The sequence below is a fragment of the Falco rusticolus genome, chromosome 6, assembly GCF_015220075.1.
Source record: "Falco rusticolus isolate bFalRus1 chromosome 6, bFalRus1.pri, whole genome shotgun sequence".
NCBI classification, from domain to species: Eukaryota; Metazoa; Chordata; class Aves; order Falconiformes; family Falconidae; genus Falco; species Falco rusticolus.
This window is the reverse complement of record NC_051192.1, coordinates 11,606,891-11,881,903: the sequence shown is the minus strand read 5'-3', so window position 1 is coordinate 11,881,903 and position 275,013 is coordinate 11,606,891. Positions and strand designations below refer to the sequence as shown.

The window sequence follows — 275,013 nt, the reverse complement described above, 5'->3', positions numbered from 1 at the left end:
AATTGTGGGTTTATTTATTAGCTTTATTTTTTTGCCTTCTGGAAGGGAATTCAGAGAACGTTCATTAACATCAATAACTTAGGCAACTGTGACTCAACAGAAAACATTACATGATCATTGTGAGAGAAGAATTGACTGACAGGAAGACATTGATCAACTTTCCCCTTTTTATCTATGATGTATCCTTCATCTTACATTAGTTTGCTCATTTGTGTGACACCATCACATTGGGAATCTGAATCTGGATTGCAGAAAACACTGAAACACTAAGTTAATCTTACGATGCTGTGGGACTGTAAGTATCAAAACATACAGATTACGCCTGTTTTATAAACCAGGAAACTACAGTTTTAATTGCTTTGCTAGCTCAGCAAGCACTGTGCTGAGGCAGAGGGGAATAGCAGTGCTAAAAAGCTCTACAAATATTTTTGTACCATGCTGTCAGGGCAGAATTGTAAGGATAATCAAACATATTATTTTGCAAAGGTGGTCTTCAATGAAATGTTGAGGAAGAAGATAAAAATTTTATGTGTTCACATTTAAACATTGACTCAGTCTTGTCAGCTAAGCTGGGAGGCAGGCTTGGATACCTTCCTTCCCTAGGAAGGTGGATGGAAGATTCCTCTCTGATGCAGAGCCTCCTCCTTAGAGAATACCTTTTGGTGGTATAGAAGCATGGTCAGCCCAGTAAATAAGCAGAAACCTTGGCTTGTTTGTGCCACAAACAATCATGCTTGAGAGTGTAGGGATACCATGATGTTTTGTGAGTCTGGCAAGGCTGCCTTCACAGATACATTTTGATGGCCTGGTAAGGTTGCTCCTGAATGCAGGTCATTCGGATTTGCTGAGGTTGCTCAGGACAGGGGTCGGGGACGGTAAGTATACAAGCTCCGATGTGTCCTAGTGTCCCAGCTGCAGAGGTGTCTGACAGCCACATGGCTGGCTGCAACCTGAACGCTCTACCAGGCTCTCCTTGTGGCCCTCAAGGGGTTCGGCTGCCTGGAGCTGAGGAACCTTGGATCCAGCTGGTGTCTGAGAAAGACCTGTGTGAGCAAGCTGTGAAAAGTCTCATGGAGGCCTCTGCCCCTTGCCGGAAGAGCTGCATTTAAGGCCAGGTCCTTGCCCTTGGTCCTTGCCTAACCTGTGCAGGTAAGCCTGTGTCCAGTCTGCTACCTTGCTGATTCTACCTTTGCCTTGCTGATTTGGCTTCTTGCTTTGACCTGGGACATCCCTCATCACCATAGGCTTGTCCGGTGATCACAGGACTGTCGTGTGAACCTGGGTACCATCATCAGACCTGCTCTGTCCTTGTTCAGGTACTGTGGGACTGCACCCTCACCCCTGAGGTCACTGCCCTACCTGCGTTGCCGCTCAGCTGCTGGCTTGCCTTCCCTTGTGGAGCTGCTCACCCTTGCTGCTCCATGACAGTGGCCTTTAAGGTGCCCAAAGGCACAAGGACAGCATAGGTGGTCACAAAGTTTGGCTGTAACGACCATAGTAATTGGACGGTGTCAAAACAATAGATACAGCCTGTAAGATTACTTGCTGCTGAAAACAGCTCAAAAACCTGAAAACAGCTACACCAGCAAAGTGTCTGTGCATATTTTATACAATCAGGACCTTGCATTCATTGCTTTCCTTGCAGCTGACATCCAGACCTTCAGGCTACATCCTTCAAGGTTGCCACAAATGTGAAGCTGGTTCAGAACACGGAAGCTCATTTGTTAAAGAATATGTTCTTGCAGCTGATGCTCCTAGAGCTCTGCTTGCTTGTACTGCTTTCCAAGTCCTAGGTAGGTACATTAGGTGTTAAATTTAACCTACAGGGTTATTTTTTACCTGGAAGTGTGTAAACTCTTAGGGCTCTGTAGCTGAGACAACACATGGTGAGTTGAAGAGCTGTCTGTAAAAGACAAAGGCAGCTGGCAGGGGATTCTGTCAGAGTACTCACCAGCCTAAATGTGTTATTTAATCTTACTACAAAATTAAGGACTAATGTTTGGTTTTGCTTGTGCCAACTGGGAAAAGATGCCTCTATTAAAAAAACCAAACTCTACAGTCTTGGATATTTGTTTGTTCAGGTAAGGAATGAAGACCCTGATACTGTATTGAGTGCTGCTCATTGCATGAGTAGGAGGTATGGTAGCGCACAGCTGAAAACTCTCTTAACACGCTTGAAATCAGAGTGCAGGCAGGACTTCAGCCATAGTGATTTCAGGTTCTGTCTCCCATATCTCAATATCTTACAAATAGGGAGGTAGACAATTAATTGGGGCCAAAGAGCCACTCAGACTGCAGAATTTCAGTCACACAGTGTTGCGTTCTGTACTGGGTGTTCATATTTGATACCAAAATTATGTTTCATCAGTAAGCATCGCCAAAAGACTCTCTTCTCCTCTCCTCATTATTTATGTTTGCAACTACTTCTCACCAGTCCTTCAGAGCTGAAGGACTCGATTTGCTAATCTGATACAATCACAAACCTGAAAATTACACGATCTAGGGAAGCAAGGAAGAGAAATAGGAGGGATGCATGAAACATTTACTATTTTTAAGCTTTTATTTTTGTGTTGGTTCTTTTCGTTCTAACAGAGTAACAGTTAGTCGTTAGATCAGTTACTGAATAACCTTTTATTAGTAGTCATCACACAGATAAGAAAGGATGTATTCAATGTTAATATATTTAATCTAGGCATGATTATTAGTATGAAATACATTGATATTTCAAATGTATTAATATTTTCTTTTCCATGACGGAAGACTTAATAGGCACAGAAGCCAATCCTGGATATAAGCCCTCTGAAAATGCTTGATAAGTGAAGGCTTTTTAGTAGAGAATGGTGCCCCCTGTCTCAAAAATTAGCCAAGTATGCAGCTGGTCTTTGGACTCATTAGAGAGCAAAACTGTTCTGATATCAGATGGGATTTCTAAATATGCTGTAGGTGGCTCAAAAATGTATAAGTTTAAGCAATCATAATTTTTAGAAAAGTGATGAGAAACTTGCATGCATGTGGAAATTTTAATCAAGGTAGCCTTATCAGATCCAGCTTTATTTTAGTCAAAAGTTTGTTTGTTAATGGCAGAAGCCCAGGAGGCTCTGTATTTACTTTCTGAGAATAATTTTCATTTGTCATGATGATGCAGCTCATCTAAACGGACGTTAAGTGTATAATGTGCTGCTTTTTGATAATCATCTTCACCCTCTGGTTTAATTACCCAACAGAGCCCTTAGTCCTTATGATCTAAGTTCTGCTGGAGGGTTTTCACTTTGAATAAAGTTTACCCAGGTTTGAGGCATGCTGGTGATAAAGCTAGACCTTTTGTTATGTAATATGCATATGAAAGATCGCTGCATTTGAATGTAGTGATAAGGCTGACAGAATCTTAACCATCTTTGGGCAAATTGCAATACTCTCTTTAACAAAACCTTCATTTTGTAGGTGTGATTTAATTTCTACTCCACCTTCCCTATGCGGAGGGGAGATTCCACATAGGAGCAAATAGGAGAGGTTCAAAAAAATCCTCTAGTGATGTTGCATTTCCAAACAAAAGAGGGGCAGCAGCTACACAGTTGATGTACGGCAGCACAGAGCGTTAAGGAGGTGGATAGTGCATCTAGAGCAGAAGTTCTCGGTTTTAAAAATAAATCATGAACATGGGGCTTACTGTACTTCTACCATGGTTGCAATACACTTAATGCAGTTATGTATGTATTTTTTATTGACTAATCTGCATATCTAGGCTCATTTTGCAACCGTGTGTGATGCCTCTGCAAGTCTTGACAGTGATTGTGGGTTATGCTTTACATAAAGGTTACATTTTGAATGATTTCCTGAAGTGATCAAACAAAAGAAGTAATTAATAACCTGCAAGTTCATCCTCTTTTTGTTTTGAGGAGGGAATTGTTTTACTTCTTTGCGTTACTGATTACTATATCAATTCTTGGCAACAAATAGGGCTGTAAAGAAACTTTTGCTCCAAGCGAGTTAAAAAATACCATCAAAGAAAAAAACCATTAAGTGCTAATAAGGAGCCAGTTTGTGTGTCCTAACACTTACTTGTTGGGAATAGGAAAGAAATCCCAAATTTGTCATTGTGCATTTGTTTACACTAGCATGTTATTGCTTAATCAACCCACCATCCCTCTCCCTGATAAACACCCCCATCTGTCTGTAGAGAGAGCCCAACCTAGCAAGGCTGATAGCTTGTTGTTTTGGAAAGGGGGGGGCGGGGGGGGGCTCTCTTCTGTTGCCTGTGATTCAGGGTTTCTAACTGCCCCCTGTCACGCTCGCTGGCAGCTACAGCTGGTGCCAGCCCACAGCATTGAGATTTGGAGAGGATAAGTGTCCAGCCTGCTGGAAAATAAGATACATTTGCCTTTCCCTGTGCTGGATATGATCTGTCGTTCAAGAGGAATAGTTTCATCCCCAAAAGGGTTGTACTTCTAGGTCTGTGAGGGTAGCATGTGTGAATTTTGCTGTAAGAGACTCTGTAGCATTTTTTCCCCCGTATGAAAAGTTTCCTTGCTATTTTTATGACTTCAGTTAAATCTCTGAAGGGCCAGAGGGAGGGGGTTTTGTCCCTTGAATTCTGTCGCTTTTAAATTGGGCCAACCAGAAAAGGAATTAAATCAGTTTAAAGGTAACTTTGCAGAAGATTAAGAGGATATGAGGCTAGAATTGGTTGAAAAATAGAAATGAAGGGCTATGTTTTATCTTAGATGGCTTGTGCAACTGACTTCAGATTAACTGTACCCTTTTAGACGTGTTAGGCTGACGGTGCTGGGAAATTAGCCCAGGCCTTCTGACTTCTGGTAGCTTTCCTGACTGTTGGACTACAGACTTGCGTGACAGATTGCATCCAGCACAGTAGGCTGTAGAAAGTAGTTAATGGAAAATGGAGTGCTTTGATGTTCACTTCTGGTGGGCCGATCCTCTGGTTTAAAGGCTAAACATCTATTGTCCTCAGTAGGAGTTTTCTTTACAAAAAACTTCCACAAAATCTATAATTTCCCATTTTGTTTTCTGAGGCTGTGGTTTGCTCTATTTCTACATTCAGTAGCCAGCAAATATTTTCAAGAGTGATTTGTAATTTTCCAGTCTCTAACTTCAGATGCCACAGACAGGACCTTATTTCTCAGAAACTGCTGAGCATCTGTCCTCTTCGGCTAAAGCAGATGTCTCTAAAGTATTTCCATTAAAGCACCAGAAACGAAGGCACCTAAACACACTGCCTACTTTCCTGGAAAATGGGGCTAAGCACTGCGGATACACCTTAGAAAACAGGCTCGGCTACAATTAAAATGGGGTGGGGGGAGGGTGAGGAGAGTGAGAGCAAATACAGTAACAGCCTATGATTAGAAATCTCAACAATGACAGTGAGTTCTGTTTAATTTCTAACTGCTTAAAAGCAGGCCTGGGGAAATGCTCTGCTTAGAAATGTCACGGAAAGTGCAGCTGGTCCATGGGCTTTATCTTGAAAAGCAAAGGATCTTTCCCATTTTGCAGTTACACTGCCATTTACTGGGCCATACCACTAGCAATTTGCAACAATGGGAGGGAAAAAAGCTGCCATTTGACCTAGAATGCAATTTTCAACTAATTAATAAAGTGACCATTAGTGCCCGAGGGGATAATAACAGGAATAAGAACAAATTACTATGGGGTGCAAAGGAGGCTTGGGCATTGTATTGCAAATTTCTTATGGCACTATTCTTCTTTTTTTTCTCACTAATACTTTTAAAGTGCCCCCACTCAACACTTGCTCCTTGTAGGACCCTTGCAAACCACATAAGAATTAGCCCTTCAAAGATCAATCAGGATCTAATTGTTGTTAACAAAGTGCCACCTGGAGAGAAATGTTACAATATACCTTCATTACAAAGCATTCAATCTCTCTCAGCTCACAAGTCCTGGCTACAGTACAGACAAAAAGAAGCGGTTGCTAGCATTAAGATCAGGCACCTGCAATTGCTTGTAAAACACTGCCAGTTCCTGCACAAATATGCTCCTAACATTGCATGAGCCTCCTTAGAACTGCTCTGTTTATGCTTCCTCAAAGCAGATTTTGCTGGGGTCTCCCTACTTGCAACGCTTTAACATATCACTGAAGCCCTCAGATCGCTGGGGACATTGGGCAAAGCAGCCACACCATTTTCTGTGCGCTTTCATAGGTTCCAGAATCTGCTCTCAGTAGGATTTTTTCTGCATTTTGTGGCCCCTGCTCTCCACGCCGCAACGGCAAATGTTCGGGAAACCCCCAGTGAACTGACTTTTAATGCCCTGGTTTTGTTTCTCTGCCCTGTCAGAGATTTTACTTGTAGGTGTAGCACATCTGCTGTAGGTCTGGCTTGTGCTAGTACTTTGCAGCTGCGATGGTTAAAATTCAAGACAAGGCTTGTATTGCCCGGTGTCTGCCACTTAATTCATGGACACTTTTGGGGCTGCATGTCCACAGAAATTTAAGTCAGCTGTTGCCTGTCCTGAAGGTTTCCCGTGGACTGCTATAACGGACTGCTTTATAGCAAATGGAAAACTACTGTCCGCAGCCTTGCTTTGCTCATGCCTTGTTTACAAAGTCAGGGAGTTGGCTTGACTGAAAGCTAACCTGCTGAAGAAACTAAAAATAAATACTAGTTTTTGTTCAGTTACTTGATCCCTCTGCTCTGGCTGCACAAAAACTTAATGCCAGTGCAAAGGGAGGGGTGGAAACTAGTAGGTGGGAGCAGGTGAGGGAACATGGGACCTTCCCATTAGTGGAAGGACTTGCTCCACGTTAAGGTGAACCCAGCCTCTCTTCCCAAAAGCATTTGTAAAAACTTTTTTTTTTTTTTTAATAGTGGGAGATACAGAATCTTAGAATAGCCCAGGTTGGAAGGGGCCTTGAAAAGTCACCTGGCCCAAATTTTCATGGGAAAGGGAGCCTAGATAATCTCATCTAGTGCCCTGCCCAATCACACCTTGAAAACCTCCACTGATGAGGACCCTACCATGTTCCTGGGGAGGTTGTTCCAGTGAATGATTGTTCTCACTGTAAAAATTTCCTTCTTCAGCAATATGAAACCTCTTCCAGTGCAGCTTGTACCCATTGCCCCTTATCTTCTCCATGTGGCTCCTTGTGAAGAGAGAGCTTCCATCCTCGCTTTGTAGCTGCCCTTTAAGTACTGGAATACTGTAACGTGGTTCCCCCTGTGCCTTCTCTTCTGGATGGAGAAAAGACGTAAGTCCTTCAGCTTTTCCTTGTAGTGCAGCTTCTCCAGCCCTTTTATGACCTTCATGACCTCCTTTGGATGCTGTCCAGTCTGTCAGTGTCTTTCTTGAATTGTGGGGACCAGAACTGGACACAGTACTCCAGGTGTGCCCTGATGAGTGCCAAGCAGTGTCGGATGATCGTGTCTCTTATCTCTACTAGCAATGCACCTGCAGATGCAGCCCAGAAACTGATTTGCCTTGTTGCTGCAGTGGCATACTGCTGACTCCTGTCCAGCTTGTTGTCCATCAGGACCCCCAGGTCCTTTTTGCAAGGCTGCTCCACAGCCACACAGTTCCTGGCCTGTACTGGGCGCTTTGGCTATGCTGTCCCAGCTGCAGGACTTTGCTCTTGTCTTTGTTCAGCTTCATGCTGTGCTTGCTAGCCCACTCTTCCAGCCTGTCCAGGTCTTTCTGTAAGATGTCTCTCCTTTCTGACATATCCATCTCACCACCCAGTTTAGTGTCATCAGCAATATAGATTAACCTTTGACAAGTGGGTGCCTTAATTGTGGATGATGGCTGCAGTGAGTCAGAATGAAGGCAGCAAACAGGAGAGAGAGGTATCGTCTTTATTTCAATAAACATGAATGTCCTGCACATTCTGAGGATCAGGAATTTGGAGAGTGAGGGAGAGGTGGAAGAAATCTCCTCTCTTTCTGGTCCTTGCTCAGATTGGCCACCTGCCCAAGCCCCCTTATCTGTACTGCTCTGGAGAACTGAGGGAATCACTGGAAGGGAGTGCTCAGGTACCTTGGCCAGGCTGATTCGTTAAGGGATGTACATGGAGGCAGGAATCTTCTAGAGACCTAGGCAGCGTTAACAGCCTTAGGCTGCTGGTTTTAGCAGGGAAATTCCCTCTGTCCAGACTGTCTTATATATATATGGGGAGAAGTGGCACGCTCGGTGCCTCTCTTGTTCAATAACTAATCCCAATGCCCTACTTGCCTCAAATTTGGGACACATGTAGTGCAAATAGAGATACAGAAGATTTTTTTTTTCCTGATAAAGAGCACGTTATACAAAACCAGAGCAATCCTTCTGGATCCTCTAAGGCTTCCGTTATTAAATGTCATTCCAAATGTCCTCAGCTGGCAGATACTGGCTGTATGTGCTTACCCTGCAGTTGTGTTGTAAACAGTCAGTGTTATTGTTGCAATTAAACAGATGCTTTGAATTTTTCATTTTGACTTTGTGTATCTTTTACATGGAAGTTGAAGGTGGTCAGAAGACTGTTGATCATAAAGGATCTGTGCTGCTTAAACCTCAGTGAAGATTTGCCGAAGAACTAACGGGGATGTTTGAAATACAAAGTCATTGGTGTGAATTGGGACAGCGAGACTGCACCAAATTAGTAAGTATGTACAAGCTTTGTTTATGTGTGGTGGAGGAAAGGAACAAAAGATCCCCTATGACTAGAAGAGTGTCCCTCAAACAGCACTGAAAAAGGTGGGTGTCTGACAGCACAACCCCAGTCTTCCAGATTGCCTTTTTTATACACTAAAATTCATTGATGGCATGAGCATAAAATGGGCACCTCTCAGCAGTCTGGCATCCTGGTACTTGAATCAAAAATGGTTCAGCTACTTGGTATTTTCAGTTTAAAAGTGTTCTTAAATGGCTTTACAAGAGCTACGGTGCTTGTGTCTAGAAGTCAGCAAGAGCCCGTGCTTGGGACACCTTGCTACTTGCTACAGAAATCTGCAGTTTGTGTGATTGTCCACCCGCTCGTTGACATACATCGTTTGTTAGGGAGCTCTCACTGAACACAGGTTTTCAGAGTTGATGAGTATCTATTGTGGTCTGCTGTTAGAGGGTTCTGTCTAATCGGTAGGGTATGGGACAGAGTTAGGAAACCTGATTAATTCCCCTGCACCTTGCTAGACCTGTCATTTGCTAACCCTTGGTTAAAGTTGTTGGTAAAACTTGAGCTTGGTCAAGATATTCCAATGCCTTGTGACACCATTGTCACCTGCTAGAGCACAGCCAGCCATCTTTAGAAGTCTGTGTGAAGCTTAGATCCATTGGGCACAGATTGCTGTAGTGGGTGGCAACTAAATGTGTGGAATATTACCCCTGATAACTCTGTAACGCTGAGGCCACATATTGAGATGTGTGAAACTGGAAACCACTTGAAAAAATATCAGCAATTGACTCCCTGAGCTGCTTTTTGCTAAAAGAGGGCTGATGATATTCGCGTCTCAAATTATAGCTTGAAGAAGGGCAGGAGATCCTTATGCGAATAGGCTATAGAGCTGCGCAGTATCTGGGCAAAGAATCAGAGAAGAATCTGTGTGAATAAATAGAAGGGTGTACAGGGGGTTATCCAGACTGCAAGTCTCTGATCAAATTCATGCTTTCCGAAGAAAGGCACAAGGAACAGAGATGGAAGGGTTTGTCATCCCCAAAACAGCTTGGCAGTCCCCCAGGACTGTAGACTGGCTTCACTGGAGGGTCTGTTCTTCTGCTGACACAAGAGATGGATGTACATACAAAGTCCCATTAGCATAGAAGGGAGGTGCCTGCTAAACTTTCCCACGCGTTAGCGGAGGAAAAGACTTCTAAAGGTATCTCATGAGGTAGCAGAAGGTGGTTGCTGCACGTGTTGCATTTCTTTAATATTTGCCTGCGATACAGCTGTACGCTTACATCACTTGGATGTATCTACTTGGCATCTAGCTGTCTGTCACAAAGAGGCATTCTGGAGCCGTCCAGCATGCTTTCCCATTATCATCGGTGCAAGTCTATAAATATCCAACTTGTGTGTAACCTGTTTGCATACTGATTCCCTGTGTCCCAGATCAATCTGTTCTTGATTTCCAAGGACTATAGTCTCCTTTGATTCCTAGTTTATATTGAATGCTCATCAGCAGGGATATATGCTTGATTATTTTTTTTCCTTCTGTGGCTGTTCTTGTGTCTTTTGTAGCAACCATTAAAGTTTATTTGTGGGCTGAGGAAAGTTATACCCTTTGTGACAATGTGTTGTGGGGCTCTGTTTAATCCTGTGGGATATTTGGGTGCATTCTGTTGTGGGAGGGATGGAAGGAGTAAAAGAAAAAGCTGTAGAAATCACTGGAACTGGAGATCTAGAGTCCTAGAGGTGGCAATCTGTTAATTAGTGTTCTTGGAGAAACCTGTCTGTGATGAAAATAAAGCCCCATCGTTAAAACCCACTGCATTTTCCTTTTCTGCCCCTGAATGTTGTTAACAATGTTGCACTCTGGTTAAGTAAAAATCTAAAACTGCAGTGAAGTGTTAGTAATCGGTTCCTGAGCAGATTCCCTAATGCTATTCACTTTTCCCTGCTAATCTTCCTGTGTGAGTTATAACAATGCAGCACCAAATGAGAAGGAAATGTCAGGTTATGTTTCAGGGCCAGCCTCCTGCCCACCCTCCATCTGTGCTGATGTCAGTGCTTATTGGAACATATGCTGCCTGTTGCTCACTGACCATCTGTTAGCTGAGCTGATGAAGTGTTCCCGTTGCTGGGACAACCCGGCCCTTGATTGCCAGTGGCACCGCAAACATTTTCCGCTCAGGTTTCACTTTTATCTGTGCTCTGGAATGGCAGCCCCTCCATGGTACGGGTTACCCCGTCCCTGCCTTTTCCCTCCACTGGCAGGGGGGCACATTCAAAATTCAAGTTAAAAATTTTAGGGCAAATGTAAAAGGCTGCAGCAGAGCTGATGTGCCTGGGATAAGCTGTTGGCATTACAGGCTCAGGCTTCCCGATGGGAGCCCAGGGTCAAGGAAGCACGTCTGGTGGTGATTAGAAAGTTTGTGTGATGAGACTGTGACTGGCATCGCACGGGAACACCTACAGCCTTGAATCAGATGTGCAAGGCTACAGAGGGATTGTTGGAGCCAAGAAAGGCGAGAGATGTGCAACTTTTCACTTGGTTAAGAGTCACTTGTTCTGTAATTGCCGTGTGTTGTAGTTGTGCCTGGCAGCCACATCTGTCAGACATAACTGAATCCAAATGTAACCATTCCTTTACGGCGCAGCCCTCGGTTTGTGGCGTGAAGGCGATGCTAAGCCGTAGCAGCGATAATAAAACCTTTTGCCCGCACGCAGCCTTTTTGCAGCCTGTCTGGTGAGCTTTCCCCCCTCTCTTAAAAATGACTACAAACGTTAATCAATCCTCATGACAAGCCTGTGGGGCTGGCAGGTGGTGTTCCCGTTTTAAAGAGGGGGGAGCAAAGTGTGAGAGCTGGCACGAGACGCGCGGCATGCCCACCTCCCAGCCCCTGCCTGCTGGGATCACCAGACCATACTGCCCTTCCCTACACACCAAGAGCCCCAGCTCGGCCGAGGTGCCAACAGGGGCTGCATACCAGACACGAGGGCCAAGTAAACTGTGTCCTGCAGTTCTTTCCATCTTACATGTGAAGGAATAGAACAGTGTCTGATAAGCAAACTTTGTTGGTGGAGCTGACCGTGACAGCTAGGGTAAAATGTGACCGTCTTTAGACGGATGCGGAAAGCCTGGATGCTCGGTCGTGTTAAATGCTCTGAAGTTGTGAAATTTCTTGTCTCTCATTTTCTGTGTTGGGATTCCTCAGTGTTTTCCCTGCTGACCCTGGGGTTTTGGTCCCTGGATGACAGAAGTCACTTACATGATCGCTCAGCCTCAGGGCCAAAAGACTTCTCCCTGTGTGAAATGTCGTTCCATTTCTTTCCCATCCCTTCTGTCCAGCCTTGCCTTGTCCTGGTTTCCTAGAATCTTTTCTCAGATATGATGTCCCTTCGCAGTCACTGCATAGCAAAAGCAAACCTTTCAGCCTTTCTCTCCTCCAGCCTCTCCTTTCTGCCTCCTACCACAGTCCTCTGTCAAGCGTACCCATAGCCTGGCCAGTCAGGCATCCTCCGGCTGGCCTTTCTGCCAGCTCCCCTTGCTTCTCAACTTCCTAAAATTCTCTTTACTTCTCTCCCTTGCACAAAACCCCTCTTCCCATTTTTTAATGCATCCTGTGAGATATCTCTACCATCTTTTCATAAGGCTTAGCTGTAAGCTTTTCAGAAAAAGGGCTATTTTTCACCCTATACACCAATTATTGTTTTAATTAAATGACTGAATTGTATAATAATGCTGTGTGCTCAGAGACTACATGACGTGTGTGGTAGAGCTGGATAAGATATGATACATACTGACATAATCCTAGGTGTTAATAATAATGTACAACTTCAGCATATGTTGCTATTTTGGGATGTTCTGGCACAACGGGCTGGTTTTATTCACCCTGGGGACGAGTACATGAACAAATTACCACAAGGCCAGCAAGGGTGGGGATTTACATTGCCTCATCTGCTTTGTGGTGAGTGCCTGAGTGTTGGGTCTTATTCCGTGGCACGTGTGAGGTAGTGTGCTGTGCTTTTGTCGAGCGGCAAGCCTCTTGCCTTGCCTTTCTTGCGGTTATGATAAAAGCACTTACCTGCAGTTTATCACAATTACTACAATGGAGCCTGAGCACTCTAAATTTATATCCTCTCTCTTGTGGCAACTCGTTTGGTGCCAGTCTGCTTTTAAATCCACTTTGGTGTCCTTGTTTGTTGCCAGAATGGGGCAAATGTGCCAGTATGTAGATGAAAGTTGGGCCAAACTTTTCTCCCCTCCAAGAACATCATAGAGCTTGGGGGGTTTGCTGGCTTTACAGGCCTGGACTACTGTGCATTTTGAATCAAAACAATACAGAATTTAACACTTTGCTTGATTTTCCTTCCATGAAAAAATGTGAAGGAAATCTGGTAGCACAAGCCACCAGCTGCCCAGCCTCCAGCAGGATTTGCAGTTCCCAACTGCAAGTGCTATTTTTATGCAGGACAGGACTGCTGCAGGTTTTGTGCAGTGTTTAGACTCAGATTAAATGATTGCACTGATTTCTACACGTAGCTGAGAAGGCAGATTATAGTGTGGCTTTACTGAGTGGTATTTGAACAGTGAGAGCAGAGTTTCAAAGCTTTGAGATGCTGCTAACAAGGTGAGACGAGGCATACGCCGGTACTTTACCAGAAATTTGTAATGTCTGAGCATTTCTAGGAGGGTGTAGCAGCTAAAGGTCGTATTGAAATTCCAAATAGCAATGCCCTTGCTGCCGTCCTCATCTTAAGTGGTGGTGGAGGTTCCTGGTGCTGCGCCTGTCTACAGCACTGGAAGGCAAACTGTAGATGTTTTATTGCAAGCACGTATACAGGCTTCTGAGATGCATACACGTAGTCCTGGCTTGCAAAAAGCCAAAAGGTGGATATAAATTTCCTATTTGATGTTGCTTAGACAGGGGTATCAGAACTAGTTACAGAAGCAGTGCTGGGCTGCTAGGGAAATTACTCAGCCAGTCGATGTCTATTGATACCATTAGAGAAATACTGATTTTCACCAGCCAAGAACCTGATCTCTGCAGTGGCTGGAGTGTTAGGCGTTCAGAGCTCTGCTTAATCACAGCTTTTAACACGTTTCCTTGAACCTGGATGGTTGGATCCTGTAAGAGCAACAAATACTTGCTTGCACTGCTGTGCTCTAAGGTTTGCAAAGCTGAGCCGCTGTATGTGCTTTTGTGAAGAAAAAAAAAAAAGCAGCACATACCCGTAGCTAGGGTAGCAGGCTGCCACTAACATCAGTTGCACAAGGATTTGCTCTGCGCTGCCCGGGATCTGGAGATCACTCTCCACACAAATTAATTAAAAGATGCCTTAGGTAGGTGTCCAGCCGGCACGGAAGGAACCCAGCTCTGTTACTAGTCTGCAATCCCCAGTTTTCCAGCTGTCACTATGTAATACGGTCTCCCCCTCACGTAATTCCTTCCTGTAGTCCAATAGAAGTCCTTTAAAGAAGAAAAAAAAAAGAAAGAAAGAAGAACAACAAGCAAGTAATCCTGTCATACGATCTGCCTCAGTAGTTTGGGGCCTGTTTCTCTTTCAGGGGCTGTGAGCATGCTTTGAGGTGCACAATAGAGATGCCTTCTCCATTGACTGTGGAGCTCAATGAGCCAAACTGGGCAGCAGCCCCGGTAACAGCAGCAGCAGCAGCAGTGGTGCAGCGCAGTAATGGGCCCAACTGTTAACTGATTTAACACTCTGCCAGCTGCAGTCCCTGAGCTCAGAGAGGAGCGGCGGGCCTTTGAATATTACCTTTCAGCCAATTAGACATATGTCACTTTCATAAAACCTTTCGTGTGTGCTCCCGTCAAGGGGAGGATCTGCTGGGGAGGAGGAGGGAACTGCATCACCTGCCTCCCTCCCAGAGGCACCATCCCTCCCACGAGCAGGAATTTTTTGTGGTTTCTGGTATTATTTTCAGCACTGATGCAGGTGGCTGGCAAAGGGGTATGAGGGAAAGAGTTTCAGGAGCTCTTGGAGCTCCAGGAGTTTTTCGGTCTTACAGGCTGCCTGCAGCAGGAGGTTTCTACAGCAAAGGTGGGTTTGAGTCATATAGATTGAAATTAGATCTCTTTCATCACCTGAACTCTGAGAAGGTTAGCAGCAGCATCTGAATTGGCCTGCATTTGTTACACTTGCAAAAAACCCCAAACAACCCTGATCTCAAAGAAACTTTGGTGAAGTAAACAAGCATGCAGATGCTGGAGGACTGGTGTTGAATGTAAAAATTTTGCCCAGCAATCAATTTCACAAAAAAGTACATGTAAAATCATTCCTACTGAGCTGCAGCTCAGGGAGAGCTCTGCAGGCTGTGTGCTTTGTCCAGAGGAGCAGCAGCAGCAGCCGTATCACTGAGGCAGCAGAGGTCTGGGGTACCCACCGCAGCTGCTCCACAGTCAGTGTCCTTAAGGGTGGGAAGCACATAGGAAATGAATGTTATGGATTTCAGATTATTTTCAGAATCGGTGAGGAAGAAAAAAGTGTTTATGTTCATCATGGAAGAGATACACCACTTTTTATTCCTTCAGATTGATTGGATATTTTATTTCTGTAAGGTTGAAATTCTGATTTCAGTCATGTCAGTTTCTTTATGGTTTTTATATTAAAATACACGAAAATGCAATATTAAAAGACATATTAAATCACGGTAAAATATGGCAGATTATGATAAGTTTTTAAAATAAAGTATTTAGTATAACGTGTTTAAAATTAAATATTTTGATTACAAAAGTCAATTCACTTTAGTAATAAGTGAATTGAAGCTAAGAAGTTGAGCCAAAATGAACAAAATTAAAAGGATGAGATAAAGGGGTTTTATTCATAGCAATGTAAAAATCAAAGCATCCTGGGATGGGGGGTAACAAACAGAAAAACAATTATTTTAAAATCCTGACCTAAAGCTTTCAGGCTGGCACTTGTTGCTGACACCGCTGGTGAGCAGAGAGGAGGGATGTAGACCTGGGTGAAGGCTGCTTGGTTTTCCCACTGGAGGTGAGAGACCTGCACAGGTTTTAGACACTACCAGACATGGACAGCAAAGTGTGTGTGACATGCAAGAAAAGAGGGGGCTGGGTAATGGCTATCGCTTCCGTAGCTGGGGAGAGGAGCGCTGGAACTGGGTTAGTCAGCTAGGCTGGTCTCTGAGTAACTGTGATTGATTTATTCAGTTTTGGCTTTCCCAAGTTTATTCTGGGTTTTCCTCCTCAGTCTCTACAGTCATCTTCCCAGGAAGAGGTTCTTTGATTTAGAGTTTCGGTGCTTGGTAATTGGGAAGTTGTGCTTGTCAAAGGCGATGAGGCAAGACGTACTTTGGGGGGAGGATAATGCTGGATCTAAATGTGCAGGAGCAGTCTTCAGGTATCCCGTCCTTTTCACACCTGAGGCTTGAGTTTAGTTTTTGAAAAAGAAACTCTCTTTTCCAAAAAACTCTTCCCTTGCAGTGTTTTGACCAGCTTCAGGCAGTGATGACAGCATTATGGATTGGTCACATGTAAGCTGAAATGAGATGCTATTTGGAAGATCCCAGGGTTGTAGCCAGACAAATACTTTAAGCCAGCATAAGTTGTCAGTGTTGATAAAAGCAGTAGTTCCACGCTTCCTCCGCTTCTAGCTGCTTGTTCTCGCCCTTGTACTATTCTCTTGCTTTCACCATACTTTTCCTAGCCTAATAGTGAACTGGAGCAGATTCAGCTGGAGTTGGGAGAGAGGGGGTGGGGTATAGCTGGATCTGTTTTCCCCAGTCTAGTTCATTGCATGATTACGCAAACCCTTGTGTCAGTAGGCAGGACACGATACCAGCAAGGATGGAATTGAGCAGCCAGGGCAAGGAGAGAGCAGGACCACTTTTTTTCTGTGTTAGCACTAGCTTATTGTCTCCACTGAAGTCTATTTTCTTATTTAATAAGGACAGTTTGCCCATTTTTAGCAGCTGGATCACCTGCTGAAAGAAGCCACTTGAGTAGATCTTACAAAGTGCAACTTGAGTGTCTGGTCCAGCCAGCAGCTGGGGAGTCAAGGTCAGGTGTTCCTCTTGCTGATGGTTCCTGTGGTCAAAATTCTTATGAAGCTCCATGCAGATGTTGTCGCCTCTAGACTTTGTTCAGATGTGATAACTTTCTCAGTGGGGTAGTTCAGCGCTGGTAAGTGTGTTTTTAATGACAACCCTCACTTTATCTCAGTACATCTCAGTTTGTTGGTAAAAAAGAGACTCTGAACACAAGTAGGGAACTGATAAGTTGAAATATGCCATCAATAAACAACACACTATTTTCCCCCTCCAGAAGCATGTCAGATATTTACTTTGCAGGTTTTGTATAATATGATTATTCTCTTTTTCATCTTTTCCTGCCAAACCTTCGCTGAAGTGATCTTGCAAACTCTGTTCCTTTCCATCAGTCATTTAGTTGGTATGGCTTGGAACTTGCATATCTTTGTGCATTTGAATCCATTACTAATGCATAAGTATTCATCAGTTTGGCAGGAATGGACGTTACACATCTGTAATTCATAAGCTGCAAGACAGTTTTGGGTGATGATGATTCAGGCATCCACTGAATGTCCAAATTCCCTTTGGCATCAGTTGTCCAGCCATAACTTGTTGGATCCAGCAGAGTGGGTTCACATTGCAGGAATCATCTCCAAATTCCTGCTTAATACTTTGCATGCAGTTCATGCTGGAATAAGCAATCTTTGCATGGGGGAAGCTGGCTGGAGTCAATTTCATCCCTTTTGGCAGAGAAGGGATGATAATGGCATCAGTTGTTGCACTTTTAGGGACAAACAGATGGCATGTGAATTCTTGTAATTTCTGAAAGAAGCCTGATGAAAGCTCCCAGGGTTGTCCACACACTGAAAAGTTATATCGATAATAGCATTTTCTTTGCATGAGTTCTAGGGCTCCCAGTTTTTCTTTGTCTGAAAAAACACTAACAGCATTGCATCCCAAAAAGACATGCAGGCCAATCAGTACTCTGCATGCGTCAGTCCCAGGGGAACTTGCTATTATATGACTGTCAGTGAGTGATGTTTTGTGTCTGTTTTCTGACTTTCTCATGCATTAGCCAAGATCTATGTTTCTGCTGGATTTTACCCATTGTTTGAGCATGCAATATAACACACATCTTCCTTCTTTAAGGGTACTTTGAGAAGTCCTGTTGTCTTGTGGCCGCCTCTGGTTAGGAAGAAAGAGGGGATCGCAGCTGAATAGAGATGTGATGTACTTTACCTTACACACACACACACATCTTTTAAGCAAGAATTTGATGAGGTTTGACTTGCTGATGGGACAAGAGAAAAATTTGTCTCTTATTTGGATTTCGTGGCCTGTGGTTGTGTTCTTGATATAAAGGCTGGTTTTATCAAGTGGATCCCCTTGAATTTCTCACCACCTTTTGTCGTTATTGTCTGGTAAATGTTTAACAGTGTATTAACTTTATGACTTTCTGCACCTTCATATAGTTCAAATGAGCAGAGATGCCTTGTTAATACCACTCAGCCTTTGGACAAGTCTTTGTTAATAACACAGACAGATGGGATAGTGGTGGTTTCAGGGGGGCTTTGGTGGATCTTTTTTTTTTCCCCCATCTGACTAAATAAACTAAGTCTTAGTCAAAGAGGTTTATCCGTTGCTCTGTTCTTGCTGATGGGCTTAAGTCTTCCTTCTATCCTGTTAGCATTGTATGAAGAAGCCATGTGTGTTTGACTTAATTCAGTTCTGAGGACTGAAAAGGCCACAGCTCACTCTCACTGCATACTTTGATGTCTGCTGTCCTCTGTAAAACTGCTCTGCACAGCACCACTTGGATGCCTATTGATTTTTTTACTTGGTTGCTTTCAGCTCTGTGTTCGGCACTAAATTATCTTTGGCAAGCATATCCATCAACAAGTTGTCTGGATACGTGGTCTGTTTTCCCTTTGTCACCCTGGCTGATATGTACCTAGTGTCTCCTTCAAACCTGGTCTCTCAGTCTCCAAAGGTTTTGTTTCTCAGTTGAAATATTATTTATTGGTTTATTCTTTTCTTTTTCAGTAGAACTCTCGCTTTGAGATAAAAGTTGTTATATCTGGATTGACAAAGACACTTTATAATAAATGCAAAGATCACTTGGCATACAAAGGGTTTTTTCCTGCAGAATACTCAGATTTTGGATTATCTGTTTGGTATTCTTCAGTGCAGTTATTTTCACTGCCTTTGCTTTAAAATACAAATAGCAGCACCACCAGTAATTAATGAACTCTTGCTGTCACAGTTTCTCTACTGAAAATGGCAAAGATCCTCATTCTTTGCAATATTCCTTACTTGTGCATCCAGCACATGGCGTATGGCATTTTACAAGCGATTACTAGTCCTTTGTCTGCAGCAGGAATGTTTTGGGGGCTGGGTTTTTTAAGTTTTGGGCTTTTTACTGGTGGAAGACACATTCGTACTCCTTGGATCCTATTCCTTTATTTTCCTAGAAGTTTCTCCCTTCTCAGCCATTGTTGCCTTACTCCTTTGACCCAATGACATCCCAAATGATCTATCTTTGGCCATGGTTATTCATAATTATCATAATCCTGAATCTCTGATGCTTCGGTTTTGTTCAAGCCTTTGGCAATATCCCAAAACAGAATCTGGTTGCAGGTTTAGGCAGCTTTCAGAAGAGTATTTGCAAATGCGTGCTCAGATGTGGTTTTAGGTTAGAGCTTCGTCTTCCAAAATGGTGTGAAGTGTGTGCAGTTTCTGTGTTGTTTCAAAGATGTTCACTCCTCCTCTCTTGACTGCTTACTGATGTGATGCTAAAATTTCGAATCTGCAATAAAAGATGCGTGTATCGGAGGCAGCAACGAAGTTCACCATTGTGTAAACATCAACAGAATGAGTGTATGTATAATGAAAACTGATACCGTGGCATTCAGTTTTCATTTATTTGGTGACCATCTTAGCAAAGCTAACCAGATTGACAGCAGTCATTTGTCATCAAACTGCTAAACCACGTAGATAAGTTCTGTAAAAACAGCCAATCTGTAGAGATAATGAAAAGTCTGCTGATTCATCCAGATAAATCCATCCTAACTCAAATTTTGGCCTTCAAATGATGCCCCTTAACTACCCACAGCCATCGATCGAGAGGAAGAGTGCTGTATTTCCACCTCAGTGAGCATCAAACATTAACAGGAGGAGGAATACAGATATTCTTTACGCTATCCCTGACTTCCCTTAACCAAACAGAGGGTGTGAAATTTTAGCAAAAGGGCAGAATTCAGTGACTCAGTAAGACACAAGAGCAAAATAATGCAATGATGAGTTCCTCTCAGAACAAAATGCTTTCATTCAATGCTTTGTGTTATTCAACTCACATAAATTTCTGATATTACTATTATTTTTCTAGCTCCCCTTCAAAACCAGATGGGTAACTCCCTCATCACTGGATTTTCATATATATAGCCTTGAAAACTCAAACCTTTCAGTTCATTCTTCACTCTGCATGTAATAAGAAGTGACTAGACAGATCTGGACCACAAAGTTGTTGAAATGGGTGTGTTCCTGCGAAGCATTTCATCCTTAGCAAAACAATGTATTTGGCTAAATTTCATGTGGTTGCAAATGCCCCCAGCAGCATTTGGTAGTGCCATAAATGAAATAAATATCACCTTCAAAAGCAATTGCCCATCCAGAACACTGTGAGCATAGTTCTCCTGCTCACCTTTCTTTGATTACCTGCATTTAGACAGTAAGTGGAAGAGGCAGATAGACATACAAGTGGTAACAGAATAAATAATCTGATTAATAAAGCAGATTGACCGCCTGTATGATACTTCGTATTTTTCCTTTGATTTGGATATTTTAAATGGCCCGTAATGACTAAGACAGAGAAACCTGGGAATCATCCACCTAAGAAAATTTGTTAGAACTTTAACATGAGAAGTTCGATCGCAAGAGTTGAGGACCTGGAGGAGCATGATCTCTGTGGGATTTCTGCTTTGTGTTTGTATTTTCAGGTGTTTAAAAAAGCTTTGGCTCTAGTGGAGGATTTTCCCCATGACTGAGACATTCATAATGTCTCCCATATGGATTCCTTGTACCTAGCAAGGTTTAGCTTCTGCTAAAGACTTTTCTTCAATAGGGACACAAACAGAACCACCTTCCTCAACCCAGGTGTCCATTTTCATGAGACTTGCAGGAATTTAATATCTTGGAGTGTAATTTTAACCTACATCAAACTTGGTGGAAACTAGCTAATTAACTCAAAGGCCATTAAGGGACCTGTGCATACATGAAGGTAGGCAAACCTTGCAGAAAATTACTGAACAAACCTTTTTTCAGTAAACTTGGCTTAATATGGTTGTTGAACATCAGACTCTTATCTCTGTGCAGTAATGTTCTGTCAGCTCCTGGTGACTTCATTGCAATTGTGAATCCTTGATGCGTTGAGTACTTTCTTATCTGGCCGTGTGTCCATCTGGGAATTGGATGCGAAGGTCACTTTTTCTAATGGCTTATCTCCTTTGGAAAGGTAGTGAGGTACAATGGACATGGACATAGCTCTTTAAATGTGAGGTTTTGTCCTATTTAAAACATGTATTGCATGCTTGAAACCATTGGTTATTCTTGCCTTTTTTTTTTTTTTTTCTTTTTCCCCTGTGCCTTAGAAAACTTGAGAGTCAAACACAGGTACCATATCTGTCTTTGAGCACAACAGTTAAGGTAGTTAGCCAAGGCAACTGCCTAGTCTATGTAAAGTAAAGCTGAGGAACATAGGGGGAATTTCTCCCTGTTAAAGAGATACTTGAAGTTACCTCCAGATTCTCAGTAGCTGCTGTCAGCTTGAGAATTTAGCCGGCATGCAAACAATCAAGAGTAAAAGGGACAAGAAGACACTTAAGACTATTCCGGAGGAAATTAGATGAAGATCCCTCTACAGGAACTCTTGATGCTCCAGACTCAAGCTGAACAGCCTGTCCTGAATCAGAGGTGTCGGCAGGCAGAGCTGACGGCAGCTGCTGTGCCCGGCAGGCTGAGCTGTGCTGCCCGCGGCCTGCACTGTCCACCAGAGACCATCCCTGGGGCAGAAGAGGTGAAAGAAAGGGAGAGTCGGAAACCGTCACCATCCTCCTCTCAGGCTCCGCGAGCGGGCAGGCGATGTGAGCCGGAGGTGTTGCTCACGGGTGGCTGGACAGCTAAGATCTTGTCTGCCACAGGAATATACAGATGTGACACCTGAAATAAATAATCTGAGGTGCTCACAGATGATGGAATAAATGTCACAATGTTTTGGCCATAGAGAAGTGCCGTGGCAACCGTAATTACTGACATCCTTAGCAATTTTGTACTTGTCTTGTTTTGGCCCTTCAGTCCCTCAGGATTCCCGTTGTGGTGGCATTTGGACCACAGCGGGGCATGTTGGTGCCCCACATACCTGTCCTTTCGTGGCAGCCAAAGGCTGGTGAGACATGGGTGTGATGGCTGTCTCGCCTCACCGCCGCGGCAGCTCAGAGGACGTGTGCAGCAGGGTGAGCTCCGAGCACGCCTCTCATTGCTGGTCTTGAGGAATGGTGGAGACACTGTCTTACGTTTAGAGTCCAAGCCCAGGAGATTCCTGGATAACTCCTTGCAGGCAGTGTGTCGTAACAGTGATTGTAAAAGCGCTTCAGCCTCAGCTTGTAAGAGGAAATGAGGAAACCATTTGGAGCTGCTATTTTCTAAAAGCTTTAACTCTTAGCTCCTGAAACGTACTCTGATGTGCTGGTAGTTGAGCAGCGTGTTCAGCTGGGGCGATCTGTACGGGGAGGCTAGGGCAGGGTAGCTGTAGAAGGGGTTGGCAAAATGCGTAACTGTGGAGATCAATGCCTTCTGTTCAACTTGATCTGTTCTGTAGAGTGCTTTGTGTCACTCCCCTCAGGCACACTGTGATTTAACATTCGGGAGCATATACCTCTTGTCATTAACTCCATCAGCTACTGGTTTTCTAACCCTTCCCTTCATCTGAGTGTCAGGTTTTTCACTTGCAAGTATCTCCAGAATGAGCCTCCTCATCCAGAGGAAGCAGAAGGAAATTGCCCTCCTTAATGAGCACAGACTAAAAGAGGAGGAAAGCTTCCCACCTTCTGCAAGCACAGTTCAGGTCCATCATAGACACTGTTTGATGTGCCTGAACTTCTCCTTCAAATAACTGTGAAGCCAGGGTCCTGACTCTTTCTTCTTATTGAATGTCTCCTGGTTCTTTTCACAGCTGCCAAGTGCCAGCTTGCGCGCTGCAGCTAAATTCCGGTTTGGAGTGACTGGACTTCTGTCTTCCTCACATGGATGCAGTTCTCTCCTGCATGTATTGACCTACACTGTTGGGCAGCACTTGTCAAGCTAAATGGCTTCCTTGTGCCTCGCTAGCTGAGGGCGGCTTCACTGCAGCAACGAGTTCGCTTTGCACGGCATTACCTACAGGCTGAATCCAATGGGGTCCCTGCTCCAGCTGGTGCTTCCCTGGATTTCAGTACAAAAGTTGTGAGGGGACAGTTTAAGTAAGGACTGCGGAATGCCTCAAATCCTAGGTCTAAATTAAAGCAGACGCTAGCGCCAGTATTGGATTTCATTCCTTCTCTTCAGCTCTGAGAGACTGAAAAGGCTGCTCTGTCAGCAGCCAGGGGCAGCAGCGGGGACTGAGTCTATACATCCCTCAGATAAAACAGTGCTGCGGAATTCAGTGTTAAAATAGCACGTACATTGATGTTGTCATTGCTGTACAATATCTTTAATACCTAATAGCAAGGCTGGCGAGAAAATCCTGTTGGTTTGGGGTGGGGTTTTTTGGTTTGTTGTTGTTGTTTTTAACGACCAATAGGTCAGCTTTAAAAAAATAGTTTCAAAGGCTTCAGCAAGATCCCAAAAAGATCCTGGAAACAGGGGAACTTCTGAGAACTCCAAGTGTGAAGCCGTAAAGTTTTCATATGCTAAAAAAAGAATCTTTAACACTTGAGCATTTGTCCTTTATTCAGCTATCTTGTAAGTGTTTTTGCAAATGCAGCAAGAGCTGAAAACAAGCAGCCTCTTAACAGTGGCTTTCTTTTTTTTAGCTGTTTAATAAACATACACTAGATACAAATTTAGCCAATAAAAGGTTCATGTAGTATGTATGTATGTATAATACATGCACAAAAGGGCTATTCAAAATGCATAGCAACCACTCGGCAGGGTTTAATTTTCCTTAACAGTTTTCCATTTTCCTTTAAATTTGGGATGGGAGTTGGGGGTAGCAATCAGAATCCTTGGCATAAATAGGATAATAATAAGGAAGTTCCTGGCATTGTTACAGTTCTTAACAAAGCATACAAACGAATTCAAATAAAGTTTCTGATTGAAAGGGACTGTATGAATGAAAAACCTGAGAAGTTATTGGAATTTTCTCGTAGCTGTTAATCACTGTCGTATGCTAATCATATGAGAAATGAAAAACTATCCAAGATTTTTATAACATGTTTATCAATTTAGGTAGCACTTTAAAAAATGTATTTTAAAAAACTATTAGCATTCTGTATGATAGTGCACGTAAATTATGTCAGCCAAACAGTACAGCGGGTTACATCATTGCCTTCTGTGACATTTATGAAGCCAGCATCTGCTGTGCATGATGGGTTGGCTTTTTCCAAAGCCTGTCTAAGGGGTTTACAGCTGGCTTTCCAAATATATGCCCTGCCATGTTCTTAAAGTCACACACACGCACACAGATCGTTGGCAGGTTTAGACTTTCAACCAGTTTTCTCACTTGGTGCAGCCTGTTGAAGTGTCAGTTCTTGTGTGTGCTGGCAGTGAAGTCCTCAGTGTTAAATAGATATTTCTGTTACAATAACGCCTGGATGACCAGATTGAGACTGTAATCCCGTTTTAGTACAAGTGAAGAAGTAGAAATTATCAGCAGTTGCTTGTAGCATAGTGCCACGGCTAAGACTGCTGAGTGCTATAAAATCTTAAAGAATAACAGAGGCAGGGTTTTTTAAAAAAGTTTTTGATGCCTGATGATACGGGCAAGGTTTATTTTTTTCTTTTCAGAAAAATCTGCCCTTCTGACTCTCACTGAAATCTGGTAGTTATGTACCTTCAAACTTTGAATGGTCCTGAGTCTGGATGCTCTCTGCCTTTTTAGGCATTTAACTGTGACAGTCTGGCCCTCGCATTGTGCAGGGGGAAAGGCTGGAGATATGCCTGTAGGGTTTCCTGACTGCAGAGAAGACAGGGTCTTAAAGAACTTGGGATCTAGAAAGATGCAAAACCAGGAGTGGTGAGAAAATAGCATCAGTCCTGCCAGCCTCAGCAGGATACTGTGTAAGTCAGTCTGCCTGGTTTATTTTGACCTGTTAGTTTTTAGTTTTGTTTTGCTGTGTTAAACAGCACAAACCTCCTGTGACGTGATAGTGAAATAGGTGGAAGAACCCCAGTGGTCTTCCATTCACTTCCTTATCTTCCCAGGCTACAAAAATAACTTTTTCCTGTCTAGATTGACAGAACAATCTTGTGATATATGGGTGAAGATACATGCGTATGTGCACATGTGTGTGTGCATGTATATATGTATGTGATGCATTCCGCCATAAGTCCTGAAATCAAACAAAGCCTGAGACCCCCGCAGTGCACCAAATCCTCTTGCAGTTCTGATACATGCATAATGCAGGCAACTTGTACTTCTTCCCCAAAAAGGTTTTCTGTGCCTCTCCATTTATCTGTATTTTGAGAAGCAAGCAGAGGTGAAATCCATATTACCAAGAGGCATCCCAGTTTCTCCCACCTGATTGAAGGGATCGGCTTCAGATTCCCCTGCAAAACCCACCAGCAAAACACACAGCTGTTACTGAGCCTTTCCCCCCCCACACACCACCACCACCCCCCCCCAGCCCCAAGCATTTCACTGCTCTGAGATACCTTTCCTTGGGGCAGCAGTTCTGCTTGCAAAAAGCCAATCATTTCGTCAAAGCCCCAGACTCTGGAGAACATGGGCTGTGCCATCACAGGGCTGCTTTTCAAGGAGGCATCTGTGCTTAGCATATGGCAACTATTTATTATAGCTGTTGCATTGAGAAACAACAATTCCCATGATAATTGTTTCTCGTATATCAAGATGCTTCAATCTCTGTTTCCCACAACATTCTGCTTGTCTGGTATGTGTGTGCCAATGTCACCACAGTCCTAGCAGACAGTTGTCTACGTTTTGTCATTACTGAGGGTAAACAGACATGACTTGAGTGGGAAGGAGAGCGGGGGAAGTGGACTGCTAATTTAGTCTGGCTTTAATACTGCACTGTGAAAGAAGTACTGAATGATTTGTGAGCAATATTTACAAACCTCCCCTCCCTCAATCCATCCATCCTTTTTCTTCAAGCACACATTGTTTAAGGGCATTAATGCTGATTATTTGCCAGAATGCAGTACAGACGACACTTGGTTTTGCAAGGGGATGGGGAGACTTTTCTGTCCCACCCATCAACTAGTGCTCTGTTCATTATTCCAGAAGAAACACTCCTGTGTTGAAAATATATGACATGTATGGACGTTATTCACACAGCATGTGTACGCTTTCAGCACCTATATACAATATATACCTTTTCTCCCTTTGCATATAGCAATCACATACCTTTCATATGCTAGATGACAAAATGCCTAAACACATTAATTTTTAAAAAGAAAGGAAGAAAAACACACTAAAGAAGCCTTCCACTCCCTCAGCACCAGCAAGAATTGACTTTTGCTGCCTGACCTGGCTGTAATGTTCCCCTGTGGGCTTTGAGTTTTGAAGAAAATTACAGGGACCAATTTTGAGAATGGGTGTGCCATTGCAGCAGTTTAGCATCTAGGCTCTTTGTTTGCATAAATCAGTGCAACTCCACAGACTTTCAGCATCAGTGTTTTGGCCCGTGCCCGGTGAGATTTAGATCCCTGACATTTGATGATGCTTCCTTTTGTTTTTTGGTTTTTTTTTTTGTTGTTGTTTTGGGTGTGTTGGGGTTTTTTGTTGGTTTGTTGGTTGTTTTTTTTTCTGGTTGCTTAGGGGAGAGAAAGGATAGGATGCACCTTTTATTAGTTAATGAAAGCACATTATACCTGGAGATGGCTGAGCAAAACCAGCATCTGAGAGGTCTGGGCAACAGATAAGGATTGCGCTCATTTCTCAGATAGCCAGAGCCACTCCTGAGAAGCTGTAAGCATTAAAAATCATGATTTAATTTAAATAAATAAAATTCAGGATTGAAGTTAAAAATCATTATTTAAGTTTGATGCAGCAATCAAGGATTAGGTAGGAAGGGTGTTGGTTCATGATAGTTTAACGTAAGTCATGCTACAGCAAAACTCAGGCATAACCATGTTTTGATCTCAGCTCATTCTGTGTGTACTAAAGCAGAGGGAAGAGTCCATGAGTTTTTGAGAAATTAGGTTCTGTTGAAAACACAGCATTACTCCCTTACAAAGGGCCCGAGTTCTTCATGTCATGATGAGAGTTTCCATGATACTCGGCATTCATGAATCTGACGCTTGTTCTTTTATGTAGCACTGATGTGTTTACACTAACCGGAGCACATTCTCATGTTCCATGTTGTTCATAAGTTCATCTGATTTCAACCAACTTCTTTGCTTTCCTGTTAAAAGCTGAGATGAAGCAATTTTGGTTGTGTGATGAGGTGGTGCAGCTCTTGGTCAAGTTACATGATTCTGCTGCTTTATACCCTACTAACTGGGTCCTGTATTTGCATGTAAAAGTCTGACTTCATAATGCTGCTTTATTTTTGGCTTTGTGCAAGCTGTTTCTAGTTGAATCAATAGTAAAACTGCTCCTTAAGGCAGATAAATATGTAATTAGTAGAAATAATGGAGCAGTAGTCAGTCAGCTGCAAAACTGATGCTTCATCTAAATGTGTGTAAGGCACTTTATTTAGCTGGCATGTTGCTAACATCTATTAAGTTAAATTATGAGAAGTGTTTTGAGGCCTTTCACACAGAATGTTAAGCTTTTCATTCCCTATTTACATGTGTGAATATACATGCATGGAGATTTCAACCCATGAATTAACTCCAGAGGAAAACAAACCACCAGATAAACACAAAGCCTGGGTTTGTGTTTATTATTTTTTCCCTTTAGAAAGCAAAGAAGCATCCTTACAGAATTTTCTGATTAATTTATTCAAAGAACTTAATTGATGTATCACAACACAGCAGTATAATTTACATGGCATTAAAAAATGGAATTGCTTAGTTCATCACACTGACAGCAGCCAGCTGAGAGAGTAGCAAGTCGTCAATCTTTGATGGTCATTTTTATGACTTTGGAACATGTGCTTTTACTTATATCTCACCTCATGCTGTTGGGTTTTCTAAATATTGAAGTATTATGCAGTGTTTTATTAACACCAGTTAACACTGGTAGCTCTGGATAGATAGATGGATAGATAGACAGATAGATAGACAGATAGATAGATAGTTGGTTCCAGATGCTGTGGAAGGCACCGTACATCCCAGAGCTGTAATGCAAATGCAAAACCCATGCAAAGCAACCTCTGGATCAGGTAATTAAATGTTAGCAATCAGAAACCTGTTTGGTATTTGCTTCTGGGAGGCAGTGATGGAAAGAAGTAGTTTATCACAGTTTCAAAGAGGTGCAACAGGACATGTGCAGGTATGTAAGGGCTGAGTGTCCCTAGAGGAAAAGGTGCTTTTAGCTTAGTCTGCCTGATCCTTCGGGTTTTGGATGCGGGGACCTCTACAAGCAGTCTAAATGGTGTAGCGTGGGGCGCAGCTGAGACATGCTCAAGACCTGTGAAGTGTCATCTCTCAAATACTGGATGTCTGTGCTCTGCAGCCTAAGGTCCTTCTCTACTAGCTACTCTGCCAGGAGCTGGGAGGGAGATGAGAGGTAAGAGGAGAATAGATAGGTAAAAGGAGAGTATCTCCATGTACAAAGATGTTTTACTAGTAGCACAGGAAAAGCTGGCAAAAATTACAAATCTTTGGTTTTCCATCTCCCTACAAGGACAAAGTACCTTGTCACGTTCTCTCAAAAAGATTTAACATGGTTTTAATACTTGAAGCTTCCTTCATCTTCAAAGAACAACAAGACTTTGAGACAGATATGTGGGAATTCAGTTAGCCAAGTATTGCAATTTTAGTTTGTCTGCAGTGATCTGCAAACCACAGACTCTGAAACGAGCAAGGGGTTATGTGAATGTTCCATGTAAGTATTTATTTTTATTTTCTTTAGCAGAAGCTGTCAAATAAGGCATCTTCTGCCTTTCGGAGCTTTTGCAGTCTGTGCAGAGCTTCTGCAAGCCAGGGCTTTGCTTAGTACACTTAATTAGAGTTTGCTTATTATAACAGTGCAAAATACAAGCTGGTTTTACTCTGGGAATTAAATTTTGCTGCATTCTATTCTTGGTTAGCATCAGTTGCTTCCTAGTATTGGCAAGGATGCTCATGAAATCTGGGCATGTCTGGTGCAGGAAAGGTTAGTAGATTTAACAAGAAGGCATTAAAAATTGATTTAATAGAGCAGTAGCCTGGACTTCAGTATGTAGCATAATTTCAGCATTGCTCCAGGGTAAGTATTCAATTTTTACTTTTTTTTTGTTTTTTCATTCCATACTAAATGAAACAGATGCCTCTCAATACACTTCTTTGGTAAACACACTCTGAGAATCCTCCATCCAATTGTAAGTGATTATATGGCTAAAAATGCAGTCTGTAATAGAGAAAACAGATGCAGTGATAATTATCCCCGTGCCCTGCACATCAAACATTAACTATTGATGGTGGAAGAAAAGAAGAAACCAAAACAGTGGGATGTGCTGCACCAGATCAGACTGTCAGTTCAGGTTGCCTGACACTGTCTTCAGATACGGCCTGAGCTTGATAATTTATAAAGAAATCAGGAATGTTTCTTCGTAACATTGCAAATAATGTATAATACTTCTTAGGTTCACTATCATTTGTTTGCACGTGATTCTTGCCAGTCAGGCATGGAACTCAGAGGGTCTTAAGGCTTCTAATTATTTCTTATTTCAGGGTTTTTTTTAAATTTATCATTTATATTTGAATATATATTTATTTGAGTGTTTTAAATCTACAACCTGAATTTTCCATGCAGTTTTACTGCCCCCAAAAGCAGTAGCCAGCTGTGCTCTGCCTTCAGTAATACGGGAATTGAAACGCCTCGATAGGAAGTTTGAGGTTGGATCACTGAAATAAGTTTTGCCTGTGGCTGTTGCGGAAAATTCCATGTGGATGTGCAAGCTTATCGTCTGATCTTCCAAGATGCTGGTGAGTCTAGCGCTAGCCAGAGTGGCTAGCATGTGTGCAAGATCTTAGTCCAGGCTGGAAGGTTTAGTCCTTTGACTAAAATCATTGCAGCTGTTTCTGATTGCTCTTGTTTTACCATCACATAGCTGAAAATGATTCAATTTTAAAATACAAGTGTCCAACAAATAGCTTGCGAGATGATCTAATCTCTTCTGCTATGTTTTTCTGATTCTTTTTAGAAGGGTTTCAATACTGAAAAGGCGAAACTCCTCTCTGACAGGTATTTGGCGCAGATTCCCATCAGCTAACTGGGACCATCTAACCTACGATGCCTAAGGGTCCTAAGGGTGCTCACCCAGTGTTAGCTGGGCTGACAGCTGGGCTGCTGCAGATCCAAGCTGATAGTCTCTCTTCCTCCTCTTGCCAGTCAGGATGCAACAGGTACTTTTAGAGAGCAGTTCAGCCCCTCCTAAAATAGGTGGGAAGATTGTCTCCCACAGGTGCCTGTTTTGTCTCTGACTGTAAGAGGAGCCTGAAGAGCTGGCATGAGCTGGAAACCTGACTTCTGGTGGCTTGGCTACCTGAGGTGAGTGCCACGCCGGTTAGCTTCGTTGTTCCCTTGGCTTCTGCTCAAGATAGAGGAAAGACAGTCTCTTCCACAGGGTTTTTCAGTTCACCTGGGAGCTGAATCTGCCCGTGGAAAGTGCTGGTTTTGCTTTGAAATGGGCACCTCAGAGAGACAGTGTTAGGATTAAACCAGTTTGTCTTCCTGCAGTCTTATTCTGGAGGGAGAGAGGACTTCTTGCAGAGCCCCGGACCTCCGCCAGTTCACTAGAAATCTCTCTCCGGGACCTGTTACTCTTCCGAATAAGGCAGTCTGCAAGTGTTACCATCTATGGGACACAAATGCCTTTCCAAAAGCTTTTGACATACCAAGCTGGTTTTCTTCATGAAGTGAAAGTATGTGCTGTATTGATTAGAAATAGTCTGCTGCGACAGCCGAACATGGGCACTCGTGCCTGTAGACTTAACAAAGCGGGCTGCTTTTATTTTGAAAACTAAAAGAAATAATAAATTGTCGCTTGCCAACACATCGCTCCGTAAAGGTGGCCTGGCTCGTGTTAATCCTAGTCATATTAACACAAGCTAGAAGTATGTGCCACCATGTTCTGATGTACAGATGAATCTGTTCATCTCATTCAGTTGCCCTCAAAGGTTGGCCAGTAAGGTCAAGCTGCTGTGCTAACCTGTTACTTCAGTTCCTCCTCAGCTGGTCCCGCTTTGGTCAGAAGGACACTCGTGGGATGGACTCACTGATCTGGAGCAGAGAAGCGTGACCCTGGAACACAAGGTAGCCAGAGGCTGGTGGTTAAAACAGGAAACTAATGTAATCTGCTTATCATTGACAGGTAGGTAAACTTTAGAAACTGGGTGAACTCACCTTTGTGAAATGTGTGAGAAATAGGTCAAGGCCATGGTGTCTGTTTACCTGCTTTTAATCTCCACCAGGGCACAGCAATTTATCATCCTTCCAAAGTGAAAGCCTTGCTCAGTACAGAGGGATGGGCTGAAGTTCCATGGCCGAGGACGCTTAGGACACGCAAGTGTTCAGGTCAGAAAAATGTAATGGGCTTTCTGGGTTTGAATTATACCTCTCTAGACATGGTTTGTTCCACTTATATTTGGTTGTCATCCTGTGTATGTTAAATATACTTACAGGATGGTCTCCATCCTGTAGGTATGGCAGGCAGAAGAGGCTTGATTTTTGCAAAAGTCTCCTGAAGTTGGGCAACATGTTTAGAAGTAACCCATGTGTATAGTCATCCAGGAGAAGGGTGTGATACGTTAATGTGAAAAGCCATGTGCCCTGCTCTCATAGAGGGAAGAGATGAGAGAGAGGGGCTATTGGAAGCTGAAGGCAGCTCCCGGGCACAGCAGAGACCAGGTCAGGCTGGACCCAAACACAAGACCCTTCTCTGCATTCTCCTGCACCGCGCGCTCAGCAGCAGCAGGAGCAGCCACTACTTTGCTTCAGCAGTAATCACTGGGCTAGCCTTTCATTAGTGTCTGACACTAATTAATATGCCATGTGCTCTTTCAAGAGCACCAGATAAGTACTCGCAGCTTTTGCGAGGCAGATGGTAACTTTCATTACTTGACCAGATTTGCTGCTCTCCAGTTAGACATCTCACCCCTTGCACAGCTCCGTGGCCATATCGCATCAGGCTGCTGAGCGTTCCCAGCCACAGGCAGGAAGGATCCTCTTTGATTTTGAAAGCTGGGTAAAATCCCATCGCTTTTCTGATCCATCTACTGACATCAACGTTCTGTCTGAATTTTGTCCAGACATAGTCAAAGAACAAGCTGCAGGTTTAAGCTCGTTGTGGGCGGTAGATTCCCTCCCTCATCTTAACAGCCTCTTGTTTTCCCACAACTTTGTAGCATCTTTTAGGTCTCAGGAGGGGCAACTGCAGGCTGTAAATTTCTTTACGCGTCCTCCTTTCACACTCCTAAGAGTGAAAAATAAAATGCTGCCCAGCTAGGCCATCCCTCTGCCTCTGAATAAACATTTGTGTGAGGGCTCCCATTCTTGCCAAGGTGTTAGGATAACATTCTCATGCTGATTCCCCTGCCCTCCTTCAGCATCCCAGTGCTGGAGGTCCATTTCCGAGGCTTTGAAATGGCCATGCTCTCACCTCATCTCATACACATGGAAATCAGATCACCAGAAGGAGCCAGCTTGTAAATCCCATGGGGAAGCCAACAGGGCAGGTTAGGAAGTTATGACCTTTGGTGTATTATAGGCTGAGGGAAAAGGTCCACACACACAGCCAGAGAGGCTGCCCTGAAAATGGAGGAGGCAGGGCTGGCAGGTGGGTGAGGGCACTGCTGAAGGGCTTGGCCTCCTTCCTTCAAACTCCACTGACCTTTTCGCCATTGTCTCAGCAAAAACCAGAGCTGAGCATTTAAAACTTTTAACTGCTTGCCTATTTTGATACACCGAGGACAGTGGGTCTGTTATCATTAGCCACTGTGTGTGTGAGGGTTCAGAAACTGCAGCTGATGGGGGAGCTGTGTCATACCGAGCACTACACATGCCCAGATCGTCCTTGCCACAGACTTAGCAGATGAAAGATGAAGGGCAACAGCACACAAGTAGCGTGGGTATTGCAGCAATACATTTCTGGAAAGACAAGCCGGTGCCATCAACCACAAGACCAGTTTGTCTCCTTAGAAGTTGTGTAAGACACAGAGGGGGCTGACGGGATGTGCAAGTATCTCCTGCTCGTGCTGCTTCTGCCTAACCGGAGGGATATGCTGCCGCGTGGTCAGGGAGGCAGCTCCTGCGACTGCACAGCCAGGAGAGCAAGGCTTTGTCTGTGCTTTGGAGAGGATCTTGGAGTAGTAGTTATTCCCTGAACCGTGTTGGCAAGCCCGCCAGCTACTGGCCGTCATGGCCTCTGGCCGGTATCAACCCTGCTCGTTTTCTGAGCAGAATTAGGGATGGATCCTTCTGCTCAACTAGTTGTACCTAAGCAGGGGCTTTTCTTGGCAAAATCATGGTGGTAAGGGAAGGAATTCCCTCCAGCTCCTGGCTGCCATAGCTGGTCTGAGAGGAGTTCCCAGTGCAGACCTGGACGCAGGTCTGCAGGCAGGTGGGTTATGTCAGTCCTCGAGTTTCATAGCTGGGACCCAGAAGCAATTTGTCTCTTCATTACCTAATTGCATAGGTAGCTTAATTTGTAGAGGGGATCTTTCTTTTGAATTTCCTTTGCCTGCGTACCCCAACCATGTCCAGGGGAGCACCAGCCTTTGGTTTGGTTGCTCTCTGTGCCGCTGTTTGGTTTCCCATAGCTGCGAAGCAGGTCAGAAGGAGCTTGTGGTGAACAGGTAAGCGTGTCGCCGAACCCGCACCTCTGGGAACAGAGCTGAGCACCTCTTTCGGTTCACTCCTGACCTGCCAGCCAGGGTGAGTAACTCGGGTTAGGCTGGAGGTGTCTCTCTAGGGACAGAAGATAAGGTCAGAGTTGCTTGCTTAGGGTAAGGCAAATGAGGTACAGTGAAAGGCCTGAAGGGAAGGAGGGGAAAGTGTTGCGAGGAAGAGGACACATTCAGTATTGTTCTGTCCCTGTGAAAGAGAAAGGGGGCAGCCACCAAAGCCCTGAGATAGATTAGATCCAGAGGTCTTGTTGGGACTGCAATAAAGTCATCTTCAAAGCTTAAGCACTGGCTTAAATATTTGTTGTCTGGTCTTGGGTAGAAGCTGGTTTGAGGATATTACTTCAGGCATGTCTTGAATACAAAATACCATGGAATTCATCTGTAGCAGTGATCAAAGAAACAGATAGAAATAAGTCATTTGGGAGGTGAGAACTTTAACCAACGCTGAATGCAATTATACAGAAATCCCAGGATTAGTCAAGTAGGGTATCTTAACGTATTTAAACAGTTAAATGCCTATTAGCGTGGGCCTTTTGAGCAAGTGTCTTTTGATATGTTAGAAAGAATCAGCAAAAGAACATTTCTCTCGGGCTCTTCGAAAAACTCCTGGTTTTTAAAAACTGCAGCGAGAATTGGATTTCTGCATGAAATCCTGTATTACAGGTGGTGCCTGCCACGTGAAAACCTGCGTTCAAACATGTGCCCATCTTCGCTATACCCAAGCCCTTTATTATTATAGGTTATTTGTTTTAGAGGTCCTTGAGGACTTTGAAGGACTTTTCTTATCATCAGGGGGACACGGTGAAACACGCACAGCAGCACTCAGAAGGGGAACGTTCCTCATTCTGTATTAGCTGGCACACTCCTTCTGAGGGGCGTCTGGTTTGGGCTGTAGGGTTTTTCTAGTTTGCATTTGTAGAGCTGTCTTACAGCAAAAGAGAACCAAAAGAAAAGGGAACAAAATCTTAAAACCATTTTCTTTCCTCTGCCACTACCGTGAAATATGCTCCCAAGAATGACAGCAGGTCAAATTATTCAGCATTGGTATATAAGTGCTTTGGGAAGGGTTACCAGGGCATTTCCATTATTTGCTGTGGTTGTTTGGTGGTTGTGACATTTAGAGCATACTTTGAAGAAAATAGGCCGGCTGGTAAATGACAGAAGAGAAAGGGGAAGGAAAGCAAACGGAGAGGAGGGAAGTTCACAGAGATTTCCTGACAAGATGAAAGGGTGAAGAAACCCCAGTGATTTCTTATTCAAAAACCATTTTGGTGGCCTCTGTTTGGATGAGAGAACCATTTCTTAGTGTGCTTAACGACTACTTGGTCCTGTCCAGGAGTACACTTCACCAAATGTCTGTCTGCTGTGTTTAACACCAACCACGGTCAACTTTGTAAGGTGTGATGAGAATTATTTTTACAGCTGAGCTTCTTGAGAGAGGCCCACATGTGGTGTGTAAATCTTGGTGGGTTTTAACGCACCTCAGTTGCACTAAAGAGGGAAACACTGATCTTCACCAGGATTATTAAGGTGCACAAAAGTATTAGCATCCAATGTTTTAACCAAATGAAAAGCAGCCTGGGAACCTGGTGTCCTCTACAGGGAACCCAACGTGTGCATGTGGGGGGACGGGGACGATGAGAGAAATTTCCCTGCTGATTCTCAGCACAGTTCTGGTCATGTCATCTTTCCCATATGTCCTCCAACGTCACAATTTGCAGAAGAGACAAAATAGTGACCGCTACTCCAGATGGACACTGTGAGGATTTAGCGTTTGTACACAGCTTTACTGAAAGGTTCGGTGAGTCTCAGTGCTCTGATATCAGGTGATGGCTTGATATTGGTAGGTACTTAACTAAAAACAGTAAGTTTGGAGATCGAGTATTTGTCTGGCATGAGAGTGTGGGGGAGCACGTTCTTGTTTTGAGTGTGACCTTGGGAAAATTGCTTCACCTGTCCTCTGTCCTTAGAATTGCCCAATTCTAAACCCAAGCTGACATGTTACTACCTTGTTTGCAGGATTGCATGAGCTAATTAATCAGCCTGCAAGAGACACTCAGATGCTACAGCGATATAAATTGAGCTGGCCAGGAAACTCTTCTCATGTCTTTCAACTTTATTGCACATCAAGATAAAGCAATCTTTCGAAGGTTGTTTGGTGGATTGGTAATTGAAACAAATACATCCACAGAACATCATTTTGGTGGTAAGTGTGCTCCTATGGGATGCGGAGTCACACTCAAATTGACATTAACTCATTTCGTAGAGGGACTTGAACCTAGGACTTTCCTTTTTACTGGAAAAATGTTCAGAATTGGGGTGCTTGGTTAAAAAAAGTTGTGTTAAAAAAAAATATCTGACTGGCTGTGAACATAGTAAGAACAGGATGAACGTGATGTGTAAGTGCAAAATTTAAATAGGGACCAATCCTTACAGAGAAGGCAAGGCTCGACGGGGGAGAAGAAAAAAAGAGAATATAAAAAGGCCTGCATATCTATCACCAAATGTGGGTTTTTTCCAAAGCCTGTGGAAAAAAGCGTCATGAAGAGTGCAACACAGCAGGCTAGGTGTAGACTGAATACATAAACCTGTTCCCAAAGCACTGAATATTGCAATGATACGGGATAGTGAGGTGTGAAACAGAGCAAATTTAGAGAAAGGAGAGCTGCGTCAGCAGCAGCATCAAAACGTAGAGACTAACATAGCCTTGTTTAAGAGGAATTAGAGGCTGGGAGAGAGGGGAGGGAGAAAGTGTTCATGCACTATAAGATTATCACACGTTTCTAAAGAGGTCTGAAAGAGCTGACTTCCTGCTGTGGGGTTCCTCTCATATTGGTGTGAACAAGCATCGCACTATCACCTGCAAAGTCTTTAAGTGCAAGTGGTGGCACTTCAGTATTCACAGCCTGCCTTAGAAAATCCCAGGGAAGCAAAAGGAAGATGAAACCCATGCAAGTCAAAAGGGTTCTGCTCCCATTGTTCTCCTTGCTGCTTGGTTAACTGGGAATCCCTTCAAGCAACAGAGAGGTCACATCTCCCCAGATGCACGCTGCCTGCACCCCAGGGCAGGGCAGTGCTGCCGCTGTGGAAGCTGCTCCCCACAAACAGCTTTCACGGTAACAGTATGATGAAATCACCCTGCTAGGCAGGACACAAGCTCTCACCATGAAAGCGTGGTTTTAGCAGAATATATAGCTGCAAGCACAACTGCCAGTGGAAGATGATCACTCTGTGACATGGCAGGACACCCCTTTTACAGAATAGGCAGGACTGAAACCACTCGGGACTGTCTTGACCTGAACTAGGACTTTATGGGCACCTGAGACTGGGTGTGAGTTACCAAAGATAAGAACAGGTACATCTAGACCCTCTCCGGTCACCTTGGGGGTGCCTGCTGCAGCTATGGCCATGAGCCCTGTTGGTCCTGGCTCGCTGGCTTCAGGAGAGAACGTGCACGTGAAGACCTGAAGCTGAAGGAAGCTGCTGTAGCTGTGGCAGGAAGGAGCAGGAGCTTCACGGACAAGCATAATACCAATGAACAGGTCGTGCCCCAGAAACTGAGGGGAAGGGAAATTTAGGCTGAGTTTTTGACACCGGGTAAAATAGTTGATCAACAGGGTCGCTGGAGGATGGTGCTGAACTCAAGAAAGATATCAGGCATGTGCACCTGCTTTGCTGCATGCATTTCAAACCTTGTAGATGGTGTAGCACCACCGAGCTCTCCTGAGAGGCTTGTGCTTCCAAGGGGCACTCCACAATCTCCAGCATGAAGCAACGGATTGCCAGGGCAGCCTTGTTATTGTACTGTCACAAACAAGGATTTAACAAGGATCTGGAAAAAGCAGGGCTAATCAAAGTCCTTTATTTAGATGATACAACAGGAGTAACAAAGTCTGGCATATTTTCCAGGAAGGGATGTGTGGGAGGGTTTCTTCTGGGGGTAAGGGGAGTATGCTCTGAGTATATGCTTGTTTAGTTTTAATACTTATTTCTGGTTTGGATAACCTCATTCATTTGGTGACCAATCCTATAAAAAGGACACAAATAAGGGTAAGAACTAACTTTGTGATCTGCAGCCCTACAATATCCCACAGCAGTTTTCAGCATTAAAGAAGCTGTTCATGTCCTTGATTCTTTGAGGGAGACAAGATATTATCTATAACCACCAACAGAAAAACGAAGCAAACTGCAAATGCTTTATTTTTCACTATTATTAACCCCTCCTCACCAAGTCAGTCCATTTATCTTTTGAAACAGTGAGATAGTGTGCCTGGCTGACACATACTAGAGAACTGTTTGAGCTTGTCTTCTCTGCATTTCAAGAAAAAGGGATTTTCCTCCTTTGAATGAAAATTCACTTCTTTTTTTTTTTTGTCCTCCTTTATTAATCTACTTTTGAGGCCTTCCACCTCTGTTAACTGTGGGAAAAGGCTTCACTTTGCCAGGGTACAGCACGCATTGTAAAAGTCATTAAATTTTACACCATAGCAATGACATGATCAAGGGACCTTTGAGCAGGCTTTGTGACCAAGAGCATTTAACAAGTATGTGAAAAGCTTCCAAAGAGCCTTCATGAAAGAAAGAAAGGTTATAACAATAGGAGAGGTAGTTTGATAGTGGTAAATCAAGAGTCATAGGAGTGACTCTAATCAGGTTAGACTTTAAAGAAAGAGAAGCACCTTTATATCTCTAGGGTATAGGCCTGAGTGCATTAAGAACTGTTGGATTTGCATTGGGAAGTAATCCTGTGGCACTCAGCACTTGCTCCTCCTTGGGCGGATGAATTCAGCCCTGCAAGGACAAAGACTTTCTAGGCAAAATAAGTAAACCTGAAGATTTGGACCGAGAACCTTGGAAAAAATAATATTGAATCTTTGTTGGTTTTCGTTAATACCTATACCTCTTTAGAGGTTGTTATCTTCCATTTTGTTCTGTGTGGAAACCTCCTGGCAGTTCCAATGCAAGCATGGAAACAGTCTGGTGTGTAAAAGCGATGAACCATTCGTACATGGTACTTGTTTATGAGGTCTGTGCAGCCTGAGACAGATTCTGTCCTGAGCTGTACCCCAGTGAGGTACCCCCAAGTACCACATGCAATAAAGGCCATGCAAAGGATACATAATTATATATTCTGTGTGTATTCATATGCAAATTAGGGAGCTCGATTCTGGGTATATTAAAACTTAGGGTTGGTAAGGAACATGTATAGAGATGCACGCTTTAAAGGAGAATCCATCTAAAAAGATAACAGGTATACAGACTATTGAGCTGTTAGGGCTGGTTTTGTTGTTTCTCACGTGTGGCTTAATCAACACCTTTTATATAGCTGTTACTGTGAAAAATGGTCAGTTTATTTTGTCCAGGAAAAACTTGTCTTTTTCTCTATTAGCAAAAAATAAGAAATGAAAAAGTTGGGCCTGACTTGTTTTTGCAATCGACAGGGACACCTACAGGAAGACAAAATTAACACATTGGCATATTGGGTGTTTTCTGCTTTATTTGTTCACAGCTTGAGCTTATTACCTAATAGAGACACAAGAAAATGGCCCATCTGTTTGCAGTGGGCAAATGTGTGAGTACTACTCTCTGGGGCTGCGTGGGAGAAGGGTTGCTTTTCAAGAACATATTTACTTTACTCTCTGTTTTCTCAACGGTGTGTATAACTCAATACTAAAAGGCTAATTTGTTTAAGAAAACCCAACCTGACTTCTTCAGTTAATTGCTTACAGAAAAGCTGTAGGTATTGCATGGATTCTGTGTGCTTTGCTGAGTGCACTGGAGTGGCCTCCGCTACGCGGCCAGCCAGGGAGCAGAAAAGCCAGCTCGGTGGCAGCAAACCGCTCATTGTTCCCAGCCTGCCTGCTCGGGGGGGTGGGGTGGGGGGGTGGGGGGGGTGGGCTGCCGCTCTTGGAAAAGATCAAGGATGTGTAAGGAGTGGGAGAGAGATGAAAGTCTGTCTATCAAGGAATGGGGATGAGGCAGCTGGGAGGGAAAGTCTGCTCAGGGGCACGCGGGGTTTCAGATATGATTAATGCTTTGGCAACATGTTAACGAGAACAGGATCTGGCAACTGAGAGGAAATGCCTATGTGTTCGCTTGCAACCGGCTTCCAGCCGGAATAGGAGCCTACGCTCACGCCAAAGCGAATCCAAGTTTTTGCATGTACATGAGTAGAAACGGGCTGTCATCGAACAACACGGAATTTGGAGACCCGCAGCCTGCCAGGCCTGTTCCACCAGTGGGAGCTGGGTCTGCTTTGTAGCTCCTTTTATCGGAAGAAGGACCGGGATCGTTTTGGTAAACGGCAGCACACTCTCCGAACAACTTCAGCAGTCACTGCATCTTCTCCCCAGCTCCTTTGCCACTCAGACTTTTAAAACTATTTTTAAAACTCTCAGAGTTAAAACCACTGATGACAGAGGTAGCTTTTACTTCTCTGTAGTCTGCAGGGACAGAGCTGCTTGAAGGTATTAGCTATGCTAAGCCTCTTAAATAACTATTAACACATAAAACTCTTAAATGCACGCAAATCCTGTGTAACAAATGGCAAACAATAAGGAAAAGCTGATCAACCATTATACAGCAATTTAAACTATGCAATTTGCATAATTTTGTCTAACAGAAGGAGGCAATAGTAGAATTGCTTTCTGAAAAAGGCAGAAATGCTGTACAAAACAGGTAAACAATTGGGAACGAGGATTTTGTAAGTCCTCAGCAAATTCTTGGCATATGGACAAAGAGAGTGCGATACAATTGCAAGGGGTGTGATGTAGATGGACTGGAAGAGACAAAAGGCAAGTTGGGAGCGTGAAAAAAAGTCAGGTTTGCAACCAAATTGGGAAATTTAGAACAAAGCTTGAATATGTACCTTTTAACTCTCTCCCTCTGTATCAATTCAGTAGACTTAGGTGTTGGCATCCTGTACCTGAGCTATAGTACTCACAGCTACGACAGGCAAACTGCAGCTACCTGCAACATTTGTGCATGTATGTGTCGCACCTTCACGTTTGGTGAGATCAAAGAGTGGTGACTTCTGAGCAGCCCGTTTTACAGATGGCCACAAGGCAAATGAGCCACCAGTACCAGGACTCAGGGCCACTCTGCAAAATAGCCTGTGCCTCCTCTGGGGCTCCTAGAGAAACCACTTTGTCTCGTTTACAGTCTGTAAGGTGGGCTCGTATTTCTGGAAATATGCCTAGCACGTTGTGGACTCTGTAACACTAATCTAAACTTACATACTGTGCACGCAGGTATTTCAGGGACAGGAGCTGTACAACTTAGAAGTCAGTCAATAACTGGGGGTTGCTTGTCGCTGCAGAGCCACCTGCTTCGGTACATCCCCTGCACCCTATGAATTTACACCAGGAGCTCATTAACAACTTAGTGCTGGCCTGCAAAGCACCTTTTTTATACTTTTTCCCCCCACACACACAGGAATTCTTCTATTATGTTCCCAGCAATCTGGTGGCCATCAACACCTTGCTGATAAACTGGAAATCTTCACCTTCTTCCATCCTCACCTCTCAAATGACCCATGAAAGAGTCTTGGAGATCAAAGAAATCCTCTCCCATCCTTATCCTTTGGACAGAGAGACTGATGGGATTTAGCACCCTTGTGGGAATATGAGCATTGGTAACTGGGGAGTGGTGGGGTGGAAAATGATTGGGGGTGTGGGGGTGTGGAAGAGCCCAGAAGATAAATTACCTGGGGAGGAGGTGCATACTGAATTGTGGTCTCCATAGCAAGTGTGAGAAGACAGAAGAGAAATTACTTCCTCTGCCCCAAATAAAGATCAAGGAGTATTTGCATTCAAAGGGGTTGGGTTTTGCACGTATCTCATCTCTCTTCAGTTACTTTCTTTTAACTGGAAATCCTCACTAATTAATTGTTCTGCAAATTCTGCTCCTGCACATCGCATGTCTGAAGGGCTTGCTTGTTTCTCTAGTACTGACTGCATGTGTTCCTTGCCCTTGCATTTTGCTGTCCAAAGCCAAATAAAAAGTGTAAAGAAGTTAGATGAGAGAACTAAGGGATTCTATGAGATTTTTAAAAGATTCTGCAATTCCCATATGTTAAAGTATAGGCCTATGCAGTGCAGGTAACCAAACAAAATATCCTGTAAGATTTGCCCCTTATTTATCCTATGTTTTTCAGCAATTTTTAGGCTTTATCTTGAATTCATGTTAGCAAACTCGGCAACCTGGGGGCTTTTCACAGCACCTTAAGCAGACTAAAATGGAGCTGATGAATAATCAGTGATGGAACAGCTGTTATCCAGAGATAACAGAGGACTTCAGGCTGCAGATGTGCATGGGGTCAAGGGATACAATGTTGTGCATGAAAAAGTTATACAATGGAGTTCTGTGTATTTTCTTCAGATTTGAAGAACAAAGAAGCAACGACCTTTTGTCTGCTGCTGTCATTCCCTGCTTCACCATTAAGGTAGCTTTCTTTCTTTCTTTCTTTCTTTCTTTCTTTCTTTCTTTTTTTCTTAATGGGAGGTATTTTGAAATAGACCCCTGTCAATCATGCCCTGAACAAGACGAGCCCATCCATAAGCAGAATCCTTTATAAAAGTTTAAATATTCTGAGTGTCAAAACATGGCGGTCAGGTTAACATAGCGCTTTGGGTACCTGTGATTTGGATGTATTTGTTTCGAAGACAGGTTCATTTTTAATCACCGAGTATGCCAAGTTTCAAAGGACAAATTAAAAATACAAGAAAACAAGACTATATTCTTGGGTTCAGTACCAAGATCTTTCCAGCCTCCAACAGTGGTCAATAGTGCTGTACAAGAATAGGGTCAGCAAAGAGAGGCAATTCTTTTTCTGTATCCTCCTGGTATCTGGCAGTCTGTGATTTAAGGACTTTTGAGTTGAGGTTGTATCCATGTCTTTGCGTTGAATTGCATGTTTGGACTATTCTTATCTAGATTTGTCTTGTCTTTTTGTTGTTGTTGTTGTTAATCAAACCAAAGTTTCATAACTGATACTTTGTAGAACAGGTACCTCCTCTGTTTTGACCTTGTCATCACATCATTTCAGGTGAAGTCCATTAGTGTTTGTATTGTGGGAAATGGTGAGTAACTGTTCTTTTGTTGCCTCTCCATATCCGTCACAACCCTACATATCACTGTTATTGCTCAGTTAGAGTCTTCATCTGCTTAACCTCTCCTTCCTCAAAAATCATCTCCTACTTTTAAGCATCTTTGCGCATTATATCACCCGATTTGCAGCCCAGACAGGGGAGCAAGCATGGAGCAAGTGCTGTGCTATGCTGTGGTCCTCCGGCATATGCTGAGCTCGCCTCGGCCATGGGCAGTTCCCTGACATCTGGAGGGAGCAGGCAGCTCCTCCCAGCCCCTACTCTGCAGAAGTGCCCAAACTTCCGAAATACTGACGTGCCAGGGGAAGGCAGGCAGGGACAAACTTTGTACGATGGTGTGCCACGGGGCCAGCTCACCGGGAAAGTCAGCGTGCCTTGCCTGAGGCTGGGCATAAACTTCTCCTTCCTCCTGGCAGGAGCACAGCTGTGAGAGGACAGGAGCCCCGGAGCAGAGCCCGGTGCCAGCTGTGTGCCCGGGATGTGCTGGGGTGTGCTGCTGCCTGCGACTGCCCCAGCCCAGCGTGCCCTGGAGCTGGCTGCACTCCGTGTTCGGCTGCGGGTCCCTGTCCCACGCATGCACTGTCCCATGTGCCCACCACCCTGCTATGGGGCCATTCATTCTCACCCAAGAGCCTTAATGAACTAATTACGTTCTAACTGTTGGGATTTTTTAAAGGAAGGTGAGTGCTCACAGATCATCTCCCCAGCTAGGCAGAGTTCAACAGAGAGAGAGTTGTGTTGGGTTTCGTTGAGAAATGCGAGTGAGAGCACGCTGCAGTTATGTTCCCAGCCCAGCTTGTTATTTTTTATGGTTCCCATCCCCAGCAGAGGACAATGGCTTCTGTTGCTCTTAACGGTCCATGGGAAGCTGGTGTTTGACAGTACACTCCCAACAATTCTGTTTTGTTTTTCTGTTTGGGTTTTTATTTTACCGTTGAAGTTAGGATTTTAGATCTTTTTTGGTGGTGGTGGTGGTGTGTTTGTTTTTTTTTAAATTGCTTCTTCCCCTCCTCCACACTTCATTCTTTTGGCACAGGGCTGCCACTCACCAGCTGTTCACAATTCCTTCACCCCTTCTGTTTTTCAGTACCACACTGCATAGACTCAAAGGACATTTTCTTCCTTGCAGAAGGCTTCCCATGGCCATTGAATACATTTAATAAAAACAATTTTCTCTCTCTTTCCTACCTTGGAGGAAAGTTATTACATCTGTACTCCTCACATAATTCAGACTGGCAAATCTGTCACCCTCAAATTGTGCGAGTTTTATTTCTTGACTAGTTTTAGATTCTAGGGTGACTGATCTTCCTCCCTCCATTACAGAGCAAGCTCAGCCACAGAGTGGGTGCTCCATAATTGCTATCCAACAAACAATTCACTCATCAACTCTTAAATCTGGTCTCCACTCCCTTACCGTTTCCATTCTGGTTTTTGTAACTGGATTTTTCTCCTCAGCTGAAACTTGACCAAAGAGCAGCACATTCCCACACATCAGCAAATGGTACCCAAAAGAAAGAAAGTGGAATGACATTACGAAGCTGTCGGTTACAGCAGAGTCATCTGCTGAAGGAGGGAGAATAGCTGTCGCTCAGTGAGGTGCAGAGCATGGCAGCTCCCACTGCTGCTAATGGGAGAACAGACTGCTGAGCTCCTCTCAGGAAGGTACTGTTTTAATTTCTAATTGAGTTATTTGTTCACTTGTTAAAGAACTCCTCTCTTAAGGCAGTGACTTGCAAATACAATAATAGTGGCCGCATGCAGCCACCAGGGAATTCATTGCAGCCACAAGACAAAAACTTGCTCTGATTGTTCAGTTCTGTTTTGACTTAAACTGTCAAAACTGTGGGCACCGTTAATTTACTGTGATGGCATGTGTCACAGCTGCTTGTCTGAGAGTCACTGGTTAGTCCTGTCTCTCTTCCAGGCACTTGAGGCAGGAGTTTCCAAGCTGCAGTCTAAGGGACCAGGTCAAGTAGTCTGCAAAGCCATACTAACATCGCATATTGGCATTGTCTCTCTAATGTTTCACTTGAAAGTGCTTTGACAGGGAGTGTGACAGGCTGCAGGAAGCACCAGGGTGCTCCGTGACTCCAGAGGAAATGGGGATCATCAAACTGACAGGTCCAGTTTGGTCTCTGAGCACATCTCTGCCAGTCTCCACCCCCAGGTGACCAGTGCGTTCTGCTGACCAGGCTCCCTGTCACTGGCTTGCATCTTCCATATCCATCTTTGCCTAGGGAGCAACCTTACAGGCATCAAAACAACCCCAAAACCTGTTTTTCTAAGGAACTGGCCATGTCAGACTCTGTGCGTAAAAAGTAAAGACCCCTCCAAAAGCTCCTAATCCAAGAGCCTCTCGCAGCCTGATTGACTCAAAACCAATCCCCTCCAAAAAAGATCCTACTGATGAGGTGGGTTCTCTTTCATTGCTGGTAGACAAGGACAAAATCAAACACATCAAACATGCTTAGTTTCCAAAGGCAAAGTGGCAAAATGTCGTGCAAAAGTAATATATCTTTGCATTACTTTTACTACTTTTACTACCTTCTTTTCTTGTCTTTTCATTTGGTCCTTACTCAGCTTCTGGAGGAGCCACTGTGCAGGGAGAATCACGAGCAGATTTCTGTGGTAGGAAGTAAAGGATAAAATCTCTGTTTTATGGCACAACGTACTATACCGTTCCCTTACCATAAAACTTTTTATGAGGATACTGTTCCTCATATGAAACAGTTTTCTTTCCTGTAAATGATCAGCTTTGTATTATTTTTTTATTATTTTTCAACATAACATCAAACCCCTTGTTTTAACATCCTCCCCCTAAAGCCCAGCTTTATAGAAGTATTTGCTTGTATAGCTTAGGGTGGTACTTGCATGTGGTTCAAGGCTTGCAAAAAGTAACAAAAAAGAGCAAGAGAAACTCGGGTGCTTTAGCTTTAAGGAAAACCATTGACTATGGGCAAATATGAGTAATATCCTAACTGTGAGATAAGAAGGTATTGATTTGCTATTGGTGGACTATATTAGAACTGCTTGCAGAAGGTAAATAGGGGACATGTGAAATTCCTGAGATATGACCAAGCAGCTGGTTAGAAATACTACTTACAAAATACTGCAGCCCAGGCAGAGCGGAGGCATCCAGGATAAGCTGAGCAACTGCTGACTAAGGGAAGTCAACAACAACCCAGGCGGGTCAAGAGCAGCGGTGGGGAGCAGACTGTGCTCCTGGGTTTGGGTCTCCCAGTGGGAAGCTGGGTTAGACTCCCTGTAGCCCTGCAGAAGAGGTGACAACTTCAGGACTGGTGAAACCTGGATAAGGAGACACCACAGGCTGGCATATGAGTTGCTTTGTTTTAGGAAGAGAGTTTGATCTTTCTGGCTCGTGAGCCCTTTCAGTATTTGGAGAGACAGTCCAGGTATGTGTGCACATCTGTAGGACATGTGCAGGGGGCTGGGTGTGCTCTCCGTGGCCAGATCCGTGGTGTAGTGTCAGTCAGTACGACTGTTGCTGCTTGAACCTCTGTTTGTCTTCTCCACAAACGCTAGGGAGTCTCCAGGGTTGTGTGTGGTGAAGGTACCTGGGTCTGCAGCATCTGCCGTGGCTGGTGGAGGTCACTGTTGTGCCTATAAGGATGAGAATGCTCATGGCTCACCTGAACAAATCTCCTGGGGAAAAGAGGTGCTGTGTCCATGGTAGATGCCCTTGTTTGCTGGTGATGGAGGAACACGCTGCTTGCACCAGGCTGCTGTGCCTGTCCCCAGCTGCTGACAGAGCCCCTTGTCTGCTGCCTCTGGTTCATCTCGAGTGGGTGGTACATGTGATCAAAATACACAGGTGGTGTAAATCCCTGGAAGCCTTACTTACTGCTCCCTGACGTGTAGAGGCTGTGTTCAGGAAGCTGCCTGTGGGCAGCTGGGCCTGAGAGCCCAGACCCTTCCCAGGATGGGGGAGGCAGTCCTTCCCTCTCCTTCCCTCTCTCAAGTGAAAAAAAAAAATATATGGGGCTTACTCTTGTTAAGGTTCCTTCTGGCAAGGGAAATTTAGGAGCTTCTAAGATAAGGCAGAAGCTATGTATGTGTTTTGGGTTTCTTTGTTTTCCAGTCGTTACTTTGGGATTTTTTTAACACAGGTGCCTGCTTTGCCAAAGTCAAAACCTCTTCCAGTTCGCATCCCTCCTCCACCTCAAACACAATGTAATAAAACAGTGCTGGTTCAAAATACCTGTGCCATACTCCCTCAAACGCCACTAAGAACCCATGTCTTCTGTGGCAAGTGACTTCCAAGGCTGAGACATACACCTGTTTTGCAGGACACTGTGGGCTAATATTTGACAGGCGGGTGTACCCGTGGCACAGAGCTGCAAGGTCAGAGTATGAATCTTCAACTAAGCAAGTTCACCTTTATCCACAACAGCTCCTGCTTTCAGCAGTGAAGGCAGCTCACATACAGTGAAACTGCTGAAGAAAACCCAAAACCCAGGGTTTTTTGTCCCCCTAATAAATCTTAAGTTTGAAAATGCACCAAGCCAACAGTGGCATGAGGGCAGAGAGCAGCAGCACATGAATGCAATACAGGCAGCTCTCAATTGTGAAATGATTTGGAGGACAAAAGTCTTCTCTTTCAAGAAGGATGAAGGTTTCTGACATCTTAAGCCCAAATCTGATTTGACTTCATCTGTTTCATCACAATTTTTTTTTTTCCCCCACTTATTTCTAGCACATATAGGATGTATGGATTAGAAGAGACAGCTGGACTGGAGGAACCAAGCTGCAAAGTATCCGCGTCCGCTAACACCAAGCACAAGGGAGAGGCATGTCTGCCTGTTTCTGAGCTCATCCTAAATCCCTCGCTCCCCGAGAAGTGCCGGGTGCTCATGGGTGACACTGGGCTCCCTGCAGGTGAGGAGGATGTTGGGGTGCAGGGCCAGGTCTGCTGACTTCTCACTGGTGGGAGGTCTGTGGTGACCCTGCCCTTCCATGAGGGGGGGAGCTGGGGTGCAGCCTAGTGAACCCGTAGCAGCGCGCCAGTGTTCTGTGCTTGTGTAGCATGTCCGATACGATCAGCTTTGTTTTCGAGTGCTGCTGTGGAGATTTGCCATGAACTTCTTCATCGCGTCGTCATGCTGTCCTCCTCCCCTCCCTGCCCTCCACCCCTTTATCGGTGCCCCCTCCACCTTCCCCCTGCTCGATCGCACTCAACAAGACAGTCTGAGTTTTCCATATCTACTTTTTTTTTTCCTTCTTCTTTTTTTTCTTTCCCCCCCTCTTTTGTCTTCTGGTAACAGTGTTTGGCATTTCCCGGACAGCCCATACTCCATAAGGCCTCAGTGTCTGAATACGAGGACGGCTTGAACGTTGCCTGCTGAGACTGAAGAAGAACTTGAGTTAAAATAATCCTCTCTTTTGTTCCGCTTGGGTTGCTTTTTGTTTGCCTGACAGATGTTCGGCCCCTGTGCATGTGCATGGAGCAGCTCCTCCGCCGGGCCCTCTGATCCGCCAGCTTATTGATTTCTGCCTATCTGTGCGGCTTGTCTCCAGCCCTTACAGATGCGAGGGTTGCGGCCGGGCGGCAGCCCCTCTCCTTTGCACACAAATAGGGCCATCTATTGTGAGAGCCTTGCTCCCTCTTGAGCCGTTGTGACGAACTCAGGCCGTTTCGGGGGGCAGAGGGGAGATGCGCATCGAGCACTGAGACGCTGCGCTGTGTTTTGACACATCGTGACACGCTGTCGTGTGGGTGCCCGCGTCAACAGGAAGGCAGAGGCTGTGGGCAGAAAGGTCTCAGAGCCTTGCACTGTGCCTCAGTGTTATCTCAAGTTCATATTTCAGTCACTTGACTGGTGGACATAGGGATCAAAGTTGTCACCAAGGAAAGCCTTGTACGCTGCGGTACTTGCCATCGCCCTGCTCCTCCTCTGCAGCGTTGAGTTTCACTGAATGGCCTCACCATGCAGTCACTACAACTGGGGTTTTCATCTTGCAATTCACGGCCTTGCAAGCCACTTGTAATGGTTCTCTTCTGTCTTGCTTTTTTTTTTTGGTTTTGGCTTGATTTTCTGCCTCCTGAGTAGTGGTGCAAAGACTGTCAGCAGAAAGGTGTCAGGGTGCTCTGCGAGGGAGGCACGCTGCAGACCTGCACCCACGTTTTGGCATACAGTTGGAGGCTCACTTTGCTGTTGACAGCAGTTTAGCTTTTATTTAACCCCTGACATATGTCTGCAGAGGTCTGACCCGCCACTGGCTCTGCTGCTCTGGATGGAGTGTGGAAATCGAGGTGCTTATTTCAGTGCACTCAGCTGTCTCCCATGCCCATGCCCCTCGGAAGCAGTCACTGCGCGCGCTGCCCACTGCATCCCTCTCACGGCACCTGCAATGCACACACAGAGTGAACGTGCTCTCAGGGCACATCCCCTTCTCTGGGGCTGGGATGAGGGCTCTAAGGGCAGCTCTGGGGGGTGAAGCTCCCACCCTGCCAACGCATTACATGCCTTGCACCTACGGCGAGCTCGCTGTCTGCAGACCAACTTTTCTGCCCCGTGCCACGTTGCCCTGCCTTCCCTCCCTCGCCCTGAAGCCTATCACATCTTGCTGTGCCTGCCGGAGCCTCCGGATCTATGACCACGCGATGGCTACGAGTGGGATGTCCTTTGATTTCACTGATGCTACTAGGCACTAAGCCGTCATTTAATGCCACAGTAGTTGGGCACCAGTTTATTGAAAACTAGCTAGCAATGTGTTAATGGCCTGTTGCTCGACAGGACTTTTAACCCACAGAAACAAATACGGCCACATTTGCAGGGCTGCAGAGTTCGTCTGTTCTCCTCCTGAAGTGATGCTCTTTGCTTGCGAGGGTTGGGGTAGCTCGATTTGGACTTGTTAAGGCAAAGCTCCCACTGACATGTTGTAGTCTGTTGGATCTTCCTGAGAGGCTGTCGGAGCTGGCAGCGCTGCTTCACATGGTGTCAAGTGATTTATACTGACATGAAAAGCAGGCAGGGAGTTTGCAGCCTGTGGTGGCCCGCGTTGCAGCTCCAGCTACGTTACTGTTACTGGATCTGAGACTGAAACCACAGTGTGGTGCCTCCCAGTCCTCAGTGGAATCTTCCCACCAACAGCCTACTGGGACAGGGCTCAGTCAGGGCTGATGGTGAAGGAGGTGTCTGTGTAATAAGTCTTTGAGTAATGACTAGCAGTAGGCTGGGAACAGAGACTTGGACAGCATCTGTAGGGCAGAGCAGATGTTCCACACAGCCGTGTGAGCCCCCGCTGCCTGCATCTCTCTCTGTGTACTACAGCAGCACTGTAGGGGTCTCCTTTGCTCTTGTGGGTGAGATGAACAAATAAATGCTCCTCTCGGCATCAGCTCAGGTCTTGAGATTTCCTTCAGTGATGTGTTAGTCATGCAGTTCAAGTGGCGTGTGTTTATGGGCCTTTAATTTAGGGAAAGTCACATTGACAAACCACGGCAGTATCAGTAGCCAGCAACTTTCAATACTCTCCTTTGTTACTTTTTGATCCTTCTTGACCCATACGTAAAAATGAAGAAAAGGGGCTAATTCGGAAAGAAAAAGCTGTGAAAAATGCTTCCTGGTTTGACAAGTCGGGCCTTGCCAAGCCTGCTGGACCTTCATTTTGGCTTCACTTTTGGTCAACAGGAGAGCATTGTAACTGCTGAGAATCACTCAACGCGCACTCTGCAAAGGGAGTTTTGTCCTGGGAGTGTCACCCAGACACTCCATTAGCTGGCTCGTGGCTTGATGACATTTAAGGTGTTGGGCTTAACCTGCTGAAAACAAGTGATTTGGGGCTGAGGGTTCACAGAGCTTGCCTGTAGTAGCAAGCTGCGGGCATGGCCAGATTCCTAGTACAAACCAGGAGGGAGAGCAGGTGATGTGTGAACGATTCCCAACTGGAAGATGAAGATCCATTGATCATCTGAAGTCAGGGCGTGGGGTGATAAAAACTGCCTCGAGCTTTTGGGTAGGAAATGCCTTGTGGGTGTGGGAGGATCTGTGAATACAGTCCTGTACACCAGTCAGTATCTGTAGGATAACATAATGCACCACCTGGCACCAGCGATTCTGTACACGTGTATTTTTGCAAAGGCCACCTTAGACCTGTAGGCACTGTTAGACCAATATGGTGGGGGGTATGTAAAGCAGTTATATTCCATAGATGGTACCTGAAACCCAAGCTGTGCCCATGCTGAGTGTTAGAAAGGGAATATCAGTATTTAGATTAATTCCTTTGACTGGTCTTTCTGCCTTTACTTTCACAGCTCTTCCCCGTGCTCTGCACAGCCTGTGGGTGATGTTGTTGTTTGCAGGGCTGTGTGCGAGCTATTCGGTGACTTTTCTTTTAAAGCGGTTCTTTGAAATGCTGCTGCTTCTGTAATGGGGTTTGAGCACGGCTGCGTCACTGTTGTGATGGTCTGTCAAGCCATCTAATTGGGTTGTCTCATTAAAACTTACAATCAGCGCTTACAAGGCAGCAATCCTGTAGTCCAACACCGTAGCTAGAGCCACACTGGCTGACCAAGCGCCTGCATGTGATTTGCGATGTGGATGCAGAGGTCAGCAGGAAACTGTGTCTCTTGTGAACCCGTTCCACAGCTTCTAAGATGAAGCTTGAACGTATCAGACCACCTCTGACTTGACCTGCTCTCAAACGAGACCGTAGCTGGAGCAATTCAGTTAAAATCAAGAAACAGGTGGTTTTCAGTCTCCAGTTCAGAGTCAAGACTACTTCTGGGATCTCGAACTGGACACTCAAGGGCCATCCACTCGTCTCTGTTGGATAGCTCAGCCTCAGTATTCTTTTTGTTAGCAAGAACGTGAGGAGGAAATGGTGCAAGAAGAGGGCAGATTTGTGTAGTCTCTAATAGAAACTAAATTCTTGGAGTAGCTCCAAAATGCATTTTGGCTTTGAGTGGAAACAGTTTATGAAAAAAACCTCTATCTCTGCAGGTCAAAATATTAGTTAAGCCACTGCAAGTGCCTTCTCTTGAGAAGTCTATTTCTTGCATTGTTTTAATCTGAGCCAACTAGGCAAAAGGACCTCACTTATTTCATGAGTCTGATTCAGTGTCCTTTTTTAATTTTAACCGCAATGATGACTTCTAGCACCACAGTTAAATTTACCTAGGAGCATGAATTGGAGCTCAGAGCTCCATGTTTGTGGAGACAGTAAAAATCAGTACAGCTTTTCTGCCAACAATGGGCTTAAACTAAAAGAGGGGTTTAAACTAAACTGACATAAAGCTCTCTTAACTGTTTGTGCAAGGATTTTATGGGTTAAATTAGGCATGTGAACACCTGCACATAGATGCTGCTTTGGCCACTGTGACTCCCCAGCTTCTCAGACAAGAGCATCTTGGCTGCTTGGTGCTTCACTGAGTTTGATGGAGAGTGTCCCTTTGATAAAGAAATATCTTAACAGAGGTGAAGGGCACTATAGCCCCTGACTTCAAAGGCTGTAGAGACAAACAAAACACACTTGATGGTTTAGATGTAACAGCCTGCACTGAAGCAAGGTTTTCCTTCCCCTACCTGGCACAGAGATCCCCACATTGGACTTGTACAAGAAAAACCTAAGTGTCACCATTGGCAACTTGTTTGGTCGTGGTTTTTAAAGAGCAGTTTAACGTAAAAGTCCCACTAAGTACCAGCTGAAAACACTTTGCATCACCCTTCAAAATGTTTTTACTTCAAATTTTGTGGGTTAGCTCAGGGTGAGCACTTCTCTTGGCTTTTGTGAAAAGCCAAAAAAACCCAGAGTTTGTGGCTTATTTTAAATCATAGTATGAAAACACACTGCACGGCTCTTCCAAAGACAAATTATCGTTCATTTTCAAAAATCCCATCTAATTGTCATTAATCAAGCCATCCCCTGTGCTAATAAGATGGAGGCAGGGAATGGAATGCCATTCCAGCTCAGGCAGCTGTTGCACATGTCAACCAGTTTCAAAACGTTTGGCAAAAGTTGTAAATGCAGTTCTAATGAGATCGACTTGTCTGCAACTAGCAAACAAATACCAGCCGCACCAAAATGTTTGTTTGCCATGGGACTTAATGGAGATTGTGTTAACCATTCTGCATTCAAGGGTACATGTCAAGAAAAGTTCAGATCAAGCATAAAGCAGTGACACTGGAATGCAGCTTTCTCCAAAACGGTTGCTTGTATAAAATCTGAGGAAAAGCCTTCCCCTTCTCTTCCCCCCCTGACCCCAGGTCTCTTAACTTTCTGGTATCTCAGTGCATGACATTCTTTGCAAAGGCTGCACAAGCAAGCTACAAACAGAAGTATGTTTTCTACTGGGACGTTTGAGGATAGGCTCCTGGTAGGGGACAGACTCCTGAAGCCACTCTACAGCATCTCTCACCTCCCAGGTGCCCCCAGCTGGGTACAGCTCCGTCAGCAGCCCAGGTGGGTCATGGAGAAGAAGAGGCACTCAGCTGGGCTACCCAGGGTCTCCAGTATGAGAGTATAACATTGAAAGACCGATCAACAGCTTGATCATCCACCAGGCCTGACAGCCAAGCTGATTGCAGCCAGCTTTCACAGCGCCTGGTCGTAACCCTGTTCAGCTAAGCCACCTCGGTGGGCCAGGCACTGCAGGATGTCATGCACCCACACCTGGGTGGCCACCTAGGTGAATCAGCACATCCGTGACTTCTTGTAGAACCACCAAGGAGATCACCAAACTTGTGTGGCTGGAGAAAGGTAAGTAATGGAAATACCTAAAAGAGAAGTCAGGTCTCAGGTAAGCCAAAAGCACTTTACCCCAGCTATGAAGTATCTCTAACACTGTGGTACAACTTGCTATCTTCCACATCTTGTTCTTCTTCCTCAGCAAAAATGGGAATCCTGTTTTTTAACTCCTGTTTTATGGTTCTTTGATCTAAAGTGCAAAGGACTGGTTGAATTTTTGGTACCATGACTACTTTCTTGCCAGCACCCCTTTAATGTGTGTCTTGTGCCAAAGAATATTAATTATTGTAGGCTACAGTGAAGTCCATCCCTACCCCCACTTGAGCCTCTGAAATGAACAGTGAAGGAGAACGTTGCCAGCAACTGTTAGGAAAAGGGCCAAGAACAGCCTAACAGGAAAGATACTGAGGATTTTTTTGTTTGTTTTTCTGCTAAGCCATGTTTTTGTAATTATGAATACTTTGTTGAAATTGCTGAGAAAAGGAAGCGCATATAAAATGGTCCATACAATTAAACTAACTACATATTAGAGTTGAAAGGCTGCAAGGCTGGTCTCAACTCTGTTGCACTTACATAGACAAAACCCGATCTCAAAAGGAATTTGGCTTGCGCAGGCAGAGCTGGAGACAAATCTTAGTTAACTTCAGGCCCCTGTGCCATAATGTCTGGTTTACGACTGCCCCAAATGGCCTGAAAGCAAAGGACATTCACACTAAACAAAAGCAATGTCTGAAAGAAAGAGAAAGAGGAATTTGAAAGCTGCATTTCCAAATCCCTTCTACTCAAAAGCTGGCTCCTGACTCCCGATCAGGAACTCTGAAGAACGCAGCAATTACTTTATGCTCCTAGAACTATCTTCTACTAGACTGGAGAGATCCAGGACTACTTTATTTTGATCAGATTCACATGAATGCTGCTTTAATCATTCTCCACTTGCTCCTGCCACTTCTCCCCAAGCTTAGACTTGTAAAATCCTGAATCACTAAATTGAGATCACTCACCAAGGCAGCTTTCTCTTGCTTTCCAGGATGGATGAACCTGGGTTACCAAAAAAAAGTTTTTCAAGTGTGGGAAATTACAGCTATGTCCCCTAATATATAACGTAAAGAAGTAAGCTGCAGTAGGACCAATTCAAACTGCTATACCTCAAATAGTGTTTTATAATTTCCATTTAAACAGCGTTTTTAGGAAATGGCAATAAACCAGAAGCATACTGCTCCTAACTCCCATCACACTGAGACGTATGTAGTGTTAGACATATCTCACTGTAAAAGGAAAAATGTCATCCTAGAGTGAGAAAGCTCAGTATTTGGTTTATAAAACAACATTTTATGATTCAGCCTTAAGAAAGTCTTGGTTTTAGTTAAACGAAAATTAAACTTAGCCTTGACTGATACAGCAAATGACTAATAGTGAACTAAACTTTTAGAAGCATATGTGCAGTATTTGTCCCATCAAGCACTTTTAACTTTTCATAGTAACAAGCCACCTTCACTGTACACAAAATGGATTTAATGCATAAACAATACTGCTGAAAACATGTCCAAAAATAAAGCACAGTCTACTTTATTACAAACTTAGTTTTTAAGGCCAATTCTGACCTTGTACAGTCCTTATATAAGCAAAAGTATGCTGCCATTTGGCTGAAATCAAAATAAAGCCTCCCATCTCCCCAGCAAACAGTTCCGCAAAGCACATTATAGTGGGAAACTGGTAAAGTATGCATGACTATTTTTACCCACACCGTAATTATGTTGAAACCTGTGCTAGCAACTAACTATTGCCATCTTAAGGTGGCCCTTAGTATTGCTGCAGATGAAGTCGAGCTAGTTGTTGCCGCTACTGTGCATCGCTCATTAAATACACTGTCACTCGCAAGTTCTTGAACAAGGTGGTTGAAGCGCTCGCTCCAAGACTAGCCCAATGCTGCAGTACAGCTCTCTTTTGAAAGACATACATAACGGGTTTAACATTAAGAAACGGCATTGCAAGATAAACATTTTCCATCTCCCTCCTTTCTCTTAACATAAAATTATATTGAAGACATCTAATCGCTGGCCAAGTAGATCTGCCAAACCCAGGCTTCTGCTTCTAGCAACCCTAAGTGGTATTGTTGCATTTGTTTTCCTAGCCGTACCTCCGTAGCCTACCTGCCTAGACAGTTCTGTAACCAGATAGTGCTCAAAGTGCTTCATAAACTATTAATTTACATTGTAGACATGGTGCGAGATGACTACTGACCTGATTTATACATAGGAAGTACAAGCACAGAACTACGGAGAGTTGCAGGCAGTCAGGGCACTCCTGCCTTGCAGCCCTAGGCGATGACGATCTTCACAAAGCTAAGTAACTTGATGGATTAATCAAAAATCCTCTTGGTGCCTTTTATCTAGAAGACACATCTGTAATTTTCAAACATGTTTTAATACTAATGAGCAACCAACTTCTAGCTGAGCAGCCCGTGAACATTTTTGTACTCACACATCTTCTGCCATTCCTGCAACTCCCAACTCTGAGCATGAGTGGTGATGATATCAGGGCAGGGCATAACTGGGAAGTTAAAAACAAACTGGGAAACAAACGTTCCCATGTCACTAGTCCCAAACCCATCCACAGAGGGAGTGAATGCAGTGCTACCTTCTTCTGTAGAAGAAATTTGGTGGTTTGAGTCCAACGGGCCTGTGAAAGAGTTTCCATCCCCTGCTGGTTCTTCAGCCAGATGTACTCTGCAGGGAAACGGAAAACTGAAAAGGATATAAAATGGATATCTCATCTGCACCAAGTGCTCCAGCAGGACAGCACTGACACACAGTGGCAGGAAAACTTGCATCCCCTGTACCTGCTGTTGTATCTCCTCTGAGATTGCAAATGAGACCTGAACGCTCTAATCACCTCATATTTCTCCTAAACCACGTACAGAGACAAGCCTGGACACCTCAAACTAAAACAAGTTATTCCTAAAGTCTGTCAGGCATTCATTTATCTTGGATGTAAAACTTTACCCTTAAATACAACAGCATGCTAATTTATCAAAATTTTTTTTAATTGAATCACTGCAGTTCCTCTGCATCTACACATCTGCATCCTGTGAGAACATTATATTAATGCAGGTACACATTAGTGCCCTTGTTTGTTGCCCTTCCCTTCACTGTTTAGATCTTGCATATTGCAGACCTGTCCCCAAAGGCTTGTTACCCTCAGCTGCTTTTCTTTGCAACTTGTACACTATTTAGTTTCACTAGAATTCACCAACTTTGCATAAAGCTGTTAATCTACTGTGAAACACTTGAGCAATTCAACACAAACATGGTATCAAAAATAGCTCAGCTTCAAGTGCTTTAATTAAATTTCATAGAAGTAGCAGAGCATGTATTTAATTTAGTATTGCCGATGTGTACTTCAAACAGACGCAAGAATTCCGTTCTTAGAGTTATTGCACTGTGGGCAGTTTGCTAAGTATAGAACAGCATATAGCTACACAGTCACTTACACAACTAACCTTGTCCATTTAAGATGACTTTTGCAAATAATGTTAAACACCCCACTAAGTTACCTGAACATGTCTGGATGTTCTGACTTGTGTGACAAGTGACTTCAGCCCCAGTGTCATTCAGACTGAGGGCTGTGCTGCTTTCTTACTGCCAAACCACCCAGGACAGAGGTGTTTGTTCCCTCCTTATTTTGCCCAACAGTGGCACCCAGTGGGCAAGGGTTTTCATGAACACTTTGGGAAACGGCTGCTGTTCCAAGTTCCCATCCCGGATCTCCTGAACTAAAGCTAAAGTCAGTTTAAATGCACAAGCTGTTTGACTGCTGAGGTTCAAAACTACTAATTAAACGGTCTAGAAGGCTTGAGACTACCATCGCTGGTGAAGACTAGCCAGAGCTAAGAAAAACGCACAGCACCTGAAATGCTGCACTGAAAGCAGTCAGCCACGTCCAAACAGGAGACAAGGTTGCTGTAAGGTCAAACACATCAGTAAAATTGTTTTTTACAAGAACAAGTATGCCACCTAAAGCAATGAGGTATTTTATGTGTCCTTTTCTAAACAGCTGCAGAATATGAAAGGATTTCTGGGCAATAAAAGATTATTTTGCCCTTGATGACGCAGCTCTGCTTTTCTAAAGGTCCTAGTACTCAAGCCAAGTGGCGTGCGATAGGGCACATCAGTCTACACTTGATGCAATACCCCAAGAACCAAAAGCAGTAGTAGAACTAACAAAGCCCGCAGACATTAAAAGGCATTCAGGAATGTCCATACTAAGTTATTTTCTATCAGTAACTAGAAAAGGATGATGCTTCAGATTTTGAGCATTAACTGAACAGAAACGTGTAGAGGTGAGCCCAGATGCAGAGTCCAGGACTAAACTCTAAAGATTCCATTTAACATTCTTCCCTCTTGTACAGAGAAATTGTTTTCAGGTGACTCATATTTATAGTCTCTGTAAATAAGTACAGAGAGGTCAAATGTCAGGATAGCATGTCAGAGAGATAAAGGAGATCGGAAAAGCAAGCTATGAAGTGCAGAGAAGGCAGCACGTACAGAACAAGTGCTTTTCTCACTACATCAAGGCTGAACTGAAAGCATTATCAATAAAGTCTGTGAACCTAAATTTTAGTAAGTTTAAACTCCCACAGTATTGTAGCAGAAGGGATTGTGAGAAGGGGATTAAACTGACATTGGAATTAGATTGATCATTAGATTAAGATGAGATGAATGAAGCTGACCCGGAACTCCTAGCTGCTTCCTTACCATGAACTGCTGTTTTCTAAAACCGACTATCACTTCTAAGAAAGACAGAAAATATTCAGCATCACAGTAGTCAAACTTCTTGAAAAATTTTAATAAGACAAATGTCTTCATAATACAGGTAAATTGTACATCATAGATTACATGTATATTAGGGAAGTGAATTAGTCTTTTCGTAATTGGATAGTTTGCTCTTTAATTCCGTCCTTTGTGACAATGCAAATCTTAAGCGCATCCCCAGTGTACACATCTCTTTCAGCAGCAGAAATAAAGACATCTTTAACCAGCTGCAAAGCCTTTTCCAGGGTCAGAGGTACCTGTTCCACATTTTGCATGTTCTTGAAGCCAATCTAAGAAAAGATGAAAATGCATTTTAAAGCAAGATCCATCTAGCGCAAAAGCTGTTTCAGACTCTGCACTAGAATGAGCAGATTTAGACAACTTAAAAAGAAGAAATGGTTGGTCTGTTTTAGAAAAGGAAATCTAGCAAAAGCGTTCCTCCACACAGTTTACAGCTGCATGATCAGAACTTTGCCAATGCTGATAATCTTACAAAAGTACCTAGAAGCCGGTGCAGTGTACAGCCAGCACTGCTCCTCCCACTCGTTCAGCACATACAAGATTGCAATGAATGTTCAGAGCTGAACGGATCTAATTCTTCAGAAACTTCTTAATGGATTAGCAGATTCAGTACTGCACACAACCCCTTTCCTCTGGTCATGTGTACTTGGGCACATTTCTTAAAAGCAAATACTCCTCAATGTACCTAGAATTCAAATATAACAGTCTATATTGGAGCATAACTGGTCCTATTAAATAGTGTATTTTAGCTGATAAACTTAAGTGTCCACTTAAGCATCAGAACAGGAAAAGGAGGGGAAGGGTCGCTCACTTTGCCTCAAACTTATAAGCCATAAAAAGCTACTTATGACAATTTTGTTTCTGCAGAAGATATTTTATTTTCGTCAGTTAATAAACTTCAAAATTAAGTCAAAGCTGAGAACCTGAAGTCATTTAAATGAAAAAAAAAAAAAAAAAGATTCTATTCCTTTCTCAGCTGATAAGAACTAAGAGTGCTTATTGCTTTTTTAAGCACAAAAGCTGTGTGGACATCAGGCTCAAGTGACTGAATTCCAACATCAATGTCAAAGAATTAAATGAGTAAAACATGCTTTGGTATTTCTCTCATTCAACGATTAACAGCTTCAACCAAATATGAAAATATTCTTCAAGTATTTGTAGACAGATTTAATTGAGTAAGTTTCCATTAGTTTTATGTAAAAACATTCTTAGAAAATGGTGTCTGAGTTGCACAAAACTTAAGACTTTTAAACAAGTGTATGTTAAATGATAATAGGTATTACATACATCTACTAATTCTGTCTTCTTAATTTACTATTATTTCATGCTAAGTAACAGGCATATTTGTGTTATAAACTAGGGGGGAAACCGAACCAAACAAAACAAAAAAGCCCAAACAGCTTCCATGGGTAATACAAATCCCTAATTAAAACATCTACCTGAATTTTAAACATGCAGTCCACTGTTTGTAGCATATTAAAAACTAGATTCTAAAACAAAACTTTTGATTTCTCCGAGAAGGTCGTCCATACATTAATGAACTGTGTGGCTTTAACAGGTCCTACCTCTAATATATTTAAACCTTCCCTCAAAAGTAATATTCCCCAGAAGTAAAGCTCCATTAATTTGAATGTCACAAATGTTTCCTGGCATTAAGAAACAACTATTTTACCTGGTTATCAAGCAAGGGTTGCAGCATGGCACTTGCTGATCCACCTGCTTTGAAAGAATCTCTCTGGTACGAGCCCACTGGATCAAAGCTATATACTGCTCCCTTCCCTGAAAAAAAGCAGTATGTAATCATAATCCAGAAAGATTCTCGACACTGAGAAGCATTTATATAAAAAACTAGCTCTCTGCATAAGCAGCCTCTGGTGTATTGCATATCACAGCAAACTTCCACCAAATAACACTGCAGTATGTTCAGACAATGCTTTGTAAAGTAGGCTCACCATGGTTGTGGCTTGGTGATACACGCGAGGTTATTTTCAATATTTAAGGTATAACAATGCTCTAACAGATGTTTTCTACAGTACTTACCACAGAAAAAGTGCTGATGCAGAATAATCAAAGCAGGAGGATGTGCTAGACTGCAGTGCTGCACAAAGAGCTCTGCTGGTTCTAGAGCTAGCACAAAGAGGCAGTTTAGTCATTGCTCTTGAACGATACAGTTCTTGAATTACCTCCAGTGAGTATGCTCGGATGCCTCTGCATTGCCTTCCTGGAACCAGGGATGACGCTCTGGTCTCTTATGCACTTCCCTCTGGAGTCAGGCCAGATTGTGCAAACCTTATTAGCTTGCACCAATATCAAAGATACAGATGCACTGTAGCTCTTAAGTAGCAGGGTTTGATGAGGACATGCCAGTCAAAACGCAGCACGTGGCCAAGCTCAGCCTTTCTGTTCAGACAGGCTGCACTGAATTTAATAAACTGGCCTGTGCGCTTGGCAGCACAGCACAGTAGCTGAACAGCCCTGAGAAAGCTCGCAGAGATCCACAAAGTAACACCAGATGGAAACAAACCAATCTTGCTGGACCCAAATTTATCCCCTGCATACAAACCTGCGCTCTGATTCTTATCAATTGCTACAGCACCCTCACGATCTGAGATTCAACACTGCGCCCCGCAGACTTAATCCCTTTCCAGACTCCATGTATCGTAGACATGTCTTAACAAGGCTGGGAAAGCAACATAACAGTAGCAACAAACTGCGGGGGAATGGCTCAAATTACCCAAACACGACCACCTCCTGCTCAAAGCCAGAGAACACAGTATTTTAGCAACTCAACCAAATCATTGGACAAGAGCCCAGTAAATCCTGGAAGGGCTGTATGTTAAAATACTTCGATGTGGAAGTCATGATTTTCATTAGAGGCTAGTTAACATTTAAAAACATCTTTGTAAAAACCTGTCTCTGAAGTCAGTCTTTATACTTAATAACCTCTACCACACTCACAAGCCTGAGTAAAATATATACACTTTTACTGCTAACATCTCCTTTAAAGACCTAATTAAAAAATCCAGCAACGCTGTTAAAAAAGTGTTCCAGCCTAAAGTAAAGTATGAGAGGTAACCAATATTAGCAGATCTCACTTGTAATCAAGTAATTGCAACATAGTTAGACTTCCAGACCTTCAGAAATGGAAGACCAAGTTAGTAGCAGAAACTAGGGTACGAAAATGCCTAAAGGCAGGTGTCAGGAATAGCAACACAAACCTTGTTACTCCTTCAGTATACCCGAGACTTAAAAAGATAGCTCTCCATTCACAGAAATGTACCCTTTTTTTCCCTTTTTGTTTAAAGCCTTACCTTCTTCATCAAGTCCACCAATTATGTTGTAAACGTAGTAAGGAAAGAAACGTCGAGAATACAGAATTGTAGACAGCATTGCTGCAATAGCCCCAGTAGTCATGGTCTTGTTATTGGAATGCTTGTACATCTGGAAGTGGTACAGTATGTCCAAGAAGGAAGTCAGACACTAAATTTTATACTCAATCAATTACATTTTCTGTAACCTCACTACAGAAGAATCTGATGCTAAGCGTATTAACTAGCATGATTACTGAAAACACACTGGTCTAAAAGTTAAGCCTTCTTACAAGCCAAAAATTAACATCTCTCCAAAGTTTGGCAAAGAATAGATGTCACCTCATTAATAGTCTCATTTCCAGCTCTGCCACTCTTTAAATTTGTGACGTCACACTTAGTAAGATCACAGCATCAATTTCCCCTGTCTGATCTTTAACTAGCTATATAATTAGGATACAAACACTTGAAGAAAACCAGCAAAAATTGTATTTAAAACATACCATATTATTGGTCTCAAGTGCAACACTAAGAATCTAAGTTTCTAAATACAGTAAGTTAGTTATCTACCTTTAATCTTGCTTCAATAATTTTAGTAAGGGTAAGGCAGTCACCATGGAAACCACTACATCCAATGACCGTTTGTTCTGTTCTGTAAAACATAAAATTTTGTTGTGATTTTAGATTTAGTGTGAACTATACGACTTCATTACACAGTAGATTATTATGAAACACCAAATGTATTGTCAGTTTCTCTAACGCTACCAAAAACAGTTGCTTAAAAGGTAGTAACAGATATTTTGTGCATAAAAGGCAACTACAACCTACATCTTGCAGAGGACTCAAGTGCAGGACCATGCAGACATCTTCCTTCAATCCACTGACTTCCACAGCAAGACTGACAAAAAGAAATTCTTAATTTCTTCATGCACCACCAACTCTAGCTATTACCATTCAGTCTTGCCAGAGGAGCTCTTTTGAGCTGGGGAGCCTGTTACATCATACCACTCGGCCCCGTTTTACCCCATGTGGCCAGAGGACTGCATGAAGATTGTACGATGGTTATGCAACACTTATGCTGTAGGTGGGTTTGTGTCAGCACAACAGAAGTTACCTGGCTGCGGACGCATTATAGAAGCTTAGCTCTTTGCTCAGTTTCAAAATGTTTCATGAACACTAACTACAGGAGCGCATGTTTGAAATTTAAATTCTAGTGAATTAGTGAGAGTCTACAGTCACACACACTTACAGACTAACACAAAGCAGTGATTCTGAAAACAGTTTAAATTGAAATCTTGTCTCAGCCTGTCAGCAGAATTACACAAAGCCATCATATACACTATGCAGATTGTACCACAGTAATTTCCATTGAGACAGTATCAGAGAGTCAAAGATGTAGTAAGGTGCTAGCCAGGAGAAACATAAGTTCGTATGATCTCGTGTCATTGATAATAATAATAAAAAAAAAACATACACCAAAAAATTGTTACATAGCTGATAACAACCTACTAGGTAAGCAGCTGCTACAGTCAAAAGAATGTAAACAAATTTTAAACCAAGGGGATGCCATCTAGGTGAGTCAAGATACACAAAAAATGAGCATAAGAAGTTCAATAATGGAACTACTGACAGGTTTATCTCTCCTAAAACAAACACCTCTTTGAAGTGCCAGATGGTTGACTAGAGAGACACAGTACAACTGGCAGCAGTGGGCACACTTGTGTGCCAACACCAAGTGTCCTGATGAAGCAGAACAAGTTACCACAGGATTAAGTTTTGCTACAGTTAAGACAAAAGTTCTTCTGATTCTCCAGGCAAAAAAATACCCAGCTTAGAATAAGCCTTGTGTCATGCTAAAAATGTTCTGTTACCAGCTAACTTCAGGAGCATGCAACAAGAAATCTGGCTGCATTTACAACATCGCATCACATCTTGCATTACATCAAGGGTCACCATGGCTCCAAAATCAGTTTTATTACTGTTTTTCTGAGAATTCTGCTTAAAGAAAAGGATAGATCCTTTCAGGCAGGTGACATGCCCAACAATACAAAAGAGCTTTCATCTGGTTTAATTCTTAAAAGATCTGGACTTACAGCTTGTAGCATTTTGGACTGTCTCGGCAGTGAATTGCATAACCTTCACTCAGTCGTGTGTCAGAGGCAACAATAGAAAAGTCTTCTCCAGCAATCGCCAACACAGTCCTTAAAGAAGAGTATTCATACAATCATGACTTTTAGTACAAATATTTTCTTAGGCAACAGAGGAACAGACTAGGTGGTAGTTCTATACCTAGACTCACATTTTGTAAAGCATCTTCTATCTCTCGCTAAGCTTCCCACTATGCACATCCCTACACGTGACTCAAGACTGGAAAGACACACTGAAGAAAATACACGTACATGATTCTCAATTTTGTGTAATAACTGTACGGAAACTTGGTAAAACAGAGTTTCTATACAATGCAAGAACCAGACTCAACAGACTAGCAATTTTAGATGCCTGCTAATGCAAGATTCACCCTTCTAAAACAGTCTGGCTCTTGAAGCAAAACCACTCCAGCCAAGTATAAGGACCAGTATCATTAAACTTAAATGACAGTCACTTTTTTAATCTGATGTTATCCTGTGTTATTTACTCCCAAGTAACTAGTTTTGTGATTGTCACATGTGCGCTACCATGAAGTAACGAAGAGATGTCCTTTAAAAAGCAGTTAGGCATCATAAAAAAAATAATCCAGTAATGCTATCCTGGCCAGATCTTGTCATCAACTCGGTGTAAGTGTCTGTAAAACATCACCTACCTTGAACAGTTATGACAAGGCAGCCTTCAACCCAGGTACAGGTTTAAAAGCTGGTAATGTAACCGTTACATACGTTTCCTAAGTCACTATAAAACAAACAACCCCGAGAGGAAAGGAAGGCGTTCATTTTAACCCGTAAAAGTTCAGGGAGCCCGACTGTGCCAAAAGCCACACGGACAGGCAAGAACAGCCTGAAGAGCTTCAAGAACCCGCGGGACGCTCGGCCCAGGCCAAGGCCGAGCCCAGCTCTCCCCCGTGCTGCCACTCTTTCTCTACAAAAAGAGGCGCTCGCAAGTGGAGACAAACCTTCACGGAGTGCCAAGAAGAGGCAAGAGTAAGACGAGGAAGACCCAGCCCCACCGGCACTCTCCTCAGGGTCCCCTCCCCCGGGAAGAAAGTGCCTCAGACCTCCCCACCCCCTGCCTGCGACTCCTCACCCTCCGTTAAAGGTGTAGGGCGAGAAGCGGTACTGCACGGGCGCGCCGAGCTCGTAGCCCATCTCAGGCTCGAAGTCCGCGTAAGCTGCGGTGGACAGCATCCCGGCAGCCCAGTGCAGTGCTGTCTCACGGCAAAATGGCGGCCCCGGAGCCGGAAGTGGTGCTCTACCGCTCTAGGAGGGCGGCGGCGGCCTCTCCTCTGCTCTGGAGGACGTCGAGCCCCACGCGGGCGGCGGGGGGCGCTGGTGGCGCGGCCGTTGGTGGCGGCCCCACCCCGGTGCGCGGCTGCCTGTGGGCTCCCTGGGTGCCCTTGCCAGACTGGGCTTGGCGGGGTCCCCCGGGCAGGGCGCGCAGCAGCGGTTTTTGCCCGGTTCAAGCGCTGTCAGCCCCTATCTTCTGTAGAGAAAGCGAGCGGGTTGATAGCGGCTGCGGTGAGGTGACCCGAAGAGCCCCTTGTGTTTGGGCAGATAGGGAGCAGGGCAGCCCCTATGCGGGAAAAGGGGGGAGCACCTTGAGAAACATCGAGAAGAGGAAGGGTGAGGAAGCACCCAAGCTCCTCGAGGTGGGACATGGGGTGCAGTGCCAGGCACCGTGGGGCGAGTAGGAACAGGCGGGAAGGGCTGGGGTAGAACCACGGAGGTGCCAGGGCAGAAGCGCGGGGGAGGGAACAGCTGTGTCCTCTAGAGGAGCAGCGTGTCCCTCTGCCCAGGAGGAAAAGCTGCCGTTGCTGAAGTCTCTACGGCAGCTGTGCATAGACAGCGCTGAGAACCGCGAAGCCACGGCACTGCGGGGCGTGCGGCTCTGCGGCAATGAGTGAGGGGCAGCGCTTTGTGCAGCTACAAAATGGTGAACCACCGACTTCCAGAACAGGAGCCGGCGGTCAGGCCTGGCGCAGGAGCCACGCGTGCCGACGCTGAGCACTGCTGGAGGCCCACAACCCCTGCAAGGCGCCGGCCCACCCCGCTCCTCGGGCCGGAGGCGCTGCGGCCTGCCCTCGCCCTCACTGAAGATGGCGGCGGGGCGGGCGGTGTGGGCGCACGGCGGAAGTGACGTACTCGGGACGCGCCGGCGGCGCGGGGCGCAGCTTGGCTCCCGCGGGCGCTGTGCGGCGGGGTGGCGCCGGGAGCGGCAGGTACCGTCCGCGCCGCGCCCGCCTTCCCCCCCCGCCCCGCTTCTCCAAGGGGCCGCTGCCCGCCCCGCGGCCCGGCGAGGGGACGGCGGGTGCCAGCGCCTGCGGGGTCGCGATGGCGCGGGCCGGGCCTGGAGGGCGGGGGCGGGGCGGCGGGGAGGTGGCGGCCGCCCCCGCCTCGCGGGGCTCCGGCGCGCCGGGGGGGGGCGAGCGGCCGCCGTTGGCGGGACGAGAAGCCGGCAGAGCCTTGAGACGGAGGGCGGGCGGTGACGCGGCCGGGGCCGAGGCTGGGGCGGCCGGGGGCGGGTGGCGGGGGCCGCCTCAGGCCGAACCTGGCTCCTTCCGAGTGCTGCCGCGTCCCGAGGGAGAGACCCTGAGGGGACGCTCGGGGCCTTCTGCGGGACGGCCCTTGCCTCTGGGCCCGGGCCCCGCGCCGGAAGGGTCCCGGGCGCTGGCAGCGGGGATCCCGGAGCCACGGTGCGGTGGTCACACGATGGACCGCTGCGTAGGTGGGGTCCTGGCTGCGGGTCCTGGCACGGCTGCTGCCGGGCCTTTGAACAGCTGGGCTGGTGAGGAGCTGACTTGATTTCTTCTAGGGTGATGTTCAGGCTTCTAATTCACTCCTCTCTCCCACCTGTAAAACCTGGATGCTCTGTTTGATAACCTTCGGTGACAGTAAAGATGATAATATCTTGTGGTCACAGGGGAAAACGCATGCCATTTCATCTGCAGTATAAATATTCTTGTAATTCTGAGCAGTCATACCTTAAAAAAACAACAAAACTGCACACTGAATAGGCTCTCTTCAAATTTTGAGGTGGTCTGCCTCTGGCCTAAAAATGACCTTGATTATTTCTGGGTAATAGGTATCTAGTTAAGAAAAATAATTAATGGAAAAATATTTGATATCAAGCTGTAACATTTGAATTCTTCACTTGTGTTGTTTATTTCCGCAACATGGCAACAGACGTGTGGATGATTTTTTATTATTTTTTTTAAAACTATACATTTCACTGGTGTGCCTGAAATTGGCTTTCGCCTATTTCTTTTTTTCTCGTAAAGTGCATGTCATTGTTGTTTGAAATCTGTTAGTGCCTTATTTTATGGAAGGGGATGGAAGAAGCTTTCCTAGTTCCGATTTGACCAGCGATGCTTTTCCCACAGAAGAAAAGATACTTTCGGAAGCCCAAATGTTAGTCAGAAAGAGACTTAGAAGCAATGTGTCAGTAAGCTTTTTGGTTAGTAGTCAGGGGAATTAAATTCTAAAAAATCAGTTCTTTTCCAGCTAAAGAAAAGCTTGGAGTAGAATGAGCGTTAAGAGCTTGAGTTGTTTGTGTAGGAGGGTTCCGTTAGGCAGAAGCCTGCTCATGTGAGCCAGGTTACCTGCCAGAGACTTCAGCAGAAGCATGCTGCAACATTTCTGTCGAGTGTGCCTGAAAAAGGTTATTTTTATGGATTGTGCGTGTGTGCATGCATGTGTGTGCGAATGATATATTTATCTTTATGTGGGTGTCTCTTACCTAACTCAGCAGCTGATAGGTTTGGGTTTGGTTTTCTGTTTAGGTTATATTCTCAGGATACTACTTTTTCTCTTTTCAGGCTTTGATTAGCATTTTAGACTCATAACACACAGTTCTCTGGAGCTGATGTTTTCCTACCACTTTCAGCTTGGCTTAAAAAGCTAGTTTGCTGGAATGTTTTAAAGGGTTAAAAACCCTCTAGGATTCAAAGTTAATTTAAATTAATTGAAGGAAATACTTCTGGCCTCACCAAAGAAATAACTGGAATCATGGATCAGAACAACAGCTTGCCACCCTATGCTCAAGGCTTAGCCTCTCCTCAGGTAAGAACAAGTGATTGAATATGCAACTGATTGAATATGCAACTGTGATGTGAATTTCTTTGTCAAAGTGTTTTCCGTAACTTCAGCTTTTTGTTTTCGGATCTGAAGAACTCTGCTAGGTACTGAATAATACTAATATAAAGCAGTATTTTAAAACCATCAACTTGTCTATCTAGAGGTGTAAGAAATACACAGATATATGGGGTTCCTTTAAGTTGAAATATGACTGATGAGTTGGAAGTACTAATGTAATTTTGGTGATTGCCTTTTAAATTAACATACATAATGGACTGTTGCTGTGCTATGAATGAATTTGGTATGATGGCCACAGTCCTTGTTCAAACAATTGCAAGTTAAATTGTGGGTCAAAGTTGAGACATATGCGCAAAGTAGTGTGAGAAGCGTGTCAGCATCACTGGCTGGAGGTGAACAATGCTAGAACTGACAGATACCTAGAGGTAATATTTTAATCTGTAGAAGAAGTGCATTTCCAAGGATTTTCTGTTTTTAGCGAGTTACTACTATGTGCCTCAGGTTTGATAGGATCGGTTTACATTGATTTTTAGACTTCTGAAACCTTTTTCTCTTAAAACCAAAATGGAGTCAACATGATCTGTAGTTTCTGTTTCATGCTTTCTGTTGTAGGGTGCAATGACTCCAGGAATTCCAATTTTTAGCCCGATGATGCCGTATGGCACAGGACTGACACCACAGCCTGTCCAGAGCACCAACAGTCTGTCCATCCTAGAGGAACAGCAGCGGCAGCAGCAGCAGCAGCAGCAGCAGCAAGCAGTGCAGCAATCTACATCACAGCAAGCAACGCAAGGAACATCTGGTCAAACTCCCCAGCTCTTCCACTCACAGACTCTTACCACAGCCCCTTTACCGGGAACCACACCTCTGTACACCTCTCCAATGACTCCAATGACTCCCATAACTCCTGCAACACCAGCGTCGGAGAGCTCTGGGATAGTGCCACAGCTACAGTGAGTGTCCCATGTGTTAGTGCAGCGTGTCCTTTCTCAGATAGCCCTTTAAAGACTTAGGACCAAGGCCACATCAGAAATGGGAGTACTGCATTTTGGTGGGAAGGGAGATCGTGAGACTGTGTGGGTCTCTACCAACAATATGAGTAATTTTTGCTTCTATTTTTAGCTTAGCTTTGTTATTAAACCACTTAGTAATATAGTTTCTTAGTGATTTGTCAACTCTTGTCAAATCTTTTAAGCATACCAGTGGAGGTTGTTATGTATGTCTTCATTTAGCACCATTGTAACTTTTAACTCTATGCACTTTAGTTCCTCGTGCTTAGCTATAAAGTATTCTGATTGATAATTGGGTATTTCAGAACATGTATACCTAGAAAATTATTCTCATTTATAATTTACTGGATACTTGTGACCTGTTCACAGAAAAGCAAATAGCTGCACATCACTGTGCATAGAACTTTGTTAGTGAGATATTAAAGCAGAATACAGGAACTATCACAGCTGAAAGGGAATTAGAAGTGTAAAGGGGAAGAAACTAGTTGCTAGTCTAGGAGCTAGACCACAGTTCTACTTAGCATTCCATGTTCCCTTTTCTAGTTCATGGCTACAGCTGAGTTTGTTTAAGGGGGAAAAAAACCCTTAGAACTAGTTTTGGGGTTTGATATGGAAGTATTTTCACTGAGCTTTAGTTTTAAAGAGACTTTTACAGCAATTTATGGAAGGCACAGAGACAAATGGTTGAAAGAGTAGTTCCTCGTTTTTTTTTTTTTTGTTTGTTTTTTGTTTTTTTTTTTTCTTTCCATTGAGGACCTTTAGATTTCAGGGTCTTCCCAGAAAACAAGTTTCCAAAGATATTTTTGCTCTAGGAACTTCTCTTAAAACTTTCTAGAGACCTGCTATCCTGTCACCTGGCAATGGGTTTACCCCCTGGTTATTCCCACTTAGTCCTGCACCTCTTCTTCCTTCTTGAAGGGCACACCAACGAAAATTTGAGATGGTGTTATTGTTATTTCATCGTCTCCTGTTTCTAGCAGCTTTCCTGATTGTGGTGGGGGCTCTCAACATCAATAGGAAAGATGCTATTGAAACTTATTTGGAGAAACAAGTTTTAAAAAAAGTAAAAAAAATCAAATTAATCAAGCTTGCTGAAAATGAGGAAGACATATGCATTCTTTATCGGGTTTTTAATGTATGTCTCTGAACTGTCTTCAGGAATATTGTGTCCACGGTGAATCTTGGTTGCAAACTTGACCTAAAAACTATTGCGCTTCGTGCCCGAAATGCTGAATATAATCCCAAGGTAAGAGAAATGTATTGGAGTTCATCCTGTAACAGGTATGTTAAAGGCACGGGTTGTGGGTGTAGTTGGTAGATGGAAAACCTTCCTGCCATAGATGCAGTTTTATACTATAGTTAAAGAAATCCTTAATAAACTTAGACCATCCTGTCAAATTAGTAAAAAGTATTATTATACTGATGTAGTTGTGTTTTACACCAGGCTATAATTTGGTAGATTTAGAAAGAACACAGCATACTTAGGAACAGCCTAACCAACAGTGTAATACACTGGCCAAGTTTTTTGTTGTGAATCTGGCCTCTGCTACTATTCCTATGGGTGTTTCTTTGTAGTGCTCACAAAATTCGTTTCTTGTATTCCTGTGAAATGTCTGACGGCAAAGTCTTGTTCCCTGTCTCCCAACAAGGAGAAAGGAGGGAAGAATTCAATTCCTGGGCTCCTGCCAGAGCCACGGTTGTTCTGTATATGCATTGGCTTCCTCCACCTGGCTGCTCCCCTGGAATTCTTGTGGTCGCAGCACAGTCACTCATTTTGTACATTATCATCTGGCTTCCCCTCTGAGCGCTGTTCTTTCACGTTGTTCCCCAGTACTGCTGCTATCTCCTTGCTTCCAATGGCTGGATTTGGTGGAACAACAAAATGACAGTGATTTTTTTTTTTTTTGCATGTCAACTTCTAAGTTGCCTGCTGCTTCTAAATAGCGATTTGTTAAACTGTGGGATTTTTTTAGCCTGGGAAACTTTGAACAGCAGAGGACCTGGAGCACTGAATCAAGAAAATTATGTCTCTTTGTTTTTCTTTTGGGTGGCTTCTCTTGGAAACGTTACCTTTGCAGCCACAGTAGTTGGACACTTATTTCTAATAAAAGTTTACATGTTGTGTAGTTGAATTGACTTGTGTTTGAAAGGCTGCAGTTTTCCTGGGATGTGGTAGGTTTTTTGTTTTCCTATTTGGGACTTTGTGCAGTTTACCTGAACTCTGCTCTCAAGGATTAAAGCAGGCATGCAGGCATTTGTGATAAATAACTGTTACTGTAAGTTTACATCAGTGATGCTGTTACATAACTGCATGTGAGTAAGATACTAGTGCAGCAAAAATTTGAGCATGCCATGGTAACTCTTAAGGTAGGGGTAGGTGGCTGTGTAAAACAGAGTAATCAATACAAAATGCTGTTTTCCACAGCAGAGAGAAAGAAGGGTTATGTAACACACTCCTGACGTTTAGTCAGTACGTTCTGTCAAAAGTGTTGCTTGGCTGTATTATTTAAGCTGTATTTTGACAAATGTGCTGTTAGGTAATCACTCTACCACCTTGGTTTTGTCAGCAGAACAGACTGACAGAACAGAACTGTATGGGACTGCACAGTGAACTGGTCCAAGTTAAATACAACAGAGGAATAGGGGTCTGTCTGTGTGTCTGTATGCCCGCATCAGTTACCAGTTTCTCTTGCTTCAAAGAGTTTAAGAATATTTGGAAATGCAGGCAGAGATGTTACAGTACTTAGAATGAAAAGCCAAGGCTAACTGGGCTGCCTTGTTCAACCTACGAAGTTGAGGTGACTTATGTTTATACAGAACTTTGATCTCCAGCTGTTCTGTTTGCTGATAGGTATTCTAACGCTGTCCAGTTTTTTAAGACACAGAAACAAGAGATCATAAAATATTTGCAGAAGCCTTCCATCATCCTGCTTGTAACAGATCAAATTTCAAGACACGTGGAGGAATTTTTTTAATTATTTTTAAGATTGTCTCTCTTGCTCTGTTGCAAATGTTAGCATTATTTATATGTTGCATGTACAGTAATGAGAGATGAGCTTAGTAAAATAGGAATGCAATGGTAAATACTCTTTCTCTCTGACTACATCTCAGTGTGTCTTTGAAGCTACATACAATTTAAGCATTTCAAGTAAATTTTAACTGATCCATAATTATGTTTGAACTTAGTATTTCTTTGCGTTACAGGTTAACTTGCTACTTAGATTATGCAAATTTGGTTTTAACGTAATGATTACAGCAATGTATCACTAATAGTCTCAATGCTCACATTTCAGCGTTTCGCTGCTGTTATTATGAGAATAAGAGAACCACGTACTACTGCGCTTATATTCAGCTCTGGAAAAATGGTGTGCACAGGAGCAAAAAGGTACGTTTAGGCATTACAAGCAAACAATTCAGGCTGTCTTTTCTCTTGTACCACGATGCTTTAGAAGTACTATTATCTGTATGCAGTATTTGTATATATATATACACACCAGAGTTGTAGAGGTACAACTAAGCTTGCTCCCCAGTTATTTTAAATAGACTAATATACATTTCTACACAAAATGTCTTTTCATGACTGAAAGAGAAAACGGTAGTTCTGTTTCTGAAGCTCTTTCATACAGCCTGATAAACTAATTTGCGGAGGTTATTATATTCACTTTTTTGGCTTTACAGTTATCTTTTTTTTTTTTCTTAGTAATTTAAAAATTTCATTGACTAAGCGCCGGAACTGCTTAAACTGTAGGGGTGGTGGCAGAGGAAGGGTGATTTTATATTTGAACAGTTTCATTCATCACAGGCCAAGAGCTCCAAGTCTCTGTTCCCTGTAGTCTGATCTGTTCTTAACATGATCATTGAAGTGTAAGAATTGAAAAGTAAACATAAGCTTAACTGCAGTGGGCAGGAGAGAAATTCTGCTCTGAAGAAGTCTGCTAGGAATCCAGAAGGAATAAGCTAATGAGCAGATGAATGGATAGAGCCATACAGGAAATGCTTTCTCTACCTGGTGACATTTGAAGTTCAAGTTGTCTTACTCTGCATTAGGAGGAACCACATCCTCAGCCATTTACAAAACTGAAGCAAACTGAGTTCTGCAACAGTGTGCAGTTGTGCTCAGTCCGCGTTTGAATGCCTGGGCTGAATCAAACAGTGAATTTTGGCAGTTCACACATTTTTATAAAAATACACATTTTCTACCAGTAGTAGCTCAAAGTTGTTTTACACCAAAAACTTAAGTTACAGTTTTCACATGCCATTAGAGGGACCTGAGTTAATATTTTAAGTGTGTGAAATATGTGGATTTATAATTTACTGTTTTCTGCCTCATGAACAGTGAGTACAACATGAATTATTTTCAGGATCCTAGTACCAAAATTAGCATGCAAACCAGTGCTAGTTGTTAATTTTGGATGCAAAACTTCTTCCCCCCCCCAGCTATGTATATGTGGCTTAATGCCATTTTCCTCAGTTAAGTATTACTGAAGCAATAATATCTTTTTCTCACTTCAGTGAGGAGCAATCCAGACTGGCAGCGAGGAAGTATGCAAGAGTTGTTCAGAAACTGGGTTTTCCTGCAAAATTTTTGGATTTTAAAATTCAGAACATGGTGGGCAGCTGTGATGTGAAATTTCCCATCAGATTAGAAGGATTGGTACTCACACACCAGCAGTTCAGCAGGTAAAAAAAAAAAAAACAAAACAAAACACTTGCTTATGTTTCATTCTTGCTACATATTGACTAGCTTAGACAGTGACATCTGTTCAAATTATTCCCTTGCACCAGAAGGAAAACTGCACTTTGTTCCCATTGCTGCACTGCCTTGGGTGTAACTGAGATTGCCCAATATGAACCCATCAGAATCATCTTCCCTGCTACTCTCTCCAAGTTTCAGCCAAGTGTACATCTGCTCTGCCCATTCCTGCAGTCCTGCAGATGAAAGACTGGAACATGTGTCTGCAAGCATGCTTAAACACTGTCACTCTCTTTTCTTACAGCTACGAGCCAGAATTGTTTCCTGGCTTGATCTACAGAATGATCAAGCCAAGAATTGTTCTGCTTATTTTTGTTTCTGGAAAAGTGGTTTTAACTGGTAAGTGAAGACACTATCTTACACCAACAGGTTAGACTTAGACTGCATTACAGAGAACACACAATGATACCAGAGGTACGTAAGCTGCTAGGAACTCTTTGAGAGATGAGATCCCGGTACTGACTAAAATCCCAGTACTGACTAAAAACAGTACAGTATTCTGTGGATGAGTGCACAAAGCAAACCACAAATTTGGCTAAATCCATGTAAGCAATGAACGTGAATCCTAATCAAGTATGCAGGTCCCCAAAAAGCTGTAAGAGCGCAGGTAATGTTTCTGGGGAAAGCTGAGTGTTTCTGTGGGCTGGGTGCGCGTGACTGAGCTAACTTCTTTGACAGCTTGGCTGGAGGCTGCTGCCATTCTCCTTTGGTAGAGCAGCCAAAGAAGGAGAGATACCCAAGCTCTAGGACCTCCTTAACCTCAGGCACTCCACCTACACCTTTCCTTTTCCCCTCCTGCGAGTCTTACTGTGGAGGAAAAAAAACCCCACAAGACTCACAGACAAAAGGAGGAGCATGTCCCTGCAGTCTGGTGGGTGGCAGGGCTCTGCAGCAGTCTCATTGCCAGACCTTGCTCCCCCAGATTTTCACACTCTCAAAAAACTCTCCCCCAGTTAGGCCTTTCTGCAGAAACAGCCTGTGGAGCTGTGCTTTGTAGTTGGGTTTCCTGCAGAAATTATGTATAGAAAAACCCCATAAGCACAAAGATGCTAATCAAAGTTTTACCCGTTACCAGAATAAACAGCGAGAAGGCTAGTAATGTATGCTGTATATGAAATGTGTATTTAAAAAAAAAATCTTAAAAATAGGGATCTATGAATACACATAGGTTTTATACAGTTGCATTCAAATAAACCTTCTAAAAGCTAAAATTATTTGGTGAAAGGTACCCTCCTTTTCCAGGTGCTAAAGTACGAGCAGAAATCTATGAAGCATTTGAAAACATCTATCCTATTTTAAAGGGATTCAGAAAGACAACGTAACAGTTTCTACATCTTTTAGAGAAATCAGGGGTATATTTTCAAAGGTATTGTGTATGGCACAGCAGTAACAAGAGATGGACTTCAGTGAAACTGCAACACCAGGACTTGGACTATTTCCCAGTTAGTGCCTACTTCCCTGATGCTCAAGGGGAACCGTATTCTTGATTATATCTACTGAGTTACTGTGACTTGCTTTACTGGGCTGTTCCTGGAGCAGTCCCTCCAAGTTTTATTTATATTCTAGCTTTTAAATAGTTTTAATGCCAGTTCTATTGATAGAAGATCTGTAAGTTGGTTTAAAAGACAACTGCAACTGTGTCACTCAGTGTATAAACCACTTAAATTGCCATGTATATATGTTTTAACTTCCTTCCATAAGACCATGGTTTTTATAATTTTCAGAACTTAAGCTTTTAGATTTTTTTCAATTTGAAATTTCTTTGGTGCCAGACACATTCCCTCTTTCCAGTATTAAGCAAGACAGAATAAATTTATTCTAATGAAAATGGCTCACTGTACATATATATATATAATATATACCTTCCTTCTCTTTCTTCCTTCAGCGCCACATGTACAATAAACCCTGTTTATACAATTATGGGAACTGTCTTAATGAATTTTAAAATTACCCAGTTGATAAGAGTGAACTACATTGAAAACTTTTTTTAGTTTAATCCGAGTTTTTCAATAGCACATGCACTACTACAAGCAATTTGTCATTTATCAGAGAATCCTAACAGTGCTCTGGCTTGCTTACCAGCACTCATATCCCTGGCAACATCTAGCTTGAATATTTCTAGTATGTTAAGACTAGATGGATGACCAGTTAAAGAGGTTTGTGTTCAAGTATGTGTTGCCTTATGTTCAGCAGGTGGGATTTATGCAAGTCCTAAATAGCTACACTTGGCCGAATTAGAACAAAAAAGATCCCTGCTTAGCTTTTAGAATTTCTTTAACTACTACTTTTGTATTTTACCAACTATAACAGTCTCACTATATTAGTGTTCCTCTAGAATGTCAAAGCCCTCCCAATTGCAGTCAGTATGTACATAATCTTCCCTCTGAACTGTGCTTGAAGCTTAATGGGCTGAGAACTAAAAATAAACTTCTTTTCCTCAAGTAAGTTTCCAGTAATAGTAACCTCCTTTCTCTGACTTGCACGTTCTTTCAAACAGCTTTTATCTAAAACTAACCCAATGTAACCAGAGTCTCTTTATTTACTAAGTTGGCGTTTCATTCCAGCCAAAATGAAGTTTTGTCTCAGCCTTGCTGCTGCTCTGTGGTGTACGAAGACACGGACTCTGGTTGTGGTGCAACCAGAGACACTTCATGGTACAGAGAAGGTCATATTTATATCTCTGAGCCTGGATACAAATTCCAGATGTACGGACCACCAGGCTCAGGGCAGAAACCATTCATGCAGTTACACAGCTATATATCACTACAAGCATGCAAACACCTTTTGGCTACTAGATAACCACATTTATCTTTCTTGCTTTCCTTCACAATACCCAGTTGTTCTCTTATCTCCTGTCAGATCAAGACATTCTCTATCCTCTCATACATCTTATCTCCCACCAGTAATGGTCAGACATTCTTCATACTCCTGTCATACATCTCTCTTCTCTACCCTCCTCAGACATTTTCCATCCTCCTCTCCCACACTGCTGTTAACAAATCCTGAGCAACCTTAATCTTTAGTCTTCTCTACTCCCCCTCTAGTGGCGTACACCAGCCTTTCTCCAAGCATTTTAATAATTGGTTTCATGGATCTTACCAGAAAGCTGCTGGTTTAATAATGTAGCTTTGCCAGGGTAAGTTCAGGATACCCAAACACTGCAACGCCCCCAGTGCCACGCCACTGTCTGCCATGAAACAGCGAACATTCCTCATTGCTCTTGAACGTAACTGTATGTCGATACTTTTGCAGGACCCTGAACCAGCTTACCTGCAAAATTCTTAACTCTGCAAGAAAACTTGGAGCCTTAAGTAACTGTGGAATGGTTTTCAACAAAATCATTCAGGCTGTACTATAGTGACTCAAGATACTGTTGGCTGTTCCGTGACATATACCAAAGCTTAAAGCTACCCTTTTAGAAATTATGTGATGACAAAAGTTTATAGGCGAAGCATTCCCTGCCTGCTCAGCGGAGTATGTCCAACATAATAACATACATAAATAGAAAAAACCACCAACAGTGGGCCTAGGGCTTTCATAAAATCGCCTTCAGAATCACCGGCAAGCAGATGTGAATGGTTTGAGCAGGATAAGGCAATATGAAACAATTTCATACCGAGAGAGAAAAAGCCTTACCTTTTCTGCAAACGTAGCTACAGCCAGAGGAGCAGTTAAGCAACTACTGAAGTTAATCCAGCATTATGGTTTCACTTTTCTCAGCTATATGCCACTCCAATACCAGAAGAATGTCTGCAGAGGGTACTTAGATGGCAGACTTAAGGTACAATTCAGCTTGAAAATCTGCTGCTACAAGACAAATATGTTCTGCTATGGCTGGCTTTGTTCAAACTGCTTCTGCACCCGACAGTCCTATGCAGAAACAGTTCAACTCAGTTATCTGAGTTTTATCTGATTTTATCTGACTTGACATTATTAATTTTTGTGCATTTTATCTTGAATAATCACTTCATCAGAACATGTAAGAACTGCCGAGTTAGATTCAGTGTACTTTTTGAGAAAGAAGTGGATTTAAGTTCCACAGTGAAGCACTACACAGCTTTGTCTTGGCTGACTTCTGTACACCTCCTGAGCATAAGCACTCAAGTGATCTTACAGTAGTCTGCTTTTCTCTGTGAATTAATGTCAATTTTTAGTAGCACAATGAAAATCCTGACAGACAACAATCTAAGTTCTTGAAGTTCAGTCGCCAACCAAAGATACTTTGACCAATCCAAAAATATTTCATCTTTATTTAAACATTCAGAACTGAGATATGAAGTGAAATTAACTGAACAAAAGCATCTGGCTTCGTTGACAGGTTGAAGTAAAAGCTCCTGTGGAGGATAAGACAGAGGCTGTCAAGGTCTACTTTTAATTTTATTGTTATTACAACATACACAGTTATCAGTGACTCTAGTTCAATTACCTGTTTGCAAAGTGCAGAGATGCACTGAAACAAGGCACGTATTCTGTTTAGATGATGCAACGTAGTAACTCAAGGGACCTTAGATAGAGCCTGCAGAGAAGTCTTGTTTCCATATGAACTCTTCCAGGTATTCACTTCCCTCACCACAGTTGTCAGCACAGGTGTACACCACTAGTGTTCCCCAGTCAATGCTCTCTCCAAGGCTGTCAACCTGAAGGTGGTTCAGGAGCTGTGGCATAATCTTGAAGGAAAAACAAAGGTTTAGAGGCAGGCCATAGCGCTCTACCCTTTCCCTGTGTCTCTTCCCAAAGATGGGTCCTGCATTCATTTATGTTCTCTTACACCAACATCCATCAAAGATAGTAAGTAACACAGCAGCTCAAAGAAAACAAATTTTGAATTCTCAAAGCAATGTAGTAGACGCATAGGGAACCAGACTTTTACACATTTGTAAACCACCTTCCATTTGAAATTACCTTCATAGCTATGTTTTGCCTTTGCATGACATTGTGTTCACCATACATATGCTTCTACCACTAAAAATTCTACAGCTCAGTACTTCCAGCCAGAGGTATTACCAATGCACATTTCAAAGGCTTACCTTTTTAAAAATAGATAGTACCAGACTCCTATTACTTAAGAGGTGGTTCTGTATTCACAAGTGCACCATTTTATGGAAGGTGCAAATTACAAGATGGGAACTTACCTTCTCTGTGTGAAAGTCTGCTAGGAAAAAGCAGTTACAGTAGTAAATAAGGGCTCAGTACAATTTAGCATAGTTAAGTTTGTAGTGACCTGTAGCACCTACCTTGCTGTAATGACAAGCCAACACCTATACAGTTAGATCCCATTAAGTCTGAACTACATTACCTGTATTTAAATGAATTTACATACCTGGAATTCAAAAACCCTTTTGGCACCACATAAACAATCTGGGATATCTTTTTCTTCAGGAATATTTTCACCTGATACCCAGACTGGGCCTTCTCCTCCTCTGCAGTATCTTATAATCTGAAATAGAGCAGAAGTTTAAGTTTGCAAGACTGTCTTTTCATCTTGGTATAAAATTGGTATTTACTGACACAGACAAAGCTGTAAGACAGTACACAGGAAAAGGTCAGTTCCTGTAAGTAATACCCATGGCAAAGTCTATCAGTTGCAAATCACAGGTTTTATTAACTATTTGAGTCGTGCAAGTATTCATACAGCATTTTTCCAATGATTCAGGAATAAACTGCAATGACTTCTATTTCTCTAATTAAGGGATCCAGAAATGCAAGGTCATGTATTTTATAGTCTTGAGATGGAAGAAGAACAGATTGATAATTAGCACATAGAAGTGTATAAAAAAGTCAGGAATGCAACCCTGCTCTTTCTGTTTGCTGTTCTGCATCTAAATGTAAGAGGACTGCCCCAACATCCAAGCAGGAGGTATTTTCAGACACTCATATCCTTTGTTGTTCTGTTACTATCTAAAATATTTACATAGCAAATCAGGCATTATCAACAAAAGGACACTTGTGCAGATCAGTCAGCATGGGGATGGTCAGAGAGAGAGAGGTGATGAACCCACCCAGGGAGGGAACAGACTCCAGGTCTCCTTTCTAGGTATGCACCTTAACCCCTCAGCTACCAGGTAAAACATGGAGAGAATTCCTTCTTCCTCCACCCACCTTCATGGATTTTGGCCTATGTTTCTTCTGAATGGAACAAGGAACCATGCTTTTGTTTTACAAGGTGGCTTTTTCAGCCTCTTGTGTTAGCAAGAAATAGCACAGGGAGAGATTTGTTTTAAATAGTTGAAATTTTAAAGCCATCACTAATTTTTTCAACCTTAAAGAAAAAGCAAGCCAAACCAACCCCTGCCATGCAGCTGGTGACAGTGACAGAGCTCCTCTCTGCAGTTTTGGTTCTGCTGAGAAGGAGAGCCAACAGGGCCAAAGGTTGAGGAAGAGTGCAATGGTTCACCATGTCCTTTGGTAAAACCACTAGAGAGAATGGCCAGTCCTTCCCTCCACCATGTCGGCTTCAGTCTCTCCGTGTCTTTTCACCTTGACCACCTTCTGTCTGGGACAGATAAGCAGGTGTCCTAAATTCTTACTACAGCATGAATCAAGTTCCACACAAAAGGAAGGGTATGTTGGTCAAGGTGTGTAGAGGATGAGGAGGCATCCCCATTGCCATTTCTAACCGTAGGTATATAAAAGGCAGTGAAATATTTTGCAGGTGCAGCAGGATGCTGTGCCAGAACCTCTAAGTTCTAAGGATGCCCCATCTTCTGACCTGTTCTGGTTCAGCAGCTACTCGTTCTTTAAACATTCGGAAGATCTTGTCTTCTTCAGTCTCCTGTTTTGCCATCGCTTCCAATGTCTCTTCATCCAAGGACTGAAATGCTTCACCTAAGAAAAATAAAAAAAAACCCTAAAGGTTACAGGCTAATGCAAGACAGTCAAAAATAAAAAACAATATTGCACCTGTAAGTGCATTTTGCTGTCAAGAATTATTCCTGGCACACATCACTCTAAAACTTCTTTTTGTGACATACTAAAATTCAGTCACACACAGATCCATTTACTAGTTTGAGTTGAATTTATACATAGATGTTAGTACTGGAATGCTGGAAATAAGTTAATAAAGTTTATGGCTCCCAGCTGGTATCACTGAGAATTCTGATCCTTCAGAACGTGACATCTGGAAAAGGCCACTCGTGCCATGCACGTGCCAGACCTTAAGTTTCTAGCACTGAAAAGTGCATCTGTTACATTCCAATGTTCACATTGACATGGGGCACTGAGCAGACTCGAGACAGCTTTAGACCACAGTAAGGGACAGCTGGAAACTCAGCAGCCTTCCCTGCTAACACCACAAACTCTCCAGCCTGGGTGTGTTCAGAGCTGGCGTGGTAAACTGCAAACACACCATGAATTAGCAGGAGGAAAGCGGCCTGCACTTCAGCTGCATAATTCAAGGTCAATTAAAATAGTCTCAGAACAGTTTTCTTCTAGCACAGACAAGGAGATTTTGTTAAGTATCTTCCATAAACTAAGACAAACTGAACCAAGTCAAGCCAAGAACATCTAACTCAATCTCCTGATTCCAACAGCATCCAGCAGCAGGTGCTCAGGGCCCTGCTTTTCCCACTTGAGTTGTTCCTTACCTGCAGGAAGCACACAGGGACACAGCTCAATGCCCAGCTACCTGCAGCTTCACTGTGGGAGAGGAGGATAGAATGTCTGAAGAGACATGTATGAGGGGAGGACAGAGAATGTCTGATCTGACAGGAGATGAGAAAACAACTGGGTATTGTGAAGGAAAGTGAGAAAGATAAACGTGGTTATCTAGTAGCCAAAAGGTAGTGATTGTAGTGATATATAGCTGTGTAACTGCATGAATGATTTCTGCCCTGAGCCTGGTGGTCCGTACATCTGGAATTTGTATCCAGGCTCAGAGATATAAATATGACCTTCTCTGTACCATGAAGTGTCTCTGGTTGCACCACAACCAGAGTCCGTGTCTTCGTACACCACAGAGCAGCAGCAACAGCCGCTTCAACAGTTCCTGAGATTGGGGCTTAGTAAGTCTCTCCCCTAAAAGTGACTTCCATTATGGGACGTCTGCAAAAAACTTGCATCAACAAATGACTGTAGATTTAGCCTTTTGTCACCAGGAGTTTACAATGAACGCTTTAAAAATCACAGTATTTTAAAAATGTGATACTGGCTTCATTAGGAAGAATTAGAGACGTACACGTTTACAAAATTACATTCTTACCTGCACTGCCTGTAGCTCTGAGTTCCTCTTGTTCTTTTGGGTCCTTTGATGTATCTACAGTTTCTTCACCATCATCAGAATCCACACTGCCATCAGCAGGAAATTCTGGTTCCTCAGGTTCTATCAAAATTTCATATTCTGGAAATAGGAATTCATTATGCTCTGGAATTGCACTCTCCGAGTCATCTACAAAAGATAAAACAGATTCCACTTCACAACGTCAACTCATACTTTGCATCACTCTCCACAAAAGCTACATAGGAAAAATATAGCACAAACATTGCATGAGCGAGAACAATTTACATCACTGCTGGGCCTGATTTAAAGGCAAGAAACATTTTATATTAGGGACAGTAGGAAAACTACAACAGGTGACATGTTGCTTTGAATCTCTGTAAATCCAAGGTCTACAGAAGACAGACTAAACAGTCTTTTGTTTAAATGCAGCTACATTTTAAAAACCAAAACCTGCAGTGTGACAGCTCTGCACACAGCTCATTCTAACCAGCACATGCACACAAATTAAGTGTGTATCGGGTGCCCTGAGACTGCACCAGTTTTCTTACTTTTCCATTACATATTGTGAGTAGGCAGCTTCCACAAACGCATCAAGTATATCTTCCGTAACAACAGTACTAATTATGTGCAGGTTTCTGCTGTATCAATTAAATGTTTTAAATGCCTGACCCATAACTTGACTTGAACAAATCGGCTTTTTATTCTGCTTACTTCCACTTCCTACGAAGTTTTTGGGACTAGTATCCCACAATGTATGATCGGTGATACATCGCATGCACCAAGCTTCATTGCCCCATTGTTAATGGGATGCTTCTGCAGCCTAAAAAAATATTTTAAATACTCTGTACTTGTCTCTTCAAAAACCAGCAAACAAGCAAACATATGGATGAGACAGGAGGGCAGGGTAGAGGATGGGTTAAGAAAAGGGTCCCTAAACCAGCACCCTCATGGACACTCCTCTTTTCACCTACTGATGTGATTCTGTGAAGGCACCCCCTCTGCATGTTCCTTTACAATTTACAAATAAGCCGTCTCTAAAAGTAGCCTGCAAAGGGAAAAAAATTGGTCTAAATCCTTTCACTTTTTTATGACATAGGGCAAGAGATCAAAGGTGCGCCTTAAATTAACCTTCCACGAACAAAAAAGGTCCCACGTTCTTATGTCTCATTAACGCTGAAGGGGATGAAAAGCACCTGAAAGAAGTGCTGGTGGTTTCCTGACAAACCCTGAAGGACGCGAGAGCCCTGGCCACCTTTTCCCGCCCTCGGCAGGCCCTCACCGCCTGCCACCACAGCGCGCCCCGCGCCTCAGGCGCGACGGACCCACGGCGGGCCCGCAGCGCGACCCCGGCCCGGCCGCGACTCACCTCCGGCGGCCAGCTGCCCGCAGACCCGCCGGTGCCCCTGCCGCCAGTCCAGCGCCTGGTGCTCGGGGCCGCAGTAGGCGGCGCGTCGGCAGCGCCCGCAGGCGCGGGGCCCCAGGCAGCCGCAGACGCGGCAGAGCGCGGCGCCGCAGCCGAGCCGGCGGGGGAGCGCGGCGGCGGGGCCCGGCGGCGGCTCCTCGGGGGGCGGCTCCTCGGGGTAGGTGTCGTTCCGCCGCGGCAGCTGGTTCCGGAACACTGCGGGGCGAGAGGCGGCGCTCAGCGGGGCGGCCGCCGGCGGCCGCAGCCCGCTCCTGCCCCCCCGCCCCCCGCCTCACCGCAGAGGGGCCCCCGCGGACCCGGCAGGCGGTAGCAGGCGGCGTCGCGGCAGGCGAAGACGAAGAGGGTGCGGTGGAAGGCGTCGGGGCGGTGGGGCAGCGGCGCGTACAGCTGCAGCAGGAAGGCGCAGGGCTGCTGGCAGCGGCCGCAGCGCAGGGTGGCGGGGCCCGGCAGCCCGGCCTCGCCCAGCCACGCCGGCCGCCCCCCGACCTTGCTGGGGAAGTAGGCGCTGCGCAGCCGCCAGGCGCTGTCGGGCCCCGCCGCCTCGGCGAAGCCCAGCTCCACGCCGCGCTCCGCCATGTTGCCGGCGGAAAGAGGCTCCCGCCGCGCGCCGGAAGCGCCCACCCCCAACGGCCGCGGTGGGCGGGGCAAGGGCCCCGCGCTCCTCTTCCCCCCGCGCGGCGCGGGCGGGGCTCGCTGAGGGAGCCGCGGCGGGCAGGGCGGCAGGCGGCGCCCCGGGAGGCCAGCGGGAGAGATCACACACAGGTTAACGACGCTGCTTTAATTCAGTTTTTAAATACAACATTCATGAAGTAATTAAAGTAATGCCGAGTTGCCTAAAAAACCCCCACAGTCAACCAACAAACCCAACGCAATCAGCACTTCTGGCTGTGGCCCAAGATCTGATTTGCGCTCTCGGTTCCAAGAGCCTTATGCTAACATGTAGCCAGCCAGCAACGTACTTCTCTAAATATTAATTTTAATAGCAAGTCTTTTAATTCCCTGTTACATTTTCACATCCATGAAATATTCGAAATCACGTTCCTTCTTCCAAGTCTAGAAAAATGCATTTAAGTAGCCATTACACATCTCTTTAAATATATATATATATTAAAAAAAAAAAAAAAAAAAAGGACAATGTGTAATCTGTTTTCAAAAAACAAAACGACAGTGAGGATACAAATACAACTCTAACCCTCACGGCAACGGTTTGTAAGTGGTAAGGGAGAGCTGCCCAGCCAGAAAACATCACCCCGCTCACCGGGCAGGGGGACCCCCGCCTCCCCCTGCCCCTGCTCCGGCCGCAGCGGTCCGGGTTCTCAGCAGCCGCTTATGTCCCGTCGCAGCATCAGGAGCCACTCAGAGTCGCGCTGCCACAGGTTTCTGTACAGGTATCCTAGCGTCTAACAGGGGAGAAAGAAAAAAAGTACACACTTATCATCAAAATGCCGTAAATACCACTCCATTAAACTACTTTTTATGTTCCTCAGTCCTTCGGCTTCATATTTCAAATACAAAAGGGAGATTCCAAGCTGCAGTCAATGACACAAAGTATTGTAAAGAAAATATCAGTAGGATTGTTATATAGATAAATCTAAGGAACCAGTTATTAGGGAAAAACCACTACATCTAATGTATGTGCACTGTCCAAAGTAATTCGTAATTTGAGAAGCTCTTTTCAACTTAATTAGGGAACACTTACCAAACATGTCCAGGATTTTATTAACAGCCTCTTGATTTACATTGTAAGTGAATCCATTGGACCTACAGTTAAAAGAAAAACCCTTTTTTCTTCAATGAATATTTCTTGTTCCGGTCATTTCTACATAAATAATCAGAATTAAACATTTTCGTAACTACATCAAATTTTTCATCCTAACAGCATACATATCAATTTTAAGGACATGGCAGACTTCTAATCAGATTGTACTCAAGGATAGTTACAGTTTCTTTATCCTTCCTCTTGTTCACAAGTCCCCATGTCTCTCTCCCCCCTCAGTTTTTAATAGGGACAACTGCACGAAGAGAGTTTTTGTTTGTTTTCAGTCCTGTAATTTTCAAGACTCTTGCAAAACAGCACCAAATCTTCAGCTGATACCAAATTCTGTTGCACTTGATTGAAAGGGGAATATATTTACAGACATCTACACCTAGCACAGTGACATGGCAGGGGATGTTACAACAGTACTTTGAGCACTTTCCAAGAGCGCTACAAGCCTTAACTGATACATTTTCTTATGCCTCTGTTCAGGAAATAGCTCAGGGTCATCAGCTGCCAACTACGTTCTGTGAAACGCTCAAGACGATGAGGGGACTTGTTGTATCAGGGACTCCCATAGTTATACTTCTAAACACCGTTAAGAAGCACCACAACACAAATTCATTTGGTAACAGGAATGCATGTCACTGCATTTTTGTGTAACAATACCTGTTTTTTAATCTTAGGTCTATAAACTATGAACTGTATATAAAGACTTTAATGACTAAGCTTTCAGTTAAGTTGCTCTGTGATGTTAGTGCTGACCCCCCCCCCCCCAAATTAGTAGTATCCTTGATTATTGCTTACATTGCCTGATGAGGCATACTGTAACACACAGAGTAACTCTTTTATTAAAAATAAGCAAGACTGTTCTCTTTGCTTACCAAAGCCTTGGGAGAAACTTTGAAAACCAAAAGGTAAAAAGGGAGTCAGAACAGCCTGCTAGCGAGTTAATGCATTTTGTTGTTGGGTCCCACAGGAGTCTTTTCACCGGGAAGGGTGTGTGGGGGTGGGGGTGGGGGTGTGTGGTGCACCTCTGCTTCTAAAACATGTACAGAAAGGAATTAGCTGGGTCTCCACCACGACTCAGGTAAATCAAATCAGCCTTCAGTTGACTGGTGCTCAGGCAGTTGAGATTCTACTGTTCTGCTTCATACTAATAGCTTAGTCATTAAGAATTGCCAGTAAGACCACACACGGACTTCTATACACCAAAAAGCCAGTGCTCTTACATTTTCTTCTTCTTTGCTGCACCTAGTTGCACAAGAGCTGCTAAGGCATTTTTCTGCATGTCAGAAGACAGCGCTTCGTAACACTGCGTATTCCCTACAGAGAAAGCAGAAACACAGTTGAAAGCTTTATCACTGTCCATTAACAGGCTACACTTGCAAAATCATATTTTATAACGGCTGTACACACCCTTCTCAAGAAGTTGAAAAACAAAGTTGCGTGCTCCAGGTATAAACTGCTTCTCGGTGAAGGCTTCTTTTGTTTCCTTTGAGAGGTATCTGAAAATTAGCTAACGATAAAAAAAAACAATTAGCACTTCTTTTCTTTTGATTGTCAGCTTGTTATGAATTTCAGACATGTCCTCATAAGTACTACTGTTAAACTTTGAAAAGGGCAGGAGAGGAACTCAAAAGGTATCCTTAAACAGAGCACCTGGAATTTTTATTACTGTTTAACAGGCATGAGAATCCTAAGTAAAATAAATAAATAAGATTCAGTATTACTATAATAGTTACCTTAGACATTAGTTTAACATTCCTGTTCTCACAATCAAAAACAGTGTAATTTTTTTAAAGCAATAGCTGTTTTACAGTTGGGAAAACCTGGGCAGATCAGTACAAGTTCAGCCCAAGTCACACACCCGATCATTAACAGATACCACTAGGTTCAAATGTCTACAGCACCACCAATCTTATGCTGACGTATCTCAGATTTTAGCCTGTGTTTTTGCATACTTTGCTTATTACGTTGCTTAATCTAAGTGTTCAGTCTTATTAAAAACTTGGAAAACCAAAACTATTTAAGGAGCTATACGGATGCCATTAATAATTCCCCAAAAAGCTATTAGATACGAGATGCAAACTCATTTCCATACTTGGCAGGACAGCCCACATAAAATGAACTAAGCAAGAGCTCCTCATAAGAAAAAGCAATGAACCTGATAGCAGCACACTCCCCATGAAGCTTATAAATCCATAACAGGCCATCACATTACAATTTAGTCAACTGGAAGAGTCTGAGCCAAAAGCTGAAATCAGGATCCTAGGGAGAGGGTGGTGGTTTAAGATATTAATTACTGCGATTTCTCAGCTCTTGCACTCCCCAGCCATAAAAACAGTCACTCTTTATACAGCAGAAGTATCACAGCTATCCTAGTTTCCCTGTAAAACACAGGAGGAAGAAAAAAAGGATAATTTTCTGAACAACAACATACCTGATAACCTTCCACAAAAGGTCTAAACATAGCTGACAAGAAAGATACTATACAACTTCCTTTGTCAGTAGGGTAGATTTCCTGTTGACTTGTTTGAATGGCATCACATTTTGCGAGTAGAAAACATCCTTCCTCAAAATCCTGGGAGAGAGAACCGTAACTGAAGTTCTGACATCTACAGTAAGTGCAGCTACCTTTCCCCACAAAATCAACAACAATAAAACCACAACAGGACACCACTTTTATTACTGAACTTGGTCCTCAAGAGACTCCAATCAACATTTTCCTATATACCAAAACCACCCTTATAAAAAGGCAGTGGGAACATGTTCTAAAACACAGCCATATCTCAATGCACAACACGCCTAGGAACAAAGAAAACAGCTTGTGGCTGGTATTGTAACAGCGAGCCTGAGCTCCCTCAGGATTTTGTCAGAATAGGGCCAGGTTGTCTGGTTTAGGGTTTTTTCTGTGGGTGTTCTTTATTTATTTGTAAAGTCAGGGTTTGCCTTTATCTCATGTCCACTGTTTGTGATAAACGATAACGTAGTTCACTGACCTGCCCTCTGCAAAAGAGGCAACACAATGGCCAAAAGTTACAAATTACGGAAATGTCAATGACAAAACCATTTTACTGCCAACATGGGCATAAAAAGGGAGGGGACACAGGACACACACACACACAAAGAACATGAGAGGGTGGGACACAGACATGGCAGACACATGGACAACTAGAGGGGTGGGCTGCTAAGAGATCCCTCAACATTACAGTGACTCCTTCATTTGACTCCAGTAAAGTCAGTCATAGCCAGTCACCTTCCTGTTCCCTGCTTGGTCCTGGTACTTAAGAAAAGCTGCAAAAGGCAACAGTTGCTAACAATGAAAACTAAACATAACAGTGCCCATCGGCCTTTAAAAAAAAGGCCAAATTCTCTTCTATATAAAAATCTGTAAGATTTTAATATAATTTGCAAGTCTTGATGAGTCTCAGGAAAATTATACTTCTCTCTTTTTTTAATGCAGGAAAGATCACAGGTATCACCATCAGATATTTGGCCTTAGTGTTGATAAAAGTCACGTTTAACCAGTTTTAAATCCAAATAAAAACTACACGTGGACTTACCAGTTTATATTGGGTGTAACGTTGAACCAGTTTTTTTACTAATAAACTTGTGCTCACCTGCATTTCAAGCTGGCTGGACTAGAGCCAGCTTTGACCCAGCAGGATGTGTACAAACTGACACGCCAAGTCCTACAGAGAGCAAAGTGCTGCCTGCAGTTTTCACAGCTTGCCTGGGTCCAGCTGTGTTAGAAGAGCACGCAGATGTACTGAGCCTTGCAAGAAGGCAGTATGCTGGAATAATACTGGCTTCATAGGAGTATGGTTGTATGGGGCGAGTGAAACGATGGGAAACTCTTTTCAAGCAAACAGGTTGCAACTAAAGCTTCTATAAGACTCTAAGAAGGACGCTTATGCTATCAGGAAAGTTCGCCCTTCAAAAACCTTCACAGGCTGCATCACCTCAACTCTGTAGAAGATTTTGGCTGCAGAAATGTAAATCAAGCCCTACTATAAGCACTCACCTCATAGTGCTCACAATGTACTTATTTGAATCTACACGAGATAAATGCCAGTAATAAAAAGCTAAAAAGGGCTCAACCATAAACCATCAAATATTAAAAATAAGCCTGTTAATGCACAGGGACATCGAAACCTTCAGAGTTCAGGGTATAAGAGGCACCTGAGCCATTGCACAAACGCTACAGAGCAGATACCACCATGCGGTGCAGTTGAGGAGCGGTGGGTAGAGGCGGGTGCAGAGGCGTGCGCTAACCGATGAGGCACTGGGTGTTGGCACAGTTCTCTGGTAGCCCTGCATCACAGACCACACACGTGGAGCTACACAAAACAACTGATCACAGCTACCCTAGAAGGGGTATAATCAACCAGAGGACAACAGGCACTTAAATGTAGAACTGCGTACTCTATTTGTCAAAGGTAACAAGGGCATACAATGGTTGATCATTAATTGGTATAACACCTATAGTTTAACCTTCCGAAAGAGCAGCAGTGCCCCTCTGCCGCACAGTCTGCAAAAGCTTTGAAGAAAAATTATCCAGGTGTACCCTCAATGAAAATTACTGTTTTGCTTCTGCACTGACAGAACATACCCACTCTGTGACCAAATTAAATTAAATCTACATTAACACTGTTTTCTTCACAGCCTAAGTTCTCTTTCATAACTGAAAGAGCAACAGGACAGTATTTACACTTCATTTAAAAGACTGCTTTATGTACATTTTTATATCTGTGCTAGGAGACTGGTAGCTTTATAAAAAAAAAAGCCAAACTTCTGCTACAGTTCATTTTAGTTGTTCAGAATTGAGCCATTTCTGGATTTTTATTTTTTTACTGGAATAGAGGGAGAAAAAAAAGGTTGCATACACAACCTTGTGGATTCAGACAATGTTTTGCAACTAACCAAATGATCCCCTGTTAAGTTCTCCCTCCCACTTACAGATCAAGTTGATATCACTGTGTTTATCGCAAAGCACTTGTTTGGCAAAGCCCTGATATCAGATGCTATTTTAGTTGGCTGTGTTACTGACTATCAGTATTTTTGTATAAAGCATGTTTTTACCTTCAATGAAATGCCAGGAAAGAAGATGAATTCATCAGAGAAAACATCTCTCAAGAAGCTGAAGCAGCTATAGACTTCCTCTGAAAAAAATATTGTAAAGTATTGTTGTATAAAAACATAATTTTAAACATGTAAGTGAAAAGCCATTTACTCCTTATTTTAAAGGGAGTACCCACTTCAGATAAAATCTGGAGTTGACGTTAAAAGCATACATACGTAATACAGCAGAAACCACTGCAACAGAACATCCAAGCACTCTAAGCACTTGATCCAACTGTTACCAAAAGGAAAGAGCAGGGAGTTGTAGCTTCTCAGAACATGCATTAAATACCACGTAATCAGATGCTGCACAAAACTAAGGTATTTATCCTGTGAAGTTTCTTTAAGAGCCAAGAATTGGAAAACATTGAAATACTTCAGAAATAGTAGTGGGAAGAGAAGAAAGACTGCAAACTGGCTGTACTGCATGCAAGTGTGAGCTGTGCTAGTCTGCTCAACTCCAACAAAGTCAGACACTGAGGAACTGGGATCAGCTCTTCTTAACCCTGCCCTCTCAACACAATATACCTGCTTTCAAAAGTATCAAAGGGTAAACAAACAAAAAAAGCAAGTAAAATACCCCCATCCCCTCCCAACACATCCACCTGATGTCATGGGACCTTATCCAGAGTATAACGGTCTCAGGTAGCTCCCACCAGCTGTCACAGGAACTTCATGCTCCTCTCACAGCTGACAGCACAAGGAGCAAAGCCAGCAGACTCAGGGCTACCCAAACATACCTTTTCTGAAGCTGCTTGTCATCTGCAAGGCAACTGCCACCAGAGATGGACGCACAAACACATTCAGCAGCTGGTTTCTGTAGGTGGCACACATTAGGATGGCCAGAGCACGCTTAAAGACGATTTCCCCTACGGCTCCATCTTCCACTCCTTTATCATTTAGGACCACGTGGCCATTGACAAGCCGAGCAATGTTTGAATGCAGGGTGAGGCCAGATATGACTGCTTTTTTGGCACACAGGTTATCTAGCAGGAGAAGGCAACACTCAGGAAGATGCAAAAGGGAACATAACGGTATTGAAACAGCCTAAAATGCACCAGAATTTCATGAAGTTTTATCACTGAAGACCAATTATTAAATCAAACATTGTTAGAGAAACGTTATAAAATAATCCACACCAGGAACTGGCAGCCTAGGCATACTATGAGATGGGGGAGAGGAAAAATACTTGACATTTCTCTAATGAAAGCACTTTAAATTCTTCCACTTGCTAACAATGAAAAATACTTCCTTTGTCTCTGGAACAAGTATTCTGAGCCTCCAAATAAAAGAGGATAGACACACTAATCGGTAAAGAAACAGAGACCATACTTCTGCTTAGGCATTTTTGACACTACAAGTTTTGAATCAGATGCACAAATCTTGGTAATGTTTTTCCTCAGTTCTCACATACAAGGAAGGCGTCACCCCAAATTAAGTTTAAAGAAATCCTAATGTAAGTATCATTAACATTATATGCCTGCTCAAAGAGAAACCAGACTGTACTTAAACCCAAACCTCTTCTAATTTCATAAGACAACCCTTTTAAAATGCCTAAAGCAAGGAAGTGTGCGGGTTTGGGTTTGTTGTGGGGTTTGGTTTTTTTTAACAGCAAAGTTCTCTGCAGGCAGGCGTGAGTTCCACAAACCTCTGGGCTTTGGTCAGGCTTTTTTGTCAGTGTGACACACCACAAACTTTATTCAGATAAAGAGCAGCATCTCAAGTCTTGAAAATACAGTCACCTTTTTAGAACACTTTACACTTTAAACACTATCAAAACATTCCCTGTGACAAATGTGAACTCTGGTAAGCAAGGAAAGAAGCAATAAAAACTTCTTATTGAACACTAAAATACACTTTACATGTTCACAACACCACAAGCGTATCAAATCCATATAGCCTCTGATAGAAAAAAACCATAATTTTGTATTCTTTCCCCTTAACATATATTTCACATAGAATCTCCTTGCATCTTCTTTGCTCCTTCAGCCTACTTTGTTCCAGTTCTGCTCAAGTTCCCAAGTTTCCTGATGCAGTAAAAAGCAGAAGCCTGAGCAAGTAATTTTGCAGTTCCTGTTTTTAAGATAAAATTTCTAACAGCCAAGCAAATGTTCTGCTTGTAACAACCAACCAGTATGACAAAGGCAGAAACAACCAGCTGTCTGGAGACAGAGGAATGGACAGGGTACGTGTAGTTGCTGACTTGGTGATGTTGCTAAGTTAGCCTTTAAAATGTATTTATTCTTTCAAATTGAATACCATTGAAAACAAAACAACAAACTCTTGTTTCTAGGCAACTGATGCCTAGAGCAGGGCCAGCACACTCCCAACAAAATCTGCTCAGTTGTTGTCATTGCTCTATTTCATCACCATGCTTATTTGCTATTCCCTGACTACATCTCAACTCTACTAAAGTGAAAGCTTCCTCACTGTTGCTAAGAAAATAAACAAAATAAATAAGCAAACCCAAATGTGGTTATGTTTTTCAGTTTACTGTACGGTAAGATTCTAAACAACGTTTAAATATTGCCATGAAATTCTTCCTTTTACCAGTTTGGCAGAAGCAGACCTTGTCTGCATTCACTGCAGTGCAGACCCCTGAAAGGAGAAGTGGTTTTCCAGAAATGACGGAGTTCTGTTATAACTATAGCCTGCTCCTATTTCTTTATTGCAGTAGTGAGAGGGAACCCTGATTATACACAACTACAAAAGCAAAGATCCATAGCTTAAGTCTACCTACAGTGAAAAGGTAAACATACTTGCATTACACATTATTTTTTCTTTGCTAGTTTTACTACTAATGTCCTAAGGCTCTGAAATTAGTTACCTGTGTCACCTTCGTTCACAGACAGAAGTTTAAAACAATTGTTCAGATAGTTTGGAAGGAGAATCAGCCTTTCATAAGCCAATATATACATATACATAACATATATAAAGAGTGTGTGTGTGTGTATGTAAATATATAAATAAAATGACCAAAGAAGCCTTCTACCCAAGTGTCATCAGTGTTTCTGGGGATAAAGCAGAATTTAAAAATAAATAGACAACTTAGTTTTGATTTTCTCTCACCCATTTGTTTCCACTAGTTCTTTGCCACAGTAACAACTTACACTATAGTCAGTATCAAGCAATAAATATAGCATTACAGCAAGTTAACTGCTGCATTCAGAAAGACAGACACTAGGCAAATCTCAGTGCTCTAATAGAAATACCTTATAATTTCCCCTTCATCCACACCTCAGGATATAACTAAAATATCTGTTCTGCTTCCACCTAACTGTTTTTCAAAGTATTATCTTCTACAGGCTAAGTCAGAACCTGTCAGGTTTTAGCATCATTTTTTAGCATATCCTAAAATCCATTTACAACTCCGAGAAAACATGCTGTAAAGTTGTCACCATACAGTGCTTCCACAGAAATATAATTTATCCTTCATAAACAACAGAAGGAATAGAAATAACACTTTCTCTGCATACCAGGCCATTCAACGAATCCTCCAAAAGTCTGAGTTAAGCCTTTAAGCCACTGGGTTTTTTCTATTAGAAGTTCAAAATCCATGGCTGGCAAATTCTGGAGCAGGACAGCAGCAACTAGCACCCATGGGCTCAAAACCATGTTTTCTATTTGCAGGAGCTCCATTTTATAAGCTACGTCACTGACAAATTCTTGGATATCCTCAGATGGCTTTTGGGGAAGATGCCTGAAAAGAACAATGCAATTCAAGGTCAAGCGCTCCAAAAACTGGAATATAAATCACACCCTTCCTTATTTCTTCCATATTGCTCCTGGATCTATAACTACTTTACAGCACCTAACATCTGGAGGGTGATTCTATGTCCTGTGTAGAACAGAAGTACAGAGCATAACATCAGTAGCTTCATGACACTATTTGAAACACATCTCTCTGTATTGATGCTGTGCACTTGCTATCTCGAAATAAAATTCAAAAGCATTGTGTTTTATATAACAAATTGCAAAAGCCACCCAATCCAGTCATAACTACAGGTCCCTGGCACATGATCACATAACACACTTTGCAGTAATAAAGCAAGAAGGGAGAGAAAGGCAGAACTTTTAAGTGGCAAAACCACCAAATTCTCAGAAAACAGAGCTTTGCCTGGCTCACGTATCACATTAAATTTTAAAATGGCATCTTCTCGTCACAGTGCAAAGCTATTCAAGTAACAACCTGTTTCAGAAACACCCAATCACAAGCACGATAAACCTCTGCTCAGACAAAACAGGTTCGGCGGTCTGAATAGTCAGATGGAGGGGAGGGGAGAGAAGTTGAAAACAAAGTACAAGAGAATATCTTCATTATTTTACATAGGTGAGGACTAAACAAATGCTTTTCCTAGGCATACACCACGGAAAGATGTGGTACCTGGGAACCAAATTGTATGGGCACCGACTGATTCTCCCAGATGCCAAGGTTCTAAGTGATACCGGCTGGCCAACGTAGATATGTATGGTACCAAAATTGTCACTGAGGATTCTTCTGGCTTTTAACAACCCCTATGAAAATGGGAAGAGTAAAACTCAAATTTTGGTGCCACAGGGTGTATATACATCCACCTATGTTCTGTTCTTAAGGAATTTACATACAGATGTAGATTCTTTGGGCTTTGGGACTCCCAGGAGTTCATATGCATAGAGAGATTCTTCTAATATCCTCTCATAACTGATGCTGATGGGAACAAGGTACGTGTCAAAGACTTCACGTTTAAAAAATGGTTCCATCACAATGCTGAGAAGACCTGCAAATTGAAAAAAAAAAGAAAAAAGTGAACCATTTGTCTTTTTTGAGGAAGGAAAAGCAACGGCAATTTAACTTTGAAAAAGATACCTTCAAATTTTAGAAACTGATTATAGGTGTGCACTGTGCCTGTTCTCTTGTCAATCAAGCAGAAGCACAAAACATTGCTCAAGCTTTAAAACAGAAGGCAAATGTAAGCAATGCATTTGGACAGCTTGTTTGTGCTTTTTGCAGCAGTGCTGCTCTGCACTCAAACAGCATCTTTCTTCTGCCCATTACTCCTACAGTTAGCTTACAGTATTTCTCTGCTGGTCAGGGGACACCTATTTTCTAGAAAGAAAAGGGCGAAGAGTTACGCAATTAAGTACACAACAGGGCAAAGGGAGAGAAAGCAGTAGAGTGCTAGAGACGTGTATTGCCATTCTTTGTATAGCCTTGGAATTCCAAGCATAGTGTTTTCCACTATTCTGACAGGCCTCACCAGTTTCCCACCACTTTAACATCCCTTCCTGTCTGAAGAACTTAGTTAGTGGCACATAGCCACTAACGAAAATATAAGAATCATAAAAAGTTCCAAGTGTTCAACAAACCTACCAAACTTTGGAGTCAGAGTCTTGGCAGTGCGGCTTCTAGTCCCTTCAAGAAAAAATTCAATTGGGGCATAGCCACTCTTCAAATGTAAAATAAAAAGAAAAGCTGGTCAGAAAAAAAACTTTTCTTCTTTACTGCCTGTAAATAGTTTCAAGTACTTAAAATGTAAGTAAAGGTTTTTTTAATGGAAGCCAGGCATATCTAACTTCAGTAATTTCTAAGCTCATATTCATCCATTGCATTTGACACACCATATAGTTAAATTAACAAAAATACTGTGTCTGTCATGAGATACAGGCACATGATCCAAAGCAAGTGATGAGCAGCAATTTGTTTAGTACCTACTGTTGAACTATAATAACAACAGAGTGCATGCATGCTCTTCACCGACAGTAATTCTGAGGTAGAATGCATTTAATCAGATCACAGTGAAGACTTTCAACCTCATAGCTATAATATCATGCATATTTCACATGAATCATTCCAACAAGTATTTCTTAAGCATACATTTTTAGAGTTCAATAGTTTATTTACCCTTAACATCGTTTTTACATATTCAGCAAACACTGCCCAGTAGAGTCTGTTCCCACCAAAGGAACGTCGCATAAAAAAGGCACCTGCCCTTCGTAGCAGCTCACCAACTATCTTCATTCCTAGGAAATCTGAAAATCAAACAAACACCAAAACCACACACACAAAACCTATTGATTAATATCAGCTGTCACAATCAATCACTTTCTATATATACACTGATCCAATTGCCAGAATAAAGATCTCTTCCAAGAATTCTGTTGTTACAAATACCTTTCTTTGCTCTCAGATTGTCTGCAAGACTTATGTGAATGTGAATGGCATATTATAATATGCTTGCTTTTTTTTTGGGTAAGCAGCATTCACTTAGAGCAATTTATTTTCATAATTTAGATGGCCAGATCTCAACCATAATAAATACTTAAGTTTTGAAGTAATTGTCTCTCTCACCTTCAGAAAAATCAGTTACCACTAAATATATCCTAGAAGACACAGAAATTAAATAGGATAATATAGTGTAACTGGTTAGTTATGATTCTGACTCATCACTTTGTACACCAAACTGGCTAGAAGTTTTTAGTTTTCTAGTTTTAAGCAGTGATGGTCAACACTTGTCAAAACCAGGAAACACTTAAATGTTAACAAATTTATTAGGGAAGCATTTAAAACAAGTCTACACATCAGCTGGCCATGTGCCGCTTCAACCTCCTTGCCACCTCAATCCATGAAACACTTGAGAACAGATATTTGATCGGTAAAATAAATTCACATTTCCAGCTAAAACAGTGACAATAACTGCCTTGAAGATGTCATATAATATGTCACACACACATATGTATGTGAGATAGATATCTATGTAAAAATATATGAAAAAAATAGATAAAAATAAACTGGCTACAGGACTATGGGCAGCCATAGTAGCTGTCAGAGCTTCCCATGTGCAGAGGTCCATCTTCTTCCCTTAATCTCCCACCACCCTCCCTCTCTCACTACAACATAGACTGTATCCCACCCTCCTGCCATGTCCTCAACAACCCAACCGGGACTGACTCCATGCTCAGCGCCCCTCCCCACCACACACTGCCACCCCACAAAATGGGACTGAAATGCATCCTTTCAAGCCCACACCACCTCACCAGCTCTGTGCCTCTAATCTGACCTGCTCCCAAGACCTGAGATAGAAACCAAATCCCAGCACCAGCCAGATTCCCGCTAATGCACCGTATGAGCATGTACTCTGGTGTTACTGGTAACTGTTTACCTTCCCTTAGCTAACCCCCACAGATCTATCTGCATCCTACTTGAAGCCAAGCGATAACTGACAAAGCAGAGGCACTTTCCATCTATATCAGAAAAGCGTCTCTCCACTCAGCACAGGTACCACTTGAGAGTGAGTTTGTAAACCGCATCTTGTGAACCTCTAACACAGTATGCAGTAAATACAACTACAACCATAGGGAACTGTGTTTTCTCCAGAGGAATTTAAAATACTACACATGTGCAGCAGTCTAATCAGGCTGCAAGCCCCTAATTCTGAAGAACTTTGACCCCAAAACACCTGAAAAAATGTTAATCACTAAAAAAATAATCCCTCTAAGATGAACTAATAGTATCTTAAGATACTGTTTTGAGGCCCAAAACACAAAAAGGGTCTAATCCAAAAGTCAGCAAAGGATTTCACTGATACCTATGGCAGCACGTGACCAGATTCTGAACAATATGCGACAGGTAAGCAGCTGCAACACCTTGATCAAGGCAGCTATGAGACATCAACTTCTGATTACACCAGAATCTAACCCGCAGCACCCAGAGGCAAGATAGCACTAACTCAAAGACCGGCAGAATCTTGTCTTCCCTAGCAAGCACATTCTCCCAGCTTCTGCTAATTTTCTGCTGGTCTTCCTAACCTCTGTAAAAGCAGACTACAGGAGAGCAGCAGGCTCCCAGACCTTAGCTAGCTTGCCTATGCACATTACAGTGCTGCACCAGACCTAAGGTTGCTGTCTGCCTGCTTGGAAGACCTGGTTGATACCCAAGACTTCCAAGATGAGGTTTCTCAGTTAAGTGCTGCCAGAGTCCAGATTTTCAAAAAGCACATTAACTCAGAAGACATTTACTGTTAAAGTCTTCAGGAATTGATCTCCACAAATATACTGGCTTAATCTGCTTTAGAATTAAGTATGTCCAAAATTGTGACCTCTGATGTGAAATTTCCTTTCCCAGCCAGTTCTGCTCTCAGCACTCCACGTAACAGAGTTCTGCCAATGCTTCAAGGGAATCAGCTGCATCAGCAACAAGCGCAAGGGTCATATCTGGTTATTATGACAACACTTGAAACCATATATCACAAAAGATTCTCCATACACAGTACATCTTGTGCAAGTTTTTGCCTGTTCCCAGGCCAAAAAAGCAATATAGAAGTCTTTTTCACAACATCTATCTTTGCCCCAGCCTTGGATCTATAGACGGGGTATTACTGGGTGAACTTGCTATGAAAAAAATAATCTTTGATTGGACTCGGCACCAATGAGAAGCTTTCAGACACTGTTAAGTGTCTCACCCAAGGAGGTTTGAACAAGACATATTTGGAACAGAAGTTAAACACAACTACTTATAGTAGCAGCTACCAGACCCCTTGCTACTGATTCTCTGAATCCTGAAAACATCATCAAAAGAACATACTTGCCTATTCCTGCAGCAATGACAGGCAAAGCCAAGTCATACGTGTATAGCAAGTAAGACAGCATCAAAAAGTCTACGTAGCTTCGGTGACTGGGCAGCAGTACAACGGGATGCTCCTGAATGGCGTGTTGTAACTAAAAAAAACCAGCACAAACAATACTGTTCCAACATTTATTGACTGTTGAAATTTGCAAATACAGACCTTCACAGGCTTTAAGGCAAACAGAAGCTGATTTGTTTGAGGGTGGTTTCTCTGTCCACATGCTCTATACCTTTTTCAGCACAGAACCATAGGAAACTTGGAGCAGTAGTTTTCAGACTAGCAACCTGTGGTTCACAAGCATTACAAGATTCAAAAGCCAGAGCCACCTCACTACTTGATAGTCTAATTCAAATCCCTTCTGATAGGGATGGGAAACCCAATAAGGGCTGTCAGGGCTGACATTGCTGTCTTCCAGGAGAAGCATTACACCCTCCAGAACAATGAATGAATGCAATGAAACAGGGGGCCAGCAGCTCTCTGGAAGACTGAGGCAAACTTAAAGCATCTCCTGCCTCAGAGGCACACAGTGTTTCACCACCCTTAGCCGTACGAAGGTTTTTGCAGAACAGCCAACCCACTCAGCCAAATAAAATGAAGTTTTCAACCCCAATTCAGCTAAATGCATTACTAAATTTAAAATAGCAGATAGAAAAAACTCTTTTCACTGACACAAGGCATTCCTTACCACACAAAGTGCTTGGAAAATGTAAAAGAAGTCCTGCTGACTGTTTGCCTCTCAAATACTTATGTATCATCTGCCTTTCCCCCTATCCATTTACTAAGAAATGCAGTAATAAACACAAATGCAGTCTTTTTTTTCCAAAGGCTATTTTTCATATTTGTTACTTGGTGCAAAGATTAGAGTCTTTGTTCAAGTGACTGGTATGAAAATATAACTTCCTCCCTCAGTACTCACTCTCTGCATTCCTTCTTCATTCACACAAACTCTCTGGAAAAGCTGTTTAAATATTTTGCTCAGAGTAAAGGCAAAAAATCTGACAGCTCCTAATTGCATGCTGTGGCCCATCTCATCCAGGATTTCCATGGCTTCTTCTTGAATAATATCAGGCGATTCTCCCATCTCTTTTGCTAACTGATGAGAAACAAAAACAAAATAGCAGTGAGATGTTTCCTTCTCCTTGCTCATGCACGCTGTTTTATGTGCCACAACAATTATGGCAGAACTACTGCAGTAGTCAGCAAGATTTTATTTTGTGATAGGCATGCATCTAATCATACAGAATCCGTTCAGCGTCAGCCAACAAGAGAAAGCCAAGTTAAAGCTGTTCAAAAAGCAAGAACGAGCTTAGATCTCAATGGTGGGGGGCAGGGTGCGCAACAACTTCCTCCCCCACCCCAAACACACCAACTGAATGTTTTAGCCTGTAGCATCTTCATGGGAGACCTAAGTTCAAAGAACACTTCCTATATTATCAGTCTGAAGACGGCTGTATGCTACTTTCTTTGACTAATAAAATTAAACCTATGTTTGCAGAGATATTCACAATGTAAAACTTTCAAGTGCATTTGGGTTAGATTTTTAAGACTTGGCTGAAGAACCTCAGCCCTATCACCATTCAGTTTCTTTGTAATGTATTACTTTGGCAATGGTCAGTTGAAATGCATACAAAGCACTGTCTCTACAAACTTTGCATATCAGTTATCCTTTTTCTGTTGCTATGCTTACTCCCTTTTGAAGTTTCTTAAAACAGATTTAAATAATGGTTGCCCCTCCTATTTGATACTTTGATTCTAGAAATATTTAATGGGCAAGTTAGTCTTTTACTGTTACGGAGTGAGGAACATGCCTTTAACTGAACATGGAGGAAAGAGAATGGCAGAAGAAAAAGCCTCCAAAAAAGCATGGCTGTTTAAACACCAGCACTGCTTACCTATTATTTCTATTTTGTGACATACGAGAAAATCCATCTCCTCCAATCTACCTCCATATACCACCTTACTATCATATCTACTGGTTCAATCGTGTTTTAATAAATGCATTACCCTTCATCCTGTGTATTTCCACATGTAGCTATAACTGATTATTTTAACCATTTTAAATGGGAAAGAGATACTGTTCTCATTCACCAATAAAAGGCTTACCACACAGCTGATCCTGCGTGAATTAAGTGCACACCCACTACAGAACTAAACACTTACACCCCAAAATCAGGTATCAAAAACTCAGACTAGTCATATAGAGCAAGCTAAACCAAATGCACTTAATTTCACATACTGAACATTAGTAACCTCAGCAACTTGTAACAAGAACAAATTCTATTACGCCTGTGTAACCCCTGCCCAGACAGGAGGCCCACTGATCATAGACTGTTGGGCATATTGCCAAAGGCAGTCTCAGTTAGATACTTCCAGTAATCTCTAGTGCAAAGCTGATAACTAGTTTGGAATGGCAGGTCTGCTAACCACCCTCAACCACTTGACACTAGCCAGGAAAACAATTTTCCATCAAAAAAGCAGCACTTCAGAAGAAAACATCAAAAAAATGTCCTATCAAATCCTTTGTAAAATATTTTCTTTCAATAAATGTTTTAATGTTTCTAAAGTTGAAAGATTCTTTTTTTTATTATTTTATTTCATACTACTTGGCAATTCATGATGGCTATATACTTTGTAGAACATGGTGTAGTCTGTCACTTTGTAACAGGTTTTGATGTATCATAGGTAACACTGACCATTTACAAAAACAACAGAAAAATTTTAGGGTAGCCACTCACTCAGGACTAACCAAACCATCATATATACTTCTATTGGCCTGGAATTACTTTCCATCAATACTGAAAATAGTTACTCTGCTAACTAACACACACTTTTTATTTCAGCCATTTCAACACAATGTAAAATATCAGCCAGTTTGACTATAAAATATTTTATTCATTACAAAGTAGCAGCTGCCCTTCATCTCAAAACAAAAATAGTTACGTCTCAGACAGTGTTTCTAATTCAAAGAATTCTCTGTGAAATTTAACCCTCATTTTAGGGAAAGTAGCATTTATGACAGATTCATCAATATACCACTTGCCTATTAAATCCCTACAAGGCATCCTCAAGGTACAAAAATGTCTATTAAGAAGAAGAGTGTTTATGACTTTCACAGTGTTGTTCTGTGGCAAGGACAGTGGAGGAGGGGGCAGGGGGAAAGCCAAGCACATTAGATAGGTTAGGTGGTGAAGTGTTGTATATACAAACTCAAAACACTATTTCATCAGTGAGCTATCCAACAGCTTTAGTGGCAAGTCCACGGTAAACTGATATTTGTTTTTCCTGCCAACAGAGTACAGCTCTTCAGCTACTGATTATTTGGACCATCCTTCCAACTACAGCTATCATGTTTGACAAGGTCAGCAATAATCTTTTTTTCCCCTGCTGCCACAGAAATCTTGGCTGTGCTCAATTTATCTCGTCTTACAGCTCAGTGTCCAGACTCACCTGCTTGATAACATATTGAACTTGCTCTGACTGGAGAACAGCACTTTTGATAGCATTTGGCTTGCAAGGTGAAAGTCCCTTGTAGATCACAGGAGTATAGCATTTCATCGCATATCTCAAGTCACTGGACAATCGTCTTTCCTCCAAGATATCTTCAAACTCATCTCTTTTCTTTGATGTGAGCTCTTTCTGCTAGGAACATACAAATATAGAATGAGACACTGTCTCGAGCCATTCAGTGGTCTGCTTGGCTGCAGTACCAAGGTAATGGCATGCAACATTTTCGCAGTGTTTGGGGTTTCTTTTTAGCTTTCTATAGAGCCTGCATTCCACACTCTCAGTGCATGAACAATTACCTGCTTGGAACAACACTGCAGAAACTAAAAAGAAGAGAGAAAAAAAAAAAAAAGCCAACACAAACCCCCAACCCTTCCCAACCTCAAAGATCCCCAAATCACCCTATGCCACATGTTACTTAATTCTGCCCAACAGGAAGAAGTTAAGAGAACACCTGGGCTTTGAAAGTTAAAGTGCCTTGCCTCCAGCCTCTCCATGATTAATAGGTATTAACTAAAACACCTTTGGTTCCAACTCTCACAGCTGCATGAAGACAATGCCATGAATGATATTAGAAAAACACAATCATGAACACAAAAAAATAATCCCTGCTACTTTTAGCTGCATCAAGGACATTAGTGATCTGTGTTGGCCTGCCCCAAGCTTGCACGTAAGATACATAAAACACAATCAGGCAGGAACAAACCAAAAGAACCATTATCAGCCACATGAAGATCAAAACGCAATATGGTGCACACATAGGTAAAAAGAGAACACAGCCTCTAAGCAACCAACACCACTGCTAAGCAGGAAAGCAAACAGTACGTGAAGAATTAATTGTGGATCCACCCCACTGCAGAAATCTCGATGACAAAACTCCTCTTGAGCCAGTAGGCATCCCCTGCGCTGGAGAGAGATGTCTCCTATTATCTCCTATAACACCACAGTTCGTATGAATGACGCCTCAGTCTTTCCATAACTGAAACTGTATTTCTCTGAACTTCAAAACATCAGCAATAGCCACCAGACAAGGAAGGCAACTGCAGCAAGCCTCTGTGAAACATAAATATAGACGTATTGGTTGTGATCAAGTATATTTATTAGAAGAAGATGCTAAAAATAAAAATGCTTATGTCTTCCCCTACAGCACCACCTGAAGGGTAGCACAGGCACCCCTTTCATTCATTCTGCCTCCTCTCCCTATACACAACCTGTGCAGAACCAACCTGATAATGAAGGATAAAGCATGTTGTTTCATCAGCTCTTACAACGACCTTTTCTGATGTTGAGAGGAAAGCCTGGCCAGCAAACACATGGAGGAACACCAGGAACAGACAAGCAAAATGCCCAGCAATGGCAGCTGGGTTTTCAACCTTTGGAGAGGGAGTCAGGTTTCACTGCCAGCTGACCGTAGCCACATCAGCAACACCATCAAAGCAGCTGACATTTTAAAGTAGAGAGCAAACATTTAGTTCCTGTTCATTCATCAAGACACTTTGGCAAAACAAAACAAAAAAAAAAATCCCACAAATTGGGAATACCTCCACTTAAGAAGCACAACAAATCCTTCAAAGTCTCAATTGTATCAAAAGGCATTTTCATTTTATCAGGGAACACAAATCCTACTGTAATGTTTGACCTTCTCATATTTCCCCCCCACAGTAGAGTCAAATTTGGATACCATCCTTCTACTATGGTACCATTTGGGAAAACATCCAAATTTTCTTTCCATTACTGTACTTCAGAGAATTGTCCCACAGTTAACTGCAGAATGAACTCTCCAGGCACATTTAAAACAATCCTATACAAGGTATTAAACCCAGGCCTGTATTCATTTAAAACTTTTAGGGTTTTTTCCCCTGTAAGATTTAGCATTACAGTTTTCAATCTTTATTCCGCAGCTTTCAGCTAGCTGGTGTTTTGCAAGAGATTGTTAAGACTGAAAATAGTTTGTATTAGCCATCTGTTGACACTGACACCTTATATCAACCCCCATGATTAAAAATAAAACAGAAAATAAAATCCCTTATGCTCTGTAAGCGTGAAAAAAGATAGCTCAGAACAGAATCAGAAAAATTAGGTGGCTCTATATATACACCTGCTTAGATCAGTATGTGACAAGTCATTGCTCAAAGAATCTAAGCAACATTTAGGTCAACTACCAAAGTTTAAATCCTGCGATGTGCAACTACACAAAACCCAGACAAAGAAACCCAGCACTCAGCTCGGGTATCATCAGCCACATCAGCAGTCACCGCGCTGCTACAGCTGTTCCCCAACACGGCTCTGGTGAGTGCTTTTGCAAAGGTCATGGCCCATTGAAAAGTCACCTCTCTGCTACTTTTTTGACCCTTCCAGATTTGATGTGCAACTGATTGCTCTCCATGGCAATTGTTATTTTCATACCCTGTCCATGAGTAGTGCTGAGGGAGCCAAAACACACACTTTACCAACCGCTAAAGAAGAACGGTGCTTTTACACATGACAGCCGAGCTGCTGGTCCAGCTTCAGTTGCCAACTGGTAGAGAGCACACAGAGTATGTGCTGTTGGTGACCTTGGCATCAGAAAATTCAGCTACACGCACTGTTCCTGCAACCCTGGTGAAGCACAACAGCAACACAGCAGGAGCCTGGAACACACCTGCCTCCGTACAACCTTCGGCGGCAATAAAACATGGGTGCTCACGATCATCGTGCTTGGGATAGCAGCGTACAGCCAAGGAGGCACAGGAGAGAAGTTTGGGAACCTCTGGCAAAACCAGCTGTTTCCCTCCTCCCCCAGTCCCCCCTCCAAATGCAAGCAGAGAGGGGGGTTTAGCACCCACACCCAAATCTCCTGGTCTGGGGCTGGCATAGGAGCTGCAGAGGGAAAACAAGGTCACTGGTGTCAACGCAGGAGAACCCGCTTCAGCCCCTCCACCGCCGCCACCATCTGCCAGGCCGGCCAGCACCTCCCTGAAGGTGGGCCCCACCGCTCTGGTCGGTGCTTCACGGCGCTCGGGGCGGGGGGAGAAGCGGCGCTCGGGATCGGGAGCTGTGACTGTCGCGACACGACAGGTGCTGGGGAAGCAGCTGAGGGGACGCGGGCTCGGGGTGCGCAGCGGCGGGGGAGGTGAAGTCGTGAGGGGGGAACGTGCGGTCCCGCCCGGCCGCCACCTGCCCCCGCAAGGCCCGGGACAGGCCTCGGCGCCCCCCGCAGCCCCCGCGCCGGGGTCGGGCCGGGCAGGCTGCGGGCCACACACCCACACCCACCACAAGCCTCGGAACTCCCTGCGGAGCGCGGCCGCCGCGGCCCCCGGGCCCCAGACCGGCGAGGAAGGTCGCGCCTGGCGCCGTCACTCCGCTTCAGAGCGAACGGCACCGCCAGGGCGCGGGGGCGAGGCGGGCAGCCCCCCTCCCCCCGGCCCCGCTGCCTACCGAGTACATGGGCGCCCCTCGCCGCGCCCGCCCGGGCGCCGCCGCCGCCGCCATGGTCCTGCGAGCTGCGCCGCGCCGCCCCGCGCCCCGCTCCCCCGCCCTACCCCGTCGCGGCGGCCTCCCGCCCGCAGCCGCCTCCCGTAGCGCCCATGGCCCCGCGCCGCCCCGGCTCGGCTGCCCGGCGCGCTGCGGCAGGCGCGGCGGAGGGCGGGGGGACCGCGCGATGGGCGGCGCCATCTTGGGGGCGACGGGAGCCGCCCGGGACCAAACGTCCTTCCGCCCGGCGCCCCGCGGCAGCCATGGGGTCGCGGGAGCCGTGCCGCCGGCTGGAGGCGGTGCTCAGCGCCATCTACGACCTGGGTGGGTGAGCGGGGCCGCGCCGCGGGCTGCCGGCGGGGAGAGGCCTGCGCCGAAGCCGGCGGCGCCGCGGCTTTCCCTGGGGGGCCGGGGCAGGGGGGGGGCTGGGCGCGCTCACTCTGAAGCGGAGCGATGGCGGCCGCGCGCAGCTGACCCGCGCCGTGTGTTGCGGCCCGCAGGTGAGGAGCCCAGCGCTCGGAGCGCCGCGGCGGACACCGAGGCCGGCGCGGCGGCGGAGCGGATCCCGGGCCCGGAGCCGGCGGCGGGTGGGCGGCGCGGAGCCCGCGACTTTTTCGGGGAGCTGCGAGCCGAGCTGGGCGCCGCCGCCGCCGTCCCGCCGCCCTCCGCCGCGCCGCCCGCCGTGGAGGTCGTGGTGTTCCGCGGGAGGAAGAGGAAGGGGCGGCCCAGCCCCGCGGCAGCACCCAGCGGCGGTGCCCAGGTAGGGCCGGGGGCGGATGGGCGGCCGGGCGGTCCCCTCCGCCGCTCCCGCGGGCCGGGTGCCGCTGTCCCGTAACGGGGCGGGCGGCCCGGGCGGCACCAGCCGCTGAGCACACGGCGCTGTACGGTGCAGGGTTTATTTTAAAGCCACATCGGCGACTTGAGGTGGAGCCGGCACTGGCCTGGGATGCCCCTCTCCGGTGCTTGTTAAACCAAACCAACCCCTCTGCATGTTTGGGACTTTTTTTTTTTTTTGCTGTCTCCCCAGTCTGCCACCGTAAATTGCGAGATACCTTCCATAGTTCCCTCTCCCGTACATAGTTTCTTCCCTCTTGTTAGTACAGCTGCCTGGAAATCCAGGATCCTTCGGGGATCTGTGCCCAGGTCGATGGCATCCAGCCCTGCTGATTCCCAACAGGGCTACAGGTAGGGGCAGGCTGAACCAGGGCGGGCAGGGGGTGAAGATTTATTATTTTTTTCCCCCCCTATCTCAGAAGATGTCTGGATAAGTATCCTGTATTTGAAATAGGTGTATCCCAACAAAATAAACTGACCTGCGGATAGGACGACCAATATGGCAAGAAGTGAATGAAACGGGAAGCAAAGCCTCTCGGCTCCTTCTGTGCTTAAGCGTTGGGAGCGCTGCTCTGTGCCTGTCAGTAGGTGCGGGTGCGAGGTGCCCGTGCTTTCTCCTCTTCTCTGGCATCACAGCAATGCTTGGCTGTTGACAAGCAACAGGCGTCTTGGAGGATTGGTGTTGGGGGGGGGGGTGTGTGTGACATCATTAGATCTCAGAACTCTGGTTTGGTTTGTTGGTGCTGAATGCCCTTGTGCTACCAAAAACCGAAGCCGAGTTGCTTCGACAGAGAGGCCTGGATAGGCTTGGCTGGAAGCCTTCCACACTGAGCAGAGGGTACCTTGCGGGTTGATTAGTCTCCAGATTTTATAGCTTCTCTGCTTCTTTTCTTCGAGTCATGTTCATGGCTGTAACATCAGAAGCCCAATCCTAAAATAAGCTCCGATGAGCCAACACAATGGCAGTCTTGAATTCAGGGAGACTTACTGGTATCTGGGGTTTGACTGCTTAGAACTGGGAAGTTCAAGAGTCTAACCAAGCAGTTAGTTGAAACCATAAACTTCTGTGCTTTTTCCAGCATGTTTTCCTCTAAAAATTGCCCTAGATATCTATTTTCTTATGCTTTTTACAACTTAAATTTTTCAGCCTGAAAAGACTGGTGTTAGGCTTGTTAGTAAAATGCTCTGAAAACGACCAGGTTTGTTTGTGGTTGAAATGGACAGTTTTGTGTAGAAGCTTTTGCAGAGTTGCGAGAGGTTTGGGTCTAGCTCTGGCAGATGCAGAGGGAAGCCCTGGTGTAACCCTGGGACCTGATCCTGTGAATCCATGTGACTTAATGGCCTGGAGAGTGAAAAGGAAATGTATTAAAAGCATTCAGGTTCAGTTTTAACATATAGGTAGTACTCCTGCTTCCTTAGAGGGGATAGTGCCCTTGAAAGCAAACAGGGGAAGACAAACAAATGCTCTTGAACAGACTGCAGTTTCCCTGCCTGTGCTGCCTGCCTGCATCAGCACGCTTGCAGGCAGAGCATCCGCTCAGAGAGGAGGTTCAGCATGTCCTGCCTGAAATCAGGAGTTGGACACAATCTAAAATAACCCTGGGGGATGCATTACTGCTCTGAAGTGTCTCACTCCCATATCGAGCAGGTGTGGAGCCCTCCCTGGAGATTTTGTACTGCTTTTTCTTCCTGGGATATGGTCTGTCCCTCCTGGAGAGTTCCTCTGTAAACTGAGAACGGCTGATGGAAGGTCTCTGTGTAAATCGTAGTGTAGAAAAGATGCAGTTTTCACTAATCTCATTTTGAGCAAGTGTTTTCTTTAAACAGCATTGTGGGGTCTGCTGTTTGCTAACAGTGTATCTTTTGGAGCTTTTTCTCTTGCATTAGTTAAAGCTGGATATGCCTGTCCATGCAGTTGCAAATTAAGATTGTTCTGTGTTGCTACCAGCTATCAGTACATGCCCAATTACCACTGTGCTCTCTGTCTCAAACAAAATGACTTAAAAGTTCATGTCCTATCCTGCATTAACAGTTTGGTATGGATTTGGAAACAGAAATACATGTGATGCATAGTTCACATGTGGCAGTTTTTGTCTTATAAAATGTAATTTATACTCGAAAGTATAGGAACTAATTGCATCTATTAATATCTTTCTGAATTATGAAACTCTGTGTAAGTGTTAGCAGATCATCCAAGCAAGAAAATGCAGGACAAAGCTATATGCACTGTGCTATAAAGGTACCCTCTAAATTGTACAAGGTTGTTCCAGTAAGACCCAGTAATACCTACATACTAAAAGTGCCGTTGAGACTGTCTCCTTTAATAAATCCAGGTAATAAAGCTAGAGAAAGATATTGCTGGAAAGCTCTAAAGTATACTCTTCCCTACAACTCATTTTACATTTCGCTGCTTTCCAAAAAACTATCACAATCAGCATTTGAACTGGTGCTACTTGTTATATTAATTCAAAATGTTTTGTTTATAGACCAAAATAGTGGATGAAGAGAAAAATGCGAACGAACAAGAATTCAACTTTGAAAAAGTAAGTCAGCAGGACCTATCTAATCTCACTGTTTTAGTGTGCAGGTATGTGTATTTATATCCTTGGGGAAGCTATGGTGGGACTGGTGGGAAACGTTTCCAGGAAGGGTTGTCTCTTGTAGGTGAGATTTTCCTGCTAGGTAATTTTGGCTGCATGCCACGCTGCAGGAGGAGCATGCTGGCTGTTGTCCAGTGCGCTGTGTGGAGAGGTGTGTTAGAACTCTGTGGCCTTTCGTTCTGATCTTTCAATGGCAATTTGAGGAGGATCGCCATATGTTAGCTATGTAAAGCTATGTGAGTACTCATAATAACAGCATAGCTCTTTCAACCCCGTGGTGTTAATCTTAGATTTCTGATCCTGTGTGGGAGGGAAGAAAAGTGTATTGGCATCTATTTTTGAAACAGCAGATGACTTTTTTCCGTTTGTCTTTTTATTCTCATCTGTTCTTATATGACCATAACTAGCATTGGCCTTCTTAGATACCAATTCATTTACAGATCTGTGCACGTTGTTTTATATGCTTGGCCTCTGCTCAGGGGTGAGCTGTGATCCAGTGAAATCTCTCACTGGAGATCCTGCGTGGAGCTCTGTACTGCTGAGAACAGTGGGAATTTAACTACTGACTTTGAAAAGATTATGAATTCACCATGGGTTTTGCCAGAGTGTTCTGTATGTATGTGTGTAGTTAAACCACTTCACCATCTACCCATCTGTTTTTCTCACTGGTTAAGTGCTCTGCAGCCAAGGAACAAGGACGCTCTGTAAACACTGGGTGCTGTGGGTAGCACATTTCATTGTTCTTTGTGCAGCATATGATTCATTTTTATATGGAGAAGATATGTTCCATTCTATTCCTTGTGTGAAATGAAGAAAATTAAAAATTGTCTCCCTGACATTCTTTACCATACAGAGATTAGATGGAGAGTGGTTAACTGTCCTGTAGTATAGCTCCAAACTCAGTTTTATTTTATAGCATGCTGATTTTAGCTATTTGCCAGGGTTTCTTTGGAGTATGACTTTGTTGTGGTCTGTCAAGTGTTATTTTACAACAGGGAGGACAAATAGTGAAATGCTTGCAATTTTCTGTAATGTTCTAGGCTCGTCTGGAAGTGCACAAGTTTGGAATCACTGGCTACAAGAAGCAGGAACAACGTGTATGGGAACAGGAGCGTGCTATCATGCTGGGAGCCAAGGTAATTGTTGCTTGGTTTGTGCTGAGTGGTCACTTGTGGCAATTGAGGCATGGACTTTGCAAGGATGGTGAAGCAAAGACCTTTATCGTTAGTTACAGCTTTTATAAGTTTATGCTCTGTACACGCGCCGCTAAAAGTTTTATTCTTGGTCAGACTCTACTGTCCACGCACCCAGCCGCTGTTCACAATAGGCTATTCTCTGCTGTTCACGCTGTCACCTTGTCTTCTAGAGGTGAGATCACATTCCTCCTCTGTTCCTGTTCCCTCTGGGTTTCTTCTCACACTCCCTCAAAGTTATTTACTGCTTTGCTGCAGGACCACAGCTCCACGTTATCAATGTCAAACAACCCCTTGTCTCCATCCTCTATAATTCTCCCTTTTAGTTTTTCAATTACAAAAGTTTATTTAAACGTGTTGTGGACTGTAGACTGTTTGTTCCTTTCTTTTTTTCTTTTTTTTCTTCCAGATAACCTGTTACATGAACATGCAGTACATCCACAACTCTGAATGAATACCTTTTTTCCAGTGTAAAATAGTCTTGTATGAACCATAAGTCAACTATATGTTAAATCACTCTTCTCCATCACTGTTGTCACTATCTTTGAGTTTCGTAACAATGCCTAGGTCATGATCCTTTAGCTTAGGCAACTTCATCAGGTGAAAATACAAACATTTATTTCTAATACGAATTTGCAGAAACCGTTCTATCCACAAGACACTTTATGGAGGGATATTATGTTGCATTGTGCATGATATATTAGAAGTGAAAAAATGGTGTTCCTGAGAGAAAACACTTCTTTAGATCATTACTTTAGAACTGGTTTTTGCACCTGCTATACTGCAAGAATACCCTAAGCAGTAATGTATCTTTGTGGACTTTGAGATATCTGTGTGATTAATTTAAACTTCACACGCAAACTGATCTCAAGTATAACTCTAGGCACAAGTGTAGGGAATGGCATGCTGTTGGGACACAATCTTTCTTGCTTACAAGGTATCAAATGGTATGTTACTCAGGTTAAAGTCTAATTTCTGTGACAACTTCATTTTCACCAAAGGATTTGCAGTTAAATACACAAACTAATGCAGCTCAGCTGAAGTTTCACTGCTGTAACGGAGTACAGAATACTTTTCCTACTGACCTTAAAGGTTGTGGTGGTGGTGATGAAGGTGTAACAGATATTTGACTTTTAACACAATACAAATTTTCAGCTGTGTTAAATTCACCTGTACACAAAGAACACTTATTCCTTCTGAAGCAACAGCTGAGGATTTGAAGTCTTTTCACCTTGAGTTGTTCCCAATTTAGAGGTTTAAAAAAAAAAGAAATAATTCAAAAGTATTCTGTCAATATGCTGATGCAGTTGTATGCTAAATTCTGGTCACACTAAAATAGGGTTATGTTCTAGCATTTATATATATGTAGCACTCCATTTGAATTTTGTTCATAAATTATGAATTTCATTTTAGCTCAAATTGCTTGGAATTAGATTAGGTTGCAGTTGTCATCCTAACAACTAGTTTCCACATTTTGCCCCTTAACTGAAAAACACGCATGATGAAAGTGCATATTTATAGAAACAGAAGAGTAATTGAAAGAAAATTCTTATGTTCACAGTTGTTTTTCTAAGTCTTATTAAAGTCACTTTTTTTTTGGTTTTTTTTTTTTTTTTTTTTTTTTTTTTTTTTTTTTGGAAAGCCAACAAAACTTTACTTAGTCAATAATTACAGCATTAAAACCAGGAAGGTTTCATGCTATAGGCTACAGCGGCTCGGCAGCTTCCTTGCTGCTAGTGCCTGGCTTCAAGCCCAAGTACTGCAGCAGGCAGTGGGGCTCCTGGCAGCTCGCTGCCATGTCGGGGACAGCTGACAGGACCTTTTCATCTTCTCTTCCATCTCTTCGTGGGTCCTCAGCACTTTCTGGATGTGCTGGAGCCTGAGCCCCAGCCCTCTGATCTGCTCCAGGTACTTGTCAGAGAGAGCAGATTCTCATTCTCTTTCTCCAGGAGCAGCAGTTGTAGTCTGTCCAACTCCTGCCACAGCAGGACTGTCTCCTGGACATGGGCAGAGTCCACCTTGGGCTCCTGCGCTCGCACCTTCTCCCACACCACCTTGGCCTCTGTCTCTGTGCGCTGGAGCACACAACTCGGCTGCGAGACCTCTTCTTTCAGCCTTGTGACTTCCGCACTCTGGTCAATGTGTTGCATCATCTTGTCTTCCTGCTGTTTCACCACGTCCTGCAGCTCCTTCTCACTCTAGCTTGCCACTCAGTGCCCTGTTCAGCTTGATGATGGTGGCAGCCTGGGTGTCCATCTTCTCCTGGCTCTCAGATGTCACCGTCTCCAGACGGAGCTGCAGGTTGGAGTTCTCTGTCTGCAGTGCCTTGGACTTGCTCTGCTCCAGCTCCTGGATGCGGAAGCTCAGCATGGCAACATCGGGGACCATGGCTCTCAGCTCCTTCATGCTCTCCAGCAGACTGGTCTCGGGCTCTGTTGGCTTTGGTGTCAAGGCAGGTTTGTCCTTGGTAAAGGCATTTCCACCTCCAGTGGCTTCATCAGCATCTTTTGCCGACACCGCTTTCAGAACACTGCCCAGGAAGGAGCTCTTGGCGCAGAACGGGGCGCAGGCACAGCAGGGTTTCTGCCAGCTCTGTGTCTGCGGAGCCACGGGCCAGGCTCTGCTTCTCGATGGGGCATCGTCATCCTCTCTGTTGCTTGTTAATTGCGTCAAGGCAAAGGTTGTATGTAGCTGGGTGACCATGACCTGATTCATGCTATGGTCAACTAAACGCTGAATACAGGAAAAAAGGCAGGGGAGACATAAGGCAAACATCAGTAAGGTGGTTAAGGCAATTATAATAAATTCTACAATACTTTTGATCCGTGGCTCAAAGTTTCCCAGCTGTGAGAAGAGACCAAAGGCATCCCACCTCTGGCTCTGCTGCAGATCTTTGTTCAAGGCTTTTAAGTTTTGTATGTTTTTGTGAATTGATTCAGAGTGGTCACTCAGATTCATGCAACACATCCCATCCAAGTCTTCACACCCATGTCCCTGTGCTAACAATAAGAAACCAATAGCAGCTCGGTTCTGTAGCGACACATGATGGACAGAATCAACATCTGCTAATAAGCCAGAAAAAGTAGCGTTTGTAGTATTACTTTCTGTAGCAAGCTAGCAGCCTAATTTACTAAGCAAGTTAAGAGTGTGTACTATTCCTACGGAAGAGATTAGAGAAGCAAAAATGTGTTGCGCTGCATTCCAGAACTCAGCCTGCGAGTTACTGGCTGCTGTTCTGTGTGACAAACATTTGACACGTGTTGGGGTTGCAATTGCGAAAGGGCTGCAGTGCCCACTTGCAGTCTTCATTGGCATTATCATAGCTCGTTGTTTTAAATGCAACTCTTGAGTTTTCTCATGCTTGACTTGTTGCAAAATACTGGAGCCTATCAATAAAGTTAGTATATGACTCTTTAGGACCCTGCAAGACTGTGGCAAACAACTCTCTAGAGGCTTGCCCAGACTCCAGTATCTGGACTGCCTTAATAGCTACCTCCTTAATTGGCAAATAGTTGTCCCTGGGATACCTTGCCTGAGTCATGGAATTGGCATAATTATTTTCCCCAGCCGACTGCTCATAATTAACAGCAATTCCCTGATTAAGGTTTTTCAATCAAGGCCACTACACATAGCTCACAAAAATCAAGTAACCACACCATATACTGCGTCGGAGTTAGTACCATGTGAAGCAATGACCTCCAGTCATGTGGTGTGAGTGTATAAGGCTCTGCCATTGCTTCAAGAAGGGACACAGCAAATGTATTATGAATCCCCAATTCTCGCACTGCTTTTCTTAACTCTTTAACAGACTCATATTGCACAGGCTGCCACTCTCGAGGCTGATTTGGCTGATGAAATACTGGACATGCCATTGCAACTCCTAAATCCCCTCACTTAAGTGCTTTCCGCTTGCATTCCCGCCAGTGATCCCCCAGACCCCCTTTTACCCTCCCCGAAAACAGTCAGTGCATCGGGAGTGGGGAGGAAAAGGGTCTGGTTCCTTTTAAAGATTTATAGGATCTGGATCAAAAGGTTTATCAGTGTCAATGGAATCATTGTCTGAGTTGTCCTGTTTTCACACTTGGTCCTGTGTTGTGAGGGTTGCTGCAATCGGCGACAGGAGCTTTGGGGGCAGAGGAGGTGCAGATGGAGTCACCACATTGTTGATGGTGTCTTGAGAAGAGCCATGCTGTCAGTGGAATTTACAGCCTCCCCTGGTTTAGCACTGTTAGTAGAATTAGTCCACACTTGGCGAAGAATAGTCAGAATTTGCCACCAGGGTGCTAAATACGTTCCCGTTGCGGAGTCCCTCTCTGCGGCAGCATCATGCAATCTTCTGCCGACCGCTTTCCAGGCAGGAATTTGCAAAGTGCCATCAGGTGGAAAGTCCGGCACTGTCAGGGATCCATTCTAACAGAGTCACTAGCTGCAGACCCGTCTCAGCTCGTTGCTGAGCTGCAAGCAGCTGTTGCAATATGTCCAGGCTGCACTGTTGATCTCGGGATAACTTCCCTCTAATTGTTCCTGACTGCTCACCTTTTTTGTAGGTGATAGGTGCACAGAATTTCTGTACATCCTGGTTCGGTCAGGCTACGCCACCAGTTCGGGGCTCCATAAGCCTCCTACTTAAGCTCCACATTGTCAAAGAAGAGGTTGTCGTAAAATCTCCCTTTGATGCCGCATCAAATTGCGTCTTTCCTCTTTCTTCCCAAAGCTGAGTGCGAGATGCTGTTGTGGCATCCACAGCGAGTCCGTGCTTGCGCAGCCAGGCAAGCAAAAGTTTCACAGCTGCTTCGTCATACTTCACCCCTCTCCAGTATTTTCATCATTATGTCGCATATCAATTTTTCTTCCCTTGACACATGTGAACCCATATTGTCCCCAACTGCTCACCTGTAGAGGTGACGAGGTCCGGACCGAACAGCTCTCTGTACCCCTGCTTTCTTGAGTTCAGCTGGGCATCACCACCGACCGCTTTATGGTCTGCAGCTTATTGACCCCCGCATCAGGGTCACCATTTGTGGCGACTGAGGCATGGACTTTGCAAGGATGGTGAAGCAAAGACCTTTATTGTTAGTTACAGCTTTTATAAGTTTATGCTCTGTACACGCATCACTAAAAGCTTTATTCTTGGTCAATCTCTACTGTCCACGCGCCCAGCCACTGTTGACTATAGGCTATTCTCTGCTGTTCACACTGTCACCTTGTCTTCTAGAGGTGAGACCACATTCCTCCTTTGTTTCTGTCTCCTCCAGGTTTCTTCTCGCACTCCCTCAGTTATTTCTTTGCTGCAGGATCACAGCTCCACGTTATCAGTGTCAAACAACCCCTTGTCTCCATCCTCTATAGTCACTTGACTGTTACGGTGAAGGAAAGTGGTAAAATAAACCCCGAGGGGATTTGGCAGTGGTTTTGTAAAACACAAGATACCCTGCCCTGAGGCTTCTCCCACGTCATCCTTATTTTTACATTTTCTGTTCTGTATTAAAGTTTTGGAAAACTAGTATGGTTGTGTTATCAGAGATGTTGTATAGATGAAATGTGACTGATTGGGGTGGAAAACAACTTTTACTAAGTTTTAGTCAGGCCATTCAAAACTAAACTGTTGGATGGAGGAGCTCGCTTATTAAAGCTTCACTCTCCCTGTGAGTTAAAGGTGGAGAAGGCTTTTTAGTTTTGTTTATCATCAGTAAAAAAAATATAAAATCTATTTTAATAATATTTAAATAAAATATTTTTTTTTTTTAATTAAAAGTAGGTCTTTTTGGGGGGATGGGGAGGGGTATGGCTTTTCTTTCTAGTTCAGTGTGTATATCAAAATCTTGTAGGACTGATGTAGAGCATGAAGATCCCCCTCTTCTGTCTCCACCAAGAAAAATATGGTTTCTATGTGTCTACCTTATGTCCCTAAAGTACCCTTCCTCTCACCCAAAATAAATAAACCATTTCTAATGTTTCTCCACCACCACCTGAAAAATATTGTCTATGCAAGTATGTGAATATTTTCTGAACCTATTTGAAAATTTCATCAGTTGTATCCCACTCAATCTTCATTGCAGCCCCCCAGAAAGGAACATGTGAACTACAGGACTTACCAAGAGAAAATGAAAGAGAAAAAAACAGCAAAGGATGATGAGAAGAAAAAGGTTTGTGTGAAATTTTCTATATAAAAAGGCAGCATGCAAGAGCCTGACAGGTAATGCCTCAGGCGCAGGAGGAGTGCCCAAGCTTGGCAGCTGCTGCTCCCCATGGAGTGGGTTCCTGGCTCCAGCAGGAGTAACCTCATCGGTAAAAGCTGGTTGTGTGCAGTATGAAGAGCAGACAGTCAAGCTTGTGTTGTGGTGGGTTTCACTGTCTCGTCATTTGAGGCTGATAGACTGACACAAAACCAGCAGTTCGTTTGTTGGGGGTTTTATTCCTTTGCTTCTAAGGGGGCAAAAAAATGGCCTTCAATAAAAGTTTGCTGCGTGCTGTCTAACCACAGAGAGCCAGATCTTCAGCTGGCTTTATATCAGCACAGTTCCATCTAGGACCTTGCTCATTCTATAAAGCAAGGGTGAGGTTTTTGTTGCATCCATCCACCAGCGCAGCCTGTCTGGCTCTGAGCCTACTCCCTGCCCGCCATGGAGCCTCCTCATGTAGGTGGGAGCAGGCTGCTGGGTGGCTAATTGCTCTATCAGCCTGTTTCCTGCCACCCTCTTTCCCAGGGGACCTACTTCTCCTCTGTCATGTGGCTCGAAGTGCACCCAGTGCATGACCAGACATGACTGAACCCTGTCATTTGACAGGTACACTCAGGTGACTAAGCACACCTGCCTGGTAGCAAGTCCATCTTTTGACCAAAGGATCTGTCACACGCCCAAGAAGTAAAAGCCTCTCCTTGTGTGGCTGGATCTGTGCCTGCTCACATGGCAGGGGCAGCGTGTGGGTCAGGAGGGGGCTGTACTTCCCATGAGGTGACAAGAAGGGCTCTGGGCACTCCTAGCTGTGCCTCCATAACACATGGCATCAGTTGACCTGTCGAGGGTCTCCCAACCTGCTTTAAATGCCTGCTGCTCCGTGAAGCAAAGGCTGCCGCTTGTTTTGTGTGCAGATGTTTGTTTAGGCAAGATGCTCTGTTCCTTTTCCATTAAAATATGTACCTTTAAAAACAGGAGCATAAAGGTGATTCTCTTAAGAAGAAGAAGAAGGAACAGAAGGAGAGGTAAGCCATTTTTAACAGGGTTAAAATTAACTTGCTTTTGTATAACCTCCGCAGTGTATTTCCCCTGTGTAACTACGCACAGTCCTATACCAGAAGCCGTGCAGATCACAGTGGAAGGAACCTCTCCCGGTGCAGAACTCAGTCGCAAAATGGTGATGTTGCTCTGTCTAGTGGTTTCAGAGGCTTTAGTTATGCAGCTTAACTGAAAATGTGTCAGTTCTGCCCTGATATGTCTAAGACTGCAGCTGGAGGGGAGATGGATGGAACCCCCTCTGCGTGGACCCAGGCAGGATATGCCACTTACTCAGAGCATTTGCCCTGAGAAACAATTTCTGCAAAACACAAGCTACAGTAAATAGAGGCTTGAACGGTGAAGTGGTACTCTTAATCATAGTGTAGCAGGTTCACTGGGTCGTACTCTATCCTTTCTCTAACCAAGAGCCCTTGTGCTTCGAAACTTTTTAAAATGTAAATTGTTCTGTAATGTGCTGCAAATTTTGAATGGCTATGCAGATAATACATGTCCTGGTGTCATTAACCTGCTATGATTTGATATTCCATAATACCAAATGCTGATTGCATAAATAGGTGGCTTTTTCACCATATTAAGTGATTTCATGAGTTTCTGTTGTTTCTCTTAATTCTTTTTGTTTTTCCTCTTCCTATTTTAGGAAGGCCAAAAAGAAGAAGTCGGTGCCTAGCATCTGGCCTGCAGGACAAGTTGGAAAATTCAGAGATGGGACCTTGATTCTGCAAAGCCATGACATAAAGAAAATTAAATCATCTAAAGTTATCAAATGAACTTACGATACAGAGTGAAATGGACAATACACATAAGACAGAATTCGTGTTGTCACCAACACAGACTTATGGAGCCTCTTGTCTTCCCAAGATATCCTGATTTTTTTTTACCTTCTCTGTTGCAGGATTTCCTGTATTCCATTCTGCCTTGGGGAGAATATGAGAATTTACCATTTTATAAATAAAAATAACACTTTTTATTAAGAATGTTACATATGGTATTTTTATTAGTCAATACATGCTAAAGAAAGCATTTAACTTTCTTGAATCAGCTTATTGGCTCAAAGTAAAATATTATTGTAATCCATTAATTAATGAATTAAAATATATAGCTCTTTGCTTTCAATCTGAAATGGATAAGGAAAAAGCAATAACTTACTTTCTCTGAACCTGAGGTAGGTATTCTCCAAATGTTTACGGGGCATACACCTGTTTCTGTATCTTTATGAATTGTTAGTGGATAGCGGAAGTGCATAACAGTTTTCCTGTCCAGGAAAACCTCTTAAAGGTTTCAAAATTATTTGCTTTGAAATGAAAATGAGATTTTCTGAAGTTTTGTCCCAGGTAAGAGTTACAGACTCAACCTGCATACCTCTGCAGAGATCTCCAGTTAAGCACTGTTTCAAATGCTGGTTTAGTGGCTTGGTTGGTTTGTTTTTGAAAACAGAACCACGCAAGACTGAGCCAAATGAGGCATAGACACTCGGTAGCTAGTGGTTGTTCACGGTTAACCCATGTTTGTTTTGATCAGTGTTACCCTGCCTCATAAGGCTCTTCTGTGAACTCTTTGTCAAAACTAAAGTTTTAGTGCTATTTGGATTTCAGCAATTTGGTGTTTCTGAAAGAACAGTTTTGTCCTCTGTAGCTAAAATGGTTTTTTGTTTGTTTTTAAGGTTGTGTTTTCATTAGAAGTGGCAGTGGTTAGTAACCTTCCAAAACGTCCTCTCCCTTCAACCTCAAGCTAAAGAAACTTGAATGTTTTAGGGGAGGCAAAAATAAGGTTAACTATTAAACGACAGAGGGAAAAGTTCATGCTGTTTATATATAAGGTTAGCTGGAGCTTGTTTGAACAGCTCTAGCAGCAAAACAGGTGTATAGGCAAAAGAAAACAGCCCTTAATGGAGAAACTTCTAGGCATATTGGTGAAATTCAGCGTACCGCTGTGGGCTGGGGAGGCGAAGCACACTTTCTGGCTGCCACCTGGGAGCCTAGGTGGGGTGATCCGTAACCGTGTGTGAGCGGGGACGTCTGTGTCAGCTCGCAGCAAGGCCAGGAGCACGGTCCTCTCCCCAGAGAGCAGCATCGGAGGCTGCTCTCCCCACGGGGTAGGCAAATGCTCTGGGGCAGCGAGAGCCACACCAGAAGGGGATGCTTTCTGGTGTGCTTCTACCCCCACACCTTCCACCTTATCTTCAGGTCCTGGAGAAGAGCCCTGCCAACACAGTGAGGACTAAGCGGAGGGAGAGCGCCCGGAGGGAACGAGAGCCAGGTAAAAAGTGGGAGTGTTTCTGGAGCCATGTGAGAGGAGGAGGGGTGTGCAGAGCTGGGTTGCTAAATACTGTCGTCCCATTTCATAATTGCATAATTTGATTTCTTCTCATTCAGTATTCGTTGCAGATTCAAACAGGAATTAACAATCCTGTCTGGTTACAAACTTAGTGTCAAATCACGATTGCGTGTGAAGGTATAATCACTCAGTTGAGTACAGAGCATCGAGACCTGTTGAGGCAACAGATGTTGTGGGATGACCTGTATTTTTTAACTCCTGGTTAACCCTTGAGCTCGGTTTCTCATTGCTCACTTCTAGATCAAGTTTTGTTCAGCTGGCTTTGGGTATAATGTGTTGTGTGAGTTTGTCCTCAATCAGCTTTGGTAATCTAAAGGGTTCACCTTCTACATCCACAGCTCCCAAAAGCTATTTAGGAGTGAAACTTGCTCAGAGTGGAGTGTCTTAATTTTTGTAGTCCTGGTCTCAAGCTTGTACAGTCAGTTAAAGAAGAGTTGGGAAAAAAAAATCCGTTCTTAAAATACAAGTTGAAAACTGAAATGCCAAGCTGACAGTGGAACATGAAAGCTTGGGGGAAAAAACCCAAAAGCTTACTCACACTTTTGCATTTCCTAACTTGTTTAACATCGGTGTGTATGCATTATGAAAGGTTTTCTGTTATATGGTGATAGGTTGCTTTTCGATATCAAATCCCCAAGGTGATTTGAGCTGGCCATCCTTTTAAGGTGCTGTTCTCAGGCATGGTACCTTCAGTCCTATTTTGTTACTAGATGCATTAACAGAAATGCTAACAGCTGACGTCTGGCAAACAAAACTGCTGACAACCTGTTACCTTGTGTTTCTCTGGGCTGGTGAGTGTTACTAACAGAGTATGTAAGTGTATGTTCAAGCAGCAAGCTGTGTTGCTTTTGGAGCATGTACTGATAAACAAAAGCCAGTGTTGACTGAACAACTGATTGATGATGGGCAATGCAGAGCAGGGACCATCTTTATTTTGTCCTCTACATGCAGTGAAAAAGAGGAATGAGGGATAAAGGAAGAATGCAAGCATTTCTCATCTGCTCTCTTTCGCATGCCTTTTCCTGTGGCAGCTTTATTCCCATTTCCCCGCATGCTAAACCCATTCTAATTGTCATTCCTCCCAGTCAGACCCTTTGCCATGGAGGAGTTGATGCCAAGTTGTTGTCTCTTGCAGATAAAAAAAAAAAAAAGGTCATGATGGATGGTGTCTCCACACACTTACTCCTGATGGTTTTGGCTGGGTTTCTGTTTCTTCCCCTGCCGCTGCTGTTAGTGTGTCAGCATGCTTTATTCTGCTTTATTAACAGGTATTTATGAAGGTTGCATAGCTTCGACGAGTGCCTTTTTGCAGGGGCTGAGTGTGCTGCCTCTGTAGCATTGCTCAGTCCCTCACAGGCATCTGCTTGGCAGATGTGTGCAGCTGCAAGAGGACGTGTCATTTTAAACCATCTCACAAAGTTTTGTCTTTCCTGCCCTGGCAAGCTTTCTGCCCAGTCTGGCTTTTACACTTACCCAAAGGTCTTTCCAGTCGGATCCTACTGGTGTCACAGCTCCAGGCTCTGCTTGCTCCAGTGTCAGAAGCAGAGACTGGGAACTCGCCCAGAGTCTCTAAGATGGATTTGAGCTACATAACTCACCCCCAGGTCCTCAGTAACCAACAAGGCTAACAAGAGTGGTGCTGACGAAGAAAGGTGTTTCACGCCACTTAATCCAGTGTATGTGTGAAGTTAAGGCACAGATGGTTGCTTTGAGGACTCCTGACTTTCTGCAGCTACTGTGTTATTCTTGACTGTGGTAACAAAGCAGGTATCCACAGTTAGAGTCAGGCGTGCATTCTGCATGACTGCTTCATCTACATTATGACATTATGTTTTTTAATAATAATTTGGAATAATAAATTGGGTACTGGTGCTGAATTTGTTGGCAATGTTTTAAGAATTTATTTAGAAACTGTAAAACAGCATAAACTTATACATCAGGTTTTCCAAAAGGGTGGTATTAATAATACTACACAAAGTTTTAGTCGGACCAAAAGACAAAAAGCAGTTTGTTTCCAATTCAAAAAATACAAACGTTTGCTACAGGTACAAAATTATAAAAAGTTTGTATTTTCCTCTTGATCTGGTGACAGACACATACAGCAGAGATGTATATTTCACCAGCTCCAAATCCGTATAAGCTATGGGAAATGACGATAAAATAAAAATGTCATGGTTAAGAAGAAAACGCAAAACAACTTCTCGTCTTTCATTTAACCAGATGTGAACACTTATTCCTTTGCACTTTTTTGGTTGCCAACATTTAAATTAGTCTTAGTCATGCTTCATGTAACAATCAGAAATAACAGCAGATTTACCTCATGCATTTATTTTTAATATTCATCACATAATGTCTTCTCACCATGCTACCTAGAAAGGTTAGTGTTTTTATTGACAACATTTAAGGGAAGTGGGGGATGAAGGAATGCAATCGGAACTCAGGAATATTTCTATCTACTGCTTCACAAGAAAACGTGAGAAATCCTCCAATTAGCATAAAACTTAATTTTGTAATTAATTCTGCTTGGATCTGTTTGCAATAACAAATGTAACAAAAAGGTCACTTAACAGAAGGGGAAGATGCTGCTGAGTGTCTCTGTCAGTAAAACACGCGTCTGCCTTCTGTATTGTGCAAAGGTGCAGAGCCCTGCACATCTAGTCTCTGTGGCTTGCATATGGGCTTCTGCACCTAAGAAGACCAAGTGCGTCTTATTTATGATGGATTTGTGCTTCAGGCTGCTGCTCCAGCCAGTTGTGTGTGTGCAGCATTCAGTAGTGCTGGGCAGAGGAATTGCCAGAAATGTTGTCAGTAAAAACTAGAAGCAGCTTACTTTTAATTAAAAAAAAAAAAAAAAAAAAAAAAGACTCTCCATTTTAGTTTAGTAATTTTCAGTGACAAGTGCCCTTTACATTTGCAATGTGGTTGATTTGTTACCATAACCTGTTGAAGGACTTGAAACTGTAGTCTTTCTTCCAAAGTTGATCTAGCCAAGATGCTTGGGGTTTTCATATTACCTGGCTTGGTTCAAAGTTGAATTCTTGACTTTGTTATTGAAACAGAACGCTGCAAAGCTGGTAAGGCCTGAGATTAGGTCTAATAGCTCTTTCCTCATCTTTCTGTGAGCAAAGGATGTGCTAGATGGCACCAGAAAGCTGCTGTTGCCAGACTGTTGGTACTTGGCATCCTTTCTCGCAAAAACAGGTAATCTGAATTGTGGTCCAGAAATGCACCACCTCTTGTTGGCAGTTGCAAACACGGTGTTTTTCATACAGTGGTAACGGCAGCTTAGCTTTGATCTCATCTCTCTTACCTTGTTTAGGAGATATTATGTGAGAAAGAAAAAAAAGCTGCATCTCACATTCTTTCTTGCTCTAGAACAACTTGGAAACCAGAATATTGGATGCTCTCTGCCATCTTTACTAACTACACTTTGGGGAAAAAAAATACAACCACAAAATAAAAATAAAAGCTTACATAGCACTACGACAGAACTCTATCACCAGCCAAGAACAAACTACGGCAATACACTTATCATGGCATTATTTACAAGACAATGGAACATTATGCATATAATAAATTACATTTAATACTTTTCCTCTTAACTCTGCTAGATGTAAGCTTATGCTTTTTTTTAAAAAAAAAATATTTTCTTCAGTCCAATATATTTTCTTCTATGTATCTTAACTGACTAGGCAAGTACAGGAGGTGACAATGCTATTTGCCTATCTTTTCTGTTTTTAAAAGCCAAATTGCTTTCCGAATTCATGATACATCATAGTATGCTACTGTCCTCACTGACATTTATGTTATAGCGCATACCTTTCCGCAGCAGAAGCAGTAAGGGATTGTCAGCATGGCCTGTGCTCATATTGACATTAAGTCTTGGAAAGGAACTTCTTGTGAGCTCTCTTTGAGTTGATGAGAGAAAATAAGGGAGTGGAAGTTGCATAGCATTGCACGCCTTGGGACGTTTGGCAATGCTCCTGATGGCACGTTTCTTCTGTTTGTTCCCACCAAAATTAGCAGGGAAATTTGTGAGGAGAAAGCCAGGAGGAAGGTTCACAAAGGCTAAGGTTGGGATTCACAGGGGTAGATGAAAACTAGGAGTCCCTTGTTGCTCTGCAGGACAGAAAGGTTGCCTGCTGTGTTTATTTAGCAGCTGTGCAGAGGTTCCAAATTGGTGTATGCAGAGGTCAGGCTTTGTGAAGTTTATTAGAGGAGGGGAGGGTTGGTTGGTTTGTGATTTTGCGTTGGGTTGTGGGGTTTTTTTAAACATTAAGTCAATTTACAACTACCATGAGCGGGTTCTGTACTACAGTGGATGGGGTTCATCCAGAGCAAAAGGCTCTGCTCTCCTGCTTATAAGGAGCAGCCTGGCATCTAGGAGCCGAGGAGTCCCACGAAAGACAGGTCTGTGTGGGTCCAGGTGCTGGAGGAGCGTGGAGATCCTCTCTGCACAAATACCCCGAGGAATCGCAAGGAAGCAAGAGCATCCAGAGTGGTCCCCTTGAGTATCTATGCTACTCTTCAGTCCTCTGGGCTCCCCCCGGACAGTCGGCAACATGATTTTTGCAAGGACCATAGTGTTAAAGGCTGACTCCCTCCTAAAAAAGGGATTTGGAGGAAACAAAACTGATACAAGAGATGCTGTAGATGAAGATCATGCAAACTGCTGGATTTATAATGAGACAGACCTCAGAGGAGTCACCTGCAGAGAAGCAAACTACCTCCAGCCTGATCAGGGAGATGGAAGTGCCCCACTTCTCCCCACCTGATGCTGTTCTGCAAAGGGAAAATTCTATTCTCCCTATTTCAGATGACCACTGCCATCTGGATGCTCTGCATAAATATTCACATATGGAGTAGTTTCCTAGCGTAATTCTAACTAGTTAAGCATTATTTCTGTTAATTAAACTACCGAAATGTATCCAGCTGAAGTCATAAGACTACGTTCTATTGGGGTAACTGGTTTATTGCTATGGGTCATGCTATAAGTCCTTGAATGTGTGTACAACCACTTTGTTTATTTTTGACCTAGGCTAAATTAGTCTTACTAATGCAGGTTAACTACTTCTAGCTGTATTCCTTTTATTTTATTTGCATTTCCACTAAGGTAAAAGGAGACTGTAATGGTGTAGCCAGTCTGTACCCTACTTCTATGAATGTTAGAATGTGTAGAGGAAAACAAACAAGCTTCTTTACAGCTCTGAATGATGTCCCTACCTGTTGTCCATATTTCCATTAGAAATTAGTAACCTGTATCACTCCCTGTGTTCTCCCCAAAGTATAACACACCAGGAACCAATACCAAAGCAACTATGAAAACCGAAACAGAGTACTGCAAACACTTCTAAAACCCATTCAGAATTAATTTGAAACATCTGGCAATGGTTGAAGATTGGAAAGATGTAAATCCCTTTGAGTTTCCTTCACAGAAGTTGGGAGTAAAGACAAAGGTTCAGTCCCAAAACAAACAATGCCCTTTTGTTTTTAATACAAGTGAAAGTGGAGTGCCTTCTGTATTAAAATTATCACGGGATGTTTCCCAATATAAAAAACTATGTGCAACTTATGTACAGTATTCCCATACACTGCTCTGACTGGCAATACCCAAAGCCAATGCTGTGATTACAACTGTTAGGTTCGTGGAAGAGCACACTCAAGGAAATTCGGGGTCCGGTAGCGTTCTAGCTGAGGTAGGTTAAAACAGACCCGCTAATTAGAAAATCCTGCGTGAGTTCATATGGTATTAAATAAAACTGAAACTTATGACACAGTTGGTCTCTACTATTCTTTAAGAAACCAAGATGAGTGTAGCACAGTTATTCCAATATCTACAAGTGTACTAATACAATCTATTCCAGACTTGGAAGAAGTACCGTTGCTTTCCCACTTAAACGCTTACGTTATTTTTTCCCCGTCGTTGGTTTTATTTCCTATTTCAGTCTTGACATCGCTGAAGGTGCACTGCAGGAGGGGTGGGCTCCAGGATGCTTGGTTGGTCAAAGGCAGCATGATGGCAGACTGCTTTTTGTCTGTGCAATAGCCCAGGACTGGTTCGTTATGGGCTGCCTCCCCCTCCCCACAATGGCTGGGAGGTGGGATGACCCCAGGGAGGATCCCGGCTGCTCTGCCACAGGGAAGCCCTGCCATCGCTCAGCATTACCTGGGTGATGTGCTCCGGCCAGAGACCAGACGTGGACCTGCAGCAGGATGCTTGGGGGCTGGCAGGCTGCCCAAAGACAGGCCTGGGCTGTTTGTCCTGTGGCTGTAGTTTAATGCAAGGCAGTAAGCTGGGTTTTGGTTAGAATATTTGTTTTCAGGTTTAATGATTACATGTCTGATAACAATATGCATGTGCGTATACGTATGCTTGGAGAGGAAAATTTGTATAAGCAGCAGGATTTTAAAAAAGGAAAGAGTACATTGATGGCATTTAAGAGTTTATGCTTTTCTTGTTTGATAGCACGCTTACGTAGGATTTGAGTGACAGAGCCTGAGAAGTCATGGGCTCAGTCTGCTGCGTCTTGTCCTTACACATTCCTGCTATACACACACACACACATGCACATGTTAACTGGGTTTAGAGGAAAAGCGGCACACACACGAATCAACGTGTTTTCTGACAACAGCGTGCAGGTGACAGTGCCATGGCTGTGGGAAAAGTTCCCTGTCAGTCAGACTCCAGTTGCCACAGCCAGCACCTGAAACAGCTGCTTGTTTCCATGGGAGATGCCAGACACAGATATCTAAGTCTTACAAAAGATTTTTGTCCCAATCCAGCAAAAATCTTAGGGATGGATTTCACATTAATGCTACGAATCTCTCTCACTCAAGTGCTTCATTACGATCAAGACATTAATTAGCTCACACTAATCTAATAGAAAATTAAGGCTTCTGATCTCAAAGCTACATTGGAACTACAGCTGCCCAGGGCTTATCAGGATCAAGGCTAGAAAGCAGCATTTCTCTACGTGGTATACTTTACATGTGTCATATATGTCATATATGTCATACATGTGCAGGGATCTCCCCTGCACCATTTTCTCAAGTTGTGCTGATCAGATCTTCTGTGTCTGATAGTCTCCACAATCACACCTAAATAAAAAACACTAAAATGTGTCAAGGATATTTTTCTCTACTTTTCATATCTGAATTCTGCATGTATCATGGTGTTAGCTAAAATGAGCACAACTACTACATGGCAGTGCTTGGAAACCAATCTTATTCTCGTTAAGTTCTGCCACTGAATTCTAAAGGGATGTTATCCCATAGCTTACTGCAGTCTAGAGCCAGAAGGAATAATTAATGGTTATTTGAGCCCCTGAATGTAATGGACAACCAGGAATTCTTGAGCACACAGCATCCACTTCAGCTGTCAAAACATATGCTTCGTTGATTTAAGGACTTCAGGTGGCAAAGAGAATCCAGTTCACCCACTGGTAAATTGCTCCAACAGCCATTGTCCCTCAGCTTTAATCTTACCCACTTTTTCCGGCACACCTAATATCCAAGCTGAAAACCAGCCATGAGAGAGCAAATACACTCATTTAACCTTTTGCTTTATAAATGTACGTGTGTGTGTGTGTGTGCACGCATGTGTGTTCATACGTATGCAATACAGTGTAGATACGCCCAGGTACCCATCTGCAATTGGGTGCCAGGTCAGTGGGTATGCTTGCTATGGCTGTTAAATGAAAAATGGAGTGGGCTAGCTGTAACCAGTGGATTATTCGGTGAGCAACACGCTGTACAATGTGTTAAGTCCGGGAAGAGAATGCTTTTTTACTGACTTACTGAGAAGTGCCACATCACACTGAGAGAGCTTACAGAATCCAGCGCAGGGTCCGGCAGGGGCTTCTTTAGTTGTTGGGCAACTTGGGCTGTTTTACACATTGTGGCACCTCCAGTCCTGTGTGCAGGGTCACCTGCACAAAGAAGAAATAACATGTAGATTCAAAAGTGGGACATCCTCAGCAGAAAGCGTTCCTGACGGCCAAGAGCAAGCAAATGACAGAGGAAGGGCTGGGGGACTTCAGGTCCAGGTTTAAGCCATTAAGAGTATTAATGGAGGAGATACTGAGTGCCTGAGATAAACAAGTCTCCTTCCCCCTTCCCGTCTGAACACCCCGAGGTCTAGAAGCCAGGTGTCTGTAATTTCTTCCCAAATCCAGCCACCAGCTGTAGGCCTCCAGCAGTGCTGCTGGTGAGACACAAGGTGGATGGTGTCGCTGTGTGAGGGACCCCCAGCGCTTCAGGGCAGGGATCACACAGTGGAGCCCGTGTACTCAAAAGAAGAAAACCCTTTTATCTTTGCTGTCCTGGCAGGACAGAGCACGAGACATTTTAGTTCTCCTTCTGTAATCTGACGTCCTACAAGGTCAGGGTTCCCACACAGACGTACCAGAGCACCCTTCAACAGCAAACACAAGTTTAGTCTCAATAGTTTTCCGCTGCCCCCACGTCAGCCACACTCTGCCTTAACTCGGTTGTGGTAAGAAATGCAAGCCAGGCACTTAAAAGGATGCAGGTAGCTAAAACTAAACATAGTTGTGAGTAAAAATCTGTGTTGAATATAGCAGTGAGGTGCCCGGAGAACCGCCCGTGTCTTCCACGTTGGTGCATCAAATAGAACAAAGCTATGAAATCTTCTTGACAGATTTGGATGTCACCAGTAATGAATGCTAAATGTTCATGTACTGATAAGACATGCAAGGCTTCTGGTTTTGGTTTGGGTGTTTTAAATGATGAGTGTTCCACCCTGGCTGCATTGGTCCTACCTGACCTAAGCTGACTTCTTCAGTCTGAGGCTCCTGGGCGTTTTCATAGGTTCTCCCTTACACCACGTCCTGTTTCTAGCCATATGCAGTGGTCTTGAAGTAAAAATACATCATATTTAAAGAGGGTTCCTCCAAGAGGAGATCCTCTTGAGAACAGAGAGCATCTCCCAAATTCAGAAAGAGCAGGAATGATGGGCTGACCGGGTCTTCTCTGTTGCACTAATTCTCTGACCTGTGTTGTCTTTGCTCTCCTTACCACTGTGTTGCTCACATTGCTGTCTCTCACCAAAGTTAACAATCTCCAAACATAAGATCTAAGAGGAATTAGCATACTCATGGTTTTCTAGTCAAACAGGTTGAGGAAGCCTTAGCACCACTGCTTTCCAAGTGGGGCATTGCAGCAAAATAAGTGTTAGAATTATCATGTGCCGGTACTCCTACTTGTTTTTACAGCTGTGAGGCAAGGCAGAAGGCCAAATGCAGTTTTCCAAGAAGTGTTAGTAGCCCAGGTGTCAGCCTGGAAGGCAGGAGCCCCTATCCATACTGACTACCTACAGGTGACATTACCAGCCCCAGTGGCAATGGCCGGTAGCATACATTCTCCTTCAGGTGAGAAGGGTGAGTGGGACTGAGCTGCAGAAGACTTACCTGGACATTTCGATTGAGGCTCAGTGCAGGCATGAAGACACCCTCGATGTTTTCAAATGCTGGAGGCCCTTGTTGCTGCCCGTTTATGTAAAAGGTCAGGTTGTGCTTGTTCAGATCCAGCAGGACACCAACAGTGGCACCTTTGGAAACTCCTCCTTCAGTCCTAGGGTACAAAGGGACCACACTGCTGGTGAAGGCAGAGCGCTACGCTGCTGCTGCTCTCTCTATGACAAGCTGTCTTGCTAAGCAAAGGGAGCGTGGAGCAGCACGGTGAAATAATTATCCTCGTGGCATTTGGCAATGACTGATCCACACCTTCATCTGAAATAGATGTGCCGTATTCCTGGGAGTGGGGGGATCCTAAAGAGAAATTAGGTCCATCTCTCCTCCAGCTATAACCTAAGAGCTGAAAATGGGGTTCAGAGTGAACAAGTCCCATCGGCCGATGAGAGACGGGAGGGTGAGCAGGTGAGGTCAGTACTGAGCATGCAGGACAGCAGTCCTGGAGACACAGCTCCTCAAGGCATCCCTGCTATAGTGAAACGATGCACAGCAGAGGATGATAAAGCAGAAAGCTGGTTTCCTAGGTGTTCATTTCTAATTATGCCTGCTAACAGCTCAATGACTCAGACTTCCCATTCAAGTACTCACCTTGGCATCCCCTAAGGGGAGCCGGCTTTCCAGAGACCAGGGAGCCAGTACAACAGGTAGTGGTTTCGGGGAAGAAGGGAAGGTGGGGCTGGTTAGGGATGAGCGGCGCTCCCTGACTGAGAAGATGCTCAGCTATAAGACCACGAGCTGCTTCAAGTGTGCCGGCATGTTTATTAATACCAGTGATAATTGGTTGTGTCAGGAGCAGCTGCTGGGAACTACCATGGTATAGGAGCTTGCCAGGGCAGACTCAGCCAGCCATTACACGCTCGAGCGATTTGACATTAATGCACTTTGATTTGGGGGTTAGTCAAACCCTGTATTACTTTAAAGAGTGCTGAGCAAAAATATCTACCAGATATGCAGATTGGCCACAGGCACTGCTACTCTGCTAATATCAGGGGGGCTCTGCGATGGATTTACAGCCTGACACAATTTGTTCAGGGTAAATCAGATTTCAAAAATAATTTGCAGTAGGAAAGGAAGCAGCTGTCTCTTGTCCCACGCACTCCCCTCAGGCACACAATAGTCACAAGATTAATTCAATTTTAACATAAAATTCATCACAATAGGTAGGCAAAACATAAAAAAAAAAAAAGGGGGGGTGTGTGGGTTTCAAAATATGATTAGGAAGAATATAGTGCGGGGAAGAAATTGTCATCTTGTCCACTAGGTGTCACAAACTGGTTTCCTTTAGACGAAATGTGGCACATGGCATTTCCTCTGAAGGTAAAGGGCGTTTTATCTGTGGCATAACAGTATAGAATGCTATCCTGACTTCTCCATTTAAAGCTCTTCAAGCACTAATAGTATAGCTGAGAATCATGAATTGGCCTTGACGTGTTAGATTTCAAACTTTACTGTTCTCAGGTTCCTTGTATTTGCTTTCTGGTCCTATAAGCATTAATAGGTTTCTCTTTGAGCTCTTCTCCAAAACCATAAAGTCAATTTCCAACAAAAGTTAAGATGCTTACTTGTCCTCAGCATCTCAGTATCTAGGCTTTTTTTATCAAAAGCACTCAATCATAAAATTCATGAGATTGTGGGAAGCAACAGTACTATGATCTAGAGCTATTTACAAATAGATTATTTTTCTTTCTGGTTAGGAACGACTTTGATTGTAGGGCACCATGTTTTATATCCTGCAGTGTTTTAAAATAGATTTTATGACATCCTTTTAAATGACATTGATTCTCTTAGGGAAACAGAAACAGCAAATTTGCTTTTTTGAGATTATTATGCTCTTTCCTATATGAAAAGCTAATTTGCTTCTTGTGGGCTAATTATCTGTGTGCTGCACAGTGACATTGAATGACTCCTCTTCAGCCCCCGGGGACAGCCCTGCTGAAGAGGAGAGAGATGCTGCCTGCAGAGCCCAGCCGAGGCCAGTGCAGGACCCAGCTGAGGCCCCTCCAGGAGCCACAGGGGCGTGGGGGCAAAGCAGAGCGATGGGGACCCTTTCCCTTCCTTGCCACCACAAGCCTTGCAGGACTTCAGCAGGCAGACTGCCCCGTTCCTCGGCTGCCACGTCCCCACGGTGAGCAATCAGCTCCCACAGAATGAAGCCAGGGCAAAGGCAAGCAGGGGCACTTAGCCAGGCAAGTATCCAGGCTGCTACCAGGGAGGCTGGACTTTTTCTGAGGCTCTTCCTGAGCACCCCAGGATTTCTTTGGGAACAGTACTTTGAGGACCTCAGTGCTTTTTGGACTGCTGTCATGGCCACTTCCTTCAGGAGGAGATGTGGAAGAGTCAAAGTTTCATGAGCAAACTTGTGCAAGGCATTTCCGCAGTCTTCTGTACATCATTTAGACAGTATTACAGGATCATTTTTCTAATAAATGCCTTAGATGCAATAAAAGAAGCCAGCCAGCTCAAGAGACGCAAACTGATGTTGCTCTCTCCTGTACACTTCTGTAGCAGCATGTAAAAAAGCTGCTGTAATGCATTTTAAAATGCATTACTTTTTAAATACACTTAATGACATATATACTTAATGACAATAATACTTAATGACAGTTATACCATAGGCCTCTAGTAACCTGCAAGCCATGTAAAAAGAAAACACAACTGTTTGTTATGATGCTTCTTCAATAAATACTTAGCGTTCATTAAATGATAATCCAGCTTTGAAGATACATACGACTCATTATTTCAAGTGAATCCCACTTTCTCACACCTCTTTTCCCACAGCCCTGCAAGTTTTTATTTCTGTGTGCAACGTGAAGTCCCGAGTGTGGAAGTGCTGTGCGGGAGCCTGGAAGGTCAGAGTACAGAGAGGGGAACTTGGCTACCATGAAACATGCCATTGCCTGTGGCAGTGGAGCCTGTTATTGTCGGATGTTTCCGGAAGCAGCTCGGACAACGTGCAGAATAGGACTGCATGGATTGGCTTGAGGAATTCAGAACAGTACTAACCTTCAAATACAGCTTAACGATTCGTGAAAACTTTATTAAACTGAAGAATTAATTTAACTCCCCATCAACAGTATTTTAATCGTGAGCTTTACAGTTACTTAACAACTTTACCACGTCTATTGTCAAGGACAGTATTTTTCAGTCAATTATAACATTTCTGTGTTAAAAAAATCTGGTCTTGAGATCTCTGAAGTTAGTGAAGAGACTCTCCTGATCACAGGTGGTTTTAAGACTACACTCCAAATTCTCTAGATTTTGACCTCCCACTCTTTCTCAGCATAAAACATTTCAGTGCAACCTCCATCTCTTCCTTTACATAACCATTTAGTGGCTTAGAGTATTGCCTGTAGCACCAGGTACTCCTGCCCTTGGGAACTTGGCCAAGGAACCGATCGGTTGCAATGAATGCCAGTGCCTCTTAGCAACGGGCACATGACATGTGGTGTGACCTGCTTATTTCATAGAATCATAGAATAGTTTGGGTTGGAAGGGACCTTTAAAGGTCATCTAGTCTAACCCCCCTGCAATGAGCAGGGACTTCTTCAACTAGATCGTGTTGCTCAGAGCCCCATCCAACCTGACCTTGAGTGTTTCCAGGGATGGGACATCTACTGTCTCTCTGGGCAACCTGTTGCAGTGTTTAGCCACGCTCATTGTAAAAAATGTCTTCCTTATATCTAGTCTAAATCTACCCTCTTTTAAATTAAAACCATTACCCCTTATTCTATAGCAACAGGCCCTGCTAAAGAGTTTGGCCCCATCTTTCTCATAAGCCCCCTTTAAGTATTGAAAGGCTGCAATAAGGTCTCCCCCAGGCTGAACAGCCCCAATTCCGTCAACATTTCCCCATAGCACAGGTGTTCCATTCCTCTGGTAATTTTTGTGACTCTCCTCTGGACTTGCTCCAACAGGTCCATGTCTTTCCTGTGCTGAAGACTCCAGAGCTGGATGCAGTACTCTGGGAGGGGTCTCACCAGCATGGAGCAGAGGGGCAGAATCACCTCCTCCGACCTGCTGGCCATGCTTCTTTTGATGCAGCCCAGGACACAGGTGGGTTTCTGGGCTGCGAGCACACATTATTCGCTCATGTCCAGCTTTTCATCCACCAGTACCCCCAAGTTCTTCTCCGCAGGACTGCACTCAATCCCTTCATCCCTCAGCCTGTATTGATACTGGGGCTTGCCCTGACCCACGTGTAGGACCTTGCACTTGGCCTTGTTGAACCTCATGAGGTTCACACGGGCCCACTTCTTGAGCTTGTCCAGGTCCCTCTGCATAGCGTCCCATCCCTCAAGTCCCATCCACCACTCAGCTTAGTGTCATCTGCAAACTTGCTGAGGGTGCACCTGATCCCACTGTCTATGTCGCTGATGAAGATCAATGAAACAGTACCAGTCCTAATATGGACCCCTGAGGGACACCACTTGTCACAGATCTCCACCTGGACATTGAGCTGTTGACCACTACTCTCTGGATCCAGCCAACTCCTCATCCACGGGAACAGTCCAGCCACCAAATCCATTTTTCTCCAGTTTAGAGAGAAGGATGTTGTGGGGGACGATGTCAAAGGCCTCACAGAAGTCCAGTTAGACAACATTTGTCTTCTCGTCAACTGATGTAGTCACTCCATCATAGAAGGCCACTAGGTGGGTCAGGCAGGACTTGCCCTTTGTGAAGCCATGCTGACTGTCTTGAATCACCTCCCTGTCCTCCATGTGCCTTAGCACAACTTCCAGGAGGATCTGTTCCATGACCTTCCCAGACACGGACTTCCAGGAACAGTGAGGCTGAAAGGTACCTCACAAAGCTATATCCCTGCCCTGAAGTTTTTTCTTAACCAATTTGCTGAACCCGTTTTCAAAGGCTCCCTCTGTGTTTGATAGCATTAGTCTTCTGTTCATGCCTCTTCTTCTAGCATTACAGAAGTCATGCTAGTTTTTAAGGATATAGTCAGGTCCAATTTTGCATGCAGTGAGTGAAAGGTACAGAAAAGTGCTCTAAACGTGACAGGTCCCATGAACAGGTCTTTCAAGTTCCACCTCGTCTTATCCTTTAAGTTAGTCGTTTATTTGTTGCCCTAATGTATTCTCATGAAGATTAGGAGGCAGGAAATGATTGCTAAGATGTAACCTCCATCACGTCTCCATCCGAGAGGCTAAAAGCTGACAATACATTTCCTTTGGGCTGTGATACTGTGCTGTCATGCACTTGTGTCCAGTGGGGAAAAACAACTAGGCAGCAATAACTGTTTCCCCAAGACTATTACAGCTAATGAGTTAAAAAACTGACCTAGTTGACTGTCACGGTTAAAAATATAATGGCTAGACCTAATTTCATTGAAGCGCATGTGATTTCATAAGACTACATGCCCTTTACAAGTGTACTTCACTTGAACAGATATTCCATGGGTCTATCCATGCCTTGGATGTGCCTGCAAAGCCTTTGTGTTTTACCTAGTAAAAACTGGAAACTGTCATCACCAGAAAACACTTTGTTCTCCTGTTCAAGAAGGATGGTTGGAAATTCAAAGTGTTTCCATTGTCTGTCCTTCCCGGAAAAAAAGCTTTTGCTTAGCTCATGTGTTCCTTGCCGGGAGGAGCGTGCTGAAGACCAAATCCGTAAAATAGGTTTCTGGGACAGTAGTATACAGAATGGTTGCCAGCTTTTTTCCAGAAAACATAAGCTGTTTCACAGAGCATTAAAATTAATACAGCTGAACATTACTTCCGCCCTAAATCGGATCAAGATGTTAAAGGGACAGAGAACCTTTTGATATATTTATTATATCGATGTTATTTTACTCTGTATTGTCTTAGGTCATGATCTAAGGTCTTTGGAACCATGGGAAATACTCCAATTGACTTCAGATAGCTTTTGATCCAGCTACAAGGTTCTTCCACCTGTCTGTAATGAACTGCAAATTCAAACTATGCTTCAAAGAAAAATTCCCAGCAATTGCAGTATACTTATGCATTAGAGTATAAATGACTATTCATCAGAAGACATTGCGACCAGCTGTAGGACACAGTGCACGTTGGCATGAACTCTTTTCTTTAAGGAGACGCTACCTGCATTTGAGCATTTTAAAAACCACTGCGAGCCTTTCTTTTAATCATTTTTTATAACAGAAACAACACCTTAGCTAGTGAGTGTGGAAGACCTGCTGGGACAATCAGTAGAAAACTAAATCGACGTTGATTCCCGCTCTGCCACAGACTTGCTACGTATCCTTGGTCAGTCACTTTATGCATACATCAGTCTCCCATCGTGATAAAGTAGGTATACAAATGCACCATCTTCCAGAACGAACAAGGGACTTAGGATCCTGAATCATGCTCTTCAGCAGAGATCTTCTTGAGGGTCTTGGTTCCCGTAGTACCCAGCTGACTTTCAGCTTGGGCCGTCCCTCTCATGGGACGTAGAGAGGGAGCAGTGCAGTTCTGCTCTGGTGTTACCCCAGGGAGCTTCAAGTGAAGTTGATCATGTCTTCCCTACACAGTCCAGCATCAGGTCAAGAAAACACAGCCAGCACTAGGCAGAGGTAACTATCATGAGCGCTGAAAGCCATGCAACTGTGTCAGCACAACACTGGATCTATGCTGATACACGTCTCTGTGTGATCCATCCCTGGCGGTAGCTTCAGCTGGAACATGTCTCCCTACCGCTCTGCTGCATAGAGCATACAGAGCCTCTGAGTGGTGGGAGGAAGAAGGGTTTGGTAATGATGCTCGGGGGCATTCTGAAATCCTCGCCTCTGTGAGTCGGTTGTACTAGCTGAGACACTTTTCAAAGCTCTTCAGTACAATGGCTCAGTTGGACAGAAGCTGTCCCTGAGTCCTCATTCCCAAACAGTCCCTTGTGTCCAGACCACCCGAGGTGTGACCTACAGCATTACCTTTAATCCGCTTTCAGGACTGGCAATAACACCTGCATTTGGGAATCACCAGTGCTTTGCCTAATTATTGTGCAACCCTGCAGCCAAGATTCCTCCTGAGGAAATCAACCATTTTTCTCGCTGCGCTCCTCCAGCAATGAGAAAGAAATCCTGCATCCCAGCGCGCTGCACTCCTGTTTGCTGACACCATGGGTGGGACATGCAGTAATGGGCTTAAATCACAGCAGAGGGGATTTAGGCTAGATCTCAGGAAAAAAATGTGAGCACTGAGGCTAACAAACACTCACACCGATTGCAAAGGTGCAATCCCTGTCACTAGGATTTCTGAGAAGGAATAAGATAACTACATTTGGCAGGGAGAATAGACTAGATGGCTTGCTCAGACCCCTTCCTCTGATGCAAAGCAGAAAAAACTATCAGTAATGAGAAAAATGTGCAAGTTGTGCTTACCGATTGGTGTGAGAATTGCAATGCATGAACCAGCTGCGGTTGTTGTCAACGTACATGGCCCATGCCTTGTCGTCCTTGCCTAGCATCATGTCCTTGACAACATTAATCCTGGCAATACCGAAGGCTGGATCCGGATGGTTGTCATACCGGTCCACATGCAGTTCCCAGTAATGCACACCCTTGGAGAAGGCTGCTGTGCCAAGAACAACCCGGTCATCGTAGCTGTTGCAGGTGGCAGTCTGGTTGTCGTTCGACAGCACTATGTCTCTGTGAGCTGAGGAGGGGTCGAAGGTGAACCACGCCACTGTGGAAGGGGAAAAGGAAAGGCAGGATTATGGCAGAATGGGCTGTGTTCGAGTGTTGTCTGCTTTACTTAAATCAGGAGGATGAGATTCTGCCTTTCTAAAGACCCCCCTGCACAATATAAAGACAATATAAAGGCAATAAAGACAATCTCTCCTCGTTCCTGTAGGCAGCTACACAAGGCTGCTTTGAGCCGGTACCCTGCTGGTTTTCAGCTCAGAAGTGCTTTACGTTGTCTGTGCTTGTTCCTCTGAACATAAACCGCAAAAAGCAGTGACTTTCTGTCCTCACATGGTAACAAGAAAGTCATTGAGGGGACAAAGGCTTCTCCATGATATGGAAACTGCCCACAAGAGGTGAATTGGTTCAGAATCACCTCCAAAGGAGTTCTACTGTGTCTGCACTGGTTAGGACTGACTTCACTAGTTTATTAAAGAGGGGGGGGGGGGGGGGGCGGAACCAACAGAAAAAGCTCTTAAAGTATAAATATTTTATACTGGCCTATTTTGGCAACACAGCATAAAAGTGGAATTGATAATGGCATGCACTTCTCGCTTCATTACAATATCATTAATGAAGATGAACCTCTTGTAATGCCTGTATGGATGTCAAGTATAATTACAGAGGAACAAGTATGAATTCCCATCTCTGTATTATCAAACTTTGCTGTGAAATTAAAGTGGTAGTGAAGAAAAAGGCAAATTTTGAAGATATATGCAGAAGTGGAGACAGAGTGGCACAAAAATATCCCGTGTGTTGCATAACTACTTCTGTATGCTAAAGCAAATAAGAATCTTAGACCCCAGACTTCTACAGCCAAATAAAATTGCATTATTTGAATCCTGAAGTGTTACTAATCATGGAAAATCCCTGAAAGTGCTAGGAGGAGAGCTCAGTCCCTGCGCACACTCAGTTGCTGGCTTCTCTGCTCAGATGATCCAAAATCTCCATGCCAGTAAGTACCAAAGATATTAGTGGGTATAAAGGGATGGAAGTGTTCTGCCACTGAGACCTGCAGCTTTTCACTTAGAAACTGGCAAAACCCCAACTCACCATCTGACGTCTGTAAAATAACTGTCTTGCTGTAAGGACCAACTCCTGATGAGTTGAAAGCTTTGACTCTTGCATTATAGGTACTGTTGAAATGAAGACCATCAATGGTGCAGAGAGTCTCCTTGCCAACATACACTTCCTAAACATTCACAAAAAAAAAGGAGAAAGAGGGACATGTTTAACTGTTTCTCTGTGCCTTGTGATCACATGTTAAGACTTCTAAATATAAGCCACAAGTGAATAGCTTCTCATTGCTTCCCGGGATGTAGAAGTTATGCTGTTGGAACACAGACAGCCACAGCAGTGGAGACATCAGGGTTGGTTAGCAGTGAAGATGCTAAGGTGAAGATGAAGCTGGAAGGGTACAGCAATAAAGGGCAACACAAGAAGAACTTAGCTTCTATCCTCTTTTCCTAAACATCTACTCGAAACCACTATTTTGGATAGCAGTCCCAGTGTCTGGCCAACTGTGGCCATTCTTGTACTTATGTAGGACTAAAAAAGGAGTGTGTGGAAGAATAAAAAAACCTAAGTAAACACAGTATTATTCTGTTGGAAAGATTGTCTCATGCCTGTGTTAAAATATAATTTTGAAACCTGCAAACACAGAGCCAGAAGAAACTGATGTCCAAAAAATTAGGATCACATATCTCACATGATTAAACGGCAACTAGACAACAGAGACATTGTAAAAGTCTGCAAAGATTCATTAAACGGCAAGCACTTGTGTAATGTGAAATATTTCAGGAGGAGGAACATCTAGGCAGACTAATGAAGAGGATCAGTCAGATTATAGAATCTATGATGAACTGAAAGAAGCCTAGAAACCTCATGTTTGTTGGAAAAATGAACAGAAAATTACAGGAAAGGAAAAAATCCTGTCTTGGCAAGCAGGTTGAAAGCCACAATTCCTTTCCAACTCTGATTTCTCCAGTTCTGTGAAATCCATAGATTTATGGTAGCAAAGGCCCTAAAGAGCTTAAAGCTGTCACTAAGCAGAGCACTAAGGCCCCGGTTCAGTTAAGGCACTCGAGTACGTGCCTAAGAGTAGTCCTGTTGATTAAGGCTCTTTGATATGAACCTAAAGTGAGTTAAGTATGTGATGAATAACAAAGGGATTACTTAAGTTTACAGTGGACTACGTGTTTGTCCACTTTGCTACCATGGTGGCTGCTACAAATAACAGAATCTCTTGGGGTTCTGAGTTAGCTGATGAACTTTTATGGACAGAAAGAAGAGTTTTAGTAGAATAGCTTAATTCATCTCCATGTTATAACACATGCTGTCTGTGCAAAAAAGTTGTATTTGTAGAACAACTCTCACATTTTCTAATCCATTTCATATTTTTACCACTGTTCACTGCTTGTGTTTATTCAGATTGATGCTCCCTGCTACGATGGGGGACAAAAAACGTTCTTTAAATCCACCCATTGAACACTGATAAAGTGCAGTCAGTGCCATTGCTTTCAGATATATAATCCTTCACAAAAAGTCAGCAAACTCTTACTGAAATGGCACCGCTGAGAAGCCTGCAGTTTATCTTTCAATGGGTAAAACTGAGGATTTTTCTACAGCAGTAAGAAAAGCATTCCCCTGAGAAGCTGTCACTTTAGATTTTTAAGGATTGAGATGGCTTTGTATCTTTTTCAATCCAAAACCTTGACACAGTAGTGCTGGAAGTCCTAAAACCTTTGGCAGTTACAAACCCCCACAAACAAATGGGCTGGGATACACACCAGCCTGAAATCTTTTTTAATCACAAGTGTTTATTTAGACGTGAATAGCACTTGAAAAGCTTTATCTGAGACACTGGAATTCCTAACACCTTGCTCCTAACTCTTCATTCATCATGCACTGATAACACTCTTACCTACTAATGTCAACTACATCGGCAGCTCCCAGCAGCCTTTCACAGAGGTACCTCCTCACACTTTCAGTAGCGGAGAGCAGCCTCTTCAGACCAATGTGAAATGATACTTGGACCAAGGAACTGAAGAGATCTTCCATAAACATAGTGCCCTCTTCAAAATGCCCTGCCAATATTGCTGTCTCTTCTATTGAGGGGTGTCCAAATCAGGTGCCTTTTCCAGCTACAAGTGCAGCAGTTTGGCACAGGGAGGCAGTTCCTTAGGTGGAACAGTGCCAGGCCATTTTCAGCTTGAGAAAACTTTAGGTTTCCAGTGAGACGCCAGCTTGCAGCTCCCAAAGAAATGCCATCACAGGTTTTTGGCAAAATTTCCCATCTGTGAAGACAGCAGCTGTGCTCCACAGTGACGTCCAGATGCTTTCAAGGGGAAACAACCCCTAGGGAATGCACTGGGCCAGCCTGGTTCGGGAGCAACGGGAGCATGAAGCCTGCCGGAGGAGGAAGGCCACAGCTTCCAGCAGGACATGGCTAGCAGAAAGCTGACTGAATTATTTCTGTAGTTTGTTTATTGGGATGTGGTGAGAAGGGACGGGAGCCTATAAGTACCCTGCGCCTGCTGCCAGGAGCAAGCAGGTGTAGCATCACTCGGGATGCCTTTCCATACTTACCAACCCCATTGTAGTGTGCCTGTGGAAATCTTCCATTAGCCTGGTCTCATTCACTCCCAGAGAAAAGATTTAGAAATCCCATATTTTTACGCAGGATCCCATTTTTACTCAGAAAACCAGGAAAAACTGAGTTGCATTTCTGGACCAAGAATCTCAGCTGTTGAAATGGGGTGCTATGGACAGTTGAGAGCAGGGGCTTCAAGTAAATCTCTGTTTTGTGGAATGAACAACTTTCAGCTCCTGTAGAACAGTATAGGCTTTTCTGCTCTGGTGCACTCCAGGGGCACCTCAAGGCCCTCTTTCCCAGAGCCCTGAGAATAACTTCAAGTAATAACTTCTTACCCAAGCTGGGGGTCCTTCTAACAAGTAGCATCTGCACTGCTTTCTGCATGCATGTGACAGAAGCAGGGATGTTTTGACAACTTGTATATTCCCTACCCTCTCTCCCCACCCTCAGGACAGACACAAATCCATATCCCGAGGAAACACATACAAAGAAACAAATAAATGCTGAATGAAATTCTCACTCGGAATTGGCCACCATCTCCATCATCAAGTTCCAAGATATAACCTTCCACCGGGTTGTGGCTCAAAGGTGGCATCCTCCAGGCCAATGTCACGCTGTTGTTTCTGGTGCAACACTTCTCCAGCTGCAGTAAGGGGACGGGTGGCACTGTAAGAGGAACTGGGTACAGGTTAGTGTAACTCTGCCCTACCCCATCAGTCTGTGCTGTGGGCAGTACGGTGACCGCTCACTGCCCTCCCCTCACAGAGGAGTCAATATTCGGTAGGAAGAGAGTCCGTTCCCTTCCTTGAAACAAAAGGCAGTAAAAATGATATAACAAAATGTCAGTATTCAGACAAATAATTTGGCTGAAATACATAAACAGAAACATATCTGGACATGCTTCTGGTGCCTCGTAAGAACTACAGTCTGAGGACCTCATGTCTGGTTCCCTTCCCAGGGGTCACTGGCTGGAAGAGTTTTTTTCTCATGCTAGAGCATTTTCCACCCGCTGTCCCCAAAAGGAAAGAGGGAGCAGTGGTGGCAGGGGGTGTCCCAGGCCACGGGGCGGCATGGGAGATGCATTGCTGCCAGGAAGCCCAGCTCATTAAAGAAGAACTGGGTTATTAACCAGCAGAGCAGAGCAGCCACCCCTCCTGGGATGGCGGCGAGATAGAGTCTGTACTCCACTGACAGCAGGAAAACAATTCTTCACAATAGGGATTTATTTTTCTTTTTTTAAATCTAACCTAACGCACCCCGACCCAGTCCTTCATCAAAAACACCTTGGATATGTCATCTTTATGGCAGCCATACTTAAAAGAAACTGATGAAGAAAATTGTTCCATTTGCAAATGTTGTCTAAATCCCTTGGTTTGGGTAGCAAAGGGAACTTCTGCACCACAGGTGACTGCTTGTGGTTCTGTCTTCTCAGAAATTACAGGTATGAAGTTAGTTACTAACATGCCTTTCTGGTGACATGCTCAGGGGAAACACCAAGAGACGGTTGACCAGACCAACATCTTAAAAATAAAAATAAACAGAGTAAAAACATTCAGCCATGCCTCTGTGGGAAAGAGGCACGCACCACACCTTCTCTGCCAAATGCAACTAAACTCTCACTGTTCACTCTTTGCTGGAAATTATAAAGTGAAAATTCAGCCTTCTAGAGAGATTTGGCACGTATCTTACACACTGTTGGAATCACACAGGTTAAGCGGGATGTAAGTGATGCATAGACCCTGCCTGCTCTTCTGCCCAAGGCTGAATTTTACCGTTCAGGATCATTTCTGCAGAGCTCGGACGTGTCTTACAAGGAGCTGAGTGCTCTGAGCATTCACTGACTTAGCTCTTAACAATGTCAGTTTGCTTTTCTTTTATCTACTCTGCTTTGGGCATCTAGTTTATTTTCCTCCATCCGCCTGTGTGAGAGCTAAGCCCTTGAGCTGTTCTTTTCATCCTATTTTACCTCTCTGGATAAAAGAGGACTGTTGGCATTTTGTGTACCAAGCAGTCTGTGGGAAAATGGATGCTACTGTGTGATGGGGCTAAGGCTTCACCCCCACTTTGGAAATGACACAAAAATCAGCATCACACTTGTGATAAACGGTGCAGAAGCTACCGTGGCATTATCCATCACCTCGGTGAACGTGGCTGGTTGATAGCCTAGAAGAATGACTGTGGTCTGAAACAAAAGAGCTTTATAAATGAGCTCGTGAAGGTTTTTTCTGTGAAAAGAGAAGAAAAAGCCTTGTTCCCATTCCTTGATATTAAAGGATGATTCAGAGTGTGTCATAAATAAAAACCTGCTTGTTTTTTCACATGGAAAGTTCAGACTTTTCTCCAGGAAACACTGTGTCTGGAGAAGTAACAGAAAAGTGACATTACAAGGGTCAAAAATGTGAAAATGAGGAATTCAGAGGTAACGGGGTTTTTTTAAGTGAACCATTTTAAGTTTAGGGTTTTGTCTGTATTTGTTAGCCTGTGTATTTTCAGTGATTGGTCAGTCTGGGCAAAGATAGAGCTGTATCAGCCATCCACAATCCTGCCACTTTAGTTAAGCGGTTAACCCTCTCAGGAGGCGTTTGCTGAGTCCTCCCCACTTCTGAGACACCCTCTGGCAAATCCTGAAGTTTATAAAGTGCAAAATGGACAACCTACCCTCTCCTCTGAAAGCATCACTAACCTCTTCAACACTCTGCAAAAAATTCCTAGGAACACTGATGGAGGCTTTTTCAGGGACTGTTCATGTAATGTACAGTGCTGAAAAAAAAAGCAGAATTTCTAGGGGAAGGTAAGTGTTTTATGAGTCCCTTTTAATTACGGAAACAGGAATGCCATCTAGGATTAGAATATATTTCATACAGTAAAGTGCTGTTGTTCCCACTTCCCTGGGCAGTGTGAATTTGGGCCCTACTTCTGGGAGTCACGCATACTATGGGGAAGTGCCTGGGTTTCTTTACTGTGTCACAGGAAATTTAAGTTTTTGTGAGTAATCTTTACCAGCCTCCTACTCCCTCTGGGCCAGCCTTGGTCTGAACTGCACAACCTACAGTAGCTGAAGGAGTGGTAAGAAGCTCCCACCAAACAGCTGTGCAGCTTCGCTGGATGATGCTCACTGTCCCTGCCCTCCTGCCTCCTCCCCTGGATGTGGATGGACGACATTTGCCTGGATCTTAGATTCCCTCTGGGAAGAAAAAAGGTGAACACTTGTTGTAAAAGTCATAGGAAAGTGTGAAGCAAGTTGAGTAACCAGGACACTGGGATCTATCTTATAGTGAAGAGCAATGGGACAGGGCTAAGAAAAGAAAAATATAGGCTAAGTGTCAGAAAAAAACAGAAGACTTAGATGTTAAATTACAGTGTTGTCCCACTTCTTTGTCAGCTTAAAGTCCTCTAGAGAGTTTTTGAAGGAAAAGATTAAAAATATAAAGGGAGAAATGACACTGCATTGGCCCTGCAAGACCCATTAATGAATCTGAATGATGTCCTGCTATTTTAAAAGTGCTTCATGCCGGTCACACTTGGCTAAAACATGTGATACTGATGTCTCATGTCAACTCAGCAGTTTCAAAACTACATTGCTCAATACATCTCACAGCTGATCTCCTCTCAGGGTATGGTAGGGCTGCTCTAAGATGTCTGTTATTTGTCCTCTTGACAAGCAAGTTGTGCCCTCCTCCGTCTCAGATTAATTTTAAAGGACTAAATGCAGTGAAGGAATGGGACTCTCAGAAACACGAATACTTGGCCCTCCTCCAAAACTGCAGGGCAGCCCTGTAATAGCCTGAGTCACAGTGTTACCAAGAGAGAAGGAAAGACCACAGGCAAAGACCTGGGTCCATGATGCAGAGCAGACAGAACCAGGTGTAAAACCTAAGATTAGGATTAAGTTACTCTTCCATTATCAGGGCTATGCAGCTCATGGCTGGAGAATCTGTGAAGATTTGCAGCAGATGTATCTGGGGAATCTTGATGGACTGGTTTCCAGAAGAGAGGAGGAGTTGCTGCTGACAAAAAGGGGCATATGAATGAGTGTTAAGAGGTGGTACAGAAAAGTAGAGAGTAGCTATACTTTTTTCTATTTTGTACCTAGTCTTCATTTTACAGTAAACCAAGATTGCATGACAGTTCCAGCTGTTAGAACAGAACAGACCTGGAACATGTATTTGCCTATGCCCACAGCTTGAACTGGGGAAATGTGATGTACAGATTGAGCCAGTCATCAGAGGCCAGGAATTTTGTGCCAAGGCACTCAGAAAAAGCAACAGAGAAAAGAAAACATAGACAGAGGAAAGGGATCTGGGAAAGCTCAAAATGCCAGCAATTACTAGAGCCGTGCGCATCTCAGCAGGCCAGCTAGCCTGGGGAGTGCGGGACTCTTGCCAAAGGGCTATCAGTGAGACCCTTTGGTCAACATGACTGCTTAAGCATTACTTCTGCATCTATCACATTTGTGCACATTTAACTTGTTAGCAAGTTGCTTTTTCTTTCTGTGAAAAGAAAAAACACCCCCTGATCTTTATTTATTGAGATGAGCTTTAGATATGGGCTTATAGAGAGTCCACCAATAAGGTACATGAAGAAGTCATCAAAGCAAATGTAATGTGATTTGTTCTCATTTTCATTCTTCTTTATCCAACACAGTGAATCAATGTTTACTTACAAGCATGCTTTCACTCTAAATGACCCATGCAAGCTCACTGAGGTTGAATGAGGCCAGATTTTGAAAAAAAAAAAAAAAAAAAAAAAAAAAAGAAATTCAGTCATGCACTAAGCATCGATAACAATAGTACAGACCTTACATCGCAAAGCTTTTGGAACAAAACAACTTGCAGTTAGAACAGCCACGCTGGCCCCTATTCTCCTAGATTTCCCCAAAACTCCCTTTACAGATTGTCTCTGATGTCTTTAATGTAACTACTCTTATCAGATCAGCCAGTACGGTGACTTAACAACACGCCCCTCAACACCAACATTTGACAAAGATTGATGACTTGTTGGTGCACTGGGGTAGGTAGGATTCAAGAAAGAGGAGCAGATGTGAGGAGACACATAGTCTTTTCTTTGTGAAATTGGAGGCTCAGAAATACACAAGTCCTGATGGTGATAAATAGCAAAACATGGCCCTGCAACACCAGCTTCCCCTCACAGTCAGCAAAGTGATGTTCCCAGTAAGTCTGGTGCTGGGCGCTGAAATGCTGAGTTGCTTACTCTGTGGTACCTGTGTGTCTAGATGCAAGACCATTATGCAAGAGAAGATAATGCAGAGCTGCTTGAGGTCATATAAGTAAAATTTCAGAAAAAAAAAATGCCAAAGTGTCAGACTGAGCAGTTCAAATGCAAATAGATTTGCTGTCATAAACTGAAAAATATAAATACACCTCTATATACTAAACAATCCTCAATACCTATGAATGTTAGCTTGGGACCAGTTGGTCGCTTGTTCTGCTTGGGCTCACAGAGACACGAGGGGGAATAGTGGTGTCGCTTATGCAGCTGCAGGAGTGGTGGCCAGTTTAACACCATTTCCACCACTCTTTGCATGGTGTGTACATGGTCAGGCCAGTTGTGTTGACCAAGCTGATTGGACATGCAAGAGGTAGTCCCTGGTCAAGGCCAAGACAGCTCAAGGAAAAGCCCTTTCTGAGGGCTAACTTAAGGTGCCTCTGGGGAGCAAAGCCCGAGGGTGTTTGTAAGCTCTGCATGGGTCTGGGCAGAAGCAGTCCTGTCCTCTTCTCTGCTCCTCAGACTGTGTCTAGCTCAGTACCAGAGCCTCACTGCGATCGTCTGATAAATGAGAGCGTAGCAGACAGCTTTATCTTTTATAAAGCTCCAGTGACTCTGGCTCAATTAAAGTCTCATAAGTCTTCAAGCTTAAAGCCAGATGAATGTCCAAAATCCAAATACCTAATCTGCTCTCACCTCAACTGACATGTGGTTAATTAGCAATCTAAGTGGATAGTTTAACTAATTTTTTTATATGTTTATGAAGAAGAGTAGTGGAAGATTAGTATTAAATATATTTAACAATAAATACAGCCAGCATTAAATGTAAACTGATTTAAAAAGACAAGTGTAGAAAGTGTTCAGAGTGGTTTTATCAGTGATACTCTTTCTCTCTTGACTCCACTCTCCTGGCTGTCAATGTGTCAAAGGAGCAGTTCACTGGTGTTTTTTGAGTAACTTTAGCAGAGTCTTTTATGCCAAGATGTAAACCACTCTTGGTGAGCAGACTTTGGCCTTTAACTGTTTATCCATTGTTTTTCCACATATTTATCGGCCAAATTATCCACCCTAATTACTTCATCTTGGGTCTCTCAGGTTCAGAATTAGGCCCAGAGAGAACAGATAAACTGAACAGAAATCTTTAAGCTTGCTTGGAGTCAAAAAAAAGCACATCCAACATCACGACATGATTATCCTTAACTCATTCATTGACTTCTGGCAGCCTCGACCCTGTCACCCACATGTATAATTAAGGCTTGAATCACCACTAAGGGAAGCTAATGGCATCATTCCCAGGCACCACAACAGCCTTCAAAGCTAGCCTGTCTGTGGATCTATCTAATTCTGATGCAGTTCTCATCCTGCTCCATATAAACCAAGCTCATTACAAGCACACGATGTTAACTTTTTTTTTTTCTTTTTTGCCAATGGTATCTACTGCTCATCAGCTTCTGCTTTTAAATACATTTTTAACCTCCTTTCCCTTTAGTATGTCCCTCAGAATCATTCAGATACCTGGAATGAGGGGAGGGTATAGCCATGGAGCTACTTTCCCCTTGTGAATCTCTGCCTCACAATACTTTTTTTAGCTGGGCACTGTTTGCAGCACAGTCCAGATACAACTCAAAGGGGGGGGTGGGGGGTGTGTGTTTCCCCTATTCAAGCATATGTGTATGGGGGGGTATATTTATTTACTACGTCAGCTGTTCCTGACAAGATAGGGGTAACTGGTGTTTTAAATTAACCATGTTACATCTAGGGATGCTGTAAAATGGCATGAAGTTTTCATGCAGCTGATGTATTCTTGATCTTCAAAGCTGATAGACAGCCCTGCTCTGAAGACATTATCTTTTCAAATCTTTAACTGCACCTGGTATCTCTGTCTGAGCTTGTTCACGTCACTGCATGTGAGGTGAACACACCTTTCCAGGAAACACCTGATAATGTTAATTTGCTTGAGAACCTTTTAAAACCACCCAGCAATTTCAAGTCATTCCTTTCTTCCCACAGTTCCCCCATGCCTCCCAGCACTGTTTCAACACATGCATGAAAAAACACAAAAAAGAAAATCATAAAAGCTCACCCCTACATTTCATCTGAATAAAATCCAGCTGGTGAATGGACTGCAGTAAAGGTTCGCTATCCAGAGTCAAGTCAAACTCAGCAGACACTTTTGGCTCCAATGCTCCTTTGACCCACTGTTCCTGAGATACCTGAACACGCTTGATTAAAGCATCCGAAATCTGAAAGAGAGTATCATCCAGCTTACAATGAAATGGCAGATGCACACATTAAAAGTGGCAGAATGCCTGTGAGATACAGTACAAAGTAAGCAGGAATTTGACAGCGCAACAGCTGAGATGGGATCTCATCATTTTGGGGTTAGGTCCATTTACGTTGCGACCTTTCATCTCAGCTTTTCAAAACAAATACCATCTTAGGGTAGGAAAATAAAAATCACATTTATAAAGCCTGTTAAGATTCTGTTACTTATCATGCCTCTGAATGCCACATATACTTCTGCGCTCTGTTCTCCGATCTGCACAGTCTAGTTTTGCTCTCTTGTTTAAAAAGTACTTGCACAAAGAAAGGCTTAAATGCTAGAGGTTCTCTCCATTCAACAGAGATGATTCAGTGGATGATAGCTGAAAGGAATAAAAAAATCAAATGGGAAAGAAGGTGTATATTTCTCACAGTGAGGGTGCTAAGCTGTCTGACAGATTTTTGAAGAATATGATGGAATTTCTATCATTACATCTAAACTGAATGTCATTTTTAAAGCTTTGCTCTAGCTCAGCCCACAGATAATTAGCCCAGAAGTCAGACTAAGATGATCACAATGGACTCTTCTGGAAATGAAATCTCAGCTCTGTGGGAATTAATGAACTCGGCTGTCCTTGAGTTCAGTGAAGCTGCCATTTGGATATCTGGAGTCCCTCCCAGTCAGCTTCCTGTAAGTCACAGGGAGCAGAATTTTCTTTTGAGTGGGTCAGAGAGAGATTTCCTTCATTGCAGGAGTTCAAGTACCTTTCCTCATTACTGTTACTGGAAGACACTCCTGTCTGAGCCCCTGCATCAACAGCTCCTAACCAGTCTGTGCAGTAAGTGGAAGAGCATCTCATAGCCCCGCAACAACCTTGGAGTCACTTACTGGGGTGCTGGATCCCTTGGCTGTGTTTCAATGTCCCGGCTGGAGGAGTAGTTGTTTTAAGTAATGCAGTGCCACATTTTTATTTGGTTTGCTGGTTGCACCTATGCAACCATCTATGAAAGCAGCATTAGGTAAACCAGGACAAGGTAAAAACAGAAGTATTTTTTAATAAAAGAGGACTGCAAAGAATGAAGCCACAAGGATTACAGGAAAAGTAAGCTGAAATGAAAAATGAAGCATTCATCTAGCTAGCAAGTAGATAAGACCTAAAGGTTTCATTTGTCCTGCAGTACCCAACCAACAGCCTGCTAAAATCTGTGTAGTCTTGAGATTAATATACACCACACATTACTCACTCGTGCTTGAGACCAGACGTGACAGTAACAATCAATCTGGAGTGCTAAGAGGTTTAAGTTGGCTAATTCTCATCCTGTTTTTTAGGGATGCTGCGACAGCCCCCTGACACTCATGCGTTCATGTGTGCAACGTGCCCGGTTCAGCTGACAGCCACACGTAGATCAATTTTTTGGTGGACTTTTCTTCTTAGGTAATTAATAAGGCAACAAAACAAACAGGGCAAAATAAAATAATAAAATTAATTAGGCAAACAATTAGTGGGATAATTAATCTGTCATGTTTTATCTCATCAATAGACAGTTTCACTGCTTGCACCTAAGAAACAACATCCTGCAAATGAAGGCAACTGTCGGCTAGGACATATTTTGCAGAGGGGGTACCTGGACCCTCCAGCTGTGAGACAGGTCTTGTAGCCCTGTGAGGTGCAACCACCCCAGTGATGCAAAGCTACATGCAAATCCTTAAGGCTGGATTTCCTCACAGGGGAGACGTTGAACAGATTGTTTCACATGGGAAAGGGTAAGCAAAGGGGAGAAGCAAAAAGGGGAGAAGTAGTACTCTGCTGAGTCATAGACCTTTCCAAATTGATCAGATAGCTCTGGGAGGTCCTGTGTTGGGTTTCTCAGATGAGAATACAATAATATTCTGCAGAAATTATAATTAACTGCACAGCATCTCTCTTTTGGCCCAGAAGGAAGGGCTGGCAAGAGGAAAGACATCAGCAGTCAGGTAAGTGGTATGACTGCTAACTCCACACCTCAGTCAGAGCACAGCTGTTTGAAGCCATCCCTTCACTGGGACATTCATGCAGTCACCAAACTATCTGAGCTTTTACACAGTACTAACAGGACCTAAAGTGAACCTGCCTCGGAGGTGGAAGAGGCTAATTGGCAAAGCCGTCCATTTTTTAGATTTAATTTTAACAACTTTTCTTTTTTTCCCCCAGAACATTGGAAAGAAAAATACCTGTAAAAACCCAGAAGGATCATTTTCTTTGATAACTTCTAGGCAGTACTCCATAAGCCCTGTTGACTGACGTAGCTTCAGTGTACAGTGATTTATCTGGTCCCAAACAACCTGGAAAACAAGCATCAGTACAGTTCTGATGACTGCCTCAGCTTACGATGAATTGTGTAAGATTATTTCAGAAGAGATGCAACGAATGGAAGAGTGTGTTAAAGCTATGCTTAATTTAGCTGCCATATGGCCATTGCCATATCTCCATCAGCTACACTCACTTGCTCTGTATTGTAAATACCGATAATTAGCTTGGCAAAACGTTGTGCACAGGGAATCTCAATTTTCAGAGCAGATTAATTGCTCAAAGATCAGGCTTGCTTAGGGCAGAAAGAGCACAGAATATGTTTCTGCATTTGCAGCATTCACATTTACAATCACACTTTCACTAAAATCTGAGCTTTCAAAAAATCCTTCCCTTAAAAGGCAAATATTATAGAGGATAACTGCAGGAGTGGTTTCTTGCAGATTATATTCTACCATTCTCTTCACAATTCACCATCGATCTTGCTGTGCTTAAGAATGCATGACTGGGATTAAGAAATAAAAAAGCTGCAGCTCATTTTTCCAGATCTTAGACTTGATTCTGCTGCCACGTGGCTGTAGACTAGGTCTAACAGCACTGTGTTCCATAGCACAGCCTCTGACTGCAGGATTAGCTGCGCCGTGAGCAGTATGTCCAAAGTTTGGTTCTTGTTGGTTCTTCTTAAGCACGGGGTTTTTTAAGTGCTGATCTCAGGCGGATCTTAATCATTGTTTGCCATGTTAGTTTTCCTTCTGTCTTAGATACTATTAATGTTACTGGCACTATAATATCTCAAAACCACATATGCAGTTCAACATTTCCAGAAATGTATCTATTCAAACATTTCCTGACTGCCACTTTGTTCAACCATTTATAGCTTGCTTCTTTCCAGCCCCCTTTACTGCATTTGAGAGGTACATGGATTTCTGGAGGTGCTTGCCTGAATTTCAAAGCTTTGAAGAGACATCAAAATCCCAACATTTCACTTGGGCAGAAGGTCCCAGAATCCAAGCCACACAGATTTCAATGATAAGTACCTCCCGAAAGATAGCCTGAAACTATCAGGTAAATAAAGACTGATGGCCTGATTCAACAAAATGCCGAAGCATACGCCTCTTTTTAAGCGTATAAGCACAGCTCCACTAAACTGCTGAACTGAACCTGCTAAAGGGCTTTAGATTTTGGTCACTAGGGATTTTCATGGTGTGGTGGGCTGGGGACTTGGCAAAACACAACGACACCAGGTATCAGCAGCCAGGCGCAGTCGATGAGAGTTCTGCTCACCTTCAGCTTGTGCTCACGTTCTTTGGTCACCTTTGTGAGCAGTTTTGCCTTCTGTCGTGTTAACGCATCAACCAAGGCATCACACTGAGCGACAAGACAAGCTTCATAATCCAACCCATTCTCCTAGAAGAAGGTGAGAGTCGTACTCATCAAAGAAAGCATATTTTACAGCTTAAGCTAATGCTCATTCTTACCTGTTTCTCTATTCAGAAAAGATTTCCTTTCAAGACCTCAGCATTTCTGTTGCCCTTCTGATTTCATTATAGCTGTACCAGTAATAACTGCATGCTATAAAATGAAATAGTATGATGCTATGCCATAAATGGGCTTATTTAAAACATTGATTTACTGGCACTTTCCGGACAACAGATGTAGTACAACATAATATAAAAGCTAAACGTAACATACACAGTGCATACATATACATAAGAAGATCCTGCTCCATTCTATTTTAATTATCCCACTGTAGCAACTTTGAAATCACTGGCTCTACACCATGGCAATTAGAACAGAATTATGGGCCTGAATCTGGTCTACAGGCTTATTACAAGGAAATTAATCAGGTACAAGGCCCTGAGATTTGTGTATGGCTTCAAGTACTTTTTTGAAAATAGCTAGCACTTGGCAGTGGAGACACGTATTTGATTAGCTTAAAAAAAAATAATACATGGCAGTTTTTATTCACATTGTAGTAAAACTCTCTACTGGGCAGAAGCCAGCATCCGAGGCATCCAACACTGAACCTTGAGTAGAGCCTGGGTACCACTTAGCATAACAAAAACCCCTGCCCTATCAATGGGGAACAAACCACGCTACCACAGAATCCCATGCAGCTGTAGAAATGTGAGTAGTTGGTATTACAAGGTCCTGAGCTGCCTCTCCTCCTGCGGATACCTTTCTCTGACCATGTAACTGATGCTGTAGTACTCATTCAAAGGGAGGTTCTCCCTCACTCCCTCTGTTTGTGAAACCAGAAGGAGAAAGCTTTCAGGCTCCCCTTTTGAGAAGATGTTTAGTTGTCCTATCAGCTTTCCTCCCAAATACCCAAAAGGAAAAAAAAAAAAAAAAGGCAACAGCATTAAATGTGAGAAGATTTTAAACACATGCTGAAGGAGAAGCATCTCTGTGGTAAGCCATCACATGCCCCTAACACTACAATCTCTTAGCTCTTTAATTTATGTTTTTCTCTTCTTGTCTTTTCCTTTGCTTTGTCTTCACTCTTGAGAGAAAAATTTTCAGCACTGTATTCCCTTCCCTCACTGTGATCCATGCATCCCATTCTGCCGCTGAGGGATGCAGGGTCACTCTTCCCTGAGAGGTCCCGGCCGCAGTCCTAGACCTGCCAGCAAGATGGGTATGGGGGAGAGACAACAGACAGCTCAGTTACTGTTCACAGGCTTGTCTTAGACTTTTCCTGTTTGCATCTCTCCCTCCTCGGCTTATATCACACCCAACTCCCCCTTACGCCCATTTCCATCCAGCTACTCTCAAAGTGCTGATTTGTGTACAGAGCCTGACTCAGTAGATGGCTGCGGTGCATCATCTCTCTCCTCATTTTCTGTTCACACATCAAACGGGGTGTTTGGCGATATGCCTCTTTCAAGTGAGAAAGGATGAAATTGTTACAGCAGATGGGAAAACGTGAAAATCAGATAATGACAGCAACAAGGAGGAGTGAGGAAGCAACAGGGGCAATGAGGAGCAGGCAGTTTCTGAAAAGAGGAGACCAAGAGATTTAAAAGGGACCTCAGAAAGGAGAAGGGAAGGAAAAAAGGGGGAAACAACAGATCTGCAAAGCAAAGTAGATTATGAATTTGCAAACTGTCCCAGGCGAGATGAAAGCCCAGCTCCTGGTAGCTCTGGCAAACTCAGAGAGTAGATAAAGAGTGCAGAGGGCTGGCTGGTCTGCTGTGCATTGAGTCAGGATAATAAAATGTACATATTGCTCACGCCTTTGTGTAAACATACATTTTAAAGAATTTTTTGCTGAGGGGTAAATGTCTCTGTGTGTGTGTATAGCAACCATCTTAAGACTTCCACGAGAAATAACCTGCTCTGAGATACATGGTTCTGGGTATAAATTATGCAGGAAGGCTACACCTATTCCTCTGAAAATAACAGTCCATAAACTGGTGGGGTTTGGTCCAGATGCCAAAAGGCACAGATCAGCTCATGGCACGTCTAAACCCTTTCCCCTCAGATCATGTGGCTGTACCAAACCTGTCTACAGGAGTATTCCCTGGTGTGTGCTATCATCAAATGCTGCTTCAGCATCACCTGGGACAAATGCAATTGGTCATGGGAGAAAACCATGCCAGGGAGCCCAGTAAGGGTTAAAGTGCGTGAATGAGACTCTCAGAGCTGTGCCCTAGCCTTGGTTTACTTACTTTACATTTGCAGCTGATTAGTCCTGGCAGTTTGGTTTGCTGAAATTTGATGTCCTCATACAGACTCACAAGTGGAGACTGGCTCAGAATGTGAGGGTCAGATTCAGCTTTGTGCCCAGACGTAGCTAAACGTTAGAGTGTGACTGCTGGATACAATTTCCTTTTCTGAGTTTTCCTCTAGCATTTTAAGCAATGAGCAGCATCAAATAAATGGCTTGGTCTTTTGGTCTAATTGAAGCAGCTCCCTTATGAAGAGCAATTTGGCAGTGATTTTATTGAAACACATTAAAGGATTTTACAGCATAGTCATAAACAGTCGTAATAGGTCACCTTTAGGTTTCAAGAGGGAAAAATACTTTTTTAATGGAGCTAGTGACTCAAGAAAAGATTGGTGATAGACTACTGTTTTGGATGAGTTATCTCATCCTAAAATAGCTGTTCATACCTGTAGGAAAAACTGCTCCCTAGAGGTGTCTGTCTTTCACCTTGGACAATGAAAGAAGCCTAAATGATTAGGTTACATGAGCTACATAACTTTTAAGTAGGTAAAGTCAGCTGAGAGAAACTTCACACTGTGTCCAAAACACGGCACGTGACAGGTGCCAGTTGGTGGTTTCGCTCTGGTTCCTTTCAGTTAGATGTGCTTTTGGGTTTTTACCAGTTTCTCAGTCTTAGTTTGTTCCCTTCCCCACGTGGCCACAGAAGACAGTGAGGGTGGGTGGCCATGCTGCCCTGTGGCAACCTGAGAGCTTGGGCAGCATCTGCGGTAGAAATTCATCACCTGGAGTGTTAACTGGAATAATTTAATGATTAAATTCTAAACTAAATAGAGATTTTTTAGCTTCTACTTTGGCTTTCTGTGACTAACAGGCACAGGACTTGCTTGCTGATGGAAGATGAGCAAGCGGCAGAGCAGGCACATCAGAGAGCAGATGATGTGTTTCCCACAGGAGACCCACCGCCACAGAGCATGGCTGCTGCAGATGACAAGTGTCCACTCCTGGGCAGTGTGCAGCTCAAACTACAGCGGCACACTTCCAGCTACACTCTACAGGGTGAAAAGGACATTGAGGATCATCTGACCTCCAGCACTGATGAGTCTAAATTTGGTTGAAAATAGGACTTGTTTCATTTTGGGTTTGTGCCCTCAATTACTGCACTCACCATGAGCCCTTTCTGACTATTAAAGCTGGGCAATTATAGGCATGAAAATATCTTCTGCTTCAATAAATGACCACATCGATTTAGCAGCATTTGTTTCTTCTTTTTTTTTTTTTTTTACTTCCTACAAGTACTCTAATAAACAAGCTGAGTGGATGTTGTCCAGATACGAGTACATATTTAGAAAAAAAAAGATGAAAAACAAGTAGCAAATTTTAAATGTGTTAAAATGGTAACTTATCCTAAATGTCCAATTCAAGCAATTGCAGTCAGGAAGGAGCCCAGAAGCATGACCGATGGATTCAATCAAATACTAATCAACACAGCTCAGACATCCAGTATTGAATATCAGCTTCTTTGCAATAAACAGCAAACAACTGAGAAGCTAAGAGGGGCTTGCAGGCATTATTTGATGCATAATTTTGCCTAATAAATCGTCCAAGAAAGGTTAGATGATTCCAGGAAAGATGAGAATAGCACAAGAGACAAAGTCATCAAATAAATTATTCACTCAGTTCTATCGATTACTGTATTACCAAAACAGCTAATATTCTACAGTTACCTGAATCTGCTGCAATAGATTTTTCAGCTGAACCAAAAATTCTTTAGCTTCTTTTGCTTTATCTGAAACACCGTTTAAAGCCTGAGACAGCTGTGCCTGCAAGGAAAAAAAGGAGGGGAAAAAAAAATTAGAGATAAAATGCAAATGTGTTTCTTACTAATCCTTAGGTCTGATGATTAATAATGTGCTAAAAGGCTTACTTGCTGTCGCATGTACTCTTAACGCACAGAGTGTTTGTGCTAGAAAAGAATAGTTAAGATTTTTATTGTAATAAGATTTAATAAAGGTGAAATATGCATGTGGGGGCAGTCAAGTATTGTGTCTGTACATTCCACTTTATTGCAGTGACTTAGTAAGTCAAAATATCTTTTTATAAGACAGCTACCCACATATATAAGGAGATAATAGTCTTACACTTACACAGTAGCGTCTGTCATGATGAAAAATCCCCAAGTGCTTTCCAAAATGGCACTGTTTTTTTCATCAAAGTCTGAATTCTTTATAAATGTGGTAGATCCTACCAAACCTGAGAGAGACTAGGACTTCAAAGACAAATCTGCATTTTTAGACTTCATAGTAATGTCCCTTTGGGGCTCCCATTTCCTGTGCTCCAACCCCCAAAAAGGGTGAATATTTCTGGAAAAGTTGGAAAAACCCTTTCCTCTAACTTTGACTGGTGAGACAAATGGAATATGTCTTTTATAAGTCCACACTGAAGACCTAACCTCCCCTTCCCTGAGCTGGCACCTGAGGTCTCTAAACCAAACCAGAGTCTTCTCAATGGACTTCCAGGATGGGAAGGAAACAGTGGTTCTGCCCCCCCCGCAGACCCAGAACTGCCATGGTCTGACTGGAGCAGCCCCAGCGCAGCTTCCCTGGAAACCTGGCTGGGATTATGGAAACCGTATTGCTCTGCTTGTCAGCCCATGGCAAGCCCAGATCCAGCGTTACTTCTCCGTTCAGACATAAAGCAGAGTGACCAGATAGGTCCCATGATGAGTGTCCTGCAGACCTCTTCATGGGTCTACCCCTCAGGTGGACTTGGCAACTACCTCACTGAAATTTGGCAAGTCACCACTCATTCTCTGCTTCCTTCTTGCTGCCAGAGGGAAGAAAATTACTCCATCCCTGAAAAAGGGTACAGCTCACTTCTTCAGGCTGCTTGAGCTTACCTCCTGCCTAAACATCTCCTACTCATCCTCCTTTTGTGCTCGCTCACTCATGCAGGACAGCAAAGAGCAGACCCAGGCAGCTCCCTGCGGGCACTTCATAACCCAGCTCCAAGGCAGGCAGCTGTCTCAGCCCACATGGCTCTGTGGGAAGCGGGTATGAACCCTGACTGGGAGCTGGGACTGAATTATAGAGAAAGAAGTCAACCTATTTTTTTTTCGTCATATTCACACAAATGTTTCCCCTTTAGCCCAGTTGTAGGTATAACATTAGTGCTAAATTTGAAAATAAAATTGGCTTTACTACAACTCATTTGCAACAAATGTAATGGGAAGACAATTACTGTGTATGTTTCTCAATATTTGGATACTTGGTATTCTCTTACACAAACTCACATCAGCACAAAAATTTAAAGCGATGATGTTTGATATGAATGCTGCTTGAGCTCACAGAAGCAAACTCCAGGTCCTTAAAAGAGTCCCAGCTTTCTGCCAGATCAGACAATCGGGACTTCAGATCAGCTCTCCATGGACTGATCATTGTCGCCAGAGTTTAAAGCCCACCCTCTTTGATCACACTTTGTGCTCCATCCACAAGGCACATCTGAGCCTGTGGTTTGTCAAGCTGACACAGGACAAGGTGGAAGCAGTGTATGACCAAGGGGCTGGGGAGGAAGCAAGAAAGAAATAGGTGGTGAAAGCAAGATATGCTCTGCCATTGACTGGCCCGACCAAATTGTCGGCAAAGGATCCTTTCTTTCAAATCAAAATCAATGGCTGGTCCTGACAAAAGTAAAACGTGCACTTTTCCAACATCTGCCCTAGCTCTGAAATCATCTCAAAGTGCACTTCACCAGATAAGAAGAGCCAAAAGCTATATGTTGGCATCACAGCAGCCACAGAAAACTGAATCACTGCATACGAATTGTAGCCGGCATATGTACGACGGCAATTAGCACAGTCAGTCCTGGCTCCTGGCATGCTCCCGTCGCAAAAAGCTGCAATAGAAACTCAACGATGTCATTGTTCAAAGGGCTCATAAGCAAATTGCCATGTTCATTAAAACCTGTGGTTGCATTAACACAACTGCAGTGTGAAGCTGAGGAGAAGACCAGATTTCCATTTGTGAAACCCACTTAGAGATAATAGCCTTGTTTTTCCAAGCATTTGTAAAAGATACCTTACAAAGCAGTGGAATTTAGTCATGCACTTCCCATTAAAATCAAATGGAACAACATGACTAAGCCCTCAGTAAACCAACCAAGCCATAAAAAATGCCCTGTACTCTCAAAGCAATCTTTTGTGCTGCAGAAATATTTACTGGAAGCCAAACTGAAATGCTGCAAGCTCCACTAACTGCGACAATTAATAACACCTGACAAAATGATACTCTGCCTAGCGCTATCTCTACTTTGATACCTGGTCTTTCAAGCAATAATGTGGATGCTGGAGATGGATACTGAGTTTCTACTTCTGTCAAATACAGGAACAGAGATAAGAAGGGTGAGTACTTAAATCCAGATGGGTATGGAAGACCGATGCTTCCTTTGATTTTAGAAAATGAACCAGATAATGCCCACGTCCTTTTTCAGTTCATGCTCATTTAACTTGTTTTCCCTCCATCTCTCCTTAGTAGTGGACTAACTATTGATTAGACTAGCTTGCCCTGGCGCTGAATTCTGAAACAGCCCATGTGGTTCTGGGAACACAACTCTTTAAGCCAGCAAATAAAAGCAGACACTTGGACGCCAGCACTTGCCTTCAACTGCCTGCCTGCCTGTCCTTCACAGGCCTATCCAGCTGTGGGGTTTTTTTGGCTTTTTGGTATATATATCTCTCTATATATATAGATATATATATAGAGAGAGAGAGAGAGAGAGAGAGAGATCTCCACTCAGAATGGGCAAAACGTCCATCATCATTCCTCATACTAGCAGGTCAAAAGCCCTACCAACTTAAATCTGACAACAGTGTCACTGTTCTTGCTATGAAGACATAGAAAGACTTAACTGTTGGCATAAGACTTACACAGTTTTACTTAATAACCTTAAACTGCCGGTCCAGATGCACTTTTCATGCAAGTGAATATAATGAAGTCCATCCAAGTCAGTAGATTTTTCACAGATTTATGCCACTGGAGACCTGTTGTTGTTTTATACCATTTTTAATTTCTCTGTAGAAGTCACATACAGCAGCGTAATGGGGAACCTGCACCTTAACAGGGGCCAACAAATCTAGTACAGCTTTTATGCCAGCAGTGCAGCTGAGGGTAAATGCACATTTCATTGCATGGTCTGCAGCACTGAACAGACAAGGTTATACACTCTGTAATTTGCCACTAGATCATAGATTCATAGAACGGTTAGGGTTGGAAGGGACCTTAAAGGTCACCCAGTTCCAACCCCCCTGACATGGGCAGGGACACCTTCCACTAGAGCAGGTTGCTCAAAGCCCCGTCCAGCCTGGCCTTGAACACGTCCAGGGATGGGGCATCCACAGCTTCTCTGGGCAACCTGTTCCAGTGCCTTGCAACCCTCAGAGTGAAGAATTTCTCACTATGTAAGGCCCAGACAGACAAGTTAAACAGTTTGAACAAAAGGCTAATACAGAAGTGGAATGGAAATGGATCCTGAGACTGAAGGCCGGCAGGGCCTCTGGAAAAGCAGTTCTACAGTCAGTAGAAAAAATGTTTGAAGTTTGCTGTTGTGGAATGAAACTGTGTCCTGAGAGGAGGGTAAGTGGCTCTGGCAGCCCTTCTTAAATGAAGAATACCAGCCACTGGCCTTAGAAGGAGATAAGCAGGTGCTTATCAGTTGATGGTGAACAACTAGTCTGCCAAATTTACTGGGCTAAGAATGCTTATGGACAAGCCCTTCCAGCTGCCTCTACCAAGCTATGCCTGGAGCATCTGGAGAGAACATATAAAACTTGAATTACATTTGGCATACCATTCTAAGTAATTTATGGTTTGGCCAAAGTAACTACAGGTAATAAACTTGTAGAAATTGCTGTATCTGAGAACTATTTCTAAGCAGAAGCATCCAATTCCAAAACAATTTATCTGAATGAATGTGACCTGATGATTTAGGCGGTCTGGCTATGTGTTTCCATTATATTTATTTTCTGCCAAGCACATTGCTCTAGGAAAAATAATATTCACATGAGCACAATTTTAGAGTCCCCAAATTAGTTAAATTTGAGTATTTTTTTTCTTTCGACAGAATTTTCACATTGATTAAGTCTGTAAATAAGAGGAAAATCGCATTCTTCGATGCCTTAGTCCTAGAAAAAAAAATACAGTAAAAATAGAAGCCTCCAGGGTATTTTTCATTCTTTGGACAATATTTGACATTAGGAAAAAGAGCAAGTGACTAACTCTGAACTTTGATTACACCAGAGTTTATCACATTGTTCAAAAAGGCATCAAACGGTTTTAACTCATGGCAGACCATAATATGGCACAAGCTGGTCTCTCACACTCTCCAAAACACCAGCCACACTTGAACAGTGAACTCAGTCCCTGCTCATTAAAATAATTATGCTCAGAAGTGGATTCTGCCATTGCCATAAACAGCAATAGCTGTAAATTCGTAATCTGCTCCTTCTGGGCCCGGGGAACTTCTCCTATGCACAAATACCCATCACGTTAGGGAGGAGATGGCTGAGCCCTTGGCAGAGCATGCAGACTGAAACACGTACTGAAAACGTTTGTCTTTCTCAAATGGACAAACTATGGAGATCACCCCAAGGGGCACCTTTTTTGAATCTTAAAACAGTCAATTTTTTGTCTTGCCAGATGTCTTGGCCTAGCTTGTGCTCAGCCACTTCATGGCTGAGGGACTATGAGACCAGTCATGATTTTGCCCTCTCCTGCAGTGTCTGAAAGGATCTCTCCGTGCTGCCTTTACTGCTAGCTGCAGCTGAGAACGGGAAGAAGAGAATTCGGTGACCAGCAGAGCTGGCCAAGTGCTCTTTGCACAGCTGTGGGGGAAGTCCTTCCCCCACCCCCAGTACAGTGGGAAACGCCAAAGGACTGCTCTTGGCACGGGGATATTAAAGTCCCCTTTATATGTTCATACTTATTAACTAATCATTTTTCCAGTGTCCGCCCTTCTCAGCAAGAAAGAGCTAACTTCATACACCCTTTCAGCTTCTAAGGTCATGTCTTGCTCTTTATGCAAATGGTTGCAAAGTCTAATTTTTAACAAGAAGAGCATGGCCAAGTGACCCGGCAGCTCTACCAGACCTCGGCAACCCCCCTGTGTGGCAAAGCAGCTGCCTCCAGTGTCTCCCCAGGGGTCCCAGGGAGGCCTAAGGAGCATCACTTGCGGGGGAGCGTGAATCAGGTCATGACATTATGTGAATCAGAAGAACCTTTACTTGTCCTCAGACCCCATCCATCCTGCGGTTCTTCACTAATCTTTGTGTCATGGAAGTCCCTCCAGCCGTTCCTCCTGGCCTCCTTGTTAAGTGAGTGGGAGGGGAGGCCTCTTCGAGGGACACCACCATGCCTCGCAATCCTCTTTATCACGCTTTCCCGTCTAAAATGTCTAAAACATTCCAGTGTCTCTGGGCCACTCTCCCTCATTGACAGGTGGTGGGAAATGGTTGTGGCAGCTTGCAACGAGTCCTGGCTGACAGGGAGGTGGCACACGGAAGGAACGACCATCCCGCCTCCTCGCAGGCAGCTGCTGCCACCCGTGAGAGGCTGGGATGGCCAAGGACCCTGCGGCAGGCAAGCAAATCAGCGAGGTGGGCTCGCTAATCCCAGGTGCCCGGCTGGGGCCTGCCTGGGCCTGAGGTGCGCTGGCCACGGCGAGGCCGACATGTCAGGGAGCCTGCGGGTTGCCTAGCCCCGAGCAGAGGCTGCAGGGTCGCTGGGCGGTCAGCAAGGACCTAAGAGCACCATTCCAAGGGGGAAGAAGTCCAGGAGGACGACGGAGGCGAAGCAGCCTCACGTGCCACAAACTCCAGCCCGATGCCGGGACACCAGCAGGAGCAAACCCCAGCACCGAGCGTCGCCCCAGCTCCTCCGGGCCGGCCGAGGGGACTCACCTTGTGCTGCTTCCACATGGCGCCCAGGGCCTTCACGTCGTGCTTGCCGTGCCTGCCCTCTTCCAGGCACTGGTAGCAGACGGGGCTGCGGCAGCTCACGCAGTACATGCTGTAGTTCTCCAGGTCGTGCTCGGCGCACGTCGGCAGCTTGCGGCCGCCGCCCGCCCCCTTCCCGCCGTCGCCGCCGCCGCCGCCGCCGCCGCCGCTGCCGCCGCCGCCGGGGGCGCCCGGGTGTGCGGGCGGCGGCGCCAGGCGGTGCTTGGCGAAGGGCCCGCGGGCCGGGTGGCAGCGGAGCTGGCAGGCGGCGCAGTACAGCACCTCGCACTGCTCGCACAGCACCGCGGCCGGCTCGGGCGGGCTGCGGTCGCAGAGCTGGCACTTGGCGGCGGCGGCGGCGCGGCCCTGCTGGTAGCGCTGCACGATGGCCTCCAGCAGCCGGTTGCGCTGGAAGCCGCGGAGGCCGCGCTGGTCCAGGGAGGCGCTCCGGTGGCACTGCGGGCAGGTGAGGGAGGAGCTGGCGGGACCCGCGCCCCGCGGAGCCGCCGCCGCTCCCGGGGGCGCCGGCACCAGCGGCAGCACCCGCACGCCGTTGGGGGACTTCAGGCTGGGGGTGTAGGAGCCGTAGCCGCTGTCGGTCTCGCTGTGCAGGCTCAGCTTGTCCGCGTGGTCCCCGCCGCCGCCGCCGCCCGCCGCGCACTCCGAGTCCAGGCAGGCGGCGGAGCCCGCGGCCGCTCCCGGGCCCGGCGCGGCGACGGCGGCGGGCGGCGCGGGGCCCCGCGGGTGGAGCAGGGCCGGCAGGTGCTGCTCGCTCTCCGGGGTCTGCACGGCGATGGTGCGGGCGCAGGGCAAGCAGACATTGTGCGAGCAGGGCAGGATGATGGGCTCCCGGAAGAGCGAGCCGCACACCGGGCACTTCAGCTCCTCTTCCATGGCCGCGCCGCGGCTTTGTGTGCGGGGCGCGGGCAGGCTCAGGCGGGCGGCGCGGGGTCGCAGCCGGCTCCCCCCATCCCCCGCAGCGCCCCTCGCCGCCTACCTCGGCTCCGGACGCCGGGGCGAGGCCGGGAGGGCTCCGGCCCCCGCTGCCGCGCCGGGCGGTTCAGCACCCGCCGGGGGTAGACAGCTCCGCGCCGCGCCGGGCCGGGTCCGAGGAGCCGCCCGGCGGCTGCAGGCGGCTGGGGGCGAGGGAGAGGCGGCCGGCCGGCCGCGGCGCGGGCAGCGAGCGCGGTGGGGCTGTTTTAACGTTGGTGGCATAGAGTAATAATATATGGGGAAGGGAGGCGGGGGAGGAGGGAGGGCAGGAGTAGGAGGGGGCGGGAGGAGCCCTTTCCAGCAAATAAGTGGTCGCTCTCTCTACGGCTCTGGACGGCGAAAACATTTTTTAAAGGAACTCTCTGCAGCGATGTCTTTATACGTTTAAATAAAGCCATTGTTTGGGTAGCGGACCGAAGGCAGGCGGGGTTCCGTTATGCCCAGTAGCCCTTTCCCCCCCTCCCCGGAGAAAAAGGAGGACGCCTGCCAACAAGCCGAGAGCGCGCCTCTCCCGCACGCACCCCCCGTGCCGGAGCGCAGCCGAGCGCACCGAGCGCCAGGCGCCGTGCAGAGGCCAGGAACGCAAAGGGGTTAAATGGGAAGGGCCAGGCGCGCTTCCAAACGCCGCGGCGGGAAGGGGCGGAAGCGGGCAGGGCCCGGCCACCCCGCACCGCCCCGGGCTCGGCCCCGCACCGCCCCGGGTCCGGCCGCCCCACACCGCCCCGGGTCCGGCCGCCCCACACCGCCCCGAGCCCGGCCACCCCGCACCGCCCCGGGCTCAGCCCCGCCGCTCTGCCCCGAGCCCGGCCAACCCGCACTGCCCCGAGCCCGGCCACCCCGCACCGCCCCGGGCTCGGCCCCGCCGCACCGTCCCGCACCGCCCCGGGCTCGGCCCCGCCGCCCTGCCCCGAGCCCAGCCATCCTGCACCGCTCCGAGCCCGGCCAACCCCCACCGCCCCGGGCTCGGCCCCGCCGCCCTGCCCCGAGCCCGGCCACCCCGCACCGCCCCGGCCCCGTCGCTCCTCACTGCCCCGGCCCCGGCCCCGCCGCCCCGCACCGCCCGGCTCGCAGCCGCCTGACCCCAGCGGAAACTGGCTGGGAAGATAAATGAGGGCTGACAGCCGAGAGTTTATGGACTGAAAATAACCACCCTTAGAAGAAAGAAACCAGCAGTGGGAAATCCCCCATCTGCTTTATTTACTCTACAAATGCTTAGCGTGGATGTAACTGGTCTATTTTCATAGCAGTTATACATAAGAGTGGTTTCACTGTTGTTTTGTTTTCTTCTTCTTCTTTTTCTTCTTCTTCTTCTTCTCTTTTTGGTCTATCTTGTTTAAAAGCCTCTTCTGTATTAAGTTCAGATCCCTAATCAGATCCTATTTTTTTGTTCATTTTAAAATGCGAGCTGCTTTTTTTAGAGCAGCTTTTTAAAAAATGCAAAGGCAGAACTCACTGGTGTCAAATGAAAAAAAGAAGAGAGAAACATACTAAAGGCGTTGCTTCTCATCGTTCTGTTTCTTAGTACATGATGAGCATTTAGTGACACTGGGCAGGAAAGGTTTTTCTAGTTTCAGGTTTTGCTTTTGCCAGATTATTAAAACTGTTGATGCGTAGAAAAGGAGGAATGGGGACAGACAGTAGGAATGTATTAAAGCTTCCCATTTTTTCATTCTTGTCTTGCAGCAGTTTTCCTTTTTGTATCCTGCCTAGCTGCTCTTTTGACAAGCCGAGGGGGAAAGAAGTCCCGAGGGGTTGAAAGCTTTGTAGTTCCCTGGCTGGAGGTGGGAAGGGCAGGTTTGGCCTCTGGCACATAAAAGACACAGCCCTGACCCACATAAACCTGCCTGTCTCTGGCTAGGTATCTTCTTCTTTTATGTCAGCTCTGTGCCAAAATCGAGAGTTTATCAGCCGCCTGGGTGTTTGGGCTACCTCCAGCCAGAAAACTCAGCAGTGCAAGAAATGTTGGGGAACACCACTGATTTCACAGCGACCTTATGCTACTGCCTTGCAAGGAAAAGCTGTGGGTGCAATGTTGTTATCCTCATAGGCTCTGTTCTTTGCTCTACCATCTGTCAGCAGCGAGAGTGGCTGTATGCCAAACATTTCTTGCAGACCTATAGGTGAATTCAAGTCACAGATTTCAAGTTTATGTTGGAAGCCATAATCCTGAAGATAGTTAGGAAGGCATGGTAGCTTTTTCCTGGACTTTTCCTTTCTTTCTTTACCTGTCCTGTGTATAAGGTGACAGTGATCGTAAAGTGTAGTGGTAGCATCAGGTCTGAGACATCTGAGCAAAACTGGACAGACCAGACAGGAACTGGTGGAAATGTAAAGGTATGGACCCCAAACCTGACCAGCTCCACTTTACAGCTGCTTTTTAGCCAGGGTTTACAACTTCCAGAGTTCTGATACACTGAATTTTACATTTCCATTTTGAACCCTACCCTAAAGTTTATGTAAAATCCTAGAACTGTTTGCACTTGACTACAGAGGGAAATGGCAAGAAAGAAACTGTCTCTGGAGTACAACCACTCCCTTTCAAACTGAACTTTACTTCTCTTCACAAACCTGATTTGGCCTGAGACCATATCAGTATAATAGATGGCATTTGAAACAGAGATGAAAAAGTGATCTGGTGTTCTCTATACTGTAGTGTGACTTTTACTTCATTCAGGGTTTTTTTTCACCTACTTTAGAAGTTTGTTTGAAATGTCTGTGCCCAGGAGAGCTATGGCTTTGAGAGCAGGGAGAGCTGTGTGGCCCGGTGCGCCTGTTTACCTATCCTACTGATCCCAGAACAGCTCTGGTTTCCAAGGGACTGTAGAGTTCAAATGCAGAAACCTTCATCCCCATGCCACTGGAGACTACTGGTGGAACTGGCACTTACGGTAACAATGCTCAATGCTCTGATGGGTTTAGATTGCAGAGCACTCCTGATGACAAATGTTTATCTATGTAACAGCAAGTCTGCTGCTGCTGACGGAGGTGAACAGTCAAAACACTGCTGTCATCCCTACCGCTCCAAAAGCCAGAACAGAAACTGATCTAAGCGTTGCAAAGTGCCACTGAGCTTGGGCAGACTGGCTTTGGACACCCTTACTCCTGATGAGGAACAGATCACATCGAGTCGATCCCACTAATTTTAATGAAGCTATTCATTCACTGTTCGATCTGAGCCTGATAGAATTGGGCCTTTACCTTGTTTTGTAATCAAGCCATTTTTGTAATGGAGATGATCCCTACCATTTTTCATCTTTTTATGTTCAAACAAGTCTTTAATCCGTTAGAGCCATAACTATGTATGGATAACCTGGAAACCCTATTCTGGCAATCCTGGCTTTGATCTTTATTTTAATACTTCAGTATCACTAGTATCATCCCCTTAAACTATTTACCCTCCGTAAGAACTTATTATCACCTTTTATATCGCCCTTGACAGGAAGAAAGCTAGTGAAGTTTATTTATACATTTATATAAAAAAAAAGATAAGGCAGGTTGTGGTACAGCCCCTCAGTAAGGAAAGAGATTTGATTCATCTTTTTGCCTCTCTTGCTTTATTGCTTATGCCTTCTCCTTCTGTTTGTTGTTCCCTTTGTTGTTGTTGTTGTTTTCCCATTCCTTTTCTGGTACCTTTTTACATTTTATATTACCCTCACACATTAAAACCTTTCCAACCAGTTTTCCCTCTTTCTTTTCTTTTTTTTTTTTTTTTCTTTCAATAGCTGCCCACCAAGGTCACTTCACTTTCTTCAGTTTTCTTCTTTTACCACTGCTGTTTCCCCATGGGGAACTTTTTGACTCCAGTATTCCAGCATCTCTCCCGCTAAAGGGCATCACTCCTAGCACACATCCTCTTATTTGAAGGGTAACAGAGAAAAAGAGAAAAAAAAAAAAGATCTTATCTCCACAGGTGCTTATTCCATTGCAAAAAGGAGGACAGAGAGCTACTTCACAAGAGCAGAGAAGACAAAATGCACCTGGGCTTGTGCCAGCAGCTTGTGTGGTGGTGTAATGTGAAGAATCCCACTGCCTCGTTATAATGTTATAAATGTATGGTGCTCAATTATCAGCAGAGGATGCCCTCAGCAACCCCTGCAGACAATGCAGCTGCAGCTGCTGGTCATCTCTCTCTGAATTTCAGACTGGGGCATTAACCAGTGACCGTGTGTATCAATACACACATCCCACACACCCACCTTGGCGTTGCCGTTATGGGTAACAAACAACACGCCACACTGTAACCTCTCCTCTCTGCTTGTTCTTCATCACATTCTTAACCAGACTTTTCTCCCCAAAAGTACTAGTTCCAGTTGATGCTGGTATTGCATGTTCTGTTTGAGGGGTGATGTGGCAAGGAGGCACAGGAGGGTAGGCTTCCACCGTGGCTTAGAGAAAAAGTTGATGTATATGGTCCATCGGGCAGGGAAGCTTTGGAAATGTTGCTCTGTGCTACCTCCTTCCCTTCTTTCCTTGGTTTTGTAGATTTGCATGAGGTACATTAGGTGGGTGTAACAGTTTTGAAACCAGTTTGGTTCTGTGTTTGGTGGTGTTTTTTTTTAAGCCTACATTCAAGTAGCTACTATGTTATTTAGGTTTTTCAAATGTTTGCACATTGATCTGTTCATGAAAGGAATGAAGGCAGAGCTTGGCAGGAGCCCAGAAGAGTGCCACAGAAGCATGGCTGCTGATAAAAAGCTTATCTGTTGGCTAGCAGAGGACTGTATCTGTAATAGAAATGCAGCTACATATTGAATTTTCTCTGTCAGAGGAGTAAATCTGCCACAAAAAATATAATTTACAACACAGGACAGTTCTATACAATGGAATTTTATTCAGACTGTGTGCTGAGTATATGCTTGTTATAATGGTTAAATAGCAAAAAATGACACTTGATCCTAAACATTGCTTGTCAAATAGTCACACTTCTGAACCTGTATCTGCCATCTATGAATGAAATTCCATACAGAGGAAAATACTGCTTTAAACATACATGCCAACAAAAAGTGGTAGGTTGGCACAGACAAATTTCAGTAAGAGGTCAGTTTCAGCACTTCTTAACAAATGTGCATTGAAAAGAAAGCACAAAGAAAGCACAACAGACACTAACCTACAATCAGGACTCTTGAAAAATAACATCTCGTGTTTCTGTGATGTTGTAAAAATATCTCAGCCTGCAAGCCACTGGAATCACTCCAGGGACATCTTGGCTTTTCTGCTGCGTGAGAAGCCCTCTCTTTGTTGCTGTTCCTGCAGTGGAGTGAGATCCTTTCCATAGCTGCTACAGGCAGCATCCTCAGAAGGGTGCTTGCAGTTCTGAGAGGCAAGAGAATGAGAGTGCTGGACCCTAAGCAGCTGCGTGTAAAGGAGAGCGGGAAACTGTGCACTGCTTTGGACCCGTTTCAGAACACCATTGGTAATGGGATCATAGTCAGCATCTTCACAGTACGATTATTATAGGGAGTTCTTGTCACATCTGCTGCCCTTCTTTTAAAGTAAGCGTGTAGACTTCTGACAGAGCTGGTTTGGTTTCAAAGGTGTTACGGCAGAGGCTGGGTTATGGCTCCTCATTTTGTTCCCTGTGCCTTCTTGAGGAGAGGGTCATAAGAAAGTCCTGAGCACAGAGCTGTGGTCTGTCTCAACCCTCTGCACTGTCCTGCTGTGGGTCCCTGCTCTCCCCAGCTGCCCCTGTGGTCATCCCACTCGTGCCTGTAAGGAAAATAAGTTTATCCGGCTTTTTAAGAAACTAGCCAATGATTATATAAAATTCAAACCTGCCCCAATAGTCTCTTCTGTTAGGGAGGATGGAAGGAGATAGGAAAATGTAATGGCATCCTAAGCATTGGGGGTGGGAGGGAAGGGAGGAGAGGGACAAAGACCCCCAACACAAACAAAGGAAGAGCAAGTAATCTGAACATTGAAGGACCAGCATTTCCTACGAGCATGGGATGGGCTGAAAGAAAGCAGACATTTGGAAAAGAAGCTTGACTGGGTTAGGTACTTGTATATACAATTGTAAAGTGGAGGTAAATTGCCACCATGTGGCAATCTCTCCACATGTAAAGAAAATCCTTACATAAAGGGGTAGTGACTTACTGTCCCTGAAAGGGCAGGCAGTATTCTGTGAACTGGGCTAGGGAGCTGATCCATTTGTGACTCACTGAGAAAGGTCTTTTCTCAAGAAGGGAGGCCCAAGTAGCTTTTCTACAGCTTTACTACACATAAGATAAAAAATGCTATCTCTGTTTAGCAAAAGACAATTAGTGAGGAAATTTCCCTGAGTCATGAAGGATCTATAAATACGCTCAAGGATGGGCTTTGCTTTTCTATTCTGCAAGTAGCTCAAGATCATAACCTCCCACAAGGTCTCCAGAAACCATGCCCTGAATGCATATTTGAAAGACCAGGAGACCTGTGGAACCTGCCTTGGCTGTAGCTAATGGGACAAAATTTACATGGAGTTCTAGTGGGTTTGACCAAAGCCTCCTCTATTTATTGCAGTGCTGCCCAGGAGCACCGAGTATCGAGAGACTTGGAAGCTGCACGGAGAAACAAAGGGTAGAGGACAAAAAAACAGGTTCACTGGGGAGAAATGTAGGAGGTGATAGTTACGAGTGAGGCCAGACTGACAGGTTGCAGAAACCAGAAACGGGGGCTGCCTTGGGCTTCCCCTTCTCTTTTCAGCTTGGTTTCTGTTAAGTAAACAAGAACTCCTGCACTGCACGCACCAGAGAATCAAGACAGGAGAGGCCTCTTACGAGCATGGGGACTCGTGTCCTGCCAGTTGGTGATGAGATGAGCACTGTTATCCAGCAAAAATCTGTGTCACCACTGTAAAGGGAGGTCATTTCTGCCACCACCCCTAGCTGCCCATTCTCACCACCCCTCCTGCGCTCATGGTAGCTTTCACACAGCCACAAGAATCAATCCAGCTCACGACAGTTATTTTTCAGCATCAGCATCTTGATTCAGAGGTGTCCGTGCCTACACAAGGACAGGAGTGGGGAGGAGTGGCCCCTTGCAACAGCACTGGGAATTTGTACCAGATCCAAAGAGCAACATCTGTGGCCTGAGACATCAGCATCAATCAGGTAGGGAGGCAAGTCGATGAGATGCCAAGCTTTATACACCTTTTTTTATCAAGACAACACCTGGCCTACCCGACATTTCTGCGCCCCTCTCCAGCAGCTAGTTGAGCTGTCTGGTAGCAGGGAGAAAATAGATGTCAGCCAAATCAATAGCACTCACAATGTATTTTATTGCTTCGTTTAGCATTACATTTTCTGATTTGAAAAACAATTTATTTCTGCCTTTGTCCTCTCTTTCCCTTTGCTAGGTTTTCTTTTCATCTATGATAGTATCTTTTAATATTCTTAAATAAGTACAGAGATTCTGCTTCCCTCTTCCTTATGTTGCTTTCCCTCACTACTCTTCACTCTTCCCTTGCTGCCGAGAAACTCCCTTGCTCCCTCACCCTCCCCTCCTGACATCCATCGCAGCCTTTCTGCCCTTCTGCCACTGCTCACCTCACAGGCAGACACCTCCTGCTTCCAATGCTCCGCTCGTTCCCCACCTCACACCGAGCCCAGCCCTGGCGCACCTTTGTCTCCCCCAAGGACAAGAGGAAAGCGATCTGATGAATGTGATTCCTACAGAAAGAGGTGGGGGTTGTCCCGCCAGTCCTCTGTACTGGCAAGAAACCCTCATTCAGGAGAAAAAAGGTGTGCTTGCCTGTCCCTCAGGCACTAAAGGGTCGTCCTTTTCCTTCCCTTGCCACAGGAGAAGGACCAGCCTGCTGATGGGGTACAATGCTGATCATGAGGTTTTCTTTTTCATATGGTATAAGAGAGAGAGGATCCTCCCTGGGGAGGACCCCTCACATAAGAGATTTTATTTGTGAGAGTGTATTGCCTAATGCCAGTCCCCAAATACATGCACAGCAGAGAGGTTTGCACGAAGAAAGCCCCGTCACCTGACTCCTGCGCACCTCCAGCAATCTAGGTCATCAAGGGACTTGGGAAGCTGTCACCATTTAGCCTACTGGGAAGTACTGATCTTGAAGAAATGCAAGGTCCTCTCTCGTCCAGAGTCGGAAGGTACAAAGACAGCTATGAATCCTACAGTCACACCAGACAGCCTGGTTCATCAGATTCAAATTCTTTCTTATGTTGATTTTGCACCACTGTAACCACTGATTTCAATAGCTTGAGCTGATTTTCCACCATAGCACGTAAGCAACATGAAATATGCACAGAATCAAGTATATACACTGGCTTGTTCCTCTTTATGCTTCTGCTAGTGTCCTGTAGGAATGGCTAATCCACTTTCAGGCCTCCTATTCATTCCTCGAGTTTCATCCTTTCCCAGGACACATCACGTGGGAAACCCACTTCTCAAAAAACCCCCCAACCATTACCAATCTGATTTCAGTTTTCTTCTTATACTTGCTTTGATACCCACAAAGATAAATGAAATGGCAATATTTGTGAAATAACTAGTCTACTGCATGCATATTTAAACCTGAAACTGCCAGCATATTATCCCAGCTGCAGAGAGATTAGTCAGAATCTCCCTCCTCAACTTTTCCCTCCTAGGTCTCTTGCTGGGCTCTTGCCTCCTCTGAGTTGATTCCACTTTTAATTTTATGTTTCCATCAATAGCAGAGAAGTAAAACAGCTGACAGGGACAGATAAGGGACTTAGCCCACTATAACCACCATCCAACTCCAAATTGGATTGACTGGCTGAGTGCCCCCAAATCCTCCACGGATATGCAATTTAATAGAAAGAAAAAACTCCACACACAAAGGAAAATATGCAGAAAATAATAAGGCCACTTTATGAAACATAACAGTTTCAGCAATGGGTATATGATTATAGCCTTAATTCAAACAAAATATAACATACGTGTTCTTGTGTTACCCAAGGAAAAAAGAACCCCTGCTGATTATTTAGTTTGTCCTTTTACTAAATGATTTAATTTTTAGTAAGCCATTGCCCAAGGAAGAACACAAAGAAAGGCCATATCATATCAGCCTGACGATGAACCTGGTTCCACCTTGTCTTTGACAGCAGCCAGTAATAGATAGTGAGGGAAGACTACAAAGTAGGAGTGCAACAAAACAGATGGGGCAAAAAGATGCTAATGAGAATCTGAGGAAGAAGAAAAATAGGTTAAGGCAGATGGAGAAACTAAAATAATTCCCTTCCTTTTGTAGACAGCTGTATATGCACTGTATCAGTGCACAGGAGGCTTTACTCCCATGGATGAGCGCCCATGGATTTCTGGAGAGGCAGCTTCAAGCAGGAGCAGCGCTCTCGGCTGTGCATGAGTGCTCCTCTACCTGGCAGCAGCGATGGAGATGGGTTCTCCTGCCTGCAGGGGTGGAGCGGCAGGGATCTGGCCAACCATTCATTTTTAATTATTTTATTTTATTTTATTTTTTTAGCTTGAGATGTTGCCCTTGAGATTCAACCAGTTTCAACTGCAAGCAGAAATTGTGTATCTTCAAAGTATATGCTGGCATCTTCGTAACTGTTCAGTTAATGGGAAGATTAAGATTATAACAGTCTCAGATCAGGCAGATCTCTGCCCTAGTAGTGTGCTGTGCTATCCTCATCTCTCCCACTCACTAGCCTTTTAAATTATTCCATTTGGCTTCACAACTTGCCTTCCCTTGATCTCCTAATAGGCTGGTGACCCCCTGATCCTTTTCCAGGAGCTCTGCCTGCAACCTAACCTTTCCAGGCTGCCAAACTTCCATTTGCTCCTCATTTCCCTCCCGCTATGCCACGGGTGTCATCAGTCCCATTCTACGTCTCGAGCTTTCCATTTTCTTTCATTATTTTTCTGCTAGGGAAACTCAGTTTAGCCTTTTCACTGATGAACCACCACCGTAGTTGCTGAGTAACAAAAAATCGGCGGAATATGTCAACGTTTGCAGCAGCTCATTTAGCAGAACCACAAGTGTTTTGCACGAGGAGAGTGTGGTGGTTTCTGTTTGCTCCTAATAATTGGAATATATAAAATTGAATGCTGTGGGGTTGTTGTGGTTTTTTTCTGATTTGGTAAAACCCAGTCTCCATTTGTGATCTATGCACGGTGCAAGTCCTCAAGCAAGAGGTGGAGGGTGGGATTCATTTCACCCTAAGAGCATGGCTCATCCCACCACAGGACAGGCGACTCCGGCCATGGGGACCAGCCACCGACCGCCCCACCTGTGCCGCTCCAGGCAGCCAGTGAGGTTAGACCTGACACCCCACCCTTCAGGTGGGCCAAGTGGGATGAAGAAATGTTGTCTCCAGGGACTTTGCTTGCTAAAGTGACAGCAGCACCCCCAACCAGGGGCTGCAGAGGTACTGCAGATGTGAATGCCAGAGGTGATGGGGCGGGGGCAGGGAAATCATTCTTTTGGCAAAATGCCACTTTGTACAACAGATCCCCACTCTACTCACTGTCCTGTCTGCTCCTGGATGTCAGGTTATTTCTGGCGTTGCTGACAGCTGTTTCTGTTCATACGACGACTGTGGGTAGCAATGCTAGCTCTGACATTCAGACTTAATTGACCCTCATCCCTCAAGGACATGGAGCAGAACAAAGAAAGGCTACGCTATAAATACACTGAAATAGGCCATGCACCCCTATTCTGGAGAGCCCTTCATCTCTCCTGTCATCATCTGCCCAGGGGTTCAGTGAGGCTGTAGGCTCTCCATGGTGCCTGTCCCAGGCGGGCAGCCAGCAGCAGCCGCATGGCATTTTTGATCATGCATGTAAACCTGTTCTACGTGAGTATATATACGTAGGACACACCTGTTGATCAGCTCAGAGCAATTTCAGCCTGCTTTTCTGTACCTCCATCACAACCAAGAGAAGGTGGGTGGGAATTGGGGGAAAGAGGTCTTCAGGAATTCTGGAAGAGGCTGCGGAGGTGACCCCAGCGAGACCAGAAAGGCACTTGCCTTCCACTTGCTTCTTCCTCTTTAATATTTAAAATTTCAAATATTTTTACTGAGCCATTTGTCAGTCCATTACTTAATAATGACAAGATCACTCTAAATATTAAATAAGTGTGGGTTTGTGATGTTCTGAGACACTCAGCTGAATGGCATTCTATAATAAGAAATGCAAACTATTTTTTCTGTGCATTTTTTTAATTTTACGTCTCTATTTAAAAAGTAAAGGCAGTATGCCTTGAATATGTAATATAAAAAAGTGGCTGTCTTCATATTCCAGCAATACAAATACAGCATGACAAACTATATACATATATACACACCCCCCCTACTCATCCTACACAGCTGGTACTAAATATGTATTTTACATTTACCCAGTAACTGCTCTTCAAGGTTTCTTTCCAGATGCTCAGGGATGAGTTAAACATCACTTTGATTACAGGGGGATGCATTTCCCCATATCAAAAGCTAGCAAAAGGAGCTCTTTTGATAGCAAAAGAGACAGCCAGTGGTGCTTAAAACAAGCAGATGTCCTGGGGGAGTGTTTGAAGCGAGCTGCAGACCCTGATCAAAGCACAGGTAATGTAAGCAACACAAGGCTAGAAGGAAGAAATCTTGCCTTTTCTAAGGCCTGCACACACTTTTGGAGAAAATGGGCAACTTTTGATACAAAGGCCTTCCTTCAAGTCTACCATTTGGTCTAATAAAAAGCGTTGCGTCTCCCTGCCTGTGTTGCTTCTCTTGTGTTCACAGACCACTGCTGAGCCGGTGCTCCTGCTGCTACAGCAGAAGTAAGGCTTGCTGGCAGACATGATTGATGCCACACTGTCTGTCAGTTTGGGGGAATCATCTCAGATTTTAATTATTCCAGTACAGAAATGCATCTCCCAAGGAGAATTTATTTGAGTTATAGAAAGAGAGCTCTGTCAGACGAAGAAGAAACAAGCCCAACACTCCTATTACAACAATGGCAAAAAAGCCCATTTTCCAACATGGTGAAGGTTACCGCAGAGCAAAGCTGCCTGAAGTCTCCGCCTCTCACAGTCACTCTCTGGCTTTGTGCAATTTTATTCCATTGACTTCAGATATTTATTTGTTTCTTAATCTGTAGCTAATGCACCCCTCTGCCCTACCCGACTGTCTGGTTGCCTGCCAAATTGAGATGAAAAAAGCTCTTCTGCCACTTTCCCCCAAGAGCTGCAAGACTGACAAGAAGCACATCTGACGGACAAGCAGAGAGCTGAGAAGAGCCCTCTCCAACTCACATTTGCAAGGACCTCACTGCTGCTTGGCTCTTCCTCACCTCTCAGCAGCAGCTTCTTCCACCCTGAGGACTTGTGACCTCTGCGGGGAAGGAGGCTGAGCGGATGGGAAAAGCCTGAGCCATGTGTAGTATGGCAGAGAGAAAACAGTGGGACAGGGAGGGAGAAGGGAAAGGTGATTAACTGGGGTAAGAATTTCTGCAAAGGCAGTGTTCAACACAGAGATGGGCAACAGCTTGGAGAAGAGCCTCAAGTTCGTGTTTGGGCTATATAAGGACATAAAACAGATTTTGGGATTGAAACTGATTTATCCTGAACATCAGCTGGGTGCCTTGGAGAACTCATGGGATGGAACTGAACTGAGGGGAGGCAGGTACGAGTCCTAGGAGGGGAATGTGGCTCTTTTGTGAGAAGCTTGTTTGAAACTGCCCCTGCTTCACTGGGGTGTGCGCAGGGTTCCTCCAGGGGAAGGAGCAAGACAAGAGGGACAAAATATTAAGCCAAGTTGGGGTTTTTTTGTGCTATTAAGTGAATCTTTTAGTGAAGCATTTTGATTGAAGGCAATGCTGACACACGCTCCCGTGGTAGATCTGCCAGTTTGCTTCCAAACAGTCTGTGATCAGAGGAAGACTTTCACCAGCCTGCTCCACTGCCAAGCAGGCAGGTAAGCAGGAGCGAGACAAGGTGGGTGACTAATTTCCAAATGTCAGGGTCTGCCTCTAACTCTCTCTCGCCCTGGGTTTTACAGAGGCAGGCTGCCCGTTTGTGGTGGCAGTGCCTTGGGCAAGAGGACTCTTACTGCTCTTGGGATGCTGGCTACTGATGCTGCACACTGACTCTGCAGTAATCCCTGAGGAATGCGTCTTCATCTGTTTCTTCAGAGGCTGTTTTTTTCTCGGTCTGTGGTAATATTGTGTGAGAAGCTGCTGCAAAGCCCTGCGCAAATGTCACTTGCACTTTCCTTGTCAGCGAAGAGCTGAGCTCTTGTTACAGATCCTGGCTTTGTACCAGCATATACCTGTTTATTCCTCTTACAGACAGATATGGTACATTGTGTACAAGACTCTCTGGAGAGCACCTATGTAGTTTGACAATAACACATTGCCAAATGTATTCCCTCTCAGAAACAGAAGAAGAGACAGTATTTCCTGAAATAAACATCCCCCATCTATCCAATCCTTCCATATTCCTTCAGACAAAGACCCGAGAAAAGAGATTAAATTGTAACCCTTCCCTGAAGGCTACTCACAGTCCTTGTCTGACTAGGACACGGCATAGCAGAGGTCTTCACTGGGAATGTTGCATAGCCATGGAACGTTAGACCTAGGCACATGGTCTGTAAACCCCCAACAGCTTTTAATGGAAGAATTGATTTTGCAGCAGTCAAAAATCAAATGCTGAGGTATATTCAGAAGGAAACAAGAAAACCCTCCAGCTGCTGAGAATGAAGGTGTTGGCAATGTCCATCAGTTACTGCCCATCAGATTGCTCACACTGCAAACCATCAGGTGGTTTCGACAGCTGTGTTCTGCTGAGGCTTTAACTTCTCTGAAAACTCTCAGGGGTGATGCAAAACAGGGTAACCCCATTTATAAGTCACATACATATGGGTAAACACAGAAAAGCTACATGTAAAGGTGCAAAAAGAGATGTGAATGGAAAAATAAGAGCTCTTCACCATGTACATGTCCTGGTTTTGGCTGGGATACAGTTAATTTTCTTCTTAATAGCTGAGGCAGTGCTGTGTTTTAGATTTGGTGTGAGAACAATGTTGATAGCACACGGATGTTTTTTGTTGCTGCTAGGTAATGGTTATGCTGAGTCAAGGACTTTTAGGTTTCTCAGGTCCTGCCAGCAAGAAGGCTGGAGGGGCACAAGAAATTGGGAGGGGACAGCCAGGACAGCTGACCTGAACAAGCTGAAGAGATATTCCATACCATGGAACACAATGCTCAGTATATAAACTGGGGGTGGGGGGGCAGGGGGCATTGTCCGGGGCCTGCTGATCGCTGCCTGGGGATCGGTCAGCAAGTGGTGAGCAATTGTATTGTGCATCACTGGGTTTCTTTTCTCTCTTCCCCTTGGATTTTATTCCTCTTCCCTTCTCCCTCTTTTTAATTATAACTGTTATTATTATTATTGGGTTTGTTTTATTTTATTTCAGTTATTAAGTTGTTCTTATCTCAACCCTTGAGTTTTAAATTCCTTGCCGACTCCCCTCCCCATCCCTCTGGGTGGTGTTACCAGCTGGAGTTAAACCACAACACTACATTAACAGAAATTTGAGAGGAGCTCCCTCCCTCCTGCATACATTTCAGCATGGCTGTTCTTGTTTTTCTCTTTTCCCCTTTCTCCTTTCTGCCTTTCTGACCATTTCAGTAACTGTTTTAAGGGTGCTATTTTTTCAGTATTGTTTCCAGCAAACTTTTCTTTCCTTTTGCTGCATCTTTTTCTTTCTTTCTTTACTGTCTCACCGGTTACACACCACACCCTACTGCTGGGGCAATATCCCTGAAACATGCACTTCAAATTTGTTTATTCCAACCCATTATCTTTGCTCCAGCCAAAGCCCCAACGATCTCTGAACTCTGCTCCCTCTTCCCTGCGGAGGTCTTAGCCTCAAAAGAAGCTTTTCTTCTCTCTTAACCTCTTTCTTATTTCACTGCTGCTTTTTCAATGTCATTATCTCTCTGTTCCACCACCAACACAACCACCTCAAAGCTGCCTCTGTTTCTTGTCTTCCAATCTCTCCTGAGACTCTCCTCATTGAATTTCCCATAAGGATCCCTGTAAAGATCACAAGACCCATAGAAACCCCTGCCACAGTGATGAAATATGCATCGGCTCTACCTGCACTGATAGCGATAGCCCTTTTGAGCCTCCCATGTCAATCATGAACTCCGCTGTTCACATGGTATCCTGCAAAGATGATAAACTGAACACGGACTCCTGCAGAGAAAATAAAAGCCGGAAGGGCTCCCCTGGTGCTTCACATTACACTGAAGCTTCAAAAAGGTAGGGAAAGATATATTCAACCTTTGCAAGACAAGGAAGTGCAGCAAAATGTTGCAGAATGACTCAGTTAAAGGAGATACAGGAATGTGAAGGAAATGCACGGTGCTGGGTTAAGATGCAAGGGGATCCAGAGCAGAGTGCTGTAAAACTTAGGGAGCTTCAGAGGGGGAAAAAAGGAGACCGGGAGGAATTAAAGCCTGGCAATTCAAAGTTAAGTTAAACCCAGCTGTTGCATATATAGACAATCAGGACCAAGTCCGCTTAGAAAGGGTTAAATCTGCCTCAGCACCTCGATGCCGCAGGCTCTCCAATAGTCAGTGTTTGTCCCTCTTAAGTATTTGACACCCTAAACCCTCTGTAGCTTTATCAGTTCTTTGGCCCACATTGCTGTCATCCTAAACTAGGTCTAGCACAATTTAAGCTGCAGAGGACACACATAAGGGAATACCCTTGCACACAGGGCTGTAGTCTTTTTGAAAATTGTTAAAGCTTGAAGTGGTTCGCAATTTCCCAACCACTGACATCAATAAATTGTATGAGGAAAGCGGGTTGGAAATTAACCGAGTCTTTGGATGAAGTATGAGAAGAAAAAGAGGGCAGGCACTGCTGCTGTTTATCAGAGCAAGGACAGGAGAAAAGTCTGTGGTCTTCTCATGGCCCTTCAGGCAGGTTCTTAGGTACAGCCATGGCTTGCTCTGGGGCCAAGGTGCTAAACAGACTTGAGTTCTTCCCCCTTTCAGCATGAGGCAGCACGAACAAGCAGCACCTCCATCCAGAACATGGATATGTCCCTCCTTCACTGACTAGCTGACCAGGGACTTTAAAACCCATGACACCACTACTGACACTCATATATGCAATTCCTTCGACATGAGTAAGTTTTGCAGGTGAAGCTTTTGGTCAAAACCAACAGATTCTGCTTAAACTGTCTTAAAATGTAGCTTGCCTTAACTTGATTTTTCTACTGTTTTTATATAACCATTTGCTTCTACACCAGAGAACAGGTAATGCCAGCTAAACATAAATTTATGCCGGTATGACTTTAATGACTTCATGGAGTTGAATTAAGTGATGTGTTTAGCCTTGCTTAGTACTATTCTCTTCCTTCTGTTTTTGATAAATTAACCAGATGTGATCATGGGTTTTTAATAAACTGACAAGGTCTAATTTCTTCTTACAGCTGTGGGCTCCCTACCTGATAAGCATAAAACAAGGCTTACTACTACAACTATTTTTAGTTATCTTTTAACCTACATTGTTCTTATTTATATTTCACTTGAGTGTTTAATTTTTTATTTGTCCATCATTTTATTTTTTGCCTAAATACCAGTGGAAACGAAGCAATGCGTGACGATTGAGAAAAATTACCATATGAGCAATGTTTAAAATCATATAGTTCTGCAGTGCTATAAATTGGGAGGAGAGGAAGAGCCAGGGGAGAATAATCCCTTGTTCAGGCTAGGCTGCCTCTATCATCCAAGAGGACAAAATTAAGACAGTAGGGCATTGCCAGGCTGCACTTCCACTGCCATCTGAAAGGTGCCCAAGGGGAGTTGCGCTGCGCTAGCTCAAGCGGTTTTCTTTCCCATCTGCTCAAGTTGATTTAGAGAAGTGCATTATGCAACCCAACTGCTCGGCTGCAGTCCTGCTACGCTGAGGTTCAAATGGATGTGGCAGTGCACTTAACACCTCAGGAGAAGTTTTGAGGAAAAGGAGTGATTATATCAAACCAGGCTTTTCAGTCTGCGATCGTAAAGGTATTGCCGTATGGCTATAAAAAAACCCAAGCAAGCAAGCAACCAACCAACCAACAAAAAGACCTGAGGAAAGATGAAGATTGAAACTGAGAAAAGCCAATGTACACTCATTGTATTATCAAGAAGGACTAATAGCATGAAAACCAATCAGGACAAAACTGAAGACACATTACCTGCACAGCTTGGCTGTTTGGCAGTGAAACAGTGATGTTATCATATACCAGCAACCCAGGGCATGGTCACCTGCAGTCCTTCAGGTTGTCTCACGTCACTGCCAGTATGGGAAGTAGCAACTGTAAACCACACATGTTAAGTGCTTCTCCTCAGCTAAAAAAAAAAAACCAAAACACAACATTTTGGTGGCTATTCATGAAATGTGATAAAACATCCCTTTGAATATTTAGTTTAATTACATCCTTCTTCAAATTCCATACATTTTCTGTGATAAAAACTATCTGATGGTGTACACAGGCTAGTATTACAAATGACACCCTTTTTCCTGATTTATGTGACTATTATGCATGCCCCCAACTCTATTTGGCAAACCAGTTTTGCTTTAAGGACCTAGGCCCCTACGGAAAAAGGGTGACAGCACGTTTGTTCACCAGCCCTTTTCTGAAACATTTAACATTCAGACACCCCAGATATCCAGTTGCTTTTTAAGACAATGATCTGTGTGACCAACCGTTTCCAGCTCAATCTACCCCTCTTTCTTCCAGAGGTGGGCAAGAGACACCAAACGCTATCACTGCGCTGATTCAACAGGGCGATGTGAACCTATCCCAGGCTGTTATGTCACAGGTTTGCACTAGTCCCAAAAAGCCCATTTTCCCCCAGAACAGTCCAGGAAGATGTGGCTGTACAGGATGAAAAGCTAAAGAGGCCATACCTCCCTTGACAATACAGTTGCATCTGGTGCTGACTTCAAAAATTTGGCACCGTGCTGTGTTCATTTATTACGAACAGCTGTAAGAGTCATCGCTGCCGCTGGGTGCATTTGACAACCAGGCTGCTGCCTCCACTGAAAACTGACCTAAGTTCATTTTTGAGGTTGAGTATTGGTTACTCAATGAGCAGAACATGCACAGGCCTTTGATACGGAGCTTATTTCAGTCCAAGGACCCAACACAATTTCTTTCTACAGCTAAGGTCAATGGATAGACTGTCACTGACTTCCATGAGATTTGGATCAGGCTCTGTGGGACTTGTCTTAGGAATGCCAGAGGTCTCTGGAACATACTAGGAAGTATCTTCCTACAAAAATCTTGGAAACTATCTTAAATTGCATGCTTCTTGCAGTTTTAACTAGCTAGGGCTTTGCTGGTATTTCATTAAATGAATGAGAATTAAAAGTAATTCATTTCCAGAATCAAGTCTAGAGAAGAGACAGCAAAGCATTTAAGTTCTGAAATTATTTAAAAATCACAGTATTTATACATCATTGCTTGTTTATCTTCTGATCTATGACAGGTCACCTAAGTTATATAAAATTATCATCCTACCTCTCTCTCTCTCTGCCTCAAAGCAATATCAGAGCAAAGCATGACTCAACAACAATAAAGTTGGTAAATATAAATGGCTTCATCAAAAGAATGAGTGCCACAGGATGCAAGCAACCTGTTTTCAGAGCATTGACAGAATTATGTCAATTCTAAAAATATGTCTATTCTAAAACTTTTCTTAATCATTGAAACATAAAAGAGCTGGTTCTTGTTACTTTTTGCTTACCATTGAAAATTGACGAGCATTGTGAGACATCTTAAAGTTATGTCAGGTCACCGATGTTTAAAAAGTTCTGAAAACTCGTATTTAATTAAAAAGCAATTGCACTCTGAAAGGTGACCACGTAAAAATGGCAAGTTGAACTCAAAGCATGTACACTTTGCACTCCAAATCTTACTTCTCACACTGTAGGGGTTTGTGGCCTTCTATAAATTACATTTGGTTCACCCTGTCACAGTTTCTAGAAAAGAAGTTGAAAGAGTAACGAGAGTGAGAAGGAACAAATACCTTTTGCCTGTCAGATCTGTAAATTCAAGAGCTGCAAAACATCTCCACCACTTCTGTCTCATTAGCAGTCTTTAGGGATGCAAGTGGAAATCAGATTATTGAAGGGCCTTACAACTGACTTTCCGGATGTATTTTTTACTATTACCTACATTTATACATCAGTACAAAGTTGCAAGTTCCTGAGGCACACAAATATAAAGAAATGAGAGCATATGAAACAGTAGGTTTGTACAATGTAATGTTATCAAATGTTCGTTTTCACGGCAGGTGTGGGACTTGTTAGCGATCGTATTCTGATGGCTCCTATTTCAGCAGTCTCTGTAGGCTTCCATCTTCCTTGGCCAATTCAGCCAAGAAAGCCAGAGAATCCTTCAGTCTGCATTTGCCCAGGCAGAATGACTCTTATTTTTTTCAGACTTGCCAAAAATACTTCAGAAAACCCTGTTCTTCCCTTCCGGCTCGTTTGTGTACCTGTTTGTTCCTGTCAGTGACTGATCATGGCCGCAGCAATCGGCTTGATCTCATCTCGTTTCCAGCACAGATGTTTGGGTTTTGCAGTTTCCCCTCTTTGTGGACATTTGTTGTCGCATTTCCCCCCGCAGGGGGTTTTAGTCTTTTGTTTGGTTTGAATTTAGCTTTTGTTTTCCTTTTGCAACCTTAACCCATACCGCAGATTGCTTTTTAGTTTAGGCTCTGTCTGTGCCACCCTCCAGACGGCAGCCAGCTGCAAAATGGCAAAGAAATGACGGGATCATCGTATGGCTTGACCTCGCCACATGTGTGAGTTGTCTCCAGCAATCCAACAGGTGCCTGAGGAGTGCACAGGGATCGTTGCACGCCAGCACAACTCTCACCTGGCAGCAACAGCTGTTGGCATTACAGCTCTTCCCCAGCGGCTCTGCCAAGGAAGAACAACTCTGAAAAGCTGGAGGGACTTCAGGGAGGGAAGGTGAACTGGGCCTTTGGATCCCCCGGTGCTCTGGATGTGTTCCTCTCAGTCTGCGTGTCTGTCTGGGACAATGGTGTCTGGCTACGATAAATTGAGAAGAGCGATCGTGTTGCGAAGCATGCCAGAGCTTGGCATGTGATGAGAGGGAGCATCCTCCCTCTTGGCAGGTACAGCTGCAGTTCTGGGGCAGGAGTCAGAGAAGCAACCACACAGTTTGCAGGGCCTGAGAGGGGCATTTCTAATAGAAAAGGAGGGAAAAGAAGAGGGGCAGATTGGTTTTGTGCTATTTGAAATGTGAACTGCTTTGGTAGTATTTCTCTCACAGGTTCACCTCGGGTAGAAATCTGGTATCATACATCAATTACACCAAGAAGTTATTTTCAAGTGCTACGTTTGCTACATGGAATAAATTTTATTCTTAAATACTGACAGTATTTTAAAGTTATTTCCTTGCCTACACCGTTATAAAAGTTGATTGCCCATACTAAATAAGGCTCAGTCTTGCTGCTGTTTGGGTGCCACATACTGAAATGCTGCAAGAAGCAATGATCATAGCTCAGTTAGCTGAACATCTGCCTCTGAGTCAGTAATTACCAAGTGCCCCTGCATTGAATTTAGGGGTCACTGGGCTGCTGAATGCGCTGTTCTTGTATGAAATATGAAACAAAAATTCTAATCACTTGTTGGCCATTAAATAACTGATGACAGCTTTCATCAGAGACTCACAATAGCTTTGCTCCTCTAACTGTGCCAGGTAATTACATTCTCTCTACCTAAATGAACTTTCAATTACAGAGAGTACTTTTCTCCTCTAAACTGTTTAGAAATAATGTTATGCACTGTTAAATTATTGCCCTTGTCCCGCCTTGGAGGTGGCTCAATTTCAGCACAAGACAAAAGAGATCCAGGTCCGTTCAAGATGCTCCACAGAAGCTTTGGCCCAGCCTCGATTCGACTCCCGGACGCTGTGCTCCCAGGCATCGCTGTAGCCTCATCCATCCTGCACGGCCCCAGCTGCTGAAGGAAGAGGCCCCCCTGAAATCTGCTCACGACAGCTTGCGTAGGAGCACAGGCTGCTGCACCACCAGGCAGTGCTCCCGCCCAGGCGGAGGGCAGTATGGGGTAACGGCACTTGGCCCAAGCTGAACTGAAGGGTACGAATTGGGTTTTTTATGGCCTCACTTTTGCATTTCATTATTCAGCAGTTTAGTTCAGACACAAATCTGTCTACTTGCATTGTGGGAGAGAAAGGCCATTTTTCAAGAACACAGGTACATCTGAATATAAAATTATGCCCCCCTCCCCAGCAAGCATTACAGCCATTCACAGCTGAAGAGGAGTTTATCTCCCGAGCAGTGTAATCTACATCTATCTTGTGGAAATACGTTATTTAGCAAATTTCTGTATTCAGCCCGGAAAAAAAATATCTCAGATATACATTTACTAAGGAAGAACGCAGAAGAAAGAAGCAAGAAATACGGTCTCTTTATTAACATTAGTTGAACATAAAAGCACATAGAAACTTCTATGCTTGCTTACAACTGACCATTTTGCAGACAAATAAGTAATTATTTTTTAAAAATTATTGACTACTACTCCTCACTCAAAAATGCTTCAAGGCAGATATCAAACTGCTAGAGAATCTGCAATATTCTTCACTTTGCAAGCACAAATCCTTCTTACTTCTTCTGCACACCCTCAGCCATCCCTGTTCAGCAGTGCTTTCTGCCGTGCAGTTTTGCCTGCAGATTTAGAACTCCTGTCATTTTTACCTCGCATGACCTTGCCCCAGCTTAGACAGCATCCTCCAGATTTGACCCTGATGCAGATCTCACTAAAGGAAAGGGTCTGCTCAGTGTCACTAGGATAATAAGACAAATACCCTTAAAGCCTGTAGCTCTGATCCCCTGACTATCTGCTTTCAGTAATCAGATTCTGGAAAGCTGTTACTGTAAGTCAAGGCGGTACTGTTAAGAATAAGCAGCACAGTGTTGTGAGGCTAACAAACTGAACTAACAGCAGAGCAGCAGTAATAAATGCCCCCTCAAGCCATCTTTTTGAAGAGGCAAATGCTTATCAGAATGCTATTGAACTCATAGGAATGGGAGAAAAAAATATCAAAAGGCACTTTGAAGTCCTTCTTTCCTTTTGTATTTTTGACACAGTAAAAGGAGGCGAAGGGAAGATGTTCAGAGCCATTAAGAGCTGTGGGCATGAGGCTTGTTTATTACATAATTATCACGCAAAACTGCTGGATTCTTTCATGGGTATGAATTTTATCATAATACTGAAATTAACTCCTAAAGCCTACCATTTTTTCTCTTTTCATTTGAGGGGATTTGCTTTTACCAGCTGATACAAAACACTAAAATGGCTTGCTTTCTTAATTGCAACAGAAATTCCAAAGAAAAGGACACATGCAGGGATGTGAATTTAGTGTAGTCTAAACGACAACTCTTCTTTCTGCTAGAGTTCACACAATGAGGAAGCATCTACGAGACTGGAGAGGTAGGGAAAAAAAAGCTGATACTGCTCCATCCAATTTGATAAAGTGAGAGGTCAGTGAGGAGATTTTAAAACCAATGTTGCAGAGCACTGAGTGATGTACTATGAAGACTTACAGTTTGATCTAAGGTTAAACAGAGATGTCAACAAGCCAGATTTTGGCATCATTAGGAAAATAAATAGTTGGTTACCTTAACTGTAAGTCCCACCAACTTTACTATGAGATCAAGTTGTTATTTCTCCTGAGCATAATCCTTCCTACAATCCTGAACCAGCATTTCTGATATGAAAGTACAGACTTTGGTTCTTTTTTTCCCTTTCTCAACACAAACCAGCAGCACTTGGTAACTGATGGCAGTGTAAAAAAAACCAGCAAGAGAGAAGAATCAGATCCTGCATCACTGCAGAAATGTATCTGCCTATTTGCCACATGCACATACTCCATGGATTTCCATACTGCTTCTCACTGCTTTACACTAGGCATAAAATAGTTCAAAATTCCATACCATTTTCCTTGTGAAAAGGGGAAACAGGGCTCTGCTTTAAGTAGCTTCCACTTGCAAACAAAAACATTATTGCTGGCTGGAAGATGCCTAGAGTGGTGAAACTTACTCACACATAGTTACAGATGTCTACAGACCAGTCCCTCCATGTAACTTCTGATTCCAGCTTCCTTCTGAAGCTATTGCCCTTGCTCTGCCCAGTCCTGATCACCTTTCTGTCATACCTACCCTTCATGTCCTAGACACATTCTTTCCCTCCTGTTGTCAAAATTTTGCTTACACAGGCACTGTGTATCCTCCCAATGTATAAGGAAAGGAAAATCACGTATGAATATGTAAATTAAAAATATACCATAACACATTTGTGCAATGAAATGGTATGGGACATCTCTCTTCTGGCACTTCCTAACTCTTTATGACATAAATTACATATATTTTTGATGTGGGGTTTTTTGTTTTGGTTTTTTTTTTTTTAGGTAACGTCCTTAGGAAAGGGCAGTTTAGATGAGTAACACATTTCTGTAGTTCAATTCTAGGAACCAAGAAAACCTGAGAGGTTTATACAACTAAAGAAAGCTTACTCCATAACCAAAAGTCATAACTGGAAAAGACTTCAGCTTCCATTATCCTGGAATTATTCCTGTTGTAACTAGGTCAGACTAAATAAAGCAGCAGATATAAATTCTAAAGGATAGTTATGAATTTAATATGAATGAAGGCTAGATAAGGTTGCCAGCTGAGAAAAGTGTAACTGAGAACCCAAAACCTTTTTTTTCCCAGATGACAAAGTTGAGCAGTAAGCCAGCATAAAGATTTTTGCAGTACTGAAGATATGGTAACAAGGTGCCTAAAGGATCCAAGTGTGAAGAAAACGCACTTAGAATCTAATGAGATCAGGCAAGCTGAAAAAAATAATTAAGTGAAGCTGGTTTAGATAAAATAAGAATATTCACAAGCTTTTCCAAATGGCTGTCATCTGGAAGAAAAAAGTGTGGTGGGCTAGGAGGAGAACAATAAGCAGGAAGATAATAAAGTGCCTACATTCTTGGCAAACGGAATGTTTATTTTTGCTGTCAGGTACCCTTGGCCTCAAAGGACGAAGGGTTTGTTGTCGCTTTTAATCTACAATAGGGATGGCTGTAAAATGCCTTTAGTTTCATAAAAGCTATCAGCACTGTTTCATTTTTCACACTGGACTTGGGCAGAAGTGGCATCATGCCACACAGAGGAAAAAAGAGCATCTTCTTGATTCTAATGTACAATGCATTAAAAAGCACAACAGGTTGTCCGAAAAATCCCTAAAGTAGTGTGTAAACATGAATACAGACCGGCAAAGCCTCCGCCACTGCAAGCGGTTTTCAATTGTCACAGCATTCTATTACATTTAAACCACGAAAAAGCCATGTGAGCATGGGAACAGAACTCAAAACAGCGTAAAAGCTTAAAATCACTGCATCTGGTTGTTTCTGGAAGAGAAAACCTCACAAAACAAAGCAGGGCCGAGGCAACAGGGCTGCGCCCTGAAACCATCTGGCTTTGCAACGGCAGTGGCCTCCCGAACTCCAGCCTTACGGCCTGCTTCCCAAACGGCCGTAGTTTATTCAAGAGACTCAAGACAGAAATAACTCAGGGAAAAAAAAAAAGGGGGGGGGGGAGGGGAGGAAATAAAAGGTGCAGAAACACACACGGCTGTCGGCACGCTGGGGCTGTGTGGCTGCCACAGCAGACTGGCGCAGCAGGGGGATCCGGGCCCGCGTCCCCCCCGCAGCCTGCGGGCCTGTCTGCAGGGCAGAGCAACGGCCCGCCCGGGCAGCGAGCCTGGGTCAGGGAGAGCCCTCCCCGTCCCCGCGGGCTCACGGAGCTGGCACACCACGCGTTGTTTAGCTTGGAGCTAAAAGCCTGTCGATAGGCAACACGGCTGTGAGGATGAGAAGAGAAACGCCCCGGTGGGCAAGGGAGGGCATCTCCCGTTACCGGCGGCTGAAGCAGCGCCAACGCCACAGGGCAAGCGGCAACCCGCCGCCGGCAGCGTTCACACCGGCCCGAGCCCGGGGGCTCAGCCCCGTCCCCGCGGCGGCCTCCCGCCTCTCCCAGCCGCGGGCAGGCGGCCGCCGCGGGGGGCTTCCCGCCGGGCCGAGCCCCCGGGCCGAGGCGGGAGGCTCGCCCGAGGGGAGGCGGCCCAGCACGCCTCGCCTCAGACAAGGCCGCCGCGGAGCAGCAGGGCCCAGCGCCCCACGCCCCGCACCCCCGGGCACCTGCGGCCCGGCCCCTCGCCGCCCAGGGCTCGCTCCCTGCGCCAGCCCCGCCCCGCCCGCCGGGCCTCTCCCCCCCGCTCCGGCCCGTAGGCGGGGCGGGCTCCGGGCGGCGCCTCCCGCAGCGGGGCCGGGGCGGCTCTTTCCGTCGCTCGCCACCGCCGCAGCATGAGCGGGCCGGGGCTGCTGGGGCCCGGTGGCGGCGCGGGGCTGCCGCCGCTGCCCAAGAGCCTGAGCGGGCTGCTGAACTCCTCCTCCTCCGGCGGCGGCGGCCAGGGCGGGCGCTGGCGGGACCTGGAGCGGCTCTACGCGCAGAAGTCCCGCATCCAGGACGAACTGAGCGGCGGCGGCCGGGGCTCGCCGCGGCCGCCCAAGCCTCCCAACCTGGACGCGGCGCTGGCCCTGCTCCGCAAGGAGATGGTGAGCGGGGCGGGCCGGGCCGGGCCTCGGCGGGGGCGGCAGACGTGGCGAGCGGCGGCGGGGGGCGCTGCGGCCTCCCCGGGGCCGGCCCGGTGGAGCGGGCGGGCCCGGGCCCGGGCGGTGCAGCCCCGCGTACCCCGGCGGCGTGCGGGTGCCGTGCGGGGCGCCGGTGGCGGCGGCGGGGGGAGCCGGGCCCCCGGCTGCGGTGGTGGGGCTGCCCCGCTGCGGGTGAGCGCCGCTTGCCGAGCGCCGGTTCGGTGGCGTCCATTTGACCCTGACACCCATTTTAAAAGGCTGTCGTTAGAAGAGCATCGGCACTGATTCACTCCGCTGGGGTGAAGCGCAGCGAGACGTGGCTCTTCAGGGCTTTGTTTTGGTTCTGCAGCGCGGCGTTATGAGTGAAATTCCTCCGGGCGACCTGGCGCACCTTCTGATTTGGGTGTTGGTGCTTTGCCGGTGCCAGCTGCCCTTGTAATGACGAGTAATAACCTATGCATCGTGCGCTTAGTGTTCTGCAACATATAAAGCGTGGTATTGCTGAAACGCGCCTGGTTTAAGGCCGCTTTTCCCCTGGTAAAAAGCTGTTTGAGCACAAGCAGCTCTGTTGAAAGACCTTTTTGTGGATTTAGGGCGGTGTAGTGTGCTGGAAACTTACTCTGCCACCAGTGTTTCAACAAGTAGTTCAAATACAGTTTGAGATATTATTAAAACCGTGTATGAGGATTGCACTGGAGCACGGGAAGCACGAGTGGCGATCCGCCGACGGGGCATTTTCTTACGGTGCCCTAAGGGGAGACAAGGATATAATCTTAGTCGTTGTAATCCTTCCCCAAAAAAGCAAAGATAACTCGTTATAAAACTCTAATCTGTTTTTCCTGATGGAAAATCAAATGAGATACATGTTAAAGTCATTTGGCAACTAGACTTCCCCTTTGATATTATGTTATCCTTGATAATAATTTGATAAAGCACTTCTGATGAAAAATACCTCTGAAGACATCAAAGACTTTCAAGCAACAGCCTCCTTTGTTCCAGGTGTACTTTTTTTGTGGCCTGTACAACAAATTAGAGACTCTCGCATACTAATAGGCTGCCTTTCATCAAGTAGCTAATAGCATTTTATTATTTATATTGAATACTCTTGCAGCAGTCAGAGGTGGCATTTCTATTGAGTAACGAACTTGTTTGACATCTTCGGTAGTGAATGAGGAAGAATTGCGTAGCAGCATCTTTCCCTGCATGATCAAGCAACGTGCTATGTCTGCAAGTTTTTAAAGATGAGAAAGTGATGGATGTAGATACTTTGGAGGTGGAGGGAGGAAAGGAGAGGTCACTTCAGAACTGCGATCCTGAGGAACAGAATCGATTGTACACGACTGCATATTACAGGTTGTCTCGTAGGTGCTATGATAAAACTGAGTCAAGTGCAGATTACTGGGATTAAAAACCGTATGCTTGTGCAAGCAGGCTTGGACGTTTCTTCAGGCTTTTGCTGCATTGGGGGATCATACTTGAAAGTTGTGAAGAGCTAGAGGCTGCATTTTTCTCAGTGGACTTATTGTTCTTGTTTAAACACTAGTGGCAGCTACACAGAAATAAGAAGTGTAACTATTTGGTGTTAAGGCCTGCTAAGTTAATTCTGCTCAGCAGTTTCTGTCTTGAAGATTGTGCTTAGTGTAGAACTGATCTTCACAGAAAGAGCTGAAGTGCTTTATGAAGCCGAAATGGGAGAGCTGCTTGTGAAAATGCTCCTACTTTCCTCAGGGAACAAAGAACCAGTGGTCTGTCTCCACGTTGAGTTTTCTGGCTCAACTTGCCCCTAATCGCTCTTTGAACAGTTCTTTACTGCAGTCCTGTCCTTCAAACGTTTAGCTCTGATGCAGGTCTGCTTGGTGGGTCTTATGTTTGCACATCATTAAGTCCAGCTTCACAGCATCCTTTCTTACCTGCGATGAGCAGTTTGTTTAGGTGTGGGGCAAGCCGAACTTCATTGCCTGCCACCTCCAAAGGTTGATGTTCACACTCCGTTCTTGAGCAGGTAAACAGTCATTAGCTTAACAAGTCTGGAGAAAATACTTTATCCGGGCTAGATGGAGGGGGTGTGTCTGTGTGGTGCAGATACCTCCTTTTATTTTCCCTCCTGCAGTCTTGATTGTTTTGTTGGGGTTTTTTTTGTACAAATTTTTGCAGAAGATTTGCACAAGTGCTGGTTTCCTCTTACAGAATAGAGAGCAAGGAAGAGTAGCATATACTTCCTGCAGAGTGCATGCTTGAACAACAAGGGGAAGGAAAGTTTTGTTCCATTACAGAGGAAGATGGAGATGGGTAAAAAAAGCAGCATAGATATGAGGTGGTGGAAGGGCTCATCTGTAACCTCCTGGCAGCTAGTGCAGCCTTCCATGTCTTGTTCCATGTCTTGTCCTAAAGTTGTGTTCGGTCAGTAAAGGACATCATGACCTCGCCAAGTAATTCTGTTGGTCCTGAAAGACCTGAGCTGGAATCGCATTGTGGTGTATGATACTTTTTTTCCCCCCCTCCTCCTCCAGCCTTCAGAAAAAGGAGGTGGTAGGATAGTTCAGCAAGTCCAAAGGAAGATCTTCATACTAGCTTCTTGTGGTTTTGTGTGCTGAGTGTATCTGTCCTTAGAATTTACACATGTAAGGTGAGATTTTTGAGGTGAGAGTTCTCATTCTGGGTAAAAGGCTGCTCACACTATTACTTGTTTTGGGTTCTTCAGGGTTTTTTTTTTCCTCTGAATCTGAGTTGTAGCAAAAACTTTGAAACTGAGGCTCACAAGGAACAGCCTGTCAGCTTAACACTTACTTGAAAACTTAGGCAGAAATGGCTGCTTCTTGAAGATGTTAATTTAGGTAGTGGTTTTAATTTACTGCAAGGCAAAACCTAGATTTAATTTCATCTGACTTGGATAGGTGAAGTATCAGATGAACTCTCCATTTTGTTGCCAGAGAGGGGAACTGCTGTGAGTTAAATGACTAGCTTTGTTTTGCTTTGCAGTGCAATGTACTGTACCTTACCTAAAGATGCAGGCCACAAGGTAACCTTTTTGTTATCTGGAACTAATATTTTAGAAGTTTACTAATATTTTAGAAGTTTACTTCATTATAAATCAAGCCTATGCTTGAGTAGCATGGGAAAAATACATTGTAGCCTGCAAGAAGCCTTCCTTATCTCTGTTCTGCTTCAGTTTTGCTGCCTTCAGGTAGCATGCTGTGTTGGGCTAGGCATACCTAGCGCTGTCAGATGCCTATGGATGTTGATAGAGAAAAGAAAATAATAATAGAAGATACTTAGCCAGGAAGTGGAAAACCAGCCAGAGCTCCATGTGTAACTTCTAATCCAATAAAAACAGAGAGCTTATGATACTGTATGAGAAAGCTGTATGAAAGACACAGAATTTACTGGAAAAGTATGTCTCTCGTATGCTGAGGAATATAGAGTTTATGAATTGATCTGTAATGCTTCGGATAGGAGTGAACTGCTTACTGGAAGTTAAGCAAGACAGAATCTTGAAGGATGCTTTGCTCACATTCTGTTGTATTGCTTCACATTGCTCCTTGTTCTTGTTTATCCTGTGAGGAGTCTTGTCACCTTAGAAAATGAATTATACTTCCGTATTTCATAACTGTTCAAGGTGGAAAGAAGCTTGATCCTCTTGTTAAGCAATGAAAGATATAGAGCATTGTACTGCCAGTAAAAACACAGTTGTAATACTCTTTGTTTAAATTCTTCCCCCCTCAGGTTGGCCTTCGGCAGCTAGATATGTCATTGCTGTGTCAGCTGTATTCCCTGTATGAATCCATTCAAGAATACAAAGGTGCCTGCCAAGCTGACACTAATGCAGACTGCACGTATGCTCTGGAAAACGGTTTTTTTGATGAAGAGGAGGAATACTTCTAGAAGCAGGAAGATTCGCTTCCAGGCTGACTGAGGTTCTTTTGTCTTTTTCTCCCTGTAACACACCTCAGCAAGAACAACTGGAATCTGTATGGATCCCTCTTCCTGAGGAGGAACACACAGCTACCCCAAGTTGTGTTAAATTCGCTTATTTTAACAGGCTGTCAGTACAAGTTACTCATGCAAATACCACTTGAGGAAAGTGCTGTACTCTAACTTTTGAAGAGTCCTCAGACATGCTTGACAAGAGTTTTCAATTTAATTTGCAAGGTGGGTGTTTTCAACTTACAAACGTTGGTAGCTTATAACTGGAATTTCAATTGTAGAAGACAGCAGTGACTTCCTGAGCTGTAATAACGTGGTAAGGGGGGAGGGAAGCCTCTGCTGTGGTGTAAATAGCTATAGGTGATATTTTTTTTTTGTCAACGGTATTGATAAATGCATTTTGAACAGGCATCTGGATGCACGCACATTCTCAGCTCTACTAAGCTAGTTCTGCTCTTACCAGCTGCATCCAGTTTTGTACTGGGTGGATTGTTTACACAGTTCAAATTTTTTTTTTTTTTTCTCCTTAAGCTAATTTTTACTTTTCCTTATTCCTAGCTTACAAGCTGTACATGTGATAGTGAATGTTATCAGCAGGTTTTTTTCTGTTGATCTAGTTCACTTTTTTGGTACTGCCACTTGGCATTAACTTTTATACTATTGTCTGGATTTCTCGCATCAACATGGCTCTTTGACCTGCTAAACTCTGTTCTGAAATGGTTTGCTTAGCTTTTGCTGTACTGCACAGTAAAAGCACAGATTCAAACATAGTCTCTCTGCCACTATGTGGCTTGGAATAACATGAACTGTTGTGCAAGTGTTCTTGATCATATTGAAGAATAAGGAAACCTCTCATATGACACAGTGGGACAAATGGCAATATTTTATACTGGGCGAACTTTGTTTCTGTAAGGTAGAATACAGCTCTTTTTAAAAATGCAAAATAAGTATTTTGAGCACATACTTTGCATATGTTAAAACTTTTTATACTAGTTCTTTGAAGTATAACTTATTTTTGTTTTCAGAACTTACTAAAGCACTTGCTTAAGTTTTTGTTATTTGATAGTGTGTACATGTAACACTTAATCAGCTTGGAAAATGAGAGTTGCCAACTATCTGAGTCTTCACACTTCCCTATTTTAAGTAAAATCAGTTCCCAACGCAAGTTTTATTTCTTAACTTCAATTCTAAAGATTGCTGTAAAGCATAGTGCCTGAATCTTGACACAAACTAAAAATCAAGGGCTTAAATCTCAAAGGGGTTTTGCATGGTTCATGTCTGGCATGCATACAGTTTACAGAAAGAATTAGAGATCATGTTCTGGGGTAGCTACTCTTGTAATTTTTAGCAAAGGTTAGGATGTTGCAGTGATAAAAGCCAAGAGGCTTCCAGGGTGGAGTTTTTGTGCATTCCCTCTAAAACCGGCTTATTTTAGTGGAATTTAAAGGCCACAAGAGTAAAGACTGTGCTGTAATTGTGTATGTGTGTACGTTTGTGGTCTAGTCTGTGGCAATGGTTGGATTTTTTTTTCATGTTAGTCCTGGTCTGATTACTTCACTCGCCCAAAACTAAAATGAATGGTAAGGCGAACGGAGGTAATCCAAGTGGCTACATCAATACTTAAAAAGTTGTGTACATATGTGTGTATATACGTATATGTACACATGTACGTACACAGAACTTATGCTTTGACTTAAGAATGTATCGGCTTTGAATATAATTTGCTGTGCTTTTGGTATTTAGATGAGACTTTTTCTAGTCTGTCAAAGTACTGCTATTTTCTTGCTCTTTCCCAAAAAATAAAAAGCATGATGTTTAGCATAACTTTTTAATGTTGTGTGTATTTTAATTTACCATTTCAGTGAGTCCAAACCCTTCCCCCCTTCTCAACCTCCCGCTTAAAAACCTAGGACTAGTCATCATCCCTGGATGGAAGCAATCAATTTTTAAATTACAGTGGAAAAGGTTCTACCTGCCTGTGTTTTGAATGGGAATTTCCTTCTTTTTCTTAATCCGATGTTACTTTTTTTTTAATTCAACAGAGAAAATCCTGTTACTACTAGAATTAAATACTCTGTTTTACAAATCCTTACACAGTGCCATTCAGTAATAGTCCCACTGGTGAGAATGAACTTGAGCAAAATTCACAGTACTTTCTCTTAATGAAACTTGAAAAGCAAAATTATTTATGTTTCTAATTTTAAAGCAGCATGCTTGTAAGTAGGGTAACGTGGCATGTTTGGCTGGTATTTGCTGTACCAAGAGAAGCATAAAAGTCTCAAGGCATCACTCCATGACATCATCGGCACCAGAAAAAAAGGATGGATTATTAGGACTTGCTAAATTTTCAACACCTTGTCCCTTTTAATAACACCTTCTTGCATGGGAGAGAAGTCCATATTCCTAAGGTAAATTCAAACACTGTGAAGGCTGGCTAGCTAGACAAAGGTTTTAAAAGCAGTCAATTTGTTACTAAGTCAGTAAGCAGTTGTTCCAGAGGCAGATTTCTGTGTCTGGCCTTTCAGTTGTGAGCTGTATCTCTTTACCACATTGTAATAGCATGAAGTAGGGAAATTGCTTTGAAAAAGAGGTGCTTGGTGGAGCTTAAATACTGAGTAATTGTTACATGCAGCTTCAAGTCAGAGTTTGATTGCGTGCATGAGGGAACAAGCTGTGCTACTACAAAAGCTTGCTACCCTTGGTCCAAACCACATACTAACATACTTCTCCCATTTTTACACTGTAACCCCAATTTGATTTACACATAACCTTTTAAGGATAACTTTTAAGGTTATAGCAAAGGAAGCTCAAAAGTTCCTTACCCAGTGAATATCACATAAATCTTGCAGTCTCATGCAGCACAGCTAGCTTAGCCAGTACTGAGCAGGTGCAGGAAAAGACAGATTTGCAAGGTAACAAGGATAGTCAGGTTCCTGCTCCTTGGAGATGGAAAACTGAGTACAGGAGTTCAGAAAGTAGTCTACCACGGGTAACTCTTCAGTGGCCTTTCTCCAAAGGACCTACAGATGTGGTAAAGCAGTTAGTAATAAGGAATTATTAGGTCTGTGCTAGCTATATTTGAAGATACCTTTTTTTTTTTTTAAACAAAATAGCACCCTCATTTTATTGCTATGACAACTGTGGAGTCACACAGTCATAATTACGTTACAGTCCAGTCCCTTGGAAATGTTGTTTGTCTAGAAAAAGAGATGAGTCTGGAAGAAGTGCTCTGCTCTGGGGAAAGTGGGTGTCGTTAGAAAAAAATATTAAAGAAAGAGTGGCTGATGCTCTGGCAGCTCTAACTGATGAGCATTTAGGTTCAGCTTTGGCTCCTGCTGAATTCACTATCGGTTTTAGTAGGGATGGACTTCAAAGCAGGGATCTTTTTCCTGAAATCAGAACTGCTGCTTGGTCTCTTATTATTTCCAGGATTGTGGAACAGTTGCATGGTGTCTTATACCAAGATACAAGAAGTGTTCAAATAAACACTACAGATGTTTTCAAAGGTACTGCTTTGTAATGTGTGAAAGGCAGTAAGTGATCATTTGAGTAACTTGTAAAAAACAGGTGGGGCAAAATTACGCTCTTTTTATGGGTAGCTTGGACTTGCGTGCTTGGCTGACATCGAGTTTCTAATACAAAATTTAGTGCAGCCATGTAAAATGGGAAGACTAGGAGAACGATTATGCAAAAAATACTATATTTGTAATTAGTTTAGTTCCTAATTATAGGTAACCGAATAATTTTGTGTGACCTTCTAAAATAAGTTGATTTTTTTTCTTAAATTATGCTTACATTTTCTTGTAAATAACACAGTGTGCAAAATTTTAAATGCAGTAAAGGGAGCAGCAAAGCTCCCAGTATCTTCTTAAAAAAGTTGATCTACTTAGTACCTATCTACAAACCTATGGTTTTGCCTTGTATTTAGTCCCTGAGGAAACAAAGCTTATGCAATGACTCTGTTCATGTATTTTTTGTCAGTCTGTTTGCTATAAACCACATCTGATAGGACTGAAGTTTGAAAGTTGCCCTGCTTTTACAAACCTTATAAAAAAATAGCAGCTGGAGGAGGAGAGAGACTTATTGCAGTTTCCAGAGACAGGATTATGGTTCAAACTTGCCTTTTGATTTCTCTTTGGTCACCCAGCAGCCAGAAAGCAAAACCTGGGTGCTCGCTTGGCTGCTGGCAGCTCTGCAGCAGCTGGGGCACGTGCTGTATCTTCCAAGGTGCTGGGTGCTGGTGGGTGGGTGGTGTGGGAAGGAGGTGAGAGTCTTCAGCACATGCTTAGTGAATGAGGGTGAAAACTGGGGGTACAGCAAGGGGCCCAGGAAGACCTCAGGTGTTGACTAAATGGGATGCTGGAGGGGGTGAGTGTTGTGGTGGGGGATGTCATGGTTTCTGGAGGCTAGAACTTCACACAGTTTTAAAGGAGATGCTGAGGTCTGGGGATGCAAGTTGTTTTAGATCCCATGTTTCCTTAATTCTGTTGCTGACAGCTTGGGGGATTTTTCACGTCCATTTTTAACCTGTTGTAGAGTCTGAGTATACACTACTTGTCATGTATTTTTAATGTTACAGTCACTTGTTGCAGGTACACAGTTTTGCTTATCTGGAAAGAATGGGTTTTATTTGCCTTGCTGACAAGCTAAAGCCATTCATTTTGCTGGGGGAATTAGGTTGCTGTGAGGGCAAGGGGAGCTAAATCCCCCACTGTCCTTCAGCTGACTGCTGGGGAGGAATGTGAAATGGGAGGACTAATCGGGTGTGCGCCAAGGGGAACCATATCAACAGGTCTTTTCTTCTCCAAAGTGCAGCTTTGTGTCCTTCAGCCACTTCAAAAGAATTTACTCCTGTTGTGCTGCCTGCCTGTAGAGGATACATTACCACAGCAGTTTAAGGTTCATATTCAATTTCATAACTACATGCATTTTCTCAGAAAACAGCTCCTCAGAAGTACATTTTCCCCCTCCATTGTTATTTTTGGTTTATTTGAAGCTTATTTATTATTAAGTTGAACTCCAGACAATGCTGCATGACCTAAGGAAATAACTCGTTTGTTTTCTTAGCGAACTAGTTAAAAGCTCTGTCTTACTTGCAAAGTCATCTTCTATCGATTTCAAAATTTTCTGGAAGTTTCAAAGCTCCTGAAACTACATGCTAAAGCTTCCTAACTGGCTGTTCCGATGATCCTGGCAACTCCCAACTCCACAGCTAGCTTTGCAAACATCCAGGAGACCTAGTTCCGAGACTAGCTTCTGCCATAGCTCAGAGAAGCTGGGGGATCGGTGCAGATGCAGCCTGCCCATGGTGACCAACTCTCCCGAGCTCAGGTTGTCTAGAAGAGTGGAGGTGGGCCTGCAGAATCCAGATGCGCTTCAGGGCACATGTGGTGGATTAAATTCTAGGTGAGGCTGTACTGGCGAAGTGTGCTGGACTGGTGCCTGCAGCTTGTGGGGCAATTATGCCTTGTAAGGAAGCAGTGGGATTAGCAAAGAGATGACTCGGGATGAGCAGCAGTGAGTTAGGTCATTTGTTTTTAAATGACACAGAAACTTCAGAGGGGATGAATATTCACTGCAGAAGTCTGTTTCCCTTACTTCTTTGGCTCCCTTTCATCCTTTCAGTTCAGGAAAAATCATTAGATGAATGCAGAAACAACCAGCCCTGAGTAATGAAACCCACGTCTGATTTCAGAGGAATGTGCTTTTAGCAGTAGAATTTACATTTTTCAGATAAGGTTGGTATGCAGTTTAAAGAGACAAACCCATTTGCTATTGAAATACACAGGCTTGTGACTTTCAACTCTTCACTGACTTTTGCCATGGGTTTTAAATGCATTCATGCCAAGACATTATTAAGATAATGTCTTCAAGAGAATGTAATCGTTGAGAATTCTTCAATTTAAAATGAGAGGAGAAATCCCATGCAAATCGCGGATTATTAGAACTTTGAAAAAAGTGTGACTGAAGCAGACTGGTTAGAATTGTTAGTGCATAAATAGTTCAGTCCTGTGTCAAACCACTACCTTAAATTCATGTAGGCAGAAGTAGTTCAATCCTCGTCGCAGTGCTACCTACTCTTTTTCAGAAATCACAAGCATTTCTTCGATGGGTCAGAAGCATCCCAGTGATTATCTGGCTAGACACTTCAGTAAGAGTTTGAGCGCTCATTTTTGGCTCAGGATACCAGGCACTGTCACAAGCAATAAATTTGCCTGTCTGAGCCCTGCCAACTCTTGCTTAAACTCTTCCGACTTGTCAAGCAGCAGAACCTTTTAAATCATTTACAAGAAGGCAGCATAAGGCTGTTACTTATAAAAGCACCTGGACGATAGGGACAATGCATTTTGTTGTTTTCCCTCTGAACTCAACCCTTTACAGTCTCTTCAGTTTAACTCAATCTGGAATGGAACAAAGACCTGTAGCATTAATTATTTGTTTTGAAAGCCCTCACAGCCTACAATTTAGTTAGGATGGCTTAAGATATTGGAAAGTTCAAGCAGGGCATGCAGAGGTGATTTAACAAGGAGTGATGCAAAGTTTTGAACAGGTAAAGCACAAATTTAAACAGGACCACGTTTCTAACTGCTTCCATTAGTACTAAATCACATAGACTGTTCATATTATGGAATAAAATTATTTTTTGTATGTTACATTACACAAAAGGTAAACTTACTAAACTATTAAAATAGTTGTTTGGTGTAGGGGAAAGACATTTTGTCAGAATCAGCTGAAAGAAAAATAATACATCAAATCAGGGTGAAAATTAATTTGTCCTAGCACTAGAATATCAAAGTCCTGTTACCATTTGGGTTCTATCCTGTATGAACACAGCATGTCTATACGGATACTCCTTTTCCTTCTGTTTACTGTTGTAAAAATCATACACAGTCTTGTCTTGTATCTTTAAATTACTCTTGCTCTTTCTGAGTCATGTTGCCCAAATTGGAGAAGCATGTTAATTAATGTCAAATGGGTTTCTTTAGGCTTGGGCCATCCTCCGTGAGTGGCAGCTTGAAGTTTTTAGTTTTACATCTTATATAGGTTTCTTAAAACAATTACATAATCCCTAAAGTTTCATCATCTTTTTGATTCTTCTGTTCTTCTTGGTCAGCTGGAAAGTACTTTGAGTCCTCATGCATCGGCTGATCCTCATCATTCAATCCAACTGTCGACCGGGCAGATCATGCTGTTCTCTTCTTGACTCAAAATCATCAAAGTCATTATATCTTACAATAATCATTTGACAGGCTTATTTGATTTTTGCTTGCTGTTTAACATACACATTTATTTTCACCTACTGATTAATGTAGTTGAAGGCTAAATCAATCATGGAAAGAGTCATACAATGGACTTGGTTATATTGTTATTGCTGCACCTGTGTTTTCACTGCTGCTAACAATTGATCTTACTATGTTAACCTACACAATACTGCTGTTAATCTATGATTAACCTTTAACGTTCCCTCCTTTTGTTTTATTGCATCCCTACAATCTCTATCTATGATCATATATATCTATATACTTGTCATTGACAATGATTTATCAATTTAGTACAGCAAGCAGTCATACATTGTACAATCACAAATACACATACAAACCCTATAATTATTAAACAGAGGATAACCACATTTTTTTTTTTAACCAGACTGATAGGTTAGGAAATCTGTATTAACCAGGCAAAAGTGTCTGAAAATCCCTATGATGTATCATCTTTTGAACCTGTTGCATTGTGGAACTGACCTCCCGTATCTTAAGAACCTCAGTTAACAATTCTCCTGATCAGTTAGTGTACATGCAGCAACTAACATTCAAGACTGTTACCTCCCCCTTGTGAAGCTAACAACATATCCAGAGCTATTCGGTTTTGAATTATTAGAGAGCTCTGTAACTTATTTCTGTAATGTTAGTAATCCATGGGCTGTAAAATTTGTTAATTTTTCAGTCTCTCCAGATATATTCAGAATTGTTTTTTCTGATTCGCTCACTCTTAAACATGGTATTAACCATCTTATAAATGAATGAAAACCTGTTGGCCTTTCAATGAGAGGATTTAAGTTCTTTCAAATCTCCCCAAAAAGGTTCTATACCAAGTCTGTTTAGAAACAGTTTTTGGATAGATTTCCAAGTCTGATGACAGTACAAATTCCTCCCAATGTTGAAGGTAGAGCTTTATATGCCAAATTACCACAAAACTAAATGTTCTGGGGCTCTCCAACTCAATTTTAATCCTGTAGATATGACTGATGTATTTTGACAAGTTGTCCAATTTCCTACAAATGTATGATTTCTGCATAAAAAGCGATCCTACTCAGGAGGGTACACAGCGTGAGATGCAATGTACTTGGGAATAATCTCCTAGTTTTGGTAAAGAGATATCCCTTACCTGCTCTTCATACTGATCTGAAAAAGAAGTATTATACCAATATTTATGCCAATTAACTGTCTTAGGAAGGGGAATACCAATTAATTGAAACCCTTGATTGACTGTTTTTGTGAGAGAAACACAGATCCAACATTCAGTCAGGTTCAGATCTCTAGTGAAGGAGCACAGGAGAGACACATGCATGTTATGATGCCAGTCATCTTGACTGCCAAATTCATTGTCAGTTAAAAATGTTCTCTTTTGCCAGTGTTTTAAGGGAGATGGCATCCTACCACGGTGTGTGGGTAAGGATACAAGATCAGCCCGGTTCCAATTATGTACTATAATCCTAAATTGATAAGAAAAATGATAGTCATATAGATAGTATCAATGACGGCACCAATTTCCAGTGTTGTAAATTCCCCACATTTGATGGTCGTAACACCACGTTCCACTTCCCCACTGGGGATTCTGTGTGTGAATGTAGTATGTAAGTACAATGTTTGAAACACCATAGGCTGGCCAGTAGGGATTGGTCTGTTTGGATCTAGACCCAGTAGAACAGGTCCAAAAATCCCATTGATCTGTAAGATCAGTTCATACCCTGACACAGAATTGCAAAGAATCACCAACTGGATGAATAAGGTTTCCTTTTCTGGCCTGTGGATGGATGCTCTGAACAAAGAATTTCCCAGAGTGGATCTGAAAACCCCCAACTTGTCCCTCAAGAAAACAAGACACATCATTATATGCAACGTGAGCTTGATTGGTACTGGCATCTTGATACCAAAAGGCAGCGCGTACAAAAAGTGATGGACAAGTAACAAAAAACACAAACAAATTGCATAACAATAGTATCAAATTAACACAATACCATGTCATTCTTCAGTATCTTTGTGAATATGGGAATAATGAATCCAATTGTCCTTCACAGCGACTTTAACAGCGTAAAAAGAGGTTAACAGTACAGTGTATGGTCCTTCCCATTTAGGCTCAAACCTGTTTTTTGCCTTAAAGTTTTTAAGATACACCTTATCTCCAGGTTGAATTTTGTGGACTTGAATTTCAGGTGTCACACCTTGATACCAGTAAGCACAATTTTGCATTTGTGCAAAGGAATTTTGTAGATACAATAAATACTGTATCACTTGTTCATCTCTTTCCAAGAGACTAGGTTTTGCAGGAACATATGTTCCAGGAACTGCAAGAACTCTTCCAAAAAGGATTTCAGCCAAGGCGAGACCAAGGGGCTTTCGGGGTGGATTTTGTACATCCCATAGGACTAAATTCAAGGCTTTGGGCCATTTCAATGCTGTTTGTCTACAAACTTTAATTATTTTCTTTTTCAGGGTTCTATTCATTCTTTCTACCTGTCCAGATGATTCAGGGTGATACGAAGTATGGAGTTGACTCTTGATTGCTAATGTGTTATAAATTTGGAATAAGATAGCAGCTGTAAAGTGGGCCCCTCTATTGGAGTCAATTACTTCTGGCACCCTATATTTAGGAACTAATTTCCTTAACAAATTTTAGGCTACTGATTTCGAATAATTTTTCCAGGTGGGGAAAGCCTCTACCCATCCGGATATTTGATCTACAGTCACTAGCATGTAAGCATATCCCATGGATTTAGGCATTTCAGCATAAACAATTTGGATTTTTTGAAAAGGAAAGGTAGCAGGAGGTCTTTTACCTGGTGGTGCAGTAATACAAAGGGAGGCATATTGTTCACACAGCTTACAGCTCTCACAGACTCTTCGGGCTGCTGTGTAGACGACTGGTGTTGCCCAGAGGCGCTGTATTCTCCGAGTGAAGTTCTCTGAACCACTGGGTGTCTTTTTATGAAACCATCGGCTAAGCGGAAAGAAATACCTCTTAGGAAGCAGTGGCTTTCTGTTTAATGTCTGTTGCGTGCCTTTTCGCTGAGCTCCGAGTAGTTCCCGTGTTGGTCTTTCTTCGATAGATTCGTACAGTTGACTTTTTTTCTGGTGTTCCAGTCCATTTTTCTTCTTGTAAAGTTAGCACCGTAGTAACAGTACTTTGTTTTGCTGCCGCTTGATCAGCCAGATGAATTCCTCTCGAGATTGCATCCGTTTTCCCCGTGTGTGCTTTTACATAAACTACGGCAATTTCCTTAGGTAATTGTATAGTCTCGAATAAGTCTTTGTTTTCCATGAGTGACAGTTTTTCCTGCAGAGGTTAAAAACCTGCGTTCTTTCCATAGAGCGCCTGTAGCATGGCACACCCCACAAGCGTATTTAGTCCATATAGATATTCACCCCCTCTTCTATAGCATATTTAGCGGCTTCTGTGAGGGCTACAACCTCCGCTCCCTGAGCTCCCATCAAGGCAGACAGAGGGATAGCTATTAAAACAATTACCTCTGTAGTAACAGCAAAACCAGTAAAACACCTTGCTTCTTCATAGTAAGAAGAGTCATTGGTCAAATGGTTTCTCTCTGGATTATGTAAAGGTAGATTTCTCAAATCATCTCTTGGTTTGCTGATAAAATTTACAATTTGCACACAATCGTGTTCATCAGCTTCTCCGTCTGTAGGTTGCGGTGACAAAGTTGCTGGATTTAAAGTTTTTTACCTTTCCAATTTCAAATTTTCAGCCAGTAAGAGCACTAATTCATATTGATGTGCCCTTTGCGGCGAAAGTGATTTTTCTGCATGTTGTTTTAATAAAATGTCAATCTTGTGAGGTACACAAAGAGTTAGTGCCTGTCCTAAGGCTATTGATCTGGATTGTCCCACCGTTTCTGCTGTTGTAGCTGTAGCTCTAACCCTGACAGGGGAACCTCTAACCACTGTGCTTAAGGAAGAAGAAAAGTAAGCGACTGCTCTCTCACGGGGCCCTAATCTTTGTACCAAAACTCCTTGGGCAGTATCTTTAGATTCATCACAGTATAATTTACAGGGTTTCATATCACCCAGAAGTCCTAATGCTAGAGCATTTAACAAAGCAGCTTTTAAAGTTTTAAATGCTCGCTCTTTCGGGACCCCGACACAAGGGTTCAGCTTCCTCGTTTTGTGTAGCCTCACGTAAAGGCTTTGCAATTTTACTAAAACTGTGAATCCACAGTCTATAAAATCCCACTTGTCCCAAAATTCCCTGTGGTTGTTTTTTAGTGACAGGTCTGGGGAGTTTCTTGTATAATTTTAACTTGCTCAGGATCCACTTCCCTTTTTCCTGGGCTCAGAAGGAACCCAAAGTATTTTACTTGGATTTGACAAAATAGTAGCTCGGAAGGAGAAACGCAGTGACTTTATGCAGCTAATTGTTTACATAAATACCTCATGTCACAAATACACTCTGATTTAGTCCTACTTGTAATTCAAATCATCAATATATTGTACTAATTCAGATGCACAGGGAAATACTAAATCTCTTAAATAATTTTTCAAAATCTGGGAAAATATAGTGGGGGGACTTGTAAATCCTTGTGGTAATCGAGTCCAAGGCAATTGTTTGCCGTGCCGAGTAAATGCAAAAATCACCTGGCTCTCCTCAGCAATAGGAATACTAAAAAATGCTCCAGTCAAATCTAAAATGGTATAATATTGTCCCCAAGCAGGTATTTGAGTTAAAATCAGACTTTGATCTGGTACCACAGGATGGGAGGAAATTACATTTTCATTTACAGCATGTAAGTCTTGTGCAAATCGATACTCAAGATCTCCATCTTTATCTAATCTATGTTTACTCACAGGTAATACAGGAATATTACAAGGACTTCTACATTCTTTCAAAATCCCATTTTTCAAAAATTTTTCAATCTGTTTTCCAATACTTGCTATCGCTTCTGACACAATGGGATATTGTTTAATCAAGGGTGGAGTCCCTCCTTTTGTTTGGATCACCACTGGCTCGGCAGATTTTAATAATCCATCTTCATCTCCAGAGGTGCACTGTAACTCAGGAGGAATATCAATCAGTCCTTTGGGAATCCTTTCTTTTTTCTGGGTTTTGTTTTCTAATTTTATTAGGGAAGCTCAGCTCCCATCATTATGAATTGTATCCCTTTTTGTGTCAGTGATATACATGTTCCAAACTCCTTTAACAGATCTCGTCCTAGCAAAGATACTGGCGTTTCAGGGGATATTACACATTTTCCCTACACTAGTTTATTTCCCAAAACCACAGGCAGAGGTGGAGAAAGGTATAATTTCCTCCCAGCAATCACACCATCTGTTACTATGGTTTCAGTAGAAATTTGGGGTATTTCAAAATCGAGTCAAGATAAAGTAGCTCCAGTATCCACAAGAAGATTAACCAAAATGCCATTTACCTTTGCTGTGATGTGGCCATCGTAAACCAAAGTTTTAATCCTTCACTGTGAATGAGGTTGTGGTAGTCTGTTAGTTGGTGGTTCTCCTGTGGGGTTGACGGGTCGGAGAGGACAGTCCCACTGTATATGTCCTGAATTGCCACAATAAAAACACTTGGGAGTATTAGAATATGGTGAAACAAGAGGAGGGTGGCCTCTCCCTTTCTGACCTCTTCCCCTGAAACTATAGTTTTGTGTGATTGCTGTGGCTAACAGGGTATTTTCTTTCTTTCTCCTTCCTTTCCTACTTCTGTTTTATTTTTCAACCTTTCCTCCTCTTGTTTTTGTTTCTTCTCCGCGCGTCCATCATATACAAAGGATGCAATACTTAAAATCTTACTCAAACTTTCACCCTGCCATTCCAGCAAATGTTTCTTACTGGTATCAGGGGCAGATTGATCCACAAAAACACTGATGGTGAGAAGCTCTTCAAAGTTTATCTCGCGTCATTCCTCCATATTTTAATACAGTAGCTTTTAATTGGATCCAGTAATCACTGGGATGTTCATCCAATTTCTGTCTATATTCTAATACTTTAGTCCAATTTGTAACGCATTCCGCAGCCTGCCGAACTGCTTCAATTAATTGTTGAGTTGCAGTTCGATAAGCATTTATTCCACCAGTAATTGCAACATCCCAATTTGGATTTTAAATAGACCAGGGTTGTAATCCTTGAGCCTGTCCTTTTTGAGCAATTTCCTTGTCTTTTTGTAAATTTTTTTTCTCTTTCTTCAGCCTGAAATAATTCCCAGAGGAAAGTTTGGATGTCATTCCAATTAGGAAAATAATCTGTTATAATGTCAGATAACAATTGGGCGCATTTTTCTGCGTCATCTCATAGTCTTGGCATTTTTGCTTGCCAAGTTACTAAATCTCCCTGTGTCCAGGGCTCATGTCTTACCACAGCAGTGACTGAGGTTGCCCCTGCTCCTGCTTGAGGGTTTGGGATGTAATCCAACCGCACTGGCTACATTCCAACCCATCCTGGAGAAAATTCTGGCTCATCATCAGCCCTAGATGCTGATGGAGTTAGACATTCTCCATTAACAATTTGATTGTCTATATATCTCTTTCTTTATTGTGTCCAATTATACCAAATAGACCAATAATCAATATCTTGGCTTCCAGTATCCTCGAGGATATGAGCTGTAAAAGTTCCCTCGTGGGGCCATGCACCCACTGGCCCTCCTCCTCTAGTTCTAGTTAGGAATGGCCATTCCCCCAGCACAACATAATTAATCTCCGTTTCTGCAAACGCTGTGCCAGAGTAATTTTCTTCTAGTTCTCCAGAACCCCAGCCAGGGGTGTCCCCCTTTCAATGCCAGGTGTATTTCCCAGATTCTAAACCAGCTATAGCTTTTCCATCTGCAAGTTTATAAACACCAGAGCACCCGCTCAGTGAATCTGTCTGAATCAACCCGTGCCCAAGAACTCTGGACTCACCTGGTCCTTTGATTGCCAGCAGTTGAGTGTTGGTAACGGGTTTACCCTGAAGGATCACCAGCCTCAGATTGGAGTTCTCGTGTCCTAGAGTCCCATCTGGGCTGCCAAGTTCTGTTAATGAATTTCCACAAGTCGAATAGGTTTCTCTAGGCTTGTTTTAAGCACAACTCAGAGTTGGGCATCACCTCAATGAGTGGCAACTCGAAGTTTTTAATTTTACGTCTTTAAGGTTTCTTAAAACAATTACATAATCCCTAAAGTCCAATCATAAGAGTCCACCTAAAGTTTCATCATCTTTTTGATTCTTCTGTTCTTCTTGGTCAGCTGGAAAGTACTTTGAGTCCTCATGCATCGGCTGATCCTCATCATTCAATCCAACTGTCGACCGGGCAGATCATGCTGTTCTCTTCTTGACTCAAAATCATCAAAGTCATTATATCTTACAATAATCATTTGACAGGCTTATTTGATTATTACTGTTCAACATACACATTTATTTTCACCTACTGATGAACGTAGTTGAAGGCTAAATCAATCATGGAAAGAGTCATACAACGGACTTGGTTATGTTGTTACTGCTGTGCCTGTGTTTTCACTGCTGCTAACAATTGATCTTACTATTTTAACCTACACGATACTGCTGTTAATCTATGATTAACCCTTAACAAAGCATTTCCTTAAATACCTTGTATCATATAATATAACCTGTAGAAGGAAATGGAATACATAGCACCTATCCACTATATAATTTATACTTCTATTTGTGTGCATTTTTAGAAGAGGAAAGACATTTCTGAAGGAAGTTCTAGCGTATTTTGGGGACCGTCATTGCATGAAGGATTAAAATTTAATGATAAAGGAGAGAGGTAGAAATTTGCAGTAATCTCTGCGGAGAAGGCGGCATTATGGTTTATGCATTTGTTTTATCCTGTCTCACGCCCTTTTCCCTGGGATTTGCTTGAGGTCTGAGTTTTCATATGTAAATAGATTTGTCTTGTCTCCAGTGCTTTATGTGGTTACACAATAGGACTTTTTCCACTTACAATAGCCAGTCATTCAAAAAGTCCTTCTGTTTTTGTTGCAAATGTAGGACTGTTCTAGGCTTTCAATGTAACTTCTCATTGAGAATTACTCTTTTCCATGCTTTCAAATGCAGTTGTGTATGGACAGAATACATCCATCAGTATTAGAGAAGCAAAGCATATCTCACTATTACTGTAGACATTAATTAATTTGTAAGAGCATCTGCTTAAATGTGTGCTGACTATGGAAATCTACACTACAATTTCTTTTGCAAATTAGAAGGGAGTTTGTACAGATGGGTTCATTCTCCAGGAACAGATCTCAATTCACCATGCCCATTCTTTCATTCTCGGAATTAAATGTTTCATTTGTAGGCAGTGATCATATTTTTCTTACAACTTAACTGTGTGTAACCCAATGTGTAAGTCCTTACAAGAAGCCTGTAGTAGATCTGAAGAAGTCCAGGCTGCCTTATTTATTTATAAGTCTTAAAGGCTTTTTAGTCCTACAGCCAAGGAATCTGTCTGATGGATTTTCATATTGCTGGCTTAGCAAGGCTGTTGCATGGGGTAGCAGGGAGTTGGAAGTGTGCAACCTGGAGAATAAAAGTAGAGGACGCAAACTTAATAAAAGATCAAGCCACCATCTTCCCAATGGATTCCTCAAGTAAGATCTTATATTTTCACAATATAGTATTGCTTGAACAGATGCTCATAGTTGAAAAACAAGTATGACGCAGTAGGAGCTGGCAGGTCTCCTAATTTAGGAAAGGTGGCTCGGCTTTGGTCTCTCAGAGCCAGGATGTCTGCCTGCCAGCGACAACATCTGTCAGGAGTGCCCGTCCAGCCCAATGGCTGGGGGAAGGACCAGATGACCTCTGGAGTTCACTCCTAGCTGATTCTGTGAAAACAAAACTGTTCCCATGGGTGGTGGCAAGAGGCAGCTGCCAGGTTAGGACAAAGAGCTGGGCCTTCAGGAGCAGCTGCTGCAAGGAGTTCTGGGGAGCCAGTGCTTTTTGGTACGACAGCATGAAATTACAGACGGCACCTTCCACCCTGCCATTGTAGTGAGGAAGGATCCGCACGCGAGGGCTTCCTGTTTTGCCATCCTCTGTCAGGACATACTGTAGAGGATTAAAAACACCTCCTGGAACTTTCTACCAAGGCGCCTCTGCAGCTGAACTAGATTAGCATCACCATGCTGGCATTTTTTAAAAATAAAAGCAGAGTAACAATGAGGGAAGGAAGACATGATCTGTACATGTTTCTGATGCTGTTTTATCAGGGACACAACTTTTTTGTTTTGTTTTGGTTTTTTTGAGCTGACACAATCTGTCCTGTTGTACAATAGTAAAACTGTTGTGAGGATAAGGTGCCTTTCTCCCCGGTGGCCTTTTCTTTCAGTGCAGGACTTTTTTGTGGTCAGAAGTGGCACAATTTCATGTATGGATATGGCAGAAAATGCACAGGCTGTTAAGAATAGGATGGACCCTTCCTACCTATCTACACATACACATTTAGATAAACTGCACAGTTCAGTTAAGCAGGAAAGTGTTTACAGGAAAGTTCACTTAAAATGAAAGGAGTGTAAAATAAAGTTTGAAGAGATTTGAGTTTTAATACAAACTAAGTCTTGCCATGGTTATGTAAAGAAACAAATGCCTACCATTGCGTTCAGCCACAGCAAAGTTAATTAAGTTAACTTGCTTTTCGTCTCTCTCAGGACAGAATGAGTAAGAGATGGATTGTGTTTTTCTATCTGTGCAACCTACCTGCCATTTCCACACTATTAAGTAGGAGACACGTCCTCATAGGGAAACTGAGATTCCTGTTGAAAAAATTAGTATGCTCAAAGTGATCCATTCACTTTTGCACCCTATCCTACAAAGTCGAAGTAATTTTTTCTGGTGCTGGTATGTGGCACTTTATTATGCACTGGATGCTCTCAATGGACAATGTTTTCTTCCTAGTTATTATTACTTTTGTGGCTTTTGATTTCTGGTGATCAAAAGAACGCTGTAGTCCTACTGAGAGAAAGAGATGCTATGTCTGCTGTAGCAAAGACATGATAAATCAGTGATATTCAAATATAAATAAATTATATTTAAATCATCATAAACCTAACCTTCAGGCTTTGAAGGTTAGAACCAAAGCTTTATACTGGAAGTGAAGTGAGAGACCAAAGAAGGGATCAAAGTTTAGGAGTGATGCATGTATGACAGCATCAGATAGGGCTACAGCATGCGTGGCAGGGCATCACTACAAAGGTACACCCACAAATGATTACAGAGTGAATTAGTAGTTCTGAGAAGAGAATGCAAGGCAAGTAGAAACACTTCTTTGTTGTTGAGATTTTGTTTTCTTGTTTAAATTTGTGCAATGTTACTGAATTCATTTACTGAAAAGATACCAATGGTTTGTAATATTTTAAAAAAAGATTTTTTATGCAAGACCTACCTGTGCTTTCTACCTCAAAGCCTCAAACTGTCAAATAAGATACCTTAATTTTCCTTTCAGATAGCTGAAAGTAAGATCAGTTAATAGGCCAGCTCCCTCCTCTCTAAGTTCTTTAATTTAATGTTTATTTTGGCACACAGCAGCTACAGTAACTTAAAATTCACGATAAAGGATTAATGATTTGCTGTCTATACCCCTAAAAGTCTTCAGAGATATATATAGTGTAGAAGTGTATGCCAGCAAAGGTCACAATTGAAGCTTCCCTTAACATAGCGAAGACTTTAAATATATCACCTTCAATATTCACATTCTCTGGCTCCTGGCATGTATGTTTCAATATCTGACATTCATGGTGTTGACTGAGTCCCAACAACCTGCAGCTGAGAGGACTTAATGCTTTTCATCTTTTTAAGCAGACGTGAACAAATTAATCCTCCCCCAAATCCTGTGATGGTGGAAGTACGGTCATTTTATGGAGCCACATATATGACTTGCTCAAGGTCGCAGCAGCAGTAGGTCTTAGAGCCAGGATTAGGATTCAGGTCTTAACTCAGGTTCCTGCTCCTCTGCTCAGATAGCTATGGCAGGCGCATAGGGACAACGGTTCTTTTGCCTAAAAATGTACTCAGAATTACAGTTAGAGATGATAAGAAATTATGGGGGTCATCTGGATTTATTTCTGCAGCAGCCAGCACATGTACAAACTATATGAGTTCACACTCGTGCTACTATGTAAGGAATTTAAACCTCATTTTTACCTAGGAAGTAAAAAAAACCCAAACCAACCCAAACAGTATCTATTATCCTAATGAATAGAAATTAAAACATCACTGACAGTATTTCCTAGCTGCTTTGCAGACCTGCCACTTATCTATACAGAGGTCAAAAGAGCTTTACAAATTTAGGGCAGCAGATTGTGTTTAGGAAAAAGATTTTACAAAGCTCCTCATGTTCAGATCTTCTTTCTAGTCACCTCAGTAATATAGTAAGCATTATTGGAAAGACTAAAGTCAGAACAGCATTATAAGAAAAGAAAACGGGAATCTTGCTATACACACCATCCTGCAAATTCTAACTGCAGCAACCTGGGTTTCTAATTAATTCAGCAACAAAATTCCTATTGATTTTTAGCAGCGGAGGAATGCATTCACTGTGTCTTCTGCCACATGAATTTCCTCTGAGGTCAGCGAGGCTACTCCGAATAATCCCAGCTTGCAGGACTGTTTATGTCTTAAACAAAGAGATGCTGTGCTAAAATAATTTGCATTTTGTAGCTTTCATGGTGCATATATTCAATTGACCTCGATACCAAGGCACCCAAACAAGTATTTTGTGACCTGTTTTCATCACCAACTTCACTCAAACATTTCTCCAAACTGAAAATGAATGTTAATTTTAAAAGCTTGAATTTGTGATTTCACAAAAATTAATCAAAGAATTCCTACTTAAGAGTGCTTTTATGTTCCTTCCAGTCTTGGAAACAACAGTGCTTTACTTTTCAACTCCAGATGGCACTGTGGTGCTTAACACTACCCAGCTGGGGGAGAGCTGATGAATTGCAAAAGCATGCAAGCTCCTGAAAAACAATGGCTTTCTTGTTTTATGAGAAATCAGCTGCTAATAGTTTTCCAGGGCAGATGTCCTATTTTACTTTCAGTACGGTGCAGACTGGGCTAACAAATGACAGTTTATATGCCCGAGATACAACTTGTCGTGGAAGAAAGGACTCGCTTGTCTGTACTTGGACGAGGTCACAGGGTAGTAGCCCTCGCCTCCACCCGCAAACCCTAATGCAACGCACACTATTGCAGACTGAAGGGAGCAGCTCTGCTCTTCTACAGCTCTTCCTATTCACAGTGACTAATTCTAGCTCTGTACAACTGGTAATTATGTGTATAAAGGTGTACTTTCAAGGATGGCAAGCAAACCATTGAAAAAGTAATGAGATGATCATTAATTTTTCTAGGGAAACCCATAGACTTGACTGTTTAGCAGACATCATTTGCCACTTCACGTTATCACTTAAGACTATTACAAAAATGTCTACAATAAATAATATTCTTCCTTCATGTTCACCCTTTGAAAACATAGGAGTAGGACATTCAGGTATTTGCTTAATCACACACTCATACTCATCTATACTGCATCTTTTCTTGCATATTAATTTTTCTTGAGGTTCTATCCCCTTAGTTTTTATAGCCTTCTCAACTCCTAATTTTGTAGAAGTCTGCCTGACACACCAACATTCTCTGTTAACCCTTCCTATCTTATACTCTTAATTCTCCAATTTTATATAGAGTGATTTCTAAATACTTGTTACCTGACCTATGGACCCAGTTAAAAGTTCCCAGCTCCCACTGTGCAATCACTAAACCATTGCTCAACCCAAGTCTGAATTAACGTCACTGTTTTTTCTCTGCATTTCATCCAACAGAATTCTGGAATTTGCTCCATAGGCCCACAAATTTCCCATAGGCCACAATCTGCCTTTTGATACCAAGCAAAACTCAAAGAGTTTACATGGGTTCATTTGCAGGCTGTTATAGTTTTAACCCAAGTAAATCCTTTCCCGCAAGTTGATGAAGCAACTGAAGATACATAGAAAGGGAAGGCTGCTTGTCGTAACTCTTCCATCGCAGATAACTATTTCAATTACAAAGAGTCTATGAAAGAAGAGGAGCTCAAAAGACAAAAAGGAATAAAACTGAGAGATGACTTCTAAGCAGGCAAGACCTTAAATAGTCTCAGTTCTCTCTGCAGCACCGTACAGGACCCTTTTCCAAAGGCATCAAAAATGCACTCACATGTGTTCCCCCAGGCAGAGGGCATCCTTAAGTTCCCCCTAGATTTATGAAACATTAGTGTATTTATTTGTCACATTAGTTCTGGTAAATTAGTAGCCCTAAAACCACACAAGGCAGAACGTGCTACATTACTAGACAATAAGGATGCCTCTGAAGATTGAAAACCTGCACAGCTGCTTTCATTCCACAGCTCTGTAGCTCTTAATTTTCTTCTCCATCCTCAAAGTTGCCTAAGGACAGTGGTGGCTGCTGACAGCATTACAGAGCACGTAACTGATACATTATTGCCATATATGACACAATAGATAAGCCTACTTCTTTCAGAATGTGTTTGTGTCCATGCTAGGTCTTTGAATAAAAGTCAGAAAATGTCCTGAAGTAAATTTTTAAAAATTAAACTTTAAGAAAACTGTCCCCAAACAAATTTATATACATTGTATTTACATTTTTGCTGCTGACTAGGTAATAAATATTACATCACATGTCATGCAGAAACTTCCCCTTGCATTAGTCACTTACACGTGATCTACTCAGCCTTGAGCCTGAAACCAGTGCCAGAGCAGACAAGGGAGAAATCTTTTGTGTATAACCATGATACATATGATTAATTAAAAAAAAATAAATATATCTAACCTAAGAGGAACAAACCAAAGCATGGTTGTTACATTGTTAGAAAAACAAAATTGGTAGTAGGAAGAATACGTTTCCTGATGACTGACATAGAGAGCCGGGCAGGGGGGTTGGCCCTGGCTGGATGCCAGGTGCCCACCACAGCCGCTCCATCACTCCCCTCAGCCAGACAGCGGAGAGAAAATACAACTAAAAGCTTGTGGGGCGAGACAAGGTCAAGGAGAGATCACTCACCGATTACCATCATAGGCAAAGCAGACCCAGCTTGGGGAAATTAATTTATTACCATTCAAATCAGAATAGGATAATGAGAAATAAAATCAACTCTTAAACACACCTTCCCCCCCCACTCCTCCCTTCTTCCCAGGCTTAACTTCACTTGTGATTTTCTCTGCCTCCTCCCCAACAGCAGCGCAGGGACGGGGAATGGGGGGCTGTGGTCAGTTCATCACACGTTGTCTCTGCTGCTCCTTCCTCTTCACACTCCTCCCAGCCTGGGGTCCCTCCCATGGGAGACAGGCCTCCATGATCTTCAACACGAGTCCTTCCCACAGGCTGCAGCTCTTCATGAACCGCTCCAGCGTGGGTCCCTCCCATGGGATGCAGCCCTTCATGCACACTCTGCCCCAGCGTGGGTCCTCACGGGGTCACAGCCCAGCCAGCAAACCTGCCCCGGCCTGGGCTCATCACTCTGCCAGGCCACAGGCCCTGCCAGGAGCTGCTCCAGCACGGGCTGCCCACGGGGTCACAGCCTCCTGTGGGCATCCCCCTGCTCCGGCGTGGGGTCCCCACGGGCTGCAGGTGGGATCTGCTCCTCCGTGGGCTCCAGGGGCTGAGGGGACAGCCTGCCTCAGCGTAGGCTTCACCACGGGCTGGGGGGGAACCTCTGCTCCAGGCCTGGAGTCCCTCCTGCTGCTCCCTCTGCACTGACCTTGGTGTCTGTAGAGCTGCTCTCACATATTCTCACTCCTCTCTGTAGCAGTCACCCAGTCACACTGCAACATCTTCCGCTTCTGAAATGTTATCCCAGAGGTGCTACAGCCGTGGCTGATGGGCTCAGCCTTGGCCAGTGGCAGATCCATCCTGGAGCTGGCTGGTATGGGCTCCATCGGACATGGGGGCAGCTTCTGGCAGCTTCTCACAGACACCACCCCTGTAGCCTCACCACTACCAAAACCTGGCCGTACAAAATCAATACAAGAGTGGTGAGAATCTTTATCAGCTGCAATGCTGAGGTTGCACCAAGATGAACAGAGAACTGGGTAAAAGCCAGATGACAGCTACAATAATAAACAGGGTTTGGCTCAGCAGGCATCAGCATTTTCCTAGTACATATTCTTCTGCCATCCTGTCTGCTCCAGCACAGCTTCATTCCCTCTTAAACTAAAGGCAGAAAGTGAAGGAGGAAAATGAAAGCAAGCCAGACCAGCATCCCTGAAACTTTTCTAAAAGCTACTGCTGTTTGCCTTTGCACCTTCTCAAACTGCAGCCTCTATTTCAGTGCTGTGTACTGCTGTTTTGGGAGGAAGGTGAGCAGTACTCAAAGCACCTTTGGCAACATAGTTTTTCAAAAAGCTTTTGAGGGTGGTGTATATCCCCAAATCTGATTATGTAAAGCAAAGTATGTTCTAGGTACCGTGTTGCCAAAGCTGCTGCTCAGCGAGCAACAGCACACCTACACTTAATTGGCCACTGATTCACACCAGTAGCAAGGTGGATCCCTCATACACCTTCACAACTATGTGCTTGCTGGGGGAGTTGGAGTGTTAAACTGTCTCAAGTACTTAAAGAGGAAGCAGTCTGCATTTTTTGCCCACTTTACATGCTCAGAAAGATGTGAAGTGTAACGCAAATGGTACATGAGTGGGTGGTATAAGCCTCTGACCTATTAAAACTGGATCAGCAAATACCTGCTTTCCTAACTCACCGTGGCAGGGACAGTTGCATCAGACAAATGTGATGTCTTCTGTGGTCATAAGCTAGACATACTCTAAACCTGTTTGGAATTAACTTGAAGATGTTGCAAAATGTTATTTGATGCATTTTGCAAAACACAGATAGGAGACTGCATCTGAGGAAAACGAAGAACGGAAGTGGTACCTATAGATAGTACAGCCTTCCAGAACTGAAGCAGAAGAATTAAACATTGAATGGAACATAACAGAAACTGGTCTGCACAAAAGAAGTTGGTTTGTGCCCCAATTACTGTCTTGCAGAAACTGATGCTGTCAGTTCCTTTGTGGGCCATCTAGCCCTCCCTTTGCTGGGAAAAAAGGTACAGAACTTCTATAAATGTTTCTTCACTAATTTAGGCCTAAACATGTTTTTGTATTGTTTTGTTTTGTTTTAACAGGTCCTACTCTATTGCTGAGCAGCCTCATACTTCACTTTTTGCTTCCACTAAACCTGCTGCCAGATGAGGGCGGGGTTGCGGGGGATGTGGCTTAAAAAATGCCGAAGAAGCAGTATCCCAAACAACCGTGTATGCTGGGGATCTGAGTCCTTTCACTCTTTTCAGCTTTCAGAACAAAGCAGCAGCATTTATGAGATCACATGAAATCTCAAGCCAGTTAAAACTATAGTTCCTAGAGATTACTCTAGAACTAGATACTTTATTATTTTGGATTGTTTACATAGACATTCCAGAGAATGCAACCTAGTTTTCCCACTGTAGTTTTACTCTGAAATACTTGCCTTTTCTCTAATAAACTGTTTGCACATGTTCACTTCTATCTTTGAAAATCTGTTTTTGTGGAAATATAAATTTTAGCTTTTACATTTTTCCACTAACTCCCTTCCTTCCGCTTAAGGGAACAATTCATCCTCCTCTTTCTGCCAAAATTCAGTGACTGGTAGCAGTGCTGAATTTTTTTAAGTATATCTTTTTTGTTACAGCCATAGCTATGCAGCCAGATTTATAAAGCTATTAGCATAGTGGCACATTCAGATTTTTTAATGGAAAAATAAGCTAAGGCTGAAGTTCTATGGCTCACCACATGAAGAGCCAAACTTCCAAAGGTTCTCATTTTAACTTATCCTAAAACTGTCTACATTCACTACTAATGCAAGATTTTGTTATCTATCACCTTCTTTATCACTATGAAAATAGTGTCTTTGGAGCCTGCTGGTACAGATCATTCTTCAAAAAACAATGATCACGTTGTTGGTTTTTCTTTAGATCCAGGCTGATGTTTCAAACATCCCATCCCGTTTTCTGGAACAAGTAGACCACACCATTTTCGAAAATTAATCCAAAGAAGATGGCCAACCAAGGGAGCATTCGATTCAAGTTCAATGTAACTGAAAAAGAAAACAGAACAAATTTATCACTTACCATTTAAGAAGATCATAGAAAGCATGTGAGAATTCACATTAATTTGTATGTATAAGAAATCGCACAAATTATTAAAAGTCTGCTTCCATGCCATGCATAAAATTAACATGAAATTTTAATTTTCCAGACACACAAAGAATTCTATTTTATGTTTCAATGACCCATAATGAATTGTCTCAAATTCTAACTGATGGATCTGATGGATACAATACAGCATATACTAAGAGATTACGGTGAGATAAGAGGTGCTTTTTCTTAATAGTGGTTTGTTTCATTCACTTTCTATTAGTCTAAATAAGACAGTTTTAAGCTAGAGCTATTTCAGTCACATATCTGATACCAATTAAAAATGTAACAGCAATAATAATGACTTCTCTAACAGCTGCACTCTCACATTCTATACAACTGATGTAGTAATAAAAAGCAAAAACGTACCTCTAATTGCCTGAGAATTTGATATCAAGACAAATACTTTTATAAACGCAAGGCACAAAGGAGTGTAGTCATGTTCCCAAATAACAGCTGGAATTAGCAAAAGCTTTCCATAGCTGGACAACAGCAGTGCTTTGAGAAGTAAAATGAAGTCAGACTTTGTTTTCAGCATCTCAGGTCTCATCCACCATAAGGTAATAAAAATGCCAACCAAAAATGAAGTTTGTTCTAAGAGAAAATAAGAGGAGTGGGAAACAGAGAATAAAGAACCAAAATCAAGTCCTTTTTTGGATGAATTTCAGTGAAATGGCATGTCCCAAATGCAACTGAGCCACCACTACTTAAAAAACGTATGCAAATATGAACATGTCCTCCATCTCCTGTGTTCATTTTAATAGGCAAATATTACTATTACTTAAACTAATTCAGTATCAGAATAATTCTATCACAGAATTCTATCTGTAGGTTTGTCATACTCATTATTTCTGATACGATATAGCACAGGAAGATTAGCATAAGAACCTCTTTACTGTTCCTTTTTAACAAAAGGAGATTTTTCTTCCAACTGGCTTTTAGCCTGTAAAAAAAGTCAATACTTGCCGCCTTTGAAAAGGTTACCAGCAATGAACCCTTGCTATCCAGCATGAGAAAGAACACTAAGGTAAAAGTATCATTGAGCTATTAGACTTTTTTTGACACTGTATCCCTGTGTAACACTGAAATCAATGCAGATGTCAAAGCAACTCTCACCACACCTGTAATAGATGAATTACTACTGAAAAATGAGTTCCAACGTTTTTACTGACATGTTATGAAAACCTGCTTAGAGCAACATCAGAAAAATCAATGACTGAAGTTAAACTCCAAATATCTTGGGGAAATACCAGTTTTAGTCTGAGGGCTTGATTTAAACACTATTATGAGGAAAAACTATGAGAATGAAAGTATGTCGTGGTTTAACCCTGGCCAGCAACCCAGCACCACGCAGCCACTCGCTCACTGCCTGTCACCCAGAGGGATGGGGAGGAGAATCGGAAAGGTATGTGAAACTCAAGGGTTGAGATCAGAACAATTTAATAGGTAAAGCAAAACCCACACACACAAGCAAAGCAAAGCAAGGAATTAATTCACCACTTCCTATGGGCAGGCTGGTGCTTGGCCATCCCCGGGGAAGCCAGGCTCCATCACGTGTAACGGTTATTCAGGAAGACAAACACCATAATGCCAAATGTTGTGTGTAGTGTGTGTCGTCCGTGTCGCGCCCCCCCCTTTCCTTCTTCTTCCCCCAGTTTATACACTCAGCATGACGTCATATGGTATGGAACATCCCTTTGGCAGCCAGTTTAAAATTCAGGTCACCCGTCCTAACTGTGTCCCTCCCAGTCTCTTGTGCCCCTCCAGCCCTCTGGCTGGCAGGGCCAAAGAAACCGAAAAGTTGTGGACTTAGTAGAAACATCACCCAGCAACAACTGAAAACATCAGTGCGGTGATCAACATTGTTCTCACATCAGAGCCAAACACAGCACTGTACTAGCTAAGAGAAAGTTAACTCCATCCCAGCCAAAACCAGGACAAAGTATTAACCAAAAACCTGCCTTCAAATGTAGTCTTGGAGCACAGAAGTATTTACTTTTTACCAGTGATGACACTGCTCTGTATTTTTGTGTATTCATTTAAAAACCCCAGATACAGCTATTCCCAATTTTTGTTTACTTCTGTAAGGATCACCCTTAATGTTGTATCACCTTAATGAATAATGAACCTTGAAGTCAACGTGAAATATGGAATAAGGCTGAGCTCTACACTGGTCTTCAAATCATGTAAATTAATTCAGACGAAGATTTCTGAATATTGCCACTTTTCAATGTTTTGATATATAATGCTGATCATACAAGTCTGCACTGCAATCAGGATCAAAATATGCATTTGCATTAAATGAAGGCAAATTAGAGAGCATGCGTATAATCATTTAACCATACTGAGTTGCACATGACATCTATTTCTGTGTTAGTTGTTGCAATATAGACTTGTTGAAAAACTTGTGAAGTTATTCAATACTTAAAGAGTAGATAGTGACGTGAACTAATCATCAATCTTACCTAAAGAAGCTATACCAAACATTCTATAAAAATCCCATTCTTTGGCATATCTGATTAAGTCATCTGGATCTGTACTTTGGCTTGAATCCTGTAGCTGCAACCACCTGAGATAAGCTTCACAGAGCAAACAGAATACACAGAGCTTCCCATGAATCTGGTCAATGAAAGAATAATAAAAGCATTAGTATGAAATTGGTATTTAAAATAAATTTCAACATCTCTACACAAACAAGCTCTGTAGGTTTATTATTTTTGTTTAGAAATATAAGCAAATTACTTCTGTTGAACCACTAGTACATCATCCTTTTAACATCAGTTAACATGACAGGCAAATTTGAGGGTGTAGAAAACTCCCATGAACAGTTCCATACAGAAAAAGCTATAGAACTGTGGGTTCTAAAGACTACCCTACGCTTTTTTGAAATTGGTAAGTCTGCCTCAGTTAGGAATATAAAAACAAAATTGTGCCATAGCTAGAAGAATTATACTATCAAGAATTTAAATTTAAGGGCAACTACTCCATTCAGCGAACTTGTTTAAATAGCCTTGTTTCTTTTTTACCCTGGGACAATCTCGATTAGAAGAAACTGGTAGCATAGTTATACTAAAAACATTTCTTAGCTCAGATAAGGGTGAGGTACCAAAAATAAATGGAGCAATATAACCAAACAACTGAAGTGACTGCAAAAATGATGTCATGAGGGCCCACAGTTAACGTGTTTCCACATTAAATAGTCTATAAGCTTGTGTGTGTGGTGAATAAATTCTGATTTTACACAGATTTAAATAAACCAATGCAATTTCTGTGTGTGGATCATACTTTTTCCATTAAGAGACTAGTTCTGCCAATTGCACACACATGCACAGGTCAAGCCAGCTTAAAATTCAACTCAATTTATTTGAATACATGAAATTACCACAGACGGAATAGCTCTTCCAGAAGCCTCATGGAAAACATCATTACCAGTCTTCAGAAGCATTGACTTAATTCAAAATCTTTAGTCAGATTTATGCTTGAAAGATGAGGCGACTATATTTATCTACATTGCTTAACACTGGACTGGCCAAGAGGTGTTAACATGAACACAACATACACTTTGGCTTGGATAGTTTGCTCTAGATTATCTTCCCTCTCCTGGGAAATCAATCCTTAAAGTAATAATATGCAATTCTGTCAAAAAAGCTATGCCTTTACACTCCAGCTTGGCCAGCACAACCAAGTTGACCATGTAACTCTGCATCAACAACACTTTATATTACACTTTTGTAATATATATATATATATACATAATATAATGCTATAGTTTTGAGGACATGGTTAATTACTCACGAAGAAAGTAATGAGAAATTAGTACAGTAGGTTTAGTTGGTATTATTACTATGGTATGTTATACTACTATAGCTCATTTTGGAAAAGAATTGTTTCTAACAGAAACATAATTTGGAAATTAATTAGAAATCAGATCTTTCTCTTCCAATGTAATTTAGCACATCACCCTTTTAACATCATTTAACATGACAGGCAAATTAGACAGTGTAGAGGACTGCATGAACAGTTCCATACAGTTCCTTCTCTTCTCTTTAACATGTAAGATAGCTGCTGTGTTTGCTGGTACTGTGGCATCACCACCGTGAAGACAGTAATTTTCTTAGTAGCAGCTGGAGTTTGAGATTTCATGTGTTCTGATCATGATATAACTGGTTCAGCTTGCTGGAACTGGTGAAAGGACAGGAGAAGAACAGTCTCTACAACTATTACAATCGACTTACCAAATCTAAGTATACCTTTAACCAAGTCACAGGGTAGGGGCGTAGCAACTTACATTTATCTTCGTATTGAAAAGAATGTGCCTGTATGCTTGTGCTTTACATAAAATAGCATTAATCAGGACGATAACAGCATCATACTCAATGTATTTGTCCACAGGTTTCTGGCAGGATTTCTGAAAGTCATAAAATAACAAGAATTAGGAGGGGAGGGAAGACAGTTTATGAAACGTTCCTCTAATCTTAGCAAAACTGCATAAATCCGATCTAGCTGTTCAATTCTTACTAGTCTTTCCTTAACATAATCTTCCTTTTCAATAGGTTTTTAATTCATACAGAAAAAATGTTTCCCCCCTCCTTGACACTGCAATTGACACACAGACTTCCCTTATAAAACAAAGATACGTTATCAATTTTTACCAGCTTCAGATTAACACAAATAATAAACTATGCAAGGATGTACCTAGTTATCATTTTGTGCCCTACAGATGTAAAAAACCAAACCACCTTTCCAGGACTCAAGAAACGAACCAGTACCTTGTTAAAGTTTAACTTATCGTGGCTCATCTACTGGGTATTTTGAGAGGGGGTGTGTGTTGTATTTTTTTGAAAGAAAATTAATTTCATCTATCAATTCCTTCTTTTCAGAGATGCTTTATCCTCCTATTCTACCTTTTTCTTCCTTTCAAGAAGACAGTAAACTTTTTTTGCTGTTGCATTGTTCTTCCATATGGGTAGATTGTCCGGATGTTTCAACTAATTTTCCATTATTGAATGAACACCAATACATTCAGAACACTGATAAAGTAGTTTTCACAGAGAGGTATAACCAAAGAGTCAGAGGTTGCTACTGAACAGTAGTAAGACAGTAGATCATTACTTCCCCAATACATCAGCTGGTTCCTGCTGTGCCTCCTAGAGGTTATTTCGCCCAGACCACTGGGAACTGCTTGCCATCAACCCCCTTCAGACTTATTGACTTACCAGGATGGGTGATTGCTCCTTGACTTGAGTTAAATGAGAAGGGCTAACAAAACGCTACTATACTAAGTTTCAACAGGATGATTAAATAACAACGGTCTGCTAGATGAGCCTTTTGTTAAGACTTCATTCTAGCAGAGAACTGAGAAGGAGGAGCAGCTGATCACATCAACCACTTCAGCTCCAAAAAATGCACTTGCAGAAGCGTGCTCGCCTGCAGGTCAGCTTTCTCCAGCTGCAGATCCTCCAGTTCAGCTACTTGCTTCCTCCCAATGTGTCCTCAGCTAGTGCTGCTCCCCTGGGCCTTCACATTAGCTGCCGTGCTCCGAGCACAACAGTCATAGAAACAATCTCTATTTTCATTTTAATGAGTGCACAGCTGTGCACTGCCAGAAGAGAAATCTATGCATAGAGCTTTCTGAAATGCTGTAACAGTCAAAAATGCAGTATGAGACAACACACACCTACAGACAAACTCCCAGGAAGGAACAAAGCTTTTTTCTATTTTATAGGGATTCCTTGTGTCCAAAGTTAACTTTGCCTTGCTATTTGCCAGAATTATTATTGGAGTATCTGAGAATGCAAAATCTTACTGTCAAATTGACTTCAAAGTCCCAATATCCATACCAAGAAAAACATCCAAACAAATGTATAAATAGAATAGAGTATTTAGGACACATTGTCACCACTAATAACTCTCTCTTGGTCTAGCTCAAAAAAAAAACCAACCCAACAAACTCGCTTAATTTAGAAAAGAAAATACTGTATATAACAGTATGCAAGTTAGAGGCAATGAATTAAAAAACTGACTCAATTGTCAAACAGTTTTATAGGGTTAAAACTAAAGTGAGTGAGATGGAAGAAAGGACATAATTAACAGAAGACCACAGCTACAGGATTTAATAGAGTGAAATAGAAATTGCAACTTGAAGGCAATGTCTTGCTTAATTTCTTTCTACGGGGAAATCATGAACAGATATTCTTAGAGGTGGTAATTTATATATGTCAAATCTCTGGGTTGATGTAGCATAGGAAAACTGATTTTTTTTATAGGCTTATTCACACAAGCACATTCTTGAATACAATGGTGTCATGAAGGTTAGATGAATAATAGCCTACATACCCCAGGATTTCTGAAGGTCTCAAATTCTCCTGTAACAGAACATTTTTTAACCAGGGTCGAAAATCTTTCTGAGAAGAGTAATGAATGATCTTTTCAAGTGGAGGGTCCCAACCAAACAGCAACCAAAAAACTTGCAGTTAAGGGGTACTGAAAAAATTTCACTGCCAGCTGTCGTGAATTTTATACAATTAAAATATATCAGACCAACCCTCCAGGCAAAATCAACTATATAGAAACTCTACTGCAGATATCTAAGGAGACTGCTACAAATGAATACACAAATAGTGGCATCACCCGTAAGAATGAGTCTTCTGCTCTTGGCTTCTGGCAGCCACAACCGAATCTTCTGCAGCTGTGATGTTTAATTCAGTATTTCAGTACACCACCACCAAACATTTAAGAATCCTATTTCTCTTGTGTTACTTCAACAGTGAAAGAAAATATCCTATATCACAAAAAAGCAGCCAACTTCAAGGACTTTTCATACACAGACACACACGTCTAACTGTCTTCTAGAGCTGCATGTGAGTCCTGTTCTTAATATACACTATTTGACTCCTGACTGTATGAAGAAAACGTCCTCTGTGCTTATCCAGCCAGTGATCTAGCCAGCGTGAGTTCATTCAGGGACTCGTGAGACCTACAAACCACTAACGGCAAAAGCCTCACATATGCACTGCCATAGACTAATGCGACAAAATGAGATGACACTTGCTATACCGTGAGAACATTACAGAATTAATAAACCCTCTAGGATGAACCTCTAGGTTCTCCATACCTGCCTTTTTTGTTATTTTTTTCCAGCTGTACTACTAAAACATATGACACTAACCTTAAATGCCTAGGAAGCAAACTTGTGACTAGAGCCTGACTTAGGCAAAATCAATGCAAGCAAGGGTTAATACAGTTTAAGTACACATAGGTTTAACTAGATAGTTTTATCTAGTTAAAGTAATGTAACTTTATGGGCATCGATAATCACCAACTTTCAGAGAAGATCAGTACAAGCAGCTCAGCTATGGAGAACTGCTTGCATGCTTACTTTTAAGATTTTAGGCAGGCAGTTTACAGTGAACTATGGTGCTCATGTCTCATTCCCAATTGCAGTTCTGCACAACTGTAGACAACAACTGGTTCAGCATGACTGAAGAAGGCACATCTTTAACAAAACCGAGTTTTTTTCAACCTCCTTTGGGCTTTCTCGAAGAAATGCCTCAGTTATCATAACCAGTTTAAAATGACTGAAAAAAGCAACTAGATTTCTCTATGTTTTTAACCAGTTTTTAATTTCTTCCTTAAATATGTAACTGACAATCAGAAATAGGAAATCAGTGGTATCTTTCCTTGAAAAAATAGACGTTACTTTGATTAAAAGGTACTTTCAGATTATGTTGCAGAAGAGAAAGGTCAAGCTTAACACCATAAATTCTATTTATGCATCTTCTTCTAAACTGGTAAATTTAAGGAAAATTACAAATTATTGATAATGACACGCAAAAGTTCAATAGATACTGTGCAACCCTAAAAAAGGGTGTTGAATGTATTTCAATATTCTAATGAATTTAAATGGATATTAGTTTAGGAATTGTTTTACTGATCAAATATTTAGTAATATTTTACTATGCTTGTCTGTTGTTTAAAAAAAAAACAAACCACTTCCATTTTCATAATTTAGAAATTTGCTTAGTTACCTTAAAAACATTATTTAAGAAAATAAGCAAAGGCAGCTTTAAGAAAAAAATACTAAAAAGTTAGTACAACTATGTTCTTCACAGCATAGCGTATCAGATTCTTTCTCATCAAAGCAATTCAAAACAGTTAAGGAAAGTAACATGTTTTTAAGCATCTCAGTTGCATTAAATTAGACAAACTACTGAAATGTTAATTCTGACTGGATGTTTAGCAGCCTTTTATAAAACACTACTCAGAAGACATACCTCTTCTTTGTTCATCAAAGATACTCAGCTGCGAACACAGCACACAAACTTATGCCAAATACAATAAAGTGTACAAATATTTGAGGAAATACCTACTGTCACTGAAGGGCAAAGTTCCTAAAGTAAATGAACAATACTTTTTGAGGGTCTTCTCTCTAACATTAAAATGTAACTGAATTTTTAAGTAACAGTATTTTGTGATGGGGGTGGTGGAAGGTAAAAATGTTTTGAAGAGGAAGTCATAGGACGTGACAGAAAATAAAAATATATGTTAAATAACCAAGCTTCATCCTGAACTAAAAATACCATGAAAGCCACACCAGGAGTATGTTTGCACACCAGTAAAATAGCCTCATTTTAGTATTCCTTTCTCCAGGATTTGAAGTTTGGCAAAATTAAGCTATAATTTCTTGCTGGACTACAAATACAGCAAATTCTAACAGCATTTACATAGCTTCAACATGAACATAGGTCCATTTACGTAGGATCATAAAGCAAACTAACACACAGACCCATCATTTTGCAACAGTGCCCTTAATCCCAGTCGCACCCTTAAACAATAAAATGTAATTAGCTGTGCTGCTTTCAGGAATGGGTTTTTAATTAGGGATGCAGCTAAGTGTCATAATAAGCTGAAAAACAAAGCAGTGAAGTCTCAGATGCATTTCATTTCAGAAAACCAAAATTTAAAATACTGTTTTATAATTTTTCCTATATGATACATTTTTCAGTAGTGAGTTGTCTGTAGGCTGAGTTACGTAAACAAGAAAAATAATACAGTCTTTATTTTCTAGGATGATCTTTGTACTCTCGATTGATTCTTTACCTTACCGCATAAATGCTTTGTATTCAAAGCATTTACAGTCTCTCTGCCTTGCTACAATAAAAAAGCTTTTCAATTATTTTTTAATTGCAGAAAAGCTAAATGAAGTGTGCACTGCTGAGGCAATTTGGCTTTCTTATTACAAAACACGAGGGGGATCCTGACTGAGGCTCTACATATCGCAATCAGTAATTTCTTTCCCTTTGTAAAGGTCTGGAACAATTAATATTTTTTAAACTTTATTTTTAAACAAAATAACATATATGTAATTTAAAACCAAATAAAAAAATGTGCATGTTTTTCCTTCTTATTTTGAGTAAGTCAAGTTTGCTAATTTCTTTTTATATTCATTGCACTCTGACTGCAGTATTTAATCCAGGTTAGCTGAATGTGGGTTTTTCCCCCCTATAGCATTAAAAGTGGCAATGTTACCTGAACGGTATCTTTCGTTACTGTTGTCAATGGTTGGTTTATAACATATTCAGTGAAGATTTACTGTATTACTTACAGATCATTTACATTCTAAGGATCTCAAAATAATTAACAGAAACCTCCTCTGTAAAGAACGACCTACACTTACTTTTACCATCACTTCTGGTTTGGAATAGGGAAAAACACTAACATGTTCACAGCATAGGACTAGAACCAGACCCATGAGTTGCAAAGTGACCACCAGAAGTCACCCTTGAATGAGGCAATCCTAACATGCCTGCACACCGCACACACCCCACCCCACCACCCCAGGTACCGTGCTGAAGAAAAAGCATATTGAGCAGGTCTCCCTGAGGAGGTGTCTCCTCTCAATTCTATTATCCATTTTTAAGTACCTTTAAGTTCTTTTTAAGGAGCAATACTCCACCTGTCTCTTGTAATGGCACTTCCACAGCACAATATGTGCAGGATGAGCAAAAGGTTCATTCACTAAATGTGAATGTCAAGCAAGAAGAAACGCACAACATCAGAGGTCTGGGCTAGGCTTTTGCTGAAACTGGCCTTCATTAAACCAAACATTAAAAAGAAGTTAACAGAACTTGAAGAATTCTTGGCAGTTAACATCCAGAGCTCTTAACAAAAGACACAGCCTTTCTACCTCCAGCTTCATGTTACTCTATGGACTTTTATGTTTGATAGAAGAATGTTTCTTTAGTTTCTTCGATATCTGTTGCAAATTTATTTCCAGAGTGGACAGTAACACTTGGTCTTTAATGCTTGCCCACATTAAAATCACAACATGGAGCTCAAAGAAACTTTTAATTACCTTGAGAGCAACAACAAATGCTGCAGGAACTAAACTAAAGCAGCACCATGCATATTAGGCTGAATTTCCAAAACTGTACTTTAATACTGTGGGCTGGAAACATATGTTCCCTAATGGAAGCTTTTAATATTTGCCTCTGGAAAAAAAATCAATTCATCTCTTCAACAGATTAATAACAGAATACAAAATCGTGGTATTTTGCTTAGACATTCAAACTTAAGTCTTCCACCTGAAAATAACACCCAGATCAGGTTAAACACATCCTAAAAATAAATGTAAGACTAGATAGAAGACGCTGTTGGGAGAACTTAACTTCTTCAACCTCAAGATGATATTCCAAAGAGTGCTGAATGACAGGAACATCCTGAGAATGGCAAAGAACTTTTAAATGCAGATTTATTAACTCATCAAGGATAACTTTAAACTAGGATTAGGGCAAGTCTGTAGGTCAGTATAAAGCAGTGATGATTTTGGCAATGTTCTGCTTGTTCCTAATTTTCTGGGGCCCTTAATGTTGCATATTATACAGAACAAATATTGGGTTGATGGGGTTTTTTTCTCCTCATTGTGTCAGTATTTTCATGTACTACTTGAAAATGGGAATGAACACAAGTATCCTAAAGCTTTTTAACAAAAAAATTACCTAGACAATGTCCATTGGCCTCACTTTAAGTATCATCTATACAAACTTTCTACGTACCTTTCACTTTTTCTCTCTTAAGCTACAGAAGAGTAGCAGTAAGTACTCGGTGCTCTAATTCCACAAAGACAAATGAAAACTGCTCCCAGGCTGGGTGATCACACCTTCTAATCTTCACCTCAGACCACCAAAGTTTCTTAAATACCTTCATCTTTTTGTAAGTTTTTAGAGGCCTACATTCTTAAGTTTTATAAATACCTGATATAAATGATGTTTCATGCTGATAAGTGGAATCTTCGTATTTTCTGAAGTGGAGAAGACTTCTAAGCTATCATTATTTTCAGTTAAGATGATACATAATACTGACAAATGCATTATAATACTGCTCGTGAAAGATTATGAAGGGTATCAAATGACATTCTGTACTTGACTATTTTTTGCTGTCAGCAGCATGATGCTGACCAGCTTTTCAGGTCTCTGGCTAGAGTACAGCACTGCACTGCCTGCATGAAGTAGAATGCCTGCAGAGGGTCAGTGCAGTGACAAAACTATCCTTCCAGATTAAAAGGACGAAGTAAAACAAGAATTGCCTTATTAGAAACCCAAGAGGTCTTGGAGACAACGGCAGCACTTTCCTGCAATACACAGACAAAGCTGAATTCAAATCAGTTCAACAGAAGGAATCTTCTGATCTTGGCAATCTTCTAGCATTCTCATCTCCACTTCATAAACTATGAGCTAATGTGTTTCTTACTAACATGCTTCGTATTACTTGTTCCTCATGTGAACCACTCTGACTCTCAGGACTTCCTGGGTGGCCAAAAATAGAGAGAAAGGCTTAGAGGTGATATGATGTGCACCATGTAAGAGCAACTAGGACTTGGACTGAAGCTGAACCATGATAACACACAATTTAGAGGAAACAGACTGGTAGAAGCAAGTGAAAAATGGTACCGATCTGGACCTGCAGGAAGGAAGGTGGACAAAATTCCAGTTTGCTAGGAACATACGATTCTTTGACCTTTCTTTTACTCTGTTCTTTACTTTTTGTAAGAGTTTGGCATTTGTGATTAACACAGCAACTGCGCTGTAAATCTTTGATTCTACATGGGATGCCACAGCTCTGGAAGACTAGGATCTTCAGTCCTCAAATGGTTAAATGCTAAGAGGAATGAGTGCCATCTACTGGCGTCCAGTTTGCTTTAGAGATTATCACAGCCAAATTAATAACCAGAATTGGTAACCTGTGCTAAATAATTGATAAACTGTGCTAAATCTTATGTGATATGGCTGCACCCATAAGCCTTAAAACTTGTCTTTTTGTATCCAACTTGCCCTTGATTTCAAAGATGAGTTTGAAGCTCCACACGAAAGAGCTCAAAAGGAAACCATTCACCATTTTATCATGTATCTTTGATGATTACCATGTATCAATGATGAATTTTGACTACATGATTTGACTACCAATGATCTGATGTAGTTCATATGTATTACCAAACATGATACATCAACACAAAAAAGCAACTAAAGATCTATTTTTCCATGCAGCGTGCGTGTCTAAAGCCAGCAGAAATCAACTTCTATTACTTTGTCTTTCACCTAAGAAAACTGCTGATCTCTCCAGTTTTTGAAATGCCTACAGAGATTTTTGTGTACATTGTCAGCTGGTTTATGGTCTGCAGCAACAAGCCATTTTCACTGACTGCTGGGCTGGGAAAGGAGAAGGATGTGAATCAGCTCTTTCTACCATCATCAGTAGTTTATGTGTATCTTGTTTCCACAGCCTCTTCTTGATAACACAAGCTATGATCTAACATGTATGTCTTTCAGCTTGAGCTAACCCCTGTTTCTCCAAATATCAACTGACCATAGGCCTCAATGATCTGGTTGCCTATGATCTCTATTTTTGATCTAATAAATGCTAGAATTACTTAAAGTTATAAAGTCATAAAAGAATTCACCACAGGTTTCATACAAAACTCTCTGGTCATCTGTTATGCTTATAGCTTCATGGTTAGTAAATTAACTCATCTTCTATCAGTATTCTCAAAATGTTAAGGGCTAGAAAACTGGGGGAAACAACCACAAAGGAAGTTTGAATGATACACAAGTAGTTCCATACAAAATATTCAACAATTGGTTCAAGCACAAGATTTCTGCAATTTTGTAAGGGGCAGACAGGATGCTGTGAAACAAAATCACAGAAAAAATTAGTCAAGATGTATGATCTGCAAAATCCCGCCCACACTGAAATATAGGCTGCTAAGTAATCCAATTTCTCACACATTGAAAAAGTAAAAACTAACCACTGGAGACAAGTCTAAATAAACCCTATTAAAAATTGAAAACAGTAATTTAAAAATAGTTGAAAACATTTCTTAAAAAGGTTTTTTTTTTTCTGCAGCTATGAAATCTCCAAAAAAACATAGGAGACATTAAATTTATTTTAACACTACGAAAAGACAGTGTGAAAAAAATGAACTCTGAGAGACAGAGTGGGAAGGGAGAGCAGCGAACAACCCAGAACATGTGGGTACCATTATGGAAAGCACAGCCGCTGTAGGTGGGTAAGCAACGCACGAGTCCTCGCCCGTACCCCGAATAATACTCAGTCAGCGCCTGACAGTGAGGTCCAGCTGTCTCCCAGCTGCAGTGAGGCTGTCTAACCACGGAGCCTCCCTCAGCTCTGCCTTCCAGCGAGGAAAAGACAGAGGAAAAGGCAGAGCACAGCAGCAGGCCCGCGTGCAGGCGCGCAGCGGCCACCCAGGCCAGCGCTACAGTGCCGGTGCCCTGCAGGAACCGGAGGAAACGGCGGTAGGCAGCAGGGACTACGGAAACTCTACACCCAGCTCCACGGAAAGCGTCAGGGCCCGACCCGGCGGCAGCGGGGAAGCTTCAGCCCCGCGGGGCCGGCGCAGGGCCGCGGCGAGCCAGGCTAGGCCGCACCGGGGCGCCCGCGCGCAGGCGGGCACGGCAGCACGTGCCGCCGCCTGCTGACGTCGAGGCCTCCCCCTCGCTCCCCTCCCCTTCCCTCCGGCCTCCCTCGCCCGCCACCGACGACTCACGCAGATGGAGATGCGGAGCACCCCGCGCTGGTAGTCCCGGTACAGCTCCGCCGCCTCCCTGCTGCACTCGATGCATCGGTAGGCGCCGACGGCCGCCATGGCAGGTGAGAGCACGCGCCGGCCTGTCAGCGCCTCAGACAGCCTCGCTTCCGCGTTCGGGGCGGAGCCGGGCCGCGGTGCGCTCTGGGAGTTGTGTTTTTTTGCTGCAGCCGGCGGCAGGGCGGCACCTGCGCGGAACTCCATGTCCCAGAGGGCGGCGCGGCGGCTCCCCCCTCGCTGCCGCTGCCGCAGGGGGGGCGCCCCCGTCCCCCGCCGAGGCGGAAGCGGTGCGCATGCGCCCTGGGAAGATGGCACCTGCCGGCGGCTGCGGGGCGCTGAGGGGGCTGTGGGTGCCGCTGGCCGTGCTGGCCCTGGTCCGGGTTGCGCTGGCCTTGACCGAGCAGTACCCGGCCTTGTCCCTGCTAAAGCAGGAGCTGCGCCGGCAGCGCCAGGGCCCGGCGGGGGGCTGTGGCTCGGCGGGGGAGTGGGCAGAGCAGTACTCTGCCGAGTGCGGTGAGTCGGGGGCGTTGCTATGGTGACCGCCCCAGCCCCGGGGCGGGAGCGCGGCGACCGTTCGGCCGGCGGCCCCGCGGAGCCCTGAGCCCGGGGGAGGGGGTGTGGGAGCGCTGCCTCCCTTCGCCCCGGCGGTGGGAGCTGGAGAGGGAAGCGCGGCCGGGCCTTGCCTCCCGCTGAGGCACCACGGGTGGGCGCGGGGTTGGGGCGGCGCGGGGTCGGGGCGGCGGGGCTGTGCCGCCGCGGCGGTTCCGCTGACTTGGAGTGAGGCACCTTGTGTGTGAGCTGCACGCCGGGTCGCGTTGTACCGCTGTGTGGTGCGGAGCAGAGACGGCCGCCGGGGCGCCGAGCGGGGGAAGAGCCCTCGGCCCTTGGACGGGCGAAGCGAGGGCCTGTGCCATCCCGCAGGATTCCTGTGGTCCCACTCGCCAACCTGCCAAGCCCGGCTGCTGGGCTCGGCGTGCTGCTTAATCCCTGTGCTCGGTGGGACACACACATGCCGACACCTTGTGCTCGTATTGTTGCGTTGAATGTGGCGTGATTCATTTTCGTCTCCAGTTATATATATATATTTTGCTGGTGAACTGGCTGTTTCTCTTGATGAGCACCAAGTTCAAGCAGCAGATCTTCTGGTCTTTTTCAAGTTAATTGACAGTTTGTAATCCAGGCACAGTTAAAACTATTTCTATGTTCTTAAAGATCCGTTGCAACAGGATCATGTGATTAAGTGATCTGTTACATTCTTTGATCACAAGCATAGTGTGAACGTGCAATACAAAAATACCAGTCTGGATCACAGTATACCCGTAATACAGATGAAGAAAAAGGTTTTATCAATACAATAGAAACACTAAATTATTTATATGAGAATAACCAGTTATGTGTCATGTCTGCATAGTTGTCTGCAGGGTTTTAGTTTTTTTACCTTTATTTCGTAAAGCCTGTGGTCATATCAACAATTGCTGTGGGTCCCTAAGGACAATATACAGTTAATGTAATCCACCAAAATTACAAACTTTATAGAAATAGCTTGTTATGAGTTTCCTACATCTGCTTTCCCCCCCCCCCCGCCGCCCCCCGGTATGTCATGACAGCTTAAAGTTCTTTGGCTGGTTTTTATCTCTATCAGCTGTGTCAAGTAGGTATTTTTGGCTGCTTTTTTTTTTTTTTTTTAGGTGGCTACAGTGGCTGAAAGCTACAGTACATAACTTTCATAATCTGATTTAGCATTTCTCTCAGGTGACCATTGCTCCAAATCATTCAAGCTTAAGCATAAAACAAAAAGTACTTTCACTCAGTGTTGAGATAAAATCTGTATACCCTACAAGTTAATAAATGGCAAAGCATTTGATTACATCTCTTCTGTTACTTGGACGTGAATGATTGACTCAGGATACTCCTTCAGAAGTGTATTTGGAAGATTAAATTTAGATTTAATGGTGGTTGTTGTTTGAAAGAGACCAGTGTAACTGGGATTGATATAAGGAATTCTGCTTAAATCATCAGGTACCCCAGACACTTTGCATACACTGGTGGTAAGATAGCCCTTAATTAGAGAACAGCATACTTCCCCTGAAATAGCTGTATAGCAGTTCACTCCTTGCTATGGAAATCCTGTGGCTAAATAAATTGCCAGTTGAAAAAAATCCCATAAGCTCTCAGTCTTTGTTTTAGTACAGCTTTCCCAAAAGCTGATAATGTTTTTATCTCTGATAGTTTCTCTTGTAGCCTGCTGTAGGGTCCAGGGTAATTTCTCTGGTTAGTGTTTTTGCATTTTCATAAAGTTGTTAATGAGGCAGAGTGGTACAGGTTTGACTGCATCTAACTTGGAGAAAAAGACAGATCCATTCTGCCTTACGAGTAAAGGAGATTGTTGCCCCAAGAACTGCAAGATTTGAAGGGTCCTTTTCCCCTTGTAAGATTGTAACAGGCTGTTCTTATTCCCTGGCACCTTAGTAAAAACTTCCTTCCCTATGTTCCTGCTATTAAGTAGGAAGTTATCCTGGAGGTAGGCTAGGCTGCGCATGCACCACTTTGTTTTGGTTTGTGAAGCAAATACTGCTCAGTGAATCCACAGAAATGGCTTTTAACTGTCACTGACTTCCAAGCACCAACACAGAACTAATGTGTTAATAATGCTGCCGTAGCACGGGAGGGTTTGGCCAAGGTGAAGAGCAAAGGGCAGTGTTGAAACCTCTTACTGGCAACTTTTTTTCTGGAAACTATGAGTGATGAGACACTGTTCTTTTGGAACTGTCTGACCGTAAACTTTGACCTTCTGCTTTTTGCCCCTCTTCCTTCTGTTGTAAAACTTCTCCCACCAGTTATTGTTTATTGCCCAACTTAGTTCCAAGTTTCTATTTACAGGGAATGATTTTAGATGCCATTTTGACGTCTCTTTAAAGAAGACTGTTTCTTTTTCTCTTTTAGCACTGTACTTGTGAGAAATGGGGAGTAAGTAACTGCAACCATTATGTAATCAAAATATGAGAATAGCACTGCTATAAAAGTGAATTGGAAACACGTACTGCCCCCCAGCCTTTCAAACTTGGCATCAAGCTTACATTTACAAACATTAGGGGAGATGATAAAATTCGGTATTTTTGACATGGAATCAAAGATTTGTTTTTTCTTGTTTACTCTTGAAATATTTTAAGTTAATAGAAGCTTTATCTGAAGATTTGAAAGCTAATAATTCTTTTGGGGTAGCAGTTAAAAGTACCATGTAGGTAAAATAGGGACTTCTATAGTCTATCAGTCTTGGGGATTTTGTTGATTATTATTGTTCCTTCTGTATTTCTTTCATTTATTACACTTTTTCTCTGCTATGCCAACAGGCTGTGTTTAGCTTTTCATAGATTTCAGTCAATCTTAACATTTTTGTAATGGCCTTCTTGGTAACATACCTATGGGGACCTTTGCAGATGTTCAGTCAATTATGGTTTACTGTTCTGTCTGCTTTTCACAGTCTTTATACCTCTGTTTCCTAGACTTCCAGCAGTAGCTCTTTCCCTACTCTTTATGGTCCATTCCATTTACTTTCCTCTCTGGGATTGGAATGATAATTTTATCTTTAATTTCTTGGGCCAAACAACAGAATCATAATGCCAAATGGGGACATGTTTACCCTAAACTTTTCTTATTTGTTTTCAGCTTCCTCCCTTTTTATCCTGCCTGCCCCCCCCCCCTTTTTTTTCCAGCACTTTTTCTTTTCCCTTCATGTATCTTTAGCCAAAAGCATAAGCAGAAGTAGTGATAAAACTAATTATATAAAAGCAGTTGTGTCAGCTATTGCTTCCCTGGCTGTTTGGATGTGCTGTGGGCTGAAAGCACCTCATGAAAGCTCTGCCCTGTGGAGTGCCCAATGGGGAAGCTGTTCAGATGAACGTGAGGAAATGTGAGATGTTATAATAGAACATACACGTAACTCTTTGAGTTCATAAAAGTATTTTCTCTCTCTTCCCCCAGATTCATCATTTTTGCACTTCCATGAATCAGATTGTGACATAGGAGCATCTTCATCTTGTGAATCTGTGCTTTCTCTCAACACAGAAAAAATTCTGGTATGTTATCAAGAATATAATTACAAAATAATTTTTAATAGATTGCTGAAGTTGCAGATTACTTTAGCTGCATAACCAGTTAGAATGAAGTTCAGGCAAATAACAACAGATAGAATCTATTGATCAGTAGGCATAGGTCCCCAGAGGCTTAAATATGAATGAACTGAAGTTGCTCATGAAAGTATGATTTCGTAGTACTCCATCATGAATCTCTAGGGCAGTCAGCAGTTTCATCTAATTGAAGCTGATGTTTCCACTGAAAGCTAACAGTCACCTGGATTAGACTCCCAATTAATTTTTTAGTTTTAGGTGTGCAGGGCCTATGGCTGAAAAAGGGAGAGGTGTGTTAGTTTTTACCCAATTTAACTACCTGAGGGGGTTTACCACAAAATGCGTGTAAGAGTAGGAGTGATGACTTGCAATCACTGCAGGAATAACATTGGGCACTGATGATAGAGAATTCAGAACATATTTCACTAAACGTAATACAGACATGGTATGTGGAGAACATTCCAACAAAAGGAGAGTATCTCTTGGTAGGGAGACTTTAAGAGAATTATTTTGGAATTTGGGTTTTCTTGCAACGCTACTGTTCACTTATTGATCTTGTTCAAGATCATCAGTCTACATCAGAACACAGGTTGTTTGTTACTTCTTCAGTCCAGTAGAGTCACAGATATATAAAATCTTCAAATAATTCACATGTGATTATACAAAGAAGCCTCGGCAAATTTGTGGAAATTATTGGCTATGAGGGGGCATGGAAACAATATTGTAATTTGAAGCAACTTCTCCAGAGGTGGTATTCAGAAACAAAACTACTCTACTGCAATTCCACCAAATCAGTTATTTCACTTGAATACTCTTCTTTGGCCTTACTTCTTCAGATACCAGTCAGACCTTCTGTCTAGTCTAGCCTAGGGGTACTAGCAATTCTTTCTAAGTAAGCAAAATGTGTATTAGTTTATAAGAAATTTCCCTGTTTAAAAAAAAAATGTTTTGAAGAAAGCAACAATTCAACCTATCAGGAACTGGTGTTGTGGTGAAAATTCTTCTCTCATTTATTGAAGGCAGAATGACTTGCCATTTTTGCATCTAGAGCTGCAGGATTTCTAACCTCTAACTGGATTCAGAATTTGTTGAAGAAGTATGTATCCCCTTCCTCCACCACCCCAAGAACCAAACAGTGTTCTGTTGTTCTATGATAACACAACAGACAAGGTAGATGAAGGCGGGGGAAACTGTGGTATTTTTCCTGCCGAGTGTCACATGCAGCTCTGTCACTCATAGGGTGTTAATGTAATGGCAGATTCTTTTGGTTATAGCTTTTCCAGTACCCAGCGTAGAGTCTTGCTATATGTTATCTTATGTCTGCAGACAAAGAAGTGTAGGCCTTTTTTTGTAAAATTCACCAAGGAAGAGGTTGTCCTTCAGTAAAAATGATTTTTTTTCTAACATTAAGACAATTACAGAATATGTTTTGCAGAGTTAAAAACTGACCATCACTTTCTGAAAATTACCTGAAGGCCATTAATGATGCAAAAAGGTTGTGTTTGGAGGTGTGTGATTTATGAATATGTGGTCTGCAAAGTAGATTTAGTCTTCCAACTGGTATACCTGTTGAACCCTGCCCATTTTTGTGCTGGTTTTTAAGGACTTTTTTTCCTTGAATAAAAGAACTTTTCCATTCTGTTACTGTAGGTGCAGCGGTAGGTGGAGTAATAATACTCAGAATGTCACAGGGTAATGTAGAGCTCATACATGATCTCCAGTTGCAGTAAAAACAAGATTTTGCTAAACATTCATACCCTACAAAATACCCAAATTTTTAGAGCAGATCATAATTTTTCTCATTCCTAAGATTATTGGATGAAGAGGGCAGAAACCATGCAATGAGATTTGGCTTTTTGCTTTTTGTAGATCTCTGAAATATCTGTCATGCAGACAAGTAACAAGGCTACTTTTGACTGAGCAAGCAAAAAAAAAGCAGACGGGAGAAGGACAAAGTGCAGTCCTCTTAGTAGAGGAAATGATGAATTAAATATATTCTCTGATGTTTAAGGTGCTTAACTGTCTTCTCTGAAGTTAAAGATGTACATATGTGCTGTCTAGCTGAAGCAAAGGAAGAGAACTGAGCAGTACCAGAAGTAATGTTTTCCCCTTCTTGCTTCCTAAAACAGTTTTGAAGGCCTATTAGTTAAATGAGCATTTTATACCTTTCTGACATAAACTGCTCTGGTAGGCTTACAGCTGTCTATAGAAAATACTTGTGAAAATGAAGACTATTTATTTCTGAGGTGTTGTCTTTGGCAGTATTGGTTTCTGTAGGCACATTATTTGAGGAACAGAAATCTTAGATGAGGCTACAATTGGCTGAACAAAGTCTGTAACTGGCAAAGCCACTGTTAAAAGGACAGCCTTTTTAATTTAGTACAGCACTGTTAAGTTAAGGTTAACCTTTGTTTCTGGAGCAATATTCTTTTCAGCGTTTCATTGTCAGTGTTTACTCTTTTGTAGTACCCTTTGAAGGAGATGAAGGAATAATTAATGCAGTAAAGAGTATAAGCTTTCATATGAAGTAGCATGTGTCTTAGAAAGATTTCCAAAACTTCATGTTAAGCAGATATAGCATCAGACACTGGTAAAAGGCAGATAATGTCCATTCATCTCAAAGGTTGGTTAGCCTTGTGTTAGAGAGGATAACAGCAGCACCTGACTGAAGGGCAATTTTTCTCTTTGTGGAGAACTGGGAATGATTTTGTTTTCAGTTACCTTAAAGCAATCGCATTACTCTTAACTTTTTAATTTAAGGCATTCTCTTAAGGTTTTAAGACACAGGTTTTCTATTAAATTTTTTACTATTGTTTGCTGAACACTTAAAAACCATGATGTTTTACAGAGTCAAGCGAAGTTGCTTGCAGAGCAAAAACGATTTCCATTTGCTACTGATAATGACAACACAAATGAAGAATTGGGTAAGATGCCGTACATAAGGTTTGTGCAGGTGAATTACGTGCTAATTATTAGCACTGAATGTTTTGACACTAAACTGATGATTCCTTAGTGATGCATTAATTTTAAAGTGATCCCAGTAAGCCTGAAAATACAGTGAGTTTTCTCTGGTCACGCAAAGAAAATATGTATCTCTCTTCCTAAAAATCTTTTCTGCTTTGTTCACTAGAACTCTTCACCATGACTGCTTAAGCAGGTGTCCAAAAACCATTTTGATTAATCTTGTTAAACAGTCTCAGCTACTTCCTCCTTCCCTTTTTCTGTCATTATTGATGACTAAAACTATTAAAACACCCAGAAGATTTTACCAATGCTTTCTATCAAGCGTAGATCTTGGATTAGTCTTCCCCTCTCTATGTACTCTTCCAATAAACACTTATAAACAGCAGGAAGGCTTTCTGAATTATGTCCTTACACAGGCTGCTACTTGACATTTTTTCAAAGCACACTCTGCAGAAAATGGAAGCAATGGGAAACACTTTTCTCAAATTACTTGGAGTTACTTGCATTGCTTCTCCAAATGTATCCTTTGTAGGAAGCAGGATACTATAAGGCAGCAAAGAGATTGTTAAGGATGTATGTCAAAGAAGGCAGCAGACTGTCTGTTATATAAAAGCAAAGGGAGACTGTACTCATTAAATTGCTTAATGAAATTAAAATGATTGTTTTAAATTGTCAGCAATTTTTCTGTGACATAATTTCTGCCTTCACAAATTTGCCCAGGAAAATTTGGGAGCTTAATCATTTTTCATGCTCATAGCATACTTAAATATGTTCATAAAATCCTGCAAATACTGAAATTCCATCCAACAGAAAATGTCTGATGCTTTTAGTATCTGCTCTGTAGCCTTGGAAGACTATGCCAGAAGGAAGGTCTGTTTCCTCATTTTTGGCCTGTAGGCTGGCACCTCCCTACCCACTTTATTTCAAGTATGTCATGTGAGGAGCCTGGGTCCTTCTTGTTTATGCGTTTTACTTTTAGTTGTTCTAAGAAAAATGTGAATGGGGTGTTCTGAACAGTGTTGGTACCCAAATACTTGGGCTAATGGACAATTGTTAACTCCTAGATTTTTTTTTTTGTAATAAAGTACTTATTTTTATTTTTGTAGTATTCAATTAAAGGTGAAAAGATTTAAAAGATGTTATTTTAAAAGAAGCTGATGCTATATCAGCTACTAGTTGCCAATAACTTGCAATAGTTTTACAGACATAGTCTTACGACCTCCTGTGTTTTGCCAGGAGTCTTGGAGTAACAGAATAAACTCTTTATCAGCAAGACCATGTGTCGTCTTTGTCTTGCTTCCTCCATTTTTTTCCTTAATACTGTCTTTATGTGTCAAGTGTTCTGTATTTGGGGATTGGAGCTGTAAAGATGATACTAAGAACTGTGTAGTCTTGGACGATACTGAAATGAGGAAAGTTCAAGAGCTCTTCAACCTATCCTTCACCCTGCCAGTTTTCTTTCCTTCATTGGCAGTGCTATATATCTGTACCAAGTGAAGCTTTTTTTGTATTGAGGAAAAAGCTTATATTGCACACAAATACTGCCTTCTGCATAATAGGAATGCTCCAAGAATGAGACAATCTTTGGATTAAATATATGTCTTATTTCTCTTTCATTTAACTTTTTTCCTTCTTTAATGAACAGAGCTTAGCAACACTGCCAAAACAACAATGTGGCTCTGCCTGCAGGAAGGTTAAGTGTCAGTGTCCTTTTAAAAATACTGTTGTTCTACCTGGCTTATTTGTCACTTCTCATGTTTGAGTAAATAATTAAGCTGATAAGTGCCTCTTCCATTCTGTTTGGATGAGTCTTAAAACTCTTTAGAAGTATAGGGAACGATGAATTCCTGTTCTTAGTTCCACTGTCAGCCATTTGTGCGAACTGCCTGGGGAAAAGTTTTAGTTTAACTTTCACAGCTCTGGTCTGCAAGATACTTGTTTTCTGTGGGCAGTGTAGACAGAGCTTAGTCCAGAGTTAAGAACTGTGAGAGATTAAAACATGCAAAATGAAACAATCTTGAGATATTCAGCTGTGAGAACTGAACCTCAGTCATGCAAGTGCAACCACAGCTTTCTTGTCTTGTGACTTGACTGTATTTTTATATCTTGTGGAGATTACAGGAACATGTTTCTAAAACAATGGTCTGTTTCTTTCAAACATTTGGTTTCTACTCCAGAGCAGAAGGATATGAAAGAACTTTAAAGCTTTTCGTAATTTTAACATGGGAAAAGATTCTGTAGTTTTCAAATCTTTAATGGAATCACTTTAGTTGAGGTTTTTCTGGATAATTCAAATGAAGGAAAAACTTATTGTGAGCTAATGAAGTTTAGCAAAATGTGTACAAACAAGTAAAATCAGATGTTCTCTAAATGGAATTAACAAAAAAAAGTTACCCAGTATTAGCCAGGCTCACATATAATTGAGAAAGCAACTGGGGCTACTAAATGGGATCATGGTACTTTTCCTGGTAGTTTAGAAACAAACATGGAGCCTTTCCTGAACTATTTGTAAAAAGAAGAGAAAAAAACATAAACAAACTACAAAACCCCAAAACAATTCTGCTGAGCACAATATGAATTGAGCAATTAATAAATGGTAGGTAGTGGTTGAGGGAAGTCATTTCAGTGGCAGTTCAGAAATCATTTGACTTCTTAAATCTTCAGTGCAATGCAGGAACTTGTATTAAATACAACGAAACTGAAAAAATATATTTAAAAAATCCCCACAGATGTTTTTTGCTTTTTTATTTACATTTGTAATGTTTTGTTAGCAATTGCCTACGTGTTGATTGGCAACAGCTTGTATGATGAAGCCATACGACATTTTTCAACAATGCTGCAGGTGAGTTCTCTGTTTGGAACCTTAAAAAATCACTTTATGAAATTGGATATTACAATACACTTTTATTCAAAATTATTTAATTGAAAGATTCAATTAAGGAATTTAATATGAGTAATTATTCTATTATTCATTTTTTTTCCCTAACCAAACATAAGCATACTCTTAAAATCAGGTGATTCAGTGTCTTGGTTATTTGGTGAGTGTTTTTCTCATCTGTAGGAATAAACTTTTTATGGCACTTTTGACAAGAAAAAAACCAAAGCATTTTCAGAAATCCAACCTGTGCAAAATTGAAGTTCCTTTAATTGCTTTCTTAATGTGTAGGCTGAGACATTTTAATGTGGATTTTTTTGGGTGACGGTTACCATGTTGCCAGTAATATCAGAAAAAAACCTGACAGAGATCACTTACTGCTAGTGGCAAGTACTGTGTTGCTTTCACAGTGCTAAGTGATTTTTGTATGATGGGTTTATCTGTCTTCTGTGGTAAGCATTTGATGAGTTTAATATATAAGTAAAATATAACTAATACTTTAACTTTTTTTTTTCTGACTAAGGTAAAGAATTCTGAATCTTCTTCTATGAAGTAAAGATAGCAACTTCTAAAATAAAACCAACCCAAATAGTTTCAGTTTCTTAGCCATGAAAATACAGTATTCTGAAATCAGCTTTAGCTGAAGCTTTTAAACTATCAGAAGCACGGACCTGCTTTTTGATCTAAACTGGTTGTAATACACAAACGCAAACTGAAAGCAATACTGCAAATACTAGCATATATTTTTTTTTTAACTCGGATGTCGTATGGCCTGTACTTAAATTGAGTGAAAGTGTGGCAACTCAGTGGAATTATTCCAGGGAATTTATCAAAGAACCAGAATGTTTTTTGTTGGGTTTTTTCGTTTGTTTGTTTTAGATGTTTAGTGATATCTGTCTTTCATTTGGTTTTAATGTGAGGAATTATTATATATTTTTTTTTAACCCTAATGAGAAATCCAGCTTCAAAAACCACTGGACTTTGTTTCCTGCCTTCTCTTTATTAAGAAGGAAGCTTAATGTGAGTGAAGATAAGCAAGATACAGTGACTGTAGAAAGATATTGTGAGAAGTGTGTTTATAATACAGTATCTTTGCAATGCACACATCTGAGTTGAAATGAATATGATGCTTATTGTATGCCTGAAAGGCTGTAAATTGGTTACAATTATTCACTCTGTCTTCTGTAAAGCACTTTTAAATATGTATGAAGTGAGTATTAAAACTTTTAGCAGAACAAAAAAGCCTTGCTTAGCCACTGTATTAAAAGTAGGGAAGTTACCTCAAATTGACATTGGCAAGCATACACTTGGAATCTGCTCAAGTCTGGCAAGCTGTCAGCATTGGTGTGGCACGTATCTGTTGTTTTGTGGAGGAAAGAATTTCTTTCTTGGCAGTTGTCCCAGTTAAATGAGAGGAGGCCTATGTTACAAACTTTTGTAGCACAGCTGTGTTGCTTGCAGGTGTGAAGATGGTGTGATTCCTGACTGGTTTTCAGGGAGACTGACTGCAATAGGCATTGTGCCAAGAAGATCAGTTTTGCTGTTGTAGTTCTTCAAATTTGGATGGGAAACAATGGCCAGAGTAAATAACATTGAACAAGAAATAGATTGCCTATCTAAGATGCTTCCCCTTAGGTGGCTGGAAAGTCATGGACTTAAATCTAACCCAAGGAAAGTTTGTTTGAATTTTGCAGAACTATTTTGGCAGAACACCTCTGGTTTTAGTTGCTGCCTGAACACAAATTTCATCAGGATGTCACAACTTCCTGCTTCCCAGTTTTAAATCTCAAATTTAAATTACAAACAAAACAAGCTTTGAATGGAAAATTGTGTTTGTTTATTACTGCTTCAGTGACATTAGACAAAAGAAGGCATAAAATTACCAAGAAGGTTACAAGAAATGAAGTTTGGACAGCTATGGTTGTATGGAGTATAATACAATCAATTTCCTTACCTGACAGCTGTGATTGTTCATTGCTTAATACTTTTAATATCAGTAAGAATTAAATACATATTGGAGAGAGATATCTTTTTGCAAACAAAACCACTACCAGAACAACCACAACTGATTATTGTATTCATTTTTAATCTTAACAGGAAGAACCGGAGCTGGTTAGTGCAATTTATGGACGAGGGATAGCATATGGAAAAAAAGGACTACATGTAAGCAGATAATTATTTAAATTAATATCTGACTGAATTATTTGAATCCAAACTATAAGAAGGACTCTTTACAGGAGCTAGACTGATTAGGACTTGATAGGTACATCCCAAAGTCTTTATGCAGTTCTACTGTAGTCAACCAGCTTGCATTTATGTGCTTAATAGAAGGTCAGTCTGTTGTTAAACTTGAAATTTAGACAAATTATGTAAATATCTATAATGAAAAAAAGAAAGAATTTGGAAAACAGAGGATGTTAAAATAGTTAACAAAACATGGCCTTGGGAGAAGGAGTAGACACCATAAATATGTCAAGCTGGGACATTATGAGTTCGAGGAGAACTAAATGGTTAATGAGATCAAACAGAAAATTACTTGAACTATGTGTGAACTCTTCTAATGAGCATACTAAAAAATCTACCCTGGAGCAAAGAAAGCCCCTACTAACAAAGCTCCCTCCCTACAGAACATGGGGTGGAAAAAAAAGAATGTTGTACCTTTAAATGGAGATGAGGTCCATAAGAACCGATGAGAGTTAAGTGTCACTAAATGTAATTATGAACAGTTGTTCAAAGTGTATAAAATGCTTTACTATGTGTTAAGAGGCACGCTAGCTTTGTGGATTTACCATGTAGCACCCATCTCTTCGCAGACGTGCAATAAATAGTATCTCAGCTCTGTGTGTGAGATTGGGTTTTTCCACACCAGGTATAACGAACTCTGTGAGACAACACTACTATAATGATGTGTTCATCCCTTGGTAGGTGCCCCATAACATAGCGGGATCTAGTGGATCATACTGCTCAAGCTATGGGTACATTTCATTCAAGAGACTGCGGAAGCAAAGCAGCATGAAGCAAGGGTGCAAAAAGATGATACAAGCACAGCTGTGGGTGGTGGATAGTAAGGCTGGGAGCTACAGCCACTGTAAAGAGTTATCTAATAGGAAAACAGGCAGTATCTTGCCTGTGAGAGGCAGGTTTATGAAGTCCCACTGAATTTGTCTCCACATCTAGTCTGTATCTGGAAACAAAAGTCTTCTATTGCAGCTTGGAAGCATCATCAGCTCTTTCAGTCCAATGGGCTTTGTATTGCTGCTTGCCTCTTGAGGCACCTCTTGATACATATACCACCTTGATATTTAACTTTGGATTTTTTTTTTAATAATTACTTAATTATAGCTGGCTGCTCAATTTACTGAGTAAATACAAGTTTAGAAGTAGACTATGGTCCTTGTAGTTGGAGTTTGTGGCTCGTTGAATTGTGACTGAATGGTTGCTGGAATTCTAGAAGAAAGAATAGTTGAATAACTCCTTGAAAATTTCCTTTGTGCAGAATATTTAATTATTTAGTGGTGCTGTGAGGAGCTTGAAGTCCCTCATATTTGCATGTTTTAAACACCAGCATGAGTTTGTTTCCTCAGTTCAGCTAGATGTTGAAGCAGCTTCACTTCATAAAAGTTTCTGCGAGTGACACTTCCAAGACAAAAAGATTATGTTAATTAAACACGCAAAATTTTTTGCCTTGAAAAAGATCAATGAAATCTAATCTAGTACTTGCTATATAAGCAGTTTGGGTTTTTTTTCCCAATTAAGTAATTGATTCTACCCTACAATTTATTGAGGACAACGTAAAAACTTAGCCAAGATGCTGATGGCATCAACACATTCACCAGTACTACTTGGATTAGGTTACAGATAGTACTGATGAAAACACTGGTGAGTGAGGGTACACTTGGCTGCCAAGACAGGTATCTGTGGAGCTGTAAACCTAATTTTTATTCTGTTATATTATTAAATTATTAGAGCTACAGCACAAAGATGATGTGTACAAGCAAAGTTTAGCTTTCTTGTTTATAGCAGATAGGTGGGGGTGGTTTTTTAGCTGTTTGTACAATACTGCATCTTAATTTTATTAGCAAAGGTGTGAAGGGCTTTTCATCTGAACTGATACGCTTGCAGAAACTTAGGTAATCTTGTTGTCCTTCAGACTTCATGGTATGTTACTTGTAAGTATGCACAGTTGTTTACCTTGTTCATTTCTCTCCTTTTCAGGATATGAAAAATGCTGAACTCGCTCTGTTTGAGCTCAGTAGGGTGATTAGTCTAGCACCAGATCATCCTGAAGTATTTGAACAGCGAGCAGAAGTGAGTGTTTTTCTCTTTTCAGATTTTTGGAGAAGGTGCAATTACACAGTGTTCTCAAGTATTTCTTCAGTGATTTAATGACTAAAGCTCTTACCTGTGTTTTTCTGTGAACATTCCTCCTTTTAAGATACACACATATGCTCTCAGTGTAGTTGATGGAATGGGATTTTTTAAATGAAACATATACCATATGGAGTTACTATAGCCAATAGAATGGCATATATTATGTCTAAGTGTTTAGTTTTTGACATACTATATATATAGCAAGATCATGTATGGTTTGGTGTTTTGTTTTTTTTTTAATAAAATGAACCTAAATGTCACTTGGACCTTACTGTTTGCACTTAGTGTCACCTTAGTAAATGTATTGTTAGGACTAGTTGGTAAAACACTGAACTTGTAAAGCATGAGTTTTTAACGCATGGTTTGGTTTCATTTTTAATGCATATAAGTTAAATATCATTCAGATACACAGGTATTTTTCATTTTGAAAACGATATTTTGTTTTGCCAACTAAATTACAGAAAATGGATTTCAAGAAGCAGCTTTGTAGGCAAACCAAAAGCATAAATATTTATTAAAGTCAGCATACTGTATAATGGTAACTGCCATAATATGAAATTGTAATTCACAATGTTCATGTTTTTAATGATTTATTAATACATTTGATAATAATCTTGCTCTAAAATATGAAAGGCATTCAAATAATTGTAAAGTAGACCATTTTCCATTGGGGAGAATATTGTTCAAAATAGAAAAGTTTGAGAGTATTTTAATTAGATTTTCAGTTGAATGTGTTGAAATAGAGTATTTTGCTTGGGCTGACTTGTTTTTATTTGGAATACTAGGTTTCTGCAAATGTTATTGGTTATGTTCATGTACACTGATACTTTTTTGGAGAAAAATGCTTTCAGTTTTTCTCTTTGATAGGGGTTTAAAAAGCAGTAAGTACTGAAAATTATATAGTAGAACTTTACAGCCTGTTCTAGCAAATACAGTTACTCTGTTGCAGCTGAACATGAAAAAAAATAATCTTCATATTTCTAAAACAAATCTATTCAGCCTGTTTGCTCTAAACTATGCATTTGTTTTATACTCTTAGATATTGTCCCCACTAGGACGAATCAGTGAAGCATTATCTGATCTCACCAAAGCTATTCAGCTGCAACCATCAGCACGGCTCTACAGGCACAGAGGTACCCTTTACTTCATATCTGAGGTTAGTGGATTTTAGGGATTCTGTTTGGTTTTGGTTGTGTGGATGTTGTTGATTACTTTGTTGGTTTTGCCAGTTGTTACTTTTGTTTAAGAGCTTCTTTCCTATTTAAATTAAAAACTAAAATAGCAACAAAAGCCCTGATTTTGCTGTAGTTGACCTTTGACAGTTCAGAGGTATTCTTCAAGTATTTCATCTGCAGTGAATCAGAGGGCAAGTACCTTGTATGCACATCTCAGATTTTGTGTGTTTGAGGAGTAGGATGTGGATAAAGAATTTGACTTGATTTATAACCTACAGCTGCATTTAAGTAGTATTGTTAAATGCCAGTCTAAGCAGGAAAACAGTTATGGCCAAGGTGGTAACTGCTCTATATACTTTAAAAAAAACCCTACACAACAAACACACAAAAATCCCCTACAAGAATGCTAATATTTTGCTGTGTGATCGGTGCGTGTTGTTCTTATGCCTTAATGTAAAATAAGTAACTTTGTCTTCAAAGATAGCATGAATATTAAAAAGCTGATTTCCCACTTTATTCTTCTGATTTCACTCTGTTTCCACCTATTTTTTCACTTACTTTGCTATATTTTATATAGAGCTTGCTGTAAAAGTTGGAAGTGTATTGTGCATTCCTTAGTCTTTGGTATTCTGACTGACAGTTGACAATCATTGCTGCTTAGCCCTGAGACTGACTTCATATGTAGAACATAATTCTGTACTTTTATGAAAATAAAGGTGTATATATTCCTCTTCATTTGTGTGATGTTTCCTCTGTCATCGAAATTCTACTTTTATCACAGGATTACGCAACAGCCCATGAAGATTTTCAGCGCTCATTGGAACTGAACAAAAATCAGCCTATAGCTATGCTTTATAAAGGCTTAACGTTTTTTCACAGAGGACTTTTGAAGGTAAGGCTGTATTAAATAATAGTTCATGTAGAACAATACCCTGTATTCCAAGTTACTTATATAAAATAGCAGAAATATCATTGGTATTGATACATATTTTGTATTGCATAAGGGAGACTTTTGAAGGCAAAAGAGTGCAAGCAAAATGAAAAGTTGCCATTGACTGTAGTACTTAATGGTATGACATGTAAATACTGCTGGTCTTGCTGGTTCTTGGTAAATCAGTGATAACTGATGTGTTTGTGGAGTGCTTTGGAAGATGTTTGTATTTGGCATCTCTGCTAATATCTGTATGGTTATATTCAACATTGCTTTCCACGAAATGGAGACTCCCTAGGTGTGATAAACAGGAAAATAATTTTAAATTCCTCAAATGAACTAGAAGGTAATCAAGGAAACTGATGATAGAAAGCCCTGCATCTGTGAATGTGTATTTCAGTTACATGTTGATTCTGAAATGCTCTTATATAAATTGGGGGAAAATAGTTTCTCCCTCAGATTTAAAAAACAGCAGGGAAGTGCTTCCCATGCTTTTTTTTAGTGTTTCACCATTTTCTGACTCAAACCTTCTGTTTTACGTGTGATAATGTTGCACCTGTTTTTTGCTTGTAAAGTGTTTAGAGATATCGCTGCAGTTTTCCTGAGGGGAGAGTAATAAGACAAGTTGTCTGAAAAGTGAGGATGCAACTGTGATTCTTAAATTCCAACAAAGTGGAACCTTTCCTTTTTTTAACCTCCGTTAAGAGCTTCAAATTCATTAAAGGATATATGAAGAAATCCTGACAAAACCTGGAGACAGCCCAGGACTCCTGAGTTTCAGTCCAGTATCTTTCTTAGGCAATCACTGCATGTTTGGGTTTGTTTGTTTTTTTTAGCAAACAGGCTTCTTCTCCACTTTCTTAGTACCCAAACTCCATGCTCTCAGTGTATACTATGAGAACTTCAGGCTGTCATTGAACTTACTGTCTGTACCTTATTGCAGTCAAACGCGTTAGTTGCAAATAATAGTCTGATTGAAATTCTGATTTTGGTGTAGACAGCAGAGAAAGCCCAGAAAGTGATGGTGGAAGTATAACTGACAAGGATAAATGTCTCAATTTGCAAAATAGAAGCTTTTTTTTTTTTCCCTGATATGCAGATCAACACATTTCTGCACCACCACTACCTCCTCCCCAATTTCTTTTCTCAAAGGAAGTGTCTTCCCTTTCTAATATTCAAGTCCTGAGAGATTGTGAATGAGTGGCTTTTCTTCCCCAGGTATATTTTAGTTTCCAGTCAGGTTCTGAGTGCCTCTTAGACAAAGGCTGTACACATCGTCTGTTAGGTCTTAGTAGGCTTGCTGAAAACTGAGCTTTGGGATGAGGGTGGCAGAGTTTTCATTTTTGAGTGAAAAGAGATTGTTGCTTTTGGATCTTTTTTGGGGGAATAATCTTCTTGGTTTTAATTTAGAGGACGTGAGCCTATCAATAATGGTAGGTGATTATCTTATAGTTTTGTTCAGTAGATGCTTTTGTGCATGTTGTGGTGCTCAGAATATATTTTATAGTTTTTCTGAATAAGAATCTCTGAATTGGCTAAAGGTATTAATGATTCTTTCCTTACAGCATTTAATTTCTTGAGCTATAGACTTCAAGGTACTTTTCAGGCATTCCTTCATAATACAAAGTAGTTGATTATTCCTTCCTTAATTCTAAGTCTCAGTACTGTGTTTGCCAATTTATATAGCCAGTCGAGTTTAAAAACCTGAGTTCTCAATCAAATCCTTTGAAGAGGAAGATTTGTTTGAACTTATGTATGTAATTATTTTTAGCTATGTTATTTTTATTACATTGTATTCCTCACAGCAGCAATACTTTGTTGTTGTGTGAAGGTGATCACTTACTCTGTAATCCCTCCGAGGGGTGTTTGCTAACTGTGCAACTAGCACAGAGCACAGTAAAACCGTGAAAGGCAGAGTACAGATTTGAAGGAGTCTTTTGGACTGCAAAAATTGAGGTGTATTGCAAATGAAGAAGGAAGACTGTAAGGAGAGACTGCTTTGCCTTAGGGACCAGATTGAGCTTTGAAAGCAAACTCTGAAGGGATTTCATCTCTGAATTCTGTTAAAATGCTAAAAGAATCACTCATTCCCATGGCTTATCAGACAAAGGAATTCCAGCTAAATCTGTCATTACCATAAAGAGTGTTGCACTATTTCATTTATTATGTGATTAATACTCCATAGATTTTGTAATAAATTCATGCCTTGTTTGTTCCTTCTAAAGGTTTTCATGAATAACTGTAAATCCATGGCCAGTAACTACTGAGGATGCTAAAATTAAATGAATGCAGTAAGTGATGAATTTTTCTGTTGATATTTTTCTGCAGGAAGCCATTGAATCATTCAAAGAAGCTCTGAAGCAGAAAGCAGACTTCATAGATGCATATAAAAGTCTGGGACAAGCCTACAGGTAATTGCATTTGGAAATGGTTTTAACGTCAGTTTTCTATCTGATTGTGTTCTTTAAAATGCACTTTTTAAGTTTTACACATTTGTTACAAAACTGTGCAGAACCATATGTGTATTTGGTAGCTCCCACAGCCAGTATGGCTATGTCAGGATATGTTCAATATACACGTTTTCTAGGTTTGGTTTGTATTTTAAATTCAGTCTCCAGTAGCTCGTTGAATCTCCCAGACTCAAAGGGTTTCAGTAGGATGTGTTTTAGGTATGCTAAAGGATTTTTAAAATATGGAAACATTTAATATGATCTGTTGATTAATATACTCATTAGTGGCCATCTGAGATTTTTGTGCTACTTAAATTTATGAAACTCATTGCCCAGTGTGTATTGCTTATAGAACTGCTAGATCCTATATCAATTACTTTCATCAAAGAGATTTAAGTTCTAAGAATTTAGCTAATTTTTTTTTATTTTATTTTAAAAGGGTATTTTTAATACAGACATGTAGTTTCTTACCTATTAATCAAATAATTAAAAAAATCAATCTCTATTTAGTAAGGTAACTAGTCACTTTTTTCTTTTTTAAAATTCATATTAAAGATAAAATTTATTTTATAGTTGAATAACATGTATTACTTTAAAGGTGGTCTGCAGGTAATTACTAAGGAGAAAAGTATACGTAGCTTTTGTATAACAAGAACATAATGTAATCAGCAACTGAATATCTCTGCCCATTGTAGTTCATTTCCCAACCTGCTGTGTCTTGTTGGCTTTTTATTTCCTATTTTACATACTTATTTTTGGAAAATACTGATCTATAGCATAGATGCTGCTGCAACATAAATGGCTTTTGTGTAGCAAGGGTTAAAGTTAGGTAGGGCTGGTGTGCAAGCATTACATGATCAGGCTTTATGCTTCCTGCAGCATACAGAACCTGCAATATTCACTGAAGGCAGTGTCAATTAATTGGTTTTTTTCTTTGTGGAGTTGTGTCTTGGTTGCTACAGTATCTGAATGCTGAACTTGATGTAGAATCACTAATTTTCTCATGAGTTTTTCTGTGATACTTGTTACTGGGGTGTGTAGATATTTTTAAGGTGCTAAATAATAGTAAGTAATTTAGCCTGGAAGATAGGCAGATGCTGCCTTACATTCCCAATAAATACTTTAACTTTTTGTATTTGGATGTGGAACTGCCTCTCTAGTTAATCAGCTGTTCTACCCTGTGCCCAAGAAACCTTAATCAGAAGAAATTTTATTTTGAAGGAGAGAAAAATGCCAGCCTTGAAATGCCACTTTTTGCACTGTATTGTTGTTTTACAAAGCAGAAGTCACTTTAACAGGAGTATTCCTAAGAAGCTTAAGTTTTTTGCTTTAATTCCTTCTCACTGTCCTCTACCTCCAATAGTTCTCTGATCCTCAGGAAATAATAGGAGAAGGAATAACTCTGCCCCTTTTTTTTTTTTTTTTTTTTTTTTTTTTTTCCCTTCTTCACTGTAACTAGTCACCAGCTATGATAAGTTTGAAATACTTTCCCATGAACACTCAGGTCTTAAAACAGGCAGAAATAATAATCTCGTTTCTCCTGGGCACTGTTAACTTCAGCTGTCAAATTCTTCTTTCTAAAATCTTGTATTTTAAGTTCATGCTCTCTCTCTTCTGTATGAAATAAGTTTCAAAGACAATGCTTAAAAATACCTTTTAAAGAATTATTTTTATAGTGGAGGTTTACAATTCTTAGTCTGATTTGTCCTTCTGTGCAATGCGAGTTACAGCATTTTACCTATTCCTGCTTCAAATTTAGTGACTTTGGTGTTCGTGCATTTACTTAAAACTAAAGAGCTGTAGTTAATCACTATTCTGCCTAAAAAATCTTTTTGGCAAATGTATTTAAATCTACTAAATCTTGTATTTTTTTCTAGTGTTGCTCTTGTTTGGATTAATTTCATCTAATATTATTTGGTGCGGACAAACTTCCATGATCTTAAACTTAAAAGCAGTGTACTGGATAAAAAAACTAAAGAAAAAATAAGGTGGTTTTTTTAAAATGATAGTTTCTCCATGGCTATTTTTACTAAGAGCTGTCCTGCACATGGAGCAATTCCAGTCAACATGGTTTTAGTTAGTTTCAGCTTTCAAAGACTGTATGATTTTCTTCTTATTCAGCCTTTAAGTAGGTAGTTTATTTTTTAAAATGTGTTTATATTTGGAAGTGAAAAAGACCTGTGATAGGTAGTGTTTTCCAAGAATGCTTTCTGTGGAAATTTTTGTTTAGTTTCTGAAGAAATACCATAGGCATGCGTGTTTATGGTTTGTATCCACTGAGGATTTTGAAGATTTGTGATCTTGTGGGGTTGTATTTTGGAGTACACATTTCTGGGTGTGAAAAAACTCTGCGGATGTTCTGATATTACACTGAAGAACAGCTGCAGAATTACTGCTTTTGTTTAAGAAATTTTCCACTAGTACTGTGTTCCTCTTTAATGACATCCCCTTTGGATGTGTTATAACATCTTGTAACAAGTAGTTCCGTTGTCACTGTTGCCTTCTATATTTTTCACTTTCCACTTGATGGAATTGCCTAGAGAACTTGGCAACTTCGATGCTGCTACAGAAAACTTCCAGAAGGCTTTGCTGCTAAATCAAAATCATGTTCAGACGTTACAGCTCAAAGGAATGATGCTTTATCATCATGGGAGCTTAGATGAAGCCCTAAAGAATTTTAAGGTAAGCAGGCCCTAAGTAAATACGAAATTAAGATGTTTTAACGAAGAATAGTATTCAACAAATGCATTAAAATGGACAAATCTCAATTTTTTTCATGCTGAATCTGTATGTGCATTTGAACTAAGTTTAATTTCTTGTGAAGTCTGTCTTAAAAGATACATAAAACCTTAAAGTTTGAAATTAAAATGGAATCTTGCTAAAACAAAGGTATTTCCTCTGTTTTATGAATTTCTAAAACCAAGCTCTGGTTGAAACGTTTTATCTTTTTTTTTTTTTTTTTTTAAACTGGTAATTGTGTTCTTGCTAACACTTTTAGTTTGTGTTGAAATGTAACGCTTTTTCTAAATCTGATGGAAGAAGGAATGCAGTCGTCTTTGTAATTTTAAGCTTAAAGTAAGCATACAAAGTTCCAAGAGTTATCTAATTATTCTGAGATTTTCTTTATTTTGAAAACTCAGAATATGTTGAGATTCATTGAGCTTGTAAATGTATGTGTGTTTCCATAGGTAAACAAAAGTAAATAACTTCCTCATTTTGTAGACAGAACAGCAAAGGATATGTTAAATCATATGTCCGTATGCTTAAAACAAGGAACAAAGTAAATTGTGGAAAGGATTACATCCCGTTCTCAATGTGTGTGCTTATCCCAAGGAGAACACTTTGTGTAAATTACTATGTGTTCATCTTCTATAACATGATTTGTAGGTAGTGCTGTAATTGAAAAGATACTTTAACTTTTAAGATGGCAATGCTCTTCTAAAGACGTGATGATGAGCTAGAAGAATCAGAACATTAATTTTTGAATGATAAATATGAATTTTCTATGTTTAACATACAGTAAATAGTTGACTAACATAATGAGGTGTACTAATACATGAACTAGTGAAGATATGGATGGTAGAAATGGCATGATATATATATTGAACTAGCTAAAAATGACATTACTAATATTGTCAGGAGTATGTTTTATCTAATTTAATTCAACTAATGTTGAAACTTATGTAGTGCTAACATCATTAGAGCAAACATGATCTATCTTCCTAGCAAAGTGTGATCAAAAGCTTATTTACATGGATACTTCCTTTTTTCTTTTTTTTCCCCCTTTAATGAAGCTGAAAATATTTTTTTTTCTTGTATTTGCTAGCAATTTAAGTGCTCAGCACCTTATTTGAAAGAAAATTGCGATGGAAGTGGATCTTAATAATCAGTAAATCTTTCCATGCGGTCTTCTGACCAAATAGGTTAGTTTATTTGAAGACACCTATTCTCTCTCTTGATTTATGGGTGCTTTGTTTCTTTCATCTCCTAGAGGTGTTTACAGCTAGAACCATACAATGAAGTATGCCAATACATGAAAGGTCTCAGCCATGTTGCAATGGGACAGTTTTATGAAGGTATAAAAGCTCAGACTAAAGTTATGTTAAATGATCCACTACCCGGTCAGAAGGCCAGCCCAGAATATCTGAAAGTGAAATACCTCCGAGGTAAGTTGGAACTGGTTTTCTCTTTTTTTTTTTAATTTATTTTCTTAAATCCTCTGAGAACCCTAAGAGTGCAAGTATGCTTGTAGTTATGGCCATTTTAAAGAAAACTCTGTACATTCTCATCAGCACTGTTGAGTATGTCTGTTTAAAAAAAAAAGTATGCTGATTTTAGTTGTTCATATTTTTTTGTTATTCTTACTTGTTCATACAATTAAATGCTAGGACCACAAATGAAATATACATTTCTTTGTAATGGTAAAGAGTACTTAGTTGAAATAGACTTATTTCTGTCTTGTAAATTAGCTAATAGCAAAATGAAATTATCTAAGAGTAATGACTTTAAATTAAAGTCATGTTGGATAACCGGCAGACATATAATCTGGGTTTTTTTGGTTTTATGTAGTAAGGCTAATTATGCAAACGGTATTTAATTTTATTTCTTTACTCCAGAGTATTCTAGATACTTGCATGCACATTTGGATACTCCCCTTGCAGAGTATAATATTGATATAGATCTTCCTGGAAATTTCAAGGACCACTGGGCCAAAAATCTTCCTTTTCTTATAGAAAATTATGAGGAACAGCCAGGGTTACAGCCACATATAAAGTGAGTAATTTTTTTTTTGAAAGACTACTCCAAATGTTTTTTTCAGTTTGGCTTTTTAAAGTGCTATTCTGAGGCATTGCAGCATAAAAGTTTAATATATGAAAGTGGTTTGTAAACAGTTTTCAAGTCATAGGGGATTGGAGTTGCTTTAGCTCAGAGAAAGAATGAAGCCTGGGGTGATTTTCTTCACTTCTGTCTTCACCTGAATAATATTCACATAATGTTGTTTCTTATTCTATGGCCTTACTGATAAACTATTTTTTTTTTTCTTTCAATTGATGTTAAGGAGCTGATAAGTTTGAGATGCTCAGTGTAGCATTGTGTAGCACCCTTATTACAGTTTCTTGTTGTGTGTTGAGGTTTTATTTTGTTACAGGTTTAATTTCCTAGATCCTTAATAGATTTTTAATGGTAGCTGGGTTTCACTGGGAAAAAAATTCTCTGCAGTAATTTAGATAACCAGTATTTTAGGAGGAGGGTTATTTCAATCAACAAAGCATGGGATTTAATAGGCTAGGCTTCAAAAGACGTAGTTAAAGGAAATACAGCAATTTCTCCTGCTGTAAGCTAGTTTCTAGATGTACTCGCTTTATCTATGTAAAAAATTGCTGAGTTAAAAATTTATGGCTTTTCTGTATACAGATTAGAATCCACCTTTTTAGCACAAGAAGTTTTTACAGAGTTACAGGAGAAGTTATGGAATAAGGCTTCTGGTTTCTATACATATTGTTAATGTTAAAATTCCTCAGGGTGAATGTAACATTGAAGGACAGCATATTATCTGTGAACTTTATTTAGTATCACTTATTATGAGGAAATCTAAAGATGAAATACTAGTTGTGACAGTAATAAGATCCACCATTGAACTCGGTAAGACTGGAATTTTATTTGAGATATTAAGTGTAACTACCGTGTGTATTCAGTGGTGTGGGAGGAGGAATGAGTGTTCCTTATACTGTTTTGAAGTATTTCTCACACAAATGATATTGATTATTATACAAACAAATCTGTGTTTTACAACTTTCAGGATTTTTGTTGGCAAGTTATGTCTGATGCATGTTTTTCTCCTCTGTAAGAGATGTGTTATTTCAGAATTTTGAAAGCTATAAGCCTGACGTGCAAGAACTTGTATGTGTGGCTGATCATCTGGGTTCCATGATGCAGTATGAGACACCAGGATTTCTTCCAAATAAAAGAATACATAGAGGTATACTGAAAATACTTGGTAAATTTGAGGGCGGCAGGGGGGAAGTCAATGTGGTGATAATTTAATGCTGTATCTTTGCTACCTGCAAATTTTACACTCCTTTCAAGTCAGATAAAAAAGTTTAAAATTAAAATAATCGTTATGTCAGCACTTTCTTGACCTAATTGGGGACTGGAAATGATCATTTCCCATATCTTATTGATGTTGGCAATTCTTTTCCTAGAAATACATCGCTTTGCTGCTTCAATTTTCTGGTCTGTCCAGAAATGAATGTTTGGTTCTAACTGATTCTCTGTTCGTGTTGTTGTTTGCCCCCCTCTCTTCCTCCCCTACCCCCAGCAATGGGATTGGCCACTTTAGAAGTAATGCAAGCTGTGCAGCGGACTTGGGCAAACTCAAAAGTTCGTATGAATGGGAAAACCAGACTGATGCAGTGGAGAGATATGTTTGATATTGCTGTGAAGTGGCGAAGGTAATGGTAAAAAAAAACCAAAAAAGAGAGCAAGCCTTACGTTGGTTGTAATAATGATGCATGCTTCAGTTAACCGGAGGGCTGAAGTCATAGAGGAGAAAATGAACACTTGCTGCCACTTAACTAGGAAGTGTTCTGATAAGAGAGGATGGTTTAGGTACAGGGAGTACACTTCTGAAAATACTCAATTTTTCTTCTTTTTTAAGAGAGGGAAATTGTTGGGAATAGCATTTTCAGGTTGAGGCGAAGCTGTGAAAGACCTTAGGGTACCTTTTAGCTTAGGCTGACAAAAACAAACAGTTTTGAACTCCAGCAACATAAAATGGTTATGGGTTGGGTTTTTTCTTAGCAAAATTGTACATGCATTTCAATAAAAAGTTCTTTTTTGTAGTCTCTGAACTCTATTTTTTGCCTAAAATTATTCTGTTTAAACAAAGCTCAGTTAAAAATATTACATGGAGTGAAATGTGTGCCAATATTAATGTTCTCTGTCCTTGTAGGATAGCTGACCCTGACCAGCCTGTGCTTTGGTTGGACCAAATGCCTGCCCGAAGCCTTAGCAGAGGTTTCAATAATCACATTAACTTAATCAGGTACGAGAGTTTTACCAAACAGCCTTCCCACATCCACTAAAGGATTGTACCAAAACTTCCTGGCTGTTTATGAAACAGCACATTACAGTATTTATTGAATGTATATGTGCTTATTGTTTTGCTTTAGTATTTATTTTATATTTTCTAATGGAACATCTGTGTTTTGTGCACCTCAAATTTTCCTTTGTGACATTTCCTCTTTTTTCCTGGATTTCAGTTGTACAGCTGGGTTATAGCAAGATCTAACTAGGATCCAGAAGATGCATATTTTTACATGCTGTTTTAAACTCCACATTACTTTAAATGTGAAGATTAGATTACGTTCATCACAGCTGTAATTTTTGCAAATGCTGCTTCTCAAAGATAGTGGCAGCACTAATGAAACAATGCTGTTTAATTAGTTTTAGTAGCACTTTACAGTGGAGGGGAAAAACATAGTTCTTGTAGTTGTTTTCAAAGCAGACCAAAGTAAAGCAAAAATGACAAAATAAGTAACCTGTGGAAGGTAACATTTGCACTTCCAAAGAAAGGTAAAATTTAAGATTCAACCACTGTTGTACGTTCCATCTTCTCCCATGCTGCAAGACTCAGTGTTGTGGGTCATGACAGTGCTACCTCCCATGAAGTGGTAAAAGTGAGAGACTCAATGTGGCCACATCACTGTCAATCACAGGAGCAAAGTGTGTTTGTGTAAGTAAATAGGTTTAGTAGCCAGGTTTCACCTTAGCCACCCCCATCCCCCCATGGGAAGTATTGCATCTTCGGTCTGTCATTCTGCTTTTATATCTCTTTCTTTCTCTTTTGAGAAGCTGTGTGGAAAAAGGAGGGTAAGGAAAGACTTAAGAATTATTTCAGGCAGAGAAAAAGTGATACTGTAATGTTTACATACAGAGGCTGATGAGAATGAGTCGACACTCTGCCTTCCACTCCACAGAGGACACCAGCAGCCTCTGCTTTACTTTAGGGAGTGGTTACAATGTAGCATCAAACTCCAGTGCAGATCAGTAGTTGCCTTGCAGGATGTGCTGCCTCTTGAACAGTCTTATGCTCAGGTCTGTCTTCTCTCAAGCTAGGTATCACATTTGGGCTCCAAGCTCCATCCATCTTTGCTATTGCTGCATTTCTCTCTTATCACACGTACAACACAGCAGAAGCCACACCTATCTGTACTTTGAGACAAAGATGCTTTCCATACATCTATTTCTTCCTAGTTTACTTTTAAATTGGAGAGTAAAAGCTTAATTCCTAGGTGACCTGTGCTGGCAGAAGGACATTCATGTCACAACACTTGATTACCATGCTGAAAATAACATTTAATCTAGGGAAATATGTCCCTGTGCAGGATCTCTGTGTTAGCAACTCTGTTTTTCACTGGCCAAGGTACTTATTCTCCTCTCATCAGAGAATGCTAGCAAAACTCATGATTTACTGTTCCAGCTATTTTGGTGATTTCATAGAGATCTGAAATAAGCTTCCTGAACATTCAGAATGGTAGGCACACAGTGAATCTAATTCTAGTCTTTTGGGTTTGTTCAGCTTTGACTTTCGGGAAGCAGTCTACATACTACTGCCCCACGATTTAATCATACTTTAGTACCGGATAGTGATTGCATTTATTTTTTGATTCTGGAAACCTGTATTTGTTTGATCATTCTGCATTCCAAGCAGTAGCTGCTTTCATTGGTCACCTTGCTGTAGTGATTTGTTTCTGCTTTTGGATTCCCTGCTGATGATTTCACATGAGGTGAGGGATAAATGAAATTAGTATATGAAGTGGTAATAGGTTTTTTAAAGTTTATTTTATTTCACTTTTGAAGCATGTTCTAGTCCATTGTGATTTCTAAATGACAGCTTACTCTTCATGGATTATACAGATCTGTATAATGTCCTTCTTGCGTTACTCAACTGTAAAATGGCTGCTGAATGAAGATACTAAGACTACAAAGCTGACACCCTTTTGTTAGTAATTGAGATCACTTTATGGTCTTTTGACTGTTTTTCGGGAAGAAACACATTGCTTTATATTTGGTTTATAATTTCAAAGTTATTCTCATAAAGAATTCAGCCTTAGTCGTAAGTTCTGTAGCACGGCTACCTGAAAACCAGGTGTAACAGTAGATTATTTAGGCTGACAAATGGCAGCCTTCATGGTCATTAAATATACAAATAAGCTGTTCAGTCAAATAAGAAGTGTAACAATAGCAATTGAGTTTCTTCTAGTATTTGTAACAGATCTTGTCATGCTGAGCTCAAGCTGTCTCTAGGTTTTGTTTGATCTGAATTGTACACCAGTAATTTCTGTGTGCAAAAATACTTGAATTAGATATCTGTTAACCTTTTTCTTTACTCAGAATTCTTTGCATTTAAAGTCCATTATTGTTCAGTGATTCCTGTCAAATGAATCTTTGCACGGAGACACTAGCATTTGGTGACTACTGGATCAAAGATTCTTTTCCAGAGAGGCAAGGTGTTTGGAGAGTCTCAGAAAACAAAACCTTTTCTTGTTTTGAGTCAGTTTGGGGATCTCTTGTTAAAGGTGTATTAGAAACATCTTGCACTTTGCAGTGTTTCGTGGGCTTCCAGATCTTAATATTCTCAAGGTGCAAGTGTATTGTCTGTCACTACTTTTCATGGGTCTATAGACAAGTGCAACTCTGGCTTATCTCCTTTCTGGCTTAAATGATCGAAGCTACCAAGTTTCATTTAAAGTAGAGAAAATGTTTTTGAAAGCTTAAGTTATTTTCATAGGCAAAACAAGGATTTGGGATCAGCTAAACATTAATAATATACTCAATATTCTTATGTAAAAAAATGAAGATGCTCTCTGGAATACTGCTACTTTTGAATTCTTGGTGGTAGTGTTTATTAAACAAGGAGAAAGAGTGGGAATAAGCACAAATCACTTATGACCACCCACCAAAAGTCTTTTCTTGGTACTGCTGCTTCTGGATGTCCTTACAGAATGCTAGGTCACGTTTTGATGTATTTTCCACGATGCCACTAAAGGAAAATCCAGTTTCTTATACTGACACGCTTCTGCCTGTTGTACAGATATTTTTTTAAAACAGATGGAAAATGATGGGACGTACAACAAGGGCAAATTATGTATATACATTTGTCTTCATCCTTCCGCTTTCCCTGCCTCCCTTTCCTATGTGCAGATATGTGTATGTGTTCTAATTCTGTTCAGTTTTTAAAGACTGATTCTGCCATTGTTCTGAGACTAGGCTTACTGAAGTGTGAGACTGTAGAGTGAGACATTAGACAGGGACTTAAGCTGCAAAGATCATGCAGAGTGGAATTAAGCTAGGTGTACACACCTTCCTGTGATTGACAGTGGTTTTGCTTTGTCAGAGAGCGATAACATTTGCTTTATAAAATCTTGTTTTGTAGACTGGGAGAAGAGGAAGGACTCCTACAAAAGCAATAATGGTATGTAATTTTTGCTCTCAGAGTGGCTATAATCCTAGCAGGTTTCTACTGTTTCAAGTTTTTACTATTTTTTTTTCCCATAGTAATCCAAGGGAAAAAAACAACACCTTTTTGATGTTTTTGTTTAACAGTTACTACTTGTAATTGTTAGGAGTCAAAGGAAAATTGCTTTAATAGAGGGACATAAGTGAATAAAGAAAAATGTATGTAGACTGTCAGAACAGATAGGCATATGTATTGGCAAAAAAATGGTAAACTGAAGAGTGTCAGTTCTCAAAGTAAACCAATGTGCAGATTGAGAATTGTCCTAGTTCTGCAATATCTACAAGTGCAGATAACTAAGAAAGATTACATTTTTGTACAAATTGATAATTATAATTTAGATAAGACTTACTGGACATGGGCACACTGAAAATGGGGAAATATGTATGAAATGTAGTTTATCAGAGAACAACAGCACTGAGCGTTTGCAAGTTCACTGCAGAAGCTATATTAAAATGGGGGATGGGCAATTCATCACTTCAAACCTCTCGTTCATTCCTTTAATTTACAAAGCATCTGTGAATAAAACTCGTTCAAATATTAATGAGTAAGTAATATTTGTGTCTTAGCCCTGGAATGTTGGGTTGAAAAACAAGACCTGAAAAAAACCTTTCCTTTTCTTTGTAGGGGACAAGTCATTAACATGCGGTACCTGGAATATTTTGAGAAAATTCTTCATTTTATTAAAGATAGGATCCTTGTTTATCATGGGTAAATTACTGATATTTTTCTCCCTGCTTCACTCCCCTGATAATATTGATCTGAAATTTACATAATACTCATTTCAGAAAATCTGAGGGCTATTTTCTTTATTTTAGTAAGTTCTAGTTTTCTTAGTATCTATAATTGTCTTATTTCCTACTAGAAATGCAAATCTTGTCTATTGCGATGTAAAGAAACCTAACTAATAGGAAAAAACATTGTGAATTACAGTATACCTAAAAACTATTAACAGTGTTGAATTTGTAGCCACAGTTTTGGCATGAGTGTGTCTCAATTCTTTCTAAAAATGCGTTTTATTAAAGATTTTGTTTCCTCCTGGTAGAATGGAGTACAATTTCTGTGAATATTGAGGTTAATTTATTAAATAGTAGGAGTGAGGAGAAAAGAGAAAAGAATATATGGAAGGTAATTTTAATTGAAACTGGTGTTTGACAAGTAGTTTTAAAGGAGCAGAGAATCTTTACTACCTGTTACGTAGATGGGTTGGTAGACTTTGTCCAGGAACAGAAGACAGTTGTAGAATATTGAATGAAGGAATGTGACTCAAGCTGAAAATTGATGTTGGCTTCTATTTCAAACTGTGATCAGATTTTTATGAGTAAAATGTCTTGCCCACCTGTGGATCATTTGTGGCAACAGTGTTCTGATAACATTAAAAATTAAGAAACTTTGAGGTTTAAACCCTCTAATTTTTCTTTGGCCTGGTAACTTTTATTAAATATTGAGTTCTGTTTTTCAATCTCATTATGCTACTTAAATATAAAAAAAATGAAAGTGCAAAAAATCCTTATAACAGTTGAAAACATTTAAGTTTTAGAAAATTTATGATAGTTGCTTGAGATGTGTAAGTTCTGTAGTAACTGGGAAGTCTGTCCTCTTCTGTTGGGAGAAAGTTTGTTTGGAGTGAGCCAGCAGCATTTGATCTTAAGCCAGAGCAATTTGTGTTGTGATTTTTTTGAAAAGAATTCTGTTCTTAAAATCTAGGTGTACAGTAATTAAAAAAAAAGTATTACAGCACTAGTTCAATAGGTTTCTTCATGGACCATCTGTGCCTGCATCTGATAGTATTTACATACCTTTGAGGCTACACAGATGCATGTATTTTGAGAAGACTATTTCTAACATTAACACTAGTCATCTTCTGTCTTTCCTCGTCAGCAACCCCTTGCTCACATGCACTCATGCAAACAGTTTAATGCTTTGCAGTGGCCAACAGCAAATGACTAAAATAAACCTGAAGTTGAAGTTTGAAGCCAAAAAAAAAAAAAAGCTGACATAAAATAGGAGGAAATTACTTTTTGAAGAGCAAGACAGCATGTGGCCAAGTACAAAGAAACTAATTTTCAGAAAAGAAATAATTAAATAACTTTCAATAACTTACTCTGCTATGGCTAATTAGGTTAAAGCTAGATGGATTTCCAGAAATGCTATGTGTTCAACCATTGTGATTCCATATTTAATTTTTTTCCAGTGCTAATAATCCAAAAGGACTATTAGAGGTTCGAGAAGCTTTGGAAAAGGTACATAAAGTAGAAGATCTTCTTCCCATAATGAAGGTAAATTAAAGAAAAACTTTAAAATATGATGAAAATAACAAAATTTATTCTGGGAGCTACCCAGTTCCTCAGAATATAACCATTGTGCTTAAGTTTAAAATGAGTAACTGCAAACACTAGGTTTTTTAAAATAACTCGTGTTATTTCAAATCTGCATGTGTTAGGGTATGACTTTCCCTTTGATATATGTGATGTATATTGACAAGGCTTTGCCTAGCTGTGAATTGGTAAAGAAATGATGGGAAAACAGAACACTGAATGTAATTCTTTGAAGCCAGCTTTATCAGCGGGGAGGGTTTGTGGTCAGATCCACCATAATGGGCTCGCGGTATGTCTGTACAGTACGAAGGAGAAAATTGAAGGTGTGTGTCGGAGAGTAGGAACATGGAAGCTCTTTTTACCTTAGCTTTGTTGGTGCAGATCACTACATAGTAGGGCTGGCAGGGGGAAATAATTGCCCTTAGTGAACAATAGCTAATCTGAAATGAAATCTTGGTTTGTTTTGGTGCTTTGGAAGAATGTCAGGAATGGGGAAACCTGCTGGGTGGTGGTCTTCAGAAAAACCTTGGATATATGATGTGCAAAGTTATTTATACTCTTATCTCAACTTAAGTCATAAGGCTTGAGCTAAGTTTAAGTAAAGTTCTTGCCTCTCTCCCCTGAGTTCCCCAAATTCATCTAGGATGAGCAGTGTGTAAGTGTTTGCATTTGGGGAAACAGTGTTACAAAGTGGGTTTTGTTTGTTGTGGGTTTTTTTTGTTTGCTTGTTTTTTTAAGAATTGGACAGGATTTTATTTAGACTACAACAAAAATGGGAAGCAAGTCGTTCTAAATAAAGACAAAGGCATTGCTTTCTTATCGGGTGTGTCCACGTTGCAATTTTGTATCTAAGCAAAGCTGACAGATTGCCATAGAACAGAGCTCTCTGGAGATTTATTGCTGCTACTACTGATAGACTGGGTTTGGATTTGTTTGCAGTAGTAGTGCTCACTTGTGCACTACAGATACCTTTACAGAAGCTACGTGGCTCAAGCACTAAATTTTTCTATATATTTTTTAATATATATTACTAACATAAGTGTCTTCCAAGACGTACCATAATTTTGGAGGTCCTTTTTGTATTCCTGTATTGTCCTTGTCCTTGAAAGATAAAGCCAAGTTGATGCTGACTGAGGCTAAACAAAAACTTGTGATGAACAGGTAGTAGGTGTTGGAGTGGATAGACAATGAAGTGTTCTCTACAGACAGACAAATGTGCAAATAGGTCCCTGTAGGTCACCTAATATGGCTATTGTGGAATTGTAGACCATAAAAATGTTATTAGTGGAGTTAAAAATATAGGTTACTTCAAGAGGATGATGAAAATATATAAACAGCGGACTATACATGACACTTCAAAATAAATGTCTCAATTAGCAGCAAATATTCTTCCTAGTTGTCATAACCTCTAAGTTTTCCTCTGGTTTGAATCTCCTGCATCCCATTCCAAATTGTATCAAAGTGGAATGCTGTCTTTCGTTAGAGGCTTTTAAATTTGTTTCTTTAAAATAAATGCAGGTTCTCTTTGAAGAAAACATCCTGGATCACAAGTTCTCTCTTAAAATAAATAGTAGCCTGAGTAATTCATTCAATCCTATTGCATAATAGTCATTAATAGTGCCTGTAATAAAATGAAAGTCTGCTAATACTGATGTAGTTTGGCTATTGGTGTAGCTGGTGAATGTTGAATATCAAAAGCTGGGCTCTTGGCTTTACTTCAATACCTGGCTTATACAACTCTTTGGCTACAGTAGTACACTTAGATAATGTAGCTTTGTAAAATTCTTAAACTTTGCGATATTTTTCCTTCTGATGATGATGAACTTTAACTGAAACTGGATCACAGTCAAGAAATCGTTGCTGTGAGCTCTATTCTGGAATCCATACTTAGACTAATGTGGCTGCTTAGTGTAAACATAAAACAGGCTCTCTAATCCCTGCTTTTGCATTTACATTGTTACACCAAAAGGTTGCTATCAACATGCAGTTTGGGAAGAAATCTGTACAGCTCAAATGTACAATTGCTTTTCATAAACAATGCCACTTTATATTCCCTATATGGTTATAAAGTTGAATGTCAATATGCCTCCTTCAATATCTGATTTCTTTTCAGTATGAAATAAAGAATAAATGAAATAATATAGTTGACAGTAACATTTTGTTCTTTTCCCTCATTTTGCCCATTTTCATTTTTGCTCCATGTATTTTTAGGTGTTTCAAAACAATAGCTAGGCAGGCAGTCTGTCTCTGTTCACACTAATGTTACCTTTTTTTCTTTTGAAAGCAGTTTAACAGTAAAACAAGAGATGGGTTTACTGTGAACACAAAAGTCCCCAGCCTTAAGGATCAAGGGAAAGAATATGATGGCTTCACAATCACAATAACAGGAGATAAGTACGTTTGCTATTTTCAGGTGTTCAAGTACATTAATTAATGATGAAGTATTAGCAGCTAATCTTCTCAAATGCCATTTCTACTTGCATAAAGTGGGTTTTGTAAATAACTGAAAAACTGGTTCATTTGAGAACTTCTGATTTTTGTTGCATTCCCTAACAAAGAGGGAATATGGATAATGTTGATGGAGTAGGCCCAGTTGAGATGATTCTCTAATATATAGCACAAAAGTGAGGAGAGACCTTGTTACTCAGCTTATATGATTAAGTGCCTGAAGTGGGAAAATCTCTGTCTTTATCCATATCAAAATACATTTCTTGTTGTGAGACTCTTATCTGCTCTGATGACTGAAAAAATCCTAAATGGAATGGAAATTTATGTGATCTAAGAATGGAAGAGACTTCCTTCTATTTGTATTGTTAGCCTTTTTTAATGTTTATTTTTTGAAATGTTTGCAGACCTATCTGCAAATATCAATTTAGATAGTACCCGAATGTATGAGGATATAAACAGCAGGCTTTGGGCCACTCTTTGGGTGTGGTAGTAAATTTCTCACTTTATGGATACTGGCTCCTTGTCTTCCTGAAGAATGAGCATTAATCTGAAGCTCTGAAGTGCTGTCCTACTACTAACTAAAAACTTGGACTTACGGGATTTAAAAGTCTATGCATTGGAATTCTTCCCAAAACTTGTGTGCTTCCAATGAGTGGCATGGAAGCCAAACTTCTCTTCTAAAATGTTAACATATCTCTTGGTTTTCAATCTTACATTCTAAGTCATATGGCTATATACAGTGAAAAGGCATTAAATATATGGCCTCACCATTTTGGGGAAAATATTTTGGTCTTGGTAAGACAGTCTAATTTTGTTCTGCACAAAATTTGTTCTGTATCAGCCAGTCTGTTTTGATCCATAATTTGTAGCTATGCTTTTATACCAAAACAGTTCAATTTTGGTAGTCTAAAAGTTAACAAAACTACACTTTACACTCAGTACAAAAATCTCAAGCCCATGAAAATCTTTTAAAATTCCATATTTCTTAATTTTTTACTATGCTTTAAGTGAAACACTAATGCTTGTCAGGTATTCTTCAGTAGAAATACTTCATCTGTGATTAAACAGCAATGTTTATGTATTCTTTCAGACAAACTTACAACATGACAATGTTTTTAATTCAATGAGGTTTTTTTAGGTGTTTCTTTTTTATTAAAAGGGGGGCAATGCGCATAATCTCCTGCTTAAGGAAAAATGATAGGAAAAAGGTTATGATGTGGTATTTAACATCTGTACCTCTGTAACTTACCCTGCATATTAGGTTATGCATCGAGTTCTGTTCAGCAATGTCTTACCTCATTTTTTGTTTCACCCACTTCATAGAGTGGGGAACATACTATTTTCAGTAGAAACCCAGACAACAGAAGAGAGAACACAGCTGTATCATGCAGAAATAGATGCGCTATATAAGGATCTAACAGCTAAAGGAAAAATTCTAATTCTGTCTGCAGAGCTGGGGGTAAGGCTGTTTTAATAGAAATTATGGATTCCTTGATAAAATTCTATTATGTTTTTATACCTTCCGTATAACAGTCACTGGTTCATATTTTTTGACAGAGATATTAAGTAATAAAACTGACTGTTTACTTAAACACGTTTATGACAAATACCATAGGAAGTTGCCATAATCCTGTTACTTTTAAGATTTGCTGTGCTTTGCTGCAGTTACAGGGAGAGTGCAGACAAGGTCTCAATATTGCAGTGTATTCTTATTTTTTTCTCTCTCCTCTTATTTTCTTTATTTTTCTCATGGGTCTATATTCACTGTTTCATCATCCTTATAAAGTATTGCTTAGGATTTGGCTCATGGTGGCTACATATAAGATCAGAAGTAACAAGAATTCATGAGAAGCACTAGAATTGTGAAGGTTTTGATCAACACATTGTTGATCTGTATTGCAATGAGAATCTGACTGCATTTGAGCTTGTGCTTTCCGTTCTTCACCCTTTAACACAGTGTGGGTGAACTGTTTCACCTACATTTTAAAGATGTAACAAAATAATTTGCTTAAACTTCTATTAATCAGACTTCATCTTCTCAAGTTGACTTTTTTCACATTTGAAATGGTTCTTTAAAAAAAATTATCACAGTACCGTAACACTTTCCTATATGTGTTTCTTCGTAGTGTATTACCTGGCTATTTAATTATTTTTTTTCCTTTTAGGAAGTAGATGCTGTTTGCAATTTGATCCTGTCATTAGTTTATTACTTCTATAATTTAATGCCACTTTCGAGAGGATCTAGGTTAGTGATTGTCTTGATCATGTCTGTTATCTTGGATGCATGCTGTAAAATGTCAATTTGTTGGAGTATCTTAGGATATTTTTTTAATATTAAAAAAGCTCTGGGTTGAGCTGTTTGTCCTGCACAGTCGCTCATCTTGTGGTGCTGTGATGATGGGTACTGACTTAGTACTGTTTTAAAAGCTAGTTTGTAGTTGCTGATGATAACTATTTGGAGCTGCATGTATATTGAAAATCTTGAGTAGTCTGTGTTTATAGACTTCAGCTCACAGATTGAAGAGTGTCATTTTAAAATTGCAGTGATTTGGCTCCTAATCCGTATTATGTTACACCACTGTAATCTCACTCAAGAAGCTTTACTGAAACATATATTTAAGATAAAGTTTACTTTGAGATAACTTATATTTTAGTATATTTTAATAAAATGATTTTGGTAATTTTTTGCAACTGTTAGGGTCACCAGATGAAACCCTAGAATAGCCCCGCATATCACAGATATCCTTAACTGAAATTCTAGTTTAATTCAAACCTGGCTACATCTAAGACTATTATGAATCCCTGTTCCACAAAGCACTTAAGATCTTTGATCTTATTATTAAACATAGTTCAGTAGAAAACAAAATTTAAAGAAATCCTGAGACTTTTTTATAATCAGATTTTGCCTTTATCTTACAGAATGTAAAAATTAACAGAAATTCTGTCTTGAGTTTCACAATTTTTAGAAATTTAAGTTAAATAAAGAAAAAGTTAAATAACTGAATAGCTTTACAGCGCCTCTAGCTCTGTTGCAGTAGAGTTCATCGGCTTCTCTGGGATACAGCTAAGCTCATTGGGAACAGGAGTTTGCTTTGGTTTTTAGCTCTATGGAGTCTTAAGAACTCCTAAGTCTGAAATTATGGTTCTGACTACTGTAGAAACAATGCTTTTCAGTAGTTAAACTCCATAGGATCATAACTTCATTCCAGTGGTGTTGCAAAGTAACAGTGATTTCACTTTTTAAGTGTTTCATGCTTGTTTAAATTTCTAAAATAGTAACTAGCACAGTAATTTTTACTAGCCTTCTATGAAACAGTACTGTATTTGTTTTGTAGTCTAAAATGGCACTGTGGAAAAACTTTTACTGTACTGCTTTGGTTTTGATGTTTTTTTTTTTAGTGTGATAGCTTATTCAGTGATCATGGGAGCACTAATGGCAAGTGGGAAGGAAGTATCAGGAAAAATCCCTAAAGGAAAGGCAAGTATCAAAATACACTGGTTCAGCCTTGATGGAGGAGGTAGCACTTGTAAACGTGAGGAAGGAGCTGCAAGAATGAACAGAAGTTCCACAGTTGTTAACTGGAGATGGATTAGCTGCATACTATGGTGTCTTGCAGCCAGAGAGAGGTTTGAAAATTTCATTGATGTTATGACAGTAAGTGAGATTTAGATATAGTATGTGGGATAATTCTGGTTAGTCAAATTGTAGCAGTTTGTGTCCCACAGTAATTACATATTTGTAACCAAAGCATTTCTAGTGTGCCGAGCTGCTTTCTTCCACTTTGAGAAGGGTTCTGAGAATACTTGGGTAGAATTAATGACTCTTCTGGCACACAGCAGAAATTTTCTCTCTTTGCTGTCAATGTCCTTCAGAGCATTTAGGGCTTGGTAAATAGAAATGTATTAGCAACTCTTCTTGATTTTTCCTTCCCCTCTGTATTCTGCTAAATTTAAAATAAGTCCTAGTTTTGAGTGACTACATCTGAATATTATACCACCTTGCTCAATAAGGGTATTCAACTATTGGTCTGATTAGCTGTTACCTTTTCCGTATGAAAGGAGTGAGAGCACCTCTGTCTGTTTAACATATCGTCAAAGAATCAGTGAAATTCCAGTGAGATCGAAGTTGTTGAAGAAAATACCCTGTGTGGATAACTGAAGAAAGAGCAGCTTTCCCTTTGTTCTAGAAATTTCTGAAAACAACGAAGTTTGTCCTTTCAGGACAATGAGCTAGTAGCTTTTAAGAACAAGATGCCGTTAAGCTGGTATCTTCACCATTCTGTGGGAGTTCAAGCTAAGGTAAAAGACTTAGGTGGGTTTTCTCATGGGTCTTCTTAGGACTTACTAGGGTAGTACATTTTGTCTGATTTTATGCAGGCAAGCAGAGTTTCAGCATTATTAAAACGCAGGATTTCTGACTACAGGCAGCTTTGTGAACATTTTTACATTTGAGGGTTTTTTTCTGAAACAGAGTGCCTGAATTGGAACAAAACTTTTTTTTTTTTTTTTTTTTTTTTAGAACAGTTTTCACCAGCTGGAAGAAATAGTTTTCCCCAGTTGAATGAAACTGGGAAATTGTTTTTCTTGCCAGATTTCTTAGAAGGGTATTTCTGTCTGGTCCCAAGCTTATGACAGCATGTATTATCTGACTGCTCTGAAGACAAAGATGCCCAGTAGTCAAGAGTCCTGTAATGGCCTGGCAGGTTAGTCGGTAGCCATGGCCAGTGTAGCTTCTGGTGTTGGTTGTGGTGGAGTGTGCAAACACACAGAGACTTTTAGTGCCTGGCATGCATGCTGACTCTCAAACTGGTGATGAGGGACAAAGTAGTCTGGGCACAGACTAGTTAGTAAGCTTACTCCTGTCTTACAAGAATGTAGGTAGCATGCTCTCAGAACCCCTCCTTGCATTCAGGCAAAGTTCACTGAGCTACAAATGTGTCAGCCTAAATGTTTCAGGACTAGTGAACTAAGGTTTTTAACTGAAAAACTGAAAAACATTGTTTTGCTGAAAACTTATTTTCAGCTGTAGATACGAAGTTGCACACATTTCTTGGCTATATGTAGTCAAACTTGTCTGAAAACCCACTGTGGAAAGAAGTAATACAGAATGCCTGGAAAGTTCAATATAAATCTACCACTCATGTGATACAGTATTTTGCAGAATTCCGTATGTAGAAATGAGAAATATCCCCCTTTTATTTGAACATTGTCATAAAAGGTTGAAGACAGTCAATATTTTCTGGCACTAACTCATTAATATAAACACCTTGTTAAAAAAGAAAAAAAAAACCCTGGATTTTCTCACAAAAGGAAGGTTATATTTTGAAAGTTTAATTTATATGTTAAGAATATTTGAGGATTAACTTCCTGAAATGAGAGAACTTAAGACCTTTATTTTGTTGCGTTTTCAGCTGGTTGATTTTGAAGCAATGACAGCACCAGGGTCTGAAGCTTTTAGCAAGATAGCAAGGAGCTGGATGAATCTAAAAAGGTAAGTCTTTCTGTTCAGGTGGGGGATGGGAAAATAAAATATGAAAGACTTTATATGTAAAATGTAAACTTATACTAAAAAAGGTACTTGGAAATTACAAGTTTATTAAATGATTCAGTGAATTTTTTAACAGTTTAGGAATTGATAAGAAAAGATTGAGTTTACACACAGAGTAATATATTCTAGTCTAACGGAGTGGTTAGTAGACTAGATATTCAGTAATGTGAGTGTTATCCTCTGATAAACTATTGGGTTAATACTTTCTTTGTCTGGCGGTCCAGATTTGCCTTTTTGTTGTTACTTTTTTTATCATTAGTAAATTTGGTGATTGAATGAGGGAAAATTTTAACTTTTTCCCATTCTCATGGATCTCTTCAAACTATATATCAAAAGTCACTTACTTATCCTCTAGTGCTATTTTAATTTGGAGAATAAGTATTTTCAAAGCAGATGGCAGTTACGATATAACAGAATTATGTTACTTAGTATAATTTTGTACAATGCTTTAAAACTTTGTTTTTCATATTAATTGATTTTTGAATACTGAACATACTGATTCCTTGTCAATGTTGCAAATCTGGTGCATTTCATTTGTCCCTTAGCAGTTATTCCCCATACAAAATCTAAAAATCAGGCCAGAAAAAATCAGTTTCAGTATCCTTTAGTTTGGGGTCAAAACACTTGAAGGTGCTGAGAGATCTGGCCGAATCCTCTGCAAGGCCACCTGTAATCTGTGAAAGGTGGTGCACATCCGGGGACATCCTGGTGACTGCAAGACAGGAAATCTGGTATCCGTCTTCAGAAAGCCAGAAGGACAACCCAGGGAAAAAAAACCTATAGGCTGGTCAGCCTTGCTTTGGTCCCTAGGAAAGTCATCAAGTGGGTCCTCTCGGAAAGCATTTCAGGGTATATGAAGGGACTGGGACAGTCAATATGGGTTTACTAAATGTTGTGAGACCCAATATGATCGCTTTCTGTGATAAAATGACTCATTTGGGATAAGAGAGCAATGGACGTTGCTTAGTTACTTCAGGAGGGACACCCACAATACTCTCATACCAAGATAGCACATTATGGTCTGGATGAATGGACAGCTAGATGGGTAAAAGCGGGTTTGGATAATCAGATTTAGGGCGTGCTTCAGCCCTTCAGACGACACGTAGAATACTGTATCCAGTTTGGGGCAGCTGCGTAAAGACTATGATAAAATGGAGCAAATTCAGTAGGGAGCCACCAAGATAGTCGAGGCTGGAGCCACGTGCCTTATCAGGAGTTAATTGGGCTTGTTCAGCTTGAAGAAAAGGCTTGACCTAACAGCAGCTTCACAGTACCTGCGAGTATTAAAAATGGAGCTGGGCAGTGCTTGGTGGGAGGACAAAAGGCAACATGCATGAGCTGAAAGGAGGTTCAGACTGAACATAATCTTTTCACCCAGAGGGTAGTCAAGCAGCAGGGCAGGCTGCCTGGAAAGGCTGTGCATTTTTCATCCCTGGAGATTTTCAAGACCTGACAGGATAAAACCCTGACACCCTGGTCTGACTTGGCAGTTGACCTTGCTTTGAGCAAGATGTTGGATCACAGACTTCCTGAGGTCTGGTCCAACCCGAGTTATTCTGAGAGCCTGAGGAACTCTGCAGCTGCTGTTAGTGCCGAATATCTCATACTGCTTAGCCTTGCTTAACTTCCCTGTCGGTGGTTCTCACCCTGGTAAGTTTCAATAGATATAAAATCCTTCCTGAATGAAGATGGCTATTAAGAAGACTCATGGGCACCTTTGTTGGGCTTAGGCTAAAAATCTACATGTAAATGCAGTCAAATTAATTTATTAAGGAATAAGATTTTTAACCTACAGTGTAGCAAGTTGTGGTTTTTATTAAAAGTAGTCTGCGCCAATGTTGTGACTTGGTTGTCTTGGAAATACAAAATATTTATGGTTCCCACAATTTTTTACTGTAAATCTCCCAATTTATATATTCAGTTTCTTTCTTAGTCCTCTGTTCATGTGTCTCTTTTTTTTCTTTTTTTTTTTTCCTTCTTTTTTTTTCCTTAAGACATAACTTTACCAAAGGGGAACTGCTCTCTTGAGAGCAAAGTCAGCTTAAGCCATTTGAACCCTACTGATGCGTTTCTGACCCTCTCAGTTGTACTGTTGAAATTTATGGGAATCCATAGCAAACCAGATCAGGGAAGTGATTTGTGTTTAAATAAGCTTGTTAAAACCAAAATTTATTTCTAACTGAGACCATTTGTAGCATAGTCCCACCAATAGTATTGCTGTCTCAAATGAGAGATGTATAATGGGCAAGAATGAGAGTCGCGAAAATTGCTGAAGTTGGCTTTGCATGATGCTGAGAAAAATATCTGTAGAACTACAGCACAAAGGACTTGAAGTAATATTATGAAGGTAATCAACCTGAGTGGCTAATTTGTCTGTGTTAGAAGAATAATAGCGGGTAAGGCAAGTAAAACTTGAAGACTTAAAGCAATAAAATTTTGCTTTAACTTCTGCCACTTCCAAAGGCTCTTTTATGTAGTCATTATCTTTGTTCTGTATAGCGAGTGAGGAGTCAGAGGAGCAGGAGCTGGTTGTGGGCAACAGATTCTTGACTTCAGGTCCCAGATTTGTTGGAGAAGAGGATGAAGAGAAGTATAAGCTAATGTGTTAACTTCCAGGTAAATCATAAAGCTCAGAAAAAGATAAGTAACTTTTTTTTTTACCTTCTCTTTCAGTATTTCACCTTCTTACAAGAGCCTGCCATCAGTATCGGAGACATTTCCAACCCTGAGAACGATGATTGAAGTACTAAATACAGACTCGTCTCATTGTTTAAAAAAAACTATAGTTGTTGTATGATTTATACAAATAAAAGGCCAAGAGGTACTGCTTCGTAAATTATTTTGAAGGGGAAATATGATCAGAACGGTTTTGTTTTGGTTTTTAATAGAGTAAACTTACTTGACTAGTTATCACTAGAATAAAAGAGTCTGTCTGTGACCAATAATGGTAAAAAGGAAAAAAGGAAACAGAACAGCTGATTTCTTGTATTGAAACATACTCTTAACAGGAAATACAGTTGTTCAGGGGCCACACTGAAGAGCACTAAGAAACTTGATCACAGTTATGGTCTGAACATAGTGCAGGTGAAAATTTATTTACTTTTCTCTTTTTATTTTTTTTTAATCTGCATTGGGAATACCATTAGACTACTTCCTATTTGTGGGGTGTTTTGGGTTTGGGTTTTTTTTTTTTTCCAAGCCTGTCTTCTGCATGGGAAACTTCATGAACTGTACATGTGTGAGTAATTGGTAAATGCACAAGCGTTTCATGTAATGCAATCCAGTGAGGAACAGATGTCAGCTTAAAAAGAATGGGTTTCAGGAAAATATCGTTTGGGAACAAAACCAAACAAACATATGACATCTTTGGAGTTAGGCTCTTGGTGAGTAAATGCCAGAAACACAGCAACTCTACATCAGTCTCCCTTTCCAAGTACCCATTGGTGGTGGTGGCTGGCAGAGACATCAATGACAGTATATTGGGCAAGCTAGCTCCTTGAGTTGTTTTTGTTGGGAGGGCCTGGCAGCGTTCTGGAAGGCAGGCTTCCTGCAGGCAGGGCTAATTCAGTTCAAACAACGCGGATAGCACCATGAACCAATTTCTGATTGTAATAGTGATGGTGGTATTTCTGGTGAGTTCTGACTGAATTACACTCATTTCAGCTTGAGCTCAGTGACTTTAATACTCTTTATTAGGTTAAGTGATTTCAGAAACAGCAAGCAACGGTGGGGCAGATCTCTGGTTTCTTCAGTGGTTTTGATCAATGTTTTTTTCCTGCCTTAATATTCAGCATTTCAGAAAATCTACAAAACTTTTCTGGTTTAGATATAGCTTTTAACTTGTTTAATACTGATGATCTAAACTGTGATTCTGTTGCTGTCATCGTTTATGCAAATAGTCTATTCTTTACTTTGCTTGCTTCCGATTTTCCAGAGGTTAGGG

At 42.3% G+C, this 275,013-nt stretch overlaps 9 protein-coding genes and 1 long non-coding RNA gene across 22 annotated transcripts; 5 read left to right on the top strand and 5 right to left on the bottom strand.

Moving 5' to 3' along the window:
- Positions 1-58,453: 58,453 nt before the first annotated feature.
- Positions 58,454-65,167, bottom strand: PSMB1 (proteasome 20S subunit beta 1). The gene is made up of 6 exons (XM_037391173.1): positions 65,007-65,167; positions 63,863-63,970; positions 62,340-62,421; positions 61,773-61,902; positions 60,134-60,240; positions 58,454-58,730 (listed from the first exon to the last, which is right to left on the bottom strand). Exons 1-6 carry the CDS (start codon positions 65,105-65,107, stop codon positions 58,545-58,547), a joined length of 714 nt encoding a protein of 237 aa, XP_037247070.1. The 5' UTR covers positions 65,108-65,167; the 3' UTR covers positions 58,454-58,544.
- A 144-nt stretch (positions 65,168-65,311) lies between these two features.
- LOC119149653 (TATA-box binding protein) lies at positions 65,312-75,694 on the top strand. Of its 3 annotated transcripts, none has more exons than XM_037391172.1 (8): positions 65,312-65,568; positions 67,735-67,978; positions 68,624-68,964; positions 70,180-70,267; positions 72,315-72,406; positions 73,534-73,701; positions 74,019-74,113; positions 75,017-75,694. In XM_037391172.1, exons 2-8 carry the CDS (start codon positions 67,925-67,927, stop codon positions 75,094-75,096), a joined length of 918 nt encoding a protein of 305 aa, XP_037247069.1. In that variant the 5' UTR covers positions 65,312-65,568; positions 67,735-67,924; the 3' UTR covers positions 75,097-75,694. The 3 variants fall into 3 exon arrangements, with proteins under 3 accessions (XP_037247069.1, XP_037247067.1, XP_037247068.1); XM_037391170.1 differs by lacking the exon at positions 65,312-65,568 and adding an exon at positions 66,057-66,138; XM_037391171.1 differs by lacking the exon at positions 65,312-65,568 and adding an exon at positions 66,448-66,704.
- Positions 75,695-77,992: 2,298 nt separating this feature from the next.
- PDCD2 (programmed cell death 2) lies at positions 77,993-84,016 on the bottom strand. Of its 2 annotated transcripts, XR_005104802.1 has the most exons (7): positions 83,688-84,015; positions 83,356-83,607; positions 81,972-82,157; positions 80,484-80,599; positions 79,095-79,211; positions 78,201-78,441; positions 77,993-78,108 (listed from the first exon to the last, which is right to left on the bottom strand). XR_005104802.1 is itself a non-coding variant. In XM_037391169.1 (6 exons), the coding sequence occupies exons 1-6, from the start codon at positions 83,986-83,988 to the stop codon at positions 78,280-78,282; spliced, it is 1,134 nt and encodes a 377-aa protein (XP_037247066.1). In that variant the 5' UTR covers positions 83,989-84,016; the 3' UTR covers positions 78,131-78,279. The 2 variants fall into 2 exon arrangements, 1 of the variants encoding a protein (XP_037247066.1); XM_037391169.1 differs by lacking the exon at positions 77,993-78,108 and having other exon boundaries at positions 78,131-78,441; positions 83,688-84,016.
- A 155-nt stretch (positions 84,017-84,171) lies between these two features.
- Positions 84,172-106,053, bottom strand: GNPAT (glyceronephosphate O-acyltransferase). Of its 2 annotated transcripts, none has more exons than XM_037391165.1 (16): positions 105,817-106,053; positions 102,343-102,534; positions 99,812-99,988; positions 98,857-98,986; positions 96,174-96,301; positions 95,643-95,718; positions 94,898-95,049; positions 94,677-94,807; positions 93,769-93,992; positions 91,033-91,278; positions 90,254-90,333; positions 87,612-87,752; positions 86,588-86,687; positions 86,401-86,494; positions 85,112-85,173; positions 84,172-84,812 (listed from the first exon to the last, which is right to left on the bottom strand). In XM_037391165.1, the coding sequence occupies exons 1-16, from the start codon at positions 106,051-106,053 to the stop codon at positions 84,769-84,771; spliced, it is 2,214 nt and encodes a 737-aa protein (XP_037247062.1). In that variant the 3' UTR covers positions 84,172-84,768. The 2 variants fall into 2 exon arrangements, with proteins under 2 accessions (XP_037247062.1, XP_037247063.1); XM_037391166.1 differs by having other exon boundaries at positions 102,343-102,531; positions 105,817-105,877.
- An 18-nt stretch (positions 106,054-106,071) lies between these two features.
- C6H1orf131 (chromosome 6 C1orf131 homolog) lies at positions 106,072-118,696 on the top strand. The gene is made up of 7 exons (XM_037391168.1): positions 106,072-106,176; positions 106,353-106,612; positions 109,173-109,229; positions 110,327-110,422; positions 116,539-116,625; positions 117,634-117,683; positions 118,355-118,696. Exons 1-7 carry the CDS (start codon positions 106,116-106,118, stop codon positions 118,482-118,484), a joined length of 741 nt encoding a protein of 246 aa, XP_037247065.1. The 5' UTR covers positions 106,072-106,115; the 3' UTR covers positions 118,485-118,696.
- Positions 118,697-118,895: 199 nt separating this feature from the next.
- Positions 118,896-142,645, top strand: LOC119149651. The gene is made up of 4 exons (XR_005104801.1): positions 118,896-119,809; positions 119,901-127,052; positions 127,993-128,001; positions 142,635-142,645. It is a non-coding gene; the product is annotated as an uncharacterized LOC119149651 (long non-coding RNA).
- Positions 127,613-163,483, bottom strand: TRIM67 (tripartite motif containing 67). 2 transcript variants are annotated; one of them, XM_037391164.1, is made up of 10 exons: positions 162,183-163,483; positions 155,959-156,054; positions 151,849-151,971; positions 150,489-150,599; positions 148,104-148,257; positions 141,309-141,454; positions 138,247-138,385; positions 136,891-137,194; positions 129,480-129,642; positions 127,613-127,979 (listed from the first exon to the last, which is right to left on the bottom strand). In XM_037391164.1, exons 1-10 carry the CDS (start codon positions 163,110-163,112, stop codon positions 127,914-127,916), a joined length of 2,232 nt encoding a protein of 743 aa, XP_037247061.1. In that variant the 5' UTR covers positions 163,113-163,483; the 3' UTR covers positions 127,613-127,913. The 2 variants fall into 2 exon arrangements, with proteins under 2 accessions (XP_037247061.1, XP_037247060.1); XM_037391163.1 differs by having other exon boundaries at positions 148,098-148,257; positions 162,183-163,482.
- Positions 163,484-188,467: 24,984 nt separating this feature from the next.
- FAM89A (family with sequence similarity 89 member A) lies at positions 188,468-217,132 on the top strand. Of its 3 annotated transcripts, none has more exons than XR_005104805.1 (3): positions 188,468-188,833; positions 192,593-193,018; positions 217,025-217,132. XR_005104805.1 is itself a non-coding variant. In XM_037391190.1 (2 exons), exons 1-2 carry the CDS (start codon positions 188,582-188,584, stop codon positions 192,749-192,751), a joined length of 411 nt encoding a protein of 136 aa, XP_037247087.1. In that variant the 5' UTR covers positions 188,468-188,581; the 3' UTR covers positions 192,752-194,617. The 3 variants fall into 3 exon arrangements, 1 of the variants encoding a protein (XP_037247087.1); XR_005104804.1 differs by lacking the exon at positions 217,025-217,132 and adding an exon at positions 216,200-216,572; XM_037391190.1 differs by lacking the exon at positions 217,025-217,132 and having other exon boundaries at positions 192,593-194,617.
- On the bottom strand, positions 207,124-231,460 carry ARV1 (ARV1 homolog, fatty acid homeostasis modulator). 3 transcript variants are annotated; one of them, XM_037391187.1, is made up of 6 exons: positions 231,306-231,393; positions 228,499-229,050; positions 221,535-221,654; positions 219,712-219,865; positions 217,616-217,840; positions 207,124-217,146 (listed from the first exon to the last, which is right to left on the bottom strand). In XM_037391187.1, exons 2-6 carry the CDS (start codon positions 228,613-228,615, stop codon positions 217,040-217,042), a joined length of 723 nt encoding a protein of 240 aa, XP_037247084.1. In that variant the 5' UTR covers positions 228,616-229,050; positions 231,306-231,393; the 3' UTR covers positions 207,124-217,039. The 3 variants fall into 3 exon arrangements, with proteins under 3 accessions (XP_037247084.1, XP_037247085.1, XP_037247086.1); XM_037391188.1 differs by lacking the exon at positions 228,499-229,050 and having other exon boundaries at positions 231,306-231,460; XM_037391189.1 differs by lacking the exons at positions 228,499-229,050; positions 231,306-231,393 and adding an exon at positions 225,520-226,604.
- A 167-nt stretch (positions 231,461-231,627) lies between these two features.
- Positions 231,628-273,894, top strand: TTC13 (tetratricopeptide repeat domain 13). 4 transcript variants are annotated; one of them, XM_037391505.1, is made up of 23 exons: positions 231,628-231,857; positions 235,326-235,420; positions 238,320-238,395; positions 241,207-241,277; positions 243,408-243,473; positions 245,526-245,618; positions 246,721-246,837; positions 247,638-247,748; positions 250,116-250,198; positions 252,778-252,919; positions 254,229-254,403; positions 254,854-255,010; positions 256,087-256,217; positions 256,557-256,689; positions 257,190-257,282; positions 261,384-261,467; positions 262,951-263,035; positions 265,362-265,468; positions 266,846-266,981; positions 267,688-267,767; positions 268,922-269,000; positions 270,934-271,013; positions 273,744-273,894. In XM_037391505.1, the coding sequence occupies exons 1-23, from the start codon at positions 231,638-231,640 to the stop codon at positions 273,865-273,867; spliced, it is 2,538 nt and encodes an 845-aa protein (XP_037247402.1). In that variant the 5' UTR covers positions 231,628-231,637; the 3' UTR covers positions 273,868-273,894. The 4 variants fall into 4 exon arrangements, with proteins under 4 accessions (XP_037247402.1, XP_037247401.1, XP_037247404.1 ...); XM_037391504.1 differs by having other exon boundaries at positions 265,359-265,468; XM_037391508.1 differs by lacking the exon at positions 231,628-231,857 and adding an exon at positions 240,081-240,135 and having other exon boundaries at positions 235,332-235,420; positions 265,359-265,468.
- Positions 273,895-275,013: the final 1,119 nt, after the last annotated feature.

Excerpts from the sequence above, each read along its gene's own strand:
- C6H1orf131 (XM_037391168.1), top strand. The coding sequence starts at position 106,116 with ATGGGGTCGCGGGAGCCGTGCCGCCGGCTGGAGGCGGTGCTCAGCGCC. Across the intron at positions 106,613-109,172 it reads CACCCAGCGGCGGTGCCCAG|ACCAAAATAGTGGATGAAGA; the intron begins GTAGGGCCGGGG and ends TTTTGTTTATAG. Across the intron at positions 109,230-110,326 it reads AAGAATTCAACTTTGAAAAA|GCTCGTCTGGAAGTGCACAA; the intron begins GTAAGTCAGCAG and ends GTAATGTTCTAG.
- PDCD2 (XM_037391169.1), bottom strand. The coding sequence starts at position 83,988 with ATGGCGGAGCGCGGCGTGGAGCTGGGCTTCGCCGAGGCGGCGGGGCCC. Across the intron at positions 83,608-83,687 it reads TCCGCGGGGGCCCCTCTGCG|TGTTCCGGAACCAGCTGCCG; the intron begins GTGAGGCGGGGG and ends CTCGCCCCGCAG. Across the intron at positions 79,212-80,483 it reads TAGCTGCTGAACCAGAACAG|ATTATAAGATACTGCAGAGG; the intron begins GTCAGAAGATGG and ends GCTCTATTTCAG.
- LOC119149653 (XM_037391172.1), top strand. The coding sequence starts at position 67,925 with ATGGATCAGAACAACAGCTTGCCACCCTATGCTCAAGGCTTAGCCTCT. Across the intron at positions 70,268-72,314 it reads ATGCTGAATATAATCCCAAG|CGTTTCGCTGCTGTTATTAT; the intron begins GTAAGAGAAATG and ends CTCACATTTCAG. Across the intron at positions 72,407-73,533 it reads GTGTGCACAGGAGCAAAAAG|TGAGGAGCAATCCAGACTGG; the intron begins GTACGTTTAGGC and ends TTCTCACTTCAG.
- ARV1 (XM_037391187.1), bottom strand. The coding sequence starts at position 228,615 with ATGCATTTGTCAGTATTATGTATCATCTTAACTGAAAATAATGATAGC. Across the intron at positions 221,655-228,498 it reads TGAAACATCATTTATATCAG|AAATCCTGCCAGAAACCTGT; the intron begins GTATTTATAAAA and ends TATGACTTTCAG. Across the intron at positions 217,841-219,711 it reads GTTTGGTATAGCTTCTTTAG|AACAAACTTCATTTTTGGTT; the intron begins GTAAGATTGATG and ends ATTTTCTCTTAG.
- TRIM67 (XM_037391163.1), bottom strand. The coding sequence starts at position 163,112 with ATGGAAGAGGAGCTGAAGTGCCCGGTGTGCGGCTCGCTCTTCCGGGAG. Across the intron at positions 150,600-151,848 it reads AACGTGAGCACAAGCTGAAG|GTTGTTTGGGACCAGATAAA; the intron begins GTGAGCAGAACT and ends CTTGTTTTCCAG. Across the intron at positions 127,980-129,479 it reads GCCTCAATCGAAATGTCCAG|GTGACCCTGCACACAGGACT; the intron begins GTAAGTCTTCTG and ends TTCTTTGTGCAG.
- PSMB1 (XM_037391173.1), bottom strand. The coding sequence starts at position 65,107 with ATGCTGTCCACCGCAGCTTACGCGGACTTCGAGCCTGAGATGGGCTAC. Across the intron at positions 61,903-62,339 it reads TTATTGAAGCAAGATTAAAG|ATGTACAAGCATTCCAATAA; the intron begins GTAGATAACTAA and ends TACCACTTCCAG. Across the intron at positions 58,731-60,133 it reads AACCCTTGCTTGATAACCAG|ATTGGCTTCAAGAACATGCA; the intron begins GTAAAATAGTTG and ends ATCTTTTCTTAG.
- TTC13 (XM_037391504.1), top strand. The coding sequence starts at position 231,638 with ATGCGCCCTGGGAAGATGGCACCTGCCGGCGGCTGCGGGGCGCTGAGG. Across the intron at positions 235,421-238,319 it reads TCAACACAGAAAAAATTCTG|AGTCAAGCGAAGTTGCTTGC; the intron begins GTATGTTATCAA and ends GATGTTTTACAG. Across the intron at positions 267,768-268,921 it reads CCACTTTCGAGAGGATCTAG|TGTGATAGCTTATTCAGTGA; the intron begins GTTAGTGATTGT and ends TTTTTTTTTTAG.
- GNPAT (XM_037391165.1), bottom strand. The coding sequence starts at position 106,053 with ATGGCGCCGCCCATCGCGCGGTCCCCCCGCCCTCCGCCGCGCCTGCCG. Across the intron at positions 99,989-102,342 it reads TTCAATATGTTATCAAGCAG|TTAGCAAAAGAGATGGGAGA; the intron begins GTGAGTCTGGAC and ends GTTTCTCATCAG. Across the intron at positions 95,050-95,642 it reads GACTCTGACTCCAAAGTTTG|GTCTTCTCAGCATTGTGATG; the intron begins GTAGGTTTGTTG and ends TTCAATTTGCAG.
- FAM89A (XM_037391190.1), top strand. The coding sequence starts at position 188,582 with ATGAGCGGGCCGGGGCTGCTGGGGCCCGGTGGCGGCGCGGGGCTGCCG. Across the intron at positions 188,834-192,592 it reads CCCTGCTCCGCAAGGAGATG|GTTGGCCTTCGGCAGCTAGA; the intron begins GTGAGCGGGGCG and ends TTCCCCCCTCAG.